Genomic DNA, 274,328 nt, shown 5'->3' with positions numbered 1-274,328 from the left:
ATATAACAACTATATTTACACACACACACACATACACACACACACATATATATATACACACAAAAATATATATTTGTATAAATCATCTCATTTGATTGACACAGAAACTCAATGAAATAGCTGCTCTTATTGACCCCATTTTCCAAATGAGTCAACAAGGCTAAATGACTGGTCCAGAATCAACAATTTAGTAAGTTTGCAGTATTCAAACCCAACTTTTCTTGGCTCCAACTGTAATGTACATTTACCTTAACCTATTCTCAAGTTAGGTTGGGTAGTGATTCTCACTGGATGCCTTATGTACTTTATAGACAGCAGTGGATTTATTCTCCAAACTATCTCTATTTCAAGCTTAACTGGTTTGTATTCCTCAAATTCCAAATCTGGAAATAATAGGAACCTAGATTGATAGAATCAACCTTAGTAGCCATCTAGCCTAACCCCATCATTTTACAGATAAAATAACTTAGGTCTATAGGAGAGAAGGGGAACAAGAATTGATTAAGCATCTACTATGTGCTAGACAGTTTGTCTTAACAAAGACTATCTCATTTGATCTAAAGAGGCAAGATGTTTTTTCCAAGGTCACACAGATACCTTTCAGAGCTGGATTTAGAATCCAGAGACACTGCATCTAAAGCCAGCACACCTTCCTCTGTGCCATACTGCCTTTGTTCTTAGTCCTGAACTTGGTGATTGCCTCCTATCAAGTGAACAGATATTTAGTGCTTATTTGTTTATGAATGAATGAATAAGAGTAATTGCTATTTTTAGCACATGATGGTTCGCAAAATATTTTATCCTCCATATCCCACTTGATCTTTATAACACAAAGAAACACATAATGCAAGCAATAATATTCCCTTTTAAAGATGAAAAAAATGAGGCTTGTACAACTTATGTGATTTTTCCAAGATCTTGAAATAATAAAAGACAGAGCTTCTGATCTTCTGATTTGAAATTCAGCATTCTTTTTATATTACAATGCCTTGAGAAGCTGAGTGAGTAAATGAATGAATGAAAAAAAGTTGACCTGGAGGATCTTAATAAGACCCATTAGCAGAGTTGCTGCCAGTTTAGAAGGATGTAATAAGTGATGAACTGGAAAAGGCACTTGGAATTTAATGTACTATTAATAATTTCATATTTAATAAATTTAACATTTTCACCAGTGACCTGGGAAAATGAAAAAAGAGCCATTGGAATGAGGTATTTGAGAACAGAAAGACTTTTACCTTTCTTTGTAATCCTCAGAATGTATCACTTGGAACATAGTAGGTTCTTTTTTTTTTTTAAGGGAACAGCAAAGAGAGAATATGTTTAATAATAAATATATACTAGGTACCTGCACAATGCTAAGAATTATATAGATAAAATCTTGCTGGATGCTCAACATAGTAGGTTCTTAATAAATTCTTGGTGACTGACTGAGAACAGATACTACCAAGTCAGTTGGAGAAGGAGGTGGTCAGGGAGACATTTTTTTCCTTGAAGCAAAAAAAATGATTATTTCAAAGTGAGCTTAGTAAAATGGAGAAAGAGAAACAAATGAACATATTATATGAAGTGAGAAAAAAGAAAATAAAGGTGAAAGGTGTCCAACAAATACAATCAAGTAATAATGACCATCTATCTCTTTCTTTTTTATAAAAATAGTTTTTTTATTTTTAAAAAATACATGCAAAGGTAATTTTGTACATTCACCCTTGCAAAAACATTGTGTTCCCATTTTTTTCCTCCCTCTCCTCCCCGGGCAGCAAGTAATCCAATATAGGTTAAACATGTGCAATTTATCTAAACATGTTTCTGCATTTTTCATGTGACACAAGAAAAAAATTTCAAAAGGATAAAAAAAGAGTAAGAAAAAAACAAGCAAGAAAACAACAACAACAACAACAAAGGTGAAAATACTATGTTATGATCTACATTCAGTCCCCATAATCCTGTCTCTGGATGAAGATGGCTCTCTCATCCCATGTCTATTGGAATTATCCTGAATCACCTCATTGTTGAAAAGAGCTAAATCCATCACAGATGATCATCACATAATCTTGTTGTTGATGTATACAATGTTTTCTTGGTTCTATCTCTTTTTTTCTAAAGGACACAATAAGGAAAGGAAAAAACAAGCAGTAATATGTGAGGTACTATGCAAAATGCTTGACATTATTGAATACAAAATGGATGATTTTGATTATATAAGTTTAAAAGGTTTTGTACAAACAAAACCAATGCCTTTAGCCCAGCAATGACTCTACTGGGTCTGTAACCCAAGGAAATCATAAAAGAGGAAAAAAGACCCACACGTGCAAAAATGCTTGTAACAGCCCTTTTTTTTTTTTTTTGTGGTAGCAAAGAATTGGAAAACGAATAGAATCTGCCCATCATTTGGGGAATGGCTGAACAAGTTGTGATGTATGAAGGAAATGGATTATATAAAAATTCTATAAAAATGATGAACAACTGATTTTTAGAAAGGCCTGAAAAGAGTTACATGAACTGATGCTGAGTGAAACAAACCGAACCAGGAATACTGTAACAGCAAGTATTATGTGGTGATCGACTATGACAGAATTGGTTCTCATTGGTTTTCCAGCTGCAATAGACCAAGACCCTGAAGGTTTATCTTTAAGCATTTCTACAACTCTTGATTTTGGCAAACATCTCTTCCATTCCTTCTGTTTCCATTGTCTACAGGATAAGATACAATGACTTAATCTGGCACTCAAAGCCCTCCACTACTTGTATCCAGCCTTAGTTATCAGTCTTATTTCCCTTCTTCTTCTTCCCATGCTTTGATATTCCCTTCACACTGGATTACATAGCTCTTCTCTTTTCCTGCTCTCTCCTACCTTTATTGCCTTCCAGAATATTTAGACCAATTCACAGCTCCATCAATAGTGGAGAACTGACTTTAAAAGAAATGATGAGTGACTCAAGAGAAATGGAAAGATCCCAGGTACAATATTCTGTTAGCAAATAACTCTGACAAGGAAGAACAGAGAGAGCTTTCTGAGGCAATGGATACACAGGGAACTTAATGCCCAAATTGGTTTTTTTAAGAGATAAGCACAAAAGATAGAGGCAAGGATAAGTAACAGATGAATACAAAGGAATAATGAAATCCTATAAGAATAGAAAGGCAGGAAGGAAACCAAATTTTACTAAGAGCATTCCATGTGTCAGACACTGTGCTAGATGCTTTAGAAATAGGATCTCAACTATGAAGCCTGAATGTAGATCAAAGCATAGTATTCTCACTTTTTTGTTGTTTGTTTTTTTCTTTCTAATGTTTCCTTTTTCCCCATTTGATATGATTTTTCTTGCACAGCATGATGAATATGGAAAATTATTTAGAAGAATTGTACATATTTAACCTATTGCTGTAAGGAAGGGAGAGAGAGAGAGAGAGGGAGAAAAACTTGGAAGACAAGGTTTTTCAGGGTGAGTGTTAAAAATTATCTTTGCACATGTTTGGAAAAATAAAAAACTGTGAAAAAAATAAAATGAGGAGAATGGACCAATTGGGAAATAAATAAATATAATTTCATTGTATTTCAATGTATTCAATTGTATCCTAAATACAATTACAGCTCTAGGAGGAATAGGTGCTATTTTACAAATAAGGAAACCGAGGCAAATTACTGCAGTCAAGTGACTTACTTAAAGTTATGCAGATAATAAGCATCAGTGCAAGCTAAAGCTCTGGATGAACATTTTTGAAAGAAAAGACTGTATGGCTATATTGGGAACAAAAAGAAGATGCAGAAAGAGATAAGACTTCTCGTGAGAGATGGCATGATGGATGATAAGTAATTACAGAGAGAAGGCTGAACTACTTAATTCCTGTTTGGCTTTCATTTTATCTACCAGGGAGAATGGCCTTCATATTGGGAAGGATAACAAAAATGGTTAAAAGGGAATTGAAATCCAAAATAACTGAGAAGATGAGAATATGGGAAGAGCATCCCTAATTGCTCTTGATGTATTCAATGTCAATGTCTAGATGAATTATATTCCAAGGTGCTAAAAAAAATTTCAGATGAAATTGCTGACCCATTGTGATAATGTAAAAAATATCATATGATATTAACTCTGTTTTCAAAAAGTTAAAGAAATTAGACTCTGCAAACAGAGCATTATTGAATTCAACTGATCTCTGGCAAAACTGTGGAATATATTATTAAAAGATGGTTTGATGATAAATATGGAGGTGTGTTTAAGGTAATTGTAAATGTGTAGTCTATATTGTATTGTTTGCTGGCTTGAGGAAGGAGAGGTAATGGGAGGGGAGAAAGGAGAAAATATTTGAAACTCAAAATCTGACTTAGTGTTTAAAACTAACTTTATATGTAATTGGAAAAATAAAATATTATTGAAAAAGAATTTCAATTAAAACTTTATTGAGATGTAAAAATAAAATAAAAGGATTGTTTGGAAGGATTTAGAAAGGAAGTTGGCAATCGCTCATTACCAGCATGAGCCTGCCAAAAATGGGACATTCTAGAATAACTTAGAGAAATCTAGGAAGACTTGTATGGGGCACAGAACCAAGTAAATAGAACCAGGAGAAAAATCTATACTCTATACACAAAATTGTCAAAACAAACAATTTCATAAGACAATAAATTCTGATCCATTCCAATGATCAATTATTATTTTAGAGGACCAAAGAAGAGGAATGCTACCTGCTTTCAGAGAGGTAATGGATTAAATATTCAGGTAAGCAACAAATGGTCAACATAGGAATTTGTTTTTCCTGATAATACATATTTGTTCCAAGATTTAATTTTGTTTTTTTTTATGATGGAAAATAGATAGGAGGAAAAGAAAAGGAATGCTTGTTAATTGGAAAAAATCATTAAAAATAAAAACCTATTTCTTTTTCTTATTAGTAGATCAAGGATATGCTATAGTTCTTTAAACTTATTCACAATCTGAGACTATCCATTCCACTTTTAAATTCTAATCATTAGATTATTTCTCATTCTCATTAATCAAATATGTATCTTACTCACAGTAAATGCTATTCCTTATTCCTAAATCTGCTCTGCTCCCCAGGGAAAAACAAAAAGGTCTACTTTCACTTTCCCCATGATATGATAGAGATAAAAATTGGATTTGACTAGTATAAGGAACTCCCTGTTGAAGAAACTTCTTCTATCAATGCAAGTTGGTACTTTTTTTAGTTGGCATTTCTTGGCCTTAAAAGACCTTGGGATGGAAAACATCATCCATATTCAATAAAGAATGCCAAGAGCAGTGATTTCATTGGAATCACATAGTCAGTACTGTGCCAAGGGTGATAATTGAAGCTAGGTCTTCTTGGCTCTAAGGTTGATTAATCTACACTGCCCCTTTCCCTAATGATAACCCTCCAATTACTTGAAAAGAGACCTCAGCACTAGAAACCTTATCTTTTTCAAATTAAACATTCCTAATTGATCTTCCATCAACTGATCGATCACTCTTATTTTGTCTTCTCCAGTCCCTTCCTTACTTGGTCACTATCTTCTGGATGTTTCTTTTAAACTCTTTCAGATGCTTTCTAAAATATGGAAACCAGAATTTAACATGACATTCTAGGTTTGTTCTGACAAGGAAAGAACAGCACAGGACTATATTCTTTTTTGTTTTTTTCGATTGCACTGTTGATTCATATTTAGCTTGTTGTCCAATAAAACATCCAATTATTTCTCATAGTAACTAATAGACATGCCTCCTGCTTGTCATTCATGCCCTGCCCCCTCTGCATTGGGGATAGCTAAAAGTTCCTAGCTGGATTCTCTTCTCTCTCAATATTCTCTTGGAGAACTGACCAGCTCTCATGGATTTCACCGACATCTCTATGTTGATGACTCTCAAATTAACATAGCAAGTCTTAATTCATTTTCTGAATTCTAGTCCTACATCTGCCTCCATCTACCTGTAGCTGCCTCCATCCACTTCCAGTACCTGACTAGTTGTACTTAAAATCCTATAGGCATTTCAAATTTAATATGATCAAAATGGAATTCTCTTTTTTACAGGATCATCATCATCATCATCCTTCAAGTCAATTTGATTTGCAAATTAGGAGCCATTCTTTACTCTTATTTTCATATCTAATGAGTTGTTGAATTCTTTTATTTCTCTTCTTCAATGTCTCTCCCATCTATCACTTTCTCTACACTCACCCAACTACTACTGTAATTCACTCCCTCATCATTTCTACTTTGATCTATTTCAGTCACCTCCTAATTGATTCCCCCCAACAGAATTTCTTTCAATTCCAAATTGGAATCCTTCACACAGCTGCCAAGTAATATTCCTCAATCTTAAGTATAACTATACTATTCTTCTGCTTAAGAAGTTCCAGTGGCTTAGTGTTGATTTCATGATCAAAAGCAAAGTCCTCTGTTGGGCATTAGCTGGGTATTAGTATCCTTCAGTCTGACTTCAGTTTATCTTTCCAGACTATATTATTTCCTCTCATTCACACTCTAGTAAAAGTGGCCAATATGTATTGTCTTTGATATTCCATCTCCATCTTTTTGCCTTTGGACAAGCGGTTCCCTCTCCATGTACAGAACACTTTTTCTTTTCATCTCTGACACTTGAAATCTCCATCTCCCTTTAAGGCTCAGCACAAGTGCCTTTTTCTTCAAGAAATTTTTCTTGACTCTCCTAGTTGTTAGTAATCTGATAGTATTGTTACCCTTTAGTAGAATGTAAGCTTCTTGAAGTCAGGAACTATTTCATTTGTACATCAGCATCTCCAGTGCCTGGTATATAAGTGCTGGATACACAATTGTTGATTGATTGATCAGTGGTTGCTAGTTGCCTTTAGGATAAAATGCAAACCCCTCAAGGTGTCACTGAGATATCACTAAACCCCTGTCAGATTGGCTAAGATGACAGGAAAAAATAATGATGAATGTTGGAGGGGATTCAGGAAAACTGGGACACTGATGTATTGTTGGTGGAGTGGTGAATGAATCCAACCATTCTGGAGAGCAATCTGGAATTATGCCCAAAAAGTTATCAAACTGTGCATACCCTTTGATACAGCAGTGTTTCTACTGGGCTTATACCCCAAGGAGATACTAAAGAAGGGAAAAGGACCTGTATGTGCCAAAATGTTGGTGGCAGCCCTGTTTGTAGTGGCTAGAAACTGGAAAATGAATGGATGCCCATCAATTGGAGAATGGTTGGGTAAATTGTGGTATATGAATGTTATGGAATATTATTGTTCTGTAAGAAATGATCAGCAGGATGAATACAAAGAGGCTCAGAGAGACTTACATGAACTGATGCTAAGTGAAATGAGCAGAACCAGGAGAACATTATATACTTCAACAACAATACTATATGAGGATGTATTCTGATGGAAGTGGATTTCTTCGACAAAGAGAAGCTCTAACTCAGTTTCAATTGATCAGGGATGGACAGAATCAGCTACACCCAGAGAAGGAACACTAGGAAATGAATGTAAACTATTTGCATTTTTGTTTTTCTTCCCGGGTTATTTTTACCTTCTGAATCCAATTCTTCCTGTGCAACAAGAGAACTGTTTGTTTCTGCACACATATATTGTATCTAGGATATACTATGACATATTTAATGTGTATAGGACTGCTTGCCATCTGGGGGAGGGGGTGGAGGGAGGGAGAGGAAAAGTAGGAACAGAAATGAGTGCAAGGGATAACAGTGTCAAGAAATGTTTTCAAAATAAAAATAAAAAAACTAATATGGTTGCTTCTTATTTCTTACAGGTTTTTCTTTTGTTCTGATTTTTCTTTCACAACATGACAAATATGGAAATATGTTTTAAATGATTGTACATGTATAACATCAGATTATTTGCTGTACTGGGAAGGAAGAAGTTAAGGGAGGGAAGGGAAAAAATTCGGAACTGAAAATTCATTTTACAAAAATGAATATTGGAGATTATCTCCACATGTAACTGGAAAAAATGAAATTCTATGTGAAAAAAAGAAAGTCAAGGTAAAAGATATCATGATAGCAGCTAAAAGGTTAGTTGTTGGAATCAATAGTTCTGGGCTTGAATTCTGTCTCATAGATTGTGTGATAACAACCTTCCAGAGAGTTTCTATTGCCCCTTCTGTCAAACCAGAAAAATACTCAGACCACCTACTTCACAGTTTTGTTTTCCTGAAAAGCACTTGGCAGAAGAAAAAGTGCTATGGAAATATGTCATTAAATTCTAGAATATTTTCATATTTTCTAGATATTTTCATAATTCAATTAAGTATATCTCTTGCCCACTTTGAATTTTATTTTGTGCAAAGAACAGGAAGGAAGCCAATATCAATGAATCAAAGAGCTCGTGGGGAGGTGTAAGATGTGAGAAGAGAAGAAAAATAAAGAGGAGTCAAACTATAAAATGCTTTGAATGTCAAACAAGAGATTTTCTGTTCACAAACTCATGACCTTACTAAGAAATTGAGCAATTTGAGTTTGGTATGGATGGATTCAGTCGCTGGTTATTGCAATGAGCCTCCACATCAGTACATTTTATCCTACTCAAGATATGAAGATAATGAGAGTACACACAGACATAGCAATTTGTAATTTATGAGGTATTTTTCTTCAAAGGCCGAGATGTTGAGAATGCATGCAGTACTACTCTTATTTTATATATAAAGAAACCAGCTCACATGGGTGACATGACTAAAGGCCTTCACTCTCTGTGGTAGGACTCCTTTCTTCAATTCTAACTAGGATCTTTTTTTTTTCTTAAAAGATATTGAAAGGTTCCTTGAGACTTGATTGTATCAAGTGGCTAAAAACTGACTATATATCTCTTTCCTTGTCACTTGAGCACAAAGTAGCCAGGAAGAGTTCCAGGGGCTTTAATGCTTGAGTTTTAGAGATTACAATGGCTCTTCCACCTCCATCACTCATTAAACTCTCCTCCTTTGAGTTTCATTCAATACACATGTACTACACAATCAAAATTCCAAGAGCTATTTTTCATCAAATTCCAAGATACTCCCCTTTTTTTCTTCAATGAACTCAATGCTGGTCTCACAACCTTTCTCTCCTGCCCAACTCTTGTCTTCATACTAGACACCTTCAATGTCCATCTTGATGTTTGTCTCAAACAACCTCACCTCTAAGTTCTTCACCTTGCTCATTTCTTATTATCCATCATTCTACTCCACCTCAGCTACACTCAGAAATGGTCATATTCTTGATTTTGTCATTAATAATAATTGTTCCACTTCTATGAATATGAGTTCTGAAATTCTTTTATCGGACCATAGTCTTTTTGTTCTAACTCTCCTTCTGCTTTGCAACCTGAAACCCTATTGTTCCTCTTTTCTTTTTCACTGCACTCCCTATACCATCCTCTTGCTTTTGACCCCTTAGTGAAGCAGTTGAACTCTACATTGTATTCTTCTCTCAAATTCCTTGCCCCTTCATCCTATGAATGATCTTTTCCTGCCAAGCCTTGGACCCACTCATACTATTTGCTGCCTTCAATTCTAACTCACATGCTGCCAAATGAAGCAAGAGAAAATCATGAGACTGTATGGACTGGATCTAAAACAAATTTATGTTGCATAATCTCAGTTAGAGGACATGAAAGTGGTGCCATAGTGTCTAGAGTGCAGGGTTTGGAGTTAAGAAGATTCATCTTCCTGAATTCAAAAATGACTTCAAATATTTATTAGCTGTGTGATCCTGGAGGAGTCAAGTTTCCTCATCTGTAAAAATGGTATGGAGAAGGAAATGGCAAAACACTATAGTATCTTTGCTAAGAAAATCCCAAAAGGGGTCACAAAGAGTTGGAAATGACTGAATAACAACAAAGTTTGACAATTATTGATGGAATAATAATTGAACGAAAAATCTCAGTTGGGGCTTCAAAGCAGCAAAATAATCATTTCCCTACTTGATTCCCTCACAACAGTACTTTTATAAGCCTTTTTATCTCTCCTTAAGCCTCCCATACTTCTGGCCTTCTGATACTCTCATAGCTATTGATAATATCATCTCATATTTTACTGAAAAAATAGAGGTCATTCTCACTGAGCACTTTCTTCTCCTCTTCTCCTCAACTTCTATCCCTCAGATCCATTTGCCAAGGTAAACTTCTCTAGTTTTTCAAATGATCCCACACCATCCCTTTCTAGCACATTGCCCTTTTTAATATCCTTGTTCCTTCCTCTTTACTAGTGCCCCTTTACTATCTATAAATCCATATCTTCCCCATCCTCAAAAAAATCCCTCATTTGACCCATCCAATCTCCACTAGCTATTGTCCTGTATCTCCCCTCACTTTTGTGACTAAAATCTTTAAGGAAAATATGTAAAAAAAATTTTCACTTCTTAGCTTTCTACAGTCTGGCTTCTGATCTGATCGTGCTACTAAAGCTTTCTTCTGAAAAGTTATTTTGAAGTAATAGTAGGTCTTATCTCTCCAAAGTCACCAGTGATCTTTTTGCTGCCAGATCAAATGGCTTTTTCTCAGTCCTCATTCTTCTTTGCCTCTCAGTAACCTTTGATAGTCAATCCTCTTCCCCTCTCTTCTATCTAGGTTTTCATGATACTAATCTCTCCTGGTTCTTCTCCCCCGTGTGTGATGGCTCCTTCTTAGTCTTTCTTGCTAGATTTTCATCCAGGCCACACTTGATAACAATGCCTGTTTCTAAGAGATCCTCTATGCTCATTCTATTCTACTTTACTTGGTGATCTCATCACCATGGGATTCAACTGTCTCCTCTATGCTAATGATTCTCATGTCTAAGTGTCCAGAGCTAACTATTCTGCTGATTCCAAGGCTCATATCTCCAACCGCCTAGCCAATATCTCAAACCAAATGGTCCATAGAAATCCTAAACCGAACATGACTAAAACAGAATTCATTATCTTTCCTCCCAAAGCCTTCCCTCTTCTGAATTTTCCTGTTATTGTCAAAGGTACCTCCTCATCCTCTCCCACCCTGCCCTTTCCCCTTCTCCATATCTAGTCTATTCCCAAGTCCTGTTGGTGTTATCTTCCTAACATTTTTCATATATGTCTGCCTGCTTCCATCCTCTGAAATTGCCTTAGTATGAGCACTATTATCTCATTCCTGGACTATTGCAATGGTTGGTCTTCTAGCTATGGGTCTCTTTCTACTCAGCTGTCAAGTAATCTTTCTAAAGTATAGGTCTGATCATGTTAGCCCCTCTACTCAATAAATTCAAGTGGTGCATTATCACCTTCAGAATCAAATATAAAGTCATATATTTTTAATATTGTATATTTATATAAATATATATTGTATATTTAAATACAATATAAAGTTTGGCATTCAAAGTCCTGGCATTCATCCAGTCGTCTTACACTTTAGCCCTTACCCCCACACTCTGTAATCCAATGATGTGCCTCCTTCCTATTCCTCAAACAAGACTTTCCATTGCTCGAGTCCCCTATGCCTGGAATTCTTTCCCTATTCATTTTTGCCTCCTTCATTCCCTGACTTTTTTCAAGTCCCAGCTAAAATCCCACTTTCTATAGGAACCCCTTCTGGATTAATTTTCATGCCTTCCCTCCAATGATTATCTCCAATTTATCTTCTAGAGAAAACTCTATATTGTCTTTCCCATTAGATTTTGCGGCTGCTTGTGGGGTTTAAAGGACCTTTCTTTTGTCTTTTGTATCATTAGCACTTTATACAGTGCCTGGTACATAAAAGATGCTTAATAATATAAACAATAAGTAACATAGGGGCTGGAAACTTGGATCAGCCAAATCAACTTGATTCATTCATTCAAATAGCCCCCAAATTTCCAAATTGTATTTCCAAAAATACAATTGGACCAGCAGTCCTCAGTCTATCTTTATATTTAACCAGCCCTAAAGACATGGCTTGGGGGACCCCTAGATAATGCAAAGCAATGCAGATCCCTGGAAATTTAGGATGCTATGCTGAAGAAACAGTTTGAATTTGGTTTATTTATTTAGAATTTGAGAGAATAGCAATTTTGCTGTATGGTTTTTGTTGTGTTTCTTTGATGCAAGCCATTAAAAGATCCAGTCAGTCAACAAGCATTATTAAGTACCTGCTATTTACCAGACACTATGCTAAGCAAAGAAAGGCAAAAAATTTTGTCCCTGACCTCAAAGAGCTCATAGCCTATGAAAGAAGACACATACAAACAACTACAATAATCGGCAGGATATATTCAAGGAATATTGAAGATAATCTCAGAGGAAAGGACTAAAATTAAGGACTATAAACTTAAGGAGAATATAAACTGCCTTGTACCTAGCAGAAACTTACTAATTGCTTATTGAACTTTGAATGAGATGGAAGTAATGAGATAAGAGACTTAGGAACACAGTGATGCCAAGTGAAAGAGCATTTATTCAGTGTCCCTTAAAGGCTAGGAGCATCTAGATCATGCAGTAGATAAGAATGTCTGATGAAGAAAGCAAGGAAGAAAAGAAGGAAGGAAGGAAGGAAGGAAGGAAGGAAGGAAGGAAGGAAGGAAGGAAGGAAGGAAGGAAGGAAGGAAGGAAGAAAGGAAGGGGAGAGAGAGACAGACAGAGACAGAGAGAGAGAGACACACACACACACATAGACACAGAGAGACACAGAGAGAACTGAGAGGATTGGTGATAGGCTGGGAATAAGAAGCAAAATCAGAGAGAATTGGAGATAGGGGGACACAGAGACTTTCTAGAGATTGAAAGCCAGGGTGAAAGGGAGGCAGATTCAGAGTGAGATAGTTCAATATAGTGGGAAAGCATTGTATTCAGTTAGAAGACCAGGACTTCCTATCCAGAACTGCTCCTTATTATCTGTATAGGTTTAGGCAAATCCCTGCTCTTTTCTGAGCCTGTTTTCCTATAAGGAATCGATTTATTAATTTTTATTTTATTTTAATCCACGAATTAAATTAATATTTTAATTTATTGTTAATTTATTAATCAGGGAGATTGACCTTAATGACTTATAAAATCCCCTCCAGCTCCAAATCCTATAATCCTGGGGAGAGCCCAGAAAGACTTAGCAGGAGATGGACATGGAAAGATAAAAGGAACAAAGTGAGAAAGGAACAGACTGTGCTGGAGAGGTACCAAAAAATGAAAATCTAGCCCAGAGAAAGAATAATAAGCAGATAGAGAGGCACTTGAAAAGACAAAGCTGAAATCCCTTCAAGAGCCCAGAGACATTTCTGGCATTGGTGATATGGATCAATGGGCCAATTGCATACCATTTAATAGGGGTACTACATCATTTTACAAAGTTTCTACTCTAAACTCCAAACTGTGAACTCTTTCTGGAGCTTCTAGAGAGGGGCCTTTGAAAAATATAGAACTCAGACCAGAGGAGGGTTTCCCTTTAGAAACAGCTATTGCTTGTATCTGGGAAATAGAGCACATAATATCAGCATAGAGGAGCCATTGGTTTTGTTTTGGGGATGAGGGTTCTGTTGTTTTGTGTCTTTTCCCCATCAGAGAACAGATTTAAGCCTCAGAAGAAGCAGCACCATCATGCTCACATTTATGGCACCACTTGTCCCAGCATAGCACCAAAGAGTTCAGACCTTTACTAGAGACAGTTGTTTTTCTTTCAGAAAGTAGCAGTTGACTCTGAGACATGGGCTCCTAAAGCAGTGGCCAGGAAACTGCACTATCAATAGTTTTGAAGTGGACTTGCCTCCCTTGACAGGAAGAAACCAACCAGCTATTATGAAGCAAAATGAATTCTCAGACTTTCCTGTTACTATAGAGCGATTGTAAGGATGGAATCCATCCATTGTCCATTCCCCAGCCTCTGTCCATCTTTGAACAACCCTTGAGATATTGATGAGTGTATCTTTAGACAGATCTGGGACCTGGAATGCCAGGTGCATTCCATCTGGCTCCTCCTTATTCCCTCCCTCTGAGTTCCCACCATTACTTTCCTAGTTTTCCTGAGAAACTCGAGGCTTTATTTCCCCTATAAAAGATCTGCTTATGAGGGAAATCCTTGCTAAGTTCTTTTCAGGACTCAGCCTACTATGAGGTACTCTCTCCCTCACAGTGTCTTCCCTCTAATGGCATCTTTCTTCCTACTATAACTAAACTGGTTAGTCTGCCAGACTCCTCTATGGGATCTAACTTGCCAGTCAATGGCTTACTCCCACCTCAAGAATTATTTCTTTTCTTCTGATTAATTGCAAATTCCCCTGGGGAACTTGTCTTTTCCTTGTTAGCCATGTGCTGTCCCAATTCTATTTTATATTTGCCGCTCCTGGTGCCTATTTTACTTTTTATTTTGTCTAAAACTTCTCATAAATAAATTTATCTTTTGGCAAAGAGTATGGCCATTGTGTATTTGTCACATGTTTATTTTGAACTAGAATTGCTACCCGGTCATCATCAGTGTGACTTGCCAATGGTCATATAATTAGAGACTGAAGCAGAATTTTAACTCAGCTTTTCCTGACTCCAGTCCCAAAACTCTATCCACTGCTACACAGACATCATGTGCATTGTGTGTGCTTATGTGTGTATATGCACATGTACACTGTAATCTTCTGGAAGAACTAATAGGACTATATTATCTTGAAGTCTGAGAGTTCTCATCACATCGCCTTTGGGTGCCCATCCATCCTGCTCTCATTCCCAAGTAGCTGAGCCCCGAGGCTTTTGGCAATGGAACTTTGAAATGCTAATTCCATCAAGAATTAGTCCAATTTTTTTGACTGGTGTTTGCTTAACTTCCTTAAAAATAAAAAGGAGCAATGACATTTAAAATATTATTTTTAAAGAGGAAGTGCAGCAGAATAACTAACTATTCATTGTATGGCACGAATGCATCATCTTTTGTATTTGTATCTCTGGTACCTGGCATCGTGCCTGGCACATAGCAGAGGCTTAATAAATGTTTATTGATTGATTGATGTCAGATGATTGTGAGCAGTGTGGAGTCATCAAGTAGAATCAGTTGGAGGGTAAAATTTACTTAAAGTGGACTAAGACATCCAATAAGGTGTCCAAGGTCATCCCAAGAGCATTTAAGGAAAAAAAATGGAAGAAACAAATGGGAAGAAAAATGGAAAACACACTCACATATGTAAGTTTGTGTATATGTATGTGTGTGTGAGTGTGTAGATTTAAGGGAGGCAGAGACATCAGCCTTACTTTCTCTTCAAGAGTCATGAAAATCCAGCAGCAAGATAAAAATCAGGATGCCTAGGGATGACCTTTATGTTTTCTCTGGTGACCAAGGCCCTCCATGGGCTGCTTCTGCTGACTTTCTGGCCTTTGGAATAAATTATTTTCATTTGTCCATTCCAGTGGGGGGAGTCTTCACCTGCTTCATACTCCCCTACCTCACCTCAAAAGCTTTAGCTGGAATATTTTTTCCCTCATTGCCACCCACCATGATACAAATCTCTATCAGATGCCTGAATAACTAGGGTTCCAAATGGATCTTTTTACAGACAATCCAGAGGACATTGTCATCTATCCACGTACTTTTCCTGCTAACATCACTCCATTTCATTTTAAGACATTTTGTCCTTAAAGTATTTGATTGATTGGTTGATAGAGACTTGGTCTCAAGTTATCTGGGCATCTTCTCACTTAAAATGGAGTAGGGTGACCTGACTGATTTATTAAATCAACCCTATTCTTACTCTTTGGAAGAAATTCAAAATAAACTTACAAGCAACAGAGGAGAGATGCAAATCTCATGTAAATGAAATCTTTCAGCAGCTAGCTAAGGAGAAATAGTATGAGAAAGAAAGCAAGTGAAGGATATCATAGTAAATTGACTGTTCTGGACTCTCTTCTCTTCTCCCCCTTCATTTTATGATTTCTCATCAGCTCCTGTGAATTCAATTATCATCTCTAGACTAATGATTCTTAAATTTACCTCTTTTGTTCCATCTCTCTGCTGATGCCCCAGTCTCTCAACTGCAATTACTTTTTAGATATCTCAGGCCAAATGTGCAGTAGACATCATAAACTCAACATGTCTAAAACCAAACTCATTCTCTTTTCCCCCTAACTCCTCTCTCCTTCTAAACTTCCCTATTACTATTAAGGATATTAACATCCTCCCAATCTTTGAAGCTCAAAATCTGGGTATTATTCTTGACTCCTCTTTTATCTCCCCTTCACCCATGCAATCTATTGCCAAAGCCTATTGATTTAATTTTTGCAACATCCCTCCAATACTTTGCCTTGTCTTCTCTGACACTGTCACCAATAACAGACTGTCATTACTTCATGCCTGGGCTATTGCAATAGCCTCCTGTCCATTCAGTCATTGAAGTGATTTTCCTAAAGCACTTGTTTTACCATCTCACCCCCTTCCAATAACACTCAATAAACTCCTGTAGCTCCCTATCACCTCCAAGATCAAATACAAAATCATCTATTTGGTGTCCCAAATCTTTCATAATTTATCCCTTCTCTCTGACCCTTCTAGTCTTCTTATATGTTAGTCCCCACTACTACTTTTTGATCCAAAGGCACTCCATCTCTTGGATCTAGATCTTCACAAATCTTACTTTCTACCCACCTTCGTGGCTACTGGAATAACTTGTTCTCATTTGCCCATTCCAGTGGGGGGAGTGTTCACATGGTTCATACTCCCCTAAATCACCTCAAAGGGTTTAGCTGGAACATTTTTTGCCTTATTGTCACCCACTGTAATATTATAATAAAGATCTCTATCAGTTGCTTCATAACTTGGGTTCAGAACAGATCTTTTCACAGACAATCCAGAGGACATGATTAAGAATTGTTTCCTAACCTATTTTTAAAATTCATTTAAAAAAAATAATATCTTTTTATTTTCAAAATATATACAAATATAGTTTTCAACATTCACCCTTGCAAAACCTTGTGTTCCAAGTTTTTCTCCCTCCCTTCCCTCACCTCCTCCCCTAGGCAGCAAGTAATCCAGTATAGGTTAAACATGTGCAATGCTTCTACACATAGTTTCACATTTATCATGTTGCACAAGAAAAATCAGATTAAAAAGGGAAAAAATGAGAAAGGAAAAAAGCAAGCAAACAACAACAAAAAAGATAAAAAAAATATGTTGTGATCCACATTCAGTTCCAATAATCTCCTTTCTGGATATACATGGCTTTCTTCATCACAAGTCTGTTGGAATTGCCCTGAATCATCTTGTTGTTGAAAAAAGTCAAGTCTATCACAGTTGATCATCACATAATCTTGTTGTTGTTATGTACAATGTTCTCTTGGTTCTAATTACTTCACTTAACACCAGTTCAAGCAAATCTCTGCAGGCCTTTCTGAAATCATCCTGCTAATCATTTTGTATAGCACAATAATATTCCATTAAATTCATATACCTTAACTTATTCAACCATTCCACTCAATAATTAGGAGTTACTTTGCCCAACTTTATGCCAATAAATTTGAGACCCTAAGTGAAACTTTGGAGGACTACCTTCAAAAATATAGGCTGCCCAGATTAACAGAGAAGGAAGTAAATTGCTTAAGTAGTCCCATCTCAGAAAAAGAAATAGAACAAGCTATTAATCAACTCCTTAGGAAAAAATCCCCAGGGCCAGATGGATTTACATGTGAATTCTACCAAACATTTAAAGAAAAATTAACTCCAATGTTATATAAACTATTTGAAAAAATAGGGAATGAAGAACTCCTACCAAATTCCTTTTATGACACAGACATGGTACTGATACCTAAACCAGATAAATTGAAAACAGGGAAAGAAAATTATAGACCAATCTTACTAATGAATATTGATGCAAAAATCTTAAATAAAATACGAGCAAAAAGACTACAGAAAATCATCCCCAGGATAATACAACACGTCCAAGTAGGATTTATACCAGGAATGCAGGGCTGGTTCAATATTAGGAAAACTACTAGCATAATTGACTATATCAATAACCAAATTAACAAAAGCCATATGATCTCAAAAGATGCAGAAAAAACATTTGATTAAATCCAACATCCATTTCTATTAAAAACACTTGAGAATATAGGAATAAACAGACTTTTCCTTAAAATAGTTAGTAGCATCTATTTAAAACCATCAGTAAGCATCATATGTAATGGGGATAAACTGGAACTGTTCCCAGTAAGATCAGAAGTGAAACAAGGTTGCTTACTATCACCATTACTATTCAATATTGTATTAGAAATGCTAGCTTTGGCAATAAGAGAAGAAAAAGAAATAAAAAGAATTGAAGTAGGTAATGAGGAAACCAAACTATCACTCTTTGCAGATGATATGATGGTATACTTAGAAAACCCCAGAGATTCTACTAAAAAACTATTAGAAACAATTCATAACTTTAGCAAAGTTGCAGGATACAAAATAAACCCACATAAATCATCAGCATCTTACATATCACTAACAAAATCCAACAGTTAAAAGTTACAAAGAGAAATTCCATTTAAAGCAACTGCCAATAGTATAAAATATTTGAGAATCTATTTGCCAAGGGAAAGTCAGGAATTATGTGAGCAAAACTACAAAATACTTTCCACAGAAATAAAGTCAGATCTAACAATTAGAAAAAATAATAAATGCTCTTCAATAAGTCGAGCAAATATAATAAAGATGACAATACTACCTAAACTAATTTATTTATTTAATGCTATACCAATCAGACTCCCAAAAAACTATTTTAATGACCTAGAAAAAATAACAACAAAATTCAGCGAGAAGAACAAAAGGTCAAGACTTTCAAGGGAATTAATGACAAAAAATCAAATGAAAGTGGCCTAGCTGTACCAGATCTAAAATTATATTATAAAGCATCAGTTACCAAAACCATTTGGTATTGGCTAGAAATGATTAGTTGATCAGTGGAAGAGGTTAGGTTCACAGGCCAAAATAGTCAATAACTTTAATAATCTAGTGTTTGACAAACCCAAAGACCCCAGCTTTTGGGATAAGAATTCACGGTTGGACAAAAACTGCTGGGAAAATTGGAAATTAGTATGGCAGAAACTAGGCATTGACCCACACTTAACACTGTACACCAAGATAAGGTCAAAATGGGTTCATGATCTAGGCATAAAGAATGAGATAATAAATAAATTTGTCTGCTATTAGTCTCCTCGGGGTTAGAAATCTGCTCTTTCTGTATAGAAGTGATCTATAATTAGAGTTTGCTTGACTTTTTTACTCATTTTTTTTAAAAGCCTTTAGGGCCTACCTTCAGGGCAAGGAGGTTCTCAGCTTCCTCTACAGAACAGGGATAGATGGATAGTAGCTGTCCTGTGAATAAACTGCAAAGAGCAGCCACATTGCTGAGGAAGTATTACTGCCCTAGGAGGAGCTCCATGCAGGAAGTGTCACTGCCCTGGGCAGAGCCCCATCCTGAAGACTGCAGCTGCACTGTGGTTGTGCTGAGCCACTCTTGGTGCTGGGTAGATGTGGCCAGATCCTGTTAAATTCTGGCGTTTCTACCTTTGGCATTTGTGTAACTTCTCTGCTGATCTACTGCTTTGCAACCAAAGCAGAGCAGCCAACCTGTGGTAGAGTGTAGTAGTAGCAAATTCTCCACCTGCAGAGTTCAAACCCAGTCTGCTCAGCATGGGCTTACCTCCATGTATGGCCTTCCTGTTTGCACTGGCCTCCTCTTGCCTGATCAACACAGACCTTTTCTGGCAATCTTCCAAATTATCTTCAGCTGGTAATTTGTTGTACTCCCAATATTCGTGGATTTAACCAGTCAAGCACTATTTCTGAGGCTGAATTAAGTAATTAGTAAGTGAGGGTAAAAGGAAGCTCAGAATGAAAGTGTGTCCTCTCCCCCATCTTGGCTCCACCTGGCATTTGGGATTTTCTTAACAAAGATACGAGAGTGGTTTAACATTTCCTTCTCCAGCTCATTTCACAAATGAGGAAACTAAAGCAAATAGGATTAAGTGATTTGCCCAGCATCACTTGGCTAGTAAGTTTCAGAGGCCAGAAGAAGAGTCTTCTTGACTCCAGACCCTACCTGTTCTTGTCTTGGTCTTATCAGATTTTAATGTCCTTGAATGATTAATAAAACTACACAGTGCTATTAACAAAAAACAGAAGGAAGGAAGGAAGGGATGGAGGAAGGAAAGAAGGGAAAGAGGGAGAAAGGAAGGAAGGAAGAAAGAAGGAAGGAAGGAAGGAAGGAAGGAAGGAAGAAAGAAAGAAAGAAAGGAAGGAAGGAAGGAAGGAAGGAAGGAAGGAAGGAAGGAAGGAAGGAAGGAAGGAAAGGAAAGAAAGAAAGAAAGAAAGAAAGAAAGAAAGAAAGAAAGAAAGAAAGAAAGAAAGAAAGAAAGAAAGAAAGAAAGAAAGAAAGAAAGAAAGAAAGAAAGAAAGAAAGAAAGAAAGAAAGAAAGAAAGAAAGAAAGAAAAGAAAAGAAAGAAAGAAGAGAGAGAGAAAGAAGAATTTTTTTCTTATTTCCTATATCTTAAGCATGAAACTCTTTCTTGACAGATACAAAGATGGTTTGTCATTTCCTTCTCTAGTTCATTTGACAGGTGAGGAAACTGAGGCAAACAGGATTAAGTGACTTGCCCAGCATCACACAAATACTAAGTGTCTGAGACCAGATTTGAACTTGAATCACCCTGACTCCACATCCAGGACTCTAGCCACTGCAGCACCATGCTAAAATATTGCCTTACAAACTTTTTTGATCCAACTTGACCCCTTCATGCATTGAACAGCCAAGAACTTCTTGTCCTGTCCTTTGGAGAGGGCTTAAAGCATGTGACCCACTGGACAGAACTAATGCATTTGTGTTCAGCTTCATGGGAGGTGCTCAAAAGATCATTCCTGATACATAAGCTCACCTAACTTATATTTATTAGAGATGGCTAGGTATTGTAGTGCATAAAGTACTGAACTTGGAAAAAGGAAGCCTGATCAGTTTGCAGTATCTTTTATCAGCTCAGCTTTATGGCACCTAATAATAATAATAATAATAATAATTGCACCTACATTCTAGAGTTGTTATAAATATCAAGTGAGAGAATATTTATAAACTACTGCACAAATCTTAAAGTATTATATAAATATTAGTTATTATCATCAATTATTAAGAGGAATGCTGATTGATACTTTTTAGCCCAAACCATAAGCAAGAAGTCAAAAAGTCCAGAAGACTTTGATTTTTTTTTGGTACATGAAGTCAAAGAAGAAAACTTTTTTAAAAATTAATTTCTATCAGTGCTACTTTAAAAACTCATCAAGGTCAAGGCATTTAAGCACTTTAATTCAGAATCACAACTGAAATGAAAATATTCGTGTTGAAAAATGACAAGTCAAAATGGACATTTTTAACTACAATGAGGAAATGTAACTACAATTAGAAATGGCAGCAAAAAGGGACACAAAGAGTCACAATGTCTTCTCAAGGTAGTCAACCCCATTTACTCTGATTGTTAGGAAGTTTTCCCTTACTAAATCTGTCTAAACATGCCCCATGTTAACTTCTACCCATTCCTCCTAATTTTGTTCTTTAGGACAATTTTGTTCAAGCAGGACAAATCTAAAGATTTCCAGGTGACACCCTTTTAAATTCTTTATCACTAGATATTAGGGAACCGTCTGAGGGTTCTCTTCTGTAGGTTAACCATCTCTAGGAACCCCAACAAAGTGACTTGACAGATTGACTGAAACAATCTCTAGGGATTCCAACCAATCCTCATATGACTTCATTCAAAGGTTCTTTCTTCATTCTGGTCATGCTCTTGTGGATGCTTTGCAGGCTACCAAAGTCCTTTCTAAAAGATTGTGCATAGAACAGAACACATTTCTCTGATCCTGTCAGAAAAGGAAGGCATTTAGTCTGGCATGATCTGTTCTTGAGGAAGGCAAGCAGTGTCTTTGTGATTCTTTCTTCTCAAGATAGCTAATAACTATTCCTTTAATAATTTATCTTAGAATTTTGTATGTCATCAAGGTCAAACTCATGGACCAATAGTTTGCAGACTGTACTTTTTTTTCCTTTTTTAAAAATATTGTTGGCATTTGCCATTTTCCAATCATATGTTGGTGGCTTCATAATCACAGTCAGTTCAACTTATTTCTTAAATATTTTATTAAACTAAGTGGAATAGTAGTTAGATAGCTGGACCTTAACTCAGGATGACCTGAATTTAAATGTGGCTTCAGAAAATTACTGTTTGGGAGTAATAATAGGGCCTACCTCTCAAGATTGTTGTGAGGATTTTTAGCTGAGAACAAAAGATTACTTTATTGAAACAATTTGTAATGAAGCTTATTAAGTTGTCCAGTACAGGAGAGGATCAAAAAAAGGATGACTTACTCCCTGCAAGTATCTGTAGGTTATGTTTTACATAAAATTCAAACAAAGGAAACAGTAACTGCTTGGCAACCATAGAGACAGTTTTCAGATAAGATACATGAGTTGCTTGAGATGTAAAACAGAAGAAAATTCTTTACATTTCTTACATTAGTCTTTGAATCTGAGTGTGTTTCTGGCCACAGCATAGCATAAGTGCCGAGTTAAGCATTAAACAAATCTGGTCTTTAACCAATTGATCTAGTTTTCTAGTCATGGAGGGGGTAGATTAAAAAAATGCAATAAAATTTTCCCACAATTTCCCTTTTTGTGGGCTAAAAACCCATTCCTATACTAAGAAGCACAATTACAAAAACAGGTAGGTTGAGGTTTAAAATAACCCAAGTCAGTGGAGGCATCTTCTTCAATGTCCATTTAATCAAGAAATTAATAAAATTTCTTTAAAGAGTGATAGGGGCCAGAGGGATCAAAATGGATAAGTAATCAAATTTAGGACAATAGGTCAGGGGACTTGTATCAGAAATAAGTGCATTACACAACACTTGGAAATTTCTTAGAAATTGTAAGAACTGCCACAAACAAACAAACAAAAAGTCTGGTTTGTTTTTTTTTTAAACAAGACAAACTCACAACCCTATACTTATTTCAATGTCATAAAAGTTGAACAAACTTTAAGGATGTAGTCTTATACATGAATATATAACTATTAGTGACCACAAATTCAGAATTATAAAATTAAAAACAGTAACATCTTTCATATTTGCATCTCATTAAAGTAACTCAGAGGTATTTAATATTGTAACAACAGGATTCATCATAAATGTATATGTAGACGTATATGTCTACATTTTACCTGCCCATGTTATAGAAGTTTGCTATGAAAGAAAAAAGGAAAATGGTTATAACAATGTCAAAGCTGTCCTTGACACAGGACACAGACTAACCTGACATAAGAATAAAAAGGATAGAGCTTTCTTAGCTTTATTTGATTTCAGATGAGTCATAATTAGCCTTTATTTTCGAATGGCCAATCATATAGCAAAGTTCCACATTATGCACTGATCAGACTCAGAATTAACCAGATGGGAAATTTTCCTGTTTAGAAAGAAAATAGCAAAATGGGGAAACTAATAATGTTTTTTTTCATATTAGTCAATCTGATAGGTGTGAGGTCATAACTCAGATTTGTTTTGATTAGCATTTATCGAATCAGTAGTGATTTAGAGTATTTTTTCAAATAGACTATAAACTATATAGCTTTGGAGAATAATTTGCATTCTTAGAAATATTCCCTATATATTTGAGAAATAAGGCCTTTATAAAAAAAAAAAACTTGCTGTTAACTTTCTCTTCTGCTTTTCTTCTTTCCTTCTAATTTTGGCTACATTGGTTTTTTTCTCTAAAACCTTTTAAATTTAATATAATCAAAATTATTCATTATACATCCTGTAATGCTCTCTATTTCTTGTTTGGTCACAAATTCTTCTCTTATCTACAGATGTAAGAGGCAAACTATTTCATTCTTCCCCAACTTGTTTATTGTATCATCCTTGTGTGTCTAAACTATTTGCCTATTTTGACCTTATCTTGGTGTATGGTATAAGATATTAATGTACTATTAATAATTTTATATTTAATAAGTTTAACATTTTTCACCAGTGACCTGGAAAAATGAAAAAAGAGCCATTGGAATGAGGTACTTGAGAAGAAAGACTGTCTTTTACCTTTCTTTGTAATTCTCAGAATGTATCACCTGGAACGTAGTAGGTTCTTTTTTTTTTTAAGGGAACAGCAAGGAGAGAAAGTTTATTATTAAACATATACTAGGTATCTGCACAATGCTAAGAATTATATAGATAAAATCTTGCTGGATGCTCAACATAGTAGGTTCTTAATAAATTCTTGGTGACTGCCTGAGAACAGATGCTACCAAGTCAGTTGGAGAAGGAGGTGGTCAGGGAGACATTTTTTTCCTTGAAGCAAAAAAAAAATTATTATTTCAAAGTGAGCTTAGTAAAATGGAGAAAGAGAAACAAATCAACATATTATATTAAGAGAGAAAAAAGAAAAGGTTATATTATATTATATTATAAGTTATACATTACATAGGATTCAAACAAAAGAACAAGAAAATGGTAACTAATCAACATGGAGGCAGTTTTCAGATAAGACACATGGGTTCCTTGAAATATAGAATGGGAGAAAATGCTATACATTCCTTCCATCAGTCTTTGGATTTGACTGGGTTTCTGGTCAGCATAATCTAGGTACTGAGATAAGCATTAAACAAATATAGTTTTTAATCAAAAAGTCTAGTTTCCCAGCCACGAAGAGCTACGTTCAAATAATGTAACAAAATTTTCTCATAGGATAAAAGAAGATAATAATTGTAAAGTGCTTAGCACAGTGTGTGGCATACAATGTGTTTTAGTATAGCCGTGTCTGATTCTTCGTGACTTCTTTTGGGATTTTCTTGGCAAAGAGACTGAAGTAGTTTGCCAATTTTTTTTTCTCCAGCTCATTCTACAGATGAGGAAACTGAGGCATACAGTTTTAAGTAACTTGCTCAGGGTCACCAGTTAATAAATGTCTGAGGCTTGATTTGAATTTTAGAAGATGAGTCTTCCTAACTCCAGGCCCAGTACTCTATCCGCTCCACTCCTGCATAATAAAGCTGTTATTATAATTATTTGTTAAGTATCCTGCATGTGCAGGATACATGCAAGGTACTTAGGAATTAAACATAAAATTAAAAATGAATCTTTTCCTTACATAACTTACATTCTACTAGGGTTATAACACTTAGATAAATGAATACAAAATAATTTGACTTGGAGAGAATGAATCAGGAAGGCTTCCCACAAGAGGTGATGTGAGTTAAGCATCAAAATGTAAAGGTGGTCTCTATTTATTATTTCACCCACTTAAAAGTAATTACTTTTGTTAGGTAAGCACACTTTTTCAGTGATTCAATCAATCAGACTCTGTCTGGGGCTTGTCTATCTCTTTGAATCAATAATCAAGGCTATTGTGTGAGACTTAGTCCTGTTCGAAGAAATTTATATAAAAGGAAGGGACTCAGAATTATATAGTGATTCTTAAGGTGTGGGCAGCTAGATGGCACAGTGGATAAAAACACTGGGCTTAGAATTAGGAAGACTCATCTTTTTAAGTTCGAATCCAGCTGGAGAAGGAAATGGCAAATCACCCCCAGTATCTTTGCCAAGAAAACCTCAAATGAGTCAGATACAACAAAACAACAATAAGAAAAAGGTCTAGAAGGGGAAACTGAGTTCATATCCTACTACAGACACTTAGTCCAGACAACTCACTAGTCTGTTTGGCTCAGTTTCCCCATATGTAAAATAAGCTGGAGAAAGAAATAGCAAACCCCTTCATATCTTTGCCAAGAAAACCCCGGATAGACTAAGGGAATTATACAGATCTGAGCCAAGAATTGGCAATTATAGGGCAACCAGGAAAAAAAAGGAGAAAGAAAAGATAGAGCTGAGCTTGGTAGAGAAAGGAGATGCTGAAGAGGCCATCAGTTCTATAAGCATCTCAGAACACAGGATCTCATTAGTACTTACTGAAAGTCCAAGAGAACTAGCAAGAAAAACCTGCTTTTCCCGCCAACTCCCCCTCCACAGCGACTATCTTATATATAAACTTTATAACAATCATCTATTTTGTTATTCAAATGTTTCCAGTAACCTGAATTGCTGCTTTAACCACAGAAATGACTATAAATGCAAATTTAGATAGAAAGCTCAATGCCTAAATGTTAGAAATTTTTCTGACTAGGGACTATTGTAATGGAGGCTCATAATTTTGTCTAAAACAAGCTCTCTAAAGTCACAAAAGAGATGTTATGCAAGGACCTTAGGGGTCAGAGATGAGGAAGGAATACATTCCAGGCATGCAGAACAGCCTGTTCAAACACAGGTGGGAGATGAAATGATGAGTTTGGATTAAGAATCTGAGCAGAACAAGGAATTCAAAAAGGGCAATAATCTGAAATGAATCTGGACAAGTAGATTGGAGATGGATGATAGAGGGGTTTAAATGTCAAATTGAGGAGGTTGTACTTTATTTTAGTAGCAATAGGAGAGCTCCCAAGGATTCCTGGACCAAGGGAGTGACATGGGAAAATAACAAGGCTATTATATAACACATATACCTTGTTTGCAAATACTCTGGTTATCTTACTTGATCCTCACAAGAATTCTTTGAGAGTAGTGCTCTCACTATTCTCATTTTATAGGTGAGGAAACTGAAATTGAGAAGGCCCAAGGTCATACGGCTAGTTGGTGTCTGAGGCAGAATTCTCATTTTGGCATTTCTTACCTCAAGTTTAATACAGTATTGATTTTGCCAAAGTTCACAGATCTAAAATGGAAGGGGCTAACTCTTAAGGCTAACTTCTACATTTTACGGAGGCAAAAGAGAGATTTAAGCAAAACTTGGGCAGTGATAGGAGGACTCGAACTCAGATTCTTAGAGCACTGTTTTTGGAGGACCTGGGTTTAAATCTTACCTTTAGTTACATTTTATATGAGATCTAGACAAAGTCAAATCTCTGTATCACACTTTCTTCATCTACAAAATAATGGGTTTGGTCTCTGAGGTCCCTTCTAGCTCTGTATCTTACAATTCCAAATAGAGAGTATCAGACTTGGCCTTAAGATTATGTTCATATCCATAGAAGTTGTACTGGAGAGAAAACAAATTTGGAGGTTGTTGAAATAGTGCAGGTCAAAGGTGATGAATTCTTCAAGTAGGTTGGTGGTCATGAGAATGAAAAGAGAGAAGGAAATGAGAAGTAATATGGAAGTAGAATGGATAATCAGATATGGAGGCTAAGGGGGAGTGAAGACTTGAAGACTCTGAATTGGCAAACTCGGACAATTGAAAGAATACTGGTACCTCGACGAAAGTATAAGTTTGGGAATTGGATGTCTGAGGAAAAGATATTTGATTCTACTGTGGACATGTTGAACTTGAGATATCCTTGGAACTCTAGGTAGAGATACCCAACAAACTCCAATAGCTCCAATATCTATTCCATGGCCATCAACACTAGACTATGTGTCACAACTCAGTTTATCTACCCAGGTGACTCCGGTATCTCCCTGCCAATCTTCCCCATGTGGACTGGCACCTTTCCACATAAGACCTAAGATCTGGACCTCCATTTTTACTCTTCCACAACCCATGTCCCCAATCCTTGGAGAATTTACTAATCTTTGTATTACAACCCAGTTAATAGGTGACTGAGGGCATGCAATCCAGTGTCCTATCTATCACAGTTAAACCTATGGAGTCAACTAATTTTTTCAAGATTAAATCTTTTTCAGAATCTAATGAAGTTTATATTGTTTAAAAAATCATTTTCCTCCTGATATTTAACATTTTTTGAATCCTTAAATATTAGTATATTCAACATTCAAAAATATTCACTACTTTGGTCTCATTTACAGCTTGTAATTAGTTGCTTCATCTGTCATTTTTAAAAACTGCATTAAATATGCTTTATCTTGACTTCTCCTGAATCTCTATTCTAGGCCAGAATTGCTGTGTGCACAAGACCCTCTACCCTCATACCATGCATGTTCTTAGGGATACAGATCGAAGACCAGCAAATTACAATCTCTTTCCTACGTTCGATAGTTAGTCAATAACTTTCTTTTGGTTTTTACTTGGATATAACTGAGCAAAGTGCAGTATGACTGGAGCTGTCACATGACTTCTGATTTCACTATTATTTAGGATTTGTAAAATGCTTCATACAAAATCCAAGAATCCTTTATTGTAGCTGTATAATAGTCTAAGCTGTTAACAGTTATTCATTTAAGCTGATTAAGTTTGTTTTTGAACTGCTAAAACATCAGTGGTCTTACACTGAAATAAGCAATCAGAAGTTAGTGAATTTTATAACAAACACAAAAGCTTTTATAACATTCCTTTGCAGGTATAAAAAAATTCACAACTTGGATGAGTTAATTTATAAATCAGTTTATTTACAGATTTTATCTTTTTAAAGTACATTTCAGTTAATAAAGATATTTACACTGGTATACATAGGGACTCATCCCAGTTATTTTACATTTCATACTTACAAACCACACCCTTAAGTCGACTGTGCAAAACTGCACTGGATGTGACGATTGGCTGAAAATGGCCTGAAAATCAGACCTATTTACACATACACAGTAAACGGGTTTATTTATTTTTTTTAATATCTGCACAATACAGTACACACAAGGAGGGTAGCCCCCCCCCCAGAGAAGGCTTTGCAATGTGTATCAAGGAGGCTTTGCAGAGCCTAGAAGGAAAAGCTATTAAACATGGGTTAATTCAAATGACAGTACCCCTATTATATCAGTTTACATTTTTCTTGGAATTTTAAAAATACAAAGAAATCCTCTTGAATTGTTGCGCAACCAGTTTTAGATGATTTGTAAACATGTAAATTCCTACAATTTGCATTAAACATCATTGTAGTTTCTATCATTTTTTTTTTAAACTTAAAATTAATGCTTTACTCACTAGTCTTCTTAAGGTAGTAAAAGGGAGATGAAAGTCTGACTTGAATTCCTTGCAGAAAAGTTAATGGTCTCTACTGCTGTGCTACAGAAATTCTTTTGCAGGTACACACTTTTATTCAAGTATTGCAAAGAGCTAAGGCCACTTTTTTCAAGAAAAGAATGTGTATGAACTTTTTTCAACAAGCCACAACACTCTAATGAATAACACAATCTTTTCTGAAAGATGTCTTAAATCTGTAAATACAATTTTTTGGTGAAACAAAATCACCATTCTTTCATATTTACTTTTGAGATTTTTCCCAACTTTTTCCTAATCCATTATTTTTCAGTCCTGAAAAAAGACTGTGGAACCCTGTGTTGTTTTCTAGTTTAACATTATCTCAGATAGCACAAATTATTTTGGACTCAGGAGCCACATCTCAGTTTAGTACTGAATTCGGATGGTGCCAATCTTCCAAGAGTTAAATTCTAATTTCATGATCTTATTCTCAGGGAAAAGACAAGGTTAGAGTGAAAGAGAGAACAAAGGGGAAAAGAGGAAGGAAAGAACCCATTTTGTAGGGAAGTATCAATGTTCAGTAGAGTAAAAAGGTTCTAACCCTGAGAAGATCAGTCCCTGTATCAATCAATCCTAAATCCTAACAATGCATTCATTCCTAATTACCCCTAAAACAATTAGTGGACAGGGAAATAAAGTGTTTCAGTTTCCTTGCTCAGTTCTATTGTTTCTTGGACTTGTTAAAAGAACAAAAATGATCACTTTTTCAAGGAGTAAGACCATTATTTTCTCTACTTTCCACCTAGAACCTAGATATAGGTCGTACTCTCAAGGTACTAAAGAAAAATTGTATTAAAGACAGATAATGGTATTTTAAGATCAAAATGTATAGGATCAGTACTAAATTTTCTTGGCAATATTTCTTATTATAGAGGCCTAAAAGATCTGCTTACTCTATCTACTCCATGGACTGACTGAAGATTTCCCTCCCTCCCCCCAGCAATAGTACTGTTTTATTTGAAAAATTAGGAATGAATATAGCAGACTTTATTCTTAAGAAAAAGTTTTAGGACCAGATGAGAATCTGAGATAAACTGTTTTCCTATTTTAGTATTCCCATAGTAGTGCATCAAAAATTTATGCTTGCCATGTTTCAATATCATAACAAATGTATTTAAGATATGGGTCTGCCTTCCTACCTCCTGCATAAAACATTAAAGTGTACAGAAAGCCAATCATCTGATCCTCACATTCCTATATTTAAAAAAAGTTACTCTTAATAACTCCAACCACTCCTCCCCTTTATTTTCTTATTAATTTGCCCATTATGGCTGGATGGCCATAGTTTATCATTAAAAGGTCAGATGAAGTGCTGATAAATACATCTGAGAACTTCTCTGGACCAAAATGCAACCATTTTAGTTCTATTCCTGATATTCAGGAATTATCATTTACCGGTCATTGTGCAAAATGCAAAGATTCCAATGATTATTTCATTAACTTACTAATGAGGGAAATATGGAATCAGAGAAAGTCAAAATGGAAGTATGCATAGTGAAAAATTTAAGGAATAAGGACAGGTTTGGAGGAAAGGTACAGAAATGAATGTATATGCACATTTAAAGATATAGTATCTTTGGGGATTTCCTAACATGTTTTGGAGTCCATCAACTCCAAGATGTTTGGGAATATTTAATCAGTTGAGGTCTCATGTCATGTTTCTGGTTCAAAACCCTTGAATTTAAGGCATCTACATTCAAGCCTAGGGTTATCTACATCCTAACATGAAGAGGAACAACAATATTGATTACTATAAACCAGTCAAAAGGCAGGATACTGAGGTCAGAGAACAGCACCACACATACTCTAACAAAGCAGCTGGATGCTATATAATTCCTCTAGACAAGTTAACAGTTGTAATGAGCAATGTAAGGAGAGGCAGAACTTTACCTTATACAGTGTCTTAAATAATTTCTCAACTCCTGCACATTGCACTTTGTCTTGGTAAAGTTCTTTCATCCTATTAATAGCCTCTTCATGGAATCCAAATGACATTTCTGACATTTGTATATGGTTTTATTTAAACCTCTAGTTTAATAATATAAGCTTTGAGGATAGAAATCTAAAGTAACATACAAAGCACCTTTCATAGGTTCTGTGGTTTCAATGTTGAAGGTGGCAGGACAACCAACCTTGCAGAAGACACATACTTCAAACTTAATAATTTATCATAAAATAAATTAAGGAAAGTTCTACAAGCACAATACAAGCACACAAGCAACGGGCATAACTTTTTTTTGGTCTTTGGTGCATATACTCATTTCCTAAATCATTCAAGTAAAAGTTTCTCTGATTTCTTGGATGAACATGGGGATCAAGGGAGGGAAGGTCCAAATGAGCAATGTCCACTTCTGCCTGCCTGGATGCCTGAGACAGTCCTGAGTATTTGTGATTCTAGGAGCAGCTGGTGGTAGTTCAGAATGATAAGGAAAAGTAGGGGGTGGGGACAAGGATGGGAAAAGCTGACCCTAAGTGAGTCTTTTGTGCCCAGTCTTCAAGAAGGGCATTTCTTTGTTCTCATGCCCCAAAGTAGAAAACTGGAAAAGATACAAGGGTTTCAAATTGTCTCTATGAGAACAGAAAGCAAGGTCACCCATTTTCTTCTGTTAACCTGACAATCCACTTGTGCTAAATTTCTATAATAGAAGAAAATGAACTCCAAAGTGTAAAACTGATGTATATTGTTAGAGCTGTCCATTTAAAAGTAGTGAAGAGTTTAACACTGTTTAAGTATTGTACTGTCCATTTATTACAACCAGATGTATAAGCCAATAAGATTCCAAAATAATGTGATATTTCTATTTATAATTCTCTCTTGACTTAGGACTTGAGTAAACTGGTATCCTGGTCTAAACTAAGAGGTAATTCTGGTATTTTCAGCCCTCATCTAAGACCATTTGGGATGCTGAAAAGTGGTGATTAGAAATATGCCTCTGTGTTAGCAGCAGGTGTGCAACTTTGCTCACTGAAAACAATCGATATGTTTAGTGAACAGTATCTAAAGGCAAAGGCTGTACCAGATTGCTCCTGGGATTCCATGTGAGCTGTCTTTAAAACCAGGTAAACAAGGGCCAGCAGCATTCTTGCTACGATGGAGATGTAGTGTATATCAGGAGGCAGAAAGGCCCACAACTCAAATTGTCACAATGTTTTCGGTTTATTTGGAAGGTGTCACACAAGCAGCATTCTCCCCTGTTTTTCATTGATCTGGTTCAGAACATCAATAGTATCCCTGATTAAGGTGTCAAAGATCCCATCAGCTAGCTGCATCTTTACGCAGAGTTCATCTTCATCATAGTTCACCCACTGAGCCTCCTCTTCATGGAGCTCTTGTACCTGAGATTTAAAAAGAATTTTGAAAATCACTATCATATAATTCTTATTTTTTTAAGACATACAGTTCTTTAGGATACCTAAATTAATTAAAATGAGCAGAAATCAGGAAAAAAAATGACCAAAGATTTATTTCTCTATGTATGCATCAAGTGTTTTTGTGAACACCGAATCACAATCACCAAAGAATGTTAAATTTCAGTACACAAGCCAATATATACTACCAGAAATGTTTTAAACACAATCGTGCTTTGAACAGAGAATGAACCAGATAAAAGTTTCTTCAAAGGCTATTGTATGTAAAGTCTAATCAAAATTTTACAGAAAAGGAAATCAGGGCTTATAAAGGTTAAAAGACACAAGCAGTGTCTCAGAATGAATTTGTGTACTGATGCAGAACAGCCCTCCCAGGGCTTCTTTTTCAATTCTCATTTACTCAGTTGCCAAGAAAATTCTATGTTCCCAGTATCACGTGTATCTCCTTCCTACCTGCCACTGCTTCTCCCCTAGTTCAGGCCCTCATCAGCTATCTATCCCATCATCTACAATAACTCACTAAATAAGTTGCCTTCCTCTGTTCAATTTTCCTTTCAGAAAGCTACAAGATTAATGTTCCCAGAAAACAGACATTACATACATTATTCAGTTGGCAATAGGTAGCCACTAAAATAGAAATCAAGTCCCATTCTCTTACCCTGGTATTCAAGGCTCCACAAACTGGCTCTGACCTGACTTTTCAGTTTTAGGTCATAATGCTATTCTGTATATTCCAGCCAACCTGAATCCCTTTGTTTTTCCCACATATTTGCTGTTTCACTTTTAAGCCTTTGGTTATGTTGTTCCATGAGTACAGCATATACGTTATCTCATCTCTGTCTGTTGAAATGCTACCTATCTTTCAAGGCTCAGTCCAAATATTACATCCTCCATTACTACACAACTCCATTAAAGTTAACTTGATAACTTTAGTATCTCATCCAATTGTGCTAAGATAAAGTAAAATGATAAAAAAAACTTGTCCCAGAAAAATTAAGTGATTTGCTCAAGGAATTTCAAGTATTAAATATCAGAACTAACACAACTAGGAACTAAAATTCAGTGCCCTTCTCTATATATAATAATAGGAATAGTTAGTTTCATTAGCTTGTTATAATCTAATAAAATTACTTTGGTTTATACTTAAACATTAGTCAAATTCACTGAAGCATCAATTGTCTGGGATTCAAGTCTCTATGGAAGTGTACAAAAATCTTTTACTCTCAAGGGGCAAAATTCCCTGCATATATAAAGTATTCATCACACATCAATGCAGTGCAGTGGATAGAGCACAGGACTTTGAGCTAGAAGACATGAGTTTGAATTCTGTTTCAGACATTTACTAGCTCCAAGACCCTGAGTGCAAGTCACTTCACCCCTGTCTGCCTCAGTTTCTTCATTACCAGACACATACAAAGATACAAATCAATTGATGTAAGCATGGCATAAAAAAGTTCTTATTTTTATGGTCTAGAAGGTAAAAAGTACAAGAAGCTTAAGTTTCAAAAACTTGCAGATCAATTCCCTTAAGTGTAAACTAAAACAAAGTTTTCTTCAGACTTTGGGAGGAGGGGACCATAATGATGTGTATGTGAAAAGTCCAGTTGGATCAATCATGGTATCTTCTTAATCAATTAGTTAAAAGTGCTTCAGGTCCAAAAGTTCCTTGAACTCTTTGTATCTTTAGTGCCTTGTACTAACGATTAAGAACAACTATGACTGATGTTTAACCAATATTTGTACAATGATCTGCATGAAGGAATGAAGATGAAGAGATATTATTTTTAAGTTTAAGGATAACACGACAACTAATGTAGAATATTTATGTAGATGATGCATCCAACAAAGGTTGGAAACAAATGTATTATTCAGTTTACAATCCTAGGACAGATATTCCTTTTAAATTAAATCTGGCTATAGTAGAAAAACTTTCTGGACTCAGGAAGATCGGGCATCAAGTTCTGCTATGGACTCACAAATGGGTCAATTCACTCATCCCTCACTTCCATAAAGAAACTTTTAGAATATATGGGCTGTAGAGCAAATGCTGATTTGTATTGTTAGAAGAAGTTTCCTCAATGGAAGTTCCCTTCACCACTACAATAATTACTCTAGTTGGAAAAAAAAAAAAAAAATATATATATATATATATATATACACACATGATTACTGTAAATAAAAGTGTTCTCCAAAATAAGAAACTACAGATACAATAAATAGATGATTTAAGATTTTAGTTAAAACCAATCACTTAGGACCAATTTTATTAGTCCATGTCAAAAAAGTTCATGAATTTGGACAAAGTTTATCAAAATAAAACACTGCTTAGCTTTAGTCACTGACCAGGATGTGATCAACTCGATCTCTCTTCTTCCGTCCAAATTTCATCATTTTCTGCCAATCTGTTTTGTAGTTTGGTTCCTTTTTAAGGCTGAACAGCTTAAGTACTTCAGTAGCTATAAAGTTCTGAGGAAAAAACAAAAGAGGAGGAATGGGTGAAGGAACATTATAGTAATGATGTAATTGAAATTTAAGTGTACAATTCATGGTATGCATATATAGATAATTACTACTATAGATATATTACCATCCTTTACTAAAAATATAGATAGATAACTACTACAAAATAAAAATGAACAGTATAAATTCTAGCAGTGATTTGTAATAACAGGAATGACTTAAATTGTCTTTTCTCTAATTATGCAATCTCAAAATGGCACAATTTCCAAGCTAAGCAATTCTTGAAAGTAAGCAAAAAAGGAATTCATAATCTGCCATGAAATCACAAAATGTCTGGGGACAGGCTAATGTTGTAAAAGACAAACAGAAGAGTTTGGTTTGGACAAAAAAAAAAAAAACCCAAACAAACATAACTGCTGCCATTAAGAACCAACAGTAAACTGTCACTTTACTGGGAAAATGTATTTCTATATTAATAAAAAGTCATTTCAGTATTAAAATTAGTGAAGCAGTTCTGGGGAATGAAGAAAGGAAAAACAGAAGATGACTAGATGAAGCAGATATTTGGGGTTTCTATGGAAATGCTTTAAAAAAGTTTTATACTTAAAAGTAACTGAAAAAACATGATGTTAGCAATGCTCTTTTATTCTTACTCTTCCTTTCTGTTGTTTCTTTCATTGTAGACTTGATCCGGGCAGCTAGGTGGTGCAGTGGATAAAGCACCAATCCTTAAGTCTGGAGGACCTAAGTTCAAGTCTAGTCTTAGATACTTAACACTTCTTATATGTGTGACCCTGGGGCAAGTCACTTAACCCCATTTGCTCTCAACAAAGCAAAACAAAACAAAAACACTGTAGACTAGCTCCTTCAACCAGGTGTATAACTGATTTTTAGGAATGGAGTAATTCTCACAGGTTGAGAAGATTTAAGTCAAGTAATTTTGTATTATTATAAACATTGTATGCTCTTCCAGATTTCTAAATAATACTCATCACTTTGTTGAACTGGCACAAAACCTTTCAAATAGATACTAAGGGATTATTAGTGCTTTTCTATTACTATAGAGGCAGCAGGGTAAAATGGATAGAGAGCCATTCTCAGAGTCCTGCTGGCCCTAAAATGGTATACAATCCTGGACAAGTCACTTAAACAATGTTTCCACATAACTCTATACTGTAGAACAGTTTCCTCTCTACAGTGGAAAAGGAAGGTCCCTCACTGTAGTTTCTTTCTCACTTTGAGGTCCAGAGGAGCAAGATAATAATAACAATAGTATTTTAAAGACTAAAAAAAATGCTATATGGATATTTACTTAAGTAAAAACAATCATCCAAGTTGGTTTAATGGGCCCTTTTTACTGTTGAACCTTTAATTTTTCAGAGGATTCTAGGAAGGTATCACCTATGATTAAAGTATTACAGGGCTTTAGTGTTTTGTTTTGTTTTTAATATTTAGCTAACCCTTTTATGTGAAGAGAACACCAAGCAATTTGGTTTTCCTCAAACTAGAAATCCCAAGGGACCAATTATGATTAATATTTGTGTCTATAAACTGATATGACTGCAAAGATTAATCCATTGAGAATTTTTCAAAGACAAGTCCCAAATATATTCTGGGTCTAAAATATATGTTTGAAAACATGGATTCTTAACCTGGGTTCTGTGAATTTTGTTTTCATTTAATATTCTGATAATTTTATTTCAATACAATTGGCTTCTTATGTAATCATATATATATATATATATATATATATATAATTTTATGTATTTAAAACCATAATTGATTAAAATTTCAGTAGGTTTGCAAAGGGATTCATGATACAAAAACACATTAAGAATCCCTATTGTAAAGAGGTTGTATATTCCCTTTGGAAGGGTTTGAATAGAAGATGAAAGGGAATGGACCTGTGATTTTATTGCTATAAGGAACTAATTTGTGAGGAAACTACATCTACCAAAGCAGGTTTTTCCTGAATCTTATAGCCTTAGAGGTTATTGGAAAGGTTGCATAACATTCTATAATTACTATAAATGATTCTGAAAGGTTTTTTAATATTACAATAATTTCTAAATTTATTTTAAATGTCCTGATATTTAATTGCATTTTATGTGAAGATACCATAATAATTATAAGTAACTTATTTTGTTTTTTTAAAAAGGGTTAAAATCTGCTTTGCAATTACATCCTTTACTAAAAAATTGAAAGGAAATATTTTACAATTTTTTTCCTACCTTGATTTCATCAAGGTCATTTGGATTTTTTACTCTTCGGAAGTAACTGGAGTTCATCCTACATGGTTTCATCCAGATAGGCTGATTCAGATTGGGATCTTCAGCAAATATTTCTCCAAAAATTTCTTTCGTCAAGTCAAAGACCGCCTTGACAAAGGGAGAAAAAAACAACAACCCGGTAAAATTAAGAATTCAAAATTTGGTTAATATGAGGTTTTCCCAAATTAGAAGTGACCTAAAAAACCATACCTTCTTATAGACTCTTTTACTGGTGTTTTCCATATCTTGACCCCTACAAGCACTGCCTAGTAGTTTTGTGGGAATACTGATGCTTTGAAGATCATGGCCCATCTCTTTCCATTTCCAAAGTTCCTCAGCTGCAGCATGGACTAGTGTTTCTACCTCTTCTGCAGTGTGTGGAACAGCCAATAGTGTCTCACATGGCTTTGGAGGTAGTACTTTTTTTGACTCTGCCATTGGCGGCACAATTGGTTCTTCTACCTTATTTTGTTGGACCTGGTGGGCGGAACTTAAGCCAAAGTCTTCATCAAACCAGTCTTGGTCATCTCCTAATGCACTCAGGAACTCCCGGCTGATTTCAAGTTCTGCAAGCCTCTTAGCAAGTTCTTCTTGTCCACTGGCACCAAATACGGGGCTCTCCTATAGAAGCAAGATAAAAGACTATTTAACAAACTCAAAACACTTAGTAGAAATATTTAAGAAAAAAGCAACAGTTTACTTGTACATTCAACTATTTCTCTACATTATTCTCTCTATATTTGTGTTCAATAAGAAAACCAAAATAGTGATTATTAATAATAACTAGCTACTTTAAACATTTCATTTTAAAATAATTCTGCTTACATGTCTTATGACTGGATTTTATTTTTTAAATTACTGGTTAGGTTTTTTTTGCATCATAAATCTTCTGTGTTGTTATAAATTTGGAAATAGGATGTGGATTTTCTCACCTCTGGTGTGAATCTGGCTCAGGTTACTAAAAAGCATTACTTTTGCTCAATTGTCCAAGAACAACCTAAATAACTGATGGTCCTGATGTATGTCATAGTGGACATATATCCATTTAACCAGACTCATCATCATAATAAAAGCTGACATTTATATAGCGCTTTAAAGTTTACAAAGCGCTTTACATACATTTTCTGATTTGTTCATCATAACTGGCAGTCTCTGCACAGAAACCATGACTGAGTAGCTAGTTAGGCAAATAGCTCTCAGGCGTCTCCTCAACGATAAAGTTCAGAACCACTAGTAAGGAAATATAGAATAAGCTTGCACAGTGATCTACTTGGACACCTAAGCTGGGAACAGTATGCGAGGTAGTCAACTTAGCACTTTTTAATGAACACTATAATCCTCACAAATGTGTCATGTGTTTGTGACATCTCTAAAATAACTCTTTGTGATGTAACAGAAGACAGTTACGTCAGAGAGAAAAAAGCTACAAAGTATTCAAAAACAATGATTCTGTTTACTTATAAACATCATGATTTCAACGGAGTTATTAACAAATTCACAAAACAAGAATTTCCATAGACTTAAAAGATTCAGTGTAGGTAATTCATTGGGTTACTTAATAGGGAATATATTAAAGGGAGAAAAACTATCAGGTTTTGTATTACACAATTTACACTAGTTATATATCATTCCATGGTAACATACTGACAGTATTTTTCTTATGTAAAAAATACTTACTGGTCTGGGGCACATATCTGGAGAGGAAACTTCTTCTCTTTCATCATCTACTTCAGGCTTTAAAAACAGACCTGGCGGGCTACTAGGTGATTGCTCCTCATGATAATTAGATGGGACTCTGGAAAATACTTTTTCTTGGTCATCATCATGAAGCCCCTGGTTGCTAAGTTGTATTTTCTCATTCTTAACTTTCTTAATTTGTTGCAACTGATCAACTGTATCCTTCACAAAGGTTTTTAGCAGGCTATCTGTCAGTAAGCTGACTGTTTCCAATTTTTTTGATTTTTCTTCCACACTAAGTGATGATCTCAACTGAGCTTCCAATTGGTTTTTTTCTTTAGTTAAAAGGTCCAGGAGTGGGGTTGAAGGTTTTCCCAAAACTTGTGGAGATAAGTTTTCGTTCTTTTCAGGCAATTCTTTTGTCCAATACTCTTGTTGTCTTTTCAGTTCTTCAGAAAGGACAATATCTAATGTATCATCCAATACAAAAGAAGTAACTTTTTCTATGGCACTAGAAACAAAAAGGGAAATATCATCCTCATCTTTTATGGAACAAACTATAGAATCTACTAAAGATTGCTCTTGAGTAGTTGATTCAGTAGATACAGAATTCTCTTGTGTATGGTCTACTTTAAATATGGATTCAGTCTTACTGCTTCTCTCCACTGAGGTTTCCACTATGTGTATGCTAACTGGAGATTTCTCCTGGAAATTTTTATTTGAATCTTTTTCTCTATTGGACTCAGGACTCTCTGTGTCTTTCTGCTCTTGTTTTTGATGCTGATTATATTGTTCATTAGAAAAAGCATTTTCATCTATAAAATTATCAAAATTTTCTTCAATGTGAGAGATTTTCTGGGGAGGAGCAAAAATCCCATGCTTCTCTTTACACTCAAAGTACATAATTCCATCATAAGTTCCATTGTTATTTCCTTCAGGCTTATCCAGCTCTACTCCAGCCCAAAATCCTTTTGCAAACTCTGTCAAGCCTTTGAATCGAAGAGTGCCAGGCTGAACATTGCTGATAAGGACTCTGTCACCAAGTTGGAAATCTAGCAATTTATCTGTTTCAGCAGAAGAGGCAGAGGCCCACGATGGTGCCTCAGTAATACCATCTTCATTCTCCACATCACTCCGTTCCTTACTTTTCAAAAGTTCTGTTGGAGATCTGAGTTCCAATAGTCTCCCAGAATGGACACTTCCAGAAATGGACAGACTTTTCTTGCTAAGGCATTCACTAATTTCATCATCGCTACTAAAACTGGTGGCTTTACTTCTTGAGTTCTTTGTCAGTGGCAATTTTTCCCTCTGTGATTGAGAGTCAATTCTGGGAGATAATACAGATGATAATTCAAAGTCATCTTTGTACAATTCAGCAGGTGCTCCTTCAACTGAAGTCTCTTTTTTGGGAGAAGACGCCTCAAAGTCATCTGAGTAGGACATCTCTCTAAGACTAGAAAGTTGTTCTGAAATAGACGAGTCCTGTTCCTCTGCAATCTTTTGTTGGTAGGAAGCTTGTTCTGATTTTGCACTCAGATCCTCAATATCATTTCTGTCCTTTTGTACCTCTTTTATCATTTTCTCTATTTTCTGAAGTTTCTCCCTGGCAAGTGGGCTCTGTGAATCTTTTGGGACACTTTTAGAGTCTAAAGGAAGACTTTTCATTGAGACAATTTCAGGTGAATCTCCCTGCTCCAGGTCTAGTTTCAACAAGACGTAAGATTTTCTAGAGAGTTTAGAATAACTATCTTCAATCTCACTGTCTTCTGATTTTGCATATTCCCCCACCTCTTCTTGGATTTCAGATTTATGACTATCCTCTTCTTCCAACCTAATATCCAATACATTAGAGATTCTGTCGGTGTTTAGATCTTTGAAAGGAGATAATAAAGGCACATTTTCCAGATAATCCCCAGATTCTGCTCTGGCTCTCCTAGATATTTTAAGATGTGGAGATGGGTTTGGAGGTTGTTCTACACGAATGTCCAAGTCAGCAGGTCTCTTGGTAGGTGTAGACAACGTTCTCTCAGACAAAGATTTCTCAGAACTTAAGGGTGAAGTATCTGAAAGACATAAAAAAAGAAAGCATAACATTAAAGTTATCAAAAAGCACTTTCAGTTATATGCTAGCCATGTATAAAGTAATATTTGTAGCCAAGATGTTATAGTAAGGAAGAAAAATTAAACCTTGGGCAATAATAGCTACTGAAAACTCTTCTACCAGAAGCTTTATGCTTTGCTTTTTTAATAAAGGAAACTCTAATAATTAAAGCAAATTTGGAAGAACCTTTTATATACCATCTTAAAAACTACTACCAAAAAACCCTAAAGAAAGAAAAATGGGCATACACTGGTAGAGATCATTTTCTTTTTACAATTAGACTGATCAAAAGCAAAATTGTACAATGAATACCTATAAATTATTTTCAAGAAGGTAGGGGTTAGGAATAGGAAGAAGAGATAAATATAAATGTTCTATCTGGCAGTAGGTAGCACAGTAGATCTCAATGGGCTTGGAGTCAGAAAACTTGAATTCAAATACAACGTCAGATATGTACTAAGTATGTGACCCTGAGCAAGTCATTTTGCCTGTCTCTCTTTTCTCATCTGTAAAATCAGAATGATAGAACATACCAGAACTGTCATAAGGATCAATTGAAATAATTTTAAAGCACTTGGCACAATGCCTAGATATACAGATCCTATGTAATTATTATTTCAAATATATTTTTTAGAGTACAATTCTTTAGCTCTCTAACTTTTTGGGGTAAGAAAGGAGGGAAGGGAGAGGAAGCCTTCCAACATAAAAATTCTGATTTTTTTTTTTTTTATAATTGTTGGAATTCAAAGAGTATGACCTAAACTGGCCATTAAAAGAAAATAATAAAGAAAGTGTGGTACTAAGGGCTCGATGGCTCTATGTTAAATGTATACTTAATTATCTTGCCATATAAAGCTTTTCCATAACTCAGTTTTCTCATCAAGTGGGACAAATGAAAAATAGCTTCAAACGAATGTGATAAATTTGTAATGCACATTGAAAAAGAATTTTGTAGAATGAGTTATAAAATAGCCACCCACTGTTTCTAAAGTATTCATTACAGAATAGAGCAGGTGTAGACTTTGGGGTGCTCTGCACAAATCCTTAAACATCATTATGTCTTACATTACATACCAAGATGTTCAGCAATAGATTCTAGGGATCCTCTGGACCGTTCTGACTCTGTCAGGGATTTCCAGTTCTTTGCTGCTTCAGACCTGAAAGAGAAAAGCTAATAAATGAAGAGAAGTGTAGAGCTCTATGACAGCAGACTATCTGGCAAATGGAAAAGAGTGGGAATTCTCACTCAACTTCTAAAGAATTCTATAAGCAACTTACCCAGAGATCCAATTCCAACTCAATTAGCTCCTCAGTGTGTTCTAATCTTTGTTATATATATGGCGGATAGATTTAAATTCTTTCCACACTTACTTTTATGATACACTTACATAAACTGAATATTATAAAGTTTTTGGAGTGGGGGTTGCCTCATGAAGACAAAAACAACTTTAGTAAAATAAGAGAGGTATATTTGTTTTTAGTAAAAATTGTAAAATATTCTATTGTATCATGGTCGTCAATACTTCCAGTTTCCCAATTTGTTTTAAATCCTTCAACACAATATTAGGATATTTTATTATCAGACTGGACAGTACAGAAAACAAATGATTAAAAAAATCTAACCTGTGAAGTGGTGGAGGTTTGATCTTGGGCCTTTCAGTAGTGGAGGAGGGAGTTTTAATTTGAGGTTTAGCTGTTGGTGATGTCTCAAGGTCCCGGCTTAACTCAGCTTCTGTTTTCTTGATAAATTCATCATAAGACTATTTTGAGAAATTAAAGTTGTAGTTAGTATTCAGAACTAAGACTTTTTTAATCAAGAACTTTAATCACTTTCAGTTTACATCTGAGTAGCAATATTCATATTCTGGCATTGTGTATATTTTTGGGAAAGAATTATTTTTATTATATTATATCATTATGGCATGATCTAATGCTGTTTTTAACATTTATATCCATTAATCCACTCTGGTAAAGAGTTGACTTTGGGGGAGCGGAGGGAGGGGGAGAGAAAGACAGCCAATATGTTTAATGCTCCAAGTCTTAATTTTCTCTATTGTGAGAATAACAAATATTATTTGTAACCAATTATCATCATCTATCCAATATCCTCCCCCGCAAGTACCATCTGATGTTTTAAAAAAATATATAGGGTCTGGAGGTAGTTCTAGTTCCTTTGGAGATGGTTCAGGCCCTTCTTCTAAACTCCCCTATCTAGGATGGACTTGGTGTCCTATACCTGTCACCAGTTTTGTAATGCAATCTCCACTGTTTTGTCATTTAAAACCCTTCAGAATATAGATGCTAGAGTCTATGATTTCTACTTCCATGCTTCTTTTCAATTAGTCATTCACTCAACAAGCATTTATTAAGTAAGCAAGCTACACTCTAATGAAACTAGCCAACTTGCTGTTTCTGGTACATGACACTTTATCTTCAGAGAATTTCAGCAAAGGGCCAGGAATTCTTTCCCTCTCATTTCTGCCTTTTAGAATGCCTTCTTTTCTTCAAGGCTTAACTCAAGTATTAATTCCTACATAAGACCCAATCTGATACTCCAGTTGCTAGGGCAACTCTACTGCCAGAAATTATTTTGAATATATTTTTTATTTGTTGCTTCTCTTCAATATAAGTCCTTTGAGGGGAGAAAATACTTGTTTTTTAATTGTATGCTCAGAATCTAACACAATGTCTGATATTTATAATAGTTCTTAGTACATGCTTGTTGAATGAACATATCTGAAGGCTGTCGAAGAGACTCTCCATTAAATGCTATATGTGGCCAAACTAATATTCAGTCCCTAAGAGGATTAAGGAAACTTATATTGATTGGAGGAATCTGTCCTCTATGTCTTGGGTATACTTGAAGATATTTTTTTCCCTCATCAATTATAATTTGTTTGTTATTTACGTATATGTACCTTTTGGTGAGCCATTTCAACTCTACATTGCCCTCTTGAGTCCATCACTGATCTTGCCCTGCCAAAATCCAGCCTCAGATTATCCAACTTTTACGCTTACTTACATGCTGCTGAATGAAGTTGGAAAAATCAAAAAGCCATGCTACCTGGATCTACTATAAATTTATACTATATAATCTCAGTTGGATCCTGATTGTAGCAAAGCAATCCTTCTAACTAATCAATTCACTATCTCACTCACCAAAGTAGATTTTCATCCCTCCTCAAATCTCTATTCCTCAGCCCTCCTCAAATCTCTCACTACTCCTCAGCTCTCTCAGCTGAGAAGCTTGTCCCTTATTTTACAACAAAACAAAACAAAAATCCTGAGTCCATTTAAAGAGAGTTCCCTCTTTTCCCTGCCTCCGCATTTCATATCACTCAGATGTCTTCTACAAGTATCTTCTATTTTACATGAGGAGTTGGTTTTTCTCTTTGTTCCAAAGCAAACCCTTCTACACACACAAGTGATCCCATGCTATTAGGTTTTCTCCATGTGTTCCTCTATCATCTCTATATGCTCACTAATTTCCCATCCCTCCCTCTCTACTGGAAGCTTCCCTACTGACGATACATGTACCATGCCTCTCTCAGACTCATTTCATACATCTCTAATTTTTGTCTTTAATCGCCTCTCTTTTTTGGCTAACCTCTCTAAGCAGGTTGTCTACAATAGAGTAATAGGGTTTCAATGATCTCTAAGCTGATGATTCTCAAATCTCCTTATTCTGCCCTAACCTCTCTCTGGATCTTCAGTCTCTCAACTCCAGCTTGAATAGACATCTTGAAATGGATGATCCATACATATCTTAAATTCAATATAACCAAAAGTGAATTCTGTTATCTTTTACCTAAACTCTTTCCTTTTTCTAACTTCCCTATTATGGAGGGTACTAATCCTCCTAATTATCTAGGCTCAAAACCTCAGTGTCATCCTTAACTTCATTATCTTATCTCATATATAATCAGTTGCCTAGGGCTGTTTTTTATTTCCCTCTAAACTTCACATATGCTCCCTTCTTTCTTTTGACATGACAACTCGCTAGTCCAAGATCTCATCATCTATCTTCATCAATAGCTTGCTTGTTGGTCTCCTTGCCCCAAATTTATCCCCATTCCAGTCCAACATCCATCCACTCAGCTATCAGACTGATCTTCTTAAAGCTCTGGTCTATATCACTTCCTCTATTCAATAAACTCCTAGTAGCTCTCTATTATCTCCAAAATCAAATGTAAAACAATCTGGTGTTCAAAATTCTTCAAAATCTAGCTCCCTTTTATCTTTCCAGTATTTTTACACCTCATTCTCAAACATGTACTCTGTGATCCAATGACAATAACCTTCCTGACTGTTCTTCACACTAAATTCAAAGTATTTTCACAGGTCTGTGATTTCTGCCATGCCTATAATTCTCTCCATTCCAGCTTTCCCAGTATTCTTCAAGTCTTAGCTAAAGCCCCGTGTTCTGCAGGAAACCTTTTCCATCCCTCTGTTGGTTATCTCTAATTTATCCTATATGTATCTTGAATGTTATCTTCCTCATTAAACTGTGAGTTCTTTGAAAGCAAGAAACATTTTTTACCTTTCTTTGTATTCCCAGTATCTGGCACACAATAAGCACAGTTAATAAGTGCTAGTTGACTGACTATTCATAATTTTTAAAACTTGTATTTTAGGTCTCTAACAATTCTTGCTATGAATTCTCTTCAATTTATTACCTCCTACATAAAATATTATGTTCTTTAATTCATTATTTAATTTTAATATTCTAGGACTTGTTGAAGAAGTACTTTTTTGACTGGATATCTACATCAGGGATGAGGAAAAAAAGCTATAGTTTGCTTTGATCACAGCAAAACACTTGTCAAAGTCTAATACAATGTTTGTGAACAAGAAAGAGAGTTGTAGGCTACACAAATGTTAAATGGATTCAGGACTAACTGAATAGTTACATTGTGAATATAGTGAATAGTTATATCCAGAAAGTACATATTAATACTTTATATCTTGATTAATAACTTTAAGGTATTATTTGACATGTTTATTTTATTCAAACTAAAGATAACACAAATCTTGGAGGGATAGTTAATAGTCTAGACAACAGAATCAGGATCCAAAGCGACATTCTAAAAAAGATGAAACGCAATATGGATAAATGTATACTTTTACACTCGGCTTAAAAAGTCAAATACAAGATTGGTAGGGAATGGTTACACAGTATTTTCTAAAAGTACATTTGGATGTTTTGGTGGACAATAAGATTGATGTGAGTCAACAATATGGTACAGATACAAAAACAAAACAAAAACTCCCAACCAAAACCAAAAATAAATAAATAAATAAACAATAAAAAGTACCACAATAATTGTGGGCAGCATTTAGAAGCAGCCAGGAATCAGAGGATGGATTTTAATGGCATACTCTGCTCTAGTCAATTCATATCTGAGTAATCCTTTCAATTTTGAACTACCCATTTTAGGGAAGGACACTGAAAACCTGGAATATTTTCAAAGGAAGCAACCAGGAAAGTAAAAGATCTTGAGATGATGAATTATGAACTCTAATCCTGAGGCTGTGTTCCTTCTTCTTGGAAGTATTCAAGTAAAGGTTAAATAAGTACTTATCAGGCATTTGGTTGAGATTTTTTTTCAGGTATTGGTTGATCTTAATTGTCAGTCTCTTTCTCCTCTGAAATTTTGTGATCTTCCCAGATCAAAACATACTGTTCACTGCAGATTTTCCTTAATTTGTTTGCATCCCTCTCCTATTATTCTTCCTATCATAGTCTATATTATACTTATTTGTGAATATGTCATATCATAATAGAAAACAGGCTTAATGAGGGGAGAAACTGTTTTTTTTTTTTTTTTAGTCTTATAATACAGATGTGTAGCACAAAAGTTTGCAAATAGTAAGGTATTTAATAAATATTTGAATTAAAAAATATGTCCTTTCGATCACATTATTTCTATTAAGTGGTGCTATTCACTCAGTCCTCCATTTTTGAAATTTTGTCACTGTCTTTAATTCTTCTTTCTCCATTTCCTCTCAGTACCAATCAATAAACTGTCTGCCATGGCACTGTGCCAAGTGTTGGAAGTGCAAAAAAAAAAAAAAGTTTGTAAAATATAGTTCCTACTCTTAAGTAGCTAATAATCTAATGACTATCAAATTCTTGATTCTCTATTGATACTCTTGATATTCTTGTACTGGTGCCTTGTTTTCTATTCCTACTCTCACTCTATTGTATATAGGTTCTCATTACTGGACTGATGCAATAGGTCTTCCCACCTCTAGTCTTTCCTTCTTTCAATCCATCTTTCACATCAAAGGTAGATTGAATTTCTTCAAGCATTTATTTAACCATGTCATTCCTCTAAATAAAACTCTTTAAAGGTTCTTTAGCACCTGCTGACTAAGGTTTATACTCTGATTTTTAACTCTTAAGGCTGTTTACAAACAAGTACTACCGAATTATTTCAGTCTTATTTAATGATCATCTTTTCTTCTAAGCTCCAGCCCAAACTATTTGCCATTCTCTATGCATTTCTGTCTTTGCCTTCATTCATGCTTTTTTTTTTTCTGGAAGTTCTTTTAGAAGATGAATTTCTACCTAAAGTCCTCCCCAAATGTCATTTTCCCATGAAGCCTTTTCTGAACCTCCAATTGACAATGATCTTTCTCACAAACCTAAAATGGCACTCCGTACTTAAAATCTCTGCTTGAAAATGTCCAAGTAATGTACCTTTTTCTGAGGCAGCCCATCTTACTTCTGATCATCTTTAATTTTTGAGACTTTTTGTTTTATATATTCTTAGTTCTGCCATTGTGAACTAAGGAAAATAAGTCTAATTTCTCTTCCATATGACATCCCATCAAATATATGGAAACAATTATAATGCCCCACTAAAAAGTCATCTTTTTCAGGACAAACACTAGTTCATCAACTGGTCTCTTTGTGATGACATATTCAATAAATTGAATTCGAAGGTAATTAGGATATCATGCAATGTGTATGCATTTAGTCCCTTCATCAGGTGACACTTTTCAGAACATATTCAGTTTGTCAACTTCTGAAATATGAATATTAGAATTGTACAGTGCCCACATATAGTCTGACCAAAGTGATAGTGTCCTACCAATCTGTATACTAATTACATTGCTATTAATTTAGCTCTTAGGATATTACTTCTTTTTTGGCGTCTACATCACACTACTGATTCATACTGATCCTGTAATTCATTTTGATCCCATATTTATGAAACTGACTTTTAGGAATCTATGGATAAATTTAATCTTATTCTTTTTGTCTCATCTGGATTCCAATTCTATCACATAACTAGGATTAATTAGTCTTCCCATTTGCAATCATTCATAAATTAGATAATTATACTATTCATGTATATTTTCATCCAAGACTTCAGTCTATATCACAGAAGGAAATTATGTCTTGTTTAAATTCTTTATTTGTCTTCTTGCTTACCACACACACCAATAAATACTTAATTCACAAGTGCTGAATTGAATCTGAAGTTATTTTAGGGCATCAGGCAAGGTGACTTAGGAAGCTTTCTATGTGGATACAGAAAGCTACTAAGAGTGATGAATTTTAGGGGTTTTTATGAGTATGTAAACCAATAGAATGAAGTAGCAAAAATTCTCTTATGGTATTTCATTTTTCCAGAATAACATAATTAACTACAAATCTCAAGAATGTGAACTCTTAATGGTTAATCAAGATATTTTTGTTTATTTTATTTATTTGCTATTTATAAACTGTGGAATATCTGCAAGTGTTTTAAAATGATTAAATTCTAGGATCATTGAGTAGACCCTCATATTTTAAAACTGATGATGTTATTTCAAACCTTTTCTCTGCCGATATTGGAGACATTCAGTTTTATCTACTACTGTCACACAACTTCTTGGTACCAGTTTATGCACACCTTTAACAACATCACTCAAAATTACATTAGAGTGATGACATGATTCTTCACTTTCTACTTACCTTTAACTGGACAGTAAGATCAAAATTGTACAACTTTGCATATATTTACTAAAAGGTACAGGGCTCTGCACTTGTGATTTCATTGATATAGATATTCCTAGATTAGGAAATTCTCTTTACCAATGCAATTTGTAGTTTTAAAGAGTTGCACAAAACACTGAAAGGTTATATAGCCTGTCAGCATTACAAAGCCAGTGAGTATCAGAGAGAGGACTTGAATCCAGGTCTTCCTAACTGTAAGGCCAGCTCTCTTTCCAAGATATCATGGAGCTGGCTCTAAAAAAGATATTGTAATTACTAAAAAATCCTTTTATTAATAAATCTAAGGAATGAATTTTCATATCACAAACTCAATGAAGTATTTATTTTTCTAAAGAATCAGCATCAAGTTTAACTGTTGGCATGAGGAATAGAGTCAATTTTATATCCTCTGTCAACTCTGTTTTCTGTCATTTTAATGCCTATCTTTGCTATTATGTACTTTATAAGAGGAAAGTGAAATTTATCAAAGATAAACCCAGTGAGCATTTTATTAGTAAACCCTATTCTCAGTAATGATGATAATAACTATCTGGATAAAGTACTAAGATGTATTTGAAAAACAGTATGAAATCATCAAAGAAGTTGCCAAATGTCTGGCCAATAAATATCAAAGTGCTTTGTGACAAGGAACTTACAAATTGATGGTAGGTTTTATTTTTAATTTTTTAGACATTTTTTTGTATTATTTAATTGGATAAGTTTGTTGGTATATCACTGGTTAAGTACCTTATCTGTTACTATAAAATAATCACTGTCCTTTGCACATTAAAAAAAAAAATCATTCATGTTTAATTCTTTGTAAAAAAAAAAACTTAGATTTCATAAGATTAAAAAAAAAAAAAAAAAAACAACCCAGCATTAAAAGAACTGTTTAGTGATGGAAATTTTCTAATCAATTATCACTTTGTAAATATAAAAAACATTTTGGATTTCACATATACATTAGCCTTAGTATCATATTACCCATCTCCCATCCAATTTCTAACCTCTAACTGTTTGATCAGACTGGCCTCCTGGGCTTTTAGCCTCTCTTTCTGTCTTTTTTTCTGTTCCTTTTTCAATTGATCAACAACTGATTTTCTCTTCCGCAGCTCATCTTTTAAAGCTCTGATTCTACCTTCAATGTCACTCTGGTCAGAAGTAGGTTCTGAAAAAAAATACAATTAAAGCAATTTAAAATATATAGATTTTTCTTTAGTTTTTCCTCAGGTGATAAATTTCATTCATGAATGAAATTTACCCGGAAACAGATTTTCCTAAACCACAATAATCATGAAAACATTTGTATTTAATCTTACTTAATTACCAGAAAATTCAAAAGAAAACCTCATTTAAACAGTCAATAAAATAAAATTTTCACAAACTAAGCAGTGATAAAGAAGGAAAACAGACTTTATATCCTTTCTTATTCAATTGTTTTTTCATTTGTTTCCCTATTTTCAGGTTTCATTTCTGTCACCTGAAACTACAAATGAAACCATGGTAATGGGATTATTAGCTCAAAGAATATAGATAGTTTAGTTAGTGACTTGAGGGTAAAATTCAAAATTACTTTCCAGAATGTTTGGATCACATTCCAGCTTCACTAATAGTACATTAGTCACATCTACTCATGTAAGGAGACATTTAAGTATACAGAAACCAGAAATTAATTTTTAAAACAAATCAAAAACATATTTGTGCACTAAAAACAACAACAAAAAAATAAGAAGATTGTATTAAACATTCTAAAATGAATTCACAGAATTAATTATAGTATTTCTTTAAATGGGGTCAGGAGGTTATATACATTCTCTTAAAGCAAGACACAGTCTTAGGTCCGATTCAAAGAAGCTTTAAATATGGAATAAGGAACCCCAAGTTTTGGTCACAACTCCAGTGACTTACAGGGCAATATTGGGCAAGTTACATTTATTTATGGAAGCAGTCAGAAACCATTGGCAAACCCCAGTAAATTTCAGAATTTATTAATATGAAAACCACTAACATGAAGGAATATTGTCTTTATCTAACTCCACAAAGATATAATGAAGATAAAGAGAATCTTATATGAATTCCATCCTTCATGTAGGAGATATGTCATACAGTTAGTCACTCTCTGAAGTTGAATTTGAACTCAGGTCTTCCTGATCCCAGGTCCTGCACACTATTCATAGTGTCACCTAGCTTCCCATTAAAGTTTTCTTTAAATCAAACTGTTTTTTAAGTGAAAAGACTCAATATCAAAAAATTTTGAGTTATTCATATATGACAAGAATTGTACCTACTATTCATTTGAAAAAATTTATTATAACAAAAAGCTACTATAAATTTAGTACATTTTAAAATAAATTTATATTTTATTAATTATAATACTATCTACATAATATTTAAAAATGGGAACTTGCATATGTATGAGACATTTACTTATGCAATACATTATATATTTATTTGTTTTAGAAGTACCTTGTTACAACTTTGAAACTTCTCAGAGGTCAATACACCATAGGCTAGGAACCATTGATTTAATGGAAAATTAAAGGCAAATGAATTTTATTCCCATGTATACTTCTGCACTTAAAACAAGACTTAGGAGTTTTGCAATCCTAAGTATTTAATTAAAGACTTATACTAAAAGACTAATTATAGCAGCTAATGATTCTAGACTACTACACTGCAAATGGGAAATCTGTGGCAGAGACTAAAAATTAATCTTTTCTGTATTTAATCTTATCAATATTTTTTTAAACTAAATTATCTGTTGCGCTTTTTAGTCAAAGAAATTACCAAGTACCTGAAGGTTGAAAAGTTACTTTTATGATGCTATGAAAGAGACCACTGACTTAATAAGAAATATAATATCAAACAAAAGAAAATTATAAAAGCTTATGTACTGTACTGGTACTGTCAAATAAAGATAGACATAAAAACAAAGTATTTTCTCCAGATGAAAAAGGCCAAGGACTAGTTGAACATAAAATTATATCTATACTCTCAGATGCAGTTACTCTTATCATTATGTTTGTGCTTAATTTAAGCTTTTCTTTGATATACAAGAAGACTGATCTTAAGAAGTATGTATGTGAAATAATTTTCATTATTTAGAAACAAAACATTATTAAAAACAAACAAAAATATTGAAAAATGAAAAACCTCTGAGTTTTATTAGGGTAAGACTAAAAGACTAATGAAAATGACTAATATATACTCCCTGCCAAATGGAAATCATGTCACTGTATACAGTTTTATGATGTTCTATAGTTTTATGGGAATAATCTGCTTTAGAAAAGTGTGATGCATTTATTTATTCTGAAACCTTTTAATCCATAACATAAAATAAAAAGGAATAATTCATTAAATGACCTTTAATCAAATTGACAGGAAGAAAACTGAGGCAATTTTGCTAGAAAAGATTGAGATGGAAAACTTGATATGGAACCTTATGCTACTAGCTGTTGATGTATGTGATAACAGTAAAATAATAATCTCAATTGCTTCCTGCTACTTAAATAATTACAGTGTTATCATCTAGTTTCATTGCTTGCAGAATTCCTTGCTAACAAAAAAGTACAAAATTTTATATTGCCCACTTGTGATGTTATAAGCTCTTTTATTTAAAAAAAACACCTCTCAATTCAATCATGACAGGCAAAAACTTAGAAAAAAGCATCTTATTCATTTACAGAAAGACAAATTGTATTGAAATGCTATAATTAAAGATTATTAGTCTTACCTGACTGTGTCATAGATAATGACTCATCTGACCAACTATGAGAGAGTTGATGGGATTTTCCAGATAGGCGAGACTGTCCTCCAGTCCGGTGACTTCCTTTACTGGAATCATGCTTTGACAAGGATGCAGAGCTTTTGGAAGGTGACTATTCAAATATGGAAGCAAAGAGGAGACATTTACTACATTAACTTCAAAAATTTTATTTAAAAAAGGAACATAATACAAGGGTAAAGTTCAGTTGTGAAAGGGGGAAGAAAAGAAAAGGGGAGCATTTTTAGAAATGACTGTGATGAAAGAACAAAAAGCATCAATCAGTCACACACACACATATATGTACATGTAAAGAAAGTAAATCCATTAATAAACATTTATTAAGCACCTACTATGTGCCAGGCATAGTGCTAAGGAATAGGGATACAAAAAGCAAAGTTCAAAAGTCAAAAAGCAATCCTTACCCTCAAAGAGCTCACAATCTAACAGGGAAGATAACAAGCAAACAAACATGAAAGACCACATATAAAACTATATAACCTATAATAAAACTACATAAAAAACAAACAAGCTACATATAAAATAAATAAATAAGAGAGAAGTTGCTAGAATTAAGAGTTCAGTTTTCCTGCTAATCACTGTTCTTTTTTTTATGTCAAAGAAATCTGTTATCCTTGAAGGATGTGGGTGAATGCCAGGGAGTCTCATCTATTATCTCTGCAAAACTGGCTGTCTTTCAAGAAAGTCTGGTCTGTTATGGCTGCAACACTAATTGGCCATACAAGCAGACCCTACAATGAGCTTTTTTCACACAGGCAAGATGAATGGGGTTGCTGCTAGCCTAATATCCCAAATTTCTAGCCAATATAATTGGCTTCTATGAAATTCCTTCTACTTTTTGGATGGTCTTCCTTTTGTCCATAAAAATAATCCGTCAGCCCTCATTCAGGGTCTTTTGGATTGCTGAGGAACTAAAGATCACTTTTATTGGTAACTGCTAACCTTACCAATAAACTGAACAAGCTTGGAATTCTGTTACCTCAATTTACTTTAATTTCAACAGCAACAGGTCTTAAGAAAGAACCTAATTAATAGAGGGTCTTGGTATGATTCTATTAGATCTAGATGATTTCAAAAGAATGGAAGGGTAGGGAAGACAAAGGCACTGGGAATGGTGGAAGAATGGGGAACATTATCTACATAAATTGGTTGCACAAGAGTTTCTATAATACAGGGCAGCAGGTGAAAGAAGTGAACAATACTGGGACCACACTTTCATTTGAATATATGTACATATCTGGGTACATAAACTCATATTATCCAATAGGGAAATAAGGAAGGAAAATGGGTAAGAAAAAGAACCAGGGGATGAGGGTGATAAGACGAAAGGTAGATTAAGGAAGGCAGTGGTCTGAAGCAAAACAGACAGTTATAAAGAGGGGACAAGATTTAAAAAGTGAAAGAGAGAAACCCTAAATATAGCAGAATAAAATGAAAGGAAACACACAGTTGGCAATCATAACTGTGAATGTGAATGGGATGAACTCACCCATACAATGAAAGAGGATAGCAGAATGAAGTACAAATCAGATTCCAACAATAGGTTGTTTATAAGAAACACACTTGGAAGAGAGAGATCTAAAAAGACTTAGTCAGGAGCTAAAGCAGAATCTATGATGTTTCAGCCGAGGTAAAAAAAGACAAGGGTGGCAATCATGATCTCAGACAAAACCAAGGCAAAAATAGATCGTATTAAATGAGATAAACAGGGAAACGACATTTTACTAAAAGGTACCATAGACAATGAATTAATATTAATACTGACCATAGATGCATTAAATGGCACAGCATGTAAATTAAATTTTTTAAAACAAATTTATTATTTATTTTTAAGCATTCTTTTCTTTTTAAATTTTAAGTTCCAAATTCTCTTACCCCTCCCCCACCCACTGAGAAGGCAAGCAAAATTGTCAATTATACATGTGAAATCATGCAAAAGAAAATTTCATATTAGTCATATTGAAAAAAAAATCAAAAGAATTATAAAGACAGCAAGAAAAGCTTCCTTCAATTTCTGCTCAGAGTTTATCAGTTCTCTCTCTGGGGGTGGATACATTTCTTTTCATCATGAGTCCTTTAAAACTATTTTGCTTCACTGTATTAAACAGAGTGGTCAAGTCTTTCACAGTTTAACATTATTAAACCTTGCCGTTACTGTGTATACAACAATTTCCCAGTACTTTTCACTTCACTGTCCACCAGTTCCTAAAAGCTGTGCCATGTTTCTTTTGAAATTACCTCCCTGTCATTTACAGCACAATAATACTTCATCATAATCATGTGCTACAATTTTTTCTGCCATTCCCCAATTGAAAGGATCTCCTTAATTTCCAATTCTTTGCCATTACTAAAAGAACTGCTATACAAACTTAGTAGTGATACACCTATTTTTCCTCATCCCCTTCTATCATTTGTCATTTCTGATAGCTATGAGGTAGGTTCCTCAGAACTATCTTAATTTGCATTTCTCTAATCAATAATAATATTGAATTTTTTTTTCATATGACTATAGACAGCTTTAATGTATTGGTTTTTTTTTTCTCTAAAAACTGTCTATCCATATCTCTTGATCACTCATCAATTGGGAAATGACCAATGTTAATAAATTTTATTTGGTTCTCTATATTTGAGAAATAAAGACTTTTATAAGAGAAAATTGCCATAAAGTGTTTTAAATTTCTTCATTGATAATGGTACTTTTTAAGAAAATGTAGTTTCCCTGATTATGTTTTAATTAGGTATTTTTGCTTTTGCTTTGTCTGAAAGCATGATCACTATCCCTGGTATTTTTGTTGTTGTTGTTGTTGTTTTACTTCAGTTGAGACATAATAGATTCTGCTTTGGCAGTATCTTTCTGTTTCAAATGTGTCTCCTATAAACCACATATTACTCGATTCTGGTTTCTAAACCATTCTACTTGCCCATTTCAATATTACTAACTGTATATTTCTCTCCATCCTTGTCTCCCTCTTTTTATAATATTCCTCCTTAAAAGTCTGTTTTGCTTCTGATCACTGCCTCCCTTAATTTACTCACATCCCCAAATTTCTTATCCCCTTTCCTTCCTATTTTCCTATTGGATAAGAAAGATTTTTATACCTAACTAAATATAAATATATATAAATATATATAATATATATATACACATACATGCATTCTTCCTTTTTGTGAACCATTCCATTAGAGTGAAGTTTAAGCATTGCTTGCAAATCATCTCCACTCCCCATTTCACCTTCCACTATAAAAGATTTTCCTTGCATGTCTTTTTAATGTGAGAAAAAATTTCCATTCTACTTTTCCCTTCCCCTTCATCTAATGCATTCTTCTTTCTCATCATTTCTTTGGGAGGAAGAAATAATCCAAACATAATCAACTCACATTCATGCCCTTTGTCTATGAACATCTAGAAACTTTTAAAAAAATGAAATGAGTTATAGGAGTAAATAGTACAATTATAATAGTGAGGGACATCAATCTGACTTTCACAGACTTTGATAAAGTCTGTGTAAAGTTTAGAAGAATATCAGAAAAGTTAGATATGGTGGCTCTGAAGAAAACTGAATAGAAATAAAAAGGAATGTACTTATTTCTCAGCTTTGAAAGGCATATCCACAAATTTGATCATGTATTGAAGCAAAAAAAAAACAAAAACCCTCATAAGTAAATGAAGAAAAGTAGGACTATTAAATGCATCTTTTTTTTACGATCATAATGCAGGAAAAATTACATTTAACAAAAGCCCTTTGAGCACAAATTCAAAATTAATTAGAAACTAAATAACTTAATTCTAAAGAAAGGCTAGGTCAAAGAACAAATCAAAGAAACAATCAGTAAGTTCAGTAAAGACAATGAAAACACACACCAAATGTGGATGCAGCTGTACTCAGGGAAAAATTTTTATCTCTGAGTTCTTTCAACAATAATAAAGAGAAAAGGATGGATAAATGAATTTGGTATGCAATTTAAAAATTAGAAAACCAAAAAAATTAAAACATTCCAATTAAACACTAAAATAGATATGTGAAAATCAAAGGAGATCAACAAAACTGAAAGTAAAACTCTCCAACCAAATTAATAAAACAAGAAGTTGGGGTTTTTTTGTGTTTTGTTTCGAGGGGAAAAAACCTAATAATTTAAGTGACTAGCTAATTTGATCAAAAAAGTAAAATCAAATATGAATGAATCCACAATCAAAAATGAAATAAAAACAATTTTAGGAGCAATTTTGTCCAACTATATATCAACAAAACTGACAATTTTACATAAAATGAATATTTGCAAAAAGTGAAATTCCCCAAAATTAATAGAAGAGGAATAAGTAACAAATCATAGAAAAAGTAACTGGACCAGCTATAAATTAATTCCCTAAAAAGGGGTGGAGGGAGGGAAAAAACCAGGATTGAATGGATATTCAACAGAATTTTACTACCTACTCCAGGGAGAGTCAAAACAGAAAAAGAATAACTATAGACCAATTTCCCTAATGAATAATGATGCTAATTTAAAAAAACTGTACTGGAAAACAGAAAGTAGCAATATATCACAAAGATAACTAGGCTCTAATAGGAATGCTGGGCTGGTTTAATAGTGGGAAAACCATAAGCATAACAGACCATATTAACAACAAAAAAAATTTCAACAAGTAAAGAAAAAGCTTTTGACAAAATACAACATTAAATCTTGTTTATAAAACACACACACACACACACACACACACACACACACACACACACCCCTTAATTTGTCAGAAAGCCAAGAGAAAACATATATAATGGGTTAAGCTAGAACCATTTCCAAAAAGATCAAGATTTGTAAAGCAAGCATGTCCATTACTACCATATTTATAGTCAGCTCTGTATTAGAAATACTACAAGTATTAGAAATACTTGCAAAATAAGGCAAGAACAAAATTTAAAGGAATAAATACAGGCAATGAAAAAACAAAAACTAAATCAATTTTTACAACTGATATGTTAATTTATTCATAAAACCCTAAAGATTCAACAACAACAAAAAACTAATCAAAACAAAACTTCAGCAAAGTTGCAAGATATAAAATAAAAGCACACTAAGAAACATTTCTGTCCATAATAACATCAAAACCTAGCAGAGAGAAAATTTCCATTTAAAATAACTACACATAGTATAAAATACTTGATGGGTCTACCTGCCAAGACACACACAGGAACTCTATGAACACAATCATAAAACATTCTTCACACAAAGAAAGACAGAACTAAATCAAAGAAATATTAATTGCTCCTGGATAAGCTAAGTCTATATAATAAAAATGACAATACTAACTAAATTTCCTTATTCAATACCATACCAATGAAATTACTGATGAATTATTTTATGAAATTAGTAAAAATCTTAACCAAATTCATTGGAACAAAAGGTCAAGAATATGTAGGAAATCAATATCAGTACAAAATCTCAAATCATATTATATAGCTGCATATGTCAAAACAATTTGTTATTGAGTAAACAGAGAGAAAATGTCAGAAACATCACATCATGTTTTAGAAGTATGTCCAAAAAGCTACTAAACTACATATATACATATATATATATATTTTGACCCAATAATACTGTTAATAAGTCTATATTGCAAGCAACAAGAAAAGGACCTGTATGTACAAAAATATTTATAACAGTTCATTTTTTTCTGGGGGCAAAGAACTAGAAATGGAGAAGATGCCCACTGATTGGGGAATGGCTAAGCAAGTTATGGTACATGAATGTGATGGAATACTACTATGTTGAAATTACGAAGTAGATAGTTTCAGAAAAATCTGGAAAAACTTCTATGAACTGATGCAAAATTAAGTGAGCAGAGGTAGAACAATTTATATAGTAACATCAATATCAAAGACATTGATAATCAACTGTGAAATACTTTGTAACTGAACATCACATGCACCAAATACAATTCCAAAGGACTTGTGGTATCTACCTCCAGACAAGAAAACTGATGGCTTCAGAGTACAGATTGAAGCATATTTTCTTATCCTGCCTTTTTTTTTTTGAGGGGAGGGAGGGTTGGGGGGATAGGAGTAGGGGGAGATGACTAAGTTGGAAATTTGTTTTTGCATGACTACCTATTTGTAAAGGATTTTATTTTTCCTGATTTTTAAAGGTTTGGGAGTAGAGAGTAATTGGAACCGAAAATAGAATCTAAAAGCTAAATGTGTGCGTGTGTGTGTATGTCTTTAATTCTGCAAAGGGTTTTATAATTGAATTCATATGGTTTCTAAATATATCTTGCTAGCTATATCCCCAAATGTGGTATACAGTATATAGGCTGAAGTGGGATTTTTCTCTCACTCTCCTTATTGTATGCAACACTGCTTATTGCTTCAATTAATTGGAGTTAATTAAATTCAATTAATGAAGTTATCATCTGCAAAAAATAATTTTGTTTTCTTTTTGCTATATGCTCATTACTTCTATTTATTTTTCTTGTTTTATTGCTATAGCCAGCATTTTTTTTTTTTTTACAGCTTATAACACAACTTTTATTAGAAAAGTTATACATAACACAGCATCAACTATTTTCAAGAACAATATTAAACCTGATAAGCAACAAAAACCAGACTAACAAAATGTGTAACAAGAAAACTAATGACCTTTCTATAATTAAACATTCAAATTATCTACAATGTCTTTTTACAAAGGGGGAATTCCATGGTTTACAGGCACGTCATGTTGAAAATAAAGCTGCAGTAGCAATTTTATACAATTACCTTTCTCAAGAAATTGAATTATTAAAACAGTAATTATGCAGTCTCACAAATTTTTAAAACATTTCACATAATTTTACATTATTGGGTATATATGGAAATCTGAGTCTCAAAAGTTAATCTTTTCCACCAAAGTGCCAACATTTATGCCAGAACTTTTAAGTGTAATTTTGCCCTAAAAAAAGTTAAGACATGTTTTGATAATCAACATATTCACATAATTTCTGGTTCTATCTGGTCTGTTAACAATAAAGCCTTTATTTATTTATTTACTTTATTTAATTATTTATTTATTTATTTATTTATTTATTTATTTATTGTTTTTTTTTTTTTTTTGCTTTTTCATTTCTTTTAGTTTTTTAAATTATAGGAAACCAGGTGCAGGATTTTCTCTTGCAAAGCTATTAAAATAAAGGTCCAAACACAGGAGTGTGCAGTATTGGAAAAATAGATCAATACTAAGACTTATAATAAATATCAGAAAAGCCATTACAGTTAACATAGCATCTTCTGCTTAATAAGTAAAATCAGGTAAGTGTATAGCCAGCATTTCTAGGAACATGTTAAACACTAACAATAATGATGGGCCATCCTTCCTTTACCCCTGATATCAGGAAAGTCTGTGAATTTTTCTCTATTATTTATAAAGTTTACTTCTGTTTTAGAAACATATTATTTAGTGCATTAAAGAAAGGTCCTTTGTTTCTGTTTTCTGGCATTTTTTTAAAGATAAGAAAAGGTATTGGATTTTGTCAAAAGCCTTTTTATTATCTACTGATAACAGTAACAGAGTTAAAATTTATATAACTTTTTTTTTTATTTGTAGTTTTTGAACCTCCACATTCCTTGGTCATAATGTCTGAACTTTTTAATATGGAGTTACACCTTTTGTAGAGGGCTGAAATTCATGCACTGAGTTCATGCACTGAGGTCCGGACAACTGAGCACTTAAGGTTAATTACTGATTGCACAATATTCTATAAGCATATACTTGGAAAATGGCCCTTTCCATTATTGATAATTGGTGTATATAGAGAATTGTAAGAGGGATGAAGGGGTGGAGTAAGACTAGTCAGAGTCACTCTGGGTGGGAGACAAAGAAGGAAGGTCGCGGAGATTCTGCTTCCATCCAATTCAATCCTACCTCTAAAGACCAAGAATAAAGGACTAAGGACTTTTGCTCATCCTGACTCCGGCTGATTCTAAGGTATCCAGGATGCTAATGCGGTCATCACAACTTTTTGCTATTATTTTACATAAACTTATTTGCATCAATTTTCATTAAAGATATTGTTCTATAATTTTCTTCCTCTATTTTGCCTTTTCCTCATTCAGATATCAATTTCATATCTAGATCATGGAAAAGTAGGAGTACCGTTTTTTCCTTATTATTGCAAACAGTTTGAGTAATAGAAATAATTTTTTTAAAAAAATGTTTGATAGAACTTGATAGAATCCTTAATCTGTCAACTTCCTTTTTGTTTTTTCCCCAATAACATCAAAGCAAAAAAAAAAAAAAAAAAACAAAAAAAAACCAACTCCTTTGGGTCCTTTCTCATATTTATCTTTTTCTATGACTCTTAAAAATATTAGTGTTCTGAGAATTTATTTCTTCTTCTATTATTATTAGTATTATTATTATTCTGCTATCAATTAATTTCTACATATTCTCTTCCAATTAAACAAGTGTGTATATCTTTTTAAAAATTTTCTTCTGGTTCTTGTTTCCATTTCAAAATGCCAATTCAATTCTGATCTTTTCATTAGTAAAAGTTTTTATACATGGAAATTCACATTGTACAAATCTGACTTTATGTAAAAAAAAGTCTGAAAGAAACCTAAATTCCCCCCAAAAACCCCCACCTTTGTTAATTTTACTGTATAATACTGTGCTGTGCTCTCTCTCTTTGCTTGGTGCTCTGCAGTCTTCCAAATGCCCACTCCTCCAAAAAACAACAATAACAAAATCATTCAAAAAACCTGTTCAAGCAAGAGCAGAATGGATTTATGAACCCCACTGTATGCATGTTTGGTCTCCACTTGTCTATGCTAGGGTACTATGTATCTGTGCCTCATCCCCACGTGTTACCTGTCCTCTCCTGTCTCTGTCTGGAGTCTATGTATTTGACCCGCACTTGTTCCTCCTTCTGCTCTTGTTTCTCTGTCCCTGATTCAACAAGTGTCCTTGAATCCTCCCCTCCACCTGCATATGGCCTCCTTTCTCCTTCCTTCCCCTTGTCCTTTCCCACATCTGTGGGCAAATTCACATTATGTAAAAATCACTTTACATAGAGGTCTGTAAAACAGTCTACTTATATAAAGTGAGAACTGTCTGTAACTGGAAATATTCTATTTCATTAAAATGTTCATTTCTTTTCCCTACATATTTAGCTTTGCCAGATGGATTATTATTGATAGTAAGCTTTATCTTTTACCCTTTAAAATATCAGATTCCAAGTTCTCTCTCCTCTATGGTAGCAGCCTCTAAAGTTCTATGATCATGTGATTCCTTTGTATATCCAAGTCTTCGCTTTAGACTGCTTGTAGCATTTTTTTTTTTTCAATAACTTGTGAGCTCTGGATTTTGACTATGACATTGCATTCCTAAGAATTATCATTTTAGGTTTTCTTTCAGATGACCAGTGGATTCAATTTTTCACTGTGCTCTCTATTCTAAGAGTTTATATAGAGTTTTCATTTATAACTTCTTAGAATATGGTAACAAAAAGATATGGTTTATTCTGAAAAATTATGGTATGCTAAAAGCTTTTGATCACATCAAGTCAAGAGAATACCTCATAATACATTTCAGTACAAATAAATATATGGCTTACTTCTAAGAGCTAATAACCTGTTTTTGTACATACAAAACCTAATTTATCTTTCTAGTACACAGATGTCTAGAGATAACCTGCAGTCCCTCTAAATATATTTCATTTTCATGTAGCCTTGGCTCCTGACAATTTTGGATTTCTTATTATTTAGTATCAGAATCATTTTAATATCTTTTCTTGGTGGAGAGTGTGGGGTGGGAAGAAACTAATTTCTTATCCAATTATTTCTCTTCAATTAGATGTAGGTTGTTATTTGGTCATGATTTTCAAATAATATAATTCTTAAATTATCTCTTGACCTTTCTCCAGATTGTTTTTGATATTATTATTTCTTACACCTCCCTCCCCAATTTTATAATTTTTGTTTTTATTATTTCTTGTTGTATTATTGAGCTATTTTCTGTTTAGCTCACTCTAATTTTTGGCAGTTAGCGCCTGGTTTAGATTTTCCACTATTTTCAGGTATCAATTTTTCTTATTTTTTTTCCTTCCCAGTTATTCTATTTTGCATCCTGTATGATTTGTTCTTAAGTATTCTTACAATTCTCTGGCCAAAGCACTTTTTTCCCCTGAAATTTTAACTGGAATTGTACAGCTGATCTCTTCATCTAGGTCTCTTAATTTCTTCTTAATATTTGGTGTGTTAGCACACTTTGCAGCCTGTGTTGAAAGGTTGAAATGATCTACATTTGGGTCCTGCTCCTACACTCCTAAATGGTGTAGGTCTTAAGCATGGTAAAAATTTAGATCCTCTTTAACAGGACTCCAGTACTGCTTCCTCTTGCCATAGGGCTCTAGGTTGTCTCCCCCTATATTATGCGTTAACTGACTGGGCTCTTGCCATGGGGCTTTATGGTTACCTGATCTTTTTTCCTAGAGCTCTTCTTTCACCATTGAGGTTGGCCACATCTACCTTTATTTTAGACACCAGATATATAGGGCCTCTGTTGTTGCTCAGGGGCAACTCTGAGCTTTGCTTTAGAACTGTCCCAGCTTATTTTCTTCACCATTCTTAAGAGTATTCTGGTGGTATCTCTCTGTATCTTTGGTTTGGATAGAGGAATCTACCATTTGATTTTCCTTATTTCAGCAGTTAATGACACATTTTTAGGTTTCATTGTGGTAATTACAGAAGGTCTAGGCTCCTCTAGGCATGCCATCACTTTCCCACAATTCCCCCAATATATTTTTTTTAAAATCATTTTTGTTGTACATGGTTTTCCCTACCAAGCTCCAACCATTAGCATTCCTGACACTGTTTTTTTAAAAATTGCTTTTAAATTTACATAAATTGGTGCTAAGTGAAATGAGCAGAACCAAGAGAACATTGTACATGGCTGTGATGACTGCATTAGCACCCTGGAGACCTTAGAATCAGCCAGAGTCAGGATAAGCAAAAGTCCTTGTCTTTAGAGGTAGGATTGAATTGGATGGAAGCAGAATCTCTGCGACCTCCTTCTTCCTCGTCCACCACCAAAGTGACCCTGGCTAGTCTTACTCCACGCTCTAGTCCCTCCTACAATCCTCTGTATACACCAATTATTGAGCCAGCACAGGATAGTATGAAGGGCCATTTTCCAAGCATATGCCCATAGAGTATTGTCCAATCAGTAGTTAGCCTTAAGTGCTCGAACAGTCCTTGGTGCCACAACTCAAGAGTTTCAGCCCTTTACACATGGCAACAACAAGATTATGTGATGATCAATTGTGATGGATGTGGCTCTTCTCAACAATGAGGTGAGATTCAAGGCAGTTCTAACAGACTTGTGATGAAAAGTGACAACCCATCCAAAGAGAGAACTATGGAGACTAATGTGGATCAAAGCATAGTATTTTTACCTTTGTGGTTTGTTTGTTTGATTTTTTTTTCCCCTTTCTTTTTCTCCCTCTTTTGATTTGATTTTTTTGCATAGTATGATGAATATGGAAATAATGTTTAGAACTGCACATGTTTAATCAATATTGGATTGCTTGCTATCTTGGAGGAAGAAAGAGGGATAGGGTAGGAAAGGGAGAAAAATTTGGAACACAAAAGTTTTGCCAAGGTGAATGTTGAAAACTATCTTTGCATGTATTTGGAAAAATAAAGTATTATTAAATTTTTAAAAATTCTTTTAAATGGACAACTTTTGTTTTATAGCATCTAAATTTCATCTTATATCCTTCCCAGAGAACTTTTCTTTATAACAAAAAAGATCTGCTTTGCTCATTTATTTATTTTTTTAGGAGAAGGGCAGAGAACTTTGTTTCTTGCTCCATTCCCCATAGCCTCCAAATCAGGAAAACTAACCAATACACTGAAAAATATCTGACAATACATGCATGGTCCCATACCTATAGACTACCCACCTCTAAAGGAATGGAGGGAGGTGTTTTTTTCATATCTTTTCAATGGAGTCAGGCTTGCTTTTAGTACTTATAAAACAATACCTTTCAATTGTTTTGTAGTTATTCTTTTCATTTACGTCACTATACTCATCAAGCATACTGTTTCCTCAACTCTGCTTACTTCATTTTGCATTAATTTATGTTAAATCTTTTCATGTGTGGGTGTTGAATGTTGTGTTTATTATTAATTGTAGACAGTGGGTCCTTTTTTTTTCCTGGTGACAAGAGAAGATAAGAGGGACTTGGAAGAGTAGAAGAAAGAAGCATATTGAAAATTTTTATGATATAAAAACTAAAGTGACAATCAAAAGTAAATAAAACATAAGTCAATGAATTTTGTGCATCTGTCTAAATAAGAAAAAAATTTTTTTTTTTACTTTCACTAACCTCTAACTGAAATCTAGTATTTTTGTCAATGATTAAATAACCTTCATTTTCTACTTCATTTTGAGATATCTTTACCTTGAAATAAATCTTTTCCTTTGAAGTCAAGTATCTTGGAAATCTTGGAAAAAAGAGTTCCATTTGAGGAAATTTGGGGGATACTGCCAGCAGAACAATATGCATTTTCCTTTACAATAAAACTTATCTCCAATCTTTAGTGTGTCTTCATTATTCCCCACTTTTCTGACAAAAATCTTTAGGATAATTTGATGTTTTGGGGAGTAATGTCCCCTTATTGTTCAGCAAAAATAAATGCTGGATTCTTTCCATTGTTCTTTGTGATTTTATTGGTAGTTATTGTCTTTTATAAGGAGAATGTCAAGCACATTATAGGACTGAGTTTCCCCAAATCCTTGGTCACTCTTGGATTTTTGCCCTAATAAGATCCTTCCTTTAGCTTCTGACTAAATAGACAACAGCACTGCATACTGGTTATCAAAATGAGTCAAATTCTTGCAATGGGTCTGTTGTCCTGTTCACTCTTTTTTACTTGCAGCCCATCCATATTCAAAGGCTAGTCTGCCATCATTGCCGACAAGTTGCCCTCAATCTCTCTTTCCTAGAGAGCAAGTTCTCTAAGGAGAGAGACTTTTTGCCTGGCATATTATAGGTGGTAAATACATGATTTCTGATGGAATGCTTAATAATAGTACTATATTTGGTAAAGGTTCTTAGAATTCTAAAGATATTGTGATATGAAGTATAATTGCACTTTCACTTACATGTTTCGTAGTGGAGATAGTAGACAATTCTAGATCCTGTGAATAAACTATTTCTTCAGTAAGTATACTGTGATTTAGGCTCCCAGGCTGCCCCTGAGCTGTAGTTCCAGATGGTACAGGTTCAGCAGATGGACTGCCTAATTCTTCTGGGATAGAACTTTCACTGTTTAGATTAGAGCAAGAAGGTGCTAGAGACTCCTCTTCACTAGCTGTTTCTGTAAAGGGGAAAAAGAATATATGAGAAAAATACAAGTTTAACAAAAACGATTAGCCCCAATTTTTCTTCTTACTATTTATATTTGCATGAATAAAAGCATAATATAGAAAAGCTGAAATGAACATTTATTAGCTTAAGAGTGTCAGGTGAAGTTATATTAAAGACATTTCATGATACTTTAACGCACTTGTTTTTGAATGTAACAGGCATCCTACTTACTTAACTAAACAGATAGTATGTGAAATAGAACTAGAAATTTTAATAAGACACTTTCTAAATTCTAAAGCCCTATTCTTTCTACTGCTGGGTTCTCTTATCTCCTTATCAATAGGTCTTTCCTGCACATACAGTTAGACAACTACCCAAATTCAATTTAAACATTTATTAAATATCTATTTTGTACAAATGCAAAGAATGGGGAATACAAAACCAAAAAGGAAATAATTGTAACTGTTTCCAATTTATTCCATGACACCCTACACACACACACACACACACACACACAACACAAAACTAAACACAAAGTAACTAATGAAGGGAGAGAATGCTTAGAACTCTATTGTCTTCTTATCCAAACATTTTTAATACCTGATGAAATGTCAAAGTTTTGTGAGTTGCTGATATTCAATCCATTTAAAAGTCAAAGAAGTTTTCAGAGTCTATTTTACATATTAATGTCCTGCTTCATCAATTATCTAATCGTAGAGTAAGCACCAAGCCTTGTGCCTTGTTTTAATAAGGGAGGAAGGAATGGAATTTTATATACTTCTGCTTGACTGAAAATAATTTATGAATGCACTTTCTTTTCCACTTTCCACAATTCATACCAATGCAATATTCTATCTAATAAATATTTAAAGACTTAAATTTAAAGGATTGTATAATTTCTACTTTGCAAATCTTAAAAGTACTCTATCATTTCAACACTTTGAAAGCAGCTGCTTTCAAAGTACACTGAAAAGAGGAATGAAGATAGAGTTACAAGATCTGGGTATGCATCCTGCCAATTAATGTTTGTGTGAACTTAGAAGAATCTCTAAAATTTCCTGGATTGCAGATGTCTCATCCTTAAAAAAAAAAACAGTAGAGGGGACTGGACTGGATAATTAAGATGGCCTTTAAGATCCAAAACATTATATTTTAAAGACGAAATCCAGGAAGTTTTATTTAGATTGATGAATGTAACATTAAAGAACTTTAGCCATGTATGGTCATTTATAGTCCACTCTACTTCCTTTCAAATGCTTAAGGTTAAATGAATTACTTAAATATGGGCAAATTATATCAGTATCAAAAGATTTTAAGGGTATGGTAACTATAATGTCGATATACTTAGTTATTTAATAGTCCTTAAGGATTTATTAGACTTCCTTTTTTAAACAATAAGGATCATCACAATTGTTCAAGTATAATTTTATAAAAGAACTATGCTTTGTAGGGGAAAAGTCTTAAATGTTTTTCTTTCCTGACTAATTATCTTATTATACTATATGAATGAAAAGTATACTTTTGGACATTTATGCCATTTATTTGATGATAATATGGAATTTTTCATATTTTATTTATATCATTAAATGCTAGTAATTTTAAATGAATGAGAAACATTGCTGATAAGATGTGACTGATGAACCTAAAATGTTATACTTGAAAATCTCAGTTCTTACTGTTTTTTCTCCAACAGCTTTTAGCAGTTTGTAAAAAGAAATCAATTCCTGATTTATGGAGGACCCAATAAGGCTTAAGTAAAAAAACTGCTGTTAATTTGTTCCTTAAATATTTCCTAATTCACCTATTATAGTTCAATATGAATCTAAGAACCAGCTCTATTACAGGTTGTTATAATAGCATTTCCCTCTCAGTTCCTCTTGAATCTCCTCAAACCTCTCAGAAAGAAAGCCAGCCTTGCTTTTAATAGAACAAATCCAAAAGGCCTAAAAAAGACTGGGAGATAATTGAAGTTTATTAATCACTGGGGTCATCATCACATCTATACTTTAGGAAAATCTCTTTGGCAGATATACTGTCCAGATGGACCGGATTGGAGAGAGATCTGATTCAGAGACACCAATTTAGAAGAGTATACAGCCTAGGTGAGAGATGGTGATAGCTTTACCTAAAGTGATAGCTCTGTCAGTGAAGAGGATTAATGTAAATGATATAGGAAAAAAATTACAAGAAAAAAAGCAGGAAGGGAAAGTGGGAAGACAGAGAGACAGATAAACATAGTAATGACATTTAGGTTATAACTTGAATGACTAAAAGTATAATCGCGCCCTCAATAGTAAAAGGAAAGTTAGAAAGAAGGAAGTCTTATAGGAGAAGACATAGTGAATTTTGTTTTGAACATGTTGAGTTTGAAATATCTATGGGACATACTATTTGAAATGTCTAAAAAACTGTTGGTATATAAGACTGGAGTCTGGAAAAGTGAGTAAAGTGAAATAAATAGCTCTGGGATTTTCTCAACAAAGATGATAACTGAACTGTGAAGAACTTATGAGATCACCACATGAAAAATTATATAGAGAACCTTGGTGGCCACACAGAGTGAGTGAATATGATATAGATGATGATTCCAGGAAAAAAAGATTGAGGAGGCATGATCAAATAATTAAGAGAACCACCAAGAACCATGTAAGGAAAATTCAGGGAAGAGAGAGATTGTCTTTCAAAAAGAAAGACGATCACAAAGAGGTTATTACATATGGCAAGATCGATCACTGGAAACTTTGGAGTAGTTTCGGTTCAATGATTAAGTCATCAGCTAGACAGCAGAGGGTTTAGTGAAAGGAAAAATAGAAGCATTAATTGTCAAGAGTTTTTTCAAGGAATTTAGATGAGGTGAGGAAGAAAGAGATATAAAATATACAGCAGGCATAGCTGGGTCTATAAAGGTTTTTTTTTTTTAAGTATAGTGGAAAGGAACAGTATCTATTAAACACTTACTATATGCCAGGTGCTGAACTAGGCTTTATATAAATATCTCATCTGAAAAGAAGAGGTAGCAGCAGAGATTATAGATTGGAAAGACAGTGTGGGAATAATGGTGAGAACAATTTGCTGAATGTAAGAGAGGAAAGAATCCAGGTTTCATAAGCAGATGGGCTATGTCAGATCACATACTAAAGGAGATAGTAGTAGAGGTCACATCAAAAGGATAAGAGCTGAAAAAGGGAGAAGAAAAAGCTCTTGGAGAGGGACTCAATATTTTTTGGTGAAATCTGAGGTAAAGTTCTTGGAGAGTGGGGAAGAGTGAGTAGCATGGGAAGTTTAAGGGAAAGAAAAAAGGTTTATAACAACTGCTACAGTCAGTGGGACATGCAATCATATAATCAAATAAGCAGCACGAGCAGGATTTCCTTACTATAGTAATGGCTTAGCTGAAATTAAGCAGCATAAACAAAAAACATAAACAACCAACAACTTCCTACCAAACACCAAATAAAAGGAGCATTTATATATATACCAAAGAATAAATGTACATGAAAAACAAAATATCTCTTTTAAGTATTTGTGTGCTTTTCTCCTTAAGCACATAAGAATTTCCACTTATAATTTTCACTGTTTTGCTGATCATGTTTTCCTTTTTTCTCCATTAGAGGTTGAATAATGGTTCAAAGACTATCTTTTCTTTCTTTATTTTTGACAATATATCACTTAACTTTCCTCTTGTACCTTCCCCACATAAATTTGGGGGGGTGGGGGGGTGGGGAGGAAAGGATAAAAGAAAAAGCAAAACACCTTCATAACATGCAATCAAACACATTCCCATAGTCTAAAACTAGTGTTTCATGCCATACATCCAGTTCCTCACTGTAAAGAAGATAGCAAGCTTCTACAATCAGTCCACTAGGAGAATCGTTGGTCATTTCACTGATTAGGTTTCTTGAGTCACTCATGACAATGTTGTTATTATAGAAATGCTGTTCTCAGACTCTGCTTATTTCACTATTATCAGCTAGTATAATACTTCTCAGAAGTCTCTCTGAAACATATAATTTCTTCATTATTAAATTTTTCAGCTGTGTCCAACTCTTCATGACCCCATTTGGGGTTTTCTTTGCAATGATACTAGAGTGGTTTGCCATTTTCTTCTCCAGTTCATTTTACAGATGAGAAAACTGAGGTAAACAGGGTTAAGTGACTTGTCCAGAGTCACAAAGCTAGTTAAGTTTCTGAGGATGGAAGCTGAGTTTTCCTGAATCCAAGCTTGACATTTTAGCCACTGGGTCCCCTGGCTGCCTCTTATTATTTATTATTTTTTTATTATTTTATTCTTATTTTTTTCTTATTATTATTATTATTTCTTATTATGCCGCAATAACATTCCGTTACATTTGAATATATGTTGTTCAGTCATTACCCAAATTATACATACTTCCTTAGGTCCTAGTTCTTTGCTATCACAAAAAGAGCTAGCATAAATTTATAATGGCCCCAGACAAACAGATTTTCTGATTCCCTCCTGTTGTTCAGTAATACCTGAGCAGGAGTGAGGGAGGATAATTAAGAGCTAGAATGTGGCAACAAGGGTAAATGGAGTAACAGAAAAAGGGAATAAAGTGAATAGAGGAGAGTGTCAAGCTGAACTTGTGTACCAAGGGACTGGGACTAGGAAAAGGGAAGCATGAAGCAGGACCAGATGTGATGATGTAGGACAGGTTCATACTCTTCCCAGGAGAAGTTTATCACCTACTCTCCCCCAAGGCCATCTTTCATCTCTTCAGCCTTGGACTGGAGGCTGGAGAGTGGAGCACCAAACATCCCACTCTTTAGAAAGGGTACAGACTAGATTCAGCTCCCTCCACTTGGCATCTGCTACTCCCTGCTCCCTGTCCCCCATATCTTTTTCTCTATGAGGTAAATCCTCAGTCCTTCATCTAGGGTCTGACCTTGTGGGTGCCCAATAAATGTATACTAGATTGGATTAGGGATTTGAGATCAAGGTAAGAATCCAAGAGTGTTAAAGGAATGAAGCAAATGAAGAAGCACACAAACCCCAGCCTGTAAGCAGATAAAAGAAATACAGCGTTCCTGATCAGATGGCAAATAGTTAGAATAGAGAAGCAGATATGTACAAGTTACTCCTGGAACAAGGGTCTGTAGGGGGTAGAAAGGGATGGCATCTTTACAAAGGAATAGGAATGCCTTTTATTTTCAGTCAAAAAAGAAAGACAGAATGGATAATGAGTTTTGAGGACTACAGGAAGGGATATGAGGAAATGCAAATCAGATGGCTTCAATTTTTCCAAGGATTATTCAGTAAGTTCTCGAGAATGAGGGCCACAAATGAAAATTACAATGAGTCAAAGAGAATGAAATGTGAGTTTTGCAGTAATTAAAGTTTTTTGCTTTTTTGTTTTGGGGCAATTGAGGGTGAAGTGAGTGACTTGCCCAGGTCACACAGCTAGACATAGTAATACTAGTCTTAGATTAGCTTTGAACTCAGGTCCTCCTAAATTCAAGGTTGGTGTTCTATCCACTACATCACTGCACCCAGGAATTAAAAGTTTTAAAGATTATATATTATACAATGTTTAGGTCATGTATTTTAAAATTATCATTTTAAAAACATTTTTAGCACATGACTTGAGAAATGGCTGAATCAATTAATGTAATGGAATATTAACATATGTAAGGGTCAGAGGATAAAGGTCATGTTCAGTGCAACAAGCTGAAATGCTTGAGAGTCCCGGAAGTAACTTCTGTGTGAAAAAAAGAGACTGAAGTTTGGGCGGGAACTCTAGCCAAATTGAGATGGCTTCTTAACGGGAGTGTCTTCTTGTCTGATTGGCTGTGCACGTGACCTCACAGACCCTATTTAAGCTCTCTTTAACCTGGTGTTCACCTGGCAGTAGCTGGGAGGTTAGAGACAGGTTGTGAACATGTGGATCTCTCGTTTACCTGGGAGTCAACAAGAGGTCAGGGCAGGATGTGAACAAGTGAATAAAAAGACTTTGAGTTTGCCCATGGCTGTTCTTGAGCGCACTACCAGTACTTAAACCACAGTTCATACAAAACTGTGGCCAGAGATCTCTGAAGACCTCAGAAGGAGGTAAGCTGGGTAAAATTGGTTTATATACTGCAAAAGACAGTGACCAGAGGTTTCTCTGAGGGCCTGGCAATTAGGAGAAGCTGGCAATGTAAAATGCACAGTACTAGGATGTTCACAAATGAAGTGAATGCCCAGGGTTAAGCATTGTCTAACTATACTCAAATAAATGACAAAAGGGATAGTTTTGGAAAAACTTGGGAAGATCTATATGAAGTGAGTAGAACTAGAACAATTTAGATAATAACACTGCTGAAAAGTCAAATTCAGAAAAACTTAAAACTCTAATCAATGCAATGACCAACCACAATACCAGAAGACTAATGAAGAAGCTATCAATCTTCTGATAGAAGGCTGGTAAATTTTTGGATATTGTCTGATCAATGTGAAAATTTGTTCTGCTTGACATTGCATTTCTATTAGAAGGATTTGGTTTTTCCTTTTCTTTGAACTGAAGAGGGGTAAGGAGAAAATAAAAGTTTAACAGGATTATTTATAATTACATCAATCATTTGCTAATAATCTTGTAGTCTAGCATTCAATTTTTAAAAATTTCCATTCCCAAGAATAATATTAGCATTACCTTTTTGCTCTCTTCCCTCATCTTCCAGATCTTTCTTGGGTGTTTTAGATTTCATAAGCTCTTTGTCCCATGCTGCCAAAGCTTGTTTTTCCATTCGACGAATCTCAGCTTCTTCTGCATCTAAACGTCGTTTCCACTCGAGCAGTTCCTCTGCATGCTGTCGCCTTTGCATCAATTTCTGCTCTCGTTTAGTAAGAAACCTATGGTCACATTATGAACAATGAGAAAACAAGACAAGAGAAATATATAGCCAGAAGTCCTGTGAATATTCTATCTTATCATAAAGCTGTGCAGACAGAACATTGATAAAAATTCTTTTTGAAAGTTGTTTCAATGTAATAGGTTCCAGGGATTAAATATTCAGAAAATAAGAAACTTTACTCATAAGTTTTTAAAACCAATATGCAAAGGCAAATGAAATAAATATGAATAGGTATCACAAGACAAAAATTATAATATCTGGGTAGCCATGCCTGTTAATGCTAGCACTTTAGTGTTACATTCATCTTTCATATTTGCTTCTTTTCCATTTAGAAAAAAAAAATTCTGTAATCAAATCTCTAACTTAAAAAAGAAAAACAAAAATGTGCTCCTCAGTGACTTAGTGCTCACTTAAATTACCTGGGAATGTGTTTACAGAGAATAATTTACCTGGTTTTGATGTTTTTTAAGATTCTGCATCTCAAATACTTTATAGAATTGGCATATTTATGCATTTTTATTCTCAAGTAAAAAATGTGTATAGCTGCTCAGTCAAAACAAAACAAAACAACCCACAAGAAATCAAACATGCTTTTTGTCTATGCTACACTTCTTTAAAATTCAGCCTAATTTTGCTTCAGATTGAGTTTTGTTCATTTAATCTTTTGAAAATCTCAGATGATCTATCAATTTTTTAACACTGGGAGAATCCTCAGAACTAAAGTTATCTGTCCTTTTTGTCATGTGTACTTTAGTTAAGTCAGACATGTTTTTTTAGTTTGTTTACAATTACAAAGGGATGTACCAAGTACCTTAAATTTCTGAAGCCAGCCAAAATTTTAAACTCAAATGGTACATCACTTTATCCCTAGCTCCAAAAGATTAAGAAAAGTTAATAAAAATTCAACAGTTAAAAAAATTATAATAAATCTCATCACAAGTAGATGCCACAACCATCTAAAAAAGGTAAGATAATCAGATTTCTGGTCACAGCTTTATAGTGGTTATAAGGTAATTTAAATGCACAAGAGCAACTGTATTTGTCACACCCTTTGTTTAGAATAAGTAACATATCAGATTAATATAGCAATATTGAAAATAAAATCCATGGGAAACCTACAAGTCGCCAGGATGTTAAAAAAACTGAACAGAGCATGCTCTATCAAAGAGTGCACTGAGAAAGGTGCAAAGTTACCTGACCAACTGGTTGTAGATATACAGCTGGAATTTGGGATGGAGGTTGGGAAAACAGACACTGAGAGAGGCCCAGTGATGAGACGTAAAGACAGAGAAGAAGTAGTGAACAGGAGAGCAGTGTCTACAAAATAAGGAGGAAGAGTTTAAAACCAAGAGAACAAAGAGGCAGAAAGAACGAAAGGGAAAGCAAAAGATCTGAATGAGGAACTTTTAATATGCTTTTAGGTAACATATCTAGTTAAAACTTGCTATATTTTGTAACAAAGGAACTAAACATATATAATAAAAATGAATTCTGAATATGTACTAATTCTTATTTTGATACTTAGTTATCTAAATTTTTTCACACTGGGAAAATCTGAATACTATAGTCATTTATCCTTTAGTTATTATTATTATTATTATTATTATTATTATTATTTTGATAAATTAATTTAACCAGTTATGAGAAAAGTGGGTAATAGGTAAATCATCCTACAGAAATTTTTCATCCTTTTTTAATGAAAATTAAAAATAACTATTATGACTTTGGACCAACATTTAACTATTACTTTATAAGAGTACATAATCATACATTCTAGACTTGACTAAGAAAACAGACTGCAACTATATTAACTTGAACACACCACTTAACTTTAAAGTAATAAAATGATTAAGAAAAATTATCCTCTACTGGAAAAAAACTTTTAAAATATTATATGATGCTTATTATATCTTTTATTTTCTGTTAGATTTAGTCTAAGGTATTTACCTTAATTCTTAATATGGGACTATTTAAAATTCAAGAACAGTGTTTGGAATGTAACAAGCCAAAATTTTTGAAGCTACAGCTAGGAATAAATTGAGTAAATTGTTTCTATAGATTACCTACTCAATGAACAATGTTACTTTTAAAGTAAGGAAGAAAACTCATTATGTTAAAAATCACAGAAGAAAGAATAAGCCCAACCCAATTGTTTCTCTCTTTTTTATAGCACACAATTTATCACAATATTTTATGGGCAAAGGTTTGGATTCTATGGCAATAGTTTGCTAATTCTCTTTGACAGAGCACGCTCCTGTTCACACACACACAACAACAACAATAACTTGCATGTCAAGACAACTTTTACTGCCTTGGAGGGGCAAGGAAAAGTAACACATTGTCAAAAAAGTGAGAAAATCTAAGTGTAAATCCAGCATTCTCCCTTCGATTTTAAAGTAAAGGGCTCTTCTAACTTATTTTTCTTTATTATTTTGGTTTTTTTAAAGAGCACAGAGTACTTTAATATTTATCATCTGTTCTACAAAGGGATGCAAGAGACAATTTTACATGTCGCTTTCAAGTAATTTGGCATATTCCCTTCCCCTTCCATTATCACAAAACATCTTAGGGAATACCATTCTGCTGGATTGCTTTGATTTTCTGCACTAAGGGATTTGAGGGAACACATTCTTGCCAAGTTCCATTTTAAAAAGTATGCCTTCCTTGCCATTCTTTGTCAATCTACAATAAATTTCTTCTTGTGCCAATCATTAAAGTACTACTGTACTTGGCAAAAGGTTCCAAAGATCTATTTATAACATAAATATCACCAACCCTCTTAAATGCACAACTGCTAAATACATGCAAGACCTAGTATAAAAAAGTAACAAAACAGTATTGGAACATGTATAACAAAACTGTAAAGGTATTATTTACATTTCTTTTAATCTATCTTGATAATAAAGGGCAGTGATTTCTTACAATTAGCACAGGTGGTGGTAACTAACTTCCCTTTTAAAAAAAAAAAAAAGACTTAAAGATTAGATAATCTCAGTAGATCTAACTTTCTGGAAAAGAAGAACAAAATAATATATGAATTTAAAATAAAATACAGTGTAATAAATAAAACAAAACAAAACATCCATAAATTGAGTATTGGAGTTAGGTTGGAAAGGAAATTTCTTTGCTTTAAAAAATACAGGTACAACTTTAAAGACACCCGTTGAAATTTGAGCAAAGCAAGCTTAGGGACAAATATAACAAAGTACTACAGAGTGGATAAGCTCTGGGAATTTATTATTCCAAGCCATGATATAAACAAGAAAAATTTTAAAAGGGTTTGGGCAAATTTGTGAATGGCAGTCATAAATATTTACTGGATCATAACTAGCTTTGGGGAGAATAATCAAGCCCTCCAGCAAGGCCTCTACTTGCAACAGAACATTAGACTTAGATGAACCACTGCTGAACTCCAATTTGGCAATTTCTATTTTTCTATGAACATAGAAATTATAGTTACTTGTTACATATTTTTCTAAATAATGGCCCAGTATGAATCATATTACTGTTAACTTTGGTACTCAGCTGCTGATAATATCTAGTACTTTTCTAAATCAACAAATATTATCTTGATGGACTAGCTGTCCCTAATTAAGATATGTCAAGTTGCCATGTGCTTAAAGACCTTTCCAGAATCATGGACTGTTGAGCTAGAAGGTATTCCACTACATTTCCCTCACTTTTCACATGAAAAAACCAATGTCCAAAAGCTGAAATCATCAGCTTACATTCAAGGCACTAGTAAATGATAGTCTGGGTTTGAATCCTACATCTTGACACTTTGGGCCCAGTTCTATACATACTTGCTAATGTGCTTAGGTATGACATCTTAATCAACACTGTAGCAAATTTCTCATTCAAAAAGGACTTTACTAAGTCCTTAACACTGTATCAGAAGCAGTCAGAGAAGCTAGGATTGCAGCTGTTTTGTTATTAATAAGCCTTCTGTCTGTCTAACAGATTCCCTCCATCTTTTTGAGTTTTAGGCTCCTCCTCTATAAAACTAAGGGAATTTAAATGATCCTTAGGCTGAAATTGCTTTCAATTTTCACACAATGGCATAAGGAGCAGCTTCTGCAACGTGCTGCTCCTAGAAAATGCATTATGAATTAACTTCAGAAAGTGAGCAGAACTACAAATAGTGTAAGTTAAAGGTATACAAATATTAGCATAACTTCAGGAACAAATCTTTTACTAGAGATGTCTAAAGATGTCATAAGATATTTTGTAAAATAATAACCACTTTTAATCAGAGATCTTTAAAGCAGAGGCTTGATGACAAACTATTGAGAGTTTCAAGTGGTAGCTGTTAAAAGTTTGTGAGCTCTTAAAAGAATAATTTTATAATTCAATAAATAAATTTTGAAGGACTAGGACTCAAATAAAACATGTATCTAACAATGACATAAAACTATTCAGGAATCACAATAACTGAAAAAGAAAAAAATTATATTTTCCCCATCAAACTGGGCAAAAATGTATCACATACTACATAAGGCACCCTCAACACAATTCACCGTATTTTTATTTTAAAATAGTTGTACAATGGGGATGCTTACATAATATACAATTAGCTAAATAAAAACATATCTGACTTACCTAAAACAGCCTACTTATAATAAATAGCATGGTAGAGTTCAGTCTACAAAATTTGGATATGGTATCAAAATAATTTGGTTCAAGTTCTGGTTCTTCTATATACTAGCCACGTGGCCCTAAGAAAATCAAAGAGCCTCAATGAGTCTCAGAGATTCCTTTTTAGTAAAAAGAGGAATGATACTTCTATGAGCATGAGTGTTGTAAATGTTCAGATGAGTGATTTGCAAGTATAAAGTATAATATTATCATTTGTTATATTAACATAAGCTGCTATTAGAGTTATTAGAATGAATAATAACCAATATCATATTTAAGAATTTTTCTGCATCTTAGAATTTTAGAAGGATTTTGGTCTTTACCTTTTCCTTATGAATTTTTCTCCTCATAAATTTTCCTACAGCACAGGGATTCAGAATCATTTCAATGATTTAAAAGTTGTACTCATTAGACTTAGATGAACTCATGACATGAATAAGAGCTTTAGAATTCTTTTATTCTTTTTCTTTCTTTTTTTTTAATCGAGACTTACTATATTAACATATTGTTGGTATCCAATTTCTCTTCTAATTGTGATTTTTTAAAAGATTTATTATGTATGACTATTACTTGACTGACACATAAAATATGAGAGTTGAACTTATATGAAAATTAAGATTCTCTTCACTTCCAAAATTTCAAAATTCCCCAAGGAAGGGAACAAAATGTTTTTAATTTATAAATTGAATTCTTTCACATTTTTATCAGACTTAATTTTATTGGAAGAGTTCAATTTTTCTATTATTCAAAGTAAACAAATGTTCTTAATCTGTTTCTCTGTCTCTATCAATTCAGTAAAAGATTACAAGGTTTCTGTCTCAGTCAGAACTATCCAACTATAAGACGTAGGGCCACTCTAATAAAATATAAGGTACTAAGGTCCTTTTTGTGCTCCTGAAGTAAGGCAATAATATTATTTACATATTTTAAAGGAATTTAAGGATGACCTAAGTGTGACTATACTCCAGAGTTAAGACCAGAAGCTTTAATTTAAGTTTTCTTTAAAGTAGTATGGTTTTTCATGCTTATTTAAAACAAGTGATATTGGGTAACCATACCAATAAATATGTAGTCAACTCCTGATTACCTAGGAACTAATTAATATTTAGGTTTTTTTTTTTCCCCCAAATGGCAGAAAAAGTGACTCAAATCTAACAATTTTTTTTAATCTCTTTGCTTCTAACTTGGTTAAAGAAGGTGAACATTAATATTTAAAATAATGTTTACAATTATTAATGCTGTATTGGTACATTAATTAGGAGAGATAAATGAGTTGATTTTACCTACACAATTTGTTTTTCCTAATGAACAAATAAGAAATGTTTCCAAATTCAAACAACATTCCCAGGAACCTAAATGGTTTCAGGATATAGTTTCTTCACAAAATGTAATATGAAGATAACTTGTCTGTCATGTTTCATGATAATTTTCAAAAGGACAGGTTTGTTTTTGTTTTTGAATAAAAATTGGAACTATAACAGATACATCTGAAGGGGGAGAAGTTTCATGCCAGAGGGGTGGCTGAAAAAATACCTTCCAAAACGCAGATTTCTTCAAAGAAATTTACTACATGGGTTAAAGGTAACATACAGCATTAAATGATTATCCTGGCAAAAAGGCTAAGGAAGTAGTAGCTTTTTTTTTATAGACCAGACTTTAGATCTTAATATTATAAAGATAATTCAATAAGGAAATTTCTTTTATGATTGTGAATTAGCACTTGCTTTGCAATTTAGTCTTAGAAAATTGCCTGGATTGATCCAGCAGTGTTACTACTGGGATTATATTCCAAAGAGATTATAAAGAAGGGAAAGGGACCTGTATGTGCACGAATGTTTGTGGCAGCCCTTTTTGTAGTGGCTAAAAACTGGAAACTGAATGGATATACATCAGTTGGAGAATGGCTGAATAAATTGTGGTATATGAATATTATGGAATATTACTGTTCTGTAAGAAATGACCAACAGGATGATTTCAGAAAGTCCTGGAGAGACTTACACGAATTGATGCTGAGTGAAACGAGTAGGGCCAGAAGATCATTATATATTTCAACAACAATACTATATGATGATCAATTCTGATGGACCTGGCCATCTTCAGCAATGAGATAAACCAAATCAGTTCCAATGGAACAGTAATGAACTGAACCAGCTACACCCAGCGAAAGAACTCTGGGAGATGACTAAGAACCATTACATTGAATTCCCAATCCCTATATTTTTGCCTGCCTGCATTTTGGATTTCCTTCACAGGCTAATTGTACAATATTTCAGAGTCCAATTCTTTTTGTACAGCAAAATAACGGTTTGGTCATGTATACTTATTGTGTATCTAATTTATACTTTAATAGATTTAACATCTACTGGTCATCCTGCCATCTAGGGGAGGGGGTGGGGAGGAAGGAGGGAAAAAATTGGAACAAAAGGTTTGGCAACTGTCAATGCTGTAAAATTACCCATACATATAACTTTTAAATAAAAAGCTATTTAAAAAAAAAGAAAAAAAAAATAAAATAATTGTCAATAGGAAATAAATAAATAGATGGTTTTTATATGGTCAGAGTTCTAGTCAAATCCAACCATAAAATTCCCTTTGATTAAAAAAATAAGCTTTGAAAAGAAGTCCAATAAACAGACTGCAAATTCATTCAATAATGCAGGTAAAGTTTAGCTTTTGTCCTAATGAGAAAAAAAATCCCTAACTCTATTTATGCAATTTAATTTTAAGTATTCTGTTTCATTTAGTTTAGAATCAGTAAGTAGTACAGGATAAGATCTTGAGATCCATTCTGTTCATTGAATTAGTTTTATTTCCAAAGAACTCATGTCCTACACAAGTGTACTCAGGTTTCAGAGTAAGAATTTTTCTTTTTCAAAGTTTAAAGTGGAAGAAGCCAAGAGATATTTGCCATGACCAAATGTAAAAATATTAAGATTAGCAAAAGTTAATCTGTAAGAACAACAATAATATTTCATCTATCATCATTAATCAGTTCTACAAAATAAGTTGTGGAAGATGCAATGAATGAATTAGTTTCACAGGGAAAAAAGTATAAACGGGTGACCAAAAAGTGATGTTAGAATTGAACTGAATTATGTGACCTGATAATGAATTATTTGATTAGATTGAACTAATAAATTCATTTCAAATTAATATTGGTCAATTGACATTAGAGATTAAGACATTTGTATATGCAAATTGATTTCTAACTTGAAGTAGTAATTCTTCTAAAAAGTTACTGGGTTTAACAAGATACCCCAACAATCTGGACTAGTGGTCATGAAACAAGATAACCCTATATACTTAAAACTGTTTATATTAAATGTTATTAGTTATAAATATAATTATAAACATATATTAAATATTTTAATTGCAAAAACAAATTACTTTTCATCCATGCGGCTGCGCATTTTCTTGAGTTTCTGCATGATGCTGCTAGTCTCACTGCTAGAAATGGAGACAGGGGATGGACTTCGAGTTTCTAAGTCAGTTGGAGCTGGACTAGAAGCCTTACTTTGCTTTGTCTCATCCTCACTACGAGGTTCCTGGAAATCGAAGAAAAGGATTAAGATATTATAAAATTTTATTGCAAATAACCTGAAATATTCTCAAACATTTCCTTTCCAAATGATATTTTTCAAAAATATTATTAGTATAACTATGTTTATAAGTAAAATTTCAAAGAAATCTATTAATATTCATGAATAGTCTCATTTGATAGATCGTTTTTTAATTCAAATAAAAGGATACTACTACTACTACTACTACTGCTTTATATACTGCCTTTCCTAAGACTGCAACAAGATTATGCGATAATGTATCTGTTGGTAAGGGGAGATAGAAATATTCTATTTTACAGATAAGAAAAGCAAGGTTTATCTGTAAGAACAACAATAATATCTCATCTATCATCATTAATTAGTTCTACCAAAATAGGTTGTGGGGATGCAGTGAATGAATTAGTTCTGCAGGAAAAAAAGTATAAATGAGTGATCAAAAAAATGTTAGAATTAGACTTTGTGACTTCGAATAAAAGTTAATCTGCTAGGAAGTTCAGGTTTTCTGACTACTTTAGAGTACTACTTTATTTATTTGTTTGTTTGTTTTGCTGAGACAACTGGGGTTAAGTCACTTGCCCAAGGTCACAGAGAACTAGGAAGTATTAAGTGACTTGAGATCTCATTTGAACTCAGGTCCTCCTGACTTCAGGGCTGGTGCTTAATCCACTGTGCCAACTAGTTGCCCTCGACTACTGCTTTATTTTAAAGCTTAATAATTTATCATTTTGTCATTATTGTTATTGTTCAGTCCATCTTTTCATGACCCCAAGGCCAGGCCTTTCTATCCTCCACTATTCCTGAGCTTTGTTCAAAGCTTATGACTGATCTATCTCATCTTCTGTCATCTCATTTTCCTTTTGCCATCAACCCTTCCCAGCATCCAATGAGTACTGTCTTCTCATTGTTTGGCCATAGTACTTCAGCTTTAATATTTGTCCTCCCAATGAATAGTCTCAATTAAGGGTTTTTTTTGTTGTTGTTTGTTTGTTTATTTGTTTGTTTTTTAGTGAGGCAATTGTAACCAAATAACTTGTCCAGGATCACCCAGCTAGGAAGTGTCAAGTGTCTGAGGCTGGTTTTGAACTCCGGTGCTCCTGACTCCAGGGTTGGTGTTTTATCCACTATGCCATGTAGGTGCCCCCTCGATTACTGACTGATTTGACCTCTTTAATGTACAAATGCCTCTCAAAAGTCTTCTCCAGCACTACAAGTTGAAAACATCAACTCTGCAATGCTCACTTTTCTTACAGTTCAATTTATAGTACAGCCCTAAATTACTACTGGAAAAATCAATGCTTTGACAATACCGACATTTGTCAACAAGGTGATGTCTCTGTTTTTAGGCACACTATTCAGAGTTACCATAGCTTTCCATCCAAAGTGCAACTATCTTAGTTTTATGGTTGCAGTCCCTATCTTCAATTTTCTTTGAGCTAAAATCCAACACTCCTTCCATTTCTTCTCTATTTGCTAGGAAGTAATGCAACCAAGTGCTATGATCTTAGTTTTAATGTTGAGCTTCAAACTAGCTCTTCAAACTACTTTTCCTACCCTCACCAAGAGGATTCTTAAATCCTCTTCACTCTCTGCCAGAGTAGTATCCTCTGCATCTCTGAAATTGGTTATTATTTTTAATATTAGTAACTTTTTATTTTTCAAAATAAATGGAAAGATAAGTTTTAAACATTCACCCTTGCAAAACCTTGTGTTCCAAATTTTCCCCCTACTCTTCCTATCTTCTCCTAAAGCAAGTAATTTACTATAGGTTAGACATATACAATTATTCTAAATATATTTCCAAATTTATCATACTGTCCAAGAAAAATCAAATCAAAAAGGAAAAAAAATTGAGAAAAGTAAAAAATTAGCCAACAGCAACAAAAACATAAAAATACTATCCTGTGATCCACATTCAGTCTCCATGCTCCTCTCTCTGGATGCAGATGGTGTGTTCTATCACAAATCTATTGGAATTGCTTCAAATTATCTCATTGTTGAAAAGAGCCAATTCCATCAGAGTTGATCATCACATAGCCTTGTTATTGCTATGTACAATGTTCTCTTGGTTCTCTACTCATTTCATTTAGCATCAGTTCATGTAAATCGTTCCAGGCCTTTCTGAAATCATCCTGCTGATCATTTCTTATTGAATAATGATATTCTGTAACATTCACATACCATAACTTGTTCAGCCATTCCCCAACTGATCGGCATCCACTCAGTTTCCTGTGCTTTGCCACTACAAAAAGGGCTATTATAAACATTTTTGCACATGTGGGTTCTTTTCCCCTTTTTTAATGATCTCTTTGGGATACAAACTTAGTAGACACACTGCTGGATCCAAGGGTAAGCACCATTTTATTGCCCTTAGGACATAGTTCCAAATTGCTCTACAGAACAATTTGGTTGGATCAGTTCACAACTCCATCACATTGTATTAGTGTCCCAGCTTTCCCCACATCCCCTCCAATATTAATCATTATCTTTCCCTGTCATATTAGCCAATTTGAGAGGTATAAATCAGTTGTAATTTACATTTCTTTAATCAATAATAATTTAGAGCATTTTTATATGACTAGAAATAGTTTTAATTTCTCTATCTGAAAATTGTTTATATCCTTTTGACCATTTATCAATTGGGGAATAGCTTATATTCTTATAAATTTGAGTCAATTCTCTCTATATTTTAGAAATGAGGCCTTGATCAGGACTTTTACATTGGATGTAAAAAATTATCCCCAGCTTTCTGCTTTTTAATCTTTGCTGCAATGATTAAAAAAAAAAATCCTTTTAATTTAACCAAAATTATCCACTTTGCATTTTGTAATGTTCTCTAGTTTTAATTTGGCCATAAATTCTTTCCTTCTCCACAGATCTGAGAGGTAAGATTATTAGGGTTACTTTAATTAGGTTCTCCTAATTTGCTTAAAGTATTACCCTTTATGTCTAAATCATGAACCCATTTCAACCTTATTTTGATATAGGCTATTAGGTGTTGGTCAATTCTTAGTTACTGTCATACTAATTTTCAGTTTTCCCAGCAATTTTTGTCAAATAGTGTGTTCTTATCTCAGAAGCTGGAGTCTTTGGATTTATCAAATACTAGATTACTATCATCATTTACTAGTGTATCTTGTAAACTTAATCTATTCCACTGAACCATTACTCTATTTCTTAGACCAAATGGTTTTAATGATCTCTACTTTATAAAATGGTTTTAGGACTAATACCAGCTAGGTCACCTTCCTTTGCATTTTTTTTTTCATTAATGCCCTTAAAATTTTTGACCTTTTGTTCTTCTAGATGAATTGTTATTTTTTTCTCTAGCTCCTATAAAGTAATTTTTAGCAGTTTGATTGTATGGCACTACATAAGAAGATTAATTTAAGTAGAATCATCATTTTTATTATTACTAACTTGGCCTACCCATGAGTACTTGATAAATCTTTCAATTGTTTAGATCTAACTTTACATGAAAAGAGTTTTATATTTGTGTTCATATACTTCCTAGCTTTATCTTGAAAGGCAGACTCCCCAATATTATCTGCAGTTATTTTAAATGAGATTTCTCTTTCTATCTCTTGTTGCTGGACTTTGTTGGTAACTTATAAAATACTGATTTAAATGGGTTTATTTTATATTCTGTAACTGCCGAAGTTAATTATTTCTAGTAGTTTTTTAGTTAATTCTCTAGGATTCTCTAAATATACCATTATATCATCTACAAAAAGTGGTAATTTTGTTTCCTCATTACCTACTATAATTCCTTCAATTTCTTTTTCTTTTATTGCTAAAGCAAATAAAAACAATTTTAGTGCAATAGTTTATAGTAATGGTGACAATAGGCAATCTTCTTTCATTTCTAATCTTACTGGAAATCTTTCTAGTTTATCCCTATTATATATGTTTGCTGATGGCTTTAGATGCTATTTTTCATTTTAGGAAAAATTCCATTTACTCCTATGCTCTCTAGTTTTTTAATAGGAATGGGTGCTGTATTTTGTCAATTTTTTTTTTTCTGCATCTATTGATATAACCATATAATTTGTTAGTTTGGTTATTTATGTAGTCAATTATGCTAATAGTTTCCCTGATATTGAACCTGCAGCACTGCAGTCCTGGTATAAATCCTACTTGGTCATAGTTTCTTATCTTGGTGATAATTTCTTTGCTAATATTTTATTTAAGATTTTTCTAGCAATACTCTTGAGGGAAAGTGGTCTATAATTTTCTTTCTCTGTTTTGGCCCTTCTTGGCCTTGGTATCAGCACCACATCTGTGTCATAAATAGGAATCTGGTAGGATTCCTTCTCTTATTTTCTGAAATAGTTTATATTATATTAGAATTAATTGTTCTTTAAATGTTTGGTAGAATTACATCTGAAATTGTTGATATTTCTCCTGACAATCTCAATTCCAGCTTTTGATTCATGTAGTTTGTCATTTTGCATGATGTACTTTGTATATAAGTTAAATAAATAAAATTGACATACAGCTCTGTCCTACTCCTTTCCCACTTTTAAACCAATTAGTTGTTTCATGTTTGGTTCTAATTGTTATTTCTTGACCTACATACGGGTTGTTCCTCAGAAGAAAAATAAGATGATTTAATATTATCATCTTCTTAATGACTTGCCATATTTTGCTGTAGTCCACACTAAGACTGGAACTCCCTTACAGTCTAGTGAATGTTGGCAATTTGGTCTTTAGCTCCTTTCCCTTTTCAAAAATCAGTACTTCTATTAATTCTTTGTTCACTTACTGCTGAAGACTAGCTTGGAGATTTACAGGGGTCCTCAAACTTTTTGAATAGAGGGCCAGTTCACTGTCCCTCAGACTGTTGCGAGGGCTGGACTATTTAAAAACAAAAACTTTGTTTTGTGGGCCTTTAAATAAAGAAACTTCATAGCCCTGGGTGAGGGGGATAAATGTCCTTAGCTGTCGCATCTGGCCGGCAGGCTGTAGTTTGAGGACCCCTGTTGTAGAATCTTAAACATAATTTTGCTGGCATATGGAATGAGGACAGTTGTTGGGTAATTTGACCATTCTTTGGCATTACCCTTCTTTAGGACTGATCTTTTCCAAACCACTGGCTACTGTTGAATATTCCAAATTTGCCAGCATATGAATAAAGTACTTGAACAGCAATATCTTTCACTCAATTGGAATTCCATTACATCCAATAGCTTTCTTGTTAGCAATGCTTCCTAAGGCTCACTTAACTTCATTCTCCAGGAAGTATAGCTCTTGATCATGGTTATCAGTGATATTAAAAATTTTCTTGAGTAGATATTAAAATCTTTCTTGAATAGTTTCTCTGTATGTTCTTGCTGTCTCTTCTTAATCTCTTCTAATTTTGTTAAGTTTCTACCATTTTTGTTTTTTAACATGCCCATTTCCCTTAATATATCTAATTTTATTGAAGAGATCTCATCTTTTCCACTTTATTTTTTCTTCTATTTCTTTGCCTTGCTCATTTAAGAAAACCACCGTATCTCTCCTTGCTGTTCCCTGGAATCCTGTATTCAGTCTGAGTTAATCAGTTATTTGTAAAGCCTTATTAGAGAGCCATTTTGCTTTTGTGCTCTTCTTTTACTTTGGGATGTTTTTTGTTGCTGCCTTATGTACAATGTTGCAAGCCTCTGTTTATAATTCTTTAGACACTCAATCAGATGTAATTCCTTAAATATGTTTATCATCTTCAGTTCATATTCATAAGGGATGTTATTTAGGTCAAACCTCTATGATCCAATGGTTTTCTTTACTTTCCTCAAGTTGTCTCAATTTTGCAACAAGAAGCTTATGATTTAAGCTACAGTCAGCTCCAAGTCTTGTATTAACTAATTTTTTCACCTTCAATTGCAAAGTGTATAATCAATCTGATTTTTATAGTGACCATCTGGTAGCATTCATGTGTAAAGTCACCTTTTGGGTTGTTGAAAAGGAGACTTTTGCTGTGATTAGAGTTATCTTGCCAAAATGCTATTAAATACTGCCTGCTTCATTTTCTATTCCAAGGCTAAACTTGACTGTTATTCCAATTAGCTTTTGATTTCCTACATTAGCATTATCTTCTATAATGAATGTGACATTTTCTTTTGGTAACCTCTTTGGCATCAGTGGGATGTGTTTTGGATTTGAATAGATATCATTGTCATTTTTGATATTTTACTTCAGTACTGCTTTTCTCATCTTTTATTAACTTATGAGGTTACAACAATTCTTCTAAGAGATTCTTGCCCACAGTAAACTATGTAATGAATTAAATTCACCCATTTCTATTCATTGAAGTTCACTGCTATCCAAGATGCCAATATTTAAACTTTCCATCTTATTTTTGACCATAGTAACTTACTTTAGTTCACAGATCTTATACTCCAGGTCCCTATATAAAAATATCTTCTGATGTCATATATCTATTATCACTTTAACACTGTCCAGATAGTTTTCTTGGCAAAAATACTAGAATGGTTTGTCATTTTCTAGTATGAAGAATTCTCCACAATGACCTGTCTATCTTAGGTAACACAATAAAACAAGGTAGTTTTATTGAGCTACACAAGCCCTTCTATCACAAGGCGGAAGTGAACCAGGAGCAATATTTTGTTATAGTAAGATATAAAATATAAAAAAAAGTCCACATTCAATTCAACAAACATTTAGTTGCATTTTGTCTGTGTTTTCATTTGTATATGACGTCCTCAACACTGAAACTGCCTCTACCAACATGGATTAGAAAATGCAACTTAAAATAGTCTTAAGAGAGTTGCCTAAGTCATACTTTGAACCCAGGTCTTGTTGGCTCTAAAGCCAACTTTCAGTCCACTATTTTACCTGCAATATTATCCATAAAACTGAATGAGGGGGGAAAAAAAGGATATTCAACGAACTTGCAGATTTTCAGGACTTTCTATCAACCAAACCCAAACTCAATGGAAAATTTAACATATAAGAGCCAATATCAAAGGTCAATTTGAAGGAACTTAACATGGACAAATTGTTTATGTTTTTCAAATAGAAAATGTATGCCATATGTTTAAGATTGGCACCAGCAATAGGGTAGCTCAAAAGAAAGATTGGTAAGGTAAAAATAGTAATTTTGTTATACAAATGAGGTACAAAGGAAGAATAGACACAGAAGCATTAGAGAGAGGAAGAGGGCTCATTGTTCTGAAAACCTACTCACATCAGAAATGAGTTAAATAACAACCCTACATATATACCATTAAAGATAAAGTATCCTCCAAAATTTAATAAATAAGGGAAGAGGGATGGGTGGAAGGGGAAGAAAAGGATGGGGTAAGAAGACAAAAAAGGGATCCAGCAGTGGGAGGTAATTAAGTAATAGCAAGGCAAGTTAAGGAGCAGATTTAAAGCAAAACATTAGCATGCATAGGAAAGTGTGTGTGTGTGTGTGTGTGTGTGTGTGTGTGTATGTATGTATATAAATACATCCTTGCTTAACTATAGCCTGCTTGGGGAGAAAGGGATGAAAGGTGGAAAAAAGAATAAAGTAAAAAAGGTGTGCAGCAGAGAACAAAAGAATAAACTACAAGGAAGTTAAAAAAAAGTTAGACACTCAAGAATATAATTTCTTCTACTATTATAAAACTTTTTTTGAACTGATAATTTATTGTATATTTTGTATATATTGTATATTGTATAGATTATATATTTTGAATTCTCCCTGATGTTCTGCTGAGCACATAACAATGTTCTGTTTTGTTTTGTATTGCTTCTCTGTTTTTCTTTTTATGTTTTATTTTTAAATAATTTTTTTTTTTTTTTTTTTTTTAAAGAGAAAACAAAATGACTTAAAATCTTTTCAAGTTGGGGCAGCTAGGTGACATAGTGGATAGAATACCAGCCCTGAAGTCAGGAGAACCTAAGTTCAACACTTCCTAGCTGTGTGATCCTAGGCAAGTCCCTTACCCCAATTGCCTAAAGGAAAAAAAAATCTTTTTAAGTTACCAATTTATTTTCTCCTGCTGACTTCAACTTCTCTTGAAGCTTAATTGTAGTTTGACGGATTCTTTCTATTTCTTCTTGCTGTTTAAGAATCAGTTGTCTTTCCTTCCTTGCTGCCTTGTTGGCTTCCTGGAGACGCTTAATTTCTGCCTAGGGGTGAAAAAAGTTAGGGATACAAAGGAGATGTAAGAATACAAAGGAAAGGCCATCATGTAGTATAGCAAAAAAAAAAAAAATTAAATAAACTACATTAAAATAACTTTGACTCTGGAGCGGCTAGATGGAGGCAATGGATAGAAAGCCAGTTCTGAAGTCAGGAGGGTCCGAGTTCAAATTCAGCTTCAGACCTTTAATACTTAGTTATTAAGTGTGATCTTAGAGAAGTCATTTAATCCTGATTGCCTGAGAGGAAGATTAATCCTCTTCCCTCCCCCACCCCCCAAAAAGAAGAAAATAATTGAATTTTATTTTAATAGTAACTTTTAAAGTGAAATTACTAAGAATCTCCAAATTAAACTATCATTGTAAAGACAGTTTATACAACTTATCCAAAGTTCCTATTTCAATTATGGGGGAACTTTTTTTGTTTCCCTGCCTTTTGTTATAAACACCAACTGAATGCACGTTAGTTCTTGAAAAAAATAAAACCACCTACATATTTAATAACAATGCTGTTTACAAATAAGAACATTAGTTTCTGGTTTATTTTTTGGCAAAAGTAATCTATAAGCAGCAAGGTACAATGAAAAAGCACCCTACTCTGTTACTTCAGTAGACTGACCAAATCTTTCTGAACTTTAATTTCTTCAACTATAAAACAAGATTATTGAAAGACTCAACAGAGCTCATGTATTTAGTGCTTTTAAAGCACTATGTAAAAGTAGTTGCTGTTATTATTATTAACAGTTAGGATAGAAATAGTCCAGGTACAAATCATTCTACTACTACTGGTCTTTTGAATTTAAGTTTCTATGAATTATTGCACAGATGGATAAAATAATGGTTTTTTTTTTTTTTTGTCATTGAATAAAAGTGCTATCACTATCATCACTCTTATCCACAAATGCTGAAGGCTGATTTGAAACTATGTATGTACGTGTGTGTGTGTGTGTGTGTAGCACACCCAAACAATAAATCTGAGGATTTCTAGATAAAAGGGCAATTTAGGATTATGAAATTTGATATTTCAATTTAACAAATATTTACAAAATACTATATACAAAGCAATACACTAGACAATGAGGACAAACAGATGAAAAAATAGAGTCTCTGCCCTCCAGAAGCCCACAACTTAGAAGAGAGATGAAATATGCATTAAGATAATCGCAATATAGAATAGTATCATAGGTAATATATTATGTGGTAGTATATGGAGAAAGAAGCCTAAAGGCCTAAGAAACTAATGTGGATTGTCAGTAGTATGTATACCTTATAAATAAATACGTTCAGTTCTACAAAGGCAAAAAGATTGTCAATTTATACAATCCAACTATAGCAAAAATTTGTTAATAGCATAATAGCAAAGCAATTCACTTTTTTTACTTTTTACTTAGCATTTTGGCATCTAATCACGAATGTCTCTTTTTCTTATTTTCATATAAATAGCCTTTCAAGGTTTATAAGTGCTTCAGAAAGATCTTATTTGAGCCTCATAATATACTATGGAAGATTAAATGCTATAGATATTATTATCACAGATGAAGAAACTTGAGGATTAGAGAGGTTAAGCCACTTGTCAGTGGTCACAGTGTCTGAAGCAGAATTCAAACTTGGGTCTTCGTGATTCTAAGTCCAATGCATTTTACATTATACCTCATTTCTACTGATTAAAAAAAAAAAAAAAAACAGGCTAGATAGAAAGAAAATCTGGTAGTGTTACCAAAAATTATAGAAAAAAATAAATCTAACTGGCTAAGATGACAGGAAGAGATAATGATAACTGTTGGAGGGGATATGGGAAAACTGGGATACTAATGCATTGCTGATGGTATGAAGTGATCCAACCATTCTGGATAGCAATTTAGAACTATGCCCAAAGGGTCTATAAAACTTTGATTCAGCAGTGAGTCTGTATCCTAAAAAGATAATAAAAGAGGAAAAGGATCCACATGTGCAAAAATGTTTCTAACAGCTCTTTTTTGTGGTGACAAAGAACTGGAAACTGAGTGGATGACCATGTTGGGGAATGGCTGAATAAGTTATGGTATATTAATGTAATAGAATATTATTATTCTATAAGAAATGATGACAGGGGGTGGAGCCAAGACGGCAAAGATGACACACGTTTCTTTCTGCCCTTCTCTACAACTTTCACACTAATTACGAAATCCAGCCTCTGAATTAGCTCTGAACCAGGAGAATCCACAAATATTGGGAGTGCAACAAATTATCAGCAGAAGATAATTTCGAAGATTGCCAAAAAAGGTCTGTTTCAATTGGAAATGGGAGAGAGGCAGTGAAGCACAAACAGCTAAGTACAAATGCCAGCGAAGACAGCGCAGAGTCCCAGGGCAGCGCAGACTCCACAGGGCCCTGTGGACTCAGCAGGGTGCTCCGTGGAAAAGAATCTACGGGGAGCAATCTACAGCAGTGTTGGCCACTCTGCCCTGGTTGCAAGCCAGTAGATCAGCAGAGAAATTATAAAACGTCTAACACTAAGACAAAAGATCAATAATGAACTCCAAAACATCAGAATCTCACAAGACCTGGCATGCCCACGCAGCACCGGGAGTGAATCAGCATTAACCCAGCACAACTGCAGCACTTGGGAAACCTTTTCTGTCCTAAAAACAGACCTTAGCTTTTTTTTTTTTTTTTAAATGAGTAAAAAAGCAAAGAGAACTCTGACCATAGACAGCTTTTATGATGAAAGAAAAGAACAGATTTCAAACTCTGAGGAGACTAAAGGCAGATTGTCTCCAGATGAAGCCCCAAAAGGCTGGTCCCCATCACACAAGGCTCTCCTAGAAGAAATTTTTAAAAGATCTTAAAAAAGACCTAGAAGAAAAATGGGGAAGGGAAATAAAAAATTTGAAAGAGGGTTTAGAAAAGGCATATATAACTCATTGAAAGATAGATTTGATAAAATGGAAAAAGAAAGGAACTTCCAGAAAAACAGAATTTGTATAACAGAAAAAGAAAATAACTCCCAGAAAAACAGAATTTGTGAAATGGAAGCAAAAAAAGTAAATGAAAAAATAATTCACTAAAATGTGAAATTGAAATGGAAATGAATGACTCCATAAGACAAGAATCAATCAAGCAAAATCAAAAAAATGAAAAAATGGAAAAAAAAATGTATAATACCTAATTGGGAAAACAAACAACTTGGAAAATAGATCTAGGAGAGACAATCTGGATTATTGGACTCCCTGAAATCCATGATGAAAAAAAGAACCTAGACACTATCTCTCAGGAAATCATCAAAGAGAACTGCCCAGATATCATAGAATCAGAAAGTAAAGTGACCATTGAAAGAATTTACCAAACGCCTCCTGAAAGAGACCCCAAAATTAAAATCCCAAGGAATATCATGGCTAAATTTGAGAACTATAGGACTGAGGAAAAAATATTACAAGCAGCCAGGAAGAAACAATTCAAATACCAAGGATCCACAATAAGGATTACTCAGGAGGCTAGCAGATTCCACTTTAAAGGATGGATGGGCCTGGAATCTGATATTCCGAAAGGTGAAGGAACTTGGAATGCAGCCAAGAATAAATTACCCTACTAAACTGAACATTTTATTCAAGTAAGAAGATGGACATTCAATGTAACTGGTGAATTCCATTTATTTTTTTTTAATGAAAACACCAGAGCTAAACAAAAAATTTGACCTACAAATACGGAACTCACGAGAAGCATAAAAAGGTAAAATGAAAAAAACCTCATATTTCTGTTATAGGTATACATTGAGAGTACATATATAAATCTGATCTTACTGTTAAAATACAAAAAAAGAACCTAGAGATGGAAAATGGATTGTAACAGAAAAAAAGGAGGAAAGTGGAGGTAAAATGAAGGAAATAAACCAAAAAATAAATAAGAAAGATGTTAAAGACATAAACAGAATACTAGAAAAACTAGATATGATAGATCTTTGGAGAAAATTAAATGGAGACAGAAAGGAGTACACTTTCTTCTTGGCAATTCATGGAACCTATACAAAAATTGACCATATATTAGGACATAAAGACCTCAAAATGAAATGCAGAAAGGCAGAAATAGTAAATGCATTTTTTCAGATAACGATGCAATAAAAATTACATTCAATAAAGGGCCAGGGGAAAATAGACCAAAAAGAAATTGGAAACTAAATAACCTCATCCTAAAGAATGAATGTGTGAACCATCAAATCACAGACACAATCAATAATTTCATCCAAGAGAATGAGACAATATACCAAAATTTGTGGGATGTAGCCAAAACAGTAATAGGGGGAAATTTTATATCTCTAGAGGCTTACTAGCATAAAATAGAGAAAGAGAAGATCAATATATTGGGCTTGCAACTAAAAAAGTTAGAAAAAAAACAAATTAACCCCCCCCCCCCCATCAAATACCATACTTGAAATTCTAAAAATAAAAGGAGAGGAGTTCAATAAAACTGAAAATGAAAAAAAAAGATTGAATTAAATAAAACTAAGAGTTGGTTTTATGAAAAAAACTAACAAAATAGATAAACCTTTTAATTTGATTAGAAAAAGGAAAGGGGAAAATCAAATTGTTAGTCTCAAAAATGAAAAGGGAAAACTATCAACCAATGAAGAGGAAACGAGCAATTATCAGGAGTTACTTTGCTCAACTTTATGCCAATAAATTTGACAATCTAAGTGAAATGGGGGAATACCTACAAAAATATAGATTGCCCAGATTAACAGAAGAGGAAATAAATTACTTAAATATTTCATTTGAGAAAAAGAAATAAAACAAGCTATTAATCAACTCCCTAAGAAAAAATTCCCAGGACCAGATGGATTTATATGTGAATTCTACCAAACATTTAAAGAACAATTAACTCCAATACTATATAAACTATTTGAAAAATAGGGAATGAAGGACTCCTACCAAATTCCTTTTATGACACAGACATGGTACTGACACCTAAAGCAGATAGGACAAAAACAGAGAAAGAAAATTATAGACCAATCTCCCTAATGAATATTGATGCAAAAATCTTACATAAAATATTAGCAAAGAGATTACAGATAATCACCCCCAAGATAATACATCACAACCAAGTAGGATTTATACCAGGAATGTAGGGCTGGTTCAATAGTAGGAAAACTATTACCATAATTGACTATATCAATAACCAAATTAACAAAAACCATGATTATCTCAATAGATGCAGAAAAAGCATGTGATAAAAATCCAACACCCATTCCCATTAAAAACACTAGAAAATATAGGAATAAATGGGCTTTTCCTTAAAATAATCAGTAGCATCTATTTATAAAACCATCAGCAAGCATCATATGTAATGGGGATAAACCAGAACCATTCCCAATAAGATCAGGAGTGAAATAAGGTTGCCCACTATCACCATTGCTATTCAATATTGTATTACAAATGGTAGTCTTGTCAGTAAGAGAAGAAAAAGAGATTAAAGCAATTAGAGTAGGTAATGAGGAAACCAAATTATAACTCTTTGCAGATGATATGATGGTATACTTAGAGAACCCCAGATAATCAACTAAAAATCTATTAGAAATAATCCACAACTTTAGCAAAGTTGCAGGATACAAAATAAATCCACATAAATCATCAGCATTCTTATACATCACTAACAAAATCCAACAACAAGAGATACAAAGAGAAATTTTATTTAAAATAACTGTTGATAATATAAAACATTTGGGAATTTAACTGCCAAAGGAAAGTCAAGAACTATATAAGCAAAACTATTAAACACTTTCCACACAAATAAAAGTCAGATCTAAGCAATTGGAAATATATCAAGTGTTCATGGATAGGTCGAGCAAATATAAGAAAGATGATAATACTCCCTAAACTAATTATTTATTTAGTGCTATACCAATCAAACTCCTAATAAACTATTTTACCAAACTTGAAAAAATAACAACAAAATTCATCTGAAAGAAAAAAAAGGTCAACTATTTCAAGGGAACTAATGAAGAGAAAAACAAATGAAATTGGCCTAGCTGTACTAGATCTAAAACTATATTATAAAGCAGCAGTCATCAAAACCAGGGTACTGACTAAGAAATGGAAGACTTGATCAGTGGAATAGGTTAGGTTCACAGAACAAAATAGCCAATGACTGTAACAATCTAGTATTTGACAAACCCAAAGGTCCCAGAGCTTTTAGGATAAGAATTCACTACTTGACAAAAATTGCTGGGAAACTGGAAACTAGTATGGCAGAAAGCGGGCATAGAATCACACCTAACACTGTATACCAAGATAAGGTCGAAATGGGTTCATGATCTAGACGTAAAGAATGATATTATAAATAAATTAGAAGAATACAGGATAGTTTACCTCTCAGATTTGTGGAAGAGGAAGGAATTTATGACCAAAGAAGAACTAGAGATCATTATTGATCATAAAATAAGATATATTTGATTATATTAAGTTAAAAACTTTTTGTAAAAACAAAACTAATGCAGACAAGATTAAAAGGGAAGCAATAAACTGGGAAAACAGTTTTTATATCCAAAGGATCTGATAAAGGCCTCATTTCTAAACTATAGAGAGAATTGACTCAAATTTTTAATAGTTCAAGCCATTCTCCAATTGATAAATGGTCAAAATATGAACAGACAATTTTCAGATGAAGAAATTGAAACTATTTGTAGACGCATGAAAAGGTGCTCCAAATCACTATTGATGAGAGAAATGCAAATTAAGACAACTTTGAGATACCACTACACACCTGTCAGATGGGCCAAGATTCCAGGAAAATATAATGATGAATGTTGGAGGGAATGTGGAAAAATTGGGACACTGATACACTGTTGGTGGAAATGTGAACAGATCGAACTATTCTGGAGAGCAATTTGGAACTATGCTCAAAAAGTTATCAAACTATGCATATCCTTTGATCCAGCATTGTTTCTACTGGGGTTATATCTTAAAGAGATCTTAAAGGAAGGAAAGGGATACCACAAAAAATGTTTGTGGTAGCTGTCTGTGTAGTGGCAAGAAATTAGAAACTTAGAGTGGCTGCCCATCAATTGAAGAATGGCTGAATAAATTATGGTATATATATATGAATGTTATGGAATACTATGTTCTGTAAGAAACAACCAGCAGGATGATTTCAGACAGTCTAGGAGAGACCTACATGAACTGATGCTAAGTGAAATAAGCAGAACCAGGAGATCGTTATACATGGCAACAAGACTCTACAATGATAAATTCTGATGGTCGTGGCTCTCTTTAACAGAGATGATTCAAACCAGTTTCACAAAATGCAGTGACGAAGAGAGCCACCTACAACCAGAGAGAGAAGCATGAGAACAGAATATGGAAGACAATATACCATTCTCACTCTCTGTTATTTGTTTGCATTTTGTTTTCTTTCTCAGTTTTTCTTTTTCTTCCTTCTTGATCTGATTCTTCTTGTGCAACAAGATAACTGTATAAATATGTATACATATATTGGATCAAACATGTATTTCAACATATTTAACATGTATTGGACTACCTGCCAGCTAGGGAATGGGGTGGGAGGGAGGAGGAGAAAATTTGGAACAAAAGGTTATGTAAGGATGAATGTTGGAAAAATTACCATGCATATGCTTTGTAAATAAAAAGTTTTAATAATTTTTAAAAAAAGGAAAGAGAAATGATGACAGGCTGATTTCAAAAAAGTCTGTAAAGATTTACATGAACTGATGCTAAGTGAAGTAAGCACTTCACCAAAAGAACATTGTACATAGTAACAAGAAGATTATATGACGATTATCTGTGATGGACTTTGCTCTTCTCAACAATGTGATGATGCAAAATAATTCCAATACACTTGTGATGGAAAGTGCCATCCATATCCAGAAGGACAAATGTGAAGACTGAATGTATATCAAAGCATAGCATTTTCACCTTTGTTTTACTGTTTGTCTGGTTTTTTCCCTTTTCTTGTGTTTTTCCCCCTTTTGATCTGCTATTTTTTGCACAGCATGATGAATATGGAAATTGTGTTTAGAAGAATTGCATGTGTTTAACCTATATCAGACTGCTTGCTCTCTTGGGGAGGGAAAAAAGGGAAAGAGAAGGGAAAAAATTTGGAGCACAAAGTTTTATAAAGATGAATATTAAAGATTGCCTTTGCATGTATTTGGAAAAATGAAATATTATTAAGAAAAAGAAAAAAATATTATTTACTATTTTAATTTAAGTTAAATTTCCTCTAGAAATGCCTTTTTTCTTCTCACCTTCTCCTGCTGCAATTTCAACAGCAAACCACGTTGTCTCTTCCGGAGAGGGGGCATCTTATCATCTTCTCCTTTGTCTCGTAGATGTCTGCATATATATATATGTGAATATATATTTATATGTATATGTAAACATAAATTTACTTAGACAGAATATGGTTATTAAATTTTAATTCAAATTCAAGGATTTCTTTCCATTAATAAACTTATAGTATAATATACTTTTTCATGACTTCACCAATGTGAGTAATATCCTTCAATGATGCAGATTACAATTCCGCATAAATGTTTTCATGACTCCCTGTGGTCAAAAAAAATCTTAGCACTTGGTAGCCAACCTTCTACTTGTAAGACTCTCCCACTTTAGCAAGTTTAGTGCTAAGGCAACAAATATTTAGAATCCATCAACTCTAAATCTGAAAGTTTTTTTTTTTTTTCCACCTTTGTAGACCTACCAGATCTTGAGCTACATTAGCTTCCTTAGTCTCCCAGAACCCTGGGTCACCTCCTAGTCACAATGAAACATCAAAGAAAGATTTCAGTAAAGGATAAGCTAGCATAACAGTTTCAAAATAGAGCAAGATAGATATATGTATCCATACATAAAAAAACAAAAAATCTTACAGGTAAAACTGACATCTTAAATAATTTGGGTAGACTATGATAAAATCATTAATGTTGGAGTTGGAAAAGACTGAAAGTAATCTAGTACTCTGTGATAATTGATAGATGGCAACTGAATTCTCTGATGTTAAGACATGATATTCAGTCTCATAAAGCAGCCCTTTTCAATTTCCTAAAATCTCTAATCTGTAGAAAAGTTCTTCCTCATAATTAAATTAAAAAGTTGTTTTACTTTAATTTTGACCCACTGTCTAATACCATTTCCATAAATAGTACTTCAAATATTTGACAGGTATTAGTCATCCTTTTCCCTATTCCCACCCCTATATATTCTCTTCTTCAGTTCCTTATTCCTCCTACACCATCATCTTTGAGCACCCTTGCTATTCTGATCATCTCCCTTTAATGCCCACTTTGTCAATGTAATTAATATTTAAGACTCAGAACTAAATATAACATTTCAGAAGAGGTAAGAGCAATGAACAATATATTTTCTTCCCTTTTTCTAGATACTGTAGCTCTCTAGAAACAATCTAATACTAAATTACTTTTTTGTATCTGTAGGTATTTCATACCTCTTATTGGTTTTATTTGATAGTATGGATTAGCCAAATAAAAGTCATATTTTTTTTTCTTATGAGTAGGAATTTACTTTTTTGAACCAAGCTAGGTGATTTATGTTTATCCCCGAGAAATTTCATCCTGTGATTTAGTTCATTATTTCAGCTGGTTGAGAATTTTTTGGGGGGAGCCAATTCTGCCATTTTAGGTTTGTCTTCAACCAAATCACTAGATCAACCAAAAGTTGACTAGGGCAAGGCCTAACATTGAGATTTATGGTATACAAATAAAACTGTTATTAATAATCTTCAGATACAGTTGATTAGTCATCAATTCACTTAAATGTATTAATTTTCAGCTCACATTTCTCCATTTCATTCACAAGTATAATTTGAGGTAGACTGTCAAATGTCTTAATGAAATCCATATAAATCATGCTTATAAATCAGGAAAAAGGTACAGAAGTCAGTTTGAACCAGCTTGGGAGAAATCACTGTTCAAATTTTCAGTGACAACATTTATGCCTTAGAAATACGCAGATATTAGAAATCAGGGATTGATTTGTTTTGTTGATGGTCTAGATTTAAGAAAGGAATGATGAAAATGTTAGTAATTCAAACTAAAATAAATTATCAGGTGTACTTTTTTTTCCTTCAGAGATCCAGATGCTCAATACTAACTAGAACATCCTTGTCTATTTCTGAGGCTTAATTTGGAAATTATCAAAAAAAAGATTGATTTCATCTAACTTTTTCTTAGTAAATTCATATTAATTCTACATAATTACCACTTTTAGAATGCTTAGGCAGTACATGATTGCCAATTTCCTTTTTCAATAGTTCATATGCTACTTAATAATCCATTTCAAAATTTTGCTGGGGATTGTCATTACGTTCATCTATGGAGACATCTAAAATTTCTAGGAGCCATGTTTTTGCAAAAATAATATTTGCCAATCTCTAATCTTTTGGCACTTCTCTTATTTCCCATTATTTCTCAAAGAATATTCAAGGAGTTAAAAGTTCATAACTGCAAATTTTTTCAATACCATAAAATATTCATTTATATGGAATGGAAAACAATCTAATTTTAAGGCAATCATTGACTCTTTAATCTATCTTGACAGAAGTAAATTATTCTAGACACAGCCCCCAAAGCTTTAGTTATTTATTGTTTTTAACACTTTTTTAAAAGTCTGAAGCTATGGATTTCATGACATTATCTTGTAGTTTATAACTGATTCTTGGAAATGGGTGCCTCTTTCTACCTTTTGTTCATTTATTATTAAAAATATTAATTCATTGAAGAGTTCTTTGTGTAACCACAAAGATTTTTTTAGAATTCTGCCTTATCCTTTTCTTCCTCTCCAGAATTATTTATGATAGTGTTACTGACATTTCATTAAAGTCATAGTATAAATAGAACTTAAATAGCAATTTTAATGGGAACAACATAAAGTGGCCCAATATATATACTTCAATTTACTCATGTTAATTGTCCATGAGAACATAAGCTACATCCAATTCATCTTTACATTCTTCTCATAGCACCCAGCACAGTGTTTTATAATCAATAGATACTGAAAGAATATATCATATTGGAAAATTCCTACCATTTATCAAAATGAATCTTAAAGGTAAGGAGGAAAAAAAGAACCCAAAGTAATAAATGGCCACTAAATATGAGTTTATGCATTACTGCAGAAGCAAAAATACAATTCAGATTTTACAACTTCCACGTAGGTATTTCTTTGGGCTGGTGTCTTCCCTAGTTAGAAGTTATGTTTCCCTAAGTTTCAATTGCATAAATATGAAAGGGAATTTTTATTACAAAATATACTTTTTAGTTTTCGGAATGGTCTTACTTTTTTTGGTGTTCCAGCCAGGCTAGCTCTGCTTTAGCTTTCTCCTTCAGGGCTTTCTCACGGAGTCGTAATAATGAAGACTGGTGAGCTGCCCTCATTTCCTCTTCTTTCATGTACTGACGTACCATTTCCATAGTGAATTTAGAGAAACTATCTTGCCCTCCTGAGAATGGCATACTCAGTTCCTGAAATAAGGAGTTTATTTCCAATTTATTACCTTTTAAAAGCACACATAAATTTATTTTTAGATCCAAGTTAATTATAAAAATATGCAAACGAGTTCAACCTAGAGGGCACTGATAAAAAGTCAAGTTGATACCCAACAGCTAAATATATTGTAGTTCATAAGTAGTATGGAATATTACTGTACTCTAAGAAATTATGAATAAATAGAATAGAAAAAAATGAATAGAATGAATAAACATGGAAAAACTTAAATTAACTAATACAGAATGAAGTAGAGCTAAAAAACAATATACGCTTTGACTATAACAATATAAATAGAAAAAAACCACAAAATCAAAATAAATATGTTAACCATTTTGCTGATTTTTTTGGTCTTTTTCTGTGAAGACTGCATATTTTAAAATCAGCCGGCGTCAGGAATTCAGGTTAGGGGAAAATCATCAGTCTTTATTCTCAGTGAAGAAAGATCGGAGGTGGAAGAGAATGGGCAATAGCAATGTGTGTAGCTGAGTCAAGAAGCTAGCTAGACCAGCAGCCACACGACCAGCAGCTAGGAGTATGGAACCCAGGCCCAATCTCTCCCAGCCTCTCTTCCTGTCTCTCTGCCTCCACCCACCAAAATCGTCATTTCCTATACAACACGCTTGCACAGAGAGTGGGCAGGGACCATTCTTTATCCAATCATGTATATTAATAGGGTATAGCCCAATTACTATTTAGCCTCATGTATGTGGGACCTCAGTGCATCAACTCAAACCTCAGCCCATTATATTTTTCTTTAAGTTTTTCTTTGTTAATCAATCAATATAAACATTTATTAAGTGCCTATTATATGCCAGGCAACTGTATTAAGCTCTGGGGATACAAAAAGGGGCAAAAAGTAGATCCTACTCTCAAGGAGTTCACAATCTAATGACCTGCTATATGGGGACTCTCTGGGATAGGGGAACAACACTGAGGGAAATTCTAGTGATATAAAAAATAAAATATATCAAAAAAGTTTTTTTTTAAAAGGAATTTAAAGCCCTATACTATCTGATTCTACCTTACCTTTTCAACCTTACTAATACTGCAAACTACTAACTGTTCCCTAAAGTAGACACACTATCTTATGCCTCTGAATTTACAAAAGTGGTTAATCACAATCTTGGATTGCACCACCTCCTCATTCCTATCATGCATAATTTTTCTTTTTCTTCAAGACTAATCTTGGATGACATTCCCTTCATGAAAACTTCCCTTATTTAATATTATTAATGTTCTCTCTTTCCTGAACTTATTTTGTATTTACTTATTATCTCTGTATATATTGGGTCTATATATCTCCTTTCCCCAAAAGAATATATCCTCCTTTAGAGAATTGTTGGCATCTTGCCAGCACCTAGTATAGTTTTTCACTGTTGATGGAAAATTTTTACTTCCACACCTGTTCCATGTCTAAGTGTGATGTCAAACTCCTCTCTAATCTTGTCATGAATTTTCAGATATATCTTTACTAACATACCTTTAGACTCAAACATCATTTATTAACAAAACATGATTTACGTGACTTATTATGCAAGGCATAATTGACTTTGAATGCTGGGTAACAGCTCTCTCTAGTTACAGCACAATGTTAATGGTACCAAAGACATGTATTTCATCCCTATGTGGGACACTGACCATGAATGTATAAGAATTCAGAACCATCTTGAAAATAGAAAGCAATGATCACAAAAGGGACAAGGTGAGAGAACAATTATACATGAATCAATGGAAATACACTTTTATCCAAAATAGAGGAGAAAAAATGTAAAATTTATCTCTAATATATCTTTCAAATATAGGCTACAATCTTAAAATCAGATCTTTTAGGAAAAAGTATGTTTATAGATGTATATAATAAAAACAAATTCTACAAAATTAGCATGTTAAAATATTAACTAAGCAAAGGAGAAAGCAGTTTTCTTTCAACATTAAACAATTTTTTGCTACATAACAAATAAGGCATTAAGGGAAACAAATAGAATAAAACAATTAATAAAAACAAAGATAGGCAGTTGAGCTCAAGATTTCTGTAGTTGAAGACAAGGCTATCAAAGATGATAACTATCACTTTTAGTCCTCTTCCCTAGTTTGTCTCATCAAAATTATTTTATATATGTTTTCTATTTACTTATTATGTATGTGCTGTATTCATTTTTGTGTTTCTATCTTCATTGCCTTGTACAGGGTCAGGTACATAGTTCACATTCAATAAATGCTCTTTAAACTAATATGAGAACATGGTACCATACAGATAATAATTACTTCTGATTTTGTTTCTACAGATAAACCCTGTTTTAAGAAAATCTTTAGTCAATTTCCTACTCATAAACACCACATAGATTTAAATATCTGCTATTTGTCTTGACTTTTTTGTCACCTAAGCCTTCTTTAGCCGCTATAATGGGAACTTCCCACCTACTAAAATTCCTCTTTCTTCTTTTTTTGGTACACATCACAGGTAGAAGTCAGAAATTAGATTTTCTGGCACATCTTGAATTCAACATTATTCTTAGAACTACAATTCAGTTACATTAGGGATAAAACAAGTTTTGTATAGAATTTTTAAAATTGCTTGCTCTAAACTTTGAAATACTTTTGTTACAGGTTTCCCCCCCCCCTGAGGCAATTGGGGTTAAGTGACTTGCCCAGGGTCACACAGGTAAGAAGGGTTAAGTGTCTGAGGCCAAATTTGAACTCAGGTCTTCCTAACTTCAGGGCTGGTTCTCTATCCATTGCGCCATCTAGCTGCCCCTTTTGTTACAGTTTAAAAAAAAAAAAAAACTAAACTAATATGAACCAATAATCTCCAAAAAATTAATAGATTTTTATTTAAATCAACTTAGGCACTCATAAATATTGCTATATATTTAACTCTCCTTTGAGCCTGTCAAGGTAGACAATTCATCCTAAATTCACATACAGAGTAATATTGCACCTCTGAGAAAGCTAACCACAACACTTATCCTTGAAGTACACACATAGATAAAAAAGCAATTTACCTTAACAGAAGACAAAGCAGTCTTTTCTGGAGAAGGTTCCTCATCAGAATCATCACGATGACCTCTTTTCTTTTCCATGTTAAATCGGCGATGACTTTCTGAGGGTAGTAAGGACCTAAAAGACTTTTCTTCTATTTCATCTTCTGTCATGGACTCATCAAATTTAAGGGAATACTCAGTTGCAATAGAAGTTGAGTCTAAAAAAAAAAAGGCAATGAAAAAGTAGATTTTTCCCATTCTATTACACACAATTTTCAATAAGTCTTTAACTTGTACACAAGGCTTTGAAAGCATATTTAGTTTCTTTATGCATTACCAGTTATTAAAAGGACACAACATGATGAAAAAAATGAACTCAAACAAAAATCCCTTGAAGAAACTATTATGTGACTGAAACTTTAATGACTACAGAGCAAAGTTTTTTGAGCACATCACAGAACAGAAAAATTACCTAAAATCTTAAGTTTAAATCATAAGAACAATATTGAAATAAAGACATTTTCAACTGAATACCTCATTTATTTAGATGACAAGATAATTTTCTTTCTTTCTTTTTTTTTTTTAAACATAATCTCTAAAAGGGGTCAGGTGAAAAGATGCTTATCTGCCCAAAATGGTTATTTGAATAGTTTTTGATAGAGATCTTTCTAAAATATTCTTTATAAAATCTCTCCCTTTTAAAATCAAATATATTGAACTTTATTTTAATCTTTTATTTCATGATTCAATGCTATCATTATTAATAAGTACTATATTTGATATATCGTGACATGCACTGCCTTTGGAAGTTAACATAGTGCCTAGAACAGAATGTCCTTACAGTAAATGTTCCCAAACCACCAAATTATATTTAATTCCTGCTTTGAATTTCATATCAGGCTGTTATTACAGCCATAGTCAATTTTTGTTGTTTCACAGCATCCATCTCTCTCTCTCTCTCTCTCTCTCTCTCTCTCTCTCTCTCTCTCTCTCTCTCTCTCTCTCTCTCTATATATATATATATATATATATATATATATATATCCCCTTTTCTTCACTCACACAACCATCATTCTAGTACAATACAGACCCAGATCCTCTCACCTTAACTACTGCAATAGCTTTTTAATTAAACTCTCTGATTCATTCAATCCATTCTCCACTTAGTTGTTAAAGTGATTTTCCTAACACTTGGGACTGACCATGTCCCTGACCATGACCTTCTCTAAAGACCTTCAGATTAAAATACAAAGTTAATTCTCTTTACAACCATGCCCTTTGATACCTTTTTATAAGTTCTTATATTTTATTTTTTATTCCCTTCCATGCACTTTTACAACACAGATACAATAGTGTATTTGCTATCTTCTGATATGCCTAAGCACATTTTCCCCTTCTCAGTGCCTGGAATATACTTATTTCTTGACTTTCTTAGCTTTCTTCAAGATAAGGCTCAATTCTCACCTTCTGCAGAAAGCTTTCCTATTCCTTCCAACTTATCCCACTGAAGCAGGTGTATAGATCTTTGTAAATAGTTTTTTTTTTCTTTTAAACGACATGTTATAATAAGCTTCTTGAGAACAGGGACAATGCTTTTGCTTTTCTCTGCATCCCCAGTATAGTGCCTGGCATCTTAAAGGAAGCACTTAGCATATGCTTGTTGAATGGAACAGCACACTTGGATCCTTTTGGACTCGTTAGTTCATATTATTTTTGGAGGGATGAGAGTGCTAGAGATCTTACTTACCAAATAGAGCATGTCATATACACAATTTTTCAGTATGTTTCCAGCAATTTTCATCATCAAATATTAAAGCACATTATCAGTTTGTCAACACACATTGTCCTCCCAATAAGTATCAGTTTTGAATTTTATATGTAGCACAATATTTTTAGTAAGCAATGAATATGATATCAGAATTTGAATCACAATAACAATGTATTTGTTATATGTTTTTGGGGCAAATTAAAGAGCACTGAATTTTTATAGATTAAAGAAAAGATAATCTAGACCAATTTTATAACACACAAGAAAACTTAAGTTAAGGATGAGAAAAGCAACTCACCCAAAGTCATTTAATAGGTCAGTGCCAGCCCTCATACAAGAACATGTCCAGTTCTTTTTCTCTATCCCAGATGTTCACTGATGCTACATAACTTTCAGGGCTTTCATTTCCTCACATGAAAAATCAGGATAATAAAATAATAAAACCATCCCTCAAAGGGTTGTAAGCAAGAGCCATGAGATGACTGATGTGACTGAGGCACAAAATACTCTATAATCACTACAAAATAAAGCATAATAGTTTCCAACTGTCAGTGAAGCCAAGATGGAGGAGAGTAGACAAGTCTTTGGTCTGAGTTCTTTCTGATACCCTCAGAATACCACCAGATCAAGTCTCTGAATGGGTTTTGGAGTGAAAGAACCCACAAAGATTAGAGTGTAACAAATTTCCAGCAGAAGGTATTTTGGAAGAACTTCAGGAAAGGTCTGTTTCTTAGGGTGGGAAGAAGCCACCCAGTGCAGGGACTCAGGGTGCAGAGGCCTCCTTGCATGGACTGGGAAAATCAACTGGGAGCCTCTTAGCCAAAATATATCATAAGATGTCCTGGTTCAGAAGCCAGTGGATCAGCAGACCTCCACTGCAACTACAGATAGCAAACAATGAGCCCCTGAATCCAGGATAGTGCAGGACTTGGCCAAGCTCACCCAACACTGGAAGGAAGCCAGCAGCACAGGCCCTAGGGCAGTGTGAAGTCACTGTCACCTATAGAGAAAGTTTGGGACAAACTATTTTGTGCCCTAAGAGCAAATCTCAACCTTTAACAAAATGAGCAAAAAAGCAAAAACAGCTCTGATGATGCATAAATAGCTATTATAGAGACAGAAAAGAATAGACCTCAAATGCTGAGGACACTAAAGGCTTTTGCCTTCTCTAAATGAAGTCTCAAAGGGCTTTTTTTTTTTTTTTTTAAGTTGATATCCAACTCAAAAGACTCTCTTAGAAGAAATCAAAAAGGATCTTAAAAGAGAGTTAAAAGAAAAATGGGTAAAGGAAATGGCAGCTTAACAGGAGAATGTGGAAAAGGAGAAAAAGTTCAAATGGTCAAATGCAAAAGGAGATAAAAAAGCTAACTGAAGAAAATAATTTACTAAAAATTAAAACTGAACAAATGGGAATTGACTCAAAGAGACATCAAGATTAAGTCAAACAAACAATTGTGCAACACTTTCCACACAAATAAAGCAAGATCTAAACAATTGGAGGAATATCAAGTGCTCATGGGTAGGTCGAGCTAATATAACAAAAATAGTAATTCTACTTATTCGATGTCATACATATCAAACGGCCAAGAAATTATAGAACTAGGAAAAAATAACAACAAATTTCATATGGAAGAACAAAAGGACAAGAATTTCAATGGAATTTTAAAAAGTAAATGATACTGACCTAGATGTACCAGACTTAAAAGTATATTATAAAGCAGCAGTCATCAAAACCATTTGGTACTGGCTAAGAAATAGTAGTCAATCAGTGTAATAGGTTAGGTTCACAAAACATAATAGTCAATGGCTATAGTTATCAAGTGTTTAATAAACCCAAAGACCCCAGATTCTGGGATAAGAACTCACTATTTGACAAAAATTGCTGGGAAAATTGGAAAATAATATGACAAGCATGAGGCATTGACCAATACCTAACACCCTATACCAAGATAAGGTTGAAACGGTTTAATGATTTAGACATAAAGAACAAAGGATAGTCTACCTCTCAGATCTGTGGAGAAGAAAGGAATTTTTGTACAAACAAAACCAATGCACAAAAGATTAGAAAAGAAACAGAAAACTAAGGAAAAAAATTTTACATCAAGTGTTCTGATAAAGGCTTCATTTGTAAAATATGTAGAGAAATGACAAATTTATTATAATACAAGTCATTCTCCAATTGATAGTCGAAGGACATGAATAGACAATTTTCAGATGAAATTAAAAACATCTCTAGTCACATGAAAAAAATGCTCTAAATCACTATTCATCAAAAAAATGGAAATTAAAACACCTCTGAGGTACTAATACATACCTCTCAGGTTGGTTAAGATGATAGGAAAAAAATAATGATAAATGTTGGAGGGGATGTGGGAAACTAGGATACTAATATATTGGTGGTAGAATTGTGAACTGATCCAACTATTCTGGAGAGCAATGGACCTATGTCCAAAGGACTATCAAACTATGCATACAGCAGTGTCTCTATTGGGCCTGTATTGCAAAGAGATCATACAAAAGGGAAAAGAACCTATGTGTGCAAAAATATTTATAACAGCCTTTTTTGTAGTGGCAAGAAATGGAAACTGAGTGGGTGCCTAACAGCTGGAGAATGGCTGCATAAGTTATGGTATATTAATATAATGGAATATTATTATTCTATAAGCAGGATGATTTCAAAAAGGCCTGGAGAAACTTACATGAGCTGATGCTAAGTAAGTAGAACCAAGAGAACATTGTACACAACAAGAACAAAATTATACAATGATCAAGGCTGTTTTCAACAAGGTAATTCAGGCCTATTCCAATAAACTTGTACTGGAGAGAGCCATTTGTATCCTGAAAGAGGACCGTCAGGACTGAATGTGGATCACAACATAGTATTTTCACTTTTTTTATGGTTTGCTTTCTTTTTGCTTTTTCCCCCCCCCCCCTCATTTTTTTTTTTTGATCTGATTTTTCTTGTGCAGCTTGATGAATGTGGAAATGTTTAGAAGAAATTGCACATGCTTAAGCAAGCATATGCTTGCTGTCTAAAGGAGGGGATGGGTAAAAGGGAAGGAATAAAAATTTGTAACAAGATTTTGCAAGGGTGAATACTAAAAACTATGCATATATTTTGAAAATAAAAAAGTGAAAAAAGTTTTCAACTGTCATATTATTCCTATATATAATTCTTTAATAAATTTTTACAGGAATAGAATTTAAACACTAATTTAAAAGGATCAGCAATGTGCATTAAAAAAATTTTGAATTTCACTTTTTTTGAAGAATTAAAGGAAATAAAACTCCAAATCACAATTCCCTGCTCATGACAATATGTCACCACTCCCTCTTCCATTACAAATTTCTCTTCTAATTAAATAAGACCAAACAGGAATAATTTGAAAAGTGGGCTCTCTTTTTGCACTCCCTGAATTCTACAGTGATTCAGAAATAATCACCTGCAGGAAAAAAAACATACCAAAATGTCATCTGTTATTCCCTGGATTATCATATACAAATGCTACTTTGGTATACTTATTTAAAAATAAGTTATGGAACAGCAGGTATTAACACTCCAGGTGAATTCTAGAAGCCATTACTTTGTCTTAGTTTTCTTAGTTATCATTATCTTCCATTCAGGATTTCTTAAAACTGATGTTTTATTGCTTAAATATAAATGAAAAATTAATTTAGTGACTTTGGCTCATATAAAAGTAATTCAAATTTAGTCCATGTGGTTATTTGGACAATTAATACTAGGGAAGAAACCCATGTTATGGTTTTTATTATTTATTAAACAGAATCATAATGTGATCTTTCTTGTCTGACAATATTAACTATCCATATAAACTCCCAATTCCTGCCCTTGACTAATAATACAGAACTGTGGGTTAAATGGCTGGATATTTTAATATAGTCTGTCCCCTTGGTTTCTCCCTAGAAAAAACTAAATGGCTATATCTGACCAACACTGGATCAAAACCATGATTTACTCCACATTAGCATCAAACTCTAATCAAATGAAGTAACACATCTAGGTAAAAATGAAAGCAATATCTAACTTCCTCTCCAAGGTTAAGAAGGCTGAGATTAAAAAAATAACTCAAAGATTTAGTGGTAAAAAACAAATGAAAGTTACCTTTCTCATCAGGCAATGATGGAATGCTATCACTCTGAAGGGAATCATCCACAGCAGTATGAACTTGTTCTTCAATAGGACTCTCTGTCTTTTCAGAGGCAGGTTTCTTTTCATTTTCCTTTATTAACAGAACTGAAGGGCTTTCCTGGAGGCTGTTACTGCTTCTGCTCCACAAATTTTTATGACAGGAAAATTAATAAGTAAACAAAATGCAAGTTAATTAAATGATGACCTTGACTGCTGAACATACAAAATGAAGAAAAAATACAAAATTCCAAATTTCAAAAATTACAGTGCCTTTTTTCCTCCTAACAGATTGAAAGGAAGTTGTCTAAGTCAGCTAATGAAATCCAATAATTTATTAAGCACCTGCTGTATACTACAGATACAAAGAAATACAATGAAAAGTAATCCTATTTTCCAGGAGTTGAATAATCCTGGAAAATAAAGATTTAAGAGTATGGGAGTAAAGAGGATAATTTCTCACTAAAGCAATAAACAAGGAAAGAACCATGTGAATAACTTTTCAAGATATTAGGAAAAATAATTCATGGATTATAAAATTTTTCTACTATAATAGTCATCATGGAGATAAGTAGTCTTTGCTTGACTTGTAGAAAAAAGAGCATTCTATAGTTGTACCATACAGGATTTCTGTGTAGGTCAAAGCAGTATGTATGTGTGTGTGTGTGTGTGTGTGTGTGTGTATATATATATATATTACTTTATATCTAATAAATATAAATAACCTTTTTATTATGATTTTTATTACAGGGAAAATTATAAAGGCAAGTATAAAAGTTAGGACTAAAATTCTTCCCATGATTTAATGGTAATTCCACATTCCTTTTTATGTCTGTTGTTGTTGTGAGTCACTTTTTAAGTCAAGTCCAACTCTCCCTGACTACATTTTGGGTTTTCTTGTTAATAATGGAATAGGTTGTTAATTACTTCTCTAGGTTCTATAGATGAAAAAATTAAGGCTAAGAGAGTTAAGGGACTTGCCCAGGATCACACAGTGAGAAATTTCTGAGGAAACATTTCAACCAAGGAATATGAGTCTTTCATACTCTACGCCTTATATTCTATTCACTACCTAGCTGCCCTTTTGTGGTCTAGTAATCAAGTAAACACATGGAGATATGAATCCAACTACTATATTTTATATAGAAGTTTAAATATTAGGGGAAGAAACAATTACTTTCACAGGCAAATATTTAAATCAGATTAATGAAAATATATGTTTCAATGAAAGTATGATTTCACTCATGTAAGTTCTCCCTTGAAAAAAGTTGCTATTGCAACTCCTATCTGCCTTCTCATCCTGGGCAACTGCTATGCATGTCTTCCCTGAAGTACTCTATCGGGCACCAGTTAAATTTTAGAAATCTTCTAGATCTCTTGACATAGGAGAGATATCAGTACAAACACAGGCTGCCCATCTGTCATTGTGTTCTCAGAATTAGAAGACAAAGGCCATCTAGTCCAACACTATACTCAGGACCCAGTCAGCTGGGAATTGGGGGCAATTTGTTATTCCCCTAGGTAACAAACCTTGAAATTACCAATGAAAGAAGTCAAAATCTGAATAGATAATACATTGTAAATATATCAATGTCCTATGTGATATTCTTTACACAGTTCTTGGTGTACTTCCTTGATAATATGCTATAGTTTATTATTATCCAGAAAGAGAATGTGTCTCTTCATTGCCTTTGGAGAAGAAAGTAGGATATGATTTTCAGCAATACCGGAACAATGGATAACACTGGTGTCTAAAAGATGATTCCTTCCTTCAGGGAGAGCTCAGGGCCATTAAGAGTACAGTACAATTTCCCAAAAGCAACCTAGTTCAAATACTTTCTCTATTTAATTCTGAAAACAAGTCAATTTTCACTTACAGTATTTATTCATGATAACTGAATGAATAAAGCATTTATAAGGTCTCATAATAAGCAAGACCCTGAGCTAAGTGCTATAAATACACACAGAAAAGTAAAGATGTTCTTGTTCTCAAGGAGCTCATATTCTAAATGGGGGAGACAACACAAATGGAAGGTTTCAGTTGCAAGTCAGATAAAAAGGTCTAACATCTGCAGCAGATATTAAAGCCTTTGCTTCAATTTTACTTCCTCTAATAAAAATCAAGTCAATTTCTAATAGTGAACCATTGAACAGTAACAAGAACTTTAGTGATAATAGCTTTCAATCTTGTGGGTCTTCAATGGATGTGGCTATAGTAGATGAAGGAGCAGTAGCCAGGTTGCATCCCTATAGGAGTTACTTTTCAATATGGTGGCTGAGAGTATTGGGCTGTGCGAGTTATCTCTATGTGAGGCAGTTGGTGAGAATGGCTGTTCTCTTCTCCACAGTAGTTACCTTCTTGAATGAGGGCCATGAAGATTAGTCTGGAAGCAAGATTGGTGATCTGGGAAATGCTGACACTCTCAGAGCTCCTGGGTTTATCTGCCTGTCAGAAGCAACTAGTCAACTGCTATTACTGGTGTTGGAGAATAAAGTGAGTCTCTCCTCCACAATGATTTCTCCCTTAAATAAAGGCTATGGGAGCTGGGTTGGAAAATCTGGTTCTTGGGGGACATTGCTATTTCCAAGACTCTTATGTTCAAAGTCATGGAGCTGTTTTGATCAGGAATTGAAGGCAGAGGGTCAAGTGGTAGAGCCTCATTTTCTGGGTACATATTTCCTATCTCTCCTTAATAATATACTACATATGTATATTATGTATGGACCAGCTTCATAAGATCTCCTGGGAGCTCTCTTCTCCCCTTCTCCAAATCTCAAAATGCTTTTACATCATTCCTTATTTTCTCCTTCCCAACTCCTATCTTTAATAAAGAGATGACCCTTTTCTTTGACAAGGATCATACTTCAGTCTGTCAATCAATAACTTAATCAGCCAACTAGCATTCATTAGGAGCCTACTTTGTGCTAGGCACTATACTAAGCCCTGGGGATACAAAGGCAATAAAACAAGCTGTTTTCAAGGAAGTCCAATTCTAATGGGGAAGACAACAAGCAAACAACTATGTCCAAAACAGATATACTCAGAATAAACTGGGGGCAATCTCAGAGGAAAGATTAAGAACAGAGGAAGACTTCTTGAAGGAGGGACTTAGCTAAGACTCCATTGTTGGGGAAATGAAGTATTCGGTTCAAAAACTGGTCAGGAAGCAGGCATCACTGGATCACAGAGTAGATATAGTGGAATAAGGTATAAGAAGACAGCACATATTAGGAATACACAGTCATGAAGAGCTTTAGAAGGCAGAGGAATTTTTTTTTGATCTTGGGATTATTATGAAGTTTTCTACCTGATGCCTTTTCAGACTACTCTACATTTATTTTACTTATACTTATATATGTATTTGCTGTCTCCTCTGCAAGCTTTTTGAGGGTAGAGAAAGTTTCATTTTGGTCTTTGTGTCACCATTAGCTGGCACCAGGGTCCTTAACAAATTTTTGTTGATTGGCTGAAAGAATGCCCTGTTTATGTCTGGACATTAGTGTAAAGAGCAGAACTCTAGAGAAGTATACTTGAAAGAAGATGTTAACTCAGTGGAATTGATAATACAATGGTTATCTAATTTAGCATGGTAATTAATAGTTCTCTAGTTCAGTATGATTGGTATAATTCGAAAACAAAATATTAACTCAGTAGAATTAATATAATGATTCTCTAGTTTACATGTACTGAGTATATAGTTCTACAAGTTGACACCTATGATGATGTACTTATAATAGAGTATATAAGAGCTAAAAAAAGATCTGAGGGAGACAGACTTCAAGATAGAGACTATCCTGGTGGTTCTCCTGCCTCCTGCACTTTGAGAGAGAAGACTTGATCAGCCTCTGGTGGCTCTCCTGTATTTCCTCCACTGAAACCAAGACCCATACAGAACTTCAAAACCTGCAGGAATCATTGGATTCCCTGACACATGAAGTAATGGACAATAGACTGATTTTGGACTATTTCTAGGACTTATGAACATGTATAATAACTCATGTTAATTCATGTTGTTAGTTACATCACTACTAGTCTGTGTTATATTATTATGTGCTTGTGTAATACCTCTCATGTCGATAGATTTATGTATACCTGTTTCAAGTGAGACCCTTCAGAAACCCGCTAATATGGTTTGAGTCCCCATTTCACTTTGGTGTTTTCACCTCTCTTCCTGAGAAATCAGAGAGAGCATGATCATCTCCTTTTTGGGGTTCTTGCCTCCCTGAGAAGTCAGGGAGGGTGTAACCACCTAATGTTCTAAAACAAAAGAAAGCGGGAGATGTGGAATTATAAGACAATGGTTATCTAATTTAGCATGATGATTAATAATTCTCTAGTTAAGTCTGATTGATTTAATCCTAAAACAAGGTGTTAACTGAGAATTAAGATGATTCCCTAGTTTAGTACATGTACTTAGTACAGTTCTACAAGTTGACATCTACTCTACAAGATTGACATCTATGATGATGTACTTATAATAGAATATACAAGAACCAACAAGGACTGTAAGAGAGACATTCCATCTCCCACCATCGTGGTGGCTGGCGACACGTGTCCTCCTTCATTTCTCCACTGAGACCAAGTCCCTTCTGAAGGCACTCCATAAAGCTAACCAAGCTCTAGGTGAAGGAGACAATAAAGACTTTGGATTTTATCCCTGACTATTCTTGCAGTGATTATTCTGCTGAAAGCAAGGCTGGTCCCCAGACCTCCAGAAAGCTAACCAGAATATCACACATTAGTCTTTAGTCAATTGGGGGTTTTTGAGCAGGTAATTTGAACAAACACTTTTGAGTTATCAGTTATTATGACTCGCATTTAAGAGATTAGAAAGTAATGGGAATGGATATAATCAGTTCAATGCTAATGTAAATGAGAGTATCTTGATTTTTATCATCCTTTGGGAATTCCTTTTCTATTTGGACTCTACACTGGAAATCCTTCATGACAATGGGAAACAGCTTTGATGAACATATATATTCATTGTGTTATGCCTTATTTGAAATTTTAAAATCAAAATGTCAATTACATATGCTCTTACATCTTTCAAAGAACCATACATGATTTTAATGAATTCATGGAAGACACTCTGTTGACAAGCCTTTCAGGCTTTCTACCCAATTAAAGAAGGGACTTTTTTATATTCAGGAAATAAAATGCATTTTTAATTATCTGTATCTGTAAGTAGATAACTATAAAGATGTGCTATATGCTATGAAGTATAATCTGCAAAGGTCTGTATTTTTAAAGCTTCATCAACAATATCCAAACATTAGAATGTAAAATATCCTCATCAAGATTTTACTGAAATGAGATATATATGGAATCACTTATGGATTCTATTAGCATTTTCTTTATGGGTAATATCTTAAGATCTTTGGGTTTTTTGCCCAAGCCCAAGACACTTGACACTCAAAAAATTGTGCCAACTCAGGCAAAGGCTTCTCTGTATATATTTGGTCTGATCCAGTGGCTCTTTCTACTTCCATATTCAGCACAGGATTGTAATATTACACAACAAAGTTTAAGTCTCATCTCTGATTGGTTGTGACATCCTGAATAAGTAATTTAATCTTTCAGTGTCCTAGGCAATTCTCTAAGACTATAAATTGTTAAACAGATGGCAATCTTCATTGGTAGAAGAAGTTGCCTCATTAGGAGTTTCCTAAATAATGAAATCACAAGTCCACCCTATAATCATTATTTAATTTATATGTTATGATATGGATTATAAAGCTGAATATTTTCCTTTACCTCTGATCATGACTCTTGTTTTTTGAGGCTTCTGAATAACTATCAAAAGATGGAGAATACTTTTGATTCTTTGAGTCAGATGTCTCTTCTTTACTCTGAGAAAGTAAAACAGATTCACTTTTCCTGTCAAAAAGAAATAGGAATAAAAAAATCTTTAGGAAGTAAAAGATTTTTTAATATTGTTTAAAAGTAGAATGAAATTAAAAGAACATAAAAAATGAACTGCACACACAAGAGCTGCATCCACTTTCCACAAGGAAGCCATTGATGAAGACAGAATGAGCATAAAAATATAGAGTTTAATATTTCTGGTTACATATCAATAACATGAGCTTACTATTTTATCTATTTTTCTAAAATATTTTAAAGACTTAAGTTATCTGAAGATTTCTTAAAATATAACACTTGACAAACAAAAATATCCAGTTAATAATCAGACAAAATAATCAAATAAATCTATAACAGCTCATATATCTAAGACATTGGAAACATTTGTGCTCATTCTAGAATATATTTTTATTTTTATCTTATTTTTTCTCAATTACATATAAACTTTTTAAAAATTAGTTATTTAAAATTTTTAAAGTCCAAATTTTCATTCTTCTTGAGAAGACAAGCAATTTGATATAGATTATACAAATGTAGTCATAAAACATTTCCATATTAGACATGCTGCAAAATACAGAACAAAAAACCAATAAGAATAATAAAGTTTAAAAAGTACCTAGCATATTATACAACTGATCATGATCTAAAATGAATTTATAAAAGGGAAAGTTTTCACAAACTGCCTTCATTTCAGCTATTTAAAGAAATTAATGATTTCCAATAGCAACAAGATTTTTGAAAAATTAATAGAGTAAATAATATTACCTGTCTGTATCAGTTCTGGCTCTCAACTGTTTCATGAACTCTGAATGCTGTTGCCGCTGGTGATCAATAAGAGCTGTAATTGGTGCTGCTGTAGCTGTGACAGCATCTGATATTTGGTTTCGTGCCAATTCTGTCATCTAAACATGGGATCATAAGACAAAGAGTAAAATACAGATAACTGTGACAATATTACAATAAAATTATATCACATCTCTTAAGGAAAGTGGTATGGTAAAGTCATCTATTAGCTAACTGTGCAACTTGGGAACAAGACATTTAAATTCTCTCAGTTCTAGTGTCTTTGTCAATTGATCTACCATCTAGCTCTGAATCTAAGATCTTATGAATTAAATTCTACCTGATACATAAAACCCTACATCAACAGAATTAGAAATATTTTCTTCCCCTGATTTCTTATCATTATTATCTTATCTTATCATTAGCAAATAATCACAAGCTGTCTTAAGAAAAGGTGTTGCTTCTATAGCTCAGAAATGCATCCTTCCAGTCTCTCAGGTTTGCAACCTAGAAATCATCCTGACCTCATCACAGTCTCTCACCATGCCCTCCATATCCAAGCTGCTGCCAAGGCTTACAAATTTAACATTTGAAACATTTCTCCAATATATCCTTTTCTCTGCTCAGAGAAAGAAAGAGAAAAGTCTTCAGCTGAGAGGGTGGAGGAAGGGAAGGTACAAAAGGACTAAATAGAGAAAAAAAAGACTTGAAATATGCTCTGTGGGGAGTAGTATACAACCATGGTTATGTGACTCTAGCCAGCTCTATTTAGCAGCAATTGAGTAGGACAGAAGGTAAATAATGATTGAAATTTGGCAAGAGATATGTGGCAAAAGGACAATGGCACTAGACATTCCCCAGTAAAATGTGAAACTAAACTGGTTAATTATAAAGTTTGGAAAGGGAGGTCAGAGGAGTTCTAAAAACGTACTGGGGGATTTGATAAAAGCCAAAGAGATATAACTATTCAAGAAAAGACTACCAAACAGTAATTTTACCACTAACTAAAACATATGAATCCCTAAGAGCAGTATGTTTCTCATCAGCTCTCACCTCACGGATTTGTCGTGCTGCATCTGTGGTGAGCCGAGCAGCCTCTGCCTGCTGGGCAGCTATCTTACATGTTGTCTCTTGTAGTGCTTCAGTAGCTTCCTGTCGTGACTGAACCAGTTGCTGCAGAGATTCTGCATGAGCCTATATAAAAAAGGTAATACACTGTGATAATCTGAGTTTAATAAATGTTTCAGCCTTCTCAAAAATAAAGGAGTTTAATTTAAAATTTTGATACCTGGGCCAAATGCTTGTCTTCACTTTTGTATTTTTAAAAAATTTCTACATAATCATTATGATAATGCATTGGCATAGGACCTGAGTAGTTCTGTAGTATAAAATTTCAAAGATTGTTAATATTAGAAGGAATTTCATAGGGTACCTAATCTACAATATTCACTATCAAGTAATCACCTGGTCTCTCTGTGAAGATGCTTCAGTGGTAGGAAAGGGTTCACCTCTTGAGGCAGCCCATTTTACCTTTGCATGCATTTGGATTGTACAGATTCAGAGGTCTTCTAGAGTAGGTAGGATTTTTACTCAAACTATATGAGAAAGATGGGTGACAAACCTTCTTAAATTAAGAATGAGACTATAGGGAATATAGCTCAAAATCTTGAAACTTAGCAGTAGGGGAAAAAAAAAATGTTAAAACCCTTCCCATGAGCCTGCTACATCAATTCAACTTAACAACAAACATTTAATAAGCATATACTATGTCTAACATACTTTGGTTGGAAATGGAAATGCAAAGACATTAATGAAACAGTCTTTGTACTCAAGAAACTTACTACTCTACTAGAGAGGTAGGGAGGATACAACCTGATCATAAATAAACAGGGACTAGGCTTGTAATTTCACCAGTTTAGGGAACTCCCAAGTGAGGAAATTCAGATCTCTGCAGTTTGATTATTGCCCTGAGAAGTTAAATGACCTGTTCCAAGTCCCACAGCCAGGACAGGTCAGAGGTGGGTCTTAAACTAAATATTCCTGGTTTAGGAGGTCAGCTTTCCATAATTTGCAGCATATTGCCCCTCAATTTTGTAAACACAAAATATATACAAAATAATACAAAGCAATTTCAAGAGGAAAAGAACAAAGCAAGCTGGGCTACAGGGTAAGGATCCCAAGATTCCCTTTGGGAATTTAGTGAAGTTGGATGTCTTAAAAGGGATTTGTTTCCCTGCTCATTACAATACTGACAAGTCAAGGGAAGAAGAGGGATGGACAAGCACATGATAACTAACATCACCTGAGCTGCTTTGTGACGGGCTTCCTCCAGCTGTCTCTGACTTTCCAGGGCTTCACGTTCAGCCTTCAACTTTAAAAGTGCCAGATCTCGTTCATGACGCTGCTGCTGTGCCTATATGTTAACAGGGAGTCAAATCTGTATTATAATACAGATAATCAGAGGTGAAGCCAAAATGGCATTATGAAGACAGGAACTTGCTCAACCTCTACCCTAGACTGCTTCAAATTCCTTTAAATAATTACTCTAAACAAGTTTTAGAGTATCAGAACACCCCAAAAGACTATGGACTAGAATATTTTCTAGCTGAAGGCAACTTAGAAGATCATCAGAAAAGATCTGTGATACCAGACTGGGAGTCCAGCATGCAATCCCCGGGGCAGGCCTCACTGATACCGTCCCAGGCCTGACCCAGATCCAGCCCAACTTCTGCATCAGTGGCAATGCTGGAGACTTCCAGACCTCTCAGCCCAGACACACCAAGGAAAACTTAGAAAGTCAGCAGAAAAGGTCTGTGGAACCAGAGTGGGAACCTAGTGTATAATCATAGCACAGGCGAGTGCTGCCCCAGCACCAGCATGAGCAAAGCGGGACTCTGTTGCTTTAGCACACTAGAACAGCTCCAGGGCAGAAAAGAGTGCTTGGGATCAAGTCCCTGGAAGGATCTCTGAAAACAGCTACACAAAATCCTTGAACCTCCACCCTGGAAACAGAGCCCTACTTTAACAAAGAGTTAAAAGCCAAGTAATAGGCAAAGAAAATGAACAGACAACAGAAAAAATTTCTGATCATTGAAGTTATCATGAGAAGAAAAAAAAAAATTATTAGTGACATGGGAGATCAAAACACACCCTCAAAAGATGATAACAAAATCAAAGCTCCTTCATCCAAAGTCTGCAAGGAAATTAAGAATTTGACTCAGGTCATTAAGAGTTCAAAAGGAATTTTGAAAATCAAGTAAGAGAGATAGAGGAAAAATTAGGAAAAGAATTGACTGTAGTACAAAAGGAAATACAAAAAACCTAAAGAGGAAAAGAATGTTTAGGGAAAAAAAAAAAAACTTAAGTGGAAAAGGAAGTACAAAAACTCACTGAGGAAAATAATTCCTTAAAAATTAGAATCGAGCAAATGGAAGCTAATGATTATGAAAAATCAAGACACAATAAAGCAAAACCAAAAAATGAAAAAACAGGAAAAAAAAGTTAAATATCTCATTGGAAAAATAACTGATCTGGAAAACAGATCTAGGAGAGATAATTTTAAAATTATTGGACTACCAGAAAGTCATGATCAAAAAACAAAATAAATAAAATGTTATACACATTAGATAAATAAATAAACATCTTTTAAGAAATTATGAAGGAAAACTGTTCTGATATTCTAGGACCAGAGGGTAAAACAGAAATTGAAGGAATCCACCAATCACTTCCTGAATCCCAAAATGAAAACTCCCAAAAATATTGGAACTCCCAGGTCTTGAGAAAATATTACAATCATCCAGAAAGAAACAATTTAAGTATAGTGAAGCCACAGTGAAGAATAACACAAGATTTAGCAGCTTCTATGATATTCCAGAGAGCAATGGAGTGAGGATTACAACCAAGAACCATATTCCCAGCAAAACCGAGTATAATCCTTCAGAGGAATAGGTAGTCATTCAATGAAATAGAGGATTTTCAAGCACTTGTGATGAAAAGACCAGAGCTGAATGGAAAATATGATTGTCAAATACAGGGCTCTGGAGAAACATAAGTGAGATCATAAGGGATTTAATAAGGTTTATCTGTTTACATTCCTACATGGGAGGACTTTCTCATTATTATGGCAATTAGGAGGAATATATATAGACAGGGGACACAGGTATGAGTTGAATATGAAAGGCTAACATAATTTTTAAAAATTATGAAATTAAGGGATGAGAGAGGAATATATTGGGAGAAAGGGAAAGAGAGAAGTGGAATCGTGAAAATTATTTGCCATAATAAAGGGGCAAGAAAAAGCTTTTATAGTAGAGGGGATGAAAGGGGGAGTGAGTGAACCTTGCTGTCATTAGAATTGGCTCAAAGAAGACATAACATATAAGGGTATAGAAATCTATCTTACCCTGTAGGAAAATAGAAGGGGAATAGGAATATGGCAAGGGGGGAGGAAGGGTGATAAAAGAGAAGGCATATTGGAGGAGAGAGTGATCAGTAGCAAAACACTAATGAGGAGGGACAGAATGAAAGGAAAGTGAGAATAAATGGGGGGGATAAACACAGCAATAGCAATTGTAAAAAAAATTCTGAAGCAAATTTCTCTGATAAGGCCTCATTTCTCAAATATAGAGTAAACTGAGTCAAATTTATTAAAAAAAATGAGAACCACGTCCCAATTGATAAATGATCAAAAGATATGTTGGGTGCCCAAAGGGATATAAATTCAGGTATATCTTTTGACTTAACAACACCACTACTAAGCATGAATACCAAGAGATTTTTTTTTTTAAGGGAAATAGACCTATATGTATGTACAAAAAATATTAATAGCAGTTCTCTTCTCAGGGCAAAAAAAAATTGAAAATTGAGGGAATGCCTATCAATCGGGGCATGGCTCAATAAACTATGGTATATGTTTGTGATAGAATATTATTGTTCTTTGGGAAATGATGAGCAGAATACTCTCAGAAAAACAAACAAACCTAGAAAGTCTTCCATGGACTCAAGCAAAGTGAAATGTACTGTATACAAAGAAACGGCAATGGTTCTGGGATGACCAGCTGTAAATGACTCTGCTAATTTCAGTAATACAATCACCCATGACGGAAAGGTTTATGATGAAAAATACTATCCATACGCAGAGAAAGAACTGATTGTGTCTGAATACAAACTGAAGCATTCTCTTTTTCTCTCTCTCTTTTTTTTTAACCTTAATTTTTCTTGAGGGTTTTTATTTTCATTAGGGTAGAAGATCTATATTTTCTTTCACAACTTGACTTTTATGGAAATGTTTCACACAAATTCACATGTGGTTTCTTAATTGTGGATGGGGATAAGGGAAAATACTTAGAACTCAAATTTTAAAAACAAATATATACTCAGAAAGCCAAGTTGAAAAAGTGATTGTTCAACAGCTACACTGAAGGGGTATTGTCATTAGGATTTAAAAGCATAAACTCCATTTTGTATCCTTGAGAAAATAATAAATCAATGGAGATAAAATATTATTACTAAGATTTGGGGAAACTAAAATAAAAAACATAATAAAAGAAAAAATTTTGTTTTGAATGTAATTGAGGAAAATATTAAATAAATCAAATTAAAGACTTTTAAAAAATAACCAGATAATAATTGTAACAGACTTACTCCTAATATGTGAATACATCAAGGATTTGCGATTTCATCAGACTTCTTTTAAAAACTGTATCTTTAATCTTCATCTTAAAAAGTCTGTGTGCTGATATATTTAGGACTGATTATGATGTAGAATTAGCTGGCTGCACTCTAAAAAAGTGTGGTACAATAAAAGATGATTTACTCACCTATAATACTGATTGAAAGAGATGAAAACACTAAGAGTAAAAGAAAGTAAGAGAACAGAACCAATACAAATACCTTTAAGATCTGAGCCAAGGAGACAGTCTCCTGTTGGGCCAGTGATATGCCTCGAACTCTTTCTACATCTGTTAACTGGCGCACAGACTCCTCAATGGCACTTAAGTAGCTAAGTTCTGCTGTCATACGATGCTGAAGACCGGCAGGAGAAAAGCGTACAGCACCTAAAAGATCACAAGAGACAAATGAAGAAAGCTCGCTAACAACTACTTCTAAATTTAAAAAAAAAAACAAAAACTGGATCACACTTATGATTTCATTGGCATAGAACTTCCCAGGTAGAGAATCCCAAATCACCTTTGATTTGGGAACTGGGGAACTGAAGGTCACACAGATAGAAAGTGAGGCAAAGGAGGGGATTTTCTGACTCCATGGCTGTGTCTCTACTATACAGACAGCTGCCTCTCTAAATTCTTACTGTAAAAGCCAAAAAAATTTTTGTTTTCTAAATATGACAGTTATTTAACAATGCCATGGATCTTAATAAGTCAATGCCAGGGATATGGGGAGTGGGGCTAGGGAGAGGAAAAGGAATTTCAAGTTCTTAGCAAATTTTACTGGAACAACTTCTAATTATACTCTTGAATCCCTTTTCAGCAGTTAGGTTAATCTCACACTATTTATATTTAGTTATTAAATTAATTAAACAAATTAATATAAATTAAATTAAACTAAATATTAAATATTTTAAAAATATTTATAGAGTAACAGAATCTTAAAGATGGTAGAAAACTCAGATGTCATCAATTTAAGACAATACTGAATTAAAAATTCCTTCTCTTACATTCCAAGTAATCACGTCGAGGGATCACTTCTTTCTGAATCAGTCCATTTTCACTAATGGACAGCTAAGTATTCATTTACACTGGGCTTAAATCTATGTCACTATAAGACCCATTTATGGTACCATGGTTTTGTCTTCTGGGGTGCCAAGTAAAACAAAACTTTTACCTCTCTTAGATGACTTTCAGATAATATACTCAAAAAGAACTGATCTTCACTTAAAAAAATATTTTTTTTATTATTCAAGAGGAAAAGTAAAGTATTCTCTTACTGAAAAGTAAAGGAAAATTCAAATTCATGTTTTATGTTAAAAATTACAATTATATGAAACACACTTGCCTGCGGTTGAAGGTGTTCCTGCTGTTGCCTTACTACCTGATAAATTCATGTCAGAGAAGACAGCATTGGGTTTGAATGCTGATGGTGTTGGAGGCAAGACTGCTGGGGATCTAGTTCTCTCCATTGAGTTTGCTGGAAGGTCAAATTGTGAAAGTTTCTGGGAGCTTGGAGACAGGGGAGAAGTTGGAGTTCTCTGTGATCTTCCCTTATCTGATGAGAGACTAAAGAAATTTTTAAAACTAAAACAAAGCAGTACTTTGAGATCAGATATTAGATAGTTCTTTTAAAAATATATTCTGCCTGTAATAACTTTTTTTTTCTTTTCTTTACAAGAGCAGTCATTTCAATGTTATAGGGAACTCCCAATGAGAAAGGTATCTGCTGATACAGACCAGAAAGTCTTTCTTTGAATTAGGGAGATTTGATTAGGGAGAACTGCCAGGGAGATTCTAGATGCTGAATGACTTGCCTCTACTCACACAATCACACAATGGGTCACAGGTGAGACTTGAAACCTGATCGTCCCAACTTAATAGCCTATTCCTCAGGCAGTTCATAACAGTATAATAATTTGTTTCTATTCAACATATGTTTCAGAAGGCAATGACCAAAAGTAAAGGGAAACCCAGTATTTGATGTTAGAACTCCATTATTTCCCTACAATATACAGGTGCTATCCCTCCTTATATAAGAGTTCACTTTGGGTATTACATTGTATAACAATCATGAATATATACATGAAAACATATCTACACATCTAGTTTCTAAATAGAATGTCATGAGAGGTACTAACTTATTTTCAGTGAACTTAATTTTCTTTTGGTGAAAGAACAATATTACCTAGTTAGAATAGTCAATTTCATTCAGTAGGCAAAAAAAGATTTATCTTTGAACTGACTTACACTAAACTTCTATTCAACTTTTAAATTCCCACCTTAGAAATAGCTCTTCTCCATACTCAATAATAATATTCTAGGACTCTTCTGTCTCTTCCCAAGCCAGGAGCCATTTTTTTGCCAAAATGACATTATTGTGGCTTCTACAGAAGAGTTTACAGAACTTTTTTCAAAGAACATTTTATTAGACTTCACAGAGTTCCAAGTGAGTATGAACAGAAGGACACAATTCATATAATTGTAACAAAGAGAAACCAATCATTTTCTTTCAATCACCTTGGGAAAATTTAAAGAGGTAATGTTGCAGAAACTATTTGAAAGGCTTAATAACCTGGAAAACAAGAGATCTAGCATAAGCAGTACTCTGCAAAGAGGCTAAAAGAATATAATAATCAGCTGTAATACATATGGAGATTTGCAAAAGGACAGAGTCATTATATGAAGACTAGCAGCAAGGAGGTACCCACTAGTTCCTGAAGAATCCAATCATATTTCTGGATAGGTGAAATTGTCAAGAAATGAATGTTTGTATCAAGTATTAATTTGCCTCTTGTGACTCACATTTAATGCTTTGATTTCAGCCTTCTAAGCTAACCATAATTAGTCCAATTCCTTTTCTACATGAAAATCTTTAGTTACAAACTGAAAACATTACACATATAATCCACCCAAGGCAGAGGACAGAGGGACTACTACACCCCCTTATTCCAAGAAATTAGATCTTTTTCAGTTCAGTCCAAGATAACATATTAGTTCCAGGCTGCTAAAGCACATTGTTGACTCACATTCAGTTTTCAGTAAAAACCCTTAGTATCTTTTCAGACAGACTGCATACCACGCTTCTTATGCTTTCAAAGTCAATTTGTTGAACTCATGTAAGATTTTATATTTATCTTTATTAAATTTCATATTAATGAATTCAACCCAATGCTTTCCAAATGATTTTTAGAAATTTGGAGATTTCCAAATATTTTGGATATCCAGAATGTTTTGGAAATTTGGATATGTACAATCACTGCCAGTTTTGTATTTTCTACAAAGGCATTAATGTAAGACATATAAAGAGTAGATGGAAAGTAACCTCAAAGTGGAAGATTCTACATTATAATAATGACTAGAAGCAAATAGGGCTGTCACAGGGAATCTAATGAGGAGGTTCCAGCAGGCTAGGTAAAAGATAAACAGATTAAGGTTATGGCTTTAAAGCGGAGGGAGTAAATTCAAAAGTTGGCACAAGAGTTGAAAAAAGCACATGATTTTCTAATATACTTAATAGGAAGAATTGTGCCAAGTTGAAAATTATCTCAAGAATTCTTATCTGAAAACTAAATGATGACAGCACTAAGTTTTAATAATATATAAATTAAATATATAAAATAATCTTTACCTCATAGACTGCCCAGAAAGATTTTCCAAAGTGCTATCAGAATCAGAATACTGCTCATAATCATTAATGGGAATTTTGCTACTAGTCACAGGCTTCTTTCCCTTGTGAGACCCACGATCTGAACCAGATTGTGCTCTTTCTTCTTCACGCAAAATGTTTTGAGCACCACCAGTAAATGACGCTAACCCTGAAATACAAAATACTTGTAAGCAAAGATTGAACTGTTAACACAGGAAAGCTAGCAAGTCTTAGTGCACAGGAAGGTGGATTTGAAGTCAAGATCAACATCTGGATTCAAATCCCTCCTGATATTTAACATGTGTGTGTCCCTGGAATTAATTTAATCTGTGTTGTCTGTTCCCTATTATAGAAAATTGGGATAATAATACTTGTGATGTTTACCTCATACAGTTGTTCTAAAAACACTTTACGAAACATAATTATATAAATGTCATTTATTGTTAATAGTAAATGTTATTAATAACACAATAATAATAATAGCCATAAATATCAATTTAATAAACATCATGAAGGACTTATTATGTGCAGGTACTATATTAAGCTTGAAAGACAGAAAAAGACAGTCCTTTCAAAAACGGGTACACTAACGAACTACTGGTAGAGTACTGAACTGATCCAACCATTACGGAAAACAATTCGAAACTATGCCAAAAGGGCTATAAAACCATGCATCCTCTTTGACTCAGAAATACCACTACTAGGAATGTATCCCAAAGAGAAAAAAAGGAAAAGGACTTATATACACAAAACTATTTATAGCAGCTATTTTTGTGGTGGCAAAGAATTGAAAATTAAGGTGGCACTCATCAATTAGGAAGGATGAACAAGTTTTGGCATGATTACGATAGAATATTATTGTGGAAGAAATGAGAAGGGAGTTTCAGAAAAACATGGCAAGAACTATAGGAATTGACTCAAAGTAAACTGATAAGAAATAGGAGATTATTTTCAACAGTAACACTAAAATCATTTGTGAGAGACTTGGCTACAGTAATCAATACAATTATCCAAGAAAATTCAAAAGGACTCGTGATGGAAAAAATGCAATTCATGTCCAGAGAGAGAACTGACAAATTCTGAGTGTAAATTGAAGTAAATTTTTCTCACTTTCTTTAATTTTCTTGGTATTTTTTGGAAATATGACCAATATGGAAATATCTTTTGCATAATTTCACAAGTATAATTATTTGCTTGCTTTCTCAGTAAGTATGTTAAAGGATAGAAGGGAAAAAGGGAGAAAGAATTTGGAGCTCAAAATTAAAAAACAAAACAATTTTTTAACACTCCGTGTCCTTAAACAGTTCACAAAGAATTGGGTGAGACAAAATGTAAACAAATTACATAAGAACAAACTACATTCAGGATAAATAGGAAATATTTAACAGATAAAAGATATTGGAATTAAGAGGAATTAGAACAAAATTACATGATGATCAACTCTGATGGATGTGGATCTTTTCAACAATGAGGCAATTCAGGCCACGTTCAATAGATTTATGGTAGAGCCATCTGCATCCAGAGAAATGAGGACTGAATGTGGATCACAACATAGTATTTTCACCTTTTCTGTTGTTGTGTGCTTGCTTTTTTTCTTTCTCGGTCTAATCTTTCTTGTGGAGCATAAGTGGGGAAATTATATATATATGAAAGAATTGCATATGTTTTAACACATATTGGATAATTTGCTGTCTAGGGGAGGGAATGGGGAAGGAAGGGAGAAAATTTTGGAACAAGGTTCTGCAAGGGTGAATATTGAAAACTATCTTTGCATGTATTTTGAAAATAAGGAGCTATGAAATTAAAAAAAGAGAGAGAAGTTAGGAAATGCTTCATATAAAATATGGAATTTTAGTTGGGGCTGAGGAAACCTGGGAAGGAAGGAAGTGACGATTAGAAGGGAGAATACTGCACACATAGGGGATATCCAGAGAAAATGTCTAAAGCTAAGAAATGAAAAGCCTTATTTGTGGAAAAGACACAAGGCCCATATCACTAGATTGAGGAGCACACATAACAAAGAGTAAGATGTAAGACTAGAAAAGTTGGAAGCGACTCAACTATGAAGGGTTTTGAATGCCAAACAGTAGATTTTGTCTTTGGTAATTTGGAGTTGCTGAAGTTTAAAGTATGGAGTGTAAAATGATTGGACCTGAGCATAAGAAAATCACTTTAACGATTAATGAAGAATAGAGCAGAAAGGGGTAGACATATACACAAACATACTATTGTAAGAGTTTAGGCATAAGATGAGGAGGACCTACATCAGGGTGTTGGCAGTCTCCATCAAGTGGAGAATGGCTGAATGAGTTATGGTATATAAATATAATGGAATATTATTGTTCTATTAAAAAAAATGATGAACAGAATGATTTCAGAAAAGCTTAGAGTAATTTACATGAAATAATGTTAAGTGAAGTTAGTAGAATCAAAAGAACATTGTTCAACAACAAGATTATGTGATGATCACCTGTGATGGGACTTGGCTCTTTTCAACAATGAGGTGATTCAAGACAATTCCAATAGACCTGGGAAGGAGAGAGCCATCTGCATGCAGAAAGAGGACTATGGGGACTGAATGTGGTTTGAACCTTTTTTTGCTGCTATTTAATTTTTCTTTATATTATGATTTTTTCCCCTTTTGGTCTGATGTTTCTTGTACTACAAGACAACTATGGAAATATGTTTAAAAGGATTGTACATGTTTAACTTTTATCAGATTGTTAGCTATCTTGGGGAAGGAGGGAGAAACATGTGGAACACAATGTCTTACAAAAATCAATGTTGGAAACTCTATGAGTATTTGGAAAAATAAAATACATTAAAAAAAAGAAAAGAAAAGAAAAGAAAAGAAGTGAGAAGCATGAAGATAGCAAAAGAGGCAATCTATTAAAGGAATGGGAATGAAATGAGATTGCACGGGTAGACAGAAAGGTTAGCCCCAGTAAGGAACAAAGTCATCTTATCATGTAAGAAAGGAGTTAAGAATCAAAGTGGCAAAAGATTCCCAAGCAAAAGGAAATAAAGAAAAAGGGAAAGGAGGCAGCTCACAAGGAATGACTACATTGGGGCAATATGGGGTAAGATTCTCACCTTGATGGGAGGGGAGGGGAAAGAATGGGAGACAGGAAGATAGCTGACAGAAGATCTGAGAAAGGATAAAAAAAAATTGGGAAAATCCTTGTGGAGAGTAGGATATTGAATTGATGAAGGCAGATATAGAAGGATTACCTAGCAAAAGTTGAGGACTCAGATGAGGTTGTATCACATAAATTTGGAGTGGATCCCTGTCAGAACAGGTATGTGATATTTTCTACCTTTATTCAGTATCACTTGTATAGGAGATGCTAGGGTAGAAAATGGTGGCAAAAAAAGCTGGGGCATTAAAGGGTATTAATCAGCAAAATGATAAAAAGAGTCAAGGGATTTCATATTTGTATGCAAAAGGTAATTATTCCACCAGGCATTTACAAAGATCATGGAAACCAATGAAACAAGAACTGAAATTCATGAAGAGTACTAAAAGTAAAGGCTAAGTATGTTGTAGACATTATTAGAGATGCAACTCATTAAAGATTTGGAACTCAAAATTTTTGTATAGATATATAACTATACAAAAATTTTGAATGATATGTGATATCACTCAAAAATGTATGTGATATATAACATAAGAAAGTGTGTTTCAATTGGGCAAATCAAGTTTAGGTGGTTTCCTAAGCCGAATTAATTTGGTATACTTCGTGTCTGTCTTTGATGAACATCCTTTATGTGACAGGCTAAGTAACTTTCCTTTTGCTAACTGCTTTAAAAAAAAAGTTTCATAAGATTCCATTTAATCTTTATATTGGTGAGATCAATAAATGCCTTTTATTAAAAAAGCATATCTTAGAATAATAATGTTAGAGCCAGAAAATCTTTAGAATTCCTCTAGCTGATACCCTAGTTAATAACTCATATTTACATAATATTTTAAGGCTTATTTCCTCATAACAACAGAGATAGGTAATACAAGTACATGCTGTATGGTCCAGTCAAACTGATGTTGCCCAAGGTCCCACAGCTAATAAGTATCTGAGGTCAGATTTGAACCTAGAAATGTGAGTCTTCCTGCTTCGAGGATCGGCACTCTATACACAGTGTGTGGATCTAACTGTCCAATGCAAGACTTCTTGTTGTTCAATTGTTTCAAGTTGTGCCCAACTCTTCATAAGTCCACTTGGAGTTTCCTTGGCAAAGATACTGTAGTGTTTGCCATTTTGTTTTGTAGTTCATTTTAGAGAAGAGGAGACTAAGGTAAACATGGTTAAGCAACTTGCACAGGTTCTTAAGGGTCTAAGGTCAGATTTGAACTCAGAAAGATAAATCTTCCTAACTTCAAGCCTGGTAGCCACTGTGCCATCCTCTTGCCCATTTTATACTCTTAGTCTTCTTGTTTTCTCTTCCAAGGATAATAATCTTAGACCCAAGAAAGACAGAACAAAAATAGGAAGTATGATGTGGAAACACAAAATAAGGAAGAAAATGGAAAAAGGACACCAGAATATTATCAATCACTTCAAAGTATCAAATTCAGTAAACCACATCCTATGAAATTAAAAGAACTAGCAAATTTTGTTGTTGAACCAATGATCTATGAAAAAAAGACAAGGAAAAGGGTCACAAGCCTGAAAATAGGCATATGTTGTCCTAAAGTTTAAAAAAGAGATTGATTCTACAAACTGAAATGAATGTAACATTAATTCCAGGAAAAATTATTTGACATATTATTGAAAAAGGGTTTTATGATGATTAAGTGTGCATAGACTCCTCAAAAACAGATTATCCTGAATATTCTCTTTTCCTTTTTCTGATAGAGTTGTAAGACTGATAGAACAAGAGTGTGTTATAAAAGTAGTATATCTAGATTTCAGGCAGATAGTTTAAAAAAATCTCTATATATTTTGGGGCTAAAATGGAAAGATACAAGCTAAATAATACAGTTAAGTGGATTTGAAATTGTTAAATGACAATCTAAAGACTATGATCAATGGATCATTGTCAACTCAGATGGAGCTTTTAGATGCTTCGGAGATATTACTGGTCCTGTGCTATTTATTCAACATTGTCAGTGAATTGAAAACACACTTGAAAAAGTACTATTTTTTATTGAATATACAGATAATACTAAGCTGAAGATTATTATAAACTGAATAGTAGCCAAAAACCAAGACGATCTTTATACATTACAATAGACCAAATCAATCAAAATTAAAATTAACATAGTAAAGTTCTCCCAAGAAAAAAAGTTGATGAACTCTTGAAGTGCAATAGAAATAACGTAAGGACATAAGTAAACTGCAACACATTGCAAACTTTAAAAGTGATGTAAAAGAAATATATAACCAGAAAGAGTGATAAAACTGGCAAGAGCAAGATATAATAAAATGCTCTATTTGTATACATGTATTGTCAAAAGAATACCAAAAAAAAAAAAAAAAAGAAAAAAAAAAGGGGAGGGGGCTTCTAGAATGATGGGTAGAACTTCTATGATAAATGTAAATAAAATCTGAATAAAAGTTACACAGACTAGGCAGACACGGATTGGTTACAATCCATATCAACGAAGGGAATACCTTCGTTGTCACAAACAAGATAATACATGCAAAGCACTTTGTAATCCTTAAGGTGTTGTAGAAATGTCTGCTATTATTATTTTATAAGCATTAAAACACTAAGTAAATTTTGTTATTATTGTAAGTATATGATATCCATTTCTCAAGGTGAATCATAAATAAAGCATTAGTTATTGTATTAGTATTTTAAGAGACATTTCCTAAAGTTTCAGTTGTAACAAAGGATTTTTTTTTAAAAACTGGTTTGCTATTGGGATAATTATACCAATGACTTATTTTTTTTAAAATTACTACATATTTTAAAAGTGATTAAATATTTCAAAATGCATTTTTTTAAATAACAGGAAATAGCACTAAGAATTCTATCTTTTTTTTTTAGACTTTTACATTTCTGACTTTTCTTCATTTCCTTATAAAGAAATAAAAGGATGGCTAAATACATTAAAAAGCACAAACTCTTCTCTACAAACATAAATCACTTACATTCTTTCTTTTCCTTTCTTCCTTTCTTTCCTTTGGAAGAAGTGGATGAACGAGATGATGTGACAGATTGAGTCCCTGCTGAATGTTGGGATTTCTTGCTAGAAGGTTCTTCCTGAATGCTTGAACTGCTACTACTGAGACTATATAATAAAAGAGGTGACATTATTTTTAAAAATAAGAAAATAATTCCATGAAACATTCACACATTATCAAACTAAATACATATATATACACACATTCCATTTAGCCTACAGAAAGGACTAAAATCAAGGAGATGCATTTCACTTCTTTTTTTGGTTACCTTATTATCATCATTGGCTTCATTTTTTCCTAAATAATGGCCTTTATCTAGGCCATTAAAGCATAACAGAAATCAAATTTAGACTGTAGGAGTAAAGCATTTTTCTCCATACTAATAAGCTCTTTTAGTTCTATGATAAAGGAATCTATTTTTTATAATACATGTAACCACATATTTATTAAGCAATAGCATATCACTGCTATGCAAAATAAAGACTTTTCAGAAAAAAATCTCATTAAAAAGTTCAATTTCACATGGTTTCTTTGCAATTCTCTTTGTAATAATCCTAATAATCATTATTTAAGAATTCTGATCAATAATTTCTTTAATTTTACATTGCATAAAAGCATGCAAATAGAAAAGACAGCTGCTAAATAGGACAACATATAAATTATATGACAAATTCACGAGGAGAAAATCTTTGTAGCAAATCTAAAGAAAGTGAAACAAGAATCTGATTTACCAGAAATTCAACTAACTTATTTGTGTTTGGATACTGTGTCTTCCTATTTCTCTTGGGTTTTAAGTGCAATGATCACTCATAGACTAATACTTATAACTATTAATATCAATACCAATTCACCAATGCTCTGTTTTAAAATTAAGCCAATTTGATCCTCTGGGAAGCTGACCATAAGAGTACTCCAAGAACATTTAGTCACCTTTTGTTTACTGTAGTTCTCAATATTGTAATTAATACTCAATACAAGAGATCAACTAAGTAGTAGGGATTATAGTAGTGAATTTACCCAGCAAAGAAATTCTATTTTACTTTTCCTTCTATGAATAAAGTTTCCTCATGGCACCCTTTACAGACATGTTAATGTGAATAATTTTGAAAAGTAAATCAGACTAATTCTCAAATCACTGTTATTATATAATTTTCTTTTTTATATTTCAGATTTCACTTCATACTCTCAAAATAATCTTACATAGGTTCATAAGCAGTTTTTTTTTCTGTCAGTGTTGCATTTGCTGGAGAGGACACAAAATCATCTTCATATGAAATACTGCCTGCAGGAGTTGTAATGGGAACCAAAGGGCGCAACACCGGTGATCCTTTATCCAACATGTCTTCAAAGCCTGTCAAAAAGATATAATCAAGATAGGGTAAATATGAATCATAGGCATTTCTCAATATAAAAATTCTCTCCAAGGAATTCAAACTTTTAAACTAACAAAGACAGTTTTCAAAATAAATCTATAGCAATTTAACAGAACAGGGTGGGTGGGTAGGGCTCTAAGGACATGAGGCTAGAGTGAGTAACTACAGCTTTAGGAAAGGAGTCAGGAAGAACTAATTCAAAGCCAGGTTCAGACACTTACTAGCTGTAAGTTAAAACTTAAATGTTTTAAACTGCTTGCCTCAATTTCCTCAACTGTAAAATAAGGATAATAATACCACAAAAATGGGGATAATAACATCATCTACCTCTCAGGATTGTTATGAAGATCAAATAAAATATTATCTATAAGGCAACTGGCATAGTGTATAGAATATAAAAGGCACTATATAAACACTAACTAAATTTTTATTATTTTTATAGTTGTTATTAAAAGTATTCAGAGAAAGTATCATTTTATTTTCAAATTTAAGAAAATTAAAAAACATTACCAAAGAACCACTTTAAACTGTTAACATCAGTTGCCTTCCTGGAAAAGACTAACAAAGCAAAGCAACAGAAGACACAAACTCACCCAATTATATAAAATAATAGCTTTTATATATTCAAAGAATGTTAGACCTAGAAAAAAGCTCAGAGAGCATCTAGTCCGATTCTTTTTATTTTACACTGAGAAAATTGCAGCCCATAGATCACAAAGTGTATAAGTAGTAAAAATATGACTAGATAACTGAGATCTTCTGAATCCTAGTTCAGTATTCTCATTACTAAATTCTAAATTAAATGCAATCAGCAAAAACTCCCTAGAATACAGCCACAGCTCCCACAAAGCACATGTATGCAAAAGGTGAAGAACTTAACAGATCAAGCACATATTGATCAATGACTGTTAAATTAGTTGAAGCCTTAAGGCCTCAGTTTTGGCTTCTCCAGAGTCATGTGATTTTAGATAAAGATCTAGACTACATTCCTTTGTCCAAAGAAGGGATTAAAAAAGTATAGTGGCAGAAGAAGTTATAGCATCATCTTATCTACTGCATTTCACTGACCAAATAGGGGAATAGAGACTTATGTAGCCAATTACAACATACAGAGAGTGGGGTTTTGGGGGTTCTTTGTTTGAAATATATAAAAACTGTGAACACTCTCAAGGGAGTGGGCCTCTACTGTGAATCTATTACTCAGTGGACTGCTCTGCCTCTCATGAGACGCTATAATAAATAATTCTGCTTTCTATGAGTGATCTCTGAGTAGTCATTTTTGGATAGGGGTCGTTTTACATCACACACACACACACACACACACACACACACACGATACTAGAGATGAGAAATTCTGTAGGTATGTCAGCAAAAGTTAGATGAAATCCAGATAGAGAAGACAGCACTTGCAGTATATCATTTAAAAGGATCTGTAATCAACAAGCAATTACAACTTCACAAAACTTACACAAAAACTATGCTTGTTATAAGAGAAATGAATATGCATATGGAACCCAGAGTTCACAATCCATACAAGTTTGTGTTATGGGCCAGAATTCTGTATTTGAAATAAGGATTCTTACAAGGTGCTAACTCAGTGGAATTGATGAGACACAATAGTTATCTAGTTTAGCATGGTAATTAATAGTTCTCTAGCTCAATACATGTACTTAGTACTTAATATAGTTCCATAAGATTCACACCTATGGTAACGTAATGATAATAGAGTAACAGCCATAAGGGGCGTAAAGACAGATTGATTCCATCGTCCACTTTTTGTGGTGGCTGGAGGCTGAAGGACAAGCCTTCAGACTCAGAACCAGATTCATTCACTTCATCTCACACCACCGTGGTGGCTGGCCTCCTGCACTTCCCCGACTGAGACCAAGGCTGGTCTGAAGGTCTCTCCAGAGAGCTGCCCAGTCCCAGACAAGGAGACAATAAAGACTTTTGGACTTTAACACCCAGCTATTCTTGTGGTGATTACTGAATTGAAACAAAGGCTGCTCCAAAAAACCAACAAGAACACTACAAATTTGTATCTTTGCAAAAGCAGAACAAAGGGAGGAAGAAGCGCCAGAAATCTCTGCCAGTGAGGCTTGGGAAGTAGGGGGAAAAGGACAAAAGCTCTCCCAAAAGGGAAGAGCAAAGGGAGGGCAAAAACCATATTCTTTCGCCTGGGAAACTGCTAGATTATGAAGATAGAATGATCTACTTATCTACAAGAGTTCATGGTATACAAGCAATTTCTCTGCCTAGTGCAGACTAACTGGCTCCTGTTTTGATTCCTAAGGACACAATTTGGGATCCAAATAACACATTATGTCAGCTGGGGAAGTTGAGGGGAGAGGGGATACAGTTCTTCATCCTTGATACATTCAGGACCAATATGGCAATTTAAAATGGTAAGTTCAAAGGACCCTTTAACATTCTTTAACACATGAGAGCAAAGGAAAAAACAACAGGGATAAGTACTGTAAAAAATTTTAGTTTGTAGCCTTAGAATTTCTGACTATATGAATTGGTATATTAAGTCTGATTACTGCATTTTCAAATAATAAAAACCAATCTGACAAATTTTCAGACTAAGTTCTAAATTTATTTCTCTCACAATCCACCAAACCTATCCCACTTCTAACAACATCCACCAAAGCTATCCTACTCCTAACAACATCTATATAATGTATCAAATGACAGATTCTATTTAGATTCATAACTCTGAATAGAAAATCTAAAAATCTATATTAACTACCTTCAGTCGTTTTAAATTTCACCTAAACTAAACCATCTATTTCAGAAGTCAATTCCTGTATAGCTCTACCACTGTTTTCATATTATGAGAAGAAATGAAAACATAAAGACTACACCTTCACTAATCAGAAAACAAATTTGTTAAATATCATATTATTCTTATTTTAATGATGGTTTGCAAATACCTCAGATGATGATCATAATGGTCATTAATGAGAGATCATTATTTGAAAATATATTTGTTGCAAGTGTGCCATATGGAAGCATAAAGATAAAATAGAGACAGAATTGGCTTCACAGAGCTAGAGAAACCTAAATTTCAGTCCTAACTCTTAAATATACTATCCATGAGACCATGAGAAAATTTCTTTAATCTTCTCAATTGACAAAGGGTCAAAATATATGCACAGATACCCATCAATTGGAGAGTGACTGAACAAATTGTGGTAAATGATAATGGAATACTATGCAATAAGAAATGATGAGCAGAATGATTTCAGAAAAACTTAGAAAGATTACATAAATTGATGCAGAGTGAAGTGAGCAGAACCAGGAGAATATTGTACAGAACAGCCAATACTGCATGATGAACTGTGAATCACTTAGTTATTCTCAGCAATAAAATGATTCAATATAATCCCAAAGGACTCATGATGAAATATGCTTATCCACACCCAGAGATAGAATTAATGGAATCTGAAAAGTATTATTTCGTTTCGTCTTTCTTTTTTTTTTTTTTTTAATTTTTCTCCCATATAATGACTAACTTGGAAATATGTTTTACATAACTATACATGTAAAACCTATATCAAATTGCTTCATCTCTCAGGGAGGGAGGAGGAATGAGAAAAAGAAAAAATTTGGAACTCAAAATTTGAAAAAAATGTTAAAATTTTTTTTTACATATAATTGGGGGAAAAATATGAATGGGTAAGTTTCAGAGAGAAATCGAAGATATGCAAAGCAGTATATAAAAATGTTTTAAATCACTAATAATTAGGTAATTGCAAATTAAAACTACTCTAAGATACCAGCCAACACCCCTCAGATTGGCAAAATTGACCAAAAAAAAAAAAAAAAAAATAAAAAAAAAAAATATATATATATATATATATATATATATATATATATATATATATATATATATATATATATATATGACAAATGCTAAAGGGAATGTGGAAAATCAGATACATTAAAGAACTGCTAGTAAAGCTTTGAATTGGTATAGTCATTCTAAAAAGCAATTAATACACTTTTAGGTCGACACATCAAAAAGATTAAAGAAAGGAAAAGGAATATTATAGTCAAGCTTTTGTGTGTGTGTGTGGTAATAAAGAACTGAAAACTGAGGGAGTACTTATCAACTGGGGAGTGAATAAGTTATGATATATGAATGTGGATATTATTATGCTGAAAGAAACGATGAAAGGGATGGTTTTTAGAAAAACCTGGGAAGGCTTGTATGAATTGATGCAAAGTGAAGGAAACGGAACTAACAGAACAATTTTTTTTTAAAGTAAGTACAATATTATAGGGATAAATCTTTAAAAGACTTAGGATATTTGTTCAACATAAAGACCAACCATAATTTCCAGAGTGTTCATGATGAAACATACTTTTCACCTCCAGTGAAAGAAGTGATGGACTCAACGTTGCAATTTGGATTACATTTTGCCCAGGGTAGGATAAAGAGAAGATAATATTATGGATGATTTATTTTGCTTGACTATAAATGTTAATAATGGATTTTACTTTTCATGCTCTCTCAAGGGAGCAGAAGGTATAAAGAGGAGGCATGAGGGAGAAAATTGTGAGATGATAATAAAACTGCTATTTTTAAAAGTCACCATCCCTCAAGCGCTCTAAGCAACTCAAAGTCCTTAAATTCCAAAGCTGGTGTTGACTTCCATTAACAAAAGGAGTTTTCTTATCAATCTTCCTTATAGCAATGGAATCCTAGGTTCACTGCCCCAGTTCGCCCACGTGCTATAAGTGAAACACATATATGCGGTATGGAAATAAAATAACAAATCTTAAGGTAATGTCCAAATTTAAAATGATCTATCAATTTTTCTCACCTTTTCCATAGAGTTGATAAGACTTTGCAAAAATGTTAATGACACTATGTGGACTTCCTTTTGCCAATTCCTCCCATGATCCTTTGCTTTGTATGCCACTTGTTTGTCCAAAAAGTGGTGCAAATTTCTCAGCATCTTTTTGAAACTCTTTGATAGGTTCATAGGTGTTTCTTTCCCCAGCACAGAATTCCTTTTCCTTGAAGATTTCTGTCGCTATTTTCAAAGGGGAATGCCCACCCTTGCCTTCCTCTTCTTCAGAAAGGCTCCCCTCACTAAGAAGAGGCCCTTCACTAACTGAATCTGTGCTTGAATCATGAGATATTTTCACTTTGTCTTGACCACAAACTTGAGTATCAGAGGCAGGAGAATCAGCCTGTCTTTTATTTAACAATGCTAATGGTCCTTCTGGTTTATGAGGTGATCGTAATCCAAAGTTTGATACAGAACTATGAGGTCTAATCATCTCAGGAAGTTTTTTAAACTCACTAAGGTTTCCTACTCCAGGAAGATTATCCTCAAAGTCTGTGTGAGATATGCAGGTCCCAAGCATCTTTTGAATTCTGGCAGAAAAAATATCTTCATTATCTTCTTTCACAGGTGGACTCACAGGTTTAGCCCAATGTCCATCCTCCTGGGTACCTTGCAGCGTATCATAGTCAGTATTCCACGTTGTTCCATAGTTAATGTTAGCGCCAGCTAATTTCTTGGCTTCATTTTCAATTCTGCTGGACAAGGAAGCTGCTGTTGCTTTTAGGGCTTCAATTCGGTCTAACTTACTTCTATACTGGTTTGAACTAGGTTTTATCAAAGCATCTTGCTGTGTAGTTGCTGAGGTCATATACAGTTGTGGTGTCAAATTCCAAGTCCCTGTGCTTACACCTTGGTTTCTCCTGGTTGACAATATAGATTCAAAGTCCTTCTGCAAAGTCCCTACATGCTCTAGATCCAAAAGCTGGGAGAGTAAACATCCAGTTGCTTCAATAAGTGGTTGTTGGGGAGGATAATTTCTTGGGCTTAACCTGTCTGGCTGCATCCACGCTGGTTCTACCAAATCACTTCTGGAAAAAAAAAAAAAGTGGTACCAATTAAGTTAACCAACATCTATCTTTATAATTAAGAAAACAAGTTAAAAAGCTAAAAATTACAGAATATTAAAAATCACAAAATATAGATAAATTAATTTTTACCTGAGATTCAGAAATATCATGAAGGAAAAACTATATATTAAATACGAATACAGTACTCTGATGCAAATTAAAATCAGTAAATATAGATATTAAGTGCTGAGAATAGAATGTAAGTTCCCAATGGCAAGAATAATTTCTGCTCTTTATTTGTATCCTTGATGCTTATCACACAGTAAATACTTACTGAGTAACTAATAGGATTAAAAGAAGTTTTAAAACATGATTCCTACCTATAAGGAGGTTGAAATCAAGGTAAGGAAAAATACTTTCATGTACTAAGAAAACATCTTGGTGACCCAATAGTTGGAATGGTAGCCCTGAATCAGGACTGGAGTTCATCCAGCCTTAAATACTTGTGACCCTATTTGCCTCAGTTTCCTCAAATGTAAAATGAATTGGAAAAGGAAATGGCAAACCACTCCATTATCTTTCCCAAGAAAATTATAAAGAGGATCACAAAGAGTTGGACACAACTTGTTGACCAAACCCCAACCAAATAATAAACAAATGTTTATGTAATTCTGAATATAAAAACAAAGTGATATTAAATGATTTTCAAAATGTTCAGTGCCAATGCAAATTCTTAAGAAATGATATTGTGGCCCAGAGATTACAAATGATTAGGATGGAATAATGGAAAATCATGCAAAATTAGATAAGGGAAAGAGGTCCTTACCCTATAGGCTTAAGAGGCACTATGGAGACAATGCTTCATTTTATTCTAAACCTTGTATTGTAAGAGATATGACTATATTCTAAGAATTGATGATGAGTTATCTGGGAACAGGATTAAAGAAGGAAGGAGGGGAAAAAGTATTTATAAATAATTATAACTATTGCTAAGAGATAAAGGGTAGCAAGACTTAGTAGTAAATCCAAGGAAGAACAATATTTGTGAGAAGCCAATTTCTACCCAGTGCTGTATTAATGATTATATAGTTTAGGGGCTCTTAACGTTTTTTGTGTCATGGATCTCTTTGGCAATCTGGTGAAGTCAGATCCATTCTCTCAGAATAATGGTTTCAAATTCATAATATATAGGATTACAAAGGAAATGAATTACATTGAAATAAAGTTAATAAAAAAATTTTGTTTAAAAAGACAAGTTCAAAAATCCCAACTTAAAAACAAAAGGGCAGAAGGTCTCAAGGTAATGATAAGAGCTGACATATCTCTAGCACTTTATGGTTTACAAAGTGCTTTACATACTTGATAGAGCCAAAGACAATCAGTTGTGCATACTAAGGCTAGCAGCAATTTGGGGAAATTTGAACAGCAGTAAGGAGAAGAGGGAAAGAAGAATAGATATCAAGCTGCCTAAGGCAAATTTGTCCAGGTTGGAAATAAGAGTGGGTAGAATTCTCCCTGCTTATCAGCAGTGGGATTAGATATATACATGACCACAGAAAATTGAATTAGACCCATTCTCAAAAATCCCAAAAATTAAAGTCCTTTACATATATTATGCCACTTGGTTCTTATAACCATATTTCAATACAGATATTATTTCCCTCCTCTTATGGGTGAGGAAACTGAGGCTCAGAATAAAGTGAGATGTCCAGAATCATACAGTTAATGCCAGAGGTACTATGTTAACTTATATCTTAACTCCAAATCTTTTTTCTCACTGATGACAGAATGGCATAGGTAAGTGTGGGTGGAGGAAGATGAGGAGGTAATAGAAAAAAAAAATTCCAGCATATAGCAAGAAAGAAGATATCTTAATATGCCTAATATATAATTTTATACCTTTGGATGCTAACTTGGATTAAGTATGTTTGATGTGTTCATGTTGCTGTAGTCCACTACAGGATGTAGATAAAGAGCAGAAACAGAAAAGCCACAACAGCTCAAATAAAAGAGCACTAGGCCTCTGGTCAGAAAAGGCAGGTTCAGTTCCTGGATTTGACACTTTCTGTATAAACCAAGACACATCAGTCAGCCTCTTTTAGTTGTCCTCACCTCTCATATAAAGATAATATTTATAATCCCCCTTAGGAGGTTGTTGGAAGGCACTTCGCATACCTTAAACATACAAGAGAAGTTATTATTGTTGTTATTGGTTCTATCCACTTCAAAATTTTTTACCAATAACTTTGATAAAACATAGAAAAAAATATTTGTCAAGCTAGAAGGAACAGAGAGAGAATTAAGATTCAAAACTATGTAGACAAATGAACTCTGGGTCAAAAACAACAGAATAAAATTCAACAGATAATTATGATGTTCTAAAATTCAGTGCTGTCTTATTTTTACTTTTTAATGTATAAGGATGCCCATAGAGTCTGAAAACTATAATACATGATCAATGACTCAAGAAATGAGAAAGTCAGTCTTTGAAAAAGAATGGGAAAACATAGTGCACATGGATCAAACATGTGAAGGACTACCAAAAAGACATGAGTAGAATCATTGTGTTGCCCCCGGCAAAAACAAAACAAAACAAAACAAAACAAAACAAAACAAAACAAAACAAAAAAAAAAAAAAAAAAAAACCTAGGATCAAATGGAGAGAGATTTCAACTAAACATAAAAAATATTTTCGAACAACATACTAAGTAAGTCAGTATGCAGAAATGGGGACTGAACTTGCAATTTCATTGGCATGGAGAATACTGATGTGGGGGTGGGGTGGGGAACCTTCACCAAAGCAGTTTGTGCCTTCTATGAAACTTGAACTCTTAAAAAAGCTGCCCAGAGCACTGAGAGGTTAAGTGCCTACCCCAGGGTTACACAGTCAATGAGAAGCAGAACCCCGGACTTCCAAGTCTAACTCTCAAGCACTGTACAATACTGTATAATAGCACTATACAGAGAGATGCAAAATATACAAATGAAGTTGTCAAGACATTTTAAATAGGCCGCATATCATTATTATAGCTGATCAAAGAAAAGATTTTTCTTTCTGTCTTAAGAATTTCTGAAAATACCTTTAACTTGAGACCTTTTGATCTCTGAATCTTCCAAATCTAAAGAATTAGCTCCAAGAGCACCTAAGAACTTCCACTTAAATATCATAGGCTTGTAACAGAATACAGACAAAGAAAGTATAGTTGCAGTTATACTGCAACTAATGGAAATCCCTGTTCTAATGGAGAGACCTATAACATTTAATATAACTTATCAGGTACCTATTATCTTTATTCCTATTTTAAAGACAAGGAAAGAAGATCGCAGAAATTAGATGACCTGCCTATGTTCATGTTGCTAAGATAGAGTTCAACTCACGTTTTTGGACTCTCATCTCCAGAATGACAGAATCTTCAATTTAGAACAGGAAGGGATCTTTAAGTGTACAAAACTAGAAGTCACAAGAATGTGCAATTGATAGTAATGAGAAACTTGAGAGAAGATACCTGTTCTTTTACAGGTACTTTCAGTTTTTACTAAATTAAGTTTTAGGTTCTATTTAGATGTGAAAGGTATAACAGGGTATTATAATTCTAAGGAAGGTTATAAAGTTTGTATGAACTACAGTTAACCTCAACTGAAAGAATAAAATGCTATTTATATTAAACAATTATATTACATGTTCCAAAATCATTAATAAAAAAAAGAAGTACAAATTAAAATGCTAAGGTTATATTTCATATTCACCAAATTCTAAAGGTGATAAAGGATTAAAAGAGTCAATATTAGAAGGGTTATATTTCATATTCACCAAATTCTAAAGGTGATAAAGAATTAAAAGAGTCAATATTAGAAGGGCCTATAGTAAGACAGATATCTTAATCGATGGTAGAATTATGAAAGATTCAATCCCTCGGGAAAACAATCTGGTATCAGAGCACCAAGAAGGTATTAAAATGTTCTTACTCTTTGACCTGGGCATCCTACTACAAAGCATAAACCCCTAGGAAGGCAATAATAAAAAGCAAGGTTTCATGCATAACAAAATATTCATATCAGCACAGTATATGAGTATATATTATAGTAAAACATCTGGGGGGGGGGGGGGAGAGAAGGTTTCCCACTGACCGGGAAGAGATTAATAAATTATAGTATCCATTAAATCAGACAGCTAAGTGGTGTAGTACATAGAATGCCAAACCTAGAAGATCTGAGTTCAAATCTGACCTCAGACACATTTAAGCTCTGTGATTCTGGGCAAGTCATTTAACCCCGTTTGCCTCAGTTTCCTCATCTGCAAAATGAGCTAGAAAAGAAAATGGCAAACTACAACTAGTATCTTTGCCAAACTGGGCATGATTAAAGAACCAAACACCACACATATTATTATAAAAGTATAATGTTATTGCATAACAAGAAATGAGAGAAAGGAAGAATTCAGAGAAACATGAAGAAATTTGTATGAACTGACGCAAAGAAGGAACCAAGAAAATAATATAATGAAGATATTAAAAGGGCAATAACCAAATTGTTCCAGAACAACAATTCTCTCCTCTTAGAAGACAAGGGAATTGGTATGGGGCATGGAAGGAAAGGGGCAGGTATGGATATGAAATGGTATATATCTTTTTAGACATAGTGACTTTGTCAGTTAAGTTTCACTTATCTGTTTTTCTGTGTTACAAGAAATCATTAATAATTAATAAGTGAGAAATACAGGGTGACTAATATTATGTAAAAAAAAAAAACATAGTAAACCTTTTTGAAATTTCATATTTTATTCTGAATGGACTAAATTTCTCTCCATATCTTACCTTACAAGGGGTTGCAGAGGTTCCGAGAGAGACATATCACTACTGGAAGATGCACTAGGGGGGCGTTCTTGTGCTTTGTTTTCTTTGTCAGATTCTCCAGATGGTTGGTACCCTGGTTTTACCTGCAAGAAATCAAATTATGTTAGCCTTATCAAAACAGGAAATTCTTGGGAGAAAAAAAAAAAACTGGTGCCACTTTAGCTTTAGTTCATGTGTATATTTATTTAAACGTGAAACCAATTAATTATATTTAGCTTTCCTTCAAGTGAAGGTTTAAATAAAAATAGAATCAATTAACAAGCATATTGCTCTTATTCAAGTGCTGTGAAATTAAACATTACAAGAATCAAAATGAAGCGTTCATATTTCTATAAGCCATCTCCTAGCTAATAGTGTTATAAACCACAAAATTGTATTCATTAATTTCTCCTTCAAAACAAACCTAGATCAGGATGCACTTAATTGCCTTGATAATAAATACAAAGATTAATATCTATCCTAAGAAAATTCAATTTTAGTTTTTATTTTTCATTACCTTTATTCCCTAACTATCCTTGGAAAATTTGGAGGTATAGGTCATCTTACATTAAGCAGCAAAATACCAAAATTTTCTGAAACATGATTTCCTTCCTCACTATATTTTTTTTCTTTAGAAGTATAAAATTACCTGTGTATCTTGTGTAACATGGAGTTGATGAGATGGCTCTTCTAATAAGGCTTGTCCCAGCAGCAATTTAGAGTAAGTTTCCTGTATCCTCCTGGCTGCTGAAGGTTCAGAAGAAGGTACATTTTTCACTTTACTAAATGCTTCCTTCTGTTTCCGATAAAGCTCCTGCAGTCGTTTGTTCTTTTGTTCAGTTGCCTCTTTTTGAGCCTTCTTCTCTTCATTTTGCCTCCTCTTTCTTTCCTCTTGTTGTCTAACAATGTACTGGCGAACTTCATCAGTATCATAGTGCCTTTTTTTAGAAATCACAGGAGGATCTTCATTAGCTGTTAACTTCTCTGGTTTTCTTTTAACAGGGCTATGACTTCTAGAATTTTGGGCTGGTACCACAAGCTTTTGATTCTGCCGATCCCCAGTTTCTTGCTTTGTAGACTGTGGTGCAGAATCTAGCTGAAGATCATCGAGAATCCCGCGAATTTCAACTGGCAAAAAGTCTTTATTTACAGTATCTTCCTCTGGTTTACTATCTGGAAGAGAATCAGGCAATTTCTTGAAGTTATTCTCAAGCCGAACCCTACTTCGTGAACGTTCTATGCTTCGTGGATGACGACGTTTATGTGAAATTTCCAATCTAGGATCAGATTCTGCTCTTCCAATTTGGCCAACTGCAAAATAAAAATTATTAATACAGCAGTATATTATAAAATGTATTCCCAGTCATTTATTGCACTAGAAAATAAAAATGAACAACTTCTTTTCATCTTCACAGACACAAAGTCAAGTAACCTAATGAAAACTCATTTATAATAAGTCTTAATGAAAAGAGAAATGCTAGCTTCTTTGCAAAATAGAACTTTTTAAAAATTAAATTTAGAAAATCTGCATTAAAAACATCCAAGTCTTGCGAAGAGCAACATGCAAAAACATGCCAAAGCTAAACCATAAAAAAGCAAATGAAACCCACTGATGTAAAAGTCTAATATACTTTTAAAGCCAAATAAAATAACACTAAATTTAGAGATTTTCTCTCAAATGAAATGTGTATGACTATACCACAGAATTTCCAAAAGTCATATTTTTTAAAAAATTTGTTAAAATTTGTTGTCTGATCGATGCATTGTTGGTGAAGTTGTGAACGAATCCAACCATTCTGGAGAGTAGTTTGGAACTATGCTCAAAAAGTTATCAAACTGTGCATACCCTTTGATCCAGCAGTGTTACTACTGGGCTTATATCCCAAAGAGATAATAAAGAAGGGAAAGGGACCTGTATGTGCAAGAATGTTTGTGGCAACCCTCTTTGTAGTGGCTAGAAACTGGAAACTGAGTGGATGCCCATCACTTGGAGAATGGCTGAATAAATTGTGTTATATGAATATTATGGAATATTATTGTTCTGTAAGAAATGACCAACAGGATGGTTTTAGAAAGGCCTGGAGAGACTTACACGAACTGATGCTGAGTGAAATGAGCAGGACCAGGAGATCATTATATACTTCAATAACAATACTATATGATGACCAGTTCTGATGGACCTGGCCATCCTCAGCAAGGAGATCAACCAAATCATTTCCAATGGAGCAGTAATGAACTGAACCAGCTACACCCAGAGAAAGAACTCTGGGAGATGACTAAAAACCATTACATTGAATTCCCAATCCCTATATTTATGCCCACCTGCATTTTTGATTTCCTTCACGAGCTAATTGTACAATATGTCAGAGTCTGATTCTTTTTGTACAGCAAAATAACGGTTTGGTCATGTATACTTATTGTGTATCTAATTAATATTTTAATATATTTAACAGCTACTGGTCATCCTGCCATCTGGGTGAGGGAGTGGGGGGTAAGAGGTGAAAAATTGGAACAAGAGGTTTGGCAATTGTTAATGCTGTAAAGTTACCCATACATATAACCTGTAAATAAAAGGCTATTAAATTAAAAAAAATAAATAAATAAAATTTGTTGTCTGGCATAAAAAATTAAAATGAACCTCAAGCTACCAACACACAATCATGTTTATGATTTAATAATACCTGAAGAAAACAAATATTTCCATTTTCAGGAATAGCTTTTAATTATAATTTTAAATAATATCCTGTGAAGGGAGGACCTCACATAGCACTCTGCTTGAGTTCTCAACACATAGTATTTTGTATGTTATATCTTTCTCCTAGACCAATTTTCATGAGGCAAGACAATGTCCCATATTCAATTCATATTTAGCACAGTGCTTTCTATATAGGAGGCACTTAATAAATGCTTAATTGAACTGAATAATTTCTGACTAAGCATAATTTTCAAACTACTTAGGACAAAATAAGAATGGCTACAATTTCAAGAAGTATTTAAAACAGATAACCACATAACCACCATTATTACACAGTTACATACCAATGGAAGCAAATTTTTTTCATTATAATAATTTTAACCCCTTACCAGACTTAGTATTCTTCTCTTTTCCATTTCTATCACCTGACTCCATCCTTCGCTCTCTTTGCTCTATTCTGGGTGCTGGACCCAAAATCTTCTTTACTAACTTTTGTCCATCTCTCCAAGAGGATGTACTTATTATACGGCCACCGCCTACAATATAAAATTACACAAAATTTCAAGTAGTTAGCTCTGGAGACATGCATCTATTAAATGGTAAGCAATTTGTCTTATCTTTATCCACTGTCAAGAAGAAGCTTATATTTTATGATTTCCATCTGTATGTCAAACATTCAAATGGTTTAAGGATATATGCTTAAATATTGTTTCACCATCAATGAAATCAAGTACTTTGAAAACAATATGTCACAGATAGTCCAAGATTTTTTTTTTTACATGAGTATACATATTTGTAATGAATTTGTTTTTCTTGCTTTCTCAAGTACTGTGTCAGATTTTTAAAAATGCTTTCATAACTTATAAACATTACTCGCATTCATTAAGAAATTTCTAACAGATAAATTTCAGTAAGAAGATTTTTAGGGAAATAAAGCCTGAATAAAAATCAAAATATATTCCAAAAGTTACAACAACTTGTGCTTACTTCAGAATATGATCCAATTAAACATTCATTGCCTTCATATATAAGAACAAGAGAGTGAATAATATTTTGAGACACTGTCCCCAATTTGAAACAGCCTATCAGGAACTTTAAAGAGACATACCATCTCCAAAGACTCTTGCTTTTATGTTCCTACACAAAGAATGTGGGAAGGGACACATCTTCAAAGACATACAATTATTGGTAACTATTTTGGGAAACAATTGTTACAAGTTGGGGGAAAAGATAGTCACTTACAACCTGAGGTTTTCTGTTTTGTTTTTGTATTCAGATAACTTAATTTGATAAAATATTACAAAAGTCTGTGTGGATTTATTGCTTCCCTGACATTTCTAAAAGGACTAATACTTCAGTAGAAACATGGAAAAAATTTTTATCTGGATTCTATGAAACAAAGTTTAAAATAAAACTATTGCCCATCAAAGCAGCTTTGTCAAAGTCAATAGTTACATAGAAAATATCATGTTATTGTAGGTTTGATGCACAAAACACAACACTGAATTTTATGCCCACACAGAAGACTGAAGTATCTCCAGAAAGATTTTTAAAAGTGAAATATTCTTGGGAAAAGCAACTTAAGTTATGATTAAGATATTTGAAGATTGAAAAATCTTTAGGTTTTTCCTCATATTTTAGTTAGAACATGTTTTTAAAATATTACATGTAATATAATGCAAGCATCACAGCATTTAAGCAGATATTTCCAAGGGGGAATTATCCTGTCTTAGTCATGGTTATGTCACCTGAAATAAAACAAATTATTATGCAGAATAGGGTGACACTGAAAATATTCATATTTTGGGACATCATTTTGGAATCTTTCCTAAGGATTTCTAATTTTATTTGTTTTCAACAAAAAGTCAATGAGTCATAACAATGAAGAATATCTGAAGAAAAACTCTTCTCCCCCAACCATTCTCTGCCTCCCCCCCCCCCCCCCCCCCCCCCCCCCCCCCCCCCCCCCCCCCCCCCCCCCCCAATATTTGAGATTGGTAAATTTGTGTTACTGCCATAGAATAAGACTCCCAGGCAGGCCCCAGAAGACTTAGTTTCAAACAGCTACTTGAGATAACAGGGACCCATCAAATTTGTTAAACGTATGGTATCCCCAAGCTTTAAACTGACACTCCATTCCTTTTCAAAGTTTTAACCTGTGTATTTATTGAATAAAAACAGAAAAGGTTTGTGAGAGAAGGCTTCATTTGTAATGACAAATATGGGGTGGTGGAAGAGAGCAGAAAATGATACATTTAAAAAGAGAAAGCTAGTTCTTCAAAGTAAAGTCTCTATTTTTTTAATACTAGGCTTTGTTGTTGCCGTTGTTGTTGTTGTGTTTTAAGAGGCAACTGGGATTAACCGACTTCCAAGAATCACACAGCTAGCATCTGAGGCTGAATCTGAACTCAAATATTCTTGACTCTAGAACCAGTGTTCTATTCACTGCACCATCTAGTTGCCCCCCCCCCCCCCCCCCGCTCATGACTAATTCTAACACAAACTGGTCGTCAAACTGGTACTCTTAACTGATAGCTAAGAATTTTCTGGTTTATCACTTCAAAGATGCTTATGATTTCCAGGTTCTGGTAATAAATTTGAAGCAAAATGTGAAATTTTCTTCAAAGATAAAAAGTATTTTTCTTTAGGAAATAGCAATATTTTAAAATTTTATTTTTAGATTCCAGGTAGTAGGTTTCTTTCCTTGGAATTGCTGCACATTTCCACTGGAAAGAGTCTTCTTCAAAAAATAAACTGTATACAAACAAAGCACTGTGTCAGGAAACTGAGGATTCAAAAAGCTTGATTTGAATTGGTACCTTGGATTATTAAGATTAAAGTCATTTAGAACTGTTAAACTTTTCATTCTCTTTCAGCAATGTGATTCTTACCTCTTAAAAAAATTTTGAGTAGCATCTACTATAAAAACAAGTAAGAAATATTCTTGTTAATGAGATTTATTCCAGAAACATTTTGATGTAGATTTGCTATCTTTATCTTGAAGAATCCTCCAAATTTGGGGACTCAAAGCAATATGTTTCTTTACAGGTTTATAGTTAGCATTTCTTCATGTTTTTGTAGAACTTGGCAAGTATCTTTCGTCATTTATTATATGGACATTTCTTTAAAAATAAGCTTAGAAATATTCTCTTAGCTGAGACTGATCTTAAAAAGTGAAAAGATAACAGTTCCCATCACACTCAATAAATTATTAGATTGTAGACAGCCACAAGAGATTAAATGTGACATCCTTTAAATATGGATCACTTTCACATGCTCATGGTGCTGCTGACCTCTCCAGAACTTCTAGGATGTTCAAACTGTTAAGTTTTGTCAGAAAACCCACCGAAACTATCAAAATAATGCTAATAGCTGGTGTGTTCTATGGAATCCAAAGAGCTGCTAGCAGCAATATTAGATTCCTATGCAACAGCAAGGATAGAAGCATTTGTTGTTTTGCTTTCCAATCATGGTTGACCATAATAAGCTGTTTTCTCTAAGAAGACTCCCCATCTTCATAGTCCCTGTTCCCAAGAACTTATTTTCCACCATTCCTTCGGTGGTGTCTTTTTCACTGTTACCATCCCATCATTGAGAGAGCCCACTTGAAAATTACTATTTACTGAAATTGCCACTAGATGTTGGCCCTACATTTTTAGAGAGAAAATTTTCAAGAAAAATAATTACTTTGGAACTGAGAACAGTCAGGATTGCCTGTCCAAAGGGACCATTCAATTCTTCCTTTATTTAAAAAAAAAAAAAAGTAACTACTATATGGTTCTATTACTACCCAACCAAGAGAGCGCTGTTTTGTTTTGTTTTGTTTCCATTCAGGAACTTGTCCAGGGCATTTTCCAGTCTGACCACAAAGCACTGAAAGATCTGCTGTTGCATTCTGCTGTCATTCTTTCAAGACCATTCACTAACTAATAACTCTTCAACCACATCTGTTACAAATACTTGGAATCTGCTACACATTCCCTTTTATTACTTGGAGGTATTCTGTTCCCTTCAAAATTCAGGTCAAATATAACATTATCCTAATAACATCCCTCTTCAATCCTTACATAAGCTTTGCTTACACCTCTTTTATGCATCATGTTCCATTTTGTATAATTATTTATGTATCAAAAATACATTCTTACTAATCTCCTTAAAGGCAGGAACTATGTCATATTCTCTTTGTATCTTCTAAAACTTTGTATCTATTCTATAGTATGTGCTTAATAAAAGTTTACTAAACTGAACTGAATTATACCACCTAGAACAATTGAGAGCAATTGCAAAATTATGCAAGATTATAAATCTGACTATTTTTGAGCATCTTCAAAAATGACTGCCTTTCAAACAAGTCTTTATTCACATCATTGGAAAAACAAGCTTTGCCTATTCAAGAATTATATTAATTTGTATTCAAAACTTGTGACTCTTAAAATTTTCACAAATTCTTTTCCCGATTATTATGCCACCTGTAACAATCCTCTGATGTCCTTGATGCTGTTGATATTGTTCAAGCATTCTTCAATCACTGTCTGGCACTTCATGACCTCATTTAGAGTTTTTTTTTTGTCAGAGATAATGAAGTGATTTGCCATTTCCTTCTCCAGCTCATCGTACAGATGAGTTCACTAAGGCAAACAGGAATAAGCAATTTACCTAAAGTCACATAGCTATTAAGTATCTGACAGCAGATTTGAACTCGGGAAGATGGATCTTCCTGAGCCCAGGCCTAGAAATCTATGCACTGAATTAATGGAAAGTGTTAAGAAATGTAAGAAAGAAACAGAATAAAAAATTCAGAAGGGCATATAAACAAGATAATTTTGCGACTAGGCAGTTAAGACAGAGTCTGAAGATGTAATTTCATTTGTTACTACCATGTTAAATTTAATTTTAAAAACAAGTTATATAAATAGTTTACAGTTTCATATGCAATGTTTTTTTGTATGTTAGAATGTGATTTTGATGATTAAGCAAAAAATAAAATTTAAGTTTAAAAAAGGAAAATAGGAAAGTAAAAAGTTAACAAGTAGAACTCATGAAGAGAAGAAAATGAGGAAACAAGGTCACAATTTTAAAGCTGGAAAGACTCTCAAAGATCCATCTATAATCAAGCAATTATTTATATTAGGCACCTTTTACATGTGCCTGGCACTGAACTAGTCCAGGGATACAAGTTCAAAAAATAAAACATTTCCTACTTGCAATTAACGTACATTCTAATGGAGGAGATGACAACATATATATATATATATATATATACACACACACACACACACACACACACACACACACACACAAATATGAAGCAAATAAAGACAAAGTAGCCAAAAGGTATTATGGCAAGGTAAGTATTAGCAAGTGAAGATCACTGGAAAGGCATCTTGCAGAAGGTACTGTTGAGTTACATCTTAAAAGAAGAGAGGGTGAGCCTATTAGCCAGGGATGAGGAGTGCATTTCAGGCACAGAGGACACAAAGTTATGGAAAATGGAAGATGAAACATCACATGTGAAGAACAGAGAGAAAACCAGTGTGGCTGGATCATAGAGTACAAGATGGGAAGTATCAAACAATGAGAATGAAAAAAGAGGTTGGGACCAAGTTGTAAAGAGTTTGCAAAGCTAAAGTGGAGCATTTATATTTTATCCTAGAGCCAACAAGAAACCACTAGAGTTGGTTAAGGGAGTTACATAGTTAGATTTGCAATTAAGGAAATTTCCTTTAGTAGCAATTTGGAAAATGGTCCAGAGTAGGGAAAGACTTTCAAATGAACCAGGTGAGAGATAATGAGGGCCTAAACTAAGGAGGAGGTTGATTAGAAAGAAAGAAATGTAAGAGATGTTATGAAGGTAAGAATGGCAAAAATCTGACAAATGACTGCTTATGTGGGATGAAGAAGTCCAGGATAATGCCAAGACTATGAGCCTGGAAGAATGATGATACCTTCAACAAATTTTTGTTGCTTTTGTTTCATCATGCCCAACTCTATTTACCAAGATAGAGATTTTAAAGGAAAAAAAGATCAACCAAACCTTAAGGAACACTCATAGATAAGGGACATAATATGGATAAGACCACAAAGGTGCCTGAGGAAAGGTCAGGCAGGTAGGAGAAGAACCAAGAGTCAAAGGTGTCATGAAAACCAACATCAAGAAATTAGCCAGAATATAGCGAAGATAGCGGTCAGTGTTGTCACATGTAGCAGAGAGATAGACAAGTATTAGGACTGAGGAAAAATCATTATATGTGGCAATAAAGAGAACACTAGTAAGTCTAGGAAAGAGCAATTTCAGTTGAAGTTGGAAACCAGATAGCAAAGGATTAACTGAGAAGTGAGAAGAGAGAAAACAGCAATAATTGGTATCTGTAAAGTGCATTGAAGTCTGCACTGTCTCTATGAAGTCTGACTACACCTCTGTGAAATTAGGTACAACAGGATTAATTAAATCCATTGCACAGAAGAGGATAATTAGGGGCCCACAAATGTGCATTTATGGATTTCATTGACATAGTACATTTCCCCATGGTACAAAAATCTTTTGATACTTTCTATTCAAGCATGTGGAATTCCCAATAAATACCAAACCATAAAAGGGTTTATCATTGCACATATTTTCCCCTAAATCCTTAAGAAGATCCCCAACAAACAAAATTATTCACAATAAATGCTACAAATTTAAGCAAACCTCATAGTGAACTGATTTCTGTTAACTGAGTTCAAATATTATAAAATAATGATTGTCATTTTTTTTTACAGCTTTTTGAAGTTTGCCCTTGTTAAAACTAATCACATTGCTCCAAACATATAAAGCCCATGAGATGTTATAATCCACAGCATGAACATAACTTACCTTGATCTATTTAGAACAGCAGTAATCAAAACTCATGATCCTTTGTTTCATTTATTAATCACATGTTTTCGACTATTAACAGATGTGGTCTCAGTATAGATCTGATGAGAGAACATATACTAACCTGATTTGTAATCTGGACTTGATGATTGTGTTACCTTTTGTACTTTTCTCACTGGTCTGATTGTTTTCTTTTCCTTATATTTTTCAAGAGGCTTCTCTTTTACTGAGACATCTTCTGAAAGGTAAAAATCACATTATCAAACACAAGATAATGATTTTTATCATTCCAATTAGAATTTTTTTTAAAAAGCATCAATTCTTTTTTTTTTTTTTTTTTTATGAAAAGATTTTTAAATCAATGTTATAGGTGCTACAGAATGGATTCTACAAATTGGGTTTAAATTTATTTCATTTTTCTAGTAAGGCCAATGGAAAAGCCACTTAATTTTTATAAGTTTCACAGAGAGGTAATAAGTTTTGTTGCTTATAATTATAATATTTTGGGAATTTCATTCAAATAACTCAGAACAGAATCTTATGTTTACATTTTTTAAAAGTATTCTCTAGTTCAATTATTACTGAAATTCTGAGATAAAATTTTCTTGAGGTAATTTTCAGAGAAACAATTATCCTTATAAACTACATCTTGTCATTTTACCTATAAATTGACAGCTAAATTGTTTGGAAAAACACCCATCCAATAAGTGAATGCACTTAACTATACATAGACAAATACTAAACAGTTGACCTCATAAATGGAGATTTAAGTAATGGATACTTTTTGTCACATAGCCAAAACTTCCAACAATTTGCTGAGAATCAGCAATTTTATATGATTTTGGACAAAGATACAATTTTAAAGTGGATCAGGAGATAAAAAAAAAAAAAAAAAAAAAAAAAAGAGGATAATGGATTGCTAGAGTTGAAAGTGACCTTAGAAATCAGCTAGTTAAAAGTACATGTTTTACACAAAGAAAGAAGTCTTAAGGGGGCTCAATATCACATAGCTAAGTAGTGACAGACTTCCTGCTTAATCTTACATTTTTCTTACCTTTGATCAAATGTTTTTTCCACTATATAGCATTCCTTCCTAAGTTGATCTATAAACAAAAAAAAATTCTAGAAGATGGACCCAAATAGAATATATTTCTTGAAACTCACACTTTTTAAGAGTAATCAAATTTAGTAACAACATATTTAACGCATTTGGTTTCAAAATAATAAGAGAAACTATAAAGCAGAATTAAACTTAATGAATTTTTTTTAAGATATAAAAAAGGAATTAAGGATCATCATCTCCTCTATACTGTATCTCCTTTCTATTTCTCAATCTCAACAGAGCATTTTTTCATCAGTATCATGACAAATTATTAAATACTCAAAGGTATAAAAAAGACTTAGAAGAAATGCATTTTAATCATCTCTTCCTGAAAACTATTACAACTCAGCATTTTAAAATAGCTTGGTTTCTCCCTTGCCTGTTTTAATCCTGTAACAGACTTTAAAATAAAATTAAAAAAAAAAGGTAGTTAGGGGAGTGGACAGAGTAATAGACTTAAAATGAGGAAGATCTGGGCCAAATTCCACCCACCAATATTTATAAACTATGTGACCACAAACATTTCATTTCCCAGCCTCAGTTTTTTAATCCATAAAATAGGGAGAACACTGATAGTACCTACCTATCACAGGTTTCAGAGAGATTCAAATGAGATAACACTCAAAGTACTTTGGAAATCTAAAATACTTGAATAAATTTGTAGCCTCCTCAATTTAGGTACTTCCTTCAATGTTACAGACCACATGTTTATGCCTGCATATTCTTAAGTAATCCTTGATTCTACCCATTCTTTGTAATTGTACATGAATTATGAACCCTAAAGTCAACTATTATAAGTTATATAGAGTACTCTGTACCACTCTGTAGTTGAAACCCACGTTTTAGGCCCAAGATTGATTTGGAAATAAGTGATACAAAATGATAGTAAAAACTTGTTATATCATGCTAGACAGCTTTTTGGTTTTGTTTCCATTTTAGCTTTGCATACAAAATTTTCAAATCATATGTTTAAAGAATTTGCTTCTTACCACCAAAGTGTAATCCAAGATCTCGATATAAATCTCTACTCATATTATGAAACACTGCTTCAGGCCACACCTTTCCATCAGGGGTTCGAATTTTAGTCTCTGTAGGATTGAAGCCTGTGATAAATCAACAAGATAGAACACCCTTAAGAATTGTCAGAGCTACCTCAGAAGGCTGGGTTTTTGCTAGGAAAAATTGGGTCACAAATTACATAATGTAATACAACACACTGTCATAAAAATAAGGTACAACAAGAGAAAACAGCATATGATCATTTTTAAATTGCATAATTAAAATAAAATTTAACAGTGAAATACATTAAACTCAACTTATTTCAATAAACATTTACTAAATGCCAACCATGTATTCTGCCTTATGGATATGTAGATAAAAAAAGTGATAGTTATTGCTCTAATAGGGAACTTACCTTCTTCAGAGGATGGGGATGGGGAGGAGGAGAGGGAGATACAGCAAGTACACAAATAATTTAAATACATGGGAAGGTGTCATTCAAATATTTTAAAGAAGTACAAAGAGTTCTAGGAAAACTGAGGAGGATAGAAAAATTTCAGCTATGGAGGAGGTTCACTCTAATCAACTAATCCAATGTTTAGAAATTATTTTCAAAGTAATTTGAAAGAAAAATTATTCTTATACAAAGATTTTTATACACACATAATAATGTGACAGCAAAAACAAAATAACCCCAAAATACTGAAAAATAAGCTAAATATATAAAATTGAGAAAAAGCTGAACACAGAGTACACTATTTCCATAAAGGATAACAAATATGAAGATATATTAAAAATATGAAAAAATCTAAGCAAAATAATGAAAAGAATTAGAAAGACTACATAGGAATTTACAACTATGTAAAATATGTATCCACACATATGTGAACATATAAATCAAAAGGTTAGAAAAGAGTTATAGAATAGACTCTTGAGTTGACCCTAATAAACCTGCAGAACTATTATAAAATTCATTCAACAAAAGATAAACTGAGGGAAAAAAAAACATCAATCTTAGAGAAAGAAAACATTTTAGCAAAAGAGGAAAAAGATCCTGTTCTTCCTCCTTCTCTGCAAATTCTCAAAATGCTGTGTGCCTCAATCTCAAATATAATGGTCACCATTTTTGTTTTGTCACTTTGAGATTTCAACACTTGTCAAAAAAATGTAAGAATGGGCCTTTTAAAATCTACTTCTTCAATTTATTCCAAATATATCATTAATCATAGCCTTTAAAAGCATACTACTGCTGACAATCATTCATCATAGTGATACAAAAGTCTTAATTTAGAATGGATCAGCATTTCAGAGATTTCACTTTTATAGTTTTTGAATTAGTCTGCTCTTGGCCAATATTCATTACTGAAAGAATCCATATTAAACAGAATATTTCCTTCTATTAGGAAGAAATAATGTACCTGAATATGCATGCAATATAATTCAGAGATCCTGGATAATTTTGTCAATTTCATATTGAATTAATCACTAATTGATGAAATGACTCAATCTAAAGCATGGATAAATTTTGGCTTAAATAACTAAATCTGACATCTAATAAGAGGCAGAAATCCACAGCCATGCACAGGATATAATAGCAATAAATCATTGTGGATTTTGCAAAGATATGATGTGAGGTAGAGTTTGAGGGTAGGGAAAGTGGGCAGTAATTTTCCATCAGCCTTTAGACAATTTCATGCAATTTATGGATAAGCACCAAAAAGTGATGTTTCTATTTTGATCTATAGTTATAAAAGCCTTTAAGTCTTACGCAATTATAATTTGGTCAAAAGAAGAAATTATGTCTTTTTTTTTACCTTTCAATGTCTATATCTAAATTCATTCCTTCAGGCCTATATCCTAATCCCACTTTGATTTTCATTCCTCCTTTCTTCTTCTTCTTCTAACTTTTCCTCTTCTATATATAAAATATTCCTTTTCAATTTTTAAAAGTGGTTTAATGAAAAAATTCTATTGTCCTCTAAAGAAAACAACAATAAATTAAGCTCTTGCTTCTTCCTTCTCCTCCCCCCCCTCCCCGCCCCGCCCCAGCATGGTTCTCATTTTTTTTCTGGCAATAAATGGCATTTGGAAGAAAAAAGGTTCAAATAAGCAAAGTTAAAGAAACATATTTAAGGATAATACATATGTTTTAGAAGCAATATAATTGCCACAGGAAGAAATATGGTATAGAGGCAACTAGATGGTGCAGTGGATAGAGCCCCAGCCCTGAAGTCAAGAGAACCTGAATTCAAATCTCACCTCAGACACTTAACACTTCCTAGCTATGTGATCCTGGACAAGTCATTTACTCCCAAATGCCTCAGCAAAAAAGAAAAAAGAAAAGAAATATGGTATAGCAGATAAAGGTCTAAACTTGAAAATCAAGAAGATCTGGGTTCAAGTCCTGTCATACTAGCTGTGTGACCACAGGCAAATAAACTTCTCGGTGTCCCCAGGCAACCCTTTAAAATTATTAGTTATAAAACAGTTGCTGATCTACATCTGTAGAGTTTCACTACCAGAATTCATTACAACAATGAAATCAGAGGCCTACACACACACGTTGTTACAAATTTAAGAAAATAGCAATCCTATCTTTAAGCAAATGTTTATTCCATACAAAAGCATATAGTATACACCAAAAGGACTATCTACTGATGTGAAAATATAGAACTGTATTTAATATTGTAAAAATACTTGTAGAAAAAGTTCCTGATAACATATTATGATTAAAACATTATGATTAAAATATCTAATAAATAGAAAAAAAAAAAGAAATCAGAAAGAATGGTACTACTTTCAATGTATAGAAAGAAATATCATCTTTTTAATGACCCTGTTACTATAACCCTGTTAAATGTGATCAATAAAAATTTTGTTCAAAGCAAAACATTCAATTGAGTCAATTTTACAAATTAGTAAATATTATCATTTCTCCATCAATTACGTCAATCTATTGTCAAATAGCCACAAGTTAAGCCAGGGAAAAATAAATTATTTTAATATGCTATCCAAAAGAAGGTGCTCATCTCTGTTAAAAACATATTGGGAAGTATACAAACCTTTATATGCTGGAGCAGGTGGTGCTGTTGCCACTTTCCGAACTTTTGCTGTCACTCCACTGTCAACATTGGTTATCATTACTGGCTGGTCAGCATGTCCCAGATGCTGACCTCTGCCACTAACATCTTCTGAGTTTTCCCATTGTTTCCTAATCCGCTCCTTGAGTTTTTCTAGTTTGGAATCATGCTGTCGCCGCTTTAAGATGTCTAATCTGGTACTAGTAGTACTAGCAGACGATGGAGAAGATTCACTTGGCCTTGACACTTTCATATCAACATCACAGTTTATGTTACTCATTGAAGTCTTCTCATTTACTTTTGACCCACAAGGTTTTTCTTCCTCAGTTCTTATAGAAGCTATTGCTCTGAATAAACCTTCTGAATTCTGCAAGGCATCAATTGCTGGTCGATCATTTAAATACCTAACAACAGTTTCATTTACAGCAGATGACTGAGAGCTGTCAAAATCTTGGCAATGTATATCCCGGTCATCCCGATTATATATCATCCAACTTCCTCCAACAGTTGCCTCTTCTGTTTTAGTGGTGTCCAAAACATACAAATGTTTGACATCTGGCTGGCTAGAACTTAGACTGGATGGAGCAACAAAGGTCTCCCCCCTTTGATGTAATTAAAAGGAAAAAGGTCAATTTGACAATAAAGCTAACATACAATCATCTGCTAGATAAGCAAAATTGAGTTTAGAATTTTATATACCTATATGACTAAAGGCTTTAAAAAAAGTCCTTTAGAAATACCGACTCAAAAGCAAAGTTGAAGGACAATTATTTATAATCTAAAAAAAACAAAACATACTGAAACTAACTTAAGAGACTTCCTTGAAGTCCCTAGACACATAATTAGAACTTGTAGAACTTGACTTCTAAGCCCCAAATACACAAAATCTATCATCAAATTACCCTACAAAATATTAGCTACCCAAATAAATTCACTTTCAGTTAACAAATATCTGAAAAAAATTTATAAACAGAAGAAATGTAAAATGTAAAATAAAATAAGCTTAAAAATTCCAAAAAAAAAGCAAAAAAAAAAAAAAAACAAACAAAAAAAAAACAAAACACTTCTAACTAAAATATACCTTACCAAGTCCATGAACTTATTTTATAAAAAGAAGAATATTTCAAGGTCTCCTCACTTATAGTCTCTTTATTTTTATTTATACACAAATTCAATAAATTTGACTATCTGACCCTCTAGGCACAACACCACAATAGCAGTAAAAGATCAGAAAAGTTCTTTCTAGAAGTGATAGCTGAATTCAAGAGAAAAGACAGAAAAACTACAAAAAGCGGGCTTAAGAAACCCCTCCCTCAAAACAAACAAACCCAAAACATTCTGGGTCTTTTAGTTCAGAGGAAAAAATCTTTACAATTTAATAAATGATGAAGTTATCAAGATATAATAACCAAAATACAATAATTATCTAAATGAAGACACCAAGTCATCAAGAAAAATTTAAATATGTTTTGTGGTAAGAACGGTACAACATACTTTGAAAATTATCCATTAAAATGATGGAAATAACTACAAATGATGGTCTACCTTTGTAATTCCTGCTAATAGGTAAATTAAGGTTGGTAGACTTCTTGAGCTCAGGAATTCTAAGTTACAGTGGGCTGAACTGATCAAGCATCTATTGTAAGTCCAACAATAATATGTTGTACCCTTTCTCTGGTTGCCTAGGAAAGGGTAAAGTTACAAATCAAATTCCAAATTTAGCCAATCAGCAGTGGGACTGAACCTATGAGTGGGTCCTGTATTTCCAGGCTGGACAAAATGGAGAGACCAATCCCCTTCTCCCCCTAAAAAAAGGAGGCGGAAGTGGGGGGAAGGGAGGAAGAAAGGAAGGAAGGCAGACTTAGGCTAAATTTCAATTATTTAGGAAATTAATTTATGTGAAACTTATTCATGGTACTATGTAATATATTAATATTATTTAAATTTTAAATAGCAAAAAGTATTATTTTGAATAACTTCATTATTCCCAATTTGAAGTTAATTTTAGGAGTATATAAACAATTGGAATACAGAGAAAGTACTATAATAAAAAGAAAATCAATAATAATTTCTAGCTAAATAACATCATTAAGAAAATAAAGCATATAAAGTAATAGGCTGTGGTTAATAATGCTTCAGTCTAAAAGACAAAAATTGCTACTTATAACAATTGATAAAATAATGTGTTCTCACATAGCTATCCTTTTTTTTTTCTTTTTTAAAATTCTGTACCTTTAACATCTTCAGGAGAGACCAGTATTGAAACTTCCTCTACTAAAGCAGATCAGTAACTACTATGAAACTAGTCTTGTAGAGTTGTCTGAGGATAGTAATTAAATAGCTTGCCCATGATCACACAGCTAGCATATATCAGAGGCATGTATCACCAGCTTTAAAGCCATTTCTCCATTCACTGTGCTGTATTGTTTCTCTTTTTTTAAAGGCTGCCAAATTCTAAATATTAGGTTGGTATGACAGAAAATGGTATTAGACTGAATCAGAAACCATTTCTCTAGTTCCTGTTTGACCACTAAAGAAAATAATGTCTGAAAAATAATTTATCAATTACATGCTTAGAACTCCCTCAATCATTTCCCTATCTTATTTGACAACTCCTCTTTTCCTCCCTGTGTACATTTCCCAAGATTAATTTCTTAAGCTTTTGACTTTTCTTTCTCAAATAACTTTTCTTCTCAACACCCTGCTCATTGTTACAGCATCCACTAATGTTCTTCACAAGAAGGTTCCTAACTAATGTTCTTCACTCTATTATCTTCAAATGCCTGCTGTATATTACCATTTAGATACTTTGTTGTAACCTTGAGCCAAATATGTCCAAACTGAATTTATTACCTCCCAAAACCATCTCCCTTTTCCAGCTTCCCTGTCTTTAACACTGAAACCTTCTCAAGTCACCCAAGCATCAAAAAAGAGAATTCACATATAACTAGATCACAGATTTGGGAGAGAATTTAGAAGTCACAAAGTCCAACCTTCTCATCTGAAAGATGGGGAAGCTGGGGACAGCTAGATGGCACAGTGGATAGAGCACAGCCCTAAAATTAGGAGGATCTGAGTTCAAATCTGGACTCAGTCACTTAACACTTTCTAGCTGTGTGATTCTGGGCAAGTCACTTAACCCCAACTGCCTCAGCAAAAAAAAAAAAAAAGATGGGGAAGCTGTGTCACAAAGAAATTAACTGACTTGCCCAAGATCATAAAGGTGACAACTAAAATTTGAACTCAGATTCCAAATCCAAATCTCCTTCCAATTTTGGAATTGGAAGAGACCTCAAAAAGTCATCAAACCCAACCCATCATCTGGGTCCTGGCTGGCCAAGGTAGCTATTCCCATTTCTAGATTCCTAAGCTTTGAGTCATTATTAAAAGAACTCAAAGACTAATGGACCAATGTTCTAAATTATAATTAATACTCAGAAAAGAAACAAAATGACCAGACGTCTAATATGCACATATATGCTTCTCTACTCAAAGTTACATGCTTCTGTAATTTTATGTCTGCTGGACACTCTAAAATGTCAATTATGAGTTACCCATAATACTTTATTATCTACTCTGTATCCCTTTATAGCATAAATCTTGTATATCAACTCCTGGTTATGGAAAATACCTGACAAAAGCAGCAAAAAGCATTAAAAAGATTCAGCATTTTAACAAGAGTGTATTAATATTAAGGAGATAACAAATCAATATTACAAAAATCTATTATTTCATCCACAGAGATAAGCTATCCACTGCTAGTTTGTAACCACTTGACATAACATTAGAAGAGCATTCATAAGTTGCTATGGAGTAAAACAATGTCATCATCTAGTAACTAGCTATCCTTCCAGGAACAGGGCTTTCCAAATTTAGTTCAGGTTATCTTCAAACAGAAGATGATCTGTCTCCAAGATATACTTTCAAGGTTTTTGACTTGGTAGGCCCTCATTATTTAGAGCTTAAAGAAACCTTAGACATAATTTAGTCTAACTCTCCCATTTTAAAAATGAGCAAATTTAGGCCAGACATGTGAGGTGACTTGCTGAAGGTCACAGGGGCAGAAACAATTCAGGTTAAAAAAAAAACCAGGATTTGACCTTAGCCTTCCTTCTACTGTGCTTTGCTCTGGAAGAATAACTGACTACTACTACAAAAAATTGTAATTGTAACTTTGTTCTTGATTCACTACATAAAGAAAAGTTTATTTCAACTGCCATCTAAAAGAGTTATAAAATTTTCAGGTAATGGATAAAAAATCTCTTCCTGAAAGATTTTTATTATAAAGATAATGTTCTAATAATACTATGCCTTTATCTTCTCTATCTAGATGTACATAGTAGATACAGTAGTGGGCCTCAAGTCAAGACCACCTGAGTTCAAATTAGCTTCAGACACTTAATAGTTGTATGATTCTATCTAACTCAAAGGGCTGTTGTGAGGATCAAATGAGATAATATTTTTTAAAATAACTTGCATAGTGCCTATACATAGCAGACCTACATATTGTGTATGCCTTTCTCTTTCCTTTACACTACCCCTTTAAAATAACACTGTCAAGAAAAATCAGTGAAAAATTCATATCTTATCAAACTAATATGGAACTATTAAATTTTTTAGTTTTCATTTCCCATACAAATGTAACTGTAAAACCACTGCCATTTAATTTTGCTGATGGCAAAATATTCATGTATTTCAAAATATGCCACAAAATGAAATAGTTAAAAGCGAAATTCTAATAAATTATAAACAAAGGCCTCATGATAAAAAAGGAAATCAAATTCAACAGTGCAAAAAGGTCTCATTAATATCTCCTTCCTCTCCCCTACCACATATACCTAAAAGGGATGGCATTTATTATGTTGGGGTTTTTTGATCTTTCTTTGTAAAGAATCAAAAGAATAATTTAAAAGTATAACTGCTATGAAAATTATGGTCTTAACATAAAGTATAATATTAAAGACTAAACTTATTAATTTAATTTAGTTGAACACTAACCTAAATGAAGCTAAGGGCTCACGAAATTCCACGTGGTTATTCTTTTTCACATTGCTCTCTAAGGTGGTGGCTCGAAGAGGACTTCTAGAAGATTTTTCCTTTCGTGATTTGGATGCCTTGTTGGATGGAGCAATACCCAAACAATCCTCTAGATATCTACCATCTGAAGAAAAAGAAAATTCTTAAGGCTATATGACTTACATAATACAAATAATGCTATATTGGTTAGTATTCAAGAAATTAGTATTATTTAGTAGTTCTAGGTCACTATAGTTAATATCTCTAGCAAGATGTTATGAGTTTTAAATGAATAAAAATCATTCAGAACAAATTACTGCACTAATTATTACTCTAATCCATAAAAGAACTTCTAGGGAAACCAAATATGAAAAAGAATTATATGTAACATTCCCTTTTTACCAATGATTGTCTAATAGTTTTCTCATTCATTTAGCAATCAGAATCTGGGAATCATCAAGAAATATGAGACAACCAATCTAGTTTATTCTTCATAGTCAGCAAACATAGAAGACTGAGTAGAATGTGCTACACTAAAGAATCTAGATTATATAGATCAAGAAAGTATAGAATAAAATATTTTTAAAATAACACTGTCAAGGAAAACCAGTGGAAAATTCCTATCTTATCAAATTATGATAGAATCTACTAAGATTTTTTTATAGTTTTCATTTCCCATACAAAATTAATTATAAAAAACTTCCATTTAATTTACCTGATGGCAAAATACTTGTGGATTTCAAAATCCACCACAAAAAAGAGCTAAAAGTGAAATCCTAATAAATTATAAACAAAGGTTTCATGCTGAAAAAGAAAATCAAATTCAGTGGTGAAAAAATTCCAATCAAATCTATCATTCTCCATGATTTTTTTTTTTAAATGGTACTCCCAAAGGATACTTTACAATTATTTAGTTGACCATAGAGAATTTTTTAAAGTTCAATTTTGAATGCTCAAAGCAAATAGGCACATAAGTCTATGAGAAGAAAAGTTTGAAAGAAAATGAACTTCAAAAGCTTATACTAATTACCTGCATTATCTCTAGAAGTAGATTTTTCATACATACCTTTCCTACTTATTTTCCTGGTAGCATTAGCAGATTTCTTGGTATCCATGATAGAATCAAACACAGCTGTGCTGGTGGGAGTTACTTCTAATTTGTTCTCAATGTGCCTCAGCTAAAGTTGCAGACAAAAGTAAAATACACAAGTTAATTTCTAAAATCATAATGTTTGTACATTTAAAACTACCTCAAATAATAATAATAAATATTAATAACTTTAAGGTCCCTTTGATCCAGCAGTGTTACTACTGGGATTATATCCCAAAGAGATTATAAAAAAGGAAAGGGACCTGTATGTGCACGAATGTTTGTGGCAGCCCTTTTCGTAGTGGCTAAAAACTGGAAACTGAATGGATGTCCATCAGTTGGAGAATGGCTGGATAAATTGTGGTATATGAATATTATGGAATATTACTGTTCTGTAAGAAATGACCAACAGGATGATTTCAGAAAGGCCTGGAGAGACTTACACGAACTGATGCTGAGTGAAATGAGCAGGACCAGGAGATCATTATATACTTCAACAACAATACTAGATGATGACCAGTTCTGATGGATCAGGCCATCCTCAGCAACGAGATCAACCAAATCATTTCTAATGGAGCAGTGATGAACTGAACTAGCTATTCCCAGAAAAAGAACTCTGGGAGATGACTAAAAACCATTACATTGAATTCCCAATCCCTATATTTATGCACACCTGCATTTTTGATTTCCTTCACAAGCTAATTGTACAATATTTCAGAGTCTGATTCTTTTTCTACAGCAAAATAACGTTTTGGTCAGGTATACTTATTGTGTATCTAATTTATATTTTAATATATTTAACATTTACTGGTCATCCTGCCATCTAGGGGAGGGGGTGGGGGGGGTAAGAGGTGAAAAATTGGAACAAGAGGTTTGGCAATTGTTAATGCTGTAAAGTTACCCATGTATATATCCTGTAAATAAAAGGCTATTAAATAAAAAAAAATAAAAAAATAAAAAAAAAATTGCTGGAAAAAAAAATAACTTTAAGGTTTGCAGAGCACTTAATAACAGCCTTCTTTCAAGTAGGAAGTACACAGGAAAACTTACAATTTTAATTTTAAAATTATATTTTACTGCAAATGTAAAAGAATCAAATTACAAAACATTCAAATTTAGGGGGTTTTGGGGGGGGAAAGTTAACATCTAAAATGTGCCAAAGACTTTGTTTTTTTATTTGGGTTTTGAACTTTTTATTGTTGATTTTTTTTTTAGAATAGAAACTATCTGAAATGGCATGGTACACATTATACTGATATTCTATGTGGTACATTCTTTAGATAGTCATGATGAAAAAACTATTCAGCAAAGCAAGATTTTTGACTAGATAACCGAGATTTCTTTCTGTGGATATGAGCACAAGTTATGTTTTCATGGTTGACAAAAGACATTATATATGAAATAAAAGTTAGGTTACACATATAGAGTAAAGTGTGAATCAACCTTTTTTATATCACCAACTGTTGGGTTAAAAAACCTGTATTCTCCCCAATTGTAATCCCTTTCTCTCATCTGATTGCTTTTTGGCTGACTGATCAGGTATATCCCTTTCTGCCATCTGTTTGCTTCTCTGCTAATTGATCATATCCCTGTATCCTTAAATTTTTCATAGTATTTTTAACAAATGTGAAAATATGAAAAAACATTAAGTTTAATCACTCTTACAAGTATTAAAAGATGATCTCTGTAGGTCTCAAAAGGAATAATTAAAACTATTATTGTAAAACCTCTTTAATTTATAGTACAACACACACAAAAAAAATCAAGTATATTATAATCATTTTAAATAAAGAAAAGGAGAAAATTACTTACAGCAGCCTTAGTCTGAGAAAGTGCATCCCATGATGTCATCACATCTGTTGAGAAAACAGTAGACACAAACTTTTCTATTTAAAATAAATATATACTATTTCTTTTTCTTTTTTTTTCCCAACAATTCTTCTACCAAGTTTTACTGCGATACCTCACTGTGACACTTCTTTTGCAAGAGCAATTCATGAAACAAAATGACAAAAATGGGTTTTAGTCATATACAGCCTTCTTGAGCTTTAAAAGTGACAGCACTACAATAGAAGAGATAAAAGGATATTGAATCTCCTGCAGTTTTTAGACAAACTATAAATATAGAAGGTAGTAAGGTACAGTGGAATAAGATTTGGAGTCAAAAGATGTGGATTTAAATTCCGATCTGCCCTTACTACACTGTGACAAGCCACTTAATTTCAATGAGCTTCAATTTTTCTCATTTGTAAGATGAGAGGCCAGCTTAGATAACCTCAAAGGTCCCTGCTAGCTCTAAATCTATGGTCCTATTAATTTAGCTTTTAATACTCTAACTATGAGATCCTTGTCCAATGACCATTCAGCAGACTGGAGGAAGTGAATCAATTAGTCCTGACATTCTTGATATAAATAACAAAACAAAAGGAAGTTGCAGCCAAATGGAAGAATGCTTCACAGGTTCTGTTTGGAAAAGGAAAAGATGTTAGCAGAATTGATTTTATCATGTGTCCGGAGGCAAGAAGAAAGACTATTTCATGAGCTGATGAGGTATCTATGATAAGCATTTAGAAAAATGGTTATATGAAACAATTACAATTGAAGATTAAACATCTATTTCAGATAGGAAGAGGAGAGGATAGAAAACACAGAGAAATCCTATAATAAAACCTTCCAAATTAAACCCAATTATTCTTTATCTATGAAGAGATTAGAATATAGCCAAGTATATCAACAAGGGGAGTCTTATTAGAGTATTCAGAGGGGGATACAGTAATAAAACAGTCCCTGCTCTGAAGGAACTAAAGAGTTTACTTGAGTGGTTGAAAGAGGAGAAGACAACATGTACAAAGATCAGTAGATATAAAGTACAAAAAGAAAAGAATAGGAATAGAACAAAAAAAAATATGAGCAAGCAATTCTCAAGGGAAGAAACTGAGTTATCAATAGCAATATGAAAAATGTTTCAAATCACTAATCATTAGAGAAAATCAAATTAAATCACTACACTATTTTTAAAAGTAATTTTAGACTGAATCTTGTAGAATCACAATAATCAGTCTTCACTTTGTAGAAAAGATGAGGAAATTTCTCCTTTCACTGTAAATGTGAAGGACTACAAATGTAAAACAATGTATATACTATCAGATATTTGAGGTGCTGCTTGATTTGGCTTAACTGGTTTTTATTTTTGTTTTGTTACATAATTTTGTTACAAGCCTCATTGGGTGGGATATTGGAAAGGGTATATTTGGAAATAACTAAGATATAATCTTCCCAATTGCTTCTAAACTAAAATGCAAACTCTTATATTTGGCATTTAAAGCCCTGCCACAAATTCATTTTAATCTGACATCAATTTTACCCACTATAGCTACATTTGTAAGTTGGTTACTATTCTTAAAATCTCAGAATCTGAAGGACTGGAGAGGATCATAGAGGTTATCTAGTTCTTAATGCACCCTTTTCCACCTAATGAATAAATGTGCTCTCTAAAATCCACATAGATGTGATGACCTTAAAATTTAAAAAACCAACAAACTCCCAGCATACATTGCCTCACATAGCATTCCAACTCATCTAACTGGATCTCATTGTAAGAAAACCTCTTTATATTGACCCAAATGAGGTAAAATGTTATCATATATTAGATTATATTAATACTTAAAGTTAATATTCAAGGTGTCTAAACAATATACTAATTTCAGTAACAAAAATCCATACCTCGAACAGTATCCTTATTATGAAGATTTCTTGGGTTTGGTAAAGGCACCTCTTTCGGCTTTCCACTCCACATTTTGCCAATTTACCTAAATCACAATAGACATATTCAATTTGAAGGTCAAATTATGGTTAAAAAAAATAATAAATTAAGAAAATAATCTAAATCCCCAAAAATGTTATCTTTGGCTTTCATTCATGTCAGAAAAGAAATTTATAAAAGATCTCTGCCTTTAGGAGTCATAGATGCCTAAGGAAATGTGTTACTTTTCCTTCAATAAAAGTAGCCATTTACGACAATACAAGTTCTGATGTTTACTATGAATGGGGGAACAGCTAATGTGAATGGGAACACACTAATGAATGAAACTAGATAGCCTGATAATTACAGGCAGTATCTTTTTAATAACTTACCAGTATGGATGAGAATGTAAGATCCTTGGGAGCAGTAATTTTTTTTTTTTTTTTTTTTTTTTTTTTGCTTTGTATCCTCAGAATCTAGAAACTGTGCCACATTAAGCCATTTAAAAAAGGCTTGTTGGATAAGACCGGTACCTGATACATCAGAAAGGTGCTAGGACTTAGAAAGTCCAAAGACCCCTGAATTAAAATCTTCCCAATCCAACACATTTGCTGCACTTTGGAGCAAGTAATTTCTACCTCTTATAAACTCCAGTGTACTTACTTTAAATAGCAATACTGATATTTGAACAACCTACTTCACAATAGGAACCTTTGAGGAAAGTACTTTGTAAACTTCAAGGTGCTGAATGTTTGTGGCAGCCCTCTTTGTAGTGGCTAGAAACTGGAAACTGAATGGATGCCCATCAGTTGGAGAATGGCTGAATAAATTGTGGTATATGAATATTATGGAATATTATTGTTCTGTAAGAAATGACCAACAGGATGATTTCAGAAAGGCCTGGAGAGACTTACACGAACTGATGCTGAGTGAAATGAGCAGGACCAGGAGATCATTATATACTTCAACAACAATACTATATGATGACCAGTTCTGATGGACCTGGCCATCCTCAGCAACGAGATCAACCAAATCATTTCTAATGGAGCAGTAATGAACTGAACTAGCTATACCCAGAGAAAGAACTCTGGGTGATGACTAAAAACCATTACATTGAACTCTCAATCCCTATATTTATGCCCACCTGCATTTTTGATTTCCTTCACAAGCTAATTGTACAATATTTCAGAGTCGGATTCTTTTTGTACAGCAAAATAACGGTTTGATCATGTATACTTATTGTGTATCTAATTTATATTTTAATATATTAAACATCTACTGATCATCCTGCCATCTGGGGGAGGGGGTGGGAGGTAAGAGGTGAAAAATTGGAACAAGAGGTTTGGCAATTGTTAATGCTGTAAAGTTACCCATGCATATAATCTGTAAATAAAAGGCTATTAAATAAAAAAAATAATAAAAATAAATAAAAATAAACTTCAAGGTGCTGTATGAGATGGTTTTGTGCATTATACATATTTTTCAAAGCCAACAAATGGAAAAGCTGTGACTCTAATGCAGGTCTTTCCACTATCCTAAAACTACAACCCTGAAGTATATTATTATTAAAAATAAGGCCTAAAAGCCAAAGAAAAGATACATTTTACCTAATATCACATAACAAATGTACAAATACAGGCTGCCCTGAATACAGTTTACAATTCTCAAAATGAAATTGCTTTTAAAGGAATAAAGGTGCAACTAGAAACTGAAAAGGAATACTAATTATAATTGCACTTAGATTTTGTACAAACCAAATTGGGGAATGGGGGAAGGGAGGGGAAATAGTTTCTTTTCAGACCAATTCAGGAATTAATAATACAAGAAAAAACTTGAGATTGTTTTAGCTAGTAGTTTATTATACTACTTAAATGTGTGATTACATTACTGTGGATGTTTTTTATAATGATGTAAACTGTGAAACGCTATTGATATAAAAATGTTGGACTATAAGATATATGCCCAATGTAATATTAAATTTAGTCTTTAGTCAATGGGAAAACTGGCAACTGAAAACTACAGTTCATGCACAAATTGAAATTTTTCCAAGTCCAATTCCTGAACCAGAACATAAAAAATTTAGTTTTAAAACAAACAATAACAAAAAGTAAATAAGGATTATTTTAAGTTTTTTTTTTTCCAATCTAGTATAAATAGTCAATAAGCATTGATTAAGTACCTACTACATTCTAGGCATTGTGCTAAGAGCTATGAATATAAAGAAAGATAAAAGTCAGTCTTTGCTCTCAAGAAGCTCAAAGTCTAATGGGAGAACAGGAAAACATAGAAACAGCTACTACAAATAAAATACAGGATAAGCTGGAAATAACCAACAAAAGAAGGTTACTAGAATTAAAGAGGATCAGGAAAGGTATATAAAGTGTGATTTTAGGTGGGCCTTGGAGAATAGGCATTCCAGGTTATAAAGGGATAGTCAGTGAAAATGTCCAGATTAGGAAACGGAACATCTCCTTCAAGGGAACAAGTGTCACTATTCTGGAGAGTTCATCTGGGATGGGGGGATTGGAGGAATGTGGAATGTAAACGTAACAAGAATAGAAATGGGAGAAGGGAAAAGGAGAGTCCTAGCTATGATGGACTTTGAATATCAGAGGATTTTATATTTGATCCTGGAGGTGACAGATAGTCAGTGGAATTAACTCCATTGACTGTATAAGGGACTTATATGGGGAGCCCTATGTGATCAGAAAGCTCTGACAGCAGAGAGAAAAATGGAGTACAGTAAGTAGGGAAAATTTATGGTAGGTAGAAAAACTAGCACACTATTGCCATACTCCAATTGAAGAGATGAAGGCCTGCATCATGGTAATGATAGTCTCTGATAAGACAAAAGCTTTATACAAAAGATGTTATGACGGCAAAATCAAGGAGCTGTCTTGAAAACAAGTTGAAAAAGAGAATGACAAAGAGGAGCTGAACATGACACCTAGATTGCAAGCCTGGGAGTTGGGAGGATGGTGGTACCATTAACAGAGAGAAATTTGGAAGGCAAAAAGGCTTGGTGAAAAAGATGGTAAGTTCAGATTTAGATGTGTTGTGTTTAAGACATTTAAGGTAGGTGTCAGCAGAGAAGTCAGGGCTGAAAAAAATAGATTTAAGAATCATCAGCATATAGATGATAACTGAATTCATGAGGTCTCATAAGACCACCAAGTGAAATAGTATAAAGAGAAGAGGGCCTAGGACAAAATCTTGAGGGAACTCAAGATTATCAAGAATGATCTGAATATCCAGCAAAGGAGACTAAGAAGTAGTCAGATAGGTAATAGAGAGAAAGTAGCATCACAAAAACAAATAGAGAGGAAAGTATTAAGGAGAAGAGGAATACTGATAGTGTCAGATGCTGCAAAGAGATCAAGAAGGTTGAAGACAAGAAAAAGTTGAACAATTAAGAGATCATTAACAATCTGGGAGTAGTCCTGAGATCAGAAACCAGAGTGCAAAAAGTTCAGAAGAGAAGAAAAATGAAGACACCTATATTAGATGTCCTTATTAAAAAGTTTAGTCACAAAAAGAAAGAAAAAGATTGCTAACAAAAACATGATCAGTGAGGATTTTTGAGGATTGGGAGAAATGGATAAAAATAAAATCAGAAAAACACATGCTCAGCAATATTATGTAAAATTAATCTTGATGTGGGCCCAAATCTGGATAATTAGCCAGGTAGAAGTCTTATTCTTTTAAAATTAAAACATGCTAATGCCAATAGAGAAAATGATTCAAGTGTTCTTTTAGAAAAATCTAATCTCCATGACTACTCAATCTAATGATAGCAAACTTGAAAATAATGTTAATGAAAGCATGGAGCTCAAGAATTTGCATGGGAAATGGAGAAAAATTTAAAATGGAGGAAAAAGATTAAAAAATGAGAGTCTTAATAAAGTGAATCTAGTGATATTAATTCCATTCCACAAACCAAAATATTTATCAAGCATTTAATGTATAAGGCACTATGTTGGTTATACAAAAACAAACAAACAAACAAAAAGTAACAAACAGTCTCTGACCTCAAGAACTTCTATTCTTCACAACTCTTAACATTTAAACAGCAATTAGGGTAAGCGCTTTTTGTTACACAAGAAAAATTAAAATGAGTTATAGTATACAATAAAATTTCCTTTTGTTTTCCTTCTTCATAAAATTAATTATCCTGGCTTTACTTTTCTCTTTATTTTCAACACACCCAAAGCTCTATACATTTCAACTCATCTAACTGTGCAATACTTCAAAATTTTGCTCTCTCTCTTCATAGTTCTTTATTCTTGAATTACATATAGTATTTATGTAATTTATCATTTTTAAAAGTTACAAAGTAGGTACATTTTTAAGAAAAATAATTATGGTACACATAATAGGGTAATTGACCTACATGAATAGTAGGAGGAGGACAATTAATGAGAAAGCTCTTCCCTAGATGAAAGTTTAAAATCATAACAAAAAGTTTGGGTTAGTCTTCTTGATCTTACACACACACACACACAATCTGCTTTTTATCAAGCTAAACTGAAGTGATTTCTTTTAAAATAGTCATTAAAATCATACTATTCTGAAAAAAATAAAATCAATACCATTTGCACTTAAATACTTTTTCTCAAACACTTCAAAGTTTTGTAGAAAAAGGACAAGTAAGCTCAACTGGTCCAATTTTAAAATAATAATCTCACAGAATCATGAAAGCTGGGAGGAGGAAGGAAATTTGGAGACCATCAAATCCAACTCATGTAATACCATTCTATAATAACACTTATATGCAGCTATTTAATTTTTGTTTGAAAATCTTTAATGAAAAACATTATCTACTGAGGCAATCCATCCCACTTTAAGATAACAAATATTGAGAGCCATCATTTTGCAAAGTATTATGTGAAGAGTAGCCTGCTCATAAAAAACATACAATTTAGTTGAGAAGACTATGTACACACACACACACACACCCTCTTTTTACAATTTTAAAACTATTTCCTTATAAGAGCCCTGTGAGGTAGTAGTACAAATATTGAATCAATTACCATTTACAAATGAAGAAACTAATGACACACACAAGGGGAAAGCCAAACTACTTGAAGCCACAATAAATTCTCCAGATTTCCCCTATACTGTGACATAGCATTTTATTAGTAGTAGTACACTGAGAGGCAACAAAGTCTAATAGATAAAGTGTCAGACTTAAACCAAGAAACCCAGATTTAAGTCAAGCCTAAAGAGCTTACTAGCCGTGTGATCATGGGCAAGTCACATCAGTTTCATGGGCCGAATACCCTCACTTAGGAACCAAAGATGGCAATCCTGACACTTCATATCCCTGAAAGGCCCATGTGTCTGGAGATCTTTGTTCAAATATAAAACTGATACAGCATTTGTTAGGCACCAGGAAATGGCCAGAATAAATCACTGTCAGGAAGCTAGACTTCCCAACTTGCCGAAGTAGTCAGTCCCTCACTATGCTTTTCAAAGACAGTTACTTGCCTCTAATCGGGCCCTACTTCAATTCGATTGGGGGTGTGGGGAAGGAGAGAAGAGAGAGGGAAGGAGAAAGGGGTGGAACACATTTTATTAAACATGTACTACGTGCTAGGCAGCTAGGTTGACAGAATGTGTAAAGCACCAAGCCTGGAGTCTGTTAGATCTGAATTCGAATATAGCCACAGACTCTTACTAAGTGACCCTTGCCAAATCACTTAACCCCTATCTGCCTCAGTTCCTTATTTGTAAAATGGAAATACACACTGGAGAAGGAAATGGCAAACCACTTGCAATATCTTTGCAAAGAAAACCCCATGAATCAAAAATGTCTATGGAATCATATTGAATCTGACACAACTAAACAATGAAGCACATACTCTGCTAAGTACTGGGGATATAAAGAGATCAAAAGGGCAGTCCCTACAAGCTGGATATAGGATATATAGGAACCACATATAAACACATTTGTATAAAAATACATTCTACTCAGAAGGAAGAAAGAAAGAAAAAAGAGAAGAACGGGAAGACAGGCTAAGGGAAGAACTAATCCTAGGCAAAACAAACAACTAAAAATATACAAAAAAATGTATATCTTTTTTGAGGTACAAAAGAATGGTCTACACAAGTGCCCAACAAACTGGTTAATGGTTAAGTTATAGTACAGAAATGTGACAGACGACTACTATGACATAAAAAATGATGAAGGGAAGGTTTCAAAGAAACCTTTTTATAAACAGAATTAAACAAACAGAACCAAGAACAATTTATACATGACAACAGTATTGTAAAGACAACTCTAAAAGACTTAGAAATTCTGATCAGCATAATTGCCAATCACAATTCCAGAGGACTCATGATGAAACATACTACCAAGCTCCTGAGAGAGATAAAAGACTTGGACTAATGACTAATAAGACCTATTTTTGTACATATTTTACATATTTTGTAAATTACACGTTTTTCTTTTGGGCACCAGCCAATGTAGAAATGTGTTTTGCTCAACTATACATGTTTATTAAAAGGGTTTCTTTTTTTTCCTTCTCAATGGAAGGGGTGAGGGAAGGAAGAGAAGCAGATTTTTTTGCTGATAGAAAAAGGAGAAAAAAGGAAGAGAAAAAAAGAGTATGTTTGGGACTCCTATAGGAACACAGTTTATAATAGGAAAGATAGAAAACAGAGGACAAGGAGCAAATAAGGAAAGAAAACCAAAAAAGAGACATTATCCAGCAACAGGAGATAAAATGTAAATGCTGCAGAAACATCAAGACCAACAGATTTGACAATTAAGAGCTCTCTGGTGATGTTAATGACAGCAGATACAGTTGAAAAATGATATCAGAAGCCAAATTGGAGAGGGTTTAGAAGAGATTAAGAGGAAAAAGTAAAAACAATCAATAAGGACACATTGTTTTTTCTACGATCAACAACTATCTTCTACTCCCTCAACACTGAGTGTTCTCCTGGACTCTTCTTTTTTCCTTCTCTACTTTCCCTCCCTAGAATCTCAAAAGATTCTATGCATTCCTAAGTCTTTCAGTTGTTTGCCTTTACTATATTGTTGTTATTCTGTAAACCGTTCTCAGTTCTGTTCATTTCTATATCAGTTTATACAAGTCTTCCTAGGTTTCCCCAAAACCATCTCTTTCACCATTTCTTCTCTCACAATAAGTAATTCCATCACATTTATATACGACAACTAATTTAATTCAATTATCACCTCTAAGTCAATTTCCTGATATATCTATAGTACTATTCATTCTCATGAGATCTAGTTCCACACATTTTGAATTGGATTTCTTTTCAGGCATTTCAAACTCAAATCTAAATCAGAATTAATTATACTTTTCCCCCCAAATGCCCATCTTCCAAACTTCCTTATTTATGTTGCAGGTGTCACCATTGTGTTCTGGTCATCCAGATTTACAACCTCTAAGTCATTGTGAACTTCTTTATTTGTCCTTCTCTCAGTCAATAAGCTTACCTAATTTTATTAGATTCTACATTCATAATGTTATTTATCTTTTTTATCAACTTTCTTTAAATATTAGAAAGCATGTTATTGAGAACTAATAATGATTTTTACTCCTTGGAGGCCCATATAACAAAAATTTGAGAAATTTTTTCTTCCCACAGATGGAGTTCTCACAGGCACTAAATCTATGTGAAATAAAAGAGGTCCTCAGTCACATCAAACTTATACATTAAATTATAATAAAACTTATAATGACTACTTAATGAATACAAATGAGAACTAAAATATTATGGTTTTTAACATTAGAAATTTCTGTTACATTTCACCACATACTCCTATTCACTTATTTCCCCCATATCAAAAACTATTTTGCTTTACTCCCCCTTTTTTCAATTTCTAATTGTCCACTATTCTGAACCCTACATAGAACAAAGAAAAAGTGTTTAAGATGTCTTTCCTTAAAATTTTTTTTAGTAGAAAAACTAAAAATTAATTAAAAAAAAAAAAAAAAGATTCTACTTCCACATTTCTTGAATCTATTTCCTTTCTCTTTACTCAAGTGAATTCAGGAACCACATCTTTAACTACTTTTCTACCACAAATATTCCCCAAATTCCTAAAACACAGATCTGACTATGTTATATGGTTTTCCTATTTGACAATTAAAGGCCTTCACAATCTGTCAAGCACTAAAGTCGAGTTTAATGGCATATTATAATTCTTCATTCCTTTTGTACTCCAGTCAAATCGGCCTGCTTTCTGTTGCCTTGTATATTTCATCCCTAATTTCCATGTTTTTATACAGACTGCCCCTCATAACTGGAATGTACCAAGTCCTCAACTCTGCCTATCCAAAATCTTAATTTATTTGTAGAATTAGTTCAAATGGCAGCTTCTACTTGAAAAGTTTTCCTAATCTCCAACTTGTTAAAATTCTCCCCTAATGGATTCACTTCACTTTATTTCAACATCCTACACTTTATTAAAAAACAGCAACTGAGATTCATCAGTTTTTATGTCATATTTATTTCTCACCTATTATCCTTTTGACAAAGAAAAGCAATCAAGCAAAAATAGTCCATATGAAGACTGACAGTGTATATACAACATTCTATCCTGGTAGTCCTCTATTACTCTGCTGAAGGAGATGTAATCTCCTATATTATTAAACTTTATAACAGATACTATATATTAACAATTCAATTAGACAAACATTTAACAAGCACTTAATATCCAAACTGCTGTAATAAAAGGCACTAGAGATACAAAGAGATATAAGACAAAATCTGTCCTCAAAAAGCTTCTAACATATATAACAGGGCAACAAAGTACTCTGTGACAGGAAAAAAAATTGGGTACCAACAAGCTTGTGTTATACACCTACTGTGTTATGAATTCTATGTTTAACTCTGGTAAAGATACAAAGTTTTAAAAAGTCATGATAAAGTAAGAGCCTCTATAAATGAAAAAGAAAATACACTAGAGTGCTGTAAGAAGTTTAGTGGAGAGACCTCATCCTCACCCAGGAGAAATCCAAGAGGGTCAGGTCAATGATTCCTGAGCGAAGCCTTAAAGGAAAAAAAGACAGTAATACAAAATGTTAGAGGTGACTTCAAGAAACAAGGTCAGAAAGTTCTAAAGAAAAAATAAATTTTATTCAGCAAAGTCCTTAAGAAGGCAAAAAAAGCATACTAACTAAAGCTTCAAACAAAAAGTTGGTTTTGGTATTTTTTTCCCTTGAATCCCAGAACCAGAAGAGATTTAGTCCAAGTCCTATCGCATAAATCCTTTCAATTATAATCTTAACCTTAACTGATCATTTTTTTAGTTAACATCTAGAAAAAACCTAATTCCTCTTTCTTACACATTAAAGCCCCACAAATATCTGAAGATGTCATATCTCCTCTTTTCTACCTCTAACATTCTCATGTCAACAGATCGGCATACAGTAGTACTTCAAATTCCCTCAACATTCCTCGAACCTATTTTTACACTCATTTTAATTAACTAAGGTTTTATTATATTTAGAAAGTGAATCTAAAGTTAATAGTGTTTTCTTGTTGTTCATTGAAATGGCAATGGCTCAGTGTAAAGAATGCAGAGCCTGGAATCAGGAAGAATTGAGTTCAAATATAAGTTCAGACACTAAAGTTTCCTCATCTGTAAAATGGAGATAATAATAGCACCTATCTCCAAGGACTATTGTGAGAAACAAACAAAATGATAACTGCATTTAGCACAAAGCCTGATATGTAGATAATAGATAGATGTTAGCTTTTTTCCTCACTTTTCACTTACAGTATAATCAGAGGTCAAAGAAATCTAAATATTTCACCAGATTATTTTCAACTTTAAAAAGTTTACTGTCAGAAGTGGTTAGTGATTCAAGTGAACCATTGGAACATAACAATTTATCAAATTATGAATCCTTTTTTTTTAAGAAAGCACATCTATACAACATAATACAATCATCAACTTATCAAAACAGAGATGATTCACAATGCATTCACTTAGAAATTCATATAATTGAAAAACTGAATACCCTACTATCACTATTTGTTTTGAGGACTTGAGCATCTATATGCTAGATAATATGGCTACTTTGGAGAGGCAATACTTTGAAAGACGTAGATTCCCCACTAAAAAATGCCTTACCTTTGCTTGGACTTTTGGAATAAAATCTAACAATGTTGGATTATATCTTGTATGGTTATGTTACTTCTTACAGTTTTCATTCTGAAAATTGCCCTTCTTTATCTCAAAGCTCAAAAATTATATTCAATAGTTATCAGACACCAATAAACTTGCTGAATAGAACTAAGAATCAAGAATCCTTAATATAATGATTAAATATGATAAGAAAAAAAGATAATGATGATGATAAAAACTGCTTAAATGCACATAGTATATTCACGTTTGTAAAGTGCTTTATGTTTTAAGATACATATGATCCTCAGGACAACTCTGTGAATTAGCAGATCTCACTTATTAGTTTCACTATTTAAAAGCTATAGAAATAGACTCCAAAAGTTTAAATCTTATACCCTGGATCCAACAGCTAGTAAGTGTCTGAGGCACTAACTGAATCATAATAACTGGGAGGGAAAACTGTGCATACCCTGTAATCCAGCAGTGTCACTACTGGGTCTGTATCACAAAGGGAAAATGGCCCACACATGAGAAAAATTTTGTAGCAGCACTTTTTGTAGTGACAAGCAATTGGAAATTTAGTGGATGTGCATCAATTGGGGAATGGATGAATAAACTATGGCATATAAATGTAATGGAATATTACTGTTCTATAAGAAATGACCAGCAGGATGATTTCAGAAAAGCCTGGAAAGACTTACATGAAATGATGCTGAGTGAAATGAGCAGAACCAGGAGAATACTATACACAATAACAGCAAAGCTGTGTGATAATCATCTATGACAGATTTAGCTTTTCTCAGCAATGCAGTGATCCAAGACAAGTCTAACAGATTTGGGATGGAAAATGTAATCCACATCTAGAGGGAGAACTATGGAGACTGAATAAAGATCAAAGATAACTTATTTTCACTTTGTTTTAATTTCTTTTTCCTTTCTTATGTTTTTCCCCCCTTTTGTTCTAATTTTTCTTTTACAACACAATAAATGTGGAAATATATTTGAAATGATTGGACAAATATGACATCAAATTGCTTGCTGTCTTGGAGAGGTAAGGGAGGGTAGGGGGAAAAATTGGAACTCACAATCTTACAAAAATGAATGTTGAAAACTATTTTTACATGTAATTGAAAAAACAAAATATTTTTTGAAGAAAAAAAGAAATCTATCATTTCTCAAAGATTAAAAAAACAACAGGAAAGTTCACCAAAAGTCATCTAGTCCAACTCACCCTTTTACAGCTAAAAAAAAGAGAAGGCAGGGAGATGAAGTATTTTACGCAAGATCACACAGGTAATAAGTGTCAGAAGCAGGCACTTAATCCAAGTCTTCCTGACTCCAAGTTCAGAATGTTCTTTGTTAAATCACACTACCTTTCTCAAGTACTTCAACAGCTCAATAAAGGGCATTCCTACTTTCTAAAATATTTAGTAGATAACCACCTTGATTCTATTTGTATAAGAGCTATATAACATTGCAGAGAGGTTAAAAACAACAAAGTCTATGACTCTTTGAAAGCTACCCTAAGAGATTGTGGCTTCTTCTTTAATACAATTAGTCAATGTCCAGTGTTCTATGAGATGAATATGCTGCATGACAAATCATCCAAAGTCTCTTGAAATTCTTACAAAATGAAATTCCAAACAATTCTACCACCAATTTTAATAAGAAAATTTAAAATGTGTTATTTTAAAATAATACATTATTTGCTATCTAAAATAAATTTGGACTATGAAAAACCTATTTGCTAAGGGTAGAAATGTGTGTGTGTGTGTGTGTGTGTGTGTGTGCGCATTGGCTTAGGACTAAGCTGACTAATCAGTCAACTAGCATTTATTAAGGGCCTACAACATTCCAACACTGGTGACACAGACATAAATGAAACAGATCCTGCTCTTAAGCTGACATTCCACCTTGAGAGATAATATCAATCAAGAAGTATTATTAAGCACCAAATATGTATCAGATGCTGTGCAGGAGAAAAAAATACAAAAAGAGAAAATCTTTCAGAGTCATTGCACTTACTTGCTATTACAGTACAGTATAACAGAGAAGGCCACAGGTACATGCGTTAATTATATACAGCATAAATATAGTTAATAAATATAAATGTATACAAAGCAATTAAATTCAAAGTAAATTGGGAAGGGAGAACTCTAGCACAGTTGGGAGGATTAGGAAACATTTTTTGAAGAAAGTAATGCTGCATCTTGAAGAAAGGAATTTGATGAGTGGAGGTGAGGAGGAAGTATATTACACACATTGTGGGAGTGGGAGATGGCCAGTACAGATGCACAGAGATGGGAGATAAGAGTTTAGTGTGTGAAGAACAAAAAAAAATCATTTTGAGGGGACTCAAGAGTGCAGGAGGAGGAGCAATGTCCAATGAGACTAGAAAGAGGAAATTGGAGCTTTTTGGAAGTAGACTATGAAGACTTTTAAACTCAAATCAAAATAAGAAACATTTATTAAATATCTTCTATGTTCCAGGCATAGTGCAAAGCACTGATGATACAGAGACAAAAACAAAAACAAACAAAAAATCAGTCATTGCTCTAAAAAAGCTCACAATAAAAGAGGAAGACAACATGCAAACAACTATCTAAAATCAAGATAAGTGCAAGATAAATTGAAGATAAAAGCTAAAATCACTATTATCAGAGAAATGCAAATTAAGACAACTTTAAGGTACCACTACACAACTCTCAGATTGGCTAAAATGACAGGAAAAAGACAATAAATGTTGGAGGAGTGTGAGAATACTGGGACACTAATACATTGGTGGTGGAGTTGTAAAGTGATCCAACCATTCTGGAAAGCAATGTGTTAGTATGTCCAAAGGACTATCAAACTATGCATACATAAGTGTCTCTACTGGACCTATATCCTAAAGAGATCATAAAAGAGGGGAAAGAACCCACATGTGCAAAAATGTTTGTAGCAGCCCTTTTTGTAGTGGCAAGGAATTGGAAACTGAGTAGATGCCCATCAGTTGGGGAATGGCTGAACAATTTATGGTATATGAATGTTATGGAATATTATCATTCTTTAAGAAACAATTAGCAGGATGACTTCAAGAAAGGCCTGGAAAGACTTAATGAACTGATTCTCTTGTAGAACCAAGAGAACATTGTACACAGCAGCAACAAAATTGTGCCATGATCAATTCTGATAGATGTGGCTTTTTTCAACAAGAAGGTGACTGAAGTCAATTCCAACAGCCTTTCAATGGAGAGAGCTATCTTCCTCCAGAAAGAAAACTATGGGGACTGAATGTGGATCACAACATAGTATTTTCACTTTTTTGCTGCTGTTTGCTTGCTTTTTTTCTTTCTCTTTTTTTTTCCTTTCTGATCTGATTTTTCTTGTGCAGCATGATAAATATGGAACTATGTATAGAAGAATCGCACATGTTTAAGTTATATTGGATTACTTGCTGGAAAGGGGAAGGAGGAGGGAAGAGGGAAGGAAAAAAATTTGAAACACAAGGTTTTGCAAAGGTAAATGACAAAAACTCTTTGGATGTTTTTTGAAAATTAAAAGCTGTTATCAAAATTTTTTAAAAGATAAAGGCTAAAGAAAACAATTTGCATTTTATACTACAAGCAATAGGGAGTTACTAAAGTTAGGTGAGTAAGGAAGTTACAAAATAATATATGAACTTAAGAAAAATTACTTTGGCACCAGTGTAAGGATAGACTAAGAGGTGAGAGACTTGAAGTAGGAAGCCCAATTACTAAACTATAGCAATAATTCAGATCAAAGATGATAAGAGACTGAACCAAGATGTAGTGAGTAGAGAGGATTCAGATGCAAGAGATGTTATAGACAGAAATGTTGAGATTTGGCAACTCATTGACTAAAGGAGAGAAGAATGAGAACTCAGAGATAAAGCTGAGATTATGAATATGCAAAACCAGAAGGATGGGAGTGCCTTCCACAGAAATAGGGGAGGTTGGAAAAAAAGAGTTTGGAGGGAGAGATATTTAATTCTGCTATGAATATACATGTGTGTGTGTGTGTGTGTGTGTGTGTACACACACACTAATAGCTTTTTATTTTTCAAAATATATGAAAAGACAGTTTCCAAGATTTATCCTTGAAAAGCCTTGTATTCCAAATTTTTCTGCTTCCCTACTCTCCCTCCCCTGCCCTAGATAGCAAGTAATCCAGAGGACTATTGCAGTTTAGGAATGAGATGATGAGTGCTTATCCCAGCTAAGGCAGAGTCAAAGGAGAAAAGGGAGGATAATATTCAAGAGATACTGCAAGGGTGAAATCTCAACAGAACTTTGCAAAAAATTGTCTTTGAGGAGTAATAGTGAGGAGTTGAAAAATACATCTAATTTGCAAGCCTGAGGAACTGAAAGTATAATGTTGCCCTCAACAGCAATAGGAAAGTTGGGGCAGGGGATGGGATAGGGGGAAAGATGAGTTTAGTTTTGGACGTGTTGAGTTTAAGGGCATCCAGTCTGATCTAAAAAGCAGCTGGTGATTCAAGATGGGAGGTTAACAGAGAGGATAGAGCAGGACTGGTAAACTTGAAAACTGAAAGCATAGTCAAGTTACTGGAAAAGTTCACCAAACTAGAGGAACAGTTGTGAAACTATAATAATGGAGAATCTCAATGGACCTCTTTCAGATCTAAACAAACAATCAAAAGATGGCAAGAAAGAAGGACCTGAACAAAGTTTTTTTTAGAAAAATTAGAGAAGACTGGTTTGTGATTACTAAATGGGATTAGAAAGAATAAAGTACTTCCAAAGAATTTCAATGTACTCTCAATTGTAGATGGCATCTTTACAAAAACTAAGCATGTATTGGAGCATAATCATCAAAAAATATTTTTTCCCTCAAAAAAGACACTGAAAACATCATTTATTAATCACAAGGCAATAAAAATTAAATTCAATAATATGCCTGGGATAAAATTAAAAAGTAACTGGAAACTATTAATTTTAAATTATGGGTCAAAGAACAAATTACAAAAACAAAAGAAAACATCATCAAAGAAAGCGACAATTAAAATGAACACATCAAGATTTATAGGATGCAGTTAAAGTAAGTCATAGGAGAATAGTTATATCCCAAAACACTTTTTCAATAAAGGAAAAAATAAAAGAAAAATCATTAAATCTGAAAAATCTGAGTATCAAAAATTTCCCAGTAAGCAACAAATAGAAATTCTGAAAATTAAAATGAGATTAATAAAATTGAAAGCAAAAAGCCCCACCAAACTGATGAATCTATTAGGAAATAGCTAAAGAAGTTGGTATACGAAGTTAGTAGAATATTATGCTATAAGCAATGACAAGATGAACAATTTCAAAGAACAATATGAAGATCTCTTTGATCCATCACAGAATCAAGTGAGCAGATTGATAACAATTTACACAACACCACTACTTAAAAAAAATTTTTTTTAACTTTAAAACTCTAATGCAATGACAAAACTATGAATCTGAAGAACTGAAGATGAATCATACCATCCACTTACTACCAAGAGACATGATAGACTCAAAATTCAGAAGAAAACATGCTTCTATAGCACAGTGCCCAGCACATATTAGACCCTTAATAATTATTTACTGAATTTTATAACTGAGTATAGTCAATGAAGAAATTTGTTTTGCTGCATATGTGTATATTTACTGTAAGGCTTCTGCTTTTGGGAGTTAAAAAAAAAAGTTTCTATGGGAGAAGGACTGTAAGAGGGAAAAATAAATCTTTAAATAAAAAAAATTAAATAGAATGCTATACTATAAAGTAACGCTTGTAATTTGATCATTAACTTGCCAAAACAGAGACTCAATAAAGATCTGTTTACATGGGATCCACACAAAATAATCAACTTTTTGGAACAGGAGTGAGGAATGACAAGACACTCCAAGTGATACATTAATAACCACTAAATATTTAAAAATAAGAATAAGGACTTACAGTGAATTCAGTGGCTAGTTTATGAAAATATCTGAATCATCTGTATAGAATAAGTATAAAAGGGTTGTTTTCTCTAGGTAGTGGGACCCCAATGGAATCACAGATCCACTAAAAGAACACACTATTAAATTAATAAGGATATACTGAGTATTTAATATGCATGTAACACTGGCTAGGAGATATAAGGTAAAAAAAAATAAATAAATAAATAACCACTATATCCCAAAGAGATTATAAAGAAGGGAAAGGGACCTGTATGTGCACGAATGTTTGTGGCAGCCCTTTATGTAGTGGCTAGAAACTGGAAACTGAATGGATGTCCATCAGTTGGAGAATGGCTGAATAAATTGTGGTATATGAAAATTATGGAATATTACTGTTCTGTAAGAAATGACCAACAGGATGATTTCAGAAAGGCCTGGAGAGACTTACACGAACTGATGCTGAGTGAAATGAGCAGGACCAGGAGATCATTATATACTTCAACAACAATATTAGATGATGACCAATTCTCATGGATCAGGCCATCCTCAGCAACAAGATCAACCAAATCATTTCTAATGGAGCAGTAATGAACTGAACTAGCTATACCCAGAAAAAGAACTCTGGGAGATGACTAAAAACCATTACATTGATAATGTTTTGGTCATGTATACTTATTGTGTATCTAAGTTATATTTTAATATATTTAACATCTACTGGTCATCCTGCCATTTAAGGGGAGGGGGTGGGGGGGTAAGAGGTGAAAAATTGGAACAAGAGGTTTGGCAATTGTTAATGCTGTAAAGTTACCCATGTATATATCCTGTAAATAAAAGGCTATTAAATAAAAAATAAAAAAAATTAAAAAAAATAACCACAACCACAATTTACATTTACATATCACGTTATGGTGCAAATATTTTATATATCTATGCACAACTCTGTGATGACAAGTATATATTTATTATTCCCATTTTTGCATATGGAGAAACTGAGCCTGAGGAATTAAGTGACTTGCTTAAGGTCACTCAGCTAAGTGTCTGGAACAGAACTGGAACTTCGAGTCTTCCTGATTTCAAGTCCAATCTGCTCTACACTATGCTACCTTAGCTGCCTTTAAAAAAAAAAAAAAAAGTCAACATGGTCCCTGCCCACAGGAGGATTACACAAACATATACAATGGCAGATCACTTCAAAGACTGACCCTGGAGTCATAAGGAACTGGTTGGGTTTAAATCTTACTTTTTAGTTTTACCACTAATGTGACCCTTGGGCAAGTCACAATCTCTCTGATTCTCAGTTTCTTCAACAGTAAAATGAAAGGGTTCGACTAGAGGGTAGATCTATGCTCCTATGTACCTACTGATCTGGGTTCTAGACAACAAGCTGTTACCCCAGACAGTTTACAATCTCTAGATCTTAGTTTTTTATCTGCAAAATTAGTGGGTTGGACCAGATGACTAAGTTCTTGAAAGGGGAAGGAATGGAATGAAAATAATGGATAAAATCAGTGGGAAAAGAAAAAAAGGAACAAAATGTGAACAGCATTAAAAAATAAACAATCTTGAGTTTAGTAACTGATTGGTTTAGGGGCAAGGGAGCAATCAAAGATGACTTCCAAGTTATTAGTCTAGATGACTTGATAGCACATGAAAAATAAATCTAGAAAAACATTTCTATTTTGCAAATAATGAAATAGTGACTCACTGAAGCCTGGTGACTCAGTGAAATCCAGTGGCCATTTGCTCAACAATATCTTGATTCAAGTTTCAAGAAACAAAGTTTCTCTATAAGAAATTCAACGGAAAGCTACACACAATCCTAAAGAGGGGGGAGGGGTGAAAGTGGAGGTAAGTAGAGGAAGGAGGAAAAAATACCCTTCTATCATATAGTTAATCCTAGACACAATACTTAAAGATAATAAAGTATAGGGATTTCATCCTGGTTGAGAAGCAAAAGGATCAAGGGAGTAAGTAAGGTAAGACAAGAAAATAAAGGACAAGGCACCAGTACCAATTTCCTGAAAGAGAGATTGGGAGCCACCTTTGTCCGTGGGAAAAAAAAGGAGACAAAAAAGAGGAAAAGGAATTGGGAAGGAGAAAATAAATGAGGAGTGTTGGAATCTTTACAAACTGTTAAGCCATTAGAGTTGATAGAGACAATAATTATTTAATTTAACATGGTTCAATATGATTGATTTGATCTTAGGAGGAGATATTTTGGGCCAGAACTTGAAACAAGGCATATATATGGAGGAAGCTCTTAGAGCTGAAAGGAATTTCTCCGGAACACTGACTGGGGTCGGAGAAGAGCACTCTGGGAGGAAGCCCACGAACCATCTCTACGAGATGAGAGATTCATTGCATCACCCACCTTGGTGCTGGCTGGAGGCTGAAGAAAGCAGAGGCAGAAGCCAAGGACAAAGCTGCAAGAGCTCTTGGAACCAAGCAGAGAGATAGGCGTCTGAGCTAACTAGGCTATATTGAAGGACACAATAAAAGATCTGAACTTTTATCAGTTGGCTGCGATTTTGGGTGATTATTTACTTGTAACTGAAACTAAAGCTGCCTCTAGAAAAGCTCCCCGAGAAAACTTTTCTCCCAAAGAGAACTCCTATATTTTAGAAGAAAAAACACCAACAGAGGAGAAAAAGAGAAAGAGAGAGAGAAGTAAAAGGTTTGTAGGTTCAGAGAACTGGGGCTAGAAGGGACTTTGGAGGTCAACTAATGTTATAGAAGATGGAACTGAGGTCCAAAGAGGTTAAGTGATTGTATAAAATCATACAAGATAATAAGTGGAAGTACTGAACTCCCAGTCTTCTGACTATTTCTATCGTTCTTCCCCTCATACCACAAGGAAAAGAAGAATATCGACCAAAGTTGAGTTGTATAACTTAGAAATCAACATTCAAGTATTCATTCAAGAAATTCTCAAGTTTATGGACAGCACCTAAAATATTTTATTATTTTGTTGACCCTAGGTCTCTCTCATGTTTTTTACACAAAGACTAATCATACGTCATGACATCTTGGAAAATTTGAGTAAAGATAATTCTGGTTTTATCTGGTGCTCTGCTAGTTTAAATAACAAGCTATTTAGCATAAAATGAGTAAAAAGAACAAAAAGAAGAGTGATCACAACAAGGAAACTGAAAGTTCTTAGTCCTTCCTAAACCAACTCTTTATAATATGCTCAAGATTTTTTAAGCTAAACTTTCAGAACATCAAATTCTTACACATTACTGTACAAAATATATCTGAATATCAAATATAAGAGATTTGGAGATTATCCATTATTTTGAGCTGTCCACTTATCAATCTAAAAAGTCGATCTCTACCAATCACTGCTCTCCCAAACAAACCCTAGTCCTTTCTAGCCACCTCTACTTTTAACTTTGCCCTTTTTTTTACCTAAACACATCCTCACTTATAAAATCTAATTTTTAAAAAAGTTAATAGTAATTAATATGAAGCACGTAGTATTCACTTTGCCCCCAGTTGGAGCAAAGAGCAGGTGAAGTGATGAAGAGATGAAGGATACCTAGCCAAAGTTATTACCAAATCCCCAGGCCTCTCATAGGAAAAATTACATAGGAAAAACATAGGAGAAAACTACAGACCAGGCAGCAACAATGATAATGAAAATGTACTAATATTTTTCTTCTTTATCCAGTATTTTTCCAGTTTGCTTGCCATTTCATGTATATATAGCATTCCAGCTTCCACGTCCATACTTTTACATGGCCTGCCCCACAATGTACTCCTCCTTCATCTCTTCCTTAGATTCCTTTTTCCCTTCAAAGTTAAAACTCAATTCCTGATTTGCCCTAGCCACTAATGCCCTCCCCAAATTATACTCTGCATTCACCTTGAATTCAATTTGCACTTAAAATTAATTCTCAACATTTACCCAACAGGGACATCAAGCATTCATGTGACTTTATTGGTGGCCTCATTTTCACTTCTGAACTGGCAACCTCATATATTCATGGCTATTAAAAGTAGAGAAAAAAAACAGCACTAAATGCATGTAAGTTGGTGGAGCAGTTGATGTCCTGTGAGGCACTTCACTGGTCTTATTCAACCTATTGTTATAGAGCAAAGAATTCCCTGTGCATTATGCCCCCAAAGTGTAGTGCAAGACTTTTGGGCTCTACAGTGATGCCAAGACTTCTTTTGACTTCGTTTTGTTTTCAGAAGGCAGCCATGGGAGAGGTTTACAAGCAGTGTAGTGTAGCCATCCTGACATGGCCATTTGATACAGTAGATGGCAAGATTCTGGTTGAAAAGTATTTTAGTTTTAAGAAATTTATTTGTTTGGTATTTGTGGTATGGATTTCGTATGTTATGAAAAGAGAATAAAATCTAAAATCAATTTTTTAAATTACAAAGTTAGCACAAAAGGTCACAGAATTCTATCAAGGAAAAAATGTTTTGCGTGTTGCATTTTATGGATTATTTCATGGTTACTCTATTAGGAAAAGTACATATCAGAATTAGCATTTTGTTATAAAGAACTATATGCAGAAAAGTGTATTTTCAACAATCTCTAACGAAAGACTATTATAATCTTTGGTGGTAACAGAAACCTAACTCCCTATTTCCCATAAGTTCTATGTATCAACCAACATATGTGTTTTTGACTTTCTATGTTTGCTAGGAACATCACCTCCACAAAAGGTGAGAAATGACTACTTATATACATACATGTTGTTTTTCCCCAAAGAATAAAAAACCTCTTGAGGGCAGTGATTGACCGACAAAACAAATATTTGTTCATAGTTCGATTTTTGCCTTTGGGCTAATGCTTAAAGAGACCAGTCCCAAATTGTCACACTCTTAAGTCTTATTCTCTAATAATCTTACATATCAGTAACTTATTTTGGTTTTGGAATATTAAAATTTGTGTATAAAAACTGTTTTCCATGTCCAAACTTCACTTGCTAAAAACTATTCAAGTTCAAGATGATTATTACAAGATGTCTAATTTTGTTTAGATTAAATGCTGATATCTATTTTCCCAGTAACAGTAAGAATCTAAACTCACAAATGTCAAGATTTACCCTACAAATATACTAAAAGAAAAAAAAAAAATTCCCAGATGAAAAATTTTCAACTATCACATGTAGTTAAAGCATAAATTGTCAATGACCATAAAATGCTAATACTTAAATAACTACCAACTGGAAAACTTTTCTAAAATAATACAATGTCTACATTATAATGATATTTCTATAAACATAAAAGTTGATTTATACATACTGCATATAGCAATCACGAATGAAGCCAATTATTTTTAGACACAAACATTATCATGAATGTGACTCCCTTATTTGATTAAAGTATAAAAGTTTTTAAGATTTTAAATTTTTATTTGGGGGGGGGGGGTCGTCTACAAGTCCATGATTACAATGAACAAAAATTACATATTCTTCTTGCTTTGAGAACATTTAATTTACCAAAATCTAAATTTTTTAAACCAAAAAAATATGATCTGGGTATTATTTTAGAAATGGTTTCTTCCCTTCAAAAAAATATTTCCTTTAAACAGTATTTCTCCCTAATGTATTTTAAAGGATATAAGATACAAAATGTAGATTATACACAATTTTAAGAAAGATATCTAAAATTTTGTAAAGTGAGACATAGCTAAACTAGAGGCATTGTAAAGGAAACAATTTGGGGCTAATCGGTGGTAGGCAAATTGGTTATAATAGTAGTAGGCACAAAGGGATAACTGGACAACTCTCATGATCCAATGATAACCATCAAGATCTAGTGCAGAGATTCTCAAACTACTTCTATTATGGATCTTCTCTTTGGCAATCTGGTGAAAACTATGAACCTCTCAGTAACATTTTAAAATATATTAACATATATAACATTTTAAAATACATACATACAAAGAAAACAAATACATAAATTAACTTAAGAACCTTGGTATATTAACTATTTTTTTTCCCCCAAATCAATTTAGGCAGCACATTTAAGAACAGTTTTTTTTTTTTTAATTTCAGATATAAAATATAGATATAAAATAAATACAAAAATTAAAAACTTACAAAATATATCATCTGAAATAATTTTAAACAATATAATGAGTAAAACCACTAGTAGGTACATTTTTTAAGTTTTCTCCATACTTTTAATTTTTATTTTTTATCCTCACTTCAACTTTCTAATTGAATTCTCTCTGCATATATGATACCATCTCATTCCTCCCAGATTCTTCCTCCCTAGGTTTTCACTGCTCTCTTAATTCTTCTTCCACTTCTCTAGCGACTCCTTCTTAAACTCCCTTTTTGGAATAATATCCACATCTATCTGTAGCTGTACCCTAGGTTTCTGTCCTTAGTCTTAATCTTTTTTCTCTTATGGCAATCTCATCATGTTTCATGAGTTCTATGTAAGTGATTCCCAAATCTATATATATTCAGCCCTTTCCTGAGCTCCCATCCCAAATGGCCCCTAAATATTTCCAACTAGATATCACAAAAGCATGCCAAACTCAACATATCCAAAATAATTTTATCTTTCTCCCCAAATTTTCTCTCTCTCTCTATAACTTTCCTATTTCTATGTAAAGCACCACCATCTTTCCAATCACTCAGGTTCAAAACCTCGGATTCTCAACTCTTCCCTATCCCTTACCTCACATATCCAATCAACTACCAAGTCTTCAAGATTTTATTCCAAGAAATCTCTCCTATCAGTCCTCTTCACTCTAACAGCATTACTACCACCCTAATTCAAGCCCTCATTACTTCTTGGTTGGATAATTGCAAAGCCAGCTAATTTATTTCTGTCTTCACCTGGTCCCCTCTCTATTCCACCTCAATTCAGCTGCCAAAATAGTATTTCATTTTCCCCCCCAGGACACTAAATGCCTTTTATTTTAGAGTTAAAATTCTGTTCAAAGATAAATAGGAAAACATTTTAAGAATTCCATAGCTTCACTTGGCTATTACACATTTGAAATCTAACAAAAAATACATATCTATAGCAATTAATTCTGAGACATTTCTGTTTAATTTTTTAAAAGCTTAACAGAATTCTTACTACATACACACACACACACACACACACACACACACACACACAACTTCTCTATTATTACCTTCTTGTTCGAAAGTTCCTTATTGCCACTAAGAAAAAAATACAAAGTCTGGCACTTCAAAAGCCCTCACAACTGCCTCCACAACCTAGCTTTTCACGTTTATTACACATAACACTTCCACATATTCTCCATTCCTGACCAATTGATTTATTTGCCGTTTCCCTTGTAGGATATTTACCTACAGTGTTCATACCTTTACTCAAACTGTCCAGTGATACTACCTTATTACTTCGTTTAAAATCTCTAGCTTCCTAAAAGTCACCGCCTATGTAAGCCGCATCCTAATCTCTTCCCCCCAATTATTATTCCCCTCGAAAAACTTCCTTGTTTACTTTTCACATGTGTATGTATGTATGTGTGTGTGTGTATTTAGTTTACTTATAGCAGTAGCAACCTTTTCCTTCAATAGAAGTAAGCTGTTTAAGGGCAAGGGCCACTTAATTTTTGTATTTTTTAACACTAGGGCCTAACAGAATAGCTGGTACATGTGTGTTTAATAAATATTTACTGATGGAATGATATTTTCAATTAAGTAAAAGTGGTCAAATAGCTAGTATTATATTTTTAAGTTGGATATTGCAAGAGATCCCTGCTGCTCTTCCCCTTTCTTAGGTACCAAAATTAAAAGACATAATAATCTCCAACAGTTATGTTCTCCTCCTACTCCCAAACTAAGAGCCACACCTGAATCAGATCAATTTGTATTTACTTCAAGTAATCTGACAGATCAAATAAATATAAACTGTAGCAGAGATGGAATAGAACTGAATTAGGAGCTAGTAAAATAGGGTTCTGGACCCAACTCTTGACACTTTCTTGTCCCTTGGGTAAGTCATTTTAATCTCTCTTGAGTCTTGACTTCCTCATCTGTAATATAAAAAGCTTCAGTAAGATCATCTTTCAGGTTCCTTAAATTTATAATTCTTAAATTTTATAATTCTGTGACTAAGAGTAAATGATTTATAGAAATTATAATGTGCCCAGTGATACATCAGAAGTATCCTAAATCCACTTTTTATCATGTCAGAGTGACTATCACCAAAACAAATATATGATAATTAACTACATGCAGATTTTCTGGACCAAATTTTTCATCCTCATCTAGTTTTCCAGCCATATTTAAACATTTTTCTAGTTGATAAACTCCACCAAAAGTTGCTATTTTAAGGAAGAAATGCAAACCAGTTTTTAACATTAACCTAAGAAAACTGTTATTAGAAGAATTAAGCTAATATGCAAAAAAAGTCATTAAATTCCAAACCCAAACAAACATTTGATAATATATTTTCTTAAGATTGTATGTCATAATGCAAGTTTAATAAGAATTATTTTTAAGGAGAAAAACAAGCAATTTTTTTTTTTTTTTGGCTGAGGCACTTTGGGTTAAGTGACTTGCCCAAGGCTACACAGCTAGGAAGTGTTAAGAGTCTGAAATCACATTTGAACTCAGATCTTCCTGACTTCAGGGCTGGTCCTCTATCCACTGAATCACCTAGCTGTCCCAAGCAATTAATTTTTAAAACTTGTCTCCAACCATAGAAGTAGTACATTTTATCATCATAGTTGTATGTAGGCTATAGTGAAAAGACTGATCAATCAACAGAATTTTTATTTGTGTACCTTCTATAGGACAGGAACTACACTAGTCAAGGGGGATACAAAGATAAAAATGATTAAAATGAAATAATATCTGCCCTTTCCAAGAGATTATAATCTATTATGGAAAATTACATGTACCCAACCCACATGAATAAACATAAAATATGCACAAAATAAATACAAGAAAATGAGGAAAAGAAAGTAAAAAAGGATTCATGTTGGAGTTGGCACCTGACCTTATCTTTGAAGGAAGCTAAGAATTCTAAGAGGCAGAAGTGAAGAGAGTGGCTTGAAGCATAAGATAGTCTGGGTAAACATCCAGAATCAGTGATCCAGTGAAATTAGGCACAACAAAGAGATCAACTTGGGTAAAATTGGCAGAATCAGTAAAAAGAGAAATATTAATTCTGGTAATGTATACAGTCTGGCTAAAGCCAGATTGTGAATGGTTTTAAATGCCAATCAAATCCGTATTTTATCCTAGAGGCTACAATGAGTCACTGAAGCTTTCTGAAAAGGGTGATAAAAAGGTCAAATCCTTGCTTTATGATTATCACCTTACTGGCTATATATGGAGGACAGGGTGCAAAGGCAGAGAAAGCAATAAATAAATACTGCAATAGTTCAGGATACTAGACTTTGAATCAGAAGACTAAGGTTGCAGTCCAGGTACAGATTAATTCACTTAATCTTGGAGCCTGTTTCCTCATCAATAAAATGGGAATAAAATTCACAATTACCTACTCCTTTGAATGGTTATGAAGAAAATATTTTATAAACTATTAAAAGTTCTATTAATGTAGGTTATTATTACTATTGACTATGATTATTATTGGATAGTTAAATTTCAAAAGATGCATGTTTTCTAAAATTAAAAAAACAACCAACCCTCCAAAAGTCTATGACTTTTTAGTTATGTTGAGGATATGGTAGCCTACATTTACACAAAACTGTCAAATTTTTTGAAGTGCCAGAAATAAAAAGTATTAGAGTATCAAAAGAAAATGTCAGTCTTATTTCAGGGACTGTGGTACAGTAAGCAAGAGCACTGGACAGACAATTAGGAGACCAGGGTATGAATCCCACATCTGACATTTGCTAGCTATGTGACAAATCATGCAAGTCACAGTCTCTTTGGGTTTCAGCATTCTCACCTGTAAAATTATGATAAGCATTTGTAACCTTAAAGCACTATATAAATGTGTTGTCAATAGTATTTATTAAAGAAGTGGAAGCACTTCTTGGCAGGAGAAATGCACCAAATTCTTAAATAAGTTTCCCTGCAAGAAGACTCTCCCCTTTTCTAAGCCATTCTTCAGGGTGTCACAGAAATCTCAAAAAACCTTCAGAAATCCTCATCACCTACCCAATAAAATAAAATACTGATTCAGCCTAATTTTCCAGCCTTATTTAAACATATTCTTTTTTATATACTCTATATTCTGGACAAACTGGACTATTTCCCAGTTCCCCAATCTCATCCTGCTCTCTCTCATCTTCATTTCATGTCTAGTTACATCCTTCAAGACCCTGCTCAGCAAGCACTCTGACTCCCTTTTGATGCAGACTAAGGTTTCCAGGCTAATCAGGGTTTCTACTTTAGAAGCAACTTGCACAAACTGCAGTGTAGGTATAAAATCCACTGGAATCTGAAAGAATATCCAAAAGAGCAGGGTGTCTGTGCCCCACTCAGTAATTACATGTGTTTTTCACATGTACATTTCACATTTTCACTCTTTATGTATTATAAAGTGAACTTTCAAAATTTATTCTTCTAAAAGTATCCCAGCTTTCTAGAATTTGGCACTACTAAGTCTTTAATTGTTTGCCTTTTTTTAAAAATATGAAACATAGTTTGTGTATATATTTCACCTAAAAGATTGCTGAAGGTAGATGAAACCATTGGTGCAGACCACCTTCCACTCTCCCCAAAAAAAGTTTCATGGAACTCTAGATAATTTGTACTGGTGGAAAAGTAAAATATTGAATGTAAATAAATGGGCTGAACTTTCTTGTATCTCTATTTCCCAACTGAAAAAATTTCTATTTACCTCAGTAAAGTTAATTTGTGACTCAAATAAAAAAGAGGTACATGAAAGCACAATGAAAAGTATAGTTTCTATGAGAAGTTATTTCTCCTTCTTTACAACATTGTGTATTCTCCATAACATTTTGTACCCTCATTGCAATCATATCCTAACTATGTACTTGTCCTCCCTTACCAGACTATCAGGCTTATAAACTTTTTGAAGATTGAAATATCTTGCTCACATTTGTACTAATAGCCCTCTCTCCTTTCCAGCCTAACATAGTACGTTAAAAAAATAAGAGACTAAATATGTTGACTGTAGTCCCCAAAATATACCATTTAATTCAGTCAAAAGCTTCACCTTCCTTCTTTCTAAAAAAACTAAGTATTAAACTTGACCATTTCAGTTTTCATTAGACTTTCTGCCAATAATGTGATGGAGAAGCAAAGTTTTAGGGGGAAAAAAGCAAAACACTGATGAACAGAGGGGAAAAAAGGCAAAGGACTTAGATCAGCATTTTCCAAAGTAATCTGTATTTTAAAATATTCTTGGGCTCAAATTGTTAACAATATACAAAAACTGACACAGGAGTATAAAATACTCCCTAGGATAATGTGAAAATTAACCTCTTTTAGAAATTTTAAATAACATAATTTTAACACAATTTCACATTTCAGAGAACTATTAATATAACATCAAAATTCTCATGAAAGAGGAGTTTCTTTTTCAGATATAATTTGGACTGCACAGCCAGTGAGATCTCTCCCAACTCTTTCAGCAGGTTCCCCAGGACACAGTTTGGGAAACACTGACTTAACTATCTGATATCAAGTCCTGAAAAATCTACAAATAATGCACACTAGCAATGTGAATAAAATTTATAGAAATTAATTTTCTCATTTATATAGTCATAAACTAATCATACAAAATATAAAATGTATCAGAGTAGAGGTTACTTATATTATTGGTTACATTAAGTTATTAAGAATACAGAATTATTATTACATCTTGGAAAGAGGTAAAGAAAAACATCACTGGTACTCTTGAAAGCCATTAAATCATATAAAAGCATATGCAGGTATTTCTTTAAAAGTATAAAATCATGCAAAATCTCAGAATTTATTTTATTTATTTGGACAGCCTAATTATATCACTTATTTTTGAGGCAGGATACAAGTATATTTAAAATTCCATTAAAATAAACTGTAGTACCAAAGTTAGTACAACACTTTTATTCACTTCTGTCATAGTTCTACACTTATAAATGGAATACTGGTATGTCAATGTGACAGCCTCACATAGAAGTTTATTTTTTAGCTGATATTTATCAAGAAGCATTTACTAAGTACTTCTGTGCTATTCCAGTTTGCCAAAAAAAGAAAAAGAAAACCTCACCTCTCATTTTTTGACTTACATAATTTTTAATGCAAAGCCAGCTTAATTGTTCAGTTTTGCTTGATTACAATAAATAAGATGTGTATATATACACAGTGTATCAGAATAAAAATAAGCAGTTTGAAGCAATTTCTAACATAGCAATAAAAACACATTAAATCTCATTTCCTTTTTAATTAGCTATATATATATATATATTGCCATTTCATTCAAAACGTCTTAACTACAAATCCATTCCAGAAATGTTATGATTGTTTTATTGAGGTGTCCTGATTGTTACCCAAAATCTAAAGATACAATCCTCCCAGAAATATTAAATTGTAGAAGAGTAACATTATCTCACAATCTCCAGACGTAACTATAAGACTTCTCTAAAGTTAAAACAATCAAAGGAAGTCAATCAACAAGCGTTTATTAATCCCTTGTTATGAGCCAAGTATAGTAAAAATAAATTTTGAAAAATCTCGGAGAGGGGAAGGGAAACAGGTCGAGTCAACCAGCATTCACTGGTACTCAATGGCTTAATAAATGTTTTCAGATTGTTGACAGCTAATTGACTGCCTGGCCTACTATGTGGCAGGCAGGCACGGGACTAAAAACTGGATTACAAAGGTGGCAGCAGCAACAACTGCGCCCGTTCTCCAGGACGTTCTTCGGGACCAAAGATTTCTGCTCCATTACCCTACTCTCAATTTCACCTCGGAAGCTTCGGGAGCAATGCGCAGCCTCGCACACAGCCTCCCCGGACCCTGAAGCTGTCCAGGCCCCCCGCGCTCCGTGCCCAGCGACGATGGGAGAGTTGGGAGCTGCAGCCTGATGGTGGGGGGGCCCCGAAGTCGCTTCTCCAGGGGTCACTTCCCCAAGCTCTAGGGACAGCCCGAAGCCCACGGCCAGCAGCTGCCGGGCCTCTCCTGGCGCTGTCAGCCCCAAGGCCGGGGAGACGACCGCCGCTGCGGGGGTTTCCCGAGAAGAGGACCGGGGGCTGCGGCGGCGGCCCCTGGCAGGTGCCTCGCTCCGTTCCGGGCCAGCCCAATAGGGAGAGCGACACTGTCTGGGGTCGGGTCTCCCGGCCCCACCCCGCCTCAGACTCGCGGTCTCGCTGCTAGCCCGCGCCCCCCCTAGCTCGCCCGCGGCTCACCTGAGAGAGTCGCCTCCGGCCCCGGCTGCGCCGGCTCATCCCGCGGGGCCGGGCGGGAGGAGCAGCGACGACGCCCCCACCCGGCCTGTCCGCTGGGCCGGGACGCGCGGCCGGCCCGGCCCGGCCTGGCCCCGGCTGCCTCCTCCGCCCGCCGGCCGGCGGGGAGAGACGCCAAGGAGGGAGAAGCTGGCTTCCCCTCCCGCGACAGCGCAACCTCCGGCGCTTCGGCTCGCCCGGACTCCCTCTGCCTCTGGCCCGGCTCCGCTCCTCCCGCCGGGAGAGTCACTTCGGCGGCGGCAGGGGCGGCGGAGGCAGCGGCAGCAGTTCGGTCGCCATTACAGACCAACAACTGACACGGAGGAGGAGCTGCGGCGGCGGCGGAGGCGGCGGTAGCGGCAGCAGCGGCAGCGGCGGCGGCAGGCGCGAGGCAGGGCGGGAGAAATCCCGGCCCCGGAAACCTCGCGAGGACTACCCCGAGACTCTCTGCGCCAGCCGCAAAGTTCCGCGCCGGCCATAGTGAGTGTGGCCGAAAAGGGAGGACGGGCGCGGCGGGAGCTCCTGGGCGCCATGTTAAGTGTGGCTCAAGTTTGCGCTGGGAGCAAGCGGAATCCAAATTCTGTCAGCGTCCAAAAGTTGCCTCTTCTCCGCTGGTGCATTTCATCCCGAGGGCAGGGAGACAGATCTGTATTGTGCCTGGGAAATCTGGAAACCGCAAAACTAAAATTAGGAAGTCTGGAAACCGCAAAACCAAAACTGACTAGATTTAAAGGTACGAGGCGAAGGTGTTTCACTTCTTGGCTACGGAATGCATCCAGAAGAGAGCCGCATTTGGACTTCAGAGTGCCGGAGTTCGAAGCTCCTCTGATCCTTCTGGACCTCCGTTTCTCGTAAAATGAGAGTAGCCAGACTAGGTGCTCTGCGGTTTCTTCCAGACTTAATTCTATTAACCCACGGACCTCATGCAGGATTTTGTCATCCTGCAAGAGAAAGAAAGAGGAGAAGGAGAAGCTGCTTTTCTCCTTTTTTACTATTTTACTTCTTGATCTCATCAGTTCCCATTGGTTGAAACCTAATCCTGATTCCTTACCATCTCTCAGTCCTCATATCCGTTAATTGCCAAGGTCTGTTTGATTTCATCTCTGGAGCATCTCTCCGATAAACCTCCCTTTCTCTGGTACTGCCCCTGCTCTAGTATGAGCCCTCATCACTTCACCCCTGGACTGGCAAGAGCGTTCTAGGAGTCTGCTTACCTCAAGTCTCTCCTCTCCTCTATTTAGCCACTAAAATGATTTTCCTAAAGTTCAGATGTGATCATGTTTCTCCCTAGTTGCCTCAAGAATCATTTTTTTTTTATTTTTTTTTTAATTTAATAGCCTTTTATTTACAGGATATATACATGGGTAACTTTACAGCATTAACAATTGCCAAACCTCTTGTTCCAATTTTTTACCTTACCCCCCCACCCCCTCCCCTAGATGGCAGGATGACCAGTAGATGTTAAATATATTAAAATATAAATTAGATACACAATAAGTATACATGACCAAAACGTTATTTTGCTGTACAAAAAGAATCAGACTCTGAAATATTGTACAATTAGCTTGTGAAGGAAATCAAAAATGCAGGTGTGCATAAATATAGGGATTGGGAATTCAATGTAATGGTTTTTAGTCATCTCCCAGAGTTCTTTTTCTGGGCATAGCTAGTTCCGTTCATTACTGCTCCATTAGAAATGATTTGGTTGATCTCGTTGCTGAGGATGGCCTGATCCATCAGAACTGGTCATCATCTAGTATTGTTGTTGAAGTATATAATGATCTCCTGGTCCTGCTCATTTCACTCAGCATCAGTTCATGTAAGTCTCTCCAGGCCTTTCTGAAATTATCCTGTTGGTCATTTCTTACAGAACAGTAATATTCCATAATTTTCATATACCACAATTTATTCAACCATTCTCCAACTGATGGACATCCATTCAGTTTCCAGTTTTTTGCCTCAAGAATCATTAACAAAATCCTCTCCATCTGGAATTCAAATCTCTTCATAACTTTCCAGTCTTCTTACACCATTTCCTACACACACACACAGAGTCTGATCAGAGGACAATACTAATCTCTTTGCTGTTACACGAATAAGACACTCATCTCTGAGCTCTGGGTATTTCCTTTGGCTGTCCCCCATTCATGCTCTCCCTCCTCATCTTCACCCTCTGGCTTCCTTCAAGTCTTAACTATAATCCTGTCTTCTACAGTGAGCCTTTCCCAGCCTCTCTTCATTCTAATACTTTCTCTCTGTTATTTTCCATTTATCCGGTATATAGCTTGTTTCTACCTATTTATCTGCGCCTTGTCTCCCCTATTTCATAGGAACTTTTTGAGAACAATAACTGTCTTTTATCTGTTTTTTATCTACAGTGTTTATCGCAGTGCCTGGCATATTGGAGGCATTTAATAAATACTCGTTAAATGTCTGAGGGAGGGTTCTAAATCAAGATTTTCTGATTCTAAGTCCAGTGCTTGATCTGCTGAGCCATTTGTACCCAACCTGTAGGTTGAGGCAGAATAATGGAAGTTTATAAATCTGTAAATAAACAAATGCACATTGAGCCCCAGTTCTATACCACCAGTTAACCTATTAAACATTTCCAACCATATGCCCAATAGGTAGCTCAAACTAAACATGTTCAAAACAGTTGAGAATCTACCTGTCCCATTGACCTCTCCTTTATTTATATCTCTTTCAACTCAACACCAACCTCTCACTGTAAAGTACCCAACCCTTCTATTATGCTCTCTGGAATGCCTGCTGTGTTATGGGCCAAAACTCTGAAACAAGGATTCTTACAAGATGTTAAGTCAATGGAATTGATGAGACAATGGTTATCTAGTTTAGTTTAGCATGGTGCTTAATAGTTCTCGAAAGTTCAGTATGATTGATTTAATCCTACAACAAATAAAGGTTTCCTAGTTTAAAATGATTGGTTTATACTCAGTATAGAGCATATAAGCTGAGACAAACTCAGCCAAAGGAGGCAGAGAAAGTCATTCCATCATCCACCTTTGTGGTGGCTGGAAGCTGAAGCACAAACCCTTGGATTCAGACTGACTTCATCTCATACCACTGTGGTGACCTATCCTCCTGCATTCCAAAAAACTAGCAGGTAGAGGTAAAGGAACAAAGCATCTTAGGTATGAAGGTATGAAGCTAATATAAAGTCTGGAATTCCTTCCCTTTTCTCTGCTTCCTGGCTTCCAAGGCCTTTCTAAAATCCTTTCTCAATTCCCAATTTTTTCCAATCCCCTCTTAATTCCGGTGCTTTCTCTGTCAATTATCCTAATATATATATATAGCTTGTTTGTCAGAGTAGTTTATATGTTATCTTCCCTATTATACTGTGAGCTTCTTGAGAACAAGGTCTGTTTTTATATAAAGAGATATCCCGTTATTTCTTCCAACAGTACCTGGCACATAGTAGGCACTAAATACCAATTGGTGCTGGAGGGGATGTGGAAAAATGGGGACACTAATGTGTGATGACTGCGCTAGCACCCAGGATACCTTAGAATCAGCCAGAGTCAGGATAAGCAAAAGTCCTTAATCTTTATTCTTGGTCTTTAGGGGTAGAAGTAAAGGGGATGGAAGTAGGACCTCCACAACCACCTTCTTCCTTGTCCACAGCCAAAGGGACTCTGTCTCATCTTACTCCACCCCCTAGTTCCTCCTACAATATCTCTGTATACACCAATCATTGAGCCAGCACAAGATAGTGGGAAGGGCCATTTTCCAAACATATGTCCATAGAGTATTGTCCATTTGGTAGTTAGCTTCAAGTACTCTGCTATCCTGACCTCAGTGCATCCACTCAAGAGTTTCAGCCCTTTACACTAATGCATTTTTGGTGAAGTTGAATACTAATCCAAACATTCTGCAGAACAATTTGGAATTTTGTCCAGAGATATAAAAAAGCATGCTCCTTGACACAGCAATACTACTACAAGATGTTTCCCAAAGGGATTTTTTTTTTAAAGGAAGAAGAACTTATTTGTATAAAAAAATATTTATAGCAACTCTTTTTGTGGTGGCAAAGAATTGGAAATCAAGGGGATTTCCATCAACTAGGAAATGACTGAATAAGTTGTAGTACATGCATTTATAGTAGAATACTATTGTATTATAAGAAATGCTATGGTTTTTCCCTTTTGTTCTGATTCTTCTTTTACAACATGACTAAGGTAGAAATATATTTAGTATGACTATACATGTATAACCTATATATAATTGCACACTGTCTTAAGGAGAGCAGAGGAGAGGAAGGGGAAAAATATGGAACTCCAAATCTTATAAGAGTTAACGTTGAAAGCTATCCTAATATAGAATTGGAAAAAATAAAATGCTATTTTAAAAAAAAGGTATTTTTAAAAAAAACCTGGAAAGACTCAAATGAACTCATGCAAAAAGAAGTAAAATGGAACCAACAGAATATTGTACAAAGTAATAGCAATATTGTAAAGAGGAACAATTGTGATAGACTTAGAATTCTGATCAAGACAATGATCTAAAACAAATTTTTAAAAATGAAAAATTCTATTCATCTCCAGAGAGTGCAGATTGAAACATACTTTTTAAAAATTATTTTTCTTGTTTTATTTTTTGTCAGTTTTCTTTTGCAAATATGACTAATATATTGATCCATTTTGCTTCACTTCATTTATATGGTCATAAAAAAAGGCAAGTGCCTTCCTTTTTTTTATTTCATTATTAGGTGAGGCAACTGAGATTAAGTGATTTGCTCAGGGTCACACAGCTAGTCTCTGTGTCTAAAGGCAGATTTGAATTGAGATCCTTTTGCCTCCAGGGCCAGTGCTCTATCCACCTTGCCACCTAGCTACCCTAAATTTAATACTTTGTTAAGGAAGAAGGAGAGAAGTGGGAGAGAATTTGGAACTCAAATTTTTTTTAATTTTGTTTTTAAAAATTTTACATGTAAATTGAGAAACATTTAATGAAATAAAAATATATTTAAAAATAAATTGTTTCTCATATATGTCATTTCATCTCAGTATTGACTTTTGTATAAGTATTGTATAAGTATTGACTTTTGCACTGGCTGTCCTCTATGCCTGTAATTTATACTCTCTTCACCTTGACTCTTAGAATTCTAAATTTCTTAAAAACATTCATTGCTCAATCTCCTCCTTAAATTTGAATAAATTCTTGTTGACTGAGACTACCTGATGCCATTCTTGATTTTCTTAGCTGCTACAATCTTCTCCCACCCTGCTTACAAATTACTTTGTATGTATCCTACACATTATATACTTATATATGTGCATGTTGTTTGTTTCAATAGAATGTGTGCTCCTTGAAAGAAGAAACTATTTCACTTTTGTCTTTATACATCCCCAATGATTTGTATGAAGTCTTGATGCAAAAATGTACAGATATTTTCTGTCAAACTCATTCTTTGTTGTGAGTCTAAAATTTTCTGGACAACATATTGTTCCTAAGTTGAAGACAGGCATGATGGACAAAAGGTAGAGAAGCTGGAACTGATTATTAAGGGAATCTTTGATTCCCTCAGTAAATTCCCCCCCAAATATAGATTTGACATGAGTCACTCAGAAAGAAGATAGCCATCAAGCTAGAATAGAACACATCAAGTTAGAATAGAGAAAATAGAAAAAATAAGGGGAGAAAACTAAAGAAAGAAGAAAACCAAATTTGAACTTTGTGAGATCATGGTCACAAAAGTGACTTATTCCAATAAAAAGGCAGCAAATAGCAAAAGTAAAAAAAATCTTGAACCCAATACATTAGAAACACTAGAAAGGAACTGGGCAAAATCTTAAACAAGACATTTCTGAAATACATATTAACTCATAAGAAAGGTTGGAATAAAGAAAGAAAATGAGTCAGAAGAAGGCAAAAAGGTAGCAGCAATAACCTAAATAAAGAATAAAAATTAACATCAGTGACCAGTAGCAAAGAAGACTCATAACACCAAAGAAAAGAAAAAAAAAAAGAAAGAAGCAGTCTCCTGGAAGAGAAATAGTAAAGAACAAAAGTATAACTACAAGAAGTCCAGATCCAATCAAGCAGCACACACAGATACCTACAGAGCACAGAACACTCCTGAGTCTATTAACAACGAGCAGGAAACTAAACCTGTTTCTTGTACAAGGGCTTATATCACCTTATTCACCAGTACTAGCAAAGGGAAAGCAGCTCCAGATAGTTGCCTGGAAGAAAAGCACAAGATTTGTCCTAATAAGCAGGAAAATTACCTTAAGGAGAATGGGGTACATTCCCACCAGTCTCATGTTACAGTAGAGCAGTCTCTTCCCCTCTCATAGTAATAAGCTCCAGTCCCACATACTCTTCCATGAGAGAGGATCAACATGCTTTTCTCTTCCAATGTTGTGCCCTCTGTTTTTTCTACAATAAAGATGTTAGAAATCTATATTAATATCCCAAAATGGTCAAAAAGTATGAGAACCATTACTGGCCCTAAATAAGGAGATACATGGGGCATAGCTAGATTTGTCTAAATTTGGGTCAATTCAGAACAGATAATTAAAGTACTTTATCTCATATCCTTTTTTCAAAAACTTTCTGATTCAAACATATGTTACTTACACAAACTTACATTTATATAATAATAGAATGGCAACAGAAGCCATGAAAATAGCTGTGAAGTAATAATTATGAGGTATATCTCTACGTCAGGCATAGAATTAAACATGTTGGTCTAGTAATTTTACCTAAGTCCCCTAAAGTCCTACTCCAAAATTTGATCATGTTGTAGAGATAACTCTGAGTTCCCAAATGCAATGACAGTCTTCTTATAGACTCCATCAATTTGAAAAAGCTTCAGGTATAAGCCCAGTGACAGACAGTATGCCTTATCATCTGAAGGCTATTATAAATTTAGAGAACCACCAAGGGTTTGGTTACCAGGCAATGATTTTAGTTTAGTAAAGCACGGAATGGGTTCTAATCTATGTCAGTGGTTGGAGCCACAAATTCTTGAAGTATTAAAATACTTTTAAAAAATAACTATAAAATATATTTATTTTATTCCAGGGGATGAAAAATATATTATTTTTTGCAAAACATAATCCATTTCTTGTTATTTGTGTATCCCATTTATCTTTTTTCTTTTTTTACTTAAGTGTTTGTATTTAGTAAGACTTGGGGGGTGGGGTGGTAATTCTAGGTAATTAATAAATGTGGGGAATTCCTGGTATGAAAATACATCCACAAATACAATTTAGAAATATCTGTAACTTACATTCTTAAAGGTTTCCAAAGACACTCGAGAAGTAAACTGACTGCCTTAGACATCACTAATGTCTGTCAGAGGCAAGATTTGTCATGTTTTCCTAATCCCAAGGCTAGCCCTCTATATTCACTAGATTGTCTGTCTTAATAAGAATGTACTTATATGGTCCACATCATTATGCCATGATCACATGATTGATGTTAATTGAAACACAGGATCAAAGAAAGAAAGCAGAGTCTCCTGGTGGGAGTTGAGTGGGGTGGGAGTTGAGCCAAGAAATTTAGTAATAAATTTCACATAGACCCTACTCCTAGAGTAACAAGTAGACCTTGTCACTTAAAAAGGGAGTGGACTAAAAGGAGGGTGGTTATAAGCATAAATAAATAAAGTCAGTTGTTCATTTGATGAGCCTTCCAATAAAAATCAATGCTTAACAAAAAACAATCTCCTGTCTGTACTAATAACTGATTCAACTTGTTGGCTAAGGCCATGATTCAGTCATGATGAATAATCATCCACAAATAATGATATATAGATAGACACAGTGTGGTATTTATTCCCCTCTCAGAAATATCGTAATATAGAACATCCTTTACCTTTCCTTGAAGAGTGCTGTCCTAGCTGTGCTTTCAAGTCATTTGTAATCATATTACTCTTAATTATCATAGATATTTTATCTAAAAGGAAGAAGATACTTATGAATGGACCACAAATCCGACCCAGAATGGCAATTTCTATGTATCCCCTATAATAACCAAACTTTTTAGTAAATAGGAAGTTAGAATTAAATACCAGTGGATCTCCAAGGAAACTTTCAAACTTCTCAAAAGTTGAGCAAGCATTTGACTGACCACTTCACAACACCAAGTTGATATAAAGAAAAATTATTATTGAGCAGATTTTAGAAAAATGAAAACAATCCTCTTCATACCTGGATTTGGTTTATTACATGCTATTGACCTAAGCAAAGTCATCACAGGACACGTAAGGGTAGGAAGGGGTCCTGATCAATTGGTTCTTTTCCTATATAGTGATGGGAATACTCTCAGTTCTTATTCCCCTTGGGGTTCAGAGTTGGCATCTAGTAAAGTGAAAACACTTTTCTCCCTTACTTGTTCTCTTCATATTCTTATCCTTATTCACTTCAACCCTATCTTTTGGAGTCTATATCTTCCTCTGTCTTCTCTTTCATTCTGTTGTGCTCTCTGGAACTCCCACTCTATTGTTAACACCCTTTCATTCTGGATCTTTTCACTGCCTACTCTTTTTAACTTCTTGGATTAAGGGAAACCTAAAGATAAATAAGAATAACGCTTGCTTCTCAATGCCATATCCAGATTGTCCCTTTGGTAAAGTTGCTTAGTAACCTCTTCTGCTTTGGAATTTGATCTCTCCAGATGTATCAGAAAGTCCAGCTCTGTGTTGCAGTAAAAAAGAAGAAAAGACTTCTTTTTCAAGGTTTTTAATATATGGCCCACAACTTTTCTCTTTAATCCCTACCTTCATTAAAGTCCTTCATTCAAAGGATTTCAATACATACTTCATTGTCCTCTCAAATATTCTAGTATTCCTCTACCACCTCACTTCCTATCTACATCTTCATTTCATCTTATTCATCCTTAGAGATGCTCATGCCTTTGATTTCATCCTATTTTTAACTATGCTACTTCTACAATACAGGACTCTGAAATTCCTTTCATTGATTATAACCACTTATTCTTCCATCTTCCATGCCTCAGTGGCTCATTCCTTCAACAATCATGTATCTTCTGAGTCTGACCCGCAAGAGACACTTCTAGTTACTTAAATGAAAACAAAATGCAAGCAAACCTCAATAAAGAGAGTGAAAATGCTGTAGTTGTGGTCCACACTCAGGAACTGGTTATTTTTTCCTATCTGCTTTTCTATTCATGGTGTTCCAAAGGGTCAGTGTTCAGTAAACAGGGGAACTTAGAACCTCTGGCACTGATAATTCTTCATCACAATTTTTCTTGTTCATGACTTTTTCACTGTCAGGGACTTTGAATTCTACCCTCTGACTGCTTTTTGGAGGAACTAGTTTATCAGCTGGCTTATATAGGATTTTGATAATTTTTTGAAGCTTGTTCATCGCTAGTAGAGTGATGGAGAGTGCTTAAAGGCAGATGTTGGCATGGAGACTCTTCCCATACCCATACTACATTCTCTTGCCTTGGAACTCTCTCTCCTGGGATTACACAACCTCTATCATTTCTGCCCCAGTTGGCACACCTGATAACACCTACTCCCTTTTCATCTTCCTCCTCCTGTTTGATGACTACATTACTATCCCATTAACCAGAGAAGTAGGGTAAAACAAAGAACAAGAACATGTGCAAGACACTATGGTAGATGCTAAGGATATAAAAATATAATAAAACATTCCTTGCCCTCAAGAAGCTTACATTCTTCTGGAGGGAAACAAAAAAGATAAGTTTATTCATATATATATTTCACATTATATTGGGGGAGGGAGAAGGGAGAAGGGAGAAGTAATAACATGTAGAAGTACCAGGAAGAGTCTGTGCAGGAGACAGCACTCAAGCTGAGCCTTAAAAAGCTAGATATCAAACAGAGGTAAAAGTAAGGATGGTATGCTTTCTAAACTTGGAGGATGATTTATGCAAAGAAAGGAAATGAATGATGAGTAGACCAATTTGGCCGTAATACAGATTTTGTGAGGGGATATAATATGAAATCAATTTGGAAAGATTCCTAAACCTCTTCTTTGTTCTGTTATTCCTGCTCTGCTATGACTTTTCTCCCTTCACTAACTTGATCCTCTGGTTAGTCTGATCAAAATTATATATCATCCTCTACCCTTGAATCCCTTGTACCCATCTCATGTTGCCAAACACCTTGCAAAACCTCAATTTTGTGTTATTCTCATCATCCACCTTCTTCATTTCTAGTCTCATAAAGCTCAGTGTTAATGGGGAAAGTATGCCCTCACGCTGATTGGTTCCACTACAGATTAATGTTATGTAATCGCAACTAAATCCTCATTACTGTATGGAAATCCATTTATTCTTTCCTTATTGACTCTCAGAGTCTCCCCATCATGTATTCTAAATCATATCACATCTTCTATCCTCAATACTCCCTCCCTCTCAAGAGAAGATCTTGGCTCCTTCCTTAATGAAAAATAGAGGCCATCTGATGTCAACTTCTTCTTCTACCCCATTCTACACCTCAACATCCCCATCATCTCCCTTCTTTGTTTCATTGCTTCAATCTCAGAGGAAGAGACGATACTTTTCCTTCCCAAAACCAGCCCCACCACTTATAATCTTGCTCTTAATTCTTCCAAATTTCTTCTAGAACCTTACTCTTTCTGTTATTTGCTTCTGTGGGTTCCATTACAATTTGGATGACTTCCAAATCTACCTAGTCCCTGTTTCTTTCCTGAACTTTGGTACTGCAACATCAATAGCTTATTGGACATCACCACTTGAAGGTCCCAGAATATCCCAGAATCTTAAACTTGATATGTTCAAAATGGAACTAATTATATTCCTCCAAAGCTCATTCCTTCTCCAAACTTCTCTGTTTTTGTTGAAGTCATTACTATTCTTCTAAATCACCCAAGTTTTCAATCTCTGAGTCATCCTTAACTTTTTTCTTCCCCATATTCACTTGGTTGCTAAGTCTTAGCAATTTTATCTCCATAGTATTTCCTTTTTTGATATGCATATAGCCCTTAATTCATCATTGGTTCTTTGGAATACTGACTGCTCATTGAATTGATCAGAATTCTTAAATCTTTCCAAGTTGTTTTTCTTTATAATGTTATTACTACTGTATAAAAGCTCCAGGTTCTACTCAGAGAAGGAACTTCCTTTTACCAATATACCTTCTCTGCAACTTTAGAGAGCTAAGAGAGTAGTTTAGAGCATTGAAGGGTTAGGGGATTTGCCTAAGCTTCCACAACCAGTATGTGTCAGAAGGAGACCTTAAATTCAGATGATCCTGGATTCAAGGCTAGATTCCTATTTACTATGTAACTTTGTCTCAACAGATGTCCTAAGAAAGTGAATGATCACTCTTTGTAACAAATATAGTATATGGTCCAGTGTCCCAAATTGGTCCCTGGCAATTAGCTCTCATCATTATATCCCAATATATTATTTCACCTATCATTTCCTGTCTTGCAGATGCCATGAGGTCACATTTCACATATTTTATTTATTTTTGTTTTTGAGAGGCATTTGGCATTAAATGATGTATCTACCCCCTCTCCTTTCATATATATGTGTGGATATATATATGTGTTATATATATATGTATATGTATATATATATATGTATATTTATTTTTGCTGAGGCAATTGGGGGTAAGTGACTTGCCCAGGGTCACACAGCTAGGAAGTGTTAAGTGTCTAAGGCCAGATTTGAACTCAGGTCCTCCTAACTTCAGGGCTGGTGCTCTGTCCACTGCACCAACTAGCTGCCCCTTCATATACTTTAGAAGATTAATAAGAATGTCGGCAATACTTCCCTAGAATAGGTCAGTTAAATCCCTGCTTAGTGAGATGACATCAAGTCAATCAGATTGATCTCACCAATATCTTGGTAACAAAATATTCTTTCCTATTATGATTTCATTGGTGAAGGGTACTCTGGATGAGCAACTCCCTCTTCCCGGGCAGACTGGGATCCACTCTGTAGCTTTTATGCATATATTTATGCATTAATATTCATACAATAAGAGTTGACTGGGGCACTGAGAGGCCAGCCCAGGTTTCAAAGTTAGGAGTTTCAAAGTAAGAAGTGAAATCTGAATATCTGATTTGTAAGGAAAGCTCTTTCTATTCACTATGACCTACTACCTTGTAAAAAATTATCTCAAGATAGTGACAGGTGCCTCCAATCCCATTAGTCTCTTAAGGATCTGAGCTATTCAGTAACTTTCTCTTAACTGAATCTTATTTTTTAAAAAATTATCCAGAATTTAAATGGAAGATTGGTCATATGTCCTTGCTCTGTCCACACAAATAATGCTATGAAGAGGGTTACTGGCTCTGACTGAAGGACTATAAAACTGTACATATCCTTTGATTCAGTAATACCACTACTTGGTCTGTATCCCAAAGAGATCATTAAAATGGGAAAAGGGTCCACATGCACAAAAATATTTATAGCAGCACTTTTTGTGGTGGCAAAAAATTGGAAATTGAGGGGATTCCCATTAATAGGGGAATACCTGAACAAATTGTGGCATATAAATGTAATGGAATACTATTGTGCAATAAGAAATGATGAGCAGGGAGATTTCAGAAAAACCTGGAAAGACTCACTGAACTGATGTTAACTGAAATAAGCAGAGCCTGGAGATCATTGTACACAGAAACAAAAATATCAACTGTGAATGACACCTATTCTCATCAATAAAATGATTCAAGATAATTCTGAAGGACTCATGATGGAAAATGGTATCCACATCCAGAAAAAGAACTGATAGATTTTTTTTTAAATGTAGATAGAAGCATAATATTTTCACTATTTATGTGGGTGTGTTTCCTTTTGGCCTGTTTCTCAGCATGAATATGGAAATATGTTTTACATGATTGCACATATATAAAATATTGAATTGCTTGCCATTTTGGGAAGAAAGAATAGGAAGGAGGGAAAAGATGTAAAAATGAATGCTAAAAAGTGTCTTTACACATAATTAGAACAAATTGAAGCATACTCTTTTTAAAAACTTTTTCTTGAGGTTTTTGGGGGTAGAGATCTATGTGTTCTTTCACAATGTGACTTTTATGGAAATGTTTTGTATAATGTCACATGTGCCTTCTTAATGGTGGGATGAAGGTGGGAAGAAAGAGAAAACCTAGGACTCAAAGTTTTAAAAATAAATATAAAAATTGTTTTACATATAAGTGGGGAAAATAAAAAATATTAAATATAAAAAATTTAAAAGTACATATAATTGGAAAAATAAAATATGATTTTTTTTAAAAATGCTCTAACATGGCCCATTTCAACACTAAGGTGATTCAGGCCAGTTCCTATGGTCTTGTGATGAAGGGAGCCAACTGCATCCAAAAAGAGGATTGTGGAGAATTGAATGTGGATCACAACATAGTATTTTCAACTTTTTTGTTGTTGTTAGCTTGTTTTTTTCTCTCATTCTTTTTCCTTTTTGATCTGATTGTTCTTGTACACCATGATAAATGTGGAAATATGCATGGAAGAATTGCACATATTTAACCTATATTAGATTACTTGCTATCTAGGGGATGGGGTGGAGGGAAAGTAGGGAGAAAACTTTGGAACACAAGATTTTGCAAGGGTGAATGTTGAAAACTATCTTTGCATATATATATTTTTATTAAATAAAATTTTATTGACAGAACCCATGCCAGGATAATTTTTTACAACATTATCCCTTGCACTCACTTCTGTTTCGATTTTTCCCCTCCCTCCTTCCACCCTCTCCCCAAGATGGCAAGCAGTCCTATACATGTTAAATAGTTTACAGTAGATCTTGGATACAATATATCTGTGCTGAAGCGAACAGTTTTCTTGTTGCTCAGGGAGAATTGGATTCAGAAGGTTTTAACCTGGGAAGAAGAACAAAAATTCTTTGCATATATTTTGAAAATAAAAAGCTATTATTTAAAAAAAAGACAAAACTCCAGGTTCTACTCACTTGATTCTGTACTAGTTCATATAATTCTTCCCAGGTTTCTTTAAAATTATCACTTTGGTCATTTCCCATGGGAGCAGCCACATTTTATAACATTCATATACTATGATCTATTTGGTTATTCCCCACTACAAAAAGAGGTGTTATAAATATTTTGTATGGTGGCAACTAGGTGGATAGACCCTTGCACTTGGAGTCATGAAGAGGTATGTTTCAAATATAACCTCATACACTTACTAACTCTGTGACTCTGAGCAAGTTGCTTAACATCTCTTTGCCTTAGTTTACTCATCTGCAAATTAGGTATAGTAAGATAAGAATTGCACTTACCATTTGTAAAACATTTAGCACAGTGTTTGGCAAACAATAAGCACTAATAAATGTTTGCTAAATCTAAATCTAGTTAAATGCACCATAGATTTAATCCTAGGAAGAATTTTTAAAATTATTATTTCTTTGGATGACATTATGTTGATTTGGAGCAGCTAATGGTACAGTGAATAGAGCTCTGGGTCTGGAATTAGGAACACTTAAGTTCAAATCTGTCCTTGGATACTTTCTAGCTGTGAGATCCCGAGCAAGTAACTTAATCATCATTTGCCTTAGTTTCTTCATCTGTAAAATGGGGACAATAATGGCTTCCAGGCTTGTTGTAAGGATCATATGAGATACTACTTGTAAAAAGTGCCTTAGCACACTGCCTGGCACATGGTAGGCAATTTATAAAGGTTTATTCCTTTTCCTTCCCCCATTGATTGCATTAAGCCCAAAACATTTCACAGTCTCCTAAATGAGATTCATAATCACTTCAAGGAATTTTCCTTGACTGTTATACACAGCATTAAAGCAAAATGTCTCTTGTCCAAACTGTGAGATGCAATTGGATGAACAATTCATGGAGCTGATCTATCAATAAAGACAGAAGGTGGTTAGCATATTTCATCATTGGACTTTTGGAATGATGTTTGGTCATTGCATCAGAAAATAAACGTATTTTGGATAAAGGTTACAAGTGGAAAGTCAACTGGACCCAGAATTGAAAAAAGGAGCACAGTGAGGCGGATTGCTCTTGAGAAAATGCACCATGTCTTTATAACTCTAAAATTAAAGACCCATCTTTTTAGTAATATCATTCCAGTAGTATTATCCAACCTTGAGATATAAAATAATCTGAGGATTTAATTAAACCTCAGAGTCATCTAAAAAGTCACAGAGAAATGTATGCTAGATGAGCCTAGGTAGTAAAAATGAGCAATTGCCTGCAAGAAGTGGGGTAAAGGACTCATCAGGGAGCTATGTGTGTGACTAGAACTAACCGTGGGAAGAACAAAAAGAAGATCCCCGCCCTGTGATAATGGATCTTTTATGGAAGAATTTGGACAAGAGTGACATACAATGAGTAAGCACAGATGAATGGTTGTATGCATCATAGGAGGGAGTACCCACATCAGTGAGAACACAGATCATATTTGTTTCCTAATAATGATTTTAAATCTTCATTATGAAAATGTCTTTGAAATCTGGTATTTCCATCAAATCAACCAAACCAGAATTTCCCATATTCAGCCCCATGTTGATCTTACAAACCTCTCTAAAAATTTGTACCATTTAATGGTCAGCAATGAAAAAGAAGAAGCATTTCCTCTTCTTCAAAGAGTGGGAAGACATGATTTAGAGTCAGAAGACCTAGGTCAGAATTGTAATTTTATTCCTTACTACCTTTATGATCTTTTGGGGCCTCAGTCTCCTCATCTGTAAAATCTGTAAAAATCTGTAGACTTGATGATCTCTAAGTTTCTTTAAATCTAATTCTGAGATTACTTGCTGGCACCCTCTTTAGATAATACAATTAACAAATATGGCAGTTCAATTAACCACAGGCAAAGTAAATGCTTTATAGAAAATGAGTTCATATAGATTTCAGGATTATCTACATGAACAAGTGGTGTAAAATGAAATATGTTGTGGAACATCTTTTAGCAAGACAGCTGCAATTCTAAAGAAACAAAAATATTTAGTGATATGAAGCTGCCAGGGGACATGTGTAATGAGACCAGGCCATAGTTTGAAGGATGATCTTTCTCTGCCTTCAGCAGGCAGTGGGAAGTTGTCCACTCTTGGCAGGAGATCTGTGTTACCCTTCTAAAAATAGAAAGAGGCAGCTGGGTGCCAGTTCTGAAAAAAGACCCACAGGTTTTAATGAGGCATATCAGTTATTGAAAATGCTCCTGGAATTCTGAGACTGGATGCCTCCACCTGTTGAAGGAGAACACTGGAGCTTTAGTTGCAAATCCAACTTCATTTTCTAACAGAATTGGAATTAAATATGCACAATTGCATTGTTATTTATTTTACATATATAACAATGCATCTATCAGAGAAACATTTTACATCCAGAAGGTTTGAGGTAGTAAGCATGTATGTGGATTTCACTGCAAATGAGCAGTGACCAAGAAAAAAATGCTAGTAATTGGGATTTTGTGGTGTTGAAAGAGCAGCCTTTCTATTTACTAGGCTTATTTCTTCCTTCCCTTGCTGTCTATCCATTAACTTGTACATGAAAGAGAAAAAGAGTACAATAGAAAAAAATGTTTATGTTCACACAAAGAAAACATCTGAAAATCAATTTTTCATGCCTGAATATCTAGAATTAAGAATGCTGCATTCATCCCCAATGATATCAAAGACTTGAAAAACATAAGTCTGTTTAGGTATGTGGATATTCAATTCCTTGCACTGGTTTAGGGCCTGTTGAAGTACATGCTGCTAAAAAAGAAACCTTTAATCCTCTCCTCAGGCCTTAGGAAAGAAGGTATCCATTTATCAATGACCCATCTAAAAATATACTTAAGAGTTCACATTTAATTACATATGGTACCTCAAGCACTTCATTTTTTATCCTGTTTTTCCAACTTAATGTTAGCTCAAGAATCTGCAAAGATCATTTAAACTTCATGTTTACTCATTTTTTTTAAACAAGCAGTATTAAGTGAATATGGAAAACTTGTTTTTTTCCTGACAGGATGAAAAAAGATCTATGAGAAAATTCTTACTAATGAAAAATGGTGAGTGGAATTTTTGAAGTAGCATTAACCTCTGCTCTTACAGAATATGAATACCTTTTGGCCTCATGACATTTGCAGGATCCAGTCAGAATTTGGAAAGGATCCAAATTATGGAGCAATTTCTAGACTTCTTTTCTCTCAGGGGAAAAAAAAAAAAAAAAAAACACTGCAACCACTGAAGGCAAAATGGTGTGATTCCACTGCAACTGGAGTAGAACCTGAGTCAATTTTATTAAAAACAACCCAAACCAAGAGATTTCATCTTCAAAATTTAACTCTAATTACCTTTCTCCACAAGGAATTAGAAATAGATTGCCAAAGTTAATTATGGTAGAATGTATAAGATTTTTAAAGCAGGTTTATGAAAATCCATGTAAATGATTTCCTTTTCTTTTTTAAGGGTTTGGGAAGGTGCCTCTTGTGATTAAGTCATAGAAAAAGGAAACCTGAAATCCTGGATGACATTATTTCTAGTTCAACTACTGACTCATTCCATCTTCTTAAGCAAGCCTTTTAATCTCTTGGTATCTCAGTTTATCCACCTATAAATTGTGAGTAATAACATTTACTATGAGATAATGTCAGTGAAATGCCTAGAAATCCTCAGATGAAAGGCGCCAGAAGTATTTTCTTATCTGAAGTATGACTTCATATCACATGAGAAATGGAATATGTTTGGCTTCTCAATTTGCCCAGAACTTTACTTAAACACTTTCTTTTTAAATAGGGAAGATAACTTTTTCTGTTCCTCATAGTTCTCAACTTCACTCATGTCTATTTGTACAGTTGGTAATGTTTTTGTAGAGAGTGGACTGCTTTGAGGAAAACTTAAAAATGGCTTTTTTTTCTGTTCCATAGAAGTCACATTCTGGCATTTAAGATTTTTGAACAGTTTTCAAATAAAGGGAGATAATTAGAGTGAAATTTTAAAAAACCCAGAATCCAAATCCACCAACTCCTCTAATTAATTTTCACTATATTTTATTATCGATAGCACTTGCTCTGGAGCTCCTTTATCAATGCTCACTCACAGTGAGTAGTTGGATCCCCTGAATATGACTATTACAACCCATGAGGGCTCTAGGGATAGCTCTGAGAGATAGTTATACTAAAAGGCATATAAACTTTATGTTTTGAAGGTCTTCATCTCAGTTCTCACTGAAACTGACTAGTGGGATTCAAAGAACTAGTTACATCTTCTTCTTAAGGTTTTATGGATATCTCAGTGAGATAATAAAGTGCTTCCTGTAACACTGTCAGCTTGAGCCCCAATTTGCTTCTCTTAGTGGAGGATGAATTAGAAATTCTGTTTGGATGATCTTGTAATGGCAGGGGTGCATTGGGAGAAATTTCAGGTGCTATTTTTTCAGTTTTCTTTTTAAAAAATTCTTTTATTAACAGTATTTTATTTTTTTAAATATGTGCAAAGATAGTTTTCAACATTCACCTTTGCAAAACTTTTGTGTTCTAAATTTTTCTTCCTTTCTTCTCCCCTTACGCCCTCCTCAGGACAGCAAGCAATCTGATATAGGATAACATAAACGTGCAATTCTTCTAAATATATTTCCTATTTGTTATGCTGTGTAAGAACACTCTGGTCAAAAGGGAGAAAAAAAAAAGCAACCAACTCCTCCAAAAAAGATGAAAATACTATGATTTTATCCACATTCAGTCTCCATAGTTATCTCTGGTTGTGGAAGGTATTTTCCATCAAGTCTATTGGAATTGCCTTCAACCTCAGGTGCTCTTTAGCATAGGAACCTAGGGAAACTTTTCTTGTAACTCTAAAGAGGTAACATGACACATAAACCCCTGGAGAAAAATTGGTATGCCCAGTGTAGAAAGGGACACCGAGAAATGTTGTCTGGACTGAGAAGGATGTTCAGGCAGGTCCAGGAGGAGTGATATTGCAGAATCCTAAAGAGAAGTGTCAAGGATAAAATATCACAAGCTGCAGAGGTGTCAAGGAGGATGAGGACGGAGAAAAGCTCATTTGTTTTGGTAATTGAGAGTTCATTAATAACTTTGGGGAGAGCAGTTTCAGTTAAATGATGAGGTCAGAAATCAGAATGTAAAGTTAACAAGAAGACAGCAGAGACACCAATTGTAAATTGCTTTTTCAAGGATTTTAATCACAAAAAAGATAGAAATATGGGATGAGGATGGATCAGATGAATGTTTATTTGAGGATAGGGTAGACTTGAGTATGTGTAAGCAACAGGAAAGCATCCAGTAGATGGACACTAAAGAAAATTAAAAGAATGTGGATAATGGAGGGGGAAGATGGATGAGATCACTTTAATGGATAGAGGGCTTGGCCAGAAGGATCACCTCTTCATGTGAGACAGAACTGAAGATCTTGGGCAGTTGGCACCTATATGGGGGAGCACTCAGAATGGGGGCTCAACCTGATGGTAGGAAAAAAAAAGACTAAACTTTAGAATTATAAAAGGGAGATATAGAGTAAAAAAACCCTAAACTTTAGAATGATAAAAGGGAGATAGTTTGCCTCATTGCTGGAGAGATGCTCAGAACTAAATATGTGATCAGTTTTAGCATTTAAACTATAATCTACACTGCTAATTTCTAAAAACTGAAATTGCTGAAGGTAAGAAGTTGAAGACCTTTCAGGAACAGAAAGGTTTTGTGATATAACAGTGGTACAGTGTTCGAGTAAGACAAAGTTAGTGAATTGAGGAGTTGAATTTCCCTTTGACTGATGCTCTTGACACCTCCTCTTGGGTTTGAACAGTCTTAACATTTACAAACCAGCTTATCCTGGGGGAGCAGAAATATTTCAAAGTGAAGACCGTTAGCTTTTGGAACATACCAATTTATGTCACAAGATACAATCTTTTGGAAATTTTATTATGGTTTGGCATTTCTGCCACCTAAGAAATTTTCTTACAAATTTATCAAATTCAAACACTATTGAGTCGTTGATGAAATCATGAGGCCCAGGGAGTGAAGAGTCATGAGGTTACTAGTCTTTCAAGTGAGCTTGGTACCCAAGCATCTGGTACTTCCTGATTCATGGATTTCTCAGACTGTAGTATCAACTGCTTCTCTAAATTTCCAGAAAACATCACGTGCATCTCTAAATTTCCAGCCTTTTTTGCTGGACAGTGATTTATTATAAGCACCCAAATAACTTGAATTGAGTTATCCTTTTAAGTTATTCATTTCCATGACTAATTGTCATATTTCTAAAATAGAAGAGGGCTAAATGTTTAGCAGGAAGTCAAATGATTTCTGGAGCATGAGTCTGTTTTGCTGTTTTTGCTTCTTATGAAACTGAAATTATCTAATAATGAAGATATTTTCCTTGGGTTTGTAGATGATACCAAAATTTTGGATATCTGTTCTTATTTTTCTGCTGAGAAAGCTCATAGAGGAAGAATGGAAATAATAATTATAATTCTTTGGGTTATTGTCTTTGGTAGTAAGAATATTTTGGTTATAACAATTGTTATTTCTTATTTATGGCACGATTTGCTGAAATACCATTATATACATACATGAACTGCCATGAGCAAACTTTATCAGGTTTGTCCTATTCAAATCCTGCCCATGACACTATTTGTGTGACCGTAGGTTAAGTCACTTAACCACTTGGAATTTCCAAGGTAACCCATCCAAGAATATTTGTTGCTAACGTGTTACTGATTTGAATCCATGGAGGGATTTTCCATCTCTCATGATATGATGTCAATGAAATCACAGGTCTCTATGAAAAAAAAAATTACATGTAAGTAATTTTTAAGATATCAGCTCTGTGTAGTTTTAAGTAAGCCTTCTAACCATTGAAGCTCTTTTCTCATCTGTAAAATGGAGATAATAGTATCTACTATATCGTATAGTGTTTGTGAGGATATAAAGTTTTGCAAACTTTAAATGCTATATAAATGTTAATGAATAACTACTAATTATTAGTAACTACTTTGATAGAATGTTTCTTGAATAGAGGTAATTTTATTTGTTTCTGTATTCTCAGGCCTAGCACATTAGTAGGTTCTTAATACTGTAATTTTTACATTATATTTTATATTAAAAATGTGTACTTACATCATATCTATACTAGATTTTAAGCTTCTTTTAAAAAAATTCATTTCCCCAAAGTACCTAAGTATAGAACTTTGAACACAATAGGCATGAAATAAATATTTAACAATTTTATTTTCTAGGACTTTCCTATTTGGTCTGTTTATTAAAAATCAAGTCTGTTTTATAGCCTTATCTCCTTTTAACATACACACTCTCAAAAAACATCCCTGATAAATGTTCTATCAGAATAATCACTTTGCCTTCATTTAATTCCAATTAACTACTACTATGAAGCCCATTTTGAGAAGGTATGCTACCATCAAGAATCTGGGCTTTAGTTTTCACCCCTATGCAAGAGGCTTGTATAGCCCCAATGATGGGCTGTACAAGTTATTTCCTACATATACTTACTTTCCTTTCAATGAAGAAAATAAAACGACTCCTTTTTTGAAGATCAGTGGTCTTTTTAAACTCATCTTACCCGAGAGATTCAAAATACAAAAATTATGTAAACAAAAGCAGACTGGTATCTTAACAATAGTTCTTAAGCTGTAAATCAATTGTCAGTGAAAAAAAGAGAATTTCCTCAATTTTCTAGATTTTGAATTTTGCACTGATGCTTCATTTTTTTTTCCTGAAGAGGACTATGAGGTACATAACTTATTACTAAGTCAATATGCTCCCTACATCTTTGCTTACAGAAATCATCACTTCAAGATTTAGCCCTGATGTTACCACTTCAATGAAGTCTCCTCTCAAGGTCCATCCACAGCTAAAAGGGATCATTGTATTTCCAAATTTCTTGTCCTTATACGTACTAAGCTCTTAGCACATCTGTTGAATTGAATGACTTTTGTGAAGGACACCCAACTTTTTTAGCTTTAGTGTCTTTAGCAAGAGTAACCAAAACAAATCTCCAAATATAAACAAGCTCCTTCAAAAATTGTTCAAATCAACAGCTGCTTATTTAGCACCTACTATACTGTGTGAAGGCATTATTGAGTGCTGGAAAGGAAAAAAATGAAACAGGCCTGTTTTCAAGGAGCTCACATTCTACTGAGAGATTATTACAGATATACAGATGAGCAAATACATAATTACACAAAGCAATTTCAGGAGAGAAATGTCTAACAAACTTGTAGGAGGAGATAAAGAAAAGTTTGCTACAGAAGGTAACATCTGAGCAGGACAACACTAAAAACTTTATGAGCCAAGGTGAGAAGAATGTGCATTTCAGACATGCAAAGGGGACAGAGGTAGGAGATGGAAAATGACATGTCGACAGTGAAAAGTGAGTAGGTCAGGCAGACAACAACAAAGAATATACTGAGGGACTTATCATTAAGTTCACACCATACTCAGAATAAAAACCAAAAAAGTAAATTTATTTAAATTACTAAAATAGTTTTGAAAGTCATTTATAAATCAGCTGCTACAATTAATGTTTCCAAAAGGTACAATAAGTAGCATATTAATCACTTAAAATTATTTGGTCAGCAAAACATTTAATAAAAACATTAACTTCCCTAACCCAATGCTTTTTGTGGCTATAAAATGACAATATTTCTATCATTTCCTCTTTGTTTGGAAACTTTTTTTGTAAGATGATTCAAATAATATGACTTTGGATTGCCAGAAAAATCATTTCAATAAGGATGTGGTTTATGAAATGTAGGGAGCCTCGCCAAAGAATTGAACCACCTATCCATTTATTTACTATCAAATGTAGATCATTCAAAGGTAATTATGAAACCAATGTCTAGCTCTAACAACATTCAAAGAAAAGAATAAAGATTTCCCAAGTTTTACAAAAAACCTCCATAGGTCACTCCATAATTATAAGAATCTTAAAAAAAACTACGGCAACTTAAGAGACAGGAATACTATAAATTACAAACTGAAAGTTAAAACTGAAATATATAAGTACATTAAATAAACATTTAAAAATTCTTCATCTGTGGTACTTTATTTTCTTTTTTGGCATGAGGCATTCAAAATAAACTTATATGCATAGTAAATTTTCATATTCTTCATGGAGTTTCATTAAATGTCTCAGAATAAAACATATATACAGAAAGAAGTTAATATTATTTACTGATCCTGTAAGTTCAAATTTTTATTAAAATCAAAAGCTTTAACCTATATGTTTACCAATAAACTACCTAGAATTTGCCCACCCTTTCAAGGAGTGGGATTGAATTTAGTCTTGTAATATACAATGCCTTCCAAATCTTATTAGGATCAGAAATTTCTTTGGGGAAGAAGAATATTTTAAGATGGCTATACTAAAAAGGAAAAACTGAATTATTAACTGAGATATTAAGGATGCTATAAAACACCTAGATCATCCAAGTCTCAATGGCTTATTGTTAAATTTAATTTTGTGCAAGATTCCTGCCCATCTTCACCCATTTCCCCAACACTTGAAAACTTCCAGTGCTTCTGTTATTCTAAGAAACAGAATGCATAAAAAGAAAAATGTGCTAGAGGAAAGAGAACAGAAAAGTCCATAGTTATGAGGAGCTGCCATACTATTAAGCCAAAGAATAAGCACTGGGGGTGGGAGTGTAGAGGGCAGGGGCAAGGCAGGTGGCAAAGAAAGCTTTGGAAGAAAACTCAAACTAAAAAATTGGAAAAGTGTTGGGAAGGGAAATCTATCAATTCATTAATCAGATCAAACCTAGAATGATTCTGCCCCAGTTTCTCAAAGAGAACTCTTTGTAGAACCTGCAAACAAACTGAAACTTTTTGCTATTCTGCAAGTAACAAAGAAAAAGATCCTCTTTTAGACCTTATTAAGATGACTTAGAAATTAAAAGCATTTACAGTGCTTTGCATTCACTATGTCCTATGTTTACAACAGAACTTTAATTTCCTTTAAAAAGAAAATAGTTCTTGCAAAAAGAGCTCTGAATTCTTATTACTGGTCAGAGGGCTTGAGAAGTTCTTGGGATGTGAGGCATATTTCCTTTTCTCCCAACAGTTATAAGCAGACCCCACTTTTCAGGGAATTTTCAGGTTGGACAGGTAATACTAGATGGGAGATACGGCTCCACAGTCCACTTAGTTTGTCTGAATCCATGTGATTATAGGAATTAGGGGTGTCTGAACTGGTAAACTTGGCCTTGAGAAAATCCCTCACTTTTTCTTCAATCTCTTTCAGGCCTAAATCAGTTCCCAAGGTCTTTTCTTCCAGTAGGACTGTAAGAATTAGGGCCACATCTTTGAAGGCAGCATTTTCATGATCACAGTACTTGTAGAAGATAAGGGTGGAGCCTGCAGGGAGGGATTCAAAACGGTGAACCACAGCTGCATTCTGGCCATTGTTGAACCCATCATTCAGTTTCTGATCAACTTGAAATTTCACATGGTCACTGTCTTGGGTAGATTTGTCAGTCCCATTAATTCGGATTGCACGAACCCTATGGAAGGAGGAGTAGGCGTCTGCAATCTGTTCACTTAGACATTTTAGCGTTTCTTCAGCATCCTGGGCAGCAGTCAGCAACAAGATGGCGGGCTGGGGCCGAGGATGGGAGCTATTCAGGTGTTTCTCCAGGAACATCTGGCTCCTTTTCCATAACTTTTCATCCTGACTTCGGTACTTATTCATAAGTTTTTTCATCTGGTTCTGGAATTTCTGCACAGCAGTTGTTTCTACACTTGGAGTTGAAGTCCAGAAAAAGAAGAAACTGGAGGTAATAAGGGATAGTACTAACCCTACCAGCAGCCATACTTTGACAGAAGACTTCTTTTTGGACTGATCTGCTCAGGGATAACAGAAGTGACAAACACAAATATTATTTTCTCAGCACCATAGAAAGATAACTCGTTGAAATTTAACATTAAACTTTGCAACATACTATTTAGTTCTTTTAGAAATACTTAGAAGATATAAAGGGAAGGATAGTGGAAAAAAAAGAAGGGTTGAAGAAATGAAGGATATCATTTCTTCAACTAAAGATATAGTTATATTTCAAAAGAGAGCAATCTATTAAAGTTATACATACGCAAAAATATTCAATATTGCATAAGAAAATATGTGTTACGTTTGTTTTGATATGGCACTAGGTAACAGAAGATTATTTCTAAGATTCTAATCTAAGAAATCAAAGATTTCTAAAATTCTAAAGCTGCAGATATGGTTTTTAAAATAGCCTTAAAGTAATAAAGAGAAAAAATGCAGCAAAGCAGTTCAGAAATCACAGCACAGAGCATATCTAAATATAATTTATTTCTGCTGTGGCACAGGACAATATGAAATTAGGAACTGTATTAGGCCAAATTTATAAAATATGATTTCTTATTATAGGAAATTAGCAGTTGATATAATACCTAAAAGATGGACAATTTTAGATTAAATGTTTTCTAATACTGCAACTGTAATATGAGAATAAAAATAAAAGGATAATTTAAATTAATCTCTTCCATGTATCACTAATAACAGTTGTGGTTTTGCTTTTATATTCAGTCTTCTATAAAATCTAGCTTTTCCAGTTGCTAGAGCATTCCCTCCTTCCCAAATTATCTTATCTTTTGCGTATACTGAGATATGTATATGGAACCCTGGAATATGTACTAATCCCAGTCTCAGTGTACAATAGCACTGTCACATTAGTAGGTGCAAATTTCCAGTGTTTGGAAATTACAGGCCAATTCTATTTTTTTCTGTGATATGAACAATGTAACACTAGCAAAACTAAGTTTGGGATATTCTCATCCTTGATTACAAAAGAATGAGAATGGGGCTGCTTTGTTCTTCAGCTTTACATAACATTTTAAAAAGCAGAATTCTGAAAGGTCCAGCTTAAGTAATCATTAGAATTAAAAATATCTCAAAATCTGTTCTAGTCTGTTCACTTCCTACATCCTTTTGATTGTGACACCAATAAAATTTAAAGAGAAGCTCCCCCATGTGTGGCTTTTCTGATATTAAATGTTTAACAGACTCTAAAATCAATGTTTTCCTGAACTATTCAAGTCACCTTTCTTTAAGAGCGGCAGGCTTTAACTATTCTATTGTCAAAACAATATAGAAAACTTAAGTGTGGAACAATTAGAAAGGAATCTTGGCTCAGGTTTGAGGTATAGATTAGAGTACGTGGTCTCTAAGATCTATTTCAATTCTGAGATTTTATATTTTTATGAATTACCTTTATTATCAACATAATTTCACTGAAGAACAAAGTCAAGTAGAAATATAAAAATACTTACTTTGGTTGACAGATAATAATGATTTGTTTCTAAGTTTTGATTTATGGACGTTATCATCTGTTGAAAGGATTGAAAAAGACAACAGAGTCAGTTAATTTAGATTTTAAAATTGTGGTATTTCTCTCTAAAGACAAGAAAAATAAAAACTCTTAATTACATGGTAAAATAAAAACTCTATCACAGTGTAAAAGAAATTAAACAAGAGAATGTTGGTCTGCCTTTCAGCTCCACAGCTTCTGTTTTTACTCTTTCTTTTCATCTTCCCAATCATCTAAGAGGAGGTCACTTCCCTTCCCTAAACTGGTCTCTTCAATCATCACTGCCTCCTCCCTTCCCTTCTCTTTTGATTCTCTTTTTCCATAGAGCTAATTTCACCACACTGACAAACATTTAAAAAGAATAGTCATCCATTGCCTCTATTTCCTCATCACTTACTCACTTCTCAATATCTTACCATATGGATTCCAATTTTTCCCCCTACCTCAACTGACTCTCTTTGAAACTACTTCCCCAAAAGTTACCAGAAAACTTCAAAATCAAGGGTCTCCTCAATCCTGACCCAATTCTAAAGCTCATTAGCATCTAGTAATGCTGACTATTATTACTACCCTCATTTCTGATTTTACCTCCTGCCTTCACCTTCATATAAGAGAACAAATATTTAAGTCAGGGGTTTTAAATTTAAGGTCCATAAACTTGTTTTTAAAAATACCTTGATGATGCTATCTGAATAGAATTGATTTTCTTTGTAATCCTTTATGTATTTAAAAACATGATTCTAAGAAAGGGTCCGGTATTCACCAGATTGCTGAAGAGGTCCATAGCATGAAAAAGTTAAAAAACCCGTACTTTAGTAAGTCTACCAAAGTAAGCACTTTGCATGGCTGAGCACTACTGGGGGGTAATTTTCTCCACACGACCTCGAGCTGACATAGTTTCATCCTTCTGGAATTTCTAATGTTTTTTTCTCTCCTGTTAAACAGCATGACCTGTGTTAGGTCCTATTGTTGCTGGTGCTTTGCATATATTTTAGGTATTGAACTGAATTTGAACTCTATATATTCAAGACTGAGCTCATCATTATTCTCCTAAATTCTATTCATCGTTTTTGCTTTCCCCATTTCCATTAATAGCCTAACCATTGTTCGAATAATCACTGCTAGAAATTCTAGGGATCTGGGCACAATACGCTATAGCAAGTGCCAGGGTGGCCATTCCCTAAGTAACCAAAGCAACCAAGTAAACATCTCTTAACATTAACATGAAGGGACAACACAATTTAGCTCCAGGAAAAAGGGGCTCCACCATTGGATCCTGGGAGGTCAAGTGTCACATATGAAAATAGGATGAGAAAAATCCTGGATCTGAAGTTGGGGGGCTGGGCTCACTGAAATTCAACTTCTCTATGCCTCAGTTTCCTCATCTGCAAAATGAGGGTGGTGGACTAGATGACTCTAGTTCCTAAAGATGAGGGCAGGTATTGATAGGGCTTGAAATTAAATGTGGAGCCAGATAGTGAATGATTGAGTTCAAATCTCAGTTTTTCCACATTCTACTTTTGTGATTAAAGGCAAGTGACTGCCCCATGTCTGGGCTTGTTTCCTCATCTATAAAAGTTGAACCAGATGAACTTTAAAAAGTTTTTTCCAGCTCTAAATCTCAGACTTCATGATTTGAAACCCCCTGCCCCCACCTAAACTAGAAACAACCTATTTCTCTTCTGATTTCTTTAATAGTTTATAAAATGTTTTTATCTTGTTTATCTCTGTACCTTTTTCAGGGCCTAGGCTTTGTATACAATAGAAAGTTTGTCAATTTTGTTTGTCAAATAGAAGATTAAACAACCCATTAAATGACAAAACCCTTATAAAACTAGATCAACACATTAGCTACACAAAATAGTTATAATTTGAAGAGCCAATACTGAAAGTTCTGATAAGGTCTTTGAAGTCAATTAAACTATCACCATCTTTTTTTACTCTTAATTATTTAACAGGAGTAGAGAATGTGCTAGGACAAGGGAAAGAAGAAAACAGGTCAAGCACACATGATAAAATTTAACATGCATCATACCATCTGAAAAATGATCATGAATCAAGTTCTGGTCTACTGTAGATGCTGTAAGGAAAAGAAAAGAATTGAATGTAGGCTACTATAGACTTTTTCAAATAAATTTTGACATCTGTTGTCTGCAATACGCAAATATAGGATACTTAAAAAATATTTTTTAAACTAACATTAGCAGTTTTCCCCCAGATGTTTTGTTTTCCAAATACCCCCATGTGATATCCAGGTTAAGAATCCCTGGAATAGGTAAATTTTTGGCCTTGAGATGAAAAAGCAAATACACCCAGAGAAAGAACACTGGGAAATGAATGTGGACTACTTGCATTTTTGTTTTTCTTCCAGGTTATTTTTACCTTTCTGAATTTGATTTTTCTTATGCAACAAGAGAATTGTACAAATATGTATACCTATATTGTATTTAAGATATACTTTTACATGTTTAATATGTATGAGACTGCCTGCCATCTAGGGGAGGGAGTGGAGGGAAGGAAGAGAAAAGTTGGAACAGAAGTGATTGCAAGGGTCAGTGTTGAAATATTACCCATGCATATGTTCTGTCAATAAAAAGCTATTTAAAAAAAGATGAAAAAGCAAATATATATATTACACACTCCATTAAAAAAAAAATCCCCCAAAGCCTCAAGGCAATTATGAACTCACTAGAGTCATCAAAATAAGTCTAGACTGAGATAACTCATTACCTATAACAGTACTTATTCTCAAACTGATTTAAACCTAGATATTAGTCTCTTTAAAAATTCCCATCATGATAAGGTTTCCATAATAGTTATTATGTAACATAGCTAAAAGTTAACTAATTAACTTTTACTACACATACTACAGTTACCACTCCCAAATGAGCAATACACAATACCATTGGTAAGCAGGACATGTTTTAAAATCAGTATATAGAATACTGTCCATACTTAATAATAAAATTAAAATTTTGAAAGTAGTACAAATTTCCAGAATGAAACTTTCATAGACTGGGACTCCAATCATTCCTGCCCAAAGGGTGGAGCAACTAATTACTCGCTGCCTACAAAGCAAGACTCCTATAGCTTCAATCCTTTGATCCTCATCAATAACAGATAGCTTTCTAAGGAGGAGACAAGTTATTAACACATCAACATGGAAATGAGACAATGCTAAAGTATACAGGCCAGGAAAGTGTCAGAAAAAAGCCAACCTCAAGTTCAAGTCTCAACCTTTTCACATACTAATTATGGTGACTGTGGGCTTTGCTTTGGCCAGTTACTTTATGAGAAGCAGGGTGTTGGAACAGATGATCCCTATGGTCCTTTCCAACTTTAATCAGACTCCTGTTTGAGGTCTCAGCACCAACACTAATTGGCTTTGTAACTTTGGGCATACCTCTGAACCTAAGTTTCTTCATCTATATCACACATTGATCTATATCACATTGACATGATTTATATGACACCTAGTGCTAAACGTGAGATTATCATCATTTTTCCACAGTAATTTACGTAACACCAACAATCTGAAGGGACAGTTACATAGCTAAAAACAATGTCTTTGGCTCATTCATTTCTCTGTTCTTTGCCACTCTGGAGCTGAAAACTGGAGGAAATGCCCTTATTAGGGAGGGAAACAGACATATACATCACTTATCCTAAAATACTGGTGGAGTAGTGTTAAACCACTAGTGACAGTAGTATAGTACTGTTTTCTACCTGAGCTTTTCTACCTTATACATGTAGATAATGAGGCATGAATTCTGGAATGCTGAGGAAAGGAAAGTAAGTCATTAGTTTGGGGAAGAAATGAAGAAAGAAAATCTGTGTTTTCTCTTCTGAAGTAAACGTAGAATTGTTCTTCCCCAAACAGACTTCTTATTGTTATTACTCTTATTATTGCCACTCTAGGCACTACAGTTTGAAATAATAGCTATAATGCCTAGAATTTTTATTCCCCCCTCCATATTTGCATTGTTTTCTTTGTTTTCAAAGCACTTATAAAATGCTTTAAAATGATATCATGGACAGGTTTTCTAAGTTATATACTCAACACAGATAATAATTTTCACTTTCTATAATCTTGAACTGCAACCTGGTATGGTATTAAGGTATTCTTGGGGGGAGGGTACTTTAGACTCACTATATCATTAAAGAAAGATGTCTTTTAGGCAACTGATAGTGATCTTGGAAACAGCAGCCACAGAAATTAGCTATGAGTAGCAAGGGAGGGAAGGAGAATAGACTGAGCCAAAAAGGAATTTTAAGAAAGTCTACCTGAGGACTGCTCCAAGACCTGATAAACAGCAGCAAATAATAGGAACATAAAATAAGGAAAAGATAGGAGGACTATGCTGTCCTGTGCAGAAGAAAAAGGACAGAGAAATATGTATTCTGGGGATAACAGACAATAAGAAATATTAATAGCACATAAACATATACATACAAGTGGCCAGGAGAATGTTATAGCAACCAGCAAGTCTTTATTTATTTATTTTTTTTATTTAATAGCCTTTTATTTACAGGTTATATGCATGGGTAACTTTACAGCATTAACAATTGCCAAACCTCTTGTTCCAATTTTTCACCTCTTACCCCACCCCCTCACTCCCTGATGGCAGGATGACCAGTAGATGTTAAATACATTAAAATATAAATTAGATACACAATAAGTATACATGACCAAAACGTTATTTTGCTGTACAAAAAGAATCAGACTTTGAAATATTGTACAATTAGCTTGTGAAGGAAATCAAAAATGCAGGTGGGCATAAATATAGGGATTGGGAATTCAATGTAATGGTTTTTAGTCATCTCCCAGAGTTCTTTCTCTGGGCGTAGCTGGCAACCAGCAAGTCTTAACAACGATAATCAATGATATCTAATTATATACTTAAGCCCAATTATAATATAACATAGGTAAAGATTATGGAAAAGTTTAATAGGAAAAAGGCCAATTTTACAAAGTCCAACTCTTATTTTGTGGGAAAGCATAGGTGAGAATAAACTGTATCTTCTCTGCACTCTTTACCATTTTCTCCAAAGAATAAAACATTACTTTTGACATTTTTCTGCTGAAAGTATTTTGCACATTGAGTTTTTAAATGCCATTCTGGTCCATGATGAAAAGTTAAAGAATTTCTTAAGTTCTTTAAAAACAAATCAAATAGGCTACCCAAAATATATAGCTACAAACAAAATCGAAAGGCTATAGCCATTATTACTTCAGACTGGAGTAAATGAAGCTGTTGCAAATAATGTAGGTATGTTATACAAACTAAACTCAAATGTCTTAGTGGTAGAGAGGGCATCTCCAGAAAAAGGGATCATCAGTAAAGAAATAACAATATGATATGGGAAAAATGTATCATTAAAACTGTCATTCTGTCAATTTAAAAAGAGCTTACACATCTTAATATGTCACTGCAAGCCTACAGAGCAAGTTTGAGCCCCACCTTGGAATTTTGGTGTTTTGGTTTGGTTTTTTGCTCATCATGAAAGCAAATTTTTATAACAAATTTTATTACTAACCCACCAACAACGAAATGCTGATAATAACAGAATTAAATATTCTTTAAAATTTTTTTTAAAAATATGTTAAGTTTAATAAAATAGTAAAAGAACTGCTGTTTGTAACTTTCTATCTCTTTCTGTTTTCTTCTGTACACTTTTTTAAAAATGTGGGACTAAATATTCTCCTGAGAGAATTAGGTAAAATAATCTTTAAAAAAAAAAAAAAGCTCTTTTTCTTCATCAACAACAAAAATAACATTTCCATATATAAAATAGAACTTTAAGAGGATCATATCTCTTAGCAAATAATCTTTATAACAAACAGAAATTTGTCGTCTTACTTGGTGATTTTGTCCGTAGTCTTGCATTCTGTCCAGACCACTCCTGAGTTTTTATTGGAGCCTGGGAAGCTGGAGTAAAGGAAAGGAAATGAAAACTTGAAAACCTCAAAGCACAGATTTTTTTAGAAACAATCATGTCCATTAAGACTACAGTGTTATGATATTAGTAAAGTAAGACAGGCCAAAACAAGACAACTAACAACATTAGGCTAAGAAATAAAAGTAAAAGGCAAGAGAGTGGGGAAATGGCCAGGGTCAACTGACATGCCAGGCAGGATACCAAGATTAGGTTAGGTAAAACCTCCTAATTCCCATTTCACACGATCCTTATATCCCATGTGTTTACTCGTCCTTAAATGTCATGGCACTAGTAAAACAGAAAATAAATATCTAATCAGGGAGATTTCACTTCTTAACTGAGAATGAATTACATAAATAAAATTCTATTTCATCTTGTAGTGTAATTTTTAATAAATGGGATGCATTTAAAAACTGGTAAATAAGTGATCTTTTTCATTTTTCCAACCTGCTGTTCCAGTTTGGTATTAATGTCAAAGGGGGAAAAAATTCAACTTTAATCTGGATGACACATGAAAATACATTTGCACTACAAAAGCAACTGCCACATACAATATATCTCTAATGTGTCTTTGATTTAAGAGAAAAAAAGAAGCCAAATAATTTGAGGTCCTATTGTGATATTTTTTATGGAAAGAGAGCAGGATTATGCCCTTTGTCAGCAGGAAAATAAAGCAAACACATTCACGCACTTACTTAGCAATGGTGACTGCTTATTGGGAAGTTTTATTTCTTGGCCTGCAACAGAAAGTGGAGATATAATAAAACAGAATACTTAGACAAAAATGTTTTTACAGATTAGAATTTGGTATTTGTTGCTTTGATATTTCCCCCCATTTTAAAAAGCAGAAAAAAATTAACAATTCCAAGATTTTAACTGGCCCAAGGTGATCAGAAACCTGACTCCAGGTCTCCAATGATTCAAGGTCTCTTTCTCCTTCCTTTCTCTCTTTATAAATAAAAGAGTCAGGCTTTTTCAATATTCCAGGTGTCTAATACTAATAACATTTTCTTCATATGGTTGGTACCATAACACATATATGAAGAAACTATCTCCAGGGCTTACAGAAAACGTTGTCAATTAAATACCCTGAGTGTTACCTATAGACAACTTTGTGGCCATTGCCAAATAGACGAACCCAAAATAAGAGTTACATACTCTACCATGTGAAACTTCCAAGTGATAGCTAAGAACCATAAAACTTATACAACAACCAAGTATGAAACTAAGAAATGATTTATTATAACAAGCTTCCCCCCAAAAGTACTTATACTGGTAACACTTGGGACATGTTATAAAGATTGAAATCTAAACTTCTCTAAGATCTTAGAAGCAAAAGGCACACAAAGATGATGGTGCTTTTGCTGTGGCTGCCATTGGGGCTACAACAGCACCGCAGTCATGGCCATCCCCTACCCCATATGGCCATGGGCCTCGACCAGGGCCACCAAATTACCAAAAATGTTTCAAAGCTGCGCCACCGCCACCACCGTGGGCGCATGACCAAACACACCAAGTTTGTGCGATAGGAGATCTGGAAGGCATGTGGCTTCGCTCCTTATGAGGCAGGTCACAAAACTGTCAAAGGTCCACAAGAATAATCAAGCCTTAAGTTCATCAAAACAAAACAAAACAAAAACCAGTTGGGAACTCACATCCGGGACCAAGAAGAAGAGAGAGGAGCTGCCATGAGGAAGGCTGCTGCCAACTAGGACTAAACTAGATCATGACTTAATACTTACCTTATAGTATGGCTTCTTTTTTTTAACTGTAGAACTTAAAATAGGACCTATATAAATTGTGTTTTTAAAACATGAAATATGTCTTATTATTCAGTATGTCTGCCTTTATTTTTAAATCTAGTCAATGTCCAGAAGCCATCAAAAAGCTTACCCCTTAATAAAGATTTTATTTTATTTTTTTTTTTTTTGCTGAGACAAGTGGGGTTAAGTGACTTGCCCAGGGTCACACAGCTAGGAAGTGTTAAGGGTCTGAGACCAGATTTAAAGTGACTTCAGAACTGTGCTCTATCCATTGTGCCACCTAGCTGCTTCACTTAATAAAGATTTAATCAAAAATAAATAAATAAAGATAATGGCAGATTTAGAAAAGCAGTTTTTTCAAATGTTCTTACTCCATTCTCAATATTATTTCTATCTTGCCTTGTTTGAACTGAAATTCAGGCATTAGAATGAAAGAACAAAATCAACATTTGTAAAAGAAAGTTATAAAAGAAACTATTTCAACCCCCAAGGGTTTCTTAATTAGAGAATTTGGGAATAAACTTTAAGCCTGTGTGAAATTTAATTACAAAGTAATTTGGAGGTTTGCAAAAAATTACATCAATCTTTTGGTGCCTCCAATCCAAGAAAGTAGAGCAAAGAAGTTCCTCTGTTCCTAACCAAAGGATGCAAATAGGTTCAAATTGACTTATGATCAATGTAGTCAAATGCAATGAATAGAATCATAAAGCCACTATCAACACTGAATCGATGTTTATGAAGGTCAAATTCAAGCCTGGGAGTACACCTGGGGAATTCAAGAAATTCAGACACTATAAGATGTATGCTTTCCCTCATCTCTTTTCTCACTAATTCTCTTTATTGCTTGCTATACTTAACCTGCATAAGAGGAACTGGAAAAACAAGGAAAACAGCACCTGAGCCTACCCACAAAAAGAAAAGAAGGAAATATACCTAAAAAACAAGCTTTTTGATGGCTTCTGGACATTGACTAGGAGATTTAAAAATAAAGGCAGACATACTGAATAACAAGACATATTTCATGTTTTAAAAACATAAAAACAATTTATATAGGTCCTATTTTAAGTTCTATAATTAAAAAAAGGAAGCCATACTATAAGGTAAGGATTGAAAAAAAAAAATCAACCACGGTATCTGAAAGATTATTTGCTAGCACTATATAATGCACTGTTTGTGGAGCTGTGAGTTGGCCCAATCATTGATAAACAAGAAATTGGAATTATACTATAAAAGACAATGAATTGTACGTGGACTAAGTTAGACTCAATGACACTACCATTAAGCATTATTATGACCAAGATAGCTGGAAAGATCTTCTACATTAAAAAAGATGTTTAAAGCAGCAGCAATTCTTATAATTTCTGGGGGAAAAAATGCCCATCCACTGGGAATAGGCTGAATAAATTCATATATGAACTTGACAGAAAATTATTTCCTTAGAAGAAATGGGCTAGATGAAGAATTGAGAGAAATTTGGAAAGACAAGTCTGAACTGATGCAGATCAAAGTAAAAAGAATAACGAGGATGATTTGAACAATGAATATGTACATGGGAGGGAAACCAACACTAAACGTCCTCAGAATGCTGATCAATATAGTGAACAGGAATGCCTTTTGAGGACTGATTATTTTCTTGTCAGAGAAGTGAGAAGGTGGTGAGAAGGAGGTATGGTTATATGTTTTCAGGTGGTGAGAAGGAGGCATGGTTATGTTTTCAGGCATGGCTGACACCGTAACTTATTTCACTTAATTGCACTTAACTGTTATAGGTGGAAGTCCCAGTTATGTAAAAAAAGAAAAAAAATCACCGATTTTTGCCTTCCCTCATATACTCTTTGGAGAAAATTTTAACAAGACATACAATATGGCAGAGAGGAATGGTGATTAAAAACCTTTTAGTTGTGGAAAACTAATGATTCCAAAATGACAAGGCCACAGCAGAGTATTAGAACATTAGAGCAAGAAAGGATCCTAGAAGTTCTCTAGTTTAAATCACTCATTTAATAAATGAAAAACTGAGGCTTCAAAGAAGGAATATGACTTCTCCAGATAAGTTAAAGGTAGATCTGAGAGTAGACCCCAGGTCTCTGGACTCCCGGTTCATTTTTCTTTTTCTTTTAAGTAAATACATGTACCAAAAAGATTTAGATTTAAAATAACAAAAGTTAGCAAACTGATGAAAGTTGCTGCAAAAGCAAATCATGATACTAAAACACAGAGAAGAGTGAATTCCGGAAGAAAATAAAAATTTCATGTTGATGAAGAAGTGGATCAGGAAGTAAAGCCACAGTTGTCTTTTATGTTCAACGATTTAAAATGGATGTGCTATTTGTAGAACTGTTTTTGTTATATATGAGTATTATGTACTGCAAATGACCTTTAGTTGGTATCATGTTCTATGATACCTCACTGATTCATGTTATTGATCATTTAAACAGAGCAAGAGTTTTTGGATCTTTGAGCTTTAGAGAAATCATAAATTTCTTGAGCCCATGGTCAGAGAAAGTTATGGTTCTCTCACTTTATAGTAAGATTATGAACAAGTAGTAAATAAAATATAACATATTACTTTCCTGCATGCTGAAGGACTTACATGTTTGTGAGATATTATGCTGCAATATAATCTATTGTGGTTATAATTTTTAAATTAATTTACTTAATTTTACTTGTTAATTGCCACTATATCTAATCTTCCTTTAGGGTATGTACTACATATCAGTATCTGAATGAAATTAAAAGTAATGAAACTTAAATTCCTTTATAAATAAGAAATTTTTAAGGTAATAAATTCACATTTCTATAATTATGCTTTAACTACATTCTAAGTCAGATAACTTATAATTCCCTTTTAACAGATGACAAATACTAAGTAATCCAGGGATCATTAAAAAATTCCAAAAATCCATTCCATTTGTTTTAAGAAAAAGTTCCGAATAACTTAATATATAGTAGCTAGCATTTACACTGGACTTTTAAAACCTGTAAATCAATATACACATTATTTCATTTAATCCTCACATCAATGCTATGAATCACATTTTACAATCCAAGAAACAGAGGCAATAAGGGCTAAATGACTTGCACAGGGTTAGACAGTTAACATCTCAAACTGAATTTGAACTGAGGCCTTCTTGACTCTAGAGTTCTAACCACTGTATCATGTTGTTGCCCAATTTTTACATATTGTTAGAAAATGAAGTTTAGTCACCTTCAGGGTGGTCCCATTAAACATACCTAGATAATACAGCAACATCTCTCCTCTGTCCATACACCTCATTTTTCGTCTCTAGTGATATTCTTCCTACCTACCTTTGTGTTAAGAGATTCACTTCACACCAAGCAAACAATTTTCCAAACCCTTAGCTATTGTGCTGGAGTTGTGACTACAAAGACATAGGACACCTTCTCAAGGATCTAAGGCTCTCTGGGGAGAAGAGGAGGAAGGGACAACATAGAGGCAAATAACAGACAGTCGTGTCATTGGGGAAAATCACCATTAACTGAAGAAGGCCTTTTGAGCTTTGGTGGGGGGAGCCAGTCCAAGGAGAGAAGTCCCAGGCAGTCACATTCTCCCCTAGATAAGCAATGGCATAAAGCTGTTAATTGCCACTTGCCTCCCTCCACCACCTCTCAGAGCTCCGTTTTCTAGCTGTGCTCTCTCAGCTATTAAAAGCAATGACAGAAGCACAGCATGCTTCATGCTGACCCTCAATGCTAACTACGAGCTTTTACTTTGGGAGTGCTTTCACAGGAGCTGTGGGAGGAAAGTTTGAGAGTCAACATTATAGAGGGACTGAAGCACAGACCAGTGCTTCCATTGAGAGAGTTAAAATTCTCTACTTGAGCATCTTCTTGTTATCATTGGTGCTTTTCTCTTTTTGGATAAATTATCCCTTGATTGGGACTAAACAACTGAGAAGACCAGTATAGTACAATGGAAAAAGCACCAGCTTTGGAATCAAAGCCCTCCCCCTTTGACACTTAACCCAAGTGAATGTGTTCTCCTGCTCTTTGGCCTCAGTTTTCTATATGTAAAATGGAGTTGGACTCGATCGTCTGTGAGGTACCTACCAACTCTAGACTTATGAATCACAAAATAACAATTGCTGATATGGAGCTGAATTTAAACCAGGGATGATAATTTGGTTAAAATTATCATCAATTTCTTAAAGCCAGAAAAATCTTTAGGAACTGGCATACCAATGTCAACATAATTTCTCTAACTTTCAAAAAACTAGAATAATGGTAAAAATTTTTAATTGACACATTTAAATTTGAATTTTTTTTTGCCAATACTGAGAGGCAATATTACAGAGAAGAAAGGATAACAGTTGTATTAGTCAAAGGACCTGGGTCTAAAACCTGGGTAACTCACAATCTCTTTTCATCTCTGTTTCTTCATTGGTAAAATATGAGAAGAGTAGGGAAGGTCCCTCTCAATTCTATGATCTTGTGATTAAAGTATGCTAAAAAAAAAAAAAGCTGGTTAACTTTGCTCAAACATTATGATTCATCTCATCAAGTTTTTCCAGAATATATAAGAACCAAAAATATTTAACAACGCTCATTTATAAATGATACCAAACTTTTTCATACACATTTACCAAATATCTATATGCTCTCTACAAAAAGGTCCACAAGACTATTAGATTTGTCATTTACCTCTTGATTTAGTGGAATCCTCATCACTGTGGTTGAGAGGATTCACATCATTGTCAGAGATGTTGTGGTGTTCTGCCTCCTCCTCTTCAGTTTCTCCTGGAAGTGTATAATATTTGTTTAAAAGAATTACTGGTAGAAAGAGCTTTACAATCCAATATTCAAAAGCCTTGATTTGATGTTTCTAGAAAACTCGCGCATTTATCAATATAGGCAAAGCCCCTTTGTAAATCATGTTATGTACAGAAATGCTTTTTCATTTATTATGTTTATTTTTTTTGTTATTGTACTTTATTAACTATCTTTTTTTTCCACCAAAAGACTTTCAAGTGCTTTCAATATGACTATAGATTAGTCTCACACTTCATAATTTTTTTTTTTCAGAGTCATTTTGAAACTTTAATTATATTGTAACTGTTAAATGATTTCAGTTTGCCCCAACGTAATTATGATGCAGGAGTATACTTAATAGTAAGCATATTTAGGATAAAATAGTTGTAGTTATGGTAAATGTTGCTCTTATACAATATAGAATATTTTTTCTACTTAACTCCTTTATTCTTTCTTCCCCTCTTTTTTAAGATTATAGCTTTTATTTTCATTTTTTTTTAATGGATTTTTTTTTTTAATTTAATAGCCTTTTATTTACAGGATATATACATGGGTAACTTTACAGCATTAACAATTGCCAAACCTCTTGTTCCAATTTTTCACCTCTTACCCCCTCCACCCCCCTCCCCTAAATGGCAGGATGACCAGTAGATGTTAAATATATTAAAATATAACTTAGATACACAATAAGTATACATGACCAAAACATTATTTTGCTGTACAAAAAGAATCAGACTCTGAATTATTGTACAATTAGCTTGTGAAGGAAATCAAAAATGCATGTCACACTTCATAATTAATAAGAATATATGAGACATGGTTTACAAATGCTATCTGTGCCTCCACCATCTCTTTTGAATGAGAAAACCACATAGGGCCAGTCACATTTATTTTGTTGTCCTTGAGGTGTCTATTACCTGAACAAATACTTAAAGACAAATCTAAAAGAGTAACTTCCTAAAATGCAACATGGAAATCACAGAGAGAATAAATATTCACTAAGTATTAGAAATATGAACAAAAAAACCTACAGTTTAATATATGATTGAGGACTAGTAAGCACACCAGTTGTGGGTTGACAATTACAATAGAAAATAAAGACTCTCAAAAAGACCAACTACAAACAGAATAAGAAACCTTGGAACATATGATTTAAAAAATTACAGTAATAAAATCTAGGACATGTCAAGAGTTTGTAATTTCCCAAAACTGTTGTAATGTCCCCAAAAACTGTGGAAAAGACATATATACAGAATACATACATACATAATACAAAACTACATATATATAGAATTATCACAACTTCTAAAAACTACTCTTATTTAATTATCAGCCCATTCTGTATTTTGTGAAAGTATGCTGAAAAAGGCATGTAAGCACATGTAGACCCCTTTTTCTATGAATTTTAACCCCAAAGGACATTTTGTTTTCTTCTTGGCCCAACCTCTAGACATAATATTACTCATAACCAGAATTAAATTGCTGGTGAGATAACAAATACTGAATTAGACAAATGCATAAACACAGTACCTTCTTCAGAGAACTCAACCTTCTGCATTCTAGTGGCTCCTAAGGGAAGAAAAGTAAGTTTTATATTATTGTATATAGTTTCAGTGGCAAAAAATAAAGGTGTAAATTATACTTAAGCTAGTAATTCTGCAAAGAGAAAATGAAGAAATATGAATCCAATCACTCCATCATTTTCAGTTGGATAAAATTGTTAACATTCTCCAGAGTTGCTTTAAGACCCAATGAGATATCCTTGCTAGGGGGGCACAACAGAGAGTCCTGGGCACAACAGAGAGTCCTGGGCACCGAGAGTCAGAAGACAGGAGTTTCAATTTGGCTTCAGATACTAATTAAATGTGACCCTGAAAAGTCACCTGAATCTCCTCATCAGTTATATGAAGATAATAACAGCACCTGCATCCCAGGGTTGTTATGAGGATCAACATTTTGTAAAGATCATATTTGTAAAGTGTTTGAATAGTGTCTGGCACCTAGTAGGCTTTATATAAATGGTGGTGACTATTGTTACTAGATGTATACTTGGCTAATTTAGAAATCACCCTGGAGGGGTTTTTTGATGACATGGACAGAAGTTTTTGTTATTATAGCATAACAGCAATTCCTACTAATATATTAAATTTCTGACTACAAACAAGAAATTGAAGGATTAAGGGGAAAAAAATCATTAATATGAAGATCAGAAATGAGAATAAGTGCTGTTGTATTTTTAGGGGCTACTAGATGGCACAATAGATAAGCGTGTCGACCCTAGAGTGAGGAGGACCTGACACTTCTTAGCTGTGTGACTCTGGTCAAGTCACTTCACCCTGTTTGCCTCAGTTTCCTCATCAGTAAAATGAACTGAAGAAGAAAATGGCAAACCAATCTAGGATCTCTGCCAAGCAAATCCCCAATAGGATCATGAAGAGTTGGACACAACTGACAGATTAAACAACAACAATTCTAGAATAAACAAATTAGATTTAAAAAATCCTAGACAACTGGCCAAGAGAAATAATTTTTCTGATGAAACTGTTACTGTAATTGACTAATACATCACAAAGAAGGAGAGAAGAATGAAGCAAGTTTCTCTCAGCCTAAGTAAAAATTTATGCCTGGTACAATTCTCTCTTTGGATTGCTGATAGATGAATTTAACCAAGAATAATAAACTTATCTAATGTGCAAAAAAACTCAGCAACTTCTTATAAACAAAGTATTTTATTTTAATTTCAAGAAAAGCTTTTTTACACTATGCATTTTTTATATCACATTCATTACTGAATGTGTTCCTTCCCCTCTACTGTACATTCAAGAAGCTTTTGCTTGTAGTAAAGATTAATGATACTAGAAAATTAACCAATAGTAAAAATTATCATTGATTGAATTTTTTAAAATCCTCCAGGAGGAAACATCTTGCCAGCCGATTTCTATTTCATGGATATACCTGAGAATAACAAAACTATACATATTTTAAAAAGACATACTAATTCACACTTTTCTATTGCTCAGATATCTAGGTGCTGGAAAAACAAATATAAAAATATGAAAACAAATGTTACTCTCAAAGAGATTACATTTTAACACAGTTATTTAATTAGGTATTCTCAGAGTATCCAATTCAGAACAAGGTACTGGGTAGTGAATGAGGTGATTTGGCAATGTAATTATTTATTTGGTTTTATCTAGCTTTTAAATAAACCATTTAAATTTTAATAGGGTTAGAAATCCTATTTTAGTAAATAAGAATTCAAAATTGAATCTGAAAACAGTTATGGCTAAATTTAAAATGCTATTTTATTACAAAGAATGAATTAATTTCTCATATTTCACAGCTCTTAAATATGTCTTCAAAAAGTATTTCTGGAATTGCTTCACTTTGCAGTTTAAGGATCATGACACAGCAACAACTCATGGATAGTTTGGTCATCTGCTATAAAACCATATTAAAATAGTGATGGAAAAGATATTTTTGCTTGTATTTTAAGATGCAACAGGAGACAGAGGCAAAAAACTCAAGAAAAGTATCAACCAAGAGGCTAAGGCTGGGCTCAGATTTAATGCAGGGTTCAAATCTGATTTAGTGAAATTTACAAAAACTACTAACAAATATAAATATTTAAAAATAAGCCAGACCATGAATTGGCAACTTCTCAATCTTAAGTTTTCAATTTCACTTCCCTAACAGATATTTCAGCTTCCTATGTTTCAAACTTGCTTCTCAAATAAAGGGAATTAAAATTTATTTCTTCTCACTGTCATTCAGAAGCTTTATTTTAAAAAATTCTATTTAAGGATAAAAAAATCTTGACAAAAAAGAATTATAGTTGCTTTAAGATATATTTTTTTAAAATAAGAAATCAGACAGGCAGCTAAGGTGATTTCTAGGCTCTTTTAGTATCCTTAAGATGAATGACTTCCAAAGATTACGGAAATAAAGAATGGTAATTTTGTTGACATAATACTAATAGTTAACATTTAGGTAGTGTTTTGGGGTTTGCAAAATATTCGAAGCTTTACAACAATTTTGTGAGGTAATGTCCTATGATTATTTTTTCATTGCAAATGGAGAAATAGGCAAAGGGAATGACTTGGCCAGGCTATAGGTCTAGTAAGTGTCTCAAGTCAGAATTTGAACTCGGCTCTTTCTGATTCCAAGTTTGGTGCTTCTTTGCTTGTTCTCCCTTAGCTACCTTCATCTCCAACTTCATGAATCTAACTCATATTTTTTCCCACGTATATTCATTTTGAGTCATCCTTCACAAAGTAATTAAGAAGATAAATATAATTATTTCAGTTGGTAACCCCAAAGAACTCCTTATAACTACATTCAAGTATCCCCAATTTCATTATAAAATACTTTTCTTCATTATTCAGTGATTTATTGGCTCCACTGGAGGCTGGAGAGAGAATACTGAAAGGGGAGAAAGAAGGTCAAAAAGGGAAGGGAGGAGGGCGTTAGCAGAGGAATAAAACAGATTAGTTCAGCTCCCAGTTTTGCCTACTGATCAAGTACAGGAGAATGATATCATCAAGAAAATCAAGATCTTGTTCAAAGACACTCTTCTAAAGTAGACGGACTCCTGAGGTCCAATGACATTGCGTTTCTCATGTCTAGACTTTTGTCAAGCCAACTGAGGAGTTGTTTAACAACAGTAAGAGAGCTACTCAAAAATTAGAATGGGATGCCGCAGTCCCCAGCCTTCAAGCACAGGATCACTGAAGTGATTGAACACATGTTGGATTTCTGTAGGGGAAATGCTTATTCTGGTGGAAATGATCTATGTGACCTCTGAGGTACTTTTCAACTCAAAAGATGGATGTGATGTATTTAAAAGCATCTGAATATATTTTCATCATTCATATGAATGAGTTTTTGCTTACTGACCAATTGAATGTTATTCCATTAGAGCCGATAATTCAAATTCAGAATCAACAACATATACTAAATATCTACTTAGGTAAATACAACACTGTGCTAGGTACTAGGATTAAAAGATTTTTTTTTTAAATGACACAGTGCTTGCCCACAAGGAGATTAAAATCTGTTGGGTGTGGTAAAGGAAGTAAGATACACAGCTAAATAGGTCAGGGCTAAAAGGGAGAATCAAGATAAAAAAGTGCTCTAGGAAAATGTGAGGAAGGAGAGATAATTTTCAACTAGAGGTTAATATCAGGGATGATGTCACAGAAAAAAATAGTAGGAGATGAGCCTAAAAGGAAGATGAGGATCCTGAAAAACAAAGATAAAGTAGGAAAACATTCAAAGCCCTAAGGGAAATCTAAACAAATGCAAGTTGACAAAAGTGCTGTTCTAGTCCAGCACTACTACAGAAGCCAGTCTGGCTAGCTGTGGCAAGTGCATGAGGGAAGTAACAGAAAATACAAATAGGAAGATTGGTTAAAAATGAGAGTTAAAAGATATATTCAGGACAATTCACGCTTAAAGAAAAAAAAGGAGGGGGCACTACAATAATCTGTGGAAATCATTTCCATTGAAGCTTCATGTTTCTACTGAATATTCCTAGTTGCACTGAAATTGGGATACAATTAATCGGAAGGATTCACCTTCAGGGATAACTACATAATTTTACCTTAGTGTTTTAAATAGTGATATTTGTTTTGGTTGTAAAAATAGCTTAGTAGTATTTGTAAACATTCATCTGTGAAGTAAGGGTATTAGAGCAAATGATCTCTGGGGGCTTATCAGCTTTACTACAAAACAAATGAATTTTATGATAGCACTTGAGAAAGAGCCACCTACCTTTCAATGCTCAGTAGTCATAAGATGGCAAATTTAGAAAAAAATGACACTAGTTCAACTCTAAGCTGGGCTTCATACCAAAGAACAGTTTCTTTTAAAGAAAGAAAAAACCCCAAGCCTCTCCCCTTTTGTGACTCATTGCGAAATTAAGCTGTTACAAGATAAGAATCGAAACTAGTGTGCTGAGCAGCACAGCTTCCCCAATGAAAGCAGATTCACCTCAATGCAAGGCAGTCTGGCATAATACAAAGAATCACAGATTTAAAACTGGGAAGAGATCAAAGAAGTCAACTGGTTCAAAACTCCTGTTCAAATCATGAATCTTGTATCGAAATCACAAACAAGTAGCTTTCCAATCTCTTACTGAGGCCAAGAAGAAACTCAATTACTTTTTGAGACAATCCTATCAAAAAGTCAAATTGGACTCACTTCTGGGAAATTTTTATGTGGAAAAAACTGTAACTTCTACCCATTGATCCAAGTCCTTTTTGTCAGGGCAGTTAGCAGAGGAAGCCTGGCTCCTCCTCTGAATGCCAGCCTTTCAAATATATGAGACCTCTCTGTACTGTGATGCAATGTGGTGGTGGGGGGAGCTGGATTGTCATCTGAGCTCTGTCAGGTACCACCTAACTGACCTCAAACAGGTGACCACCTAACTGACCTCAAACAGGTGACTTCCCCTCTTCATCTGTAAAGCAAGAATGTTGGACTACACCCCAAATCTATGATCATCTGCCCCACCTCCCCAGCTCTAAGATTTTCTCTTCTTCAGCTTAAACATGTCCCAAGTTCCTTAAACAAACCCAAATGGCAGTTTCTAATTCCTTCATTATCCTGCTTGTTCTCTTTTCCTCTGGATGTGTCTCAATTTGCCAAAAACTCTCCTGTCTCCCGAATAGGCCACAGTATTTCAAATGGGATCTGCCTAGAAAGGCCACATAAGAACCATTACCTCCCTTGCTCTGGACATTAAGCTTCTTTTAATGTGGCAGTAAATCATATGCACTTTTTTGCTAGATTATAGCCTACATTAGCAGATGCCTATTGTTTTCTAGCCATGTAATTTACCCCTCTCCTCCTCAAAACTGTGAATCTGAAAGAAGTCAAAACAAATGAAAAATATTTTTTAGGAATCCATGAGTTGTTTAATAAACAAATTTGCTATCTTATAATTGCCTTTTTTTTTTGTAAATCTGAAACCACAACTAACAGTTCAGAATGCTGTTGTAATAGAGGATATATTATTTTTGGTACAGTAAGCCCTCAAACCTCATTTATATTCTTAGAATCACAAATCAGAAATTCCACAAAGAACAAATTAAAAAGTCACCAACCTGTTTCCTTCATTTTAGTATTTCCATTTGTCCCAAAAGAGGAGTAATCTGCAACAAAGAACAAAAAAATGATGAAAACAAATCACATACTGCCTGCCACCCATTAAGAAGCAAGAAGCAGTGTTCTAAAAATCAAAAATGGAAGAATTAATACATAATTTAAAAAGAAAAAAAAAAAAAAAAAAAAGGAGGGAGGACATAGAGGAAGAAATCCCCTGGAAAGGAGAGTAAAGTACCTCTTCAATTCATCTGATATTATTACAGTCATGTATCTTTTAGGTATTAGTCAATATGCTAATATTAAGACTACGTAGAGAGGAATCTTACAAGGAATGTGTTATTTCAGCCCCTCCTGATGGAAAAGCAACGAGTAGCCAATACAATTATTTAAAAAGCTTTGGTCATAAAATAAGTATAAGCAAAAGCATATATATACCTGATTACATAAGAAAATTTTATGGTTCTAAGACAAAATCTTTTGGGTTTTTTTTTTTAATTATCAAGAAAATTAAAAGACATGAAAAAGTTTTTCTTAATCTTAAAATCACCATGGTAATCAATTGAACTATAAAAATACATAGAAAATAAGCTCTTACCAGATCCGGAACTTTTTATAGGTGGTCTATGAAGGTCAGGTAAAATTGCAGTATCCTCATTAGCTACTAGTATGGAAGAAAATACATTTAAGTGATTAGAAATCATAAATATACTACACATATACATATACTAATTTTCTCTCCTTCTAACCAATTCTAAACTTGTCACCCATCAAAGAATAATTTAATGTCAAAAGATCTGTGATTTAATACTGTTTCAACCTTTGGTAGATCCCTTCCCATTCTTCTCCCTTCCTTCCTTTAAAATCCAATCAATCTGCAGGGCCCCTTCTGGAGATGAGTTGCCCTGGCTTTTGCTATGTTGGCCATGCCATGCTGGCCATGCCATGCTATGCTATACACAACAGACAACAGGCAGTGTCTTTGCTGTCCTATGCTCAAAGCTAGCCAATTTTTGCCCTTTGTGAGTATCTGACATTTCTACACTATGATGAAAAATCAAAGCTGGGGCAACAGTGAATGAGCAATATGACATTCATAAAGGGAAACACTGAATAAGTCCTAAATTTTCCTCAACACACACACAAAAAAAATAAATCCCAAAATATATAACTTGATTTAAAATTGATCTCATTATGTTTGTCATTATCTGTTTTATAAATTATCTTTGGAAATTTTAAATTCAAATTTGGTTTCCAACTACCCACCAGCACATTCTTTTTCTACTTGATTAGCCTGAATTTACTTAAGAAATGCAAATTAACTTTATTAAAAATTTAATATTAAGTTAGGAAAAACAGCATTACAAAAGTAATTTGCTTAAAAAATAAAAATAAAAACAGTGCTGCCCCTGGACAATGTATTCTCAAACCAACATAATATTTCTTTTAGTTTAGCTAATGCTCTACATTAATCATTAGCATTTTAGAAACTTATCAAGCACCTTTTTTTGCTAGATGCTATCCTTAAAGTGCTACTCCAGCACTACATTGAGGTAGGTGGTTGCAGGAGTGAGATGCAAGACCTGGAATCAGGAAGACCACAGGCAAATCCAGTTTCCAGCACTTACTAGTTGTATGATCCTGGTGGAGTCACCAGACTTCTTTCTGTCTACCTCAGTTTCCTTAAATCTGAATGGGCACAATAATAACGCCCTCCCCTCCTAGGATTGCTTATATAATGGCTGGCACATAGGAGGTGCTTAATAAATGCTTGTTTCTTTCCTTCCTTCATGATGGCACAGAGATGATTTAGGTTTCTAGTGGGCCAGTGGAATACAAGTCCCCCTAAGTACTATCAATCTGCAATGGCTTTGCGTGTAGGCTCAATGATTATTATTATCAATGACCAGTTCAGGTCAATTTGATGAGATTCACTACGAAACTAGCTTCAGGGTGATGAGTTCTTTGCCTTTGGCAACTCTGGCAAGACTTTCTAAGAAAATAGGCTCTGTACTTATTATATCACACTTCCCTAGCTCTACAGCACAGATAATGGCATTGATGATGCATCATTTAAAAACATATATATTCTTTACATATTAAAGCAAAACTATTCAATTAAGCAACAATAATTCATAAGTTACTTTATGCCTTTCCTATGACAGGTGCTGCAGCTACAAAGGGTTTTGAGAAAGGGCATGAGCCCTGGACAGGGGATCTGATACATCCATAAGTAAACAAAAAGTAGCATATGACTGGAGGACAGGAGGGAGCTAGGATGGAATGCTTTCAACTCCATACCAGCATGGCTCCATGCGAGGCTCTTTCTTCAGAAGGCACTCTACATTCTAGACAATGTCCTCGCATGGGCTGCTCGGGGGCCAGAAGGGACTCCCACCTCTCTAAGGCCTCACAGAATCCTTGGCCTCCTCTCAGGCTCAGGTCACACCAAGTCTTGGCCGTTTTCTCTCCCCTCACCTCTTCAAATTACCTTTTATTTCCCTATCTTCAGATAAGAGAATAGGAGAACAAGGCCAGAGACCTCAAGCTGAAAGAGACTATCTAGTCCAACACCTGGTGGTTATGTACAAAAGGCAAACTCTGGCATGGCAGGGTTTATTTGCTTCTTATCTCTGTGTCACCAGCACCTAGCACAGGGCTTCACATGCAGTCATCTGTGGCACAGAAAGGAGGGAGCAGCACCTGAGTAGAGCTCTGAAGGAAGACTTTCTTCAGCAGGCAAAGGAGTAAAATTCAGGCATCAGAAGGGTGAGAGTAGGCTCCACAGATGCAGGGAGGTGGGAGGACACAGAGCAAGGCAGAGGAAAAGTTCCTAAGTTCCCCCTGGATATGTGGAGGAGACTTGTGTAAAATTCTATAAAGGCACCTCAGGCCCAGACTGGAGAGGACTGAAGGATTCAAGCACTGTCTAGCTAATGATTCTCCGGAATACTTATTTAGCCCTAACCTCTCCACTGGGCTTCAGTCTTCTACCTCCAACTGGAATCATCAAAATACCTTAAATTCAACACGTCTAAAACAGAACTTCCTTCCTAAGCTCTTCCTCCCTAAATTTCCCTGCTACTGTTGAGGGGGCCACCATCCTCCCCAGTCCCCCAGACTTGGAAGCCAGTATCCTCTTTGATCCTAACTTTCCCACCAACCCTCCTCTCCATCCCATAGTATATCTGTTGTCAAGTTCAGCTATTTCGACCTTTGTAAATTCTGACATTACTAACCATGCTGGTGCGGGCCCTTATCACCTCAAGCCAGATCTCCTGAGGTAGCATCTTTCAGTTCAGTTCAGTTCCACCTCCACTCAGTGGTCAAACGGATCTTCCTAAAACACTATCATGTCCCTGGCTCAGTGCCTCCCTGCCAACTTTGGCTTTCAAAGCCCTACCTAATCTGGTCTTTCCCCTGCTTTCTAATCCTCTGTACCCTCCCCCACATGGCCTCTGACCCAGTGGCCCTCCTTGCACAAGGCTCTCCATCCCCTGGCTACAGGGGTTTTTTCTGACAGTCTCCCATGCCTGGCTCTCCCTTCTCACCTCCCCTTCCTGGCTCCCTTCAAATCCCAGGTAAATTCCAGTCTTCCACAGGAAGCCTTTCCCCAGGCCCTCTTTGTCTTAAAGTGCCTTCTTTCTGTTGATAAGTGCCAGCCGGTCCTGCCCATGGCTTGTATGCGGTTGTTTCCATGTTGTCTCCTTCATTAGGCTGTGATCTCCTTGAAGGCAGGGACTTAATTTTTGTCTTCCTTTCATCCCCAGCACTTAGTACAGTGCCTGGGCACACAGCAGGTACTTAATACATTTCTGCTGGCTGTCAAGAGTTGCCTTGTCCTTCTCACTGGCAATAGGGATCATTAGGGTCAGATTGGTGCATTAGAAGGATTCTGGTAGCTGGGTTAAAATGTAGGCCAGGGAGGCTCTTCTACTGATCCAGTGGAGAGGAGGTGAAGGCCTGAAGTGGACTGATCTGTGGCCACATGAAGAGGGAAGCACAAATGTGCGATGCTGCCAAGGTGGAATCAAAAGGCCAAAATGGATTTCACTTCATTCTTCCCAGGGCTTTTAACCTAGCAGTCAACAGCCTTTTTTAGTTCTTATTTCAGTTCTTTCAGCCTGGGCCTCAGAGTTCCGGCAGTAATTCTGAAAGGAAGCCTCTACTTCTGAAGATGAGTGGAAGCTGACTTGGGGCTTCTCCTGGTTAGTGACCACTCTCCTCCTAGCTTACTGGGCAGTTTTCCCTATTACTCCCCCCATCTCCCTTTTTAGGAACCATTTTTAGGTCCAATTAAATCAAGGTAGGCCCTGTTCTGCTTTCTCCTTTCAGAGCTATTTCAGTTACATCCCCTCCAATCCACAGCTATCAATTCAACAAATTTACTTAAAAGAGTGGCTGGTGCGTGTGGTTGCTGTGCACCGTGCTGAGGAATGATTTACAGGCGCAATATACAGGTCTCTCTCCTGTGGAGCTGACAAGAGGATGGGGAGAAGTTGTGAACATTAGCAGCATTAGCAAAGGCCTCATTAGGGAATTCCCTAATGAGGGAGAGGATGACAAAGGAGATAGCTGCTTTGGCCAAAGCAGAAATCTGGTTAAGGAAAGAGGGAGGACTCCAACCTCAGAATGGCATTCCCCGCCCTACGCTTGATTTCAGTCAGTCCTCAGAGTGGTTTTACTATGGTGACCAGTGATGGAAAACCTAATTTCCACAGAACTGAGATACTCTCGGTAGCTTTCCTGTAGAGGCTCTCCAAATGCTTCACTAGAAATTCAAGGCCTGGTTGAGGGGAAAGCAGCATGAGACAGTGAAAGCACTCTGGAGCCTGGGTTCAGATGCAATCTTATACCGATTCCCTCTATGACACTAGGCAAAGTACTTGATCTTCTGGGACCTCAATTTCCTCATCTGTAAAATGGTCTCTAACTAAATGATGTTCTGAGGTTCTTGCTAGTTAATCTATTCTCCTCTGATCTGAGATTCCTGGGAATTTCAGGAGTGGGTTCAGCCTCTGTCACTCTATCCATTTTAAATCCATCTCATTTCCTACTCCATGACAACTCTATGAATGATGCCTTTCCCTATGAGTAACAGCTCCTAAAGGGCAGGGGCAATTTTTACTAATTTGTATTTGTTTCCCCAGGAACTAGGCACAGTTCCTAGATCCCATTAAGCACTTAATAAGTTTTTTTATTCATTTGTTCATTCTTCTAAAGTGGGGGTTAGTAACTTCTTTTGTGGCTCAGACTTTTCAGAGTAACTTTTTTAAAATGTATGATGTGAAACAAATAGGATGACAAAGGAAATCAATTATGCTGAAATACAGTTATTAAAATATTAAAATATTTTTTTAAAAAAATACTCCAGGTTTAAGTGATAATACAAACACATAAGTATCATTTTGGGCAAAGTCTGGTAACCAATTTGGCTTCAGCTAGCTAGTGAATTTTTGAAGTATGCATAACATTAGTAATATAATAAAGTGGCATGCTCTAAAGCACCCTATAAATCATCTCATTTCATTCTTATAACAACTCTGTGTGGCAGGCAATACAAGCACCATTATTCTCACTTTATATATGAAAAACTGGGGTTTGCAGAGGCAATCTTCACAGGACCTCCACCGGAAGAATGTTAGATGGCATCTACTCCCATTTAATTTGAATGAGAAGCCTCTCAAACTCATGACAAGTGGTCATTCCATCTTTGTCTGCTAATTTCCAATTTGGGCAGAGAGGGAGAGTAGAGGGAGGTACAGATGAAGGCGAGCCAATGATCCCACGTTTAGGGAACTATCACTATTAATAGCCCTCATGCTGAGTAAATGAATGGCAGAGGACCAAGATCTGGACCCAAACTTCTGAATTCCAAGTCTATTGTTAATCTCTAACTAGTCACCCTTATGTATCAAACATTCTTCCCCCTTTCTTTTTCTCTTCTCCCCTACTCTCTCTACCCTTTTTTCAAAGGGGTACTGATTTTTTCAAACATCTTTTGTACTTACTGAATTGCTTTTTTCCTCCTTGTCCTTAATTTAAAAACTAATAGATACAGCTAGGTGGCAGGCCCTGTCCTGAGTTCAAATCCAGCCTCATATACTTGACCCTTACTAGCTGTTTTACCCTAAATGCCTTGTACCCTACCCTCTCAAAATTATTGGGTAGAATATTTTATTTTTTTCTAATCAGAAAAAAAAATCAAATTAAGCTTCTTTATGTATGAGAGGATTGAAACTGAGGGTCTCTCTATGGTCTCATGTGCTCTTGAGATTTTTTTTCTTGTAGATCATTTGCTCCAAGTAATAAAGAATAATATCATGTAATAGTCTTTTAAGAAGATTAATCTGGTAGCATTTGGGAGATTGTATTAATGTAGAATTGAAGAGATAAAAACTTAAAGGTAGGTAGCAGATGAAATGAATTAGAATTCTAAGGAAGAAATATTAGGTTTGTTGACTATAAAGGAGGATTTGATGGTATATGGAGGGAAAAGTGGAAGGATTCTATTAGTACTTAAGTTTTTTGAGCCTAGGTGAAACTTAACATAATGCATTTGGCTTGGAATATGTAGAATTTGAGTTGTAAATAACAACAACAATAATAAGCATTTTTATAGTTTGCAAAGTACTTTATACAAAATAAATCATTTGATCTTCATAACAATCTCAGGAAGTAGGTACTATTATTATTTCCATTTTACATGGCCATAACTGTGCTACCAAAGTAAAAATGCTTGTATACTTTTAAGGATAAGTAATAGAACTCATAGTAGGGCTTCAATATGCAAAATTAGCTCAATAAGTAATTCAATTTTAAAGTTTGGGGGAAATAAAAAGCTATTAACATTCAAGCTCATATAAAAAATGTTTGATAAAATACACTAATAACTAGAAAGCCATAAAAATGTATAAATCTTATCAAGTCCTACTCAGATATTCTGTAATAAGAGTTGATTTTGGATTTTCATCAAAAGCTACACTAAGGCAATACAAAGTTTAGGCTCTATTAATCTAGAAAGCTATTAGGTACAAGATGCTAATGAATTATGGCTACTGCCCACGGATCATCAGAGTGGCTTACCACCGAAAGACTAACAATTAGGTGATGAATATTTTTAGTCACAGCAAGCCACAAAAACAGAGAAGGATTACAATCTGCTTTAGTGGATAGAGGTCCCACAAAAAAAGGAAAAAAGGTAATGGAATACAAGTATGTACATTAACTCTGAATCTCCAAATTATTTTGTTACACTGAATTTTGCTATATTAAGTGGGTCACATGTTAGGAATTGAAATTCTAAAGATTTTTCCACTGTTATGATAGAGGCATTGCAGTGGATAAAGCTTAGGACTTGGGAGTCAGGAAGACGTGAGTTTAAATCCCTGCCTGACACTTACTAGTTGTGTAACCTTGGGCAAATCAATTGATGCCTGTCTCAGTTTCCTCATCTGTAAAATTGGGATGAAAGCAGTTACCTCTCAGTATTGTGAGGATGACATAATAATTATAAAACCTTCTGTAAACCTTAAAGCAATATATATATATATATATATATATATGTATTGTGCTAGCCATTCTTCTTTTTAGCTGATGTAGGAAATGACTTCTGCTGTTGATAATATAATGCGGTTACACTGAATAAAGCAGCGTCTTTCAAGAGATAAGACCATGTGTATCACCATCATGCTATGCTTTATTGCCAGTCATTGATCCTTACTGGGTATACGGCACAACAGTAGTTATTCTAGTTCTTCACACTTATAATAATAATTTACAACTGATATTTATATAATGCTTTAAGATTTACAAAGTGCTTTACATGTAGATATTAACACATTTGGTCATATTTGAAAAGAGAATTTTGTTTTCCTGTAATCATTCAGCAAAACTACCCACTGGGACAACATTAACAATTTACAGTTTTACTAACTAGTCTTCTCTATTTTGAAGGACTTCTTAAGCTGATTCCATTATAGGCTAAACTTAAAATCACACAGATTTTATCAAATTCTGCTAATAAAACTAGATGAAGGATTTTATTTTTTAAAAGGAGGGAAGGGGAAGTTAATCAGCAAATAGCTCTGAGATGCTTTAACTCAACAAACATAAATTGGCTTTCTTTTATTACCTTACCCACTTCTCCTGTATCATCTCATTGCAGCTAAAATCCTTCATTCTCTGTCTAGTTCATTAATGACTACATCCCAATAGGATGATTTTTGTTGGTATTATCAGGAAGCAGGAAAAATATTTTGCATTAACAACAAAATAACATACAGTACTATAATACTGAGTACTATTACAGTACTAAATGCAGTCAGACTTCATCCGGAATCCAGTTTTCTGGATGCTATAGTTCAGGAAGGACACTTAAGCTTGAGAACAGAAAGATTACATATTCTGAAAAATCAACTTTAAGAGACTTGATATGCAGTCAGATGGCAAAGAATAGCAAATGACAACAAGAAAAGCAGACTTTTCTTACCTGGTATCTCTTGTACTCTCTTGACTGATTTCTTTGAGACTGTCTGGCTTATGATGGTTTGGGAAGATGGTTCATCCTCTAAAGAACAAAACATATTAACAGTTAAAATTGAGCACATGTGTACGGGAAGAAAAATTAATTCATTCAGCTCAAGTGCCTAATCTCCTTGGGCTGAAAGCATTCATTGCTTTCTCAACATTTTTTAAAACAAAATTTCATTCTACCTTTCTCTATTCATATTCTACTTTGTATCATACTTATTTGTTATATTCTCATTTTCCTCCTTGGGGAGAAAAACTGTATCCCAAGCTTTTAAATGCCATTCACATAGTAGTTGTTGAATAAATAACTTAAATATAATATCTTTTGCACATATTTAAGTTTTAAACCTTTAAATGTGAATGTTTTAAAGCTATTTCTCTTAATGTCTTCTACAAGGCCATAAGCTATAAGATTTTATTCACTTATATTCTTTTTAGCATCTAGTGCAGTACTTTGCACACAATATAGGCAATTAATAAATTTAACTGCATTAAGGTTAAAAAAAAAACTTGGATGTACAAAGTCAGAAATAGTGCAAGTAGTTATGAAGACATATGAAAGTGGTCAGAAAGAGAAAATATTTCTATATCTATTCAGGTTTACTAGAAAAGTATGCAGAAGTGGTATTAAAGAAGTGAAACCAGTATTTCCCTTTGGGGCCTTCTACTGTGTGGACAAGATGAGAAAAGGATAGGCTTTCATCTTCACTGAAGGACTATACACTCAAGTTGATGAGATGAAAAATCCACTAAAAAGTAGAGAACATAGTACTTCTTTTAACTTTTCTCATTTAGTGATCATCAATTGAACACTCATTATGTGCATTGTTATTGAGGGTAGGATACAGAAAAAAATATCAAGACCCCCCAATCTACCCCTCAGGAGTATTTATCTTGCTATACACAGACACAGACACACAGACACACACACACACCCCAAACTATTTTAGAGAAAATATACAAAATATACAATAAGGGAACAAAATCTGGGTGAGTGTGAAATATAAAATCAACAAGTCTTCAAATGTCATCAAATGCCACAAATGGAAATAATATAACTAGCATAGAACCCCTTTAACAGATAAGGCTATAGAGAATGGCTGTAGGAGTTTGATTATCATAGAACTGGGGAAAGAGGGAGCTATTTCCTCTAGCAGTGAAGGAAGCCTTCTACCTTCTGGGTAACTTTCAGTATAAGACAGTTGGCTGAAGTAATGAGGGGCCAAATAACTTCCAGAATCACAAAGTCATCTTATGTCGGGAGTCAGGACTTGAATCTGGATTTCCTGGCTTCAAAATCAGCTGGATAGACATCACTTTGCCTTTTATGATACACATAGGATGTACACAGACACACACATATATAACACACTTATTTTCATTTTACTTATGATGAACTTGAAATTGAGGTCTAGGGATTCCATTAGGTTGTGAACTCCTTGAGGGCAGGAACTATTTTTTGACTCTCACACAGTAGGCTTGCTTGATACACAGTAGGCACTTAATAAATGTTTAATAATTGAGAGGTTAAAAGACAACAAAATGATCTCCATAAAGCATAGGTTATTCCCCTACTCAATAAACTTCAGTGGCTCCCTACTACCTTCATGATCAAATATAAATTCCTTTGGCTTTTAAAGCCCTTTATAACTGGCACCCCTTATCGTCTTTGAAAAGTCTTGTGCTCAAGATCAGGCAACACTAACTCTCCTTTTATTTCTTGCACACAACTTCTCTCTATGCCTTTTCATCAGCTATTCCACGTTCCTAGAATGCTTTCTCCTTTTTGCTTCTTTCGAGATTCCAGATTCCAATCCCTTCTTCTGCAAGTTGTCTTTGCAACCGGCCCCAACAATACAGCGACTTTTCCGAGATGACCTCCAATGTATCCTACTTCTAACATATACTTTTATCTTGCAAAGGGCTAGCTGTTTGCATGTTTGTTCCCGCCAATTAAAACGTGAGATCCTGGATGATGGGGAGTTTATCCCTGGCACTAAGCACAGTGGCCGGCATACCGTCAGCGCACCATTAATGCTCTTACTCTGTAAAACTCCAAACTCCTGGGTCTGTCGGACCTCCCGAGTGACTCACATCCCTCGCATGACATTTTGCCTATGAGTCAGTGACAACCTCCCACCTCCCACCCACCCCCATCCCCCCCCTTGGGGTAATTTCCAGCCTCCACTACACCTGAATGACCGATCCCAGGTGGAGCCGTCTCCTCCCCACACAGGCGCTCGCTGCAGTGCCCGACACAGACTTAGCAGATGTTTCCTGGCTCGAATTCACCTTGTGTCGGGTTTCTTCATAACCAGAGCGGGTTCTCAGCTTTTCTTCTTGGCTACGGCGATCCTCTTTTCCCTTCCCCCTGCCCCCCAAACTCGCTTACCAAGGAGATCTCTGAGAGGGGGGAGACTCAGTTTGCTGCCTCCAGTGGCACTGGACGCTCCATCCTCCAGCGCGCGCACCTCATCTCAGCCTCCGGACTTACTTCTACGGTCCAGCTCAAACCCCTCCCCCCTTAGTGTTAATACCTCCCCCCTGAGGATCACCGCCCCGGCCCCCCATCACTTCTGCGAGCCTTATTTATGCACGGTTGTCCCCGCCAGACACAGCTTCTCCAACGCGGGCGCGCTTTTGGCCGCCTTTGATTGCCCAGAGCTCGCGCGGCGCCCGGCATACAGTAGGAGCTTAATAAGTGCTTCCTAAGCTCTCCCGAGGATCAGGGCTCGGCGCTCCCCACCAAGCACGGGGGTTACCCGCCTCTCCTCTCTTTCTTTCTCGGCAGGGGGAGGGATGACTGGGAGCATCCGGGGACCCCTTCTCGAGGAGCCTCGGCGAGGTGGGGGCCGCCGAAGGGACAGTTCCGTCCTTGCCCCCCCCCCCCCCTTCCTCTCCCTGCTGGGACGGCCCGCGCCCCCCGGAGACCCGGCGCTCATTGACCGCCCCCCATCAGTTTCCTCCGCCGCCGCCGCCGTCTGGCCTCCCATCCCCCGGGGGGGCCCCGCGGGGCGCGGAGCAGCGCCGGCCCGAGGCGGGAAACATCCCTCCCGCCCAGGCGCGCGCGCCGCCCGGCCCGTTACCTCGGCGGCGGCGACCGGCGCGGCTGCCCTCACCTTCGGAGGACTGCAGGTCCCGCAGCCCTCTCCTCGTGGTGGCCGGCGAGGGCGGCTGCGGGGCCCGGGCCTCCAGCGGCTGCAGCCGGGTCGTCCTCCTCGTATTCATCTCCGCCGGGGCAGAGCGCGAGGGGCGCGCTTGCGGCCGCGACCGAAGGTAGTAATAGGCTCTCTCTTCCACTTCCTCCCTCTCGGGCACAAGGCGGAACTCTAGCGTCGCGGTCCGTTTTTCCCCCGGAGCACTTCCCCCGGACGCCGGCGGCTCGAAGTCGCCATACACTTGGGGCGGGAGCTCCGAGAACCTCACTTCCCGTCTGCGACTACGCCGAGCTGAGGGGCTTCCGTACGCGGGGGCGTTCCTCCCGCCGCCATCTTGGAGGGCGGGCAGCCGTCTCCCTCGCCGCAGGGGGGCCCTGGGGGTGACGTGCGCCGCCCACCCCTCGAGCCCGGGCTCGGCGCGCCAGCCCTCGCCTGCCATGGCCCGCGGGCCTGGGCTGGCGCCAGCGCGGCCTGAGGAGGGGCGCCTCTTCGGAGCGGCGGTGGCGACTTCGCGGCCGTCAGGGAGGCAGTTGCGAGTCGCCGGGGCCTGTAGGGCCGCCGCTTCTGCCGCTGCCGCTGCCGCGCTGTCCGGCCGCCTCTGGGCCCATGGTAGCTCGGAGGGGTTGTGAGACGGGCAGTGCCGGGCTCGGTCAGCTGCTGCTGGGTGGACGTCATCCCCGCCCTACTGGCCTCGGGCCCGGAGGAGGAGGAGAAGGAGCGGCCGGCCCTTCTCGGGGGAGCGCGTCACGGGGCGGCGGGCAGGAGCGCGGCCGGGAGCTGCTGTGGCGCAGCAGTGCTCATCGGGCCGCCGCCGGGCCCTGCCCCTGCCGCGGGGACGCCCGCCAGACCTTGGGCCGACAAAGTCCAACCCGCAGCCGTCGCTTAGATCCATTTCCTTAAACCCCACCTAGGCGAACCGCTGCTTTTCAGCGGGTGCCCTCCCGAAGCTTAAGTGCCCACTCTGACCACCCTACTCGTTGCTGTCCCGCGCCTGACAGTTCAGAGTCGGCCGCAGGGCCTTCACGTTTTTTCACTTGAGTAATGTTTTTGTAGGAGAGAAAAAAAATGCTTGTTTACTGAAAAAACAAAAACAAAAACCGCCAAGCGGAAACGTACCCACGTTATTTCCAGTCACTTGAAGGCAAAACTACTGTTTTTGAAGAAGTTGAGAAATCTACACACAGAATGACCCAGTCACTTTCCAAAAGCAGAATTTGAGTAACGCGAGAAATAACAAGAAAGTTTATCAATTAACCATGTACTAACACTAACATGATTTCGGAGAGCTGCTTACAGATTTGTGAATGACTGTGCGCTTGTTCTGCGGAGGGACTTCTTTCAGTTAGCCTTGCTGGGCCACTTAATTCCCCTCTTTAAAATGAAGAGATATTTAGATTTCATGGAGCTCTTTAGAAACTGACATTTCTCTATTGTGAAATTAAAGAGTAATTTCTGCTTCATTAGCAGTTGGTAATTTCGGCTCTTTTTTTTTTTTCCTCTTTTAATCTGAGGAGTTACCCCAAATAAGCTTATTTTAGATATCATTCTATAATTCCTAAATTTAGTTTACTATGAATCAAGCACTTATTAAGTACTGAATCTGCGCCAGAAATTAGAATGCAAAATCTTTAAAACTAGGTAGAAGCAAAGTAATAAATAATATACATAGCATTCTCCTCATACTTAACAAGAACCACTTTGAAATCCCCACGATTACCACAGGTAGTCCTAATTGGTGAAAAACCTGATGTCTTTCAAAAAAAAATTAAGGACCCAGTAACGAATACTAGTCTAACATCTCTTTGAGGTCAGGGAAGATTTAGTGAATGAATAAGAAAGAACTTAATAGTTTTGTGTAGAGGGGTGACAAATACTTGAGCATGCTTTGAAATTAAGGAATTTAAAGTCCTTACAGTCTTATTTGAACTACTCTTGGTACATATGAACTTCAGTATCTCAAATTTTGTTTAAATGATCACAAAATCAAGAATTGATACTTAAAAGCTTGCTGTTATTTGATTTTTATCATAAAATATAGATGCTAATTACAGCATTGGTAAAGGATATTCTTTGTATTAGGTAACACCATACAGAGATGTAATAGTGCTTTTAAAAAACAATAATTTTTTTTTACATGTTTGGTATGAACACTGGTCTGCAGTAAAATAGAGCAAAAGTCAAAAAGAGGAAGAATACTAAGGAAGAAATAGCTCTTTATGGCCTTTTGCTTTTTACTGTCATCAAGAGAAGGGAAAGTGAAAGTGATCTGTTTTAGCTTAAGGGACATCCTTGAGACCACATTTGTTTTGCTGCTTTTAAGATTGTTTAAAAGCATAGGGTGAGTTGTTAATTAGCATCTCTCTTAATAGGAGTATAGTATTTACATAAAAAAACCACTGTTGCTACTTAGTTGGCTGTATAATACTATTAAATTATATTGTCTACAATAAATCATATGCTATAATGAATAGACATTGTCATTAGAGCCCTCAAAGGGCCTCATTTTTTTTAAAGGATAGATTAATATGAACAAAAATAATAGAGACATGAAAAACTTACCTTTGGGCCCTTTTTGTTGTGGAGGGTATTTGTTTAATTTCTTTTGTGTATGGTGTAGAAAGGAAGGGGTTCATCTACTTAATAGTACTTAATGGTGCACTGCTAAAAATAGATCAAGAATGACTTCCCCAAAGAAATGAATTTTTTTAAAAAAAGAAAAGGCATAGGCAATTTTAGACAGAGGTTTGCTTGTTTGTGATCTTGGTCTATCTGAGAGGACCATTTATATCCTGGCCCCTCCTCTGTTTGTGAGGTGGCAGCAGAAGCTACAGATACCTAACAACATAGACATTTCACCCAGCAACCCTTCAAAGCTCAACCTAGAGAAGAGTTTTATGACAGCTGTCCCACTGTGGAATTGACTTATCTTCAGGAGTGAAATCCCTATTGGGATGATAGATTTAGAGCTGGAAAAGACTTCAGAAGCCATCTAATCCTACCCCTTATTTTACAGATAAGGAAACAGGCCCAGAGAGAGAGATCAAGTGACTTGAAGGTTTACAGGTAATCAGAGATGAGATTTGATCCTTCAGCCTCTGATTCCAGAGCTAATGCAATTCGTGTATTCTAGTGCAGAATTTATCTCTTAGTTTGTAGAAGGGATTCATTCCTTCATGTCAGATTAGTTTAACACCAGCATAAACTTTTGTCATTTCAGTTACCAGTCTCTGAAAATTACTGTAACAACCTTTAACAAGGGTTTGGCTAGATCTGTAGTTCTCTGTTGGGAAAGACTGCAACCCTGTAAACTGGCAAGAATTACAGATCCCATTGTATTCTGTGGCTAGCCAATCCCTTGCTAGGGGTTGTTTGATTACAATAATGAAATTTTTCTTAGTAAAGTGCCTAGAATGTTATGGAGAAAAATCTTGTCTTTTAAAACTTCAAATCTTTATTCAATGCTAATTCCATTCTGAACTTCTGTGTGGGGGAATTACCCCCTCCTCAGTCATTTAGGTTCAAAACCTTGTCCTGTTCATTCTTTATTCCTTATTCTTGTTGCTCAAATTCAGTCTATCAAATTTTATCATTTCTACTTTTATGACTTCTCTCATACATTCTATTCTCTCTACTCATTTCTCTACCCATACAGCCAGAACTTCAGTTCAAGTCTTTCCTAATTCCAGTCTATCTTCAATCAGCCGCTGGAACCTAATTCTGACACAGCCTTGAATTCTGTGGCTCTCTATTTCAAGATGAAATGAAAGACTTCACTTTAGCTTTTAAAGCTTTTCAAAATCTGCCTTATTCCCCTTTAAATTTTTAAACTTTACTCAATTCTACACCCAGTGTAAATTAGCTGAGTTTTCAGTTCTTGCTCCTGGTTCTTTGCTAACTTCTTTTTGGAACTTAGCCAGCTGTTTTTAGCAATAAATCTTTGCTTCTTAACTAGGAGACAAACTGAGTTTGGGAATTCTTTTGCCATATCTGCGACACTAACCTGAGGACCTTAACCTTGTTGGGGTATCTTCTGCCTCAATATTACCTGTAGTCCATGTTCTAATATCATACTGTCTAGCAATAATAGCCAATGACCTTTGATCCCTCTGTTCTCTCCAGCTGCTACTATCCCATCTTTGTGTAGCAGACATAATTTGACATTATATAGTGAGATCATTGGCTTCAATTATAAATATGTTAGTATAAGAAATTTTATAGAGTCAGTTTTAGTAACTCAGAATTTTTTTTTAAATTTATTTTTTGGGGTAGAGTTTAGGATCTGAACTGCCTCCCTCTCTTTCCACCTCAAGTTGAAAAGACCACTGTTTAACACAATGCTGTGGATAAGTTCACTTGCCTTGGCAACATACTTTCTAGGGATGTCCACATTGATAATGAGATTGACACATATTGCCAGAGCTAGCTCAGTGTTTGAGAGGTTTGGAAAGAAAATGTAGGAGAGGAAAGGTCTAATGACTGACAAATACACTGAAAGTCTACAGAACCTTTGTGCTGACTTCATTATTGGAAGCCTGTGAAACCTGGACATTATACCAACATCATGCCAGTAAACTGACTTACTTCCATTTGAATTGTCTTAGGAAGATTCTGAAGATCACCTGGTAGGATAAAGATACCAAATAATGAGATGAGGTCTTTTCTCAAACTAAACTGCCAAGCATACTGCAGACAGCACAGCTCCCTTGGGCTGGCTACATTGTTTGAATGCCAGATATACACTTGTCAAAAAAGACTATTTATGGACAACTCACACGATAAGGTGATCAAAAAAAGTGATTTAAGGACACTCTCAAGGAGTCTCTTGAAAACTTTAGAATTGATTATATGACATAGGAGAAACTGGCACAAGACGATCTAGTATGATGACATCAAAGGTGCTGTGCTTTATGAATAAAATAGAATTGAATTAGCTCAGAAGAAACATGAGATGTGTAAAGTTAGAGAAGCCACCCCATTATTCATTGGAACTATTTGTGTCCGACCTGTGGCAGAGTATTCTGAGCTCGTATTGGTTTGGTCAGCCACAGTTGGACACACTGTAACTATTCTTAAAATAGTGATGTCATTTTGATTCTCTTTGAGAATGGACAACAATCTATCCTTATAAACACACATATACATATATGTACATATGTATGTAAAACTATATTATCAATTTTGCTGGAGACGAATAACTTCTTCCTTAATAGGTCCTTTATAGTTGGTTTGAGTATTTATAAAACTTAGAATAACTATGACTAAATTTACATATGAACTTAATTATTCATAGTTTTTCTTCACACAACGTTGCTATTATTGCATTCAACATTCTTTTGGTTCTGCTTATTTTATTCTTGATTATGTCTTGTAAACTTTCCCATGTTTTTAACTGTTCATCATTTGTTACAACACAGTGATTTCCTATTATAATCATAACACTACTTGTTTAGCCATTCTGCAGTTGATGGGCATCCTCTTCATTTCCAGTTTTATGTCACCACAAAGAGAGCTGCTATAAATATTTTAAAATATGGAGGTTCTATTTCTTTTTCTTTTCCTTTGATCACCTTGAGAGACAGGCTTAATAGTTGTATTCCTGGGTCAAAGGGTAAACAGTTTTATAACTCTTGCATATAATTCTAGTTGCTCTTCCAAATGGTTAGATTAGTTAATAGTTCCATCTCAAAATAGTTTTAGTTTGCATTTCTCTAATGATTTAGGGCATTTTTTCATGGGATTACATAAAACTTTTATTTCTTCATCAGAAAACTGCCTATTTATATTTTTTGATCATATTTGACTCATTGTATATTTGACAAAATTTTCCATTTTAGATATATATCTAATATATATACATAATCTACTATGTATATATATATATTAGATATATATATCTCTATTGCTGAGACTATAACATTCCTTTTCCCCCAATTTTCTGCTCTTCTTCCAGTCTTGGCTAGATTGGTTTTATTTTTACGAAACCTTTTATATTTAATGTAATCAAAAATATTCATTTTATATCACACGCTCTCTATCTCTTATTTATTCATAAGTTTTTCTATCCATAAGTTAATAGTTAAACATATTCCCTGTTCTTTAATGATCATATTTCCCTTTTTATTATCTAGATTATATATCCATTTTTATCTTGGTAAATAGCATAATACATTGGTCTGTATCTAATTTTTGCCAGACAACTTTTTGTTTTTCCCAACAAATTTTTTTTTTTAATACCAAATAATGAATTCTTATTCCATGAGCTTAAATCTTTACATTTGTCAAATGTAAGGTTACTGTAATCATTTCCCACTGCTTATTATATGTCTACTCTGTTCTACAGATCTATTTTTTATTTCTTCACTAGTAACAGATAGTTTTAATAATTACTGTTTTATAATACAATTAAAGATCTGGTACTGTTAAAACTTCTTTCCTGTACATAAAAAAAAAAAAAAAAAGATTCCTTTGATATTCTTGACCTTTTGTTCTTCCAAATGAATTGTTATTTTTTCTAGCTCAATAAAATAATTTTTTGGTGATTTAATTGGGATAACATTGAATAAGATTGTGAGTAGATCCTGTCATTTTTTTAAAATAGCTTTTTATTTACGAGTTATATGCATGGGTAATTTTATAGCATTGACAATTGCCAAACCTTTTGTTCCAATTTTTCCCCTCCTTCCCCTCACCCCCTCCCCTAGATGGCAGGATGACCAATACATGTTAAATATATTAAAGTATAAATTAAATATAAAATAAGTATACATGTCCAAACCATTATTTTGCTGTACAAAAAGAATTGGACTCTGAAATATTGTACAATTAGCCTGTGAAGGAAATAAAAAAATGCAGGCAGGTAAAAATATAGGGATTGGGAATTCAATGTAATGGTTCTTAGTCATCTCCCAGAGTTCTTTTGCTGGGTGTAGCTGATTCAGTTCGTTACTGCTCCATTGGAACTGATTTGGTTCATCTCATTGCTGAAGACGGCCAGGTCCATCAGAAATGATCATCATATAGTATTGTTGTTGAAGTATATAATGATCTCCTGGTCCTGCTCATTTCACTCAGCATGAGTTCGTGTAAGTCTCTCCAGGCCTTTCTGAAATCATCCTGTTGGTCATTTCTTATAGAACAATAATATTCCATAATATTCATATACCACAATTTATTCAGCCATTCTCCAATTGATGGGCATCCACTCAGTTTCCAGTTTCTGGCCACTACAAATTGTAGAGGGCTGCCACAAAACATTCTTGCACATACAGGTTCCTTTCCCTTCTTTAAGATCTCTTTGGGATATAAGCCCAGTAAGAACTGTCATTTTTAAAATTGGTTCTGACTACCCATGGACAATTAATACTTCTCTACTTATTTAAATCTGACTTTATTTTTATAAAATGTTTTATAATTATGTTCATATAGTTCCGGATTTCTCTTGTGGGTATAATCTCAGGTATTTTCTGCTGGTCCATGTTTATTATAAGTAGGGTATTGCTATCTTTTTTGGGCTACAAAATGGATCTTGATTTTTAAAGTAATAGTTTTTTTTTTTCAAAATACATGCAAAGATAGTTTTCAACATTCATTCTTGCAAAACCTCATGTTCCAAATTTTTCTTCCTCCTTCTCCCCTTCCCCTAGACAGCAATATAGATTAATGTGTGTGATTCTTATAAACATATTTCCACGTTTATCATGCTGAGCAAGAAAAATCAGATCAAAGGGGAAAAGAGAAAGAAAGAAAAAAAAAGCAAACAACAAAGGTGAAAATACTATATACTATGATCCACATTCAGTTTCCATAGACTTCTCTCTGGATCGGGAAAGCTCTTTCCATCACATGTCTATTGTGTTTGTTTGTTTGTTTGTTTTTTGCTGAGGCAATTGGGTTAAGTGACTTGCCCAGTGTCACACAGCTAGCAAGTGTTAAGTATCTGAGATCACATTTGAACTCAGGTCCTCCTGACTTCAGGGCTTAGTGCTTTATCCACAGGGCCACCCACCTGCCCCCACAAGTCTATTGTTAAAAAGAACCAAGTTCATCAAGTTGATAATCCTAAAATCTTTTGTGTTTAATGTTCTTTTGGTTCTACTCAGTTCATTCAGCATTAATTCACTTAAGTCTTCCCAGACTTTTCCATAATCAGCTTGCCCATCATTTTTTATAGAACAATAATATTCCATTACATTCATATGTCATAACTTTAAATAGGATATTTCATTTACATCTCTACTTGCAAGGTTTTGTTGGTTATACAGTAATTCAGAAAACTTAAGTGGAAGATGAACTGAGCTAATTTTAGTCTTCTTTCTTTTTTTATTTCAAGGTGGTTGACACTTTATTTTACATGAATAAAGTTATACATTATTGAAAATTTAGCTACAATTAAGTAAATCATATTGATAGCATCTCTTATATTAAAAAGGAATTTAGCTTTCTGTCTTGCTGATTTACCAGCATAGTTCTTTAAAAAACTCTTTATTCCTAATGCCTTAAGTTCTTAATAACCTATACTTATGTTTTTTTGAATTTCTGATCCAATCTGTCAGACTGGAATTGCTGCCTCAAAAAATGCAAGTGTCCACCAAATTGCCTAATACAGTCTTTTGTTCCAGTGCTAATTATCTACCTTTCCTTATGGATGCTATATATTCTTAATTATAGTTATTATAATGGATATGTAATGCTTTGAGGTTCATAGCTTTCTTCACAACAACACAACAATTGAGCAGTTCAGTGCCAATGTTATTATCCCCATTTTGTAGATAGAGATCGAGGCTCTCAGGGGGAGTGTCGAGCATGATCTACCTAGTAAGTTAGTCACTTGAAGTAAATGGGATTGTTTATCCTGGAAAAGAAAAGACTTGAGAGTAAGCAGGGAGAAGAATGTTATAGCTATATTCAAGGATTCCAGGGAAAGAACTGGGAGCAACAGATAAAAAAAAGTAAAAGGGAAAATTGGACTTTTGCATTAGGAAAATTTTCATAAAAATTATCCAAAATTATACATCAGAATATAAGTTCTTCCTTCATTGGGAGCTTTCAAGGGATCCTTTTTTGTATTTGGATTGGGCTAGATCTCTTCAAGCTCTGAAATGCTGTGATTCTATACATTTAAAGTGACCAGAATAATTTAGAGGACTTACTTTATAGGTTGGGAGATAGTTTAAAAATTGCTAATAGTTAGGTTTGCAAAAGCACTTTACTTTGATTTTGCATATAAACTCTTGATCCTCACTACACCCCTGAGAGGTAAGTGCTATTATTATTCTAGAACTGAGGCTGAGAGGAGTGTTGGGACTTGTTGGAGAGGGAGGGGAAGTGCCCCTCTGTTAATAAAAGGATTAATGTCAACTATCAGATGTCAGCAAAAGATGGGAGCATATCTTTAGAATTTTCACAATTTTCTGAAAATAAGAATTTTGATGTGCTACTTACCAAAACAAAATGTGGCATGTATGTGTTGGTCATAAGTTGTAACTTGTAGTAACATAAACTTCCTTATAGGAAGGGTAGAAAAAACTACTACTCCCAGCATCCCACGAGAGGCCTTTTCCCTGGGGCAGAGTTCGCAGTCTGACTGGGAAGGATTTGAAGCCACGGGTGTGTATACCTGTTTTTCCTGTCCGGGTTGAAAACTGAAAAGTTTCATGCCTTAGGAATTTGATTATTGAAGTGGGCTTTGATTCAAAATCCACTATTAAGAACGTTTTTCCTCTCATCAAGGATCTATGAGTAAGTAAATTCAATTTTTTAATTTGGAACAGAAAAAGAGTTTAGATAATTAATCTTTAAGTCCTAGCTGAAACCATTTTGTGATTAAAATTAATATTCAGCTTCACATTGTTTCGTTTTCCAAAATGCTTGCTTTTCACTAGTTTCCTTTTACTAATCCCTTCCCTTCTCAAAAAAAAAAAAAAAAAATCGACCAAATAAGGAAAAATTTATCATTTTGTGTTTTGGTGGAAAGGTGTTAAAAAAAAGGGAAATTCTTATAAAATTTAATATTTTTTAGAGAATGAATTAGAAATCTAGCCCTTGGGTCTGGTTGAAACCCTATTCAGTTTAGCTATATAGTAAAATTAAGAGTAGTGAAAAGTTGAAGCCAGAACTTCAGGATGAAGTTCTCTCAAGCATTTAAGAGTTGGGAAGGAGCAAAGTTTGAAGCTTCTGGACACGTCGGTTCTCCAATGCATCTAACACTTTGATTATGTAATATAAATGTGCAGGACCTTCTTTTCTCTTCAAATCACAGAAAGTTACCCTGCCCTCCTTCCTTACACATGATATTTAGAATGATTTGCATTGTATCCGTCAGTAAGTATTAACTACCTACTATTTAACCGGTACTATACAAAGCAGTGGAAATACTTATGAAAATGAATCCAGTCCTGCTTTCCTACTAGTACAGTGTTTGTTTTTTTTTTTTTTTTTTTTATTTTTGCAAGTGCATCACTATTTTATTTTTTTTTTTTTTTTTTTATTTAATAGCCTTTAATTTAATTTACAGGATATATATACATGGGTAACTTTACAGCATTAACAATTGCCAAACCTCTTGTTCCAATTTTTCACCTCTTACCCACCCCACCCTCCCTAAATGGCAGGATGACCAGTAGATGTTAAATATATTAAAATATAACTTAGATACACAATAAGTATACATGACCACAACATTATTTTGCTTAGTACAGTGTTTGTTGAACTGATATTATTTGAATTATTTAAAATTCGGCTGTAACCGTTCTTTCTGTTATCAGAAATGTTGAATTGTGAAACTTTTTTTTTTTTTTTCACCAGACCTCTGGTGTCATCTGTATTAGTTCCCAGTGAGGAAATCTTTCTAATCAAGCAGAACAGGTTGCTTAAGCGACTTCCCCAGAATCATATATGTATGTGTGTAAAAGGCAGGACTTGAACCCAAGTCTTAGAGGTCATCACACTCTCAAAACTTTATATTTTTACTTTGTATTGTTAACTAAAATGGAGCCTCCTACCCAGACAGACATCTTTAATGTTGTTTCAATTCTTATGTTAATAATAAAATAATAATCATAACAATAATAGTAGTAATGCCTCAACTTATTTTCTAAATTCTCTTAAAATTAAATTTGAAGCCTCTAACCTAATATTTTTTTAAATGTACCTTATTAGTAAATAAATAACCCATTGGGGTAATAAAAATTAAATTACCTAATAGTAGGAGAAAAAAAAACATTTTTTAAATCTCACTTAATTCTTGGGACATTCCAATGTATTCTAAATACTTTGAGGAAACAAAGGTTCGAAACATGGGGTAAAATGTTTATAGGGAAACACGTACTCCTTGGTAAGTATGGTAGTAGGCAGATCTGAATTTGATGACCAGTTACTCTGTGAATTTATCATGTAGCCTTTGATCAGGTGAGTCACAGATTCTTATTTACTTGACTTTGTAATGTAGAGATAATAGCACTGGCCCGAAGAGTTTTGCTCTGTAATTGGCAGCAGGGTAGAAAGAGCGTTGGCCTTGGATTAAGAACCTGTGATATAAGTTTCCACGTGGATAATAAAATGGCTGTAAGAATTTGAACTTAAGCTTCAGATTCCAAATGCTTTTTCTTTTATATCCCTGTGCCTTGATAGTTGTCAAAATATGAGTAGAGTCAAACTAAGAACGCTTTCAAAGGATTACATATACAAAGCTTACTAGGGAAACTCCTAAAAATGAAATGTAATATTATGGACTAGGAAAGTCTTGAAAATTAAAAATACCATAAAAGAAATAAATATACACACATATATCATATACATTTAAAAAATTTGAATTCCAAATTCTTTTTCCTTCCACACTAATTTTTTATCCATTGAGAAGGCAAGCAATATGATGCCCATTATACATCTGAAGTTTTGTGAAACATTTTCATATTAGCTAAGTTGATGGGGGGGAGGGAAGGAAAGGTAAGAAAAATAAGTGAAAAAAATATGTTTAAATATGTAGTCAAAGTTAATCAGTTCACTTCCTTCATATGGATAATATTTTTCATCATGAGTGCTTTGCAGTTGTTATGGATCATTATATTGATCAGAGTAGCTAAATCTTTCATAGTTGATTATCTTTGTAATATTGCTTTTACTGTGTAGAATTTCTCCTTGTTCTGTTCATTTCACTTTGTTATCTGGATGTTTATATAAATCTACTCAGGTTTTTCTGAAGCCATGCCCCTTGTCATTTCTTTTAGCACAATAGTATATCATCCCAATTATTTATTACAACTTATTTAGTCGTTCTCCAATTGATAGGCATCCCCTCAATTTCCAATTTTTTTGCTATCATAAAAAGAACTTGTAAATCTTTTTATACACATGAATCTTTTTCTTTTTTCTTTGATCTTTTTAGGATATAGACCTAGTGGTGCTATTGCTGTAGGAAACCTTATAAATGAGAAGTCCAAAGTTTTACAAAAGTTTTCTGTATCATATGAAAATTTAGCTGATTGAAATTGCCCAGGGGAAGTTTCTTTTATCTTCTGACTGTCAGAAACTGCAAATTATTATTACCAGTAAAAAATCCAGTGGATTTTTCTTTTAATAAAGTAATTGTATAATTTCTATTTATGAAAAAGCAAATGGTGAAGAAAGGTAATGATGTTAGGTGAGGGAAAAGTACAGAAGACATAATCTCTGACTTCTCAGAACTGATAATTCTAATCCAATTAAACCTGAAAATTTGACTAAGTATTAAGAGAAGAAATGTTTTGTGTTCTGATGTCAAAATATGATCTTCTTTTGAGCTATACTTATTTTGTGATACAGGTTTAGGAAAGATCCTTCAAAAAAGCCTAGGGTTTGTGCTTTTTTCATATTCAGTACTGTTAAGATTGTGTGGGAATGTCAGCAGGATGGCTTTTCTATCAATATCCCTGAACTACCAATTAAATTACAAATAGTGATTCTTGGTACTAATTTTGGTCTAAATTGAGCCTTTCAGCTATAGATACTTTTGAAAGTAAGTTTTATTGATGACTTCCATTTTTATGTCACATTTTCAGATAAGCCCCTCTTCTCCCCTCCAACCTTAATCCCTCCTTTGTAACAAAGAAAAAGTTGAGGAAAATCAACTCAGTAAACACCTCTGAGATGCTTATATACAACATTCTGAAACTGTGGTCCCAAACCGCAAATGAATGGAGAGAGATCATCTCTCCTCCATGAAATCATTACTTCTAATTAGAGTCTGGCTTCTTTTTAACATTCTTTCCATTTTTATTATTGTATTCATGGTACAATTAGTCATCTATGTTCTACTTATTAGGTTTTGTTTCAGTTCATATTAGTCTTCCCATGTTTCTCTGAATTCCTTTAGAAGGCAGAACCAGGAATAATGGTTGGAAGATTCAAAGAAGGAAATTCATGGCAGGAAAACATCCTAAGGTTCAAAGGCCTATAAGTTGAATAGGGGTGGGAGAAGGTATCTTGGGAAATAAGTTCGTGTTCCATTAGAAGTCTCTGAGCAGAGACTGGATTACCACTTCTCAGGTATGTTATAGAGAAGATTCCTTTTTGGTTACGATTGGACTTTGAGATCCCTTCTAAATATATTTGGAAATTTTGTGATTCAGATGAACAGTAATGATTGTGTCGATCCATGTGAACTAGGGGAAGAGGATTGAAGAATCTATATTGTACTGAATACAAATAATATTTTAGCAATGATTTTCTTTTTATTTTAATTCAATTTCAGCATTTTTAGAATTCATTTAAAAACGTTAATGTTTGTATAGCTTCTTTCAGAGATAGGCTTACAACATGCTCCATCATCTTTGACATAGGAATATCTTTATTTATAATAGTTGGCAGTGATATGGTTATTTTTAGTTATGTTTATGACCTCATTCCCATGATAGCTGGATGATTTTTGTCCCACTGTTCTCCCAAATATTTCATAGTGGAAATAAATCTTTAAAAAAATTTAAAACTTAATAATTAATTAATTGTTTTCATATTATGCCTATTTACGAGGCATTATACAAGCTATTGAAGGAAGTGCAGAGATAAATAATACGCTGGCTCTACTCACAAGGAGTTTACAACCAAGTAGGAGAGATGAAGCATATTTGCAAATAATTGTAATACAAAATAAATATGAAAAATTCAGACTGCTAAGAGACTTCAACAGTGGAATCACTTTCATTTAGGAGAGTAGGAGGGGGTCACTAAAGATTTCATAGAAGGAATGGGATTTGAGTAGGGTTGTAAAGGATATACATACACATATATACTATATACATATATATAGTTTCAAAAGGAAGTACAATGAGGAGAGAGGATATAAGCACAAGAAATGCAAATGTTTTACTACAATTTTGTTTTTTTCCATCATGTGCATAGAAACTCATTAATTTATTTCATGTTTGCATTAATCTACTTTATTTTTGTGTTTGCCTTAAGGTACTCTGAGGCCTGGACTTTGGGTCCAGGGAGGCATGAACTTAGTAAGATTGAGAGAGTTGTTTCTGAACAAAATAAAAGAAACCAAGATATCATCATAAGGAAAACCTGGGAGTGAAACTGATTACATTACATCCAGAAAAGAGAGGGGGGACAAAAATGACCGACAATGGATATAGAAATCCTCAAGAAGGTATGTCCGATCCTTGTGGTACTGAAATCAGAGACTCATGGTCTGTATTCTAGGAAACGAGATGCATTAAAACAGAAAATTACTTTCTATTAAGCACATTTTAAAAAAAAATTTGGAGAAAATGGTTGAGTTAGTTTCTCTAGTTTGGTATAGGTTAATTAGCTGTGCCTACTATTATTTAAATTTTGTTGAACATCAAAATGATAGTAAGCACATGATAGTTAATGTATGGGGTAGCTGATATAAGACCAACCTTGGAATCATGAACACTTAAGGTTTTAAGTCCTGCCTCTGACCCATTTATGTTGTATGACCATGTAGCTAGTCACTCTCAGTACCTCAGGCAACTTTTTAATATTATATGTTACAGAATATGTACATCTTCATTGGTGGAAAGAACATTTAGGAGTTCTCTATACTGTTACATTTCAGGTTCAGGGAAAACAAAAAGAAAATCAAGCATTTTATTAGAATTTAAGATAGAGACATATGTAATTTCTCCTTCTTCCTCTTATCCTCCCTCTCCCTCTCTCCTTCTCTCTTTTCTTCTCCCTCTCTCTCCCCCTCTTTAAGAAGACATGCCCAAATTGGTGATCTATAATTTTAGATAATGATGATATAATTCAGAAATGATAGAGATATTAGAATCTAAAGGGCATTGGGATTTCGTCTAATGGGTGGGCTCTGATCATTTTCATAACCAGGGAAGAAATCTATTAAAAAACTCCAGCCTGCTAATAGACATATAAGAAATAGGTGAAGAGTTTTTCCAGGATAAAAATGATATATTTGATAGGTCACTTATTAAAAGCTTACTAAGTCTGGGGGATAAAAATATGACAAGCAAAATACTCTCTACTAATGGGGAGCTTACATTCTCATGGGAGAAGTTAGTATATTAAATGGAGCAAGAACTGAATGGGGCGGACCTAAGGGGTAGAATCCAGGTTACTAATGGGAAAGAGGTTGAAATAACAAATTGAGAAGGAGGGATGAGGCAAATTGGCCCAGGATGGGCTGTGGATAGATAAAGTAAAAACTCACCTAGTAGTAAAATCAAGAAAACCAGGAATAAAACTTAGGTAATTGGTGATGTAAAGAAAATATGGCTCCTCCAAGCAAAAGTAGAATGACAATAATATTAATATGATGTTTAGGTGACCAATTTTTTAAAAGGCAGAGGAACATTTTCAGTCATTTTCAAGAAAGTAGACTAAATTGTGAATTTTTATCTAAACAGAATGTCAAATGGGAGAGAACTTGGAAGAAGACTCAATAATGCCTCTTCAGTCTCAGGAGGATATAACGGTATCAACTGCCATTGAAGAAATCCAGACTGGATGTCCTGTTTCTGGACTTGAGACAGAGCAGGAGGAAAACCAAGATGATCCATCCAGTAATAAACAAGGGGATCCTCACAATTCAGAAGGATTGTGTGAAAAAGTGTTGGATCAAAACACTAACAATTCTCTAAGTGAAAAGGAAAGTCTGTCCCTTCCCCAGGAGAACATTTCTGCTGTTCTCAGAGAAGATAATGAAAAATCTAGGACTTCACAGGAGCTTAATACTGATCAAAAGTTTCCAGACACTGCGGAAACCCAGAGCTCAGTTCCTGCTAAAGAAGCATTAGAGACTGAGGTTATGGTGAGGAAACGATTTGCAGTACAAGGTAAGAAAAAAAAAATCCAGTCAAGTGAAGTAGCTAATCTACATTTTTAAAAACATACTAATTCTATTACTGTTAACATGATTTGAGTTAGTACCCAAGCTGTCTCAAAACCCCTATCATTGGTGCTGTGTCTGTACCTACCTACATCTCTTCTCAATTGCTGACTAGTTAAGCTGTTCCTCACACATGACTTTCCAACTTCTGTGCCTTTGGATAGGTTGACCCCCAGGACTGGAATGCATTCCTTCTTTATTTTACTTAGCCTATTAAAATCTCCTCCTACTTTAGTTTTATTCAAAGCTCAGTTCAAATACTATCACCTTTATGAGATCTTTCCAAGTCCTCTGAATTGTTGTAACACCCCACCACCCAAAAAATTACTTTTGTATTTATTCCAATTTTTGTGTGTGGGAAAAACTTGTAAAATATAACAATCCCATTTATGTACAAGCACCCAGAAAAAAAAAATTCAATACAGTTTTCAGTTTATTCTTAACTTTGGGGATTTTTCCCTTGATCCTTGTCTCATCAGAGGGAGGCAGCCTCCCTGTTAATTTTGCCTCCTACATGTGTCTCAAGTTAAATTGTTTAGTTGTGCCTGTATTTCTCCCTCTAGAAGACCAATAGCCTGGTGGTAAGAATGCATCTTAATCTACCAGTAAGCAGAAAGAACTGATGTAGAACTTTTGCCTCCATGGGTAAAAACTGATTGGGACTTTGTCATTTACTTTGGGATCTATTTGTTAATGTGAGTTATTGGGTACATAAATTATCTATTAGCCAGAAATTAAATTTTGTTTACAACATCATGTAGCAGAAGCAGCACTGGAAAAGAAAGGAGTCAGGATACCTGAATTCTAGGTCTGATTCTGCAGCAATTTGAATCATCATCTTAAATCATTTTTCACCCTCTGTGGACCTGATATACCCGATCCAGAGGTTATGGAGATTGGAGTAAGGCACCTTGTAAAGTTAATTCCAGTTCAATATTAGTTTAATCAATCAATTAACTTTTTATTAAGGTTTACTGTATGTCAGTCCCTCTGTTAAAAATTGGGGAGACAAAGACAAAAAGGAAATAGTCTGGGTCCTCAGGTAGATTCTATTCTGGCAGGAGTGACAAACCATCTCTCTATACATATATTCATATGTGTGAAGTGATAGAGTTATTGGAGGAAGGGCCTGGAACTGGGAGACTAGCGGGTGGCATTTAAGCTTAGCTTTAGATGAAACTAAACCAGGTATTTGGGGAGGCTGGCTTGAGGAGAAGGGAAGCCTTCTAGGCTTAGGGAGATGAGATGTCATGTGGGAAGGACATATTAAGAAGGATAGTATGAGTAGGCTGTAGTGTAGATGAATGAAAAAAGTTCGGAAAGGTAGGCCAGAGCTAGATTGGGAAGGCTTTAATGCTGAACAAAGAAGATTGTAGATTGTATTTTTACCTACAGCTAATAAGCCATTTTGGTGGTCTGTTAAGCTGGAGAGCTACAAAGTCTGGTGTGGTGGGGAATTGCTTTTGTAGAAAATGGATTTCAGAAAGGAGAGACTTTGAAGGAAAGCCAATTAGGAGACTAGCAGTACTAAGCCAAAGGACCTAAAGGGGATGGTTAGCTGTATGCCTGGAGAAAAAGGGTTTTTTTTAGGATGGAAAGACCCAAATGTGAGACTCAAAGGTAGTCTTATAGTTACATATAACTCTCAAGATACTTTTGTAGTCTCTTATTAAACAAAAGAGCCTCATGACTATGTCCTATAGAATTCATATAATGTAAAATTCTAATACAGAAATTCAGAATCTTGAAGAACTTTAGGTTTTTGATGACTTAAGAGCCAGGATGTGTCTGTCTTTTGGTGGTAGTGATTCACTTTCAAATATTTAATAAATTTTTATTTCTTTATATTTTTCAAACTGCTTTTGTACTTTTGTACTTTTTCCTTGTACTTTTAAGATCTTCTTTTCTATCATGACAACTATTACATTTATTTCTCAGGACAATTTCATACTCAACTCAGATTCTTAGAATTGGCTTCATGGTCTTGTTTTAGGTTATTACTGCAGTATCTTATACTGAAAGGAATTTAAAAATCTTTGGATACAGTGTCCTATTCCCTTATGAGGTAATGAGTTCACTTCACTTTCCAGTTACTAATTGTATTCCCCCTGATTGGAAGGAAAATAATGTCAAGTCTTAAAGAAAACTGAGAGTTAGAAGAAAAATAACTTTTCATTTTAGATCTATACTGTTACAAAGTATAAAAAATCCCTTGTGGAAACTAATCTTTTAGTCAATGATAGTTAGATAGCTAGTAGAATCCTTTTAGTGATATGTTATGTTTTTCTTCTTTTGTTCCTAGAGGTTAAAAGTCATCAGCAAGAACCAGTGGAAACACTCGTACCTGGAGAAACCAAAGAGAGGACCCAGAATGTGGGAAAGAACCTTGAAGAGAGCAAATTAGCTACTTATTCCAAAATTCTAAAAAGTAATTCAAAATATACATTTGCTGGTAAAAAAAAAAAAAAAAGTTGGTACATTAGATAATTGATACATTATTATATTGAGAGCTAGTAAGCAGCTTTGCTGTGTGTAGCGATATGGAAGTTCCCAAAATAGGAAGGAAGTGTCACAAGATAAACTGAATGTAATGTGGTGTTAGTCATTTTTAAAGGCTGGTTGGCATTTTCCTCCTGATCTTTGTGATATTAGATCTTCTCGAGAGGAGAGAGTGGGTGTCTAGGGGACTTTGGGTAGAGAAAAAGTCAAAGGAATTAAGGGACCAGCCAAAAGGGATGTGGGAGGCATTGTCTCCATTGGTTCCTCTTTAAATTTGTCTCATGCTTCCTCTACCTTCTTGCAGGACGCCTCATCTGTCTTTTGGCAGTGTGCCTTTTTGTGGTGGTCATTGTCTCCAGGTGTGGCAGCTTCTCTTCCCAGGCCCAGCGGGTGCCAAGAAACCCCGCTTTGGAAGCCTTCTTGGACCAGTTCAGTCAACTGAAGGACA

At 34.4% G+C, this 274,328-nt stretch overlaps 3 protein-coding genes across 8 annotated transcripts in view; 1 reads left to right on the top strand and 2 right to left on the bottom strand.

Annotated features, from left to right (window-relative positions):
- Positions 1 to 30,840: 30,840 nt before the first annotated feature.
- On the bottom strand, positions 30,841 to 197,516 carry CEP350 (centrosomal protein 350). 3 transcript variants are annotated; one of them, XM_031936976.1, is made up of 39 exons: positions 197,458 to 197,516; positions 168,134 to 168,219; positions 166,223 to 166,266; positions 164,387 to 164,498; positions 163,303 to 163,465; positions 158,287 to 158,906; positions 155,215 to 155,328; positions 153,248 to 153,361; positions 146,660 to 146,806; positions 144,225 to 144,886; positions 143,558 to 143,679; positions 137,707 to 138,764; positions 132,702 to 132,852; positions 131,469 to 131,608; positions 125,356 to 125,542; positions 123,073 to 123,293; positions 121,951 to 122,114; positions 118,361 to 118,471; positions 117,112 to 117,252; positions 116,041 to 116,177; positions 115,168 to 115,290; positions 109,389 to 109,552; positions 103,519 to 103,715; positions 100,307 to 100,491; positions 97,258 to 97,345; positions 88,863 to 89,009; positions 80,719 to 80,876; positions 73,891 to 74,013; positions 72,495 to 72,694; positions 65,643 to 65,857; positions 52,461 to 52,605; positions 49,735 to 49,895; positions 42,364 to 42,500; positions 41,815 to 41,897; positions 38,640 to 40,702; positions 37,173 to 37,583; positions 36,924 to 37,070; positions 34,576 to 34,698; positions 30,841 to 32,199 (listed from the first exon to the last, which is right to left on the bottom strand). In XM_031936976.1, exons 2-39 carry the CDS (start codon positions 168,204 to 168,206, stop codon positions 32,035 to 32,037), a joined length of 9,516 nt encoding a protein of 3,171 aa, XP_031792836.1. In that variant the 5' UTR covers positions 168,207 to 168,219; positions 197,458 to 197,516; the 3' UTR covers positions 30,841 to 32,034. The 3 variants fall into 3 exon arrangements, with proteins under 3 accessions (XP_031792836.1, XP_031792837.1, XP_031792838.1); XM_031936977.1 differs by having other exon boundaries at positions 153,248 to 153,358; XM_031936978.1 differs by lacking the exon at positions 73,891 to 74,013.
- A 22,359-nt stretch (positions 197,517 to 219,875) lies between these two features.
- TOR1AIP1 (torsin 1A interacting protein 1) lies at positions 219,876 to 255,486 on the bottom strand. Of its 3 annotated transcripts, none has more exons than XM_031936970.1 (11): positions 254,962 to 255,486; positions 251,835 to 251,912; positions 243,942 to 244,007; positions 243,346 to 243,393; positions 237,770 to 237,808; positions 236,132 to 236,227; positions 230,402 to 230,443; positions 229,628 to 229,696; positions 225,802 to 225,846; positions 223,729 to 223,785; positions 219,876 to 222,279 (listed from the first exon to the last, which is right to left on the bottom strand). In XM_031936970.1, exons 1-11 carry the CDS (start codon positions 255,470 to 255,472, stop codon positions 221,501 to 221,503), a joined length of 1,830 nt encoding a protein of 609 aa, XP_031792830.1. In that variant the 5' UTR covers positions 255,473 to 255,486; the 3' UTR covers positions 219,876 to 221,500. The 3 variants fall into 3 exon arrangements, with proteins under 3 accessions (XP_031792830.1, XP_031792831.1, XP_031792832.1); XM_031936971.1 differs by having other exon boundaries at positions 243,942 to 244,004; XM_031936972.1 differs by having other exon boundaries at positions 254,995 to 255,486.
- Positions 255,487 to 257,882: 2,396 nt separating this feature from the next.
- TOR1AIP2 (torsin 1A interacting protein 2) overlaps positions 257,883 to 274,328 on the top strand; it is a 20,894-nt gene continuing 4,448 nt past the window's right edge. Inside the window, exons 1-5 of one of the 2 annotated variants that reach the window (XM_031936975.1) lie at positions 257,883 to 258,096; positions 269,467 to 269,659; positions 270,900 to 271,328; positions 273,684 to 273,809; positions 274,185 to 274,328. The exon at positions 274,185 to 274,328 is cut by the window's right edge and continues 4,448 nt beyond it. In XM_031936975.1, the coding sequence (XP_031792835.1) occupies positions 269,626 to 269,659; positions 270,900 to 271,328; positions 273,684 to 273,809; positions 274,185 to 274,328 (733 nt within the window). In that variant the 5' untranslated portion in view covers positions 257,883 to 258,096; positions 269,467 to 269,625. Of the gene's footprint in view, positions 258,097 to 264,535; positions 264,772 to 269,466; positions 269,660 to 270,899; positions 271,329 to 273,683; positions 273,810 to 274,184 lie in introns of those variants that run through there. The other variant, XM_031936974.1, reaches the window with a different exon arrangement.

This window comes from Sarcophilus harrisii, chromosome 4 (genome assembly GCF_902635505.1).
Source record: "Sarcophilus harrisii chromosome 4, mSarHar1.11, whole genome shotgun sequence".
Classification (NCBI taxonomy): Eukaryota; Metazoa; Chordata; class Mammalia; order Dasyuromorphia; family Dasyuridae; genus Sarcophilus; species Sarcophilus harrisii.
Note: the sequence above shows the minus strand (reverse complement) of the source record. Positions and strands in the feature narration are given on the sequence as shown.

Coding starts and splice junctions, on each gene's coding strand:
- CEP350 (XM_031936976.1), bottom strand. CDS start 168,206: ATGTGGAGTGGAAAGCCGAAAGAGGTGCCTTTACCAAACCCAAGAAAT. Junction 80,877..88,862: donor CAGCAGGAGAAAATAAATTG/GTAACTTAAAAA, acceptor TTCGATTTCCAG/GAACCTCGTAGTGAGGATGA. Junction 41,898..42,363: donor AAACCTCCACCACTTCACAG/GTTAGATTTTTT, acceptor TTTCTCTTTCAG/GTCTGAAGCAGCAAAGAACT.
- TOR1AIP1 (XM_031936970.1), bottom strand. CDS start 255,472: ATGGCAGGCGAGGGCTGGCGCGCCGAGCCCGGGCTCGAGGGGTGGGCG. Junction 225,847..229,627: donor ACTACGGACAAAATCACCAA/GTAAGACGACAA, acceptor TTTTCCTTACAG/CATCTACAGTAGACCAGAAC. Junction 222,280..223,728: donor ATTATTATCTGTCAACCAAA/GTAAGTATTTTT, acceptor ATCCCTGAGCAG/ATCAGTCCAAAAAGAAGTCT.